At 36.1% G+C, this 214,189-nt stretch overlaps 4 protein-coding genes across 6 annotated transcripts; 2 read left to right on the top strand and 2 right to left on the bottom strand.

The window, feature by feature from the left end:
• Window positions 1–1,000: 1,000 nt before the first annotated feature.
• IntS2 (integrator complex subunit 2) lies at window positions 1,001–50,465 on the bottom strand. Its single transcript, XM_089232315.1, has 18 exons — window positions 50,086–50,465; window positions 46,649–46,787; window positions 46,456–46,555; window positions 38,459–38,572; window positions 36,880–37,010; window positions 36,294–36,482; window positions 33,907–34,082; window positions 32,974–33,171; window positions 32,602–32,785; window positions 22,245–22,367; window positions 20,929–21,553; window positions 20,058–20,388; window positions 19,097–19,322; window positions 11,712–11,822; window positions 11,292–11,399; window positions 9,517–9,622; window positions 3,869–4,042; window positions 1,001–1,249 (listed from the first exon to the last, which is right to left on the bottom strand). Exons 1-18 carry the CDS (start codon window positions 50,367–50,369, stop codon window positions 1,086–1,088), a joined length of 3,483 nt encoding a protein of 1,160 aa, XP_089088441.1. The 5' UTR covers window positions 50,370–50,465; the 3' UTR covers window positions 1,001–1,085.
• A 161-nt stretch (window positions 50,466–50,626) lies between these two features.
• LOC149086294 (uncharacterized) lies at window positions 50,627–64,449 on the top strand. Of its 2 annotated transcripts, none has more exons than XM_089232316.1 (5): window positions 50,627–50,792; window positions 54,601–54,738; window positions 58,603–58,743; window positions 60,436–60,510; window positions 61,244–64,449. In XM_089232316.1, the coding sequence occupies exons 1-5, from the start codon at window positions 50,784–50,786 to the stop codon at window positions 61,343–61,345; spliced, it is 465 nt and encodes a 154-aa protein (XP_089088442.1). In that variant the 5' UTR covers window positions 50,627–50,783; the 3' UTR covers window positions 61,346–64,449. The 2 variants fall into 2 exon arrangements, with proteins under 2 accessions (XP_089088442.1, XP_089088443.1); XM_089232317.1 differs by having other exon boundaries at window positions 50,630–50,792; window positions 63,016–63,127.
• Window positions 64,450–83,722: 19,273 nt separating this feature from the next.
• Window positions 83,723–180,902, bottom strand: LOC149086295 (ankyrin repeat domain-containing protein 13D). Its single transcript, XM_089232318.1, has 15 exons — window positions 180,686–180,902; window positions 175,617–175,752; window positions 163,831–163,955; window positions 149,683–149,728; window positions 129,813–129,866; window positions 128,491–128,580; window positions 113,926–114,112; window positions 101,813–101,879; window positions 101,524–101,682; window positions 98,252–98,428; window positions 98,014–98,116; window positions 96,856–97,020; window positions 89,989–90,089; window positions 87,642–87,718; window positions 83,723–85,659 (listed from the first exon to the last, which is right to left on the bottom strand). Exons 1-15 carry the CDS (start codon window positions 180,779–180,781, stop codon window positions 85,446–85,448), a joined length of 1,797 nt encoding a protein of 598 aa, XP_089088444.1. The 5' UTR covers window positions 180,782–180,902; the 3' UTR covers window positions 83,723–85,445.
• Window positions 180,903–181,118: 216 nt separating this feature from the next.
• On the top strand, window positions 181,119–213,966 carry Es2 (ess-2 splicing factor homolog). Of its 2 annotated transcripts, none has more exons than XM_089232320.1 (8): window positions 181,119–181,221; window positions 183,753–183,883; window positions 186,329–186,503; window positions 196,602–196,739; window positions 197,211–197,489; window positions 208,536–208,781; window positions 209,313–209,538; window positions 212,380–212,810. In XM_089232320.1, exons 1-8 carry the CDS (start codon window positions 181,161–181,163, stop codon window positions 212,687–212,689), a joined length of 1,566 nt encoding a protein of 521 aa, XP_089088446.1. In that variant the 5' UTR covers window positions 181,119–181,160; the 3' UTR covers window positions 212,690–212,810. The 2 variants fall into 2 exon arrangements, with proteins under 2 accessions (XP_089088446.1, XP_089088447.1); XM_089232321.1 differs by having other exon boundaries at window positions 181,182–181,281; window positions 212,380–213,966.
• Window positions 213,967–214,189: the final 223 nt, after the last annotated feature.

The raw sequence follows: 214,189 nt of genomic DNA on the forward strand, positions 1-214,189 counted from the left end.
CATTTGTATTTCCCCCAAATTGATTTAAAAAAATCAAAGTTTCCTACATGCTACTCAAGTGGAGCATCCGCAAGTTTGAAACACTTTCAATGCCCCCTGCTGCTAGTCTTCATAGAAGGCTCCACAAATCAACTAAGGTATGCATAGATTCCTTTGGATCATACACACCAGAGCTTATGGATTATCATCCCTGAGAGGTATGGTAGATTTAAGCACAATGCAATCACACAGATAAAATTGTGAGTGGTTGGATGAATATGAGGAAGAATTCACATTAGAGTACCACAGTAACCCAGAGTTGAAAAAATTGATGCTCACTGAACCTAACTGAGCATCCCTGTGACAGCCTAGAGTGTGTTCACTTTACAGATGCTTCACCCACATGCCCCTTTTAGCAGCCGTCAGATATGATACAGTCAGCATGGCTCTGTGCCACTTTCCAGAACCTTGTAAATTTACTCCAGGTGCATCTACATGCACGGCCGTCTTAAGAGCATTATGAGCCCCCAGGATAAGTGGTTTTTCTGAGGCCCTACCTTATAAATTTTAGAAAATTTCAACCAGATCTCATTTTTGTGAAGCTCTTCTTCTCCTGAGGCCCCCCGGGACATGCCAGGCTGGTCCATGTGTTAAGACGGCACTGTCTACATGCTGGCACAGCAGCCATAACTCTAAAATGGCAAAAATAGGACAGAGTTGCTATGCAGTTTTACGTTCCATTTGCGCTCATTTATCACCCCTTTTCGTTTGGCAGATTAGGTGAAATTCACCCTGCATATACATTATTATGGAATTTTACCTCTGAGGGCTTGTTGTCAACCAAAGCAAAATATTTAGCTTTGAGGCATGTACATGGCATGGCCGCTGATGCTGCTCCTCTTACTATAAATAGCTTCTATTGTACATGTAAAAAAAAATAACTAAGCAACCACTGACTCAAATTATAAAAAACTCAGTTACTCGGAATAAAAGCTGTTAGACTCATTAATGTGACTCGAGATTGTATAACCAGCTTAAAAAAACATCTTTGTCCACAAAAATAGAATGATATATTTACACACAGATGATATGTTACACTTGCGATCTCAAAATATAGTGTTATGGGCGGTGACCACTGAGCTCAGATCAATGAAGGCTTTCTGTATCTCATGGCAAAGTTCGTTGCTCGGATCCAATGAGTTGATTGTGCGTTTCACCTGCTCCTCACTCTCTGGTAATGAAAACGGATCCTTCACTTGCATTAGCAGGTCTAAGTTTCAATAAAATAAAACATCAACTTAAAATTTAATCAATTTTTAATGATAAAAAAATCAATGAATATTTTGAAAATATACAAACTGCTGATTTTTAACACACGCGGGCAGACACACACACACACACACAAATAGTAGGTGATAATTTCAACTGGTGAACCAAGTTGTAATCGCGGCCAGGACTATGGGACAGCACTTGGATCTGGTAACCCAGAAACTGGAACCGAAGGATGCCAAAATGTGTCTCAAACTTGTAAACCAATAGAAAACCAACTAGCACTGTGCCCCTTCCCCCACAAGAAATAAACCTGTGTGGTGCTGAAACAGTCACAATATTGACTGTTTTGCTTTTTTTCTTCTTAACCATTGTGCATGTTAACTGTAATCAAATGTTCATGTGTGTTGTGTGGCACAACAAGTATAAATAGTATGATGTACAGCATATGTGTGTTACTTTTATAGTAGATTTCAACTTTCTGTTGATTTTTTCCTTTATTTTGATCTGATTATGTGTTCAGTTGTTTTTAACCATTTATACTAACGTTTTGTTGTGCTTAATCTAGTAAATTAATTGTTGGCCTGCTTCCATCAGTACTTGTATCAATGTTATTCTAGAATGTTAAATGACATTTCACTCCTAAAAGTCAAACCTGTACTTCCCCATCCAATGCAGACATCATGTTACACAATACAATCATACAGTCACAGTGTACATATAATCTCCAAAGCAGAATATGCTGAAAACTGTGATTTACGTTGTAGAACCAAGCACAGGAAGAATTTTAAGAAAAGAACTCTTCTATGTAGAAAATGAGAATATACAGGATGAATTTTAAGAAAAGAACTCTTCTATGTAGAAAACGAGAATATACAGGATGAATTTCGCCTAATCTGCCCAACCAAAAGGGATGATAGGCAAGCTCAAGTGAAACATAAAATACAGTAGTCACATCTCTTACAGTTTTTGAGTTATGGTGAATAGAAGGAACATCTCAAATCTGGAAAAATCTAAATTTATGAAGTCCCTGAGAGACCTACACATAAACTAAGGACAAATATGAAAATAAAATAAAAATCGTATAAGGTGCCACCATTTCCATCCAAATGGGCTTAATGGCAAGCTGCAAGTGCTGAAACATTGGTGAAGTGAAAAATCGAATTGTAGACAAAATCTTTAACCACCAATTCTGCAAACACCCTTTTATCTACAATCTGTCAAATTTACCAAAAACTTATTCTCTCCACAAGCTTGCGAAATAGCCTATAATAAACAATATCCGTGTTCTAGTACAGGAGAAACTTAGCCTCTCATTTGCAATATATCAATGAAATTGGCATTCATTGAAGTAGATATTCGACAAACATTCTCACAATTGGCAGTTACAGATTTAGGCGATAACTTGATTTGGCAAAAGAAATCCTATAAGGCAGCGATTCTCAACCTTTTTTGACTCGCGGAACCCTTTCTGGTATATAATTTCTATGGAGGAGCCCCGTAGGCCTACTTTTTATTCATTCATCAAAGTTACTGATTTATTATTATTCAAAAATACTTATAATTATTTTTTCCGAATTTACTGTGGCTTTTGTATTTTTCTCGAGCTGCCGCAGAGCCTCTGGGGAGTTCACACAGAGCCCCAAGGGCTCTGCGGAACACCGGTTGAGAACCGCTGCTAAAAGGTGACACCGATTTCATCAGAATATCTGGATTTAACGGTGAGCTACAAGCGCTGAGAGATTGGCAAAGTGAAAAAATCTAATTGTTGCCAAAATCTGCAACTGCAGATTCTGAATGTCTACTTCAAAGAACACCAATTTCAGTGATATGTTGCAAACACAAAGCTAAATTTCTTCTGTGTGTGAACTAGAACACCCATATTATTTGTTGTAGGCTCTTTTGAAAGGTGCTGGAATGAACGTTTTCTGTAAATTTGACAGATTGTAACTAGAAGGGAGTTTGCAAAATTGATGGTTACAGATTTTGGCGACAATTCGATTTTGAACTTTGTTAATCTCTCAGTGCTTGTAGCTCACCATTAAATCCAGATATTCTGATGGAAATGGTGTCACTCATGGGACTTTTTTCTGCTCTTTCCAAATATGTACTTAGTTCAAGTGTAGGTCTTCCACAGAAATTTCATAAATTTAGGTTTTTCAGATTTGATGAATTTTATTTCTATCCACCATAACTCTAAAACTGCAAAAATAGGACAGAGTTGCTATGGAGTTTTACGTTCCATTTTCGCTCACTATCATCCTCTTTCATTTGGCAGATTAGGTGAGATTCACCCTGCATATACACTATTATGGGAATTTTACCACAGGACTTGTCAACCAAAGCAAAATATTTTGCTTTGAGGCATATACATGGCATGGTCGCTGATGCTGCTCCTCTTACTATAAATAGCTTCTATTGTACATGTAGAAAAAAGAACTAAGCAATCACTGATTGAAATTATAAAAAAAATACACACATTCCCTCTCTCTCTATTATTCATTGTTACAGTATTTCCTGAAAACTGAGCAAGCTTCCCAGGCAACTCAAAAAGACACCTGATCATAACGCAAAGTTAGACAAGTCAATGAAATAATGTAAAAGTAAATAATTTAGTTACCTGCAGTTGTTGGAGGGATGCTAGAAGTGGCACAGATCCTAGATAGAGCGATCCTACTCAGTTGCATCAAAAGATGTGCGACTTCTTCACAAAGAGGGGGAAAAGCTTTACACATCCTCACAAGCGCTTGCAAAATAGGCTGGAAAAACTCACATTGCTCTTGGCTGGGAAGAACTGTAGACAGAAAATGAAAATACCAAATAGCTGAATATAAATGCATAACATAAAGCTTCAATTCACTTCTGCAGTTTAATGATTGGACAACCTTTGCGTGTGTACATCTTTTTTCTATAAATTTAAAATCATGGTTGTTAACTCAAGAAAATATAAATTATCTATTTGACATTGTAATGTAATCTTCTTTCATCTTGAATACTCCACTAAATGCTGATTTTCTTTTTGTCTATCAACTCCATTCCTGTTGCCACTTATTTCTGTATACAAGGTGCAGTCAAAAAGTTTAGAAAATTGTCCAACATTTAAATAACAATGTGGGTTAGAAATGTGTGTTCATGTTATGTGCAGGCCTAGAAATGAAAATTTGAAAAAAAAGTAGGAAAAATACACCATGTGTAGAAAACATCATTGACAAAAAATAGGAGGGAAAAAATGTAATTCCCAAATTATAGTGGCATTTGAAAATGTTGTGACATTCAGATTCCCACCTTATATGTTTTAATTATAGTATTATCTATTGATATTTCAAGAAACTCAAGTTCTCTCTCTCTCTAACGACTTTAACAATCTTTCATTCCCACAGAACGTAGGATCAAAAACAATGTAAGCAAAAATAAAAAGATATTAATCAAATTTCTACTGTCACTTGAAAAATCTGAATAATGATCATGATCCATTTTTCCCCCTGCGCTTCTCAAAAAAAAAAACCCTGTCTAGGTGCCATATAAATGTAACATGCACGTATGCTCAACCCATTGCCCAAATGTGGCTCCAATCATCCGATGTGGCCCATGACTTCACAGCTAATTTTGCAAAAATGAACTAAGCAGCACATTTCCAAATCGTTCAAGAGACTCTGCAGTCAGTGTTTGCTAATACACATCCAGATGTGTATTTCATGCATCAAAATTCATTTTTACCCCTCCAAATTTTGTTGAGTGAAAATACTGCTTCGACTTTTAGGTAATTATTTTTAAATAAAGTTATTTGTTTTTCATAAAAATATCTGTTTTTGCAAAACTACAACATAAAATTTTGAAGAGTGAAATTACTCTTCAAAATCATTTTTTTGGATAAAATTGCCCATGGCACAGTTTCAGGTGGTTCGTGTCACATTACCAGATCACTTAAATGACCTGCGACATATTTACAGATCACTGCAGACAGTTTCAGATTACTTAAGTTGCCCACGCTGCTGTTAAACTTCACTTAAGTGACCTGTGGCACATTCCTAAATCACTTGGGTAGCCTGTGGCACTGCTCATGAACACTTAAGTGACCCATGGCAGAGTTCCAGACCACTCAACTAGCCCACTGCACATTTATATTCATTCAAGAGCCTCGCAACACATTTATATTCATACAAGAGTCTCGCAGCACATTGACACACCATTCAAGTGCCTTGCAGCACATTCACACGCCATTCAAGTGCTTCGCAGCACATTCACACGCCATTCAAGTGACCCACGCCAGTAGTGTACTTACAGGGGGGTGGCTAAGCAGGCTTTAGCCCAGGGCAGCAAATTCTTAGAGGTGGCAAATTTTGGAGTACAGAAAGAGGGGGGGGGGGGTGGAGAAAAAAAACCTTTTTTAAAATTCACGTTTCATAAGCGTATGGAAGTGTCATATGTGCCATTTCTATAGTAAATAATATATAATTATTAAACCATATTGTTCATTTTTGGTTATTTTTTGTGTTTTTTCCACACAGACTGCCATCTAAACCTTCCTATTTACAGTGTGCGGCATTCCTAAATAGTATTGTCACAAGTAGAGGTGGGAGGGTGAGTAGGCGTCCAGCGAAGCAAAGTAGCTCTCATTTAAGATTACTGAAGGTGTTGCAAAAAAGACAAAAGAGTTCAGCTGACATCCCCTATAGAAGAGGGGTATCTTCTTCGGAGAGATACCTATGGAGGTTATTGGTACAGTCATGGCCAACTAGATATGCATAATTTTTTAGTGGGCTACGGTACAGTAGTCAGGATGAAAAAAGGGGGGTTCTTTCCGTGACTAGAGGCTGCTGCACCCTTCCTAGCTGACCAGAAAGAACATTTCAATGGCTCAATTTTGGTTCTCTTTGAAGGTAAAAAGACAGAACATTCCACTGATTTTAACGACGCCAGCCATATCAGAAAGAATCAAGATGCTTTTATTGGGCCCGGTCGGACTTTGGCTATGGTTGACCATGTGGGGGAATAGAAAAAGTGTTAAGTGCTATAAATCGAATGGATGAATTATGAATGGATGAACAACTTACTTTATTTTAATAACTATACAACCCCTTGAAACATGAATGATGTAGCTGAAATTCCTGACGTCGCACATTGACATTCCGCAAGAATGACTTTAATATCTATCACTGTTTTCTTGCTATTCCCATTTTGAAAACTATCAGATGATTGTGGGACACTCTGTGTATTCAAGTAATTCAACCATTTAAATCACACGAGTGCACAAACCACTGGAGGGCCCAGTCTAGAATTTTAATCGGTCCACGAAACTATTTTCAAAAAGTATTTCACTATTTCAAAATACACTTTAGAACTTGCGGTTAAACATAATATGTATAGATATTATGCAATGTATTATTTATTTTGTTGCTAGACTATAACCAAGTACGCAGAAAGTATCTTGGCACCATTGATTGGTGTAGAGATACAATTGAATTAAATTTATCAGTATTTTTCATCGATGTGTTGACGTCTACTGGTCGGAGGTTGAGCAAACCCCTATTATATGGCAATCATTATATGGAACGGAATAGGATATGAATAAAGGACAGAAAAGTAAAATTTAGGTGCAGCTATGTACAGTACTATTTTTTTAGCTTTTGTTTATGATTTATCAGTAATGGCGTGGAAGGGGGTGGAAGGGGGAGGGGTAAAAAAGACTGAAATGGGAGGGGGCGGAAGGGGTAAAAAAGTTGGACTAAAATAAGAGGAGACTGCAAAATTTGTATAGCCCACAGGCGGCAAAAACGTAAATACGGCCCTGACCCACGCCACATTTACATGTCATTCAAGTGACCCGCAGCACATTCCCAGATCAGTAAATATGTTGCAGCATATTTAAAGATCAGCACAGTTCCAGAGCACTCACTCAACCCATGAAACATTTATCACCCAATTAACCCACATCACAGTTCCACATTTTTTAAATGTACTGCGGCAAATTCCCAGATTATTTAGGGTGTAACATTGTTGTTAGACCAACACAGAAATAGTCTTTAGTCTAGTATTTCAATGTGATATTTATTTTGTCTTGCCTTTTAATTCGTTTCTGAGATCAATCTGCGAAATCATATGCCGCCAACGGACCGCCATGTTTACAGTTTTGTGTTGCCAGATGATGGATATCATAGTTGTATAATATTATTCTAAGTTCATGTGAGTATGTAAATTTATTTGACAAAAATGTTATGTTGATTTTAGTGGCACTGAATCTAAGGAGCCGCTCGGAATCGTCAAAGTCATAGAATATTTCCATCACTACCTCTTTATGGTCAGAAATTTCTCCTTCGCACCTCATTAAGCTGGCTGTTAAACTTCAAGAATCCTGAGGGTCAAGTAGCTCGATGGATACAACAGCTGCAGGAGTACGACATGGAGATCCAACATCGTAAAGAAGCACTGCATGGAAATGCCAATGCCCTATCAAGAAAACCATGCCCACAGAATTTTCGCCATTGCCTCAAGGCAGAAGAAAAGTAGAGGCTGGTGAATCTTACTATGAGACAGATAACATCACAAGTCTCAAGTGATGATCCATGGAGCGCCGAGAACACCCGGAAAGCTCAACTAGAAGATCCCGACATAGACTAATAATGGACTTGAAGGAACCACCGGACCCTACAGAATTGTGAAGAAACTGAACGATGCAGTAATTTGAATTCAAAGAACTCCATCACCAAAATGCAATGTGGTTCACCTCAACAGACTGGTTCCCTACCACAGTGAGTGACAAAGTACAACCGGCCGACTTGAAGATTGAATTGTCGAGACGAACAATTCTAAAGAAGGGACAATGTTACGAAAAACATTGTAGCACAATTTGTTAAGATACCATCAAACTTGCCGATGCCCTGTTGCCAAACAAAAAATGTTATGGTACGGTGCAAAACATCCAGATTTTTCTGGAACATTGATTTTCTGCCAGTCCAGTGGCGCCATCAACTTGGAAACTGTAAAACAAAGTTTTCCTGGAATATCCGTTTTTCCTCAAAGATTCAACCGCACCTATAAATAGTGAGGCAATCACAAGAGAGGAGAGAGTTGTTGGACTTTACGCTCAATAAGAGAACTCTGATCTGATTAGCAGATATCTCTGCTTGTAAATACATGTAAAAATTGCTGTTCTGTGAAGTATTGTCAGACAAGTCAATGCTTAAAACTTTATACAAATACAAATACTACGCCACAACAGGCAGATTGCCCAACGAGGTGGCTGACTTAAGAACATCATGAATCCCCGAGCCATTTTTTGGAGGCCCTACCTACTACTGGTACACTGCTACACCACACATGCACACCCCCCCCCCGCGAAACCCCCCAACGAATCGGTACATGCGGGAATGTGCGTGTACGTGTAGTGCAATCTGACGTAAAGTTTGTTTCTGTGTAATGCTTGTTATGTGTAGTGCTGTCATCTGCCCCCAGTTTTTCTAACTATGAGTGAAGTGTTATGGTTGCATGATTTACCGTTGTAGGACTGTTGCTCTCTGTGGCAAGACTTTTTAACGGGGAGATCGGCTCGCATTTGCGCCTTGAAGTTGGGAACCACAGAAAACCAACTTCAGCCGACCACCACTGTGGGGTTCGAACCCGGATCCTCGCATCACGAGTCCGGCACTATAACCACTCGACCACCACAGCGGCCTTGCGATTAAGGGCTTAAGAATTTTGAATATGCTTTTTTTAAAATTAATTTGATCTAACCAAAGAGGCCTTGGGCGCACAAGAGAGAGGATGCAAAGTCGGCAAAAGTTTGGCTTCCAGCACTATGGAATGCAAAAATTGCACCTTGTCCTGGAAATATTCAAACTGAAAATAGCTCGATTCTTTTGAAATCAAAAATAAATAATTTGAGTGTTATTGCCAAATGACAGCAAATCAGTGCAAGGCCATCCAAGATAAATAAATACATGCTTTGTCCTTGACTTTGCTTTGCATCGTTTCCCAACGATGCTTGTCACTTGTGTAAGCAAAACATTGTGAGTTTTACCGCTTACTTCTGACGGCCAAATGGCTCAAAATCCTTCCATCATAATAGAGCAACAGGGTCTGGATGATTATACATAAATTTACCCAATAGTGATTTCAGTCTGCAAACTTTTGAGACAGCTCTTACGAATGATACACAAAACAAGTTTTTACAGGTTGTTATTAGTAAGATAAACTCAGTGATCACATTGGTAAGCAAGAAGTTATCATAATGATCACTCAAAATATTCACAATTCAAAGATATATCTTACCAGAAAGTAAAGTGTGACAGATATTGATGCACAGCTTGGCTATGCTAAGAGATTTTGGAATAGCATACTGGAGGCAAAGGTGAGAAGCCAAATTTACTGCAAAAACCTGTAAGATAAGAATATTCATAAGAATGGCATTTTTAAGGACAAATCTTTGAAAAGAAATAACAAAAGCCTCAATTAATGAGTAAAAAGAAGGGAAGGAATTGGGCTTATCAGTAATATAATATACTATATTAACTATTCACAACAAAAATGCATTTTAAATCTGCTTAAACCGTGTTTAATACATGAAAATTCATCATAGTAAGTAATTGATAAATGTGAAATATTTATAAAACGAATGATCAGATTAACTTTATGGCACATTAAACATAATAGTATTTATTTATTCGATATTACTTGGACAAGGCTTATACAAGGGAATTCGGTAGTAAAGCTTGACAGAAGAGACAGTTGATGACACAAAAAAAAATCAGAAAGTGCTGTACAATCAATAATGTTTGATGGAAGGTTGTTCCAATTGTTATTGTTTGAGAAAAGAAACTAAATTTGTGTGAAACAATTTGCAGATGTAAAGATGAGTTTCAATTTTTGGAAATGGTTAATTCTATTGGAAAAGTATGAAGCTGAAGTTAAGAAAATTGGAAGTGTCGATATGAAAAAGGCTGTGAAGGATTTTGAAAAGGAAGTGGTTGGATATTGAGTTCAGTAACGGAGAGGCAAAGGATGACCAATAGTTTAAAATGAATAATATTTTGAATAGATTCTAATTGTCCTATATTAGAGAGAGTATGAGGGTCCCAGATTTCACAGGCATATGAGAGTACAGGAAGGATATAGGTTTGGAAGCAGAGATGTCTGAGATGATGGTTGGAGTTTTTAAGGTTTCGACGAAGAAAAAGAGCTTTTGGTGACACAAAGACGTAATCAACATGGAGGTTCCAACGGAGGTCGGCAGAAATAATTAAACCCAGATATTTATAATAAGAAACTTCAATGATTAAAGAATTATTAATAGAGTAAGAAGAATCGAGGGGAAGTCTTTTGCAAGTAAGTTTCATAAAAACTTTTTTGAAGAGTTAAGGGGTATTTGTGCTAGGACAAGCACCAATTCCGATATAAAATGTTGAGGTTATTTTAGAGAGATGCTTAGTCCGATTTGTTGTGCACTGTTTGGTAGATACCGCAATCGTCTGCTAAGAGTCTAATATGGCAATTGATGGAATTAGGAGGATCGTTTCTCCTAAGCGCAAAATTTAAGAATATGATTTGGGATTCCATCGGGGCCAGTGGAGATGGATTTAAATTTTTTTTTAAAAAGATTCAGAAGGCCTACTTTAGTGAAGACGGCAGGACTAGAGTTGAATAATGAATAGGAAAAGGAGTACTGAGAGGGTGTGGGGTCAGAGGAAAAAGCCCGATTAAATTCTGTGGCGATATCAAGGTGAGAAGTTAGGTCAATGTTATCAGTTTAAAGGGAAGAAGGACCAGCTGATTTAGGGTGAAGAAAATTCAAAATGTTGAGGGGTTAGTTTTAAGGTATTGAGATAAGGAGTTAGTTATGTAATTTGTGGTTAAAGAGACATTTTGAAGAGGTATTTGTGAAGGGAACAGAGACTTTGCATTTTTTGATAACAGCTTTTCAGGGAAATGGGTGCGAAGAATATTACACCTGTAAATAACTGATACACAAATTCATTATAATCAATTAATCATCTAATATTACTGATTTGAAATAAAAATAATCCAAAAAAACATGAGTTATAATAAACCTGTTTTTCAAGATCTGCTAAGCTCAGTAATTCTGGCAAAAAGTCCAGACAAATATGAAGCGAAGGAACAGAAGAAACGACAATTGGTAATAAATCACATGGGTAAGTCTGAAAAAATAAAATAAATAAACATAACATGAGATCATTTTCAATATTCACTGCAAGAACTCAAAAGAGAAGTGTCAAATTTGTTGTGAAGCACAAAATTTTTTTGTTCACATTAAAATCCATGTAAATTCAATGTTTATTAACTCTGGGAAATTCCAAGACTCAAAGAGCAATATCATTGTGTATGAGATAACCATTATATGGGAGTTTCATGATATATCAATCCATTATATTATGTTTATGAACCCCAGAAAAGTAATTAGTGACTGTGTATAATTGAATGCTAGAGCTTAATGAGAATTTTTATAATACCTGGAAGTGAACAAGTTTTGCGAGACCAGGATCAGAAATGAAAACCTGATGAAGGTGTGAACAAATGATACTCTGAACCTCTCGCAAATTATTTAAGAGACCTTTGCATTTCTGAAAAAGGTAAGAAAATTAATGCATTACATGGTGCATGCGAAAAACACAGAAAACCTCAAAACCGGAACACGTTCACAATATCAATAGCATCATAATACAGTTGAATCCCCTTTCAACGAATACTGTTATAGCAAAAATCTCTTTTTAACAAACAGTTTTTAATCACCCAGATAAGTTTAAATGGAAACAATTCAAAAATCTGGAATTCCATTATAACAAAATTTCAGTGTAATGAAGTGATTTCTCTGGTCTCTTGGAGTTTGTTATAATGGGATTCAACTGTTATAGCAAAAATCTCTTTTTAACAAACAGTTTTTAATCACCCAGATAAGTTTACATGGGAACAATTCAAAAATCTGGAATTCCATTATAAAAAAATTTCGTTGTAACGAAGTGATTTCTCTGGTCTCTTGGAATTTGTTATAATGGGATTCAACTGTATATAACATTAATCTAGATAGAAGAATGCTGCTAACGATAAATGCACATTTTTCTTTTTCATTTTACTCTAAATTTAAGCTTTAAAAAAAAGAACCTGCATTGTTTTAACAAACTTTTGACTTTGAAAGACACTTTGTATTTTTTAGTATTTGTATTATATGTTATGGAAATTGTGAATTCATATTTTATAGATTCATATGCAATAAAACCTTGATAAGTCATCACTCTCATTAAGTTATAATTTTTCTTTGATCCTGTCAGGTTTCATAGATAACAATGTCATTAAACTCTCAGTTACTCGTTACTAATTTCAGTTAACTAGTCGCAATGGAAAAATTTGTGAGATAGGAACAGATGATTTTTATGGCTTCCTTTAAAAAAAAAGCTTAACAACTGTACTGCTATATGCTCAAAAGTGACCATAAAATCCTTATGTACCAAAACTGGTACTTATGTACAAAACTTCACCCCAGGGGGTGAACTATCTCTGCGGTCCTTAGCCGAAAAAAAGTAGTTAAGCCCCGATTTGTCCTTAGATGGCCAGTAGTTCGACTTTTCGGTACTATCTCTAAGCTAAGGACTTTTTTTTAGTAGTTACTTAGGACCGCTGCTAAGGACTGCCTAGCACCAGTCCTAAAGCAGCAAGAAAAGTAGTTCACGGCGGCCATCTTGGAAAAGAGGAAATTTCGCCACTGGCCGCGAGCTCTCGCTGTGATATTTAGCGATGAAATATGCTGTTTTTTTTCGAATTAAAATTTTTTTTACGATAATAATGACAGACATAACTTAGATTATATATTCGATGTCATCAAAGTTGAAGTGATTCATCGTTATATCCTCCAAAACCTGCTGTAGTATACATACGTGTATGTTGACATCGGCGATTGAAGCCACGACGAAGTGCTAGCATGTTCATTACTGAGGTAAGAATTATTTTATTGCTATCGAACTATATAAGAAAAGTGTTAGAGATATTATTAATATTTTTTTGCTCGGTAAATGCGTTATTTAAAAATATAAATGGACATAATGTCACGCAATCAATAGGGCAGTGGATCCCACTTGGTAATGCTTATCAAATAGCCCATGTATATTTTGGGTTGTATTGAAAATATTTACATGGCGAATGAAAGATGAATCTTCAATTACGATAATATCAAATTGAAATTTTACATTCTATGTTTTCTGCTACATTAATTTTTTTTTAATGAAAAATTATGTCTAAATGAATTGAGCACATGCGTAAATAAATAATTACAAATACAATTCATTGATAATAAATTATAGCACCTAAATGACAAAAATTTTAATTAATTTTTTTGTGATGAGTAATGGTGAAATTGAAATAAAGCATGGTAAAAATTGGCAGTAATGTTAAATATTAAATTTTGTAAAACTCATGCACTAAATTTAGTGTAAAGGATTAAAATATAGATTTTATATTTTGAACTGTTCAAATGAACAATATTGTAATACCTAGTGAAAGTTAAATTTTCAGAAAAAAATCATATGCTACTACTTTAAAAATTGCACTCTGTAACTCGCTCTGAGATGAATATTTAATAAGGAATCATTATATATTTTTGTTGATATAAAAAATGAAATTCGTACAATGGGACTAAAAAACAAAGTTTTAATTTCAGGCACAGTTTTTAGTGCTGAGGTATATATATTATAATGAAAGGAAGCAGATTAGTGTTTGAAACATATTACTACTTCAGTATTTGGGTTATGGCCTTGCTGTGTGTGTTCAAATTGAATTTTTTGCCAAAAATTGTTTTTGATTTTGTGTGTATGGGTAACGACAGAAAAAAAAATTTCCATGTCGAATTTAAAATATAACATTTTGAGATGTTATGGAACTGAAACTTTTAACATTTAAACTTTAAACAAGCATTTATTTTTTAACGATGTTGTTAGTAAACAGCTGATATATATATATATATATTGTATATACATTTGTGAGACTTTTCTAACTCTTGAAAAATTTTGTTTCCCAGGAACTTGGCTGTAGGTAGCTACGAAGTTATGTGAAGGTTTTCAAGGTTACCAAACAATTATACCAGAGCAAACAAAGGTAATTTTAATTCTTTGTATTTGACTTTGACCAACAGTTTCCATTATTATTTTCATGTAAAATAAAATATTTCCATGCATGATTTAATGACATAAATTTTAACATTGTGTCGCATCATTTTCACTGATTTCATTTGTATCAACAACCCTAGTGGAACAAATACAGTCGAACCCCCGATTTAATGCCACCATCCCACCCAAAGAATTTTGGCGTTATATCAGATCGCAGACATAATAGCGTTTCGGAGAGGCTGTATTACATAAATTCACACGTTTATTAAGAAATGTATTTCAGTGTCTCATTTATGTTGCATGATGAATAAAATAACCTATTTTATACACATTCAATTTTAAGTTGAGAAAATTCATAAAAATTGTAAACTGTAAAATCACTTGAATATTTCTCAACATAAAACTTAACAGAAACATACTTCCCTCTGAAATTATTGTAATTTCAGCAACACATTTTATATGTGCAAAAACAAAATAAGCAAGGGGGGGGGGAGGTGGCATTTTTTTTAGTCCATACCATATTGGTTTTTCTTAAGAAATATCTTGCTATGAGTAAATTTATTAAAGTATTTAAAATTGAAGTATTTTCTTTATAATCATAATTTTTTCAGATACTATTGAAAGAACAACTCTTTTTGACATAATTGAATTGAGCAAATTAAGATAGATTTCTTAATGGCTACCTGTACCACTCAAAATTTGACCAGTGCAAGTAAAAACATGTATACTGTTGAAAAACCTGTCTTGGCTATATAAATGAGAGGGAGGACATTAAAAAAAACCTTTAGAAGCTTTGCTAACTGAAAAGCAATATTAATTCTTTGAAAATGTTATTATCATATTTACTGATTAGCAAATTTTGTGAATGGAAATATTAAAACAATTAATATAATTGACGACAAATAATATCATACTTTTTAACTAGTAAGACCATACAACACTGTAAAATTTCTATGTTAATTTAAGTAGGGTTCCCCGATCCACAAGAGGTTGCTAAGGATGTGTTTTAGAGCGAAGCTGAAAGTAAAGTGAAAATTTGAAGTTAGCTGCGTGCCAATAGGTTTTTTCCCTTCATCTGTCTGACCAAAATTTTAGGGTAAAACCATGGCTCGAAAAATTGAAAAACATTTTAGGTGCCGGCCAAATTTCTTGGCAGCCAAGCATATTTTTAGGAGAAATAATCCAAAGTAAAAACAAATTATATTCAACTTTTTCAGCACTTGGTGATGATCTTCACATATTGGAAGATGCAGACATAAACTCCAAATATTTTGTGATCTGCATAGAAAATTTTAGGTGTCAGTATGATTTTCTTTTTTGCAATGTTGGCTCCTAAGATTTGTGAAGCCCTAGGTAAATACATCTAGACATGAACAAGTGCATCTGCGTGCAATGCCAGGCCTCCCTTGTAAAACACAGTTGATGCATTTTGGATCCTACTGTGATAAAATGGTGGCGAGTCGACAAAGTACTATTGTGCGCGAATTATCTCTACTTATGCAACTAAAGACTGTTATAATTTGAAATCAAATATACAGTACATTTAAAGATTGATAAGCATAATAAAGGTATTTTTTTCTTCCTCTTTCTAATTTCAGGTAAATCAACATTTGAAGATGCAAATGAAAATGAATGAATCTCAAAAAATTATATTCTTGAAAGGTGCGATTTCTAAGAACAACAAATAAATTGTGATTATGATAACTCTCTATGAACATATGTTTGAAATAAAATGTTTTTGTATGACAAATCATGTGTGCAAGTTGTTATTCAATTCATGTTTCTATTAATCAACTTCAATCATTCATCTTCTAATCAACTGAAATGAAATATACGATCAAATGAAAGTTATAAGGTGAAGTTATTTGTTGGTAGCTAAAAATGAAACAGATAAATTGATGAAAGATCTTTAATATAGAAGTATATATATTTTAAATATTGAAGTATTCACTTGCATTAACAGGTAAGTGCTCATTCATAGAAAATCATGTTCTGATAATATTTTTTAATACTGAGAAGAAACCCATAGTTTAAAATACAGAACTACAATACGCAGCAAGGCAGTTAATTCTTTTAATTATAAATTATCAATAATTTATTATTTTAGTTGCTCCAGAAAGAATTTGCAATTCGTTGTTTCAATGAATTTAAAAGGAATAAAAATGGATAATAAAAAATCATTTAACAAATTGGTCTTTAAAAAAAAGTATTCAGCTGGGGCCTCAAGTACGGCTCCCGAGGTGAATAGGGGGCCCAAAAATCTATAATTATTTTGCATAATAACCCTTTCAAGAAGAGCCCCCCCCCCCCAAAAAAAAAGGAAAGTCTGCCTCGAAAAGGCACATTACGGCCATAGGCTCAACTAGTGCCGGTAACCTTAATTTAAAATCTTACATTTGGTTGTAAGAATTTTTTTTTTCAAATTTTGATTTCATCAGTATGCGACCCACTTATATGCAGCTGGGGTCCCAGATACTCGCTTCTTCAAGCATCCAAAAGTGGGGTCCATGAGCTCGGACAAGAAAAATACTTTGACTATTATTATATACTGAATCTTATTCTAAATAAAAATCCCAAGATGAAAAATGCAACGTCCTCATACGGTTACAAAATAATTAAACTAGCCAGTGATATTAGAGTAAAAAAAATTTGCAAAACACGGGTGACAAAAAAATGTATGGCGAGTCCTTCGGAAAAAAAAGTTTGTTTACAACATGTTTGTTTGTAAACATGAAATCGCTGCCACAACCCACTGCGGAAAAACGATTGTTAAATAATTAGTAGTTGTTGTAGGCTTCAAACGGCATCCCGATTGGTTAGAGATCTGTTACTCTCGAAACCAAAAATTTTCTCCCCCTCTAACTACTGTTTCACGTCACGTGACCTTAAGGACTGGTAGTACATAGTACCTCTTAACTACTAGTAGTTGAAGCGGTCCTTAGCTTCAGTCCTCCGACCGGTAGTTCATTAGGACTAGTAGTTACTAAGGACTGCAGAGATAGTTCACCCCCTGAACAGCTCAAATAATGTAAGTGACACTGAGAAAGTTCATTTGCTGATCAGAAATTTGAATATGTAATCAAATCAATACTGCAATTGGATTTTCTGTAGTTGTGTATAAACAAATAAACAAAACAAAAAAAACAGTTCTTGAAACGTTAACGACTGTTCGAGCTGGATCTGATTCCAGTATGCCCCCTCCCCCACTAATTTAGAGCATCATTGATCATTTTTGTCATACCACAGTCATTTTCTTGCACACGAGGGCTAATTAGACCCCGGGACCTACAATTTATTGCCGATTCCAAATGGCAGGCTTGTTTTTTATACTCGTTGAGAGGTTGGTGCACTAACCCCTCGATGGGGGACTCCCTGCGGTAGAAATTTTTTTCTGCGGTCATGTCGCCATTTCGGTTGTACCCGTGTCAGGAAAGTTTTCTGACAAGGACAAACAGGGTATCGAACTCACGACACCTCTAAACATCTTTTGGTACTTTAGGCGAGTATCTTATCAACCTGGGCTACCGCGCCCCAATTTAGAGCTTCAAATTCCAACAAAATATCATTTTTTAAAAATAAACATTTTTTTCCAAGTTGAAGTTGAGAAAGCCTTCTAATGTCTGCTTTTTTTAACCCAGGGCCCCTCAAGTTAAAATTTGGCCATGCGTTTGAGATTACTTCATGAACTCCTGATAAAAAATTCATAGCACAAAAATTAAACGTGTCTTGTATGTATATGTGAAACTGATGTGTAGAGAAACAGACTATTCTAACAGTTGTTATGATAAGTCTAAATTTAAAAAGTACTGGTATAAATCTTAAATGTACCAGTGTATTTTACCATAATAAGTTGAATAGTAAAAACCCAAAGAGGTAAAAATTTTTGCTGTTTTTTCCCTTTTGTTATCTATAAATTTTGTTATCATAATTTTAATTAATATTTTGAGAAATGTTATATTATTTTAAAGTTATACGATTCCCACAATATTGCACATTAAAACTGATGGCACTCCACTTAAGCCATCATAATTTCTTGATAAAGTGAGTGACAACTTATCAAGGTTTTACTGTATTAAATTATACAACAGGGATCAACAAATTACAAAAAAAAAAAAAAAATTACGAGTCAAGAACAATTTTTAGGAACTAAACATTTCCCAAAAAAAAAACTAGTCAAAAATAATGTTTCTTTTCAATTTTCTAGGACATAGTGATCACCTTCGATGCTATTACAATTCAAAATTTTTTTTTTCGACTTCAATTTAATTGCCATACATAGAAAATTTTAAATGCCAATACTAATTTCTTAGTCTACTTCAGTGATTCCCATCATGGGCGTTAACGCCCCCTGGGGTGGGTGATGGAATGATCCAGGGGGGTGGTAGAAGCTACGAGTATAACATAGGATCGTATAGGTAAGATTGTTTTGGGGGGAGCGATGGAAGAAAAAACATTCTGAAGAGGGGGGGGGGGGCGATGAGAGGCAAAAAAGGTTGGGAAACTGATCAACATGGTGACCTGGCACCTGAGTCAAGCTCTGTTATACAATACAGATCCATAACTCTATGTGACTGCTCAATACTCTAACATAACACCCTCAAGGTAATTTAAAATAGCTCGCCTTTAAATAGACAAGCTGTCTGATATTAATTAGAGAAAGTTAAAAATAAGACACATAAAACTACAAACCGATACAAAGTGAAATTGATGATACAATGATAGAAATTGAACGAGCACTGAACCTTATCTTCTTCAGTGGGTAGACATATTTCCATGAGAATTTGAACAGCTGCACTTTCCTGAGCAGACACAAGAGCAGTGAGCAAGTCTTCCCTGTCTTTTTCACTCTCCTGATGTCCAATTCTCTCCGGCAAAGGGTTCTCCAGTGTATGGTGAATTAAATGTGTACGAGATGCAGCTAGAAAAGCTTCAAGCATTAGCAGCACGATTTCCATCAAAGGTGGGCATCTACGAAGAACATTAGTAACAAAAAAGAAAAATGATTCAGACATAAGCAAAATTTTCATGCATCAACTAAGCATCAGATGAAATATGTACAAGAAAATTATTATGTTTCTGTGAAATGTAACAAAACATGTTTTTCTTGGGACGTTTGGATTTTTATAAATTAAAATAAAAGTTAAACCATATACCGGTATCTAATAATATAATGGCACAATACGTAGTTTATACTTGGAGATTTTCAACCCCCTTAATACTAGAGTTACACAGCAGTCATTTTGACCACTGTTGTGACGTTTGAGGCCAAACTACAACTAAATTTTTTGAAATTCAAAATATTCTCTCTCTCTGATTCTCCCTAATTTGTCTAAAGACATCTTTTTGGTACAAATATAAAAATTTCACGTCATTGCAATGAACTTAAAAAATTATGTCCACTTTAAATTACAAGGAACATGTTTTAATAATCAAAAAATACTTTTTGTCTATGAAAGCACTCAATTTTCTTCCCCAAAAGGAGTGAGATTTTAAACTCAATTTAGAAAATAGAAATTCCATTCATTTCAGCACTTGTGCCATAAATCAATTCTTTTTTAAATCACCAATTTTCTAGAAAATAAATAATTTTCATGAATATAAATTTATTTTTTTGCTCATTGATATTGCACAAAAAAAAAAATCAACTGACACAGTTAATTTTTAATAGATTATTCACCAGAAACATGGGCTTGCTCATTTTACCTGAATATTTTTTTGTCACATCGCAATACATGCAGAGGATCAACAACAATGTCATCAAGCGTCAGTTCACCAGTAGCGATAGAAGTAGCAGATGATGAACGCAGGGCATTGACAGTCATCACCCACAAACGACGAGGAAAGACTGAATTGAGCTTCCACCAGACATTCTTGGCTTTGACTAATATCTGTAGAGCACCGGAATGGTCCAGAAGTTTTGGAAGATATGTGACAAACTTTGAGGCATATGGCCAAAGTTTATGCACTGGCAAAGATACCATGTGATCAAGATGAGTCATCAGCTCAAAAGGACATTGTTCTACTTGAGCAAATGCTAGGGAAAGACAAATGCTTTAGTTTGAATGAAATGCAAATTCATATCAATCACATAACCCAAAATCCTTGACTTCCTTCCCTGATAAAATATCTACTTAACACACAGAAATATAATGTCTTTTAAACACATTATTTTCATGAAAAAGAAAAAACAACTATTAAGATGTTTATAATGTTTCTAATTACATTTTTAATTGGATTGCTTTATTTTTGAAATATATGACATTCATATTTGTTATGGGCATCTTTTTCTCAGCTACTTCGTTGGGCATTTTGCCCGTTGTAGTGTTGTATTTGTAAGATGAAGAAAGAAATAACTGATAAAAAGACCTTAATTTTGAAGTCCAGATTACAGAATGAATTCTTATTTCAAGACATTTATTTTAAATTAAAGCATGTTTCTTCAAATTCAACTTGGAAAATTCAAAGATGAAGATTCAAACACTAACTATAAAATAATTTTCAGGGGCTAGAAATCTCTAGGAAACAAATATGGAATATGCAATAAGGTAATTATTTGCAATATAATCTTCCTTACCACGATCAAGATTTTCAATACTGAATGAAGATTTTGGCCATCTATTCAATTTCACTTTACAATAATCCAACGATGAATCATGGCCTTCTTCTGCCAGCCACGATTGCACTAGACATAAATGAGGAAAATGAGTGGCAAGTAAGCGAAGTAAGGGAGAAAATAGTCCTGCAAATTGCTGTTGGTCCCTTTGAGCTCTCTGAATTAGATAGAATATAGGGATATTTGCAATAAACTGGGGAGAATATCGCTTCACTTTCCTGTTGCTGCTGATTATGCTTTTCATATTAGAAAGTCTTGTATCTTCATAGAGAAGTAAATAATACAAGAGAAGAAGCTGCGACGTCAAGGAAGATGACAATTCATCTGAATCGGAAGATGCATTGCCAGTTTTACTTGAGACCGCAACTTTATCAAATTTCTTGCAATCTAGCGGCACGAAAACTGATCGTGAAAAGGCAACAAGTATCTCTTCTTCGGTGATTGGTTCATTGGTTGTATCGTAAGATCCTTTGGAACTTGGAGTCAATACAGAATTCACATATACTTCGATTAAGCCAGGCATGAGAGGATGCAATGGAGGAACAGTGTTACATATCTGTTTATAGATCCAGTCCTTGATGGGAACCTGGTGAAAATAAATCAACCTCGTGTCATTATCACTTCAAATCAACCTCATTTCAGTGACACAAGGTCACTAAAATATTAAAACAAAGCATAAAATTATCTAAAAATGCAAAGAAAATTTATATATTCTTTGTTCTTTTAAGGAAAGGCAGAGAAAAAAACAATGTGTACAACTAACAACCATGATATATAAATGCTTGAAAGGAAGTATTTGCTAAATAATCAGTACCAACTACTTTGAAAATGCAATTTGATGAACTAATATTTGAAAAAAAAATTGATGTTTTGAACTGATAGTTTTGAGGCTTTTCTTTTGTGAATTTGTCTTTAATGGATTTTTTTTCCAAAATAAAATCTTGTACATGCAAATAAAAAGTTCAAATTTCATTATCAGCTTTAGGCGTTTTGCAAACCTTTATCAGGGATAATGTTGCGGCAAACTGAATATATTGATGCATGCCTGTTCAGCGCAGTGAAGAAAAGTTCTTTATTAGATTCTTCTGGGAAGCCATGGATAAATGTTGACCAGGGCAAAAAGGGGGGGGGGGAGAGCCGATAGTGACAAAAAAGTTTGAGATCCACTGCTGTAAGCCAACAACTGAATTAACATATTATTAGAATAGCAACTGAATCTGAAATCAGTAAAATATGATAATGGGAAAATAAATGAAGCAACAAATAAGAGGAAATACTTTGTGCTTGGTAAAGGCTCTGCTTTTAAGCAACTGATGGATGCAATGCACAGGAAGAAATCCAGTGATGTTACGGTTCAGATTACTTGTAACTGGAACTTTAACTGCATGGGCTGTTACTACCTGTAAAAAAAATGTAATTTTCAGCAATAAAGAAAAACTTATAAAATTATTTCTAACAAGGAAAGGATCCAGAGTTGTCATCCTCAAAAAATCATGAACAAATTAAAGTACATTCATCTCACCCAGAAACACATAAAAACAAAAAATTAGCAGTAGAGTTCAATTAGTAAAGCAGCAAAAAAATTATTAAAAGCTACAACATTTTGCTACTCATATCATTTCACGCTTCTTGACGATATCTATAAAATTTTCTTCTCACTCTCTAGCTCCCCTTTTTTGTTTTCTGTTGAATACTAAGCGAGAAGAAAAACAAAAGACAGAAGGGAGAAAATAGTTAAAAAAGGGATGGGAGACGAAATAGCATAATGCATAAGCAAAAGAATAATCCTTTTATTTTAAATTTAGAGCTTTCATGCATGCATTTCCTTCTTCCCCTTCTAGAAACCAGTTATTTCACTTTTTCCTCCCTCTTCTTTTAAGTACGCTGTACCTGATCATATGTTGTTTGAATGACGTCTCGAACACTCCAGAGTTGTGGGATTTTTTGTCATTATTGGCCTCTATTGGCATTCAAAATATTAATATTTGCATTTTTTTCTCAGTCACCCATAATAACACTGCAGGATATTTTTATACTTTTGTGCATATTTTAGCAAGTAGAATTAGTGGTAATTTTTTCTAAACTTTCTGAGGATGACAACTTTGGACCCTTTCCTAGTAAGAAACAATCAAATAACATAGTGAGCAATAATAAATTAAGAATGGTAAACTATTAATCTAAAAAAAAATGATTAATCTAAAAATAACCTAAATATTTTCGCAATGGTTTTTTCCATTGACTCACAACAGCAGTTTTACACCAAGGAGCCCTGAAATAGGGCAGTGGTGCTGCAAAATATTTCTGGGATAAATTATATAGTGGATCAGAAAGTTTAACAGCGACAGTGTGATTAAGGGTCTCTATTAAAATTTGGAATACCCAAAATCATCATCGTCTGACTCGCAAAAGAAAATTAAGCTGCAAATAATCTGTCCTACCCAAAACATAAAACCAATTTTAATAGAGACCCTTAATCCCACCGTCAGCGTTAAACTTTCTTTCGACAACAAGCCACTTACTCTGATCTCAGTCGACGCCCCTCTTCATGGTGACCTGAAAGAAACACTTACTGAAATTGCAATTATCCTTGGTGCAATCAAACCGGAACAAGCTCTGATCGTGTCTGATTTAAATGGGCAAAATCCACTATGGAACTGTTCGAGGCTTAAGAGTAGAGGCAAAGAGATAGAGCAATTCATTGGCGGACATATATTTTTTTCTCCATCACTCAAACTCAGGCCTACCGTCATATGTTCACAGCGACAAAAAAGGCTGGTCAGACCTAACTCTCTCAACAAACACAGAAATAGAGCAAAGTCTACATAGAAATATAACAACAGACTTCTCAGCCAGCCTTCATAAATACATTCTGATAGAACTTAACATCTCCACCAATGCTATCTCACTAACAAGATTCAAAAGTAAATTTGGTCTCTCTTAAACTTGATAAGCATCTCATGGACATCCCAAAATTAATACATTTAACTAATAATTGCCACACCTTGGAGGATCTCAACGCCCAAACAGAAGCGTTGCAAAACTTAATTTTCTAGGCTTGCCATAAATCTCTCAAAAAGAAAACATCCAAACTAAATATCAAAACCTCCTGCTGGACTCCCCAAGTAAATGCCGAGCAAAATAAACTCAAAGCTCTACAGCTTAGAACACAAAAAGCCTCCCCAGATGAAAAACAGACTTTTTATAATATTTAAACGTGAAAGAGCAAAATTTTATAAACTAATTTGTAAATCAAAAAGAGAAACCTTCAGAGACTTCTGTAATAAAGCTTCTAATCCTTATGGTAAACAATATAAAACAGTTAAATCCAAAAGCACCATCCCCTCCCAGCTTTTCAAACTTCTTGGAGAAGATGCACAAGGAACCCAAAGAGATTTTGCTAATATAATTCTGGAAAAACTCTTTCCCACACCACCTAACACGTCCTCCGCACAGAGCAAGAACACTACGACATTGTCGACCTACAACAATGATCCTCCATTCAGTCTGGCTGAAGTGGATAGGATTATAAAACTTATCCCCACGAACAAAGCCCCCAGTCCTGATAGTATTGATGGCTCGATAATCAAACATGTGCACAAACAATACCCAACTCTTTTCCTCAAACTTGTTCAACAAATGCCTCGAACTAAAAACATTCCCCAAGATCTTTAAGATAGGGCAAGTAATACTCTTTCAAAAACCAGATGTAAGACTCATATCGTCTAATAACCCTTTTGCCTGTAGGAGGTAAATGTCTAGAAAAACTTTTGACTCAAAGACAACTTTCACTTGGAATCTCAAAACTATAACTCTAACCTTCGATTTGGCTTTAGGTCAGGTAACTATAGATGATGCCCTCAAACTAATACTCACTAAAATTAACGAATTCAAGAGCAAAGAACTGGACATCGCCTTTACAAGTATCGATATTAAAAGTACTTTTAACAACCTGACCTATTCATCAATAAATCAAGAGCTGTCCAAAGTTCCCCACCCTAACAACATTAGATCAATGTTTTCGGACCTCTTAGCAAATAGACATGTCTTAATCACAACACAGGAAGGCCTGGCGGTTAGAAAACAGGATATTGGCTGTCCACAGGGTTCATGCAGCGGGCTGCCTTTGTGGAATGTTGTGGCCAATCACGCCCTAAAAATCCCTCTCCCGGAAGATGCCCATATCCAGGCCTTTGCTGATGACTTTGCCTTTGTGATATGGTCAGTTAATGTATTATAGCTAGCGACAAAGGCAACTAAAATTCTTAAAGATTTTTCGAATTGGCTCAATGAACATAACCTCAAAATCTCAACAGAAAAACACATAATTTCTCTGTTTCACAAAAAATAAATATCCCCCTAGGATCAAAATAATGGTAAAAATATTAAATGTGTAAACAATCTTAAATATTTAGGTGTAACCATCCAAAAAGACCTCGGCTGGGAATCACACATCAATGAAAGCAAACTAAAAGCGACTTGCTTCTATTTTAAACTAATTAAAATAGCAGGCAAATCCTGGGGCATCTCACAAAGCATTAGGAATACCATCTATAAGACGGAAGTTGAGAGATGCCCATGGCACCTCAGCTTGGTATACGCACCCAACCAAAAAAAACACAACAGGCCCTAGATAGTGCACACAAGAAATTTCTTTTAACAATAACCGGGCCTATGACACAACAACCATGCTCAGACTCCAGGTGATCACAGGCAACTGCCCACTACAAGTAAAGCTCCAAACAAATGGAAGCAGTCTACACAAACGCAGTTAGGTTTAGGAACAACATTCAACCAGAACTTGTAGACTTTGACCCCAATAACTTTGAAGCACGGGAGAATGGCTGGCACCCCCCCTCCCCCGCTCAACTATCCCCAATCAAATTTCGATTGATGGCCACGATATAAAACTAGCAAACACCCACATATATACAGATGGCTCCAAAATCGATGAAGGCGTCAGGGCAGCCTATTGTGTATACACAAACAATACAGAAAAGCAAACGTGGCTAGATCAAAACAATAGTAACTTTCAAGCAGAATTGTTAGCGATGGAAGCAGCTATTCAATATGCAATGGGAACAGCAGAAAAAGTTTTAATAATAACTGATAACCGCTCCTCCCTTCAAGCACTTCTAGATCCAACAAATAGAAACACAATAGCATGGTTATTGAGGCAGCGTCTATTAGATAACCCAAAAATTTTCCTAGGTTGGACCAAGGCCCATGTACGTAATCTTGGAAACAAGAGAGCAGACTCTCTAGTCAAGGCTGCAATAAACTGTGACAATAAGCTTGATAACCCTTTCCCACTAACGCTCCTGAAGCAACAACTTACACAAGCAATCCTCCAGAAATGGCAAGAAATTTGGGACAAAGGAAAACAGCTAGAAAAGAGCATGAAATTGTTCCTCGAGTCACATACAACACACTAAACTAGAACAGGGAGGTGACTATCTTCATAAAAGGACCCGGCTCATTCCCTATATATCTACACGTACTAAATGCTGCCGAACAGACAAATATGCCTGCGGCATGGTGGGTACTCCAGTTCACTATGCAACAGAGTGCAAATTTACTAAACATCTACACATGTACAAATATTCAAAAACAATAGAAAACAATGGTTCACTCAAATAATCAAAAACAAAGCAGCAAGGATTACAAGCCTTGTCAAATATATACAAACCAAAGAAAAACAAAAAAATCTGTCCACCAGATTTATAAGATAATGTTTTAAGTTTTACGAAAATAAGGGGAAAAACAGAAATAGATAAAACAACACAAATCATATCCACATGACTGCTACTACTAATATATAACCATTACATGTACAAGATATAGCATGTACTAGCGGGACCCGAACAAGAATTTTGGCATTCCCATTACAATGATGTAAATGTAATAACCACAAGTGTTCTTCATTCCGCTATTCTAGCGGGGATGCTGGGCGGGAAGACACGAATGGTTTCCTAATAACCATATTGCATGTCGTTTTTATTTTATATATATATTCTTTTTTTTTAAACATAAATATGATCAGCCAGAGTGAGTCAACCAAAACAAGACATAAGCTGATCCTTATCTAAAGCTCTCCCTAGACAATTTCCACATTTAATCTAATCCCACATTGCTCACCAAAATAGGTTTAAGGTGAGACGAATTGACCTGGCAGTTATATGTGTGTATCTCTTTCCTCTATTCAAGTTCTTCATGCATTTCATGTCCACAACACACGTGCATACTCATATTGTCGTATTCATGTTGCTCACCGAATAAGGTGCTTTTTTTTTCTTTCAAACGGAGCACATCTCTGGTCTATCACCCTCTATCGGTGATTTACTACCTAGTGAGTTGTGCTGGAAGTGTAACTGTGTGTGTACCTAATAGTCTGAGTGCGTATGTAGTATTGTATTTTTCAGTGCTGCCATCTATGTTTCAGAAGGGAAGTGAGTGATATGTTATGATTGAATTACATTTACGGTTTGTAGGTCTGTTGCTCTCTGTGGCGAGACTTTTTAAAGGGAACATCGGCTCGTATTCGCACCTTGAAGTTGGGCACCACAGAAAACCAACTTCAGCTGACCACCACTATGGGGACGGTGGGGTTCGAACCCGGGTCCTCGCGATGCGAGTCCGTCACTATGACCACTCGACCACCATAGCGGCTACCGAATAAGGGGCTAAGCGAGACGGCACGGATGATCCCCTAATTGTATATATTTCCTCACACAATATTTCTATTTTGTTTCATCAAATCCACCGGAGCGAGTGAACTCAACCAAATAAAACTGAAGCTGGCTTCTAGTTCGCAAGTTATCAAACCCATTTGCTCATCAATAAGGTGTTAAGTGAGATGACTCGCTCTGATATTTTATATTTCACAATAAGATTCTCATTTCTTTTTCTTTTGTATCCTGTGTATATAATATGGCAAGTGTAAGAACACAGATGAGATGGCATGTTGGCCCCCTCCAATTGCTTTTGAAATATACCTCCATACTAATATGTGTACATTCATCTGTCTTAACGAAACCCAGAAACTTTTTTCCAACTCCCAACCCCATCTCGTCTCTAATTACCACAAAATTTGTTAATCGCGACAGTAGCCAATTGTCAGGGGAAAACATGTTGTAAATTTTTTTTTTTCTTTTATGACACAAAATAAAGTGTTCCAGACTCTGCCACTAAGCTGGGCTGGAAGAGAGCTCGGCAATGGGATAAGTCCAGTGGCAAAGTTCTGGCATACATTCATTCAGTGGGTCGGAAATTAGGACACTAATTCCTAAACTTTATACCAATTGCACCTTAGAGTATCAACACCTTGAGATCAAGCAGGCCTCTGCACGAATGAACGCCAGGGTCTCTGCCACCGGACTTATCCTGTTGCCGAGATCTCTTCTAGCCCAGCTTCATGGCAGAGTCTGGAACAAAGTTAGTGCACCTAACATTCTGAGTGTGTAGCTAGTGTTGTGTATGATATTTCAGTGCTGCCATCTATACTTCAAATTGTTAGTGAAGTGTAATGATTGAATATTTGTAACGTTGTAGGCCTGTTGCTCTCTGTGGCGAGACTTTTTAACGGGGAGATCGGCTCGCATTCGCGCCTTGAAGTTGGGAACCACAGAAAACCAACTTCAGCCGACCACCACTATGGCGACAGTGGGGTTCGAACCCGGATCCTCGCATCGCGAGTCCGTCACTATAACCACTCGACCACCACAGCGGCAGCAGGCCTCTGCAAGACATCTAAAATTTTAATCTCATTCCCAAGAGGGGCATGAATAGAAAGTTTGAGAATAGCTGCCCCAGAAATAATTATTTTTCAAAAAACATTTTGCATGGCTGCCTCAGCCCATACCGCAATCTATGTTGCAGGTTTATACACAATCTATATGCACACACATTCTAGCATATTCTATATGCCATAACAGATACAAATACTGTTTAAAGTTGTGTTTTTTAAATCACCAAATTTTTAAGACATATAGGCCGGAAAAGGTTGAGGTATAATTTTTTCAAACTGATTTGCAAATTTGCACAATTCACTATAACCTTATTAAGAGATATCTTTCAGTATTTTATGACTTTTTTTCTGAAGGGAAAAAAAAATTTATGACTGCGTTATAACATGCATATTTTTAATGTTATCTCAATACACTGTTAAGAAATAGTTAATGGCATACAACGAAGCCAGCTAAACTAATCTAACATTTCTTACCAAAATGGATTTTAAGCAAAACAACTCTCGCCCTGGCACTTATACAACATTTATATTTATTTCTAATTTTCCATGCATTGCATGTCCATAGCACCCTGTGCTTACTCCTATTGGCATGTAATGCTCATTGAAATTAAGGTGCTAAGTGAGATGGCACAAATTATCCCAAATTATATATTCTCTGTCTCCCACACAATATATCACATTCTCTATATTTAAATCTTATCAACCAGAGTGAATAAACTTAACCCAATAAAATTGTGGCTAGCTTTTAGCCCAGATACAAATAATGCCAATCAACCTCCCATGTTCACAGACAAGCATGAAGAAAATAAAAAAATGACTTGCTCTGGTGGATATTTAATATAATACAAAGGAGAATGATTTCTAGTGTATTTTACATATATACACTGAAAATCCTTTATAATGATAACTACCCATATAATATTATTCCCCATTTTCAGCAAACTTCCCATAGTGTTGATATATTTATCTATAACAATAAATCCTGTATAAAGATATTTTTCTTTGATCCCTTGAGCATTGTTTACAGTAAAACCTGCCTTAAACTGAATTACAAGTACCGAGATTTTTCTCTGTTAAACACAGGTTTCCGCTTAATAAAGGTTCAATTGACATAATGTGTAAAATTTGGTTTTCACAAAGTTTCTGTACAAAACTTCATCCCACACCATTCTTTTTTTGAATTGAAGATTTTTCCTTTTTCCTATAATTTACAATGAGGGTGTCAATATCTGATGGATATAACTAGGATTTTTATGGGGGGAAGTCAACATGATTTCGCTGCCCTACCACTATAAAATTTGATGATTTTATAAGTGTTTTAAAACCCTCAAATTTGAAACCCAAGCAGCAGTTGCCCCTCCTCCCTTCATCACCTCTAATTCTGGCCCTGTTCAGCACTGCAATCATGGAAAGCAGCTTGCATACAATTTTGTAAGTCAGTTTTGCATATCATTTAGAAATCTAACTCTTTGCATGATTTCTCCCGCAGATAAACTTGCATTTCCAAGAAATTTTGTTAAAATTTCAGAAAGCGACTGCTTCACTTCTTATGGCTTATGGCTAATTAAAACCACAACATCGAGTATGGAAACAGTTTTTGCTAATCTAAGGGTGGATAATATAGAACTTACATTAGCAAGCAGAGATTGCATAAAAATTTTTGGTAGAGTACTATAACATTTTGTATGATCCCTTGAAAATTTCAACATCTGGTTTATGCAGAGATAAATCTGGAAAATAAAATTCAACTGCCCTTGCGGAAAATCAGACCCACGTCCTCTCACTTGCCGAGTGAGTGAGTGCCCTAGACCGCTATACAACAAAGGCAACAAATTTCAATCTTTCCTTAGAGCTCGTGTGTGATGAACAGGGTCATACATGGACAACCAGACCTAACTCTGGCTAAAGCTCACATCAGGTATGAGCAATATGAGCTTTGGTCTGAGTTAGGTCTCGCTGTCCATATATGGCCCCATTCAGCGCACACAAGCTCTAAGGAAAGACTAAGATTCGTTTCCTTTGTAGTCTAGTGATCTAGGACGCTCATGCATCAACTAAAAGGATGTGACTTTGATTCCCAGAAAGAGCAGTAGAATTTACTTTCCTGGATTTATCTTCAAATCATCCAGCTGTTGAAACCTTTGTGGTAATAGCAGAGAGTGACATCATCTTAGGATATGATCGCTTGGTGTATTGGTCGCGAAACATTCAAAAATGTTTGTGTGAAATTTTTAATAAAGAGGATACAATTTTCTTTTTTGTTTTTGTGTTAGACATGTTACATTTAATCCAGGTTTTTAAATATATATTTTGACATTGGAATCACCAGACCAAATTTTTTTACGTTGAACACCACATTCCAGTTAATACAGGTTCCATTAAAGGCAGGTTTTACTGCATAAGAGTTTCACTATTTGTATCTTAGTTATAACTAAGAGAGCATTCTTTCTCCCAAACAAAATCCTGAAACTTTTCTCCAACCCCCCCCCCCCCACCCCATCTTTTCTGTAATCATCACACAATATGTCCATCATGACAGTGTTTAAATGTCCTTGCAATCTATATATATAAAATTGATTTTCTGTCTGCGTGTGTATGTTCTCTATACAAATCTACAATTATAGATCTATCGTCGCCAAATTTTGCATATATACCAAATGGGACCCGACTGAAACGATAGGCTACTTTAAAATTTCGTCAGAGCAGGGCAAATGCCCCAAATGGGCAAAAAACCATAGGGCAACAATGGGTTTTGGGCCTCAACAATCACTTTTGAACGTTTACTTTGGTTACCGTGGTTCCCTAGCAATGCGTTTAAGACGTGTATATGCCTTTACAATGTTTTATCATTTCTTCAACGCTGTCAGTATATGTGTAATATTTATGCCTTTATAATGGTTTGCCACATTTTCAATACTCCCAGTAATGAGGCTTTTTTGAACGGCATCATAATGATCATCAGCATTGCTTTGAGGGTCAGGAAAAGGGTGATCCTCATAGAAATCAGTGTTAAAATTGCCAATTTTAATGTAGAAATGCGGAAATTTGGTGGGGTTTTCCGTCGCATCAGTAATTTTAAAAATTGTATTAAATACTCAATTTTTGAAACATTGAGTTTGCTTAGAGATATACAAAGTCCAGAAAAATAAATATAAAATAATTAGCCGGACCTACGTACTTTCGAGTTGGGTATCCATGCAATAACATTGATTTCAACTTTTTATTTATATCTTCTCAAGCATGAGAAGATGCTTGAGAAGATATCTGTAGATTGTCTTTTAATGTTCTCCGTATTGTCTTTTAATATTCACCTGCATAAATTCATATAGTTTAAGTTGTTTTAAAATTAATTATGGGCCCGTAAAAAGTGCATCGAAAAAATTCCACAGCTTTAGTTAAGCATTTTTTGAAGCTGAAACAGGCAGAGATGGATAACTGGAAGTTCAGGGGGGGTCGAAAAACCTAGCACCCTTTAAAAAAAGAAAAATATATATATTTATTTTTATGTTTCTTTAAATCTAGATTTGTTTCTTTCATGAGTCGCGCAGGAAGTCGTCATATTGGTGAATTAGACACGGTGTGCATGTCCCTCAAGGACTGAGATATCACATGATCCAAAAAAGTCTCATTGAAGAAAACCCGGGCAATGCCAGGTATTATAGCTAGTATAATATATTGCACAATATAGTCACAATTATATTATGTACACACATATATAAAATATGGCTCTCTTTTTTCAGTTCAATAAACACTGGAATGTTCCAGACTTTGCCACAAAGCTGGGCAGGAAAAAATCTCTGGAATGGAAAAGCTCAGTGGCAGAATTCTGTAGTTTATCTTGGCGTAACAAGCAGTGATTGCATTTGTTTTTATTTTATTTTATTACATACTTGGTCTGTGAAGATTTCTTGCGTAAAAATAGTCTTCATACGGGCGAGATTGTTAGAGCGAATCACAATTTTCATTCCCAAGGTAGAGCACACAAGATCAGTTATTGAACTTATTTGATTGCTATGGAAATGTATAGCAATCAGAAGCAGCATCTCTCCAAATGAAGCTTTAACACCACTTGTACTGAAAAATAAAGTGAACCAATGAGAGAATTACATTCCTCAAATACTTAAAATTTGTTCCTGTAGAGTAACAATTTTATATATAAGTGAAACTTTCACAAATTTAAGTGTGTATTTCAACTACAATAGGAAATCATCAGGGAAATTTTTTCCTCATTAAAAACAGCGTTATATTTATAGGCCTAGTACCTCCCAAAGTAGCTTTCCTCCTTCAGCAGCCAGTGTATCCAGTCAGTGGCTTTCTTTTCTTGTTCCGAGGACCCGAACAATGAAGGACAGGCTAGTAGCATACATAATGACAAAGAAACAAATCGTATACCAGCAGGGCTGGGAGGCGGATGGGATGTGAGCAGCTGGAGCAAGAGATTTATTTCCTCTTCATTAAACCTATGGCGAATAATATACAAATATATGATAAGAAAATTTATTAGGTAATTCCAGTGCATATTGCATAGCTGGATAAACTGATATCATGCTTCCAGTCTTAATGGCATCACATTAAGAAAGGTTTGGTTGTACTTTTTTTGTATTACACAACATTCTTCTTACAACTGATTTAAATGTCCAAAAAATATGCTTATACACATTTACGCACTGAATATTATTATATTGACTATAGTCGAAATGTCTAGATTTCATGAACTGATATCCCTTTTTAAGAACTAGTCCTCTGGTCCCAAACAACACAGTTATGCCTCGGTAAATGAATGCCTCTCTTTATGAATTTTTCGGCTAACAAAACTTTTCGTTGATATAGATACATGCGCTAACATAAAACAGCCACATCATGAGCTGAATTTTAATGCCAATTATCATCACGATTACTGTCACTAGTTCAATTAACTCATGTCCGCCTCGGAATCTTTTTCCAGATGTACCTCCACTTCTGTTTCTGAAATTTTTCAAAACATTTCATTTAAAATGAAAGATTCGGCTAATAGAAAATGCACGGAAGAAAAGCCTGTTTTTTGAGCACACGTTCTATCAGTGCAAGACTCTCAGCATCAAACTGACCAGTCTGGACAATCTAGGAGCTTATAAGTTGATAAAAGCAAGCAGTGACTGTATAATACTTCAATAAAAACCAATTTACACATAAGAATGAAATAATCTAAAATATACTTTAGCCCAGCAATCCCTCGTAATGCACAGTACAGGCGTAACAGAGAGCTAGCCTGAACAACTCTGGCATCTGGGAGGTTGTGATGATCGATGCTGAACAACACCAAGTTCTTCAGTCTTTGCAATAGTTCTTCTCTCAGTAATTGTAAAGTTGAATTCGAATCACTTTCAGCTTTCTAGATAGAGAATTACAGCATAGCAGGCAAATATGTAAAAATAGCATAAAAACAATATTTTTATAAACAGGTCAATTAATATCAGAAACACTATTAAAAGGTTGTACAGTGAAAGATTACAAAAATTCTCACGGCATCTTGAAAAATTATTCAAAAATCAATAGCTGAAACCAAGAAAAGTTACATTACGGGGATAAAATTTATCTTTGCTCGTTCGCGTATTGTTAATCATTTTTGCAAAGTACAGACCCAACGTTTATCATAATATAGGAAAAGAACGTTGTCAGGATTTTGGTTTATGTTATAATTTTTTCCCTGAATTTTGAAGCTGAGGTTGCATGACCCCACCCCATAAGTAATCGTTATGAGCCAACAGACTATGCAGATCCCTAGTATGATTGCCCTTCCTTCATTGACAAATTTTTCAGTATTCTCTTCACATTTTACTTTTCTGGCCATAGCAGCTACTATGATCTATGTACATATGTCATCGCTTCTGAAAGATAAAAAAAAGTCCCTTCTCTGTCCTTGGTCAGTTTATTTCAGTTGACCAAATTCACAGCTCTTTGGCCCAAAAATGTTTTTCAAGAGGCTTAGATATTTATGAATATTACAAAAATTACCATAATCCATATTAAACAGCTCCATTATAACATATCACAATAAATTAAAAAGGACATGATTTTAGCTTAAAAGAGAAATTGCATCTTTGAACAATGATAAATTACAAAAAATGAGTCAATGAAATGCAGCACTATGATTAATTTTTCAAGGCCAGTTACATTTACAAAAAATGGACTGTCTTGCTTTTTAAGGGGGGAAAAAATTGTGCTTTTTTTTGTATGTACAGTGAAACTTCAATACAAAAAGATACTTGACATCAATCCCTCTAAACAATATTTTTCTAAATTTTGTTTGGAATTGCCTATAGTCTAATGTTAAACCCCTTGATACAATGATATCATTAACTATGACGAATCCCTCTCCAACAATATTTTTAAAGAGATTTTGAAACCACTACTATAGTATTTTTTCATATCTAGTCTGAAATCAAATTGAATATGATTCTAACTTTGTCACTTGTTTTTGCTCTTCCAAGGTAGTCTAAAATCATGAATATTTTGTACAACATGGACACCGAAAGTGTTGATGAAGTTATTGACATTACTACTTTCCGTGTAAGAGACAAAATTATAATGCAGTATACCCCTTTAAAGGGACAACACATCTAGCCAAATTAAATCAACTGAAAGGTTTGGCTGAGAAACAACCTATGTTACATTTTTTTTTTTGCAAAATCTGGTTTTTGACTGAATAACGTTCCATGTTGCTCCCATTGCATGTTCCTTAAGTAAGTTTCAGCAGGAACTATCAAATGCTGTACTATGCCACTTTATATAGCTGCAATCATAAGATAATAGGAACAATAGTCTATGTCACCACTGTGCATTCAATATTTTCTTTAGTCACCTTCCCATATAGGCCACAGGAGGAGTTTCACTGAATGATGGTCTATGTTGCTTACAAGCAAAAAAGGTGTTCCCCTAATTCAGCAATGACTTTTCCCTTCTCTAACGTTTAAAAACCACATTGACTATTATTCAGCCGAACCTTTCAACTAATCAATTATAATTTTGTCAGGGAATAAATACTTAAAATCTCACTTTCTGGTTTCTTGCTGCCTGGCAGTCAAGTGGTTAGGGAGCTAGCCTCTCACTGTGCAGGTCTGGGTTAGAACCCGGCTTGGGCACGGATGTGTACTAACACTAACAAATTCCCTGGACAGATCATGCTGATCCCTTGAGAATAGGTGAGGATCACATTATTATTATGGTTGTATTAGTAATGCTAATTAAGAGATGTCAACAAAAATATAAATTTGGTGGCATGTGATGATAATGTTACCTCTCAAAATAACAATAATTCCTCTATAATGATATTATTTCTTTGCAGAGTATCGTCATATCAATATTTCACAGTGGTTATCAATTGGTGGTTGTTATTGAGAAGCCTGAGTAACGATGTTGTAAAATTAAGCAGCATGCTCTGTACTAGAATTTTATTATCGATAGTAACAAAGATTTAAACTATAGAAACCTAGTGTGTTTAAAATATCCCCATCTTGGGGCTTCAATAAAACTTTTTGATTTCGGAGATGTGAAGGTTAAATTAAAAATTGAAAAAAAAGAACAAATAAAACATTATACTTGCCTTCTGGCAATTCCTGAGATACTGCCCAAACCAACTACGAATCTTGTCATCACTCCCAAGCAGAAGGCCACTCACAAATGCTACCAAATCACCAACAACAGAGTCATGATCTTCCAGGACCCCTTTTTCCTGATGACAATAGTCCAGGGTAAGAAGTATGGTCAAAGCAGGCAAGCGACACAGTTCCACCTTTTTGTAAAAAGAGTAAACCGAAAACACTCAGCAACAAAACATTAAATGAATAGAATAACGAAGAAAACATGAGAATTAATGCTAATATACATACAGCATACATATTAATTAATTAATTAATATGTATGCTGGAGGTAAAGGGCACCACATCACAAAAGGGAGATTTTATGAGAAGGCCGTTAAAATTTTTTTTTTTAGTACATCTTTCTATGGAGCTCATTTGTTTTACAAAGTGGATATCACTGTTATTTATTGAAATAGGACTTATGTCTGATACCTATGTGTAGTGTAACGAAAGTACTTCAAATTAATAGCCTTATTCCAATATTGGCGAAAATGGACACTTTACCTCCAGCATAAAGATATATTTTTTTGAAAAAGTTAAAATACTCACAGCTTTCCCTCTAACAGACAGGACTTGAGACATGTTCATCTGGCACAAAGTGCGCAAGGTTGCCATTCTTATTTTACAGATGGAACTTTCCTCATCTTGCTTGTCTCCATTTATGATGAGTGCAGAACAAACTGAAAATTCAGAAACAGATTAGAAAACAACAACAACAAAAATGTTAGAACCCTGCAAATATAACAGCAAAGTATAAAAAGTATAGTGAGTATCAGTGCAATAGACATATAGTCTCCGGTTTTTCAGATATTAAATACTAATCCAATAAAGCTGGAATAATCCTGTCTTTATACTGTGATTAACAGCATTCAGACGAATATACTACAATATGCAAGTACAGTAGTACAGTACAGTTGAATCCTGTTGCAATGGCACCATCTGTTCCAAGTTTTAGTCTTATGATTGCATTTTTGATTAGGTTGCTGTATTTTGAAATATATGGCATCCATATTTGTTACGGGCACCTTTTTCTCAGCCACCTTGTTGGGCAGTTTGCCTGTCGTGGCCTTGTATTTGTACAAAGTATTTTGGCGCTATAATGAGTTTAGTGTTGTATCAGATCATGGTTGAAATAGTTTCAGAAAAGCTCCATTACATAAATTCACACGTTTATCATGAACTACTGTATCTCTGTTTCTTATTAGTGTTGTTCCATAAATATAAAATAACCTATTTTAAATGCATTCAATTGTAAGATGAGAAAATTTATGTAATTGTACAGCTTTTACAATTTTACAAGTATTTCTTGATAGGAACTTGACAGAAAAACATAAACTTACCTTCCAAATTATTTCAATTCTACATAAATTTAGTAATGCATTTTATATGTACAAAAACAAAATAAACAAAGGGAAACAATGGCAGCATTGCTTTTTTTAGTCTGGATTGGATTTATAATCACAAATTTCCCAAATATTGAAAGAACTCCTTTCAACATGATTTGAATGGAGCAAATCGAGGGAGATGACCGTATGCCTATTGTACACTTTCCCTTCTCAATAAATCTGTTTCGTTGAATACATTGGTTGTTTTAGTCTCTACACATGTTCTAGTATTCTTTCAATATGGTTTCTAAGACCCCCCGACCATACCATTCTTTATTCTTCAAGTTATTTGCTCTATATAAAATATTGTTATGCTGACCGATAATAACAGTGGAATGAAAAAAATAAAAATCCTCAACTCCCTTTGAAAAAAAAACAACAGATGAGAGAAGAAATGTTGTGGAAGTTCTAGGCAAATGACACCGATTTTATATACGTCCTAACAACAGTTAGCATTATAATGAGTTGGTACACTAAAACAGGTTTTTTACATTATAATCTCTATATGGAAGATTTGTTCACTGAAAATTTGTGGCAATGTAACAGGGTTGGCGCTAAAGCAGGGTTTGACTGTACTTGGAAAATATAAACTATAAGCTGATAAGGTACTTATTGAGTCACCTGCCTTTACAATTGCTTATGGTTTCTTTGATGCTTATCTTTAATCAAAAACCATTTTTCAATTAGAGTTTGTAGCAAATATTGTAATAATAACAACGGTCAATAATATTGATAAGACATACCTTCCCTGAAACAATCTGGTGAATTAGCAACAAGTCTGCACAGCAAGAAAACACCATTTGGCACGTGTAACAGTGATTCTGCAATATCTGGTATGGGCAGCAAAACAGGAAGCTCTGAAAAACAAAAAAGAAAGCCCAGTAATTTATATTTAAAAAATAATGGTAAAATATTAGCAACAAAAATTAGTTTTTGTAACCTTCATGACTTTTCTATAAGTGATAATAAAGCATAATTGTAATAAAAAGGAAACAAAAGTCTGTGAATCAAAAATGATATGGGTCGAAACCCTTCTATAGTGAACCTTCAAATACAATGGATGAAGTTTTTGGTCTTAACCAGGCCCCACCAACTAGGGTGGAGCAACTGGGATGCTGCAAAAGGGGCCTCAAGAAGGCACGCTATAGCCCTGGTCCTACCCCATAAGATGTTTTTTTATTACATTGAATATACAAGATGCATTCCATAAGAACTGAGAGCAATATCATAAAAATCAAGAAACATAAATACAGCACAAAAACAGTTTATATTTTTAAAAAATATCTTCCCTCAGATGATATGCAATAGTCCCATCGTCCAATTCCCTTTTCATGGCAAAAAGAGAAGGGTTTTTCTGGAAGCAGCATCAGTGTGAACCTTGCACAGCTGAAATAGCTAATAATTTTCTCACTGAGCTTCTCCTTCAACATCGGAAACAGCCAGAAATCGCATGGTGCAAGATCCGAACTATAACGGGGTTGTGGCATGATTTCAATATTGCATTTACATATTATGTTTCAGTTTTGAAAAGTTTGTGACAACCCGTCAAGAGACCATGGTGAACTGGTAAAAATTTCCGCTGTGTGAAGCAGCCTCCAGAAAAAGCCTTCTCTATTTGCTTTGAAAAGTGGATTGAATGATAGGACCCATTGCATATCATCTGAGAGAAGATATTTTGAAAAAGTATAAACTATTTTTTGCCGCGCCTATATTTTTTTGTTTTATGATTTTACTCTCAATTCTCACGGAATACACCTAGTAGCAAACCAAACTTTTAGTCCCTTACAGTTTGTAATAACAGGGTTCGACTTTATTACATATAGTAGACTGGACTGCCCATGTACCATGTAAAAATTCCTTTAGGGAATTTCCAACAACTATACACAAAATAAAGTGTATAGAAAAATTATATACAGTAATGCCTATAATTGGTACAAGAAAATTTCTGGTACTGAGCTGTTCACCACTAACACAATCCTAAGGAAAGGAAGGAGTTGTTGGTCAAACACCATCTACATTAAATAGTTGATAATGTTTTCGCGGCCATCATTTGATGAAAATTGTTTTTTTGGGTTCAAAGACTGTCATCCGTTTGAGTTAGTTCTCAACGTTTCCCCAACACTAGTGGTTGGCATCATCACCGATTCTTGGACCATCTCAACGGAATTCATGAAAACATCAAGTTCACTATGGAAATAGAAAAAGGAGGACAGCTCCCATTCTTGGACGTTCTGGTCAGCCGTCAAGGTCAATGTTTAGGCCACAGCATCTATCGCAAGCCTACTCACACCAACAGATATGTTCATAAGCTCCCCAATCAGCATCCTCAGCAAAAACGAGGCATACTGAAAACCTTGATCGAGAGGGCAAGAAGACTATGTGAAGGAAAAGATCTAAGTAAAGAGATTGAGCACTTAAAATCAGTTTTCCACTCTAATTGGTACACAAAAGACGACATCGGAAAAGCCTTATGCCCCATCAAGGAATCACTAGTAGAAAATGAGAAGTCACAATCAATTGGAAAAGCTGTGCTGCCTTTTATCCCCGGAGTGACGGCAAGAATCAGCAAGGTCATGAAAAAACATCATATAAAGACCATTTTCAAACCAACCAGAAAAATATGCGAAATGCTGCGATCAGCAAAAGACCACCGTGACCCTCTATCAACACCGGGGATCTACCGAATACCATGCACCTGTGGTCAGGTATATATTGGAACCACAAAAAGATCTGTGGCCACGAGAATAAAAGAGCACGAACCATGCTGCAGAATGGGCCAAACAGAAAAGTCTGTAGTGGCAGAACATGCACTTAACAACAACCACAGTGTACAGTTCAGCAAAACACAGGTAATAGCTAATGTTGACCACTTCTTTCTATGAATCTACAGAGAGGCTATTGAAATATACAAGCACAAAAACAGCTATAATAGAAGAGAAGAAACTTTGAAATTGAGCAGATCCTGGACACCAGCTCTCAGAAGAACAAGAACCTTCCCCTTCAAGATCCAGCAACAGAATGACGACAGCAGCCAATCAGATAACTCCACATGTCTCGGCCAATCAGGTGCTACCAGCATAAGAACTGTTTTCAATACGCTGCCAGTCATAGAATCAACTGACCAATCGCAAAACAATAGTGTAGGTCAAGCCAATCATGCACGTAAATACAACCTGAGACTCCAGAAAACTTGACTTTGATCCAGTTTATCAATTATCCTGATGATGCCAACCACTAGTGTTGGGGAAACGTTGAGAACTAACTCAAACGAATGACGGTCTTCAAACCCGAAAAAACAATTTTAACCATCTACATTGTTCAAAAAAGTTACTTTCCGTGAATTATTTTTCAAAATTTTCTTTTCATTCCAACTTCTCTTACAAAAAAAAGAAAAAAATGCTGATGATATACCGCAGCTTATAATCCACATTACAGTGTGATTCCGGAAGGTGATTTGTTTCAGAATCACATTTGTTAACCAAAACACGATTTTCCATAGCTTTCCGTGGAAAATTATATGATTCATTCCAGAAATGGTCCAAAATTTGAAGATAAAACCAGAAGTTTCATGAAACATTAAGAAGCACTGTAAAAAAGAAAAATACTCACAGAAGGCTGAGATCAACAACTTCACAACTGAACGAAGGAGAATTTAAAGGAAGATAAAAAACGGAAACTATCTTTTATTTTACACTATGCAGTGGGGTTCTTGAGCCATAATGAAAAAAAGAAGTGTGTGAGGTGGTGAACTATGTAATATAGTCAGCTCATTTCTCACTCACGCACACGTAGATAGAAAACAAGTTTCCAGACTGTTCAGTTTGGCATTAAAAGTCTTACTGTATGCACTGAAATCATTCGAAAGTCTGAAGCTCTTTTTCAGAGACAATTTATTTATTTTTCCAAAAAACTTCAAGAATAATTCTCCCCCAATTTTTTCTAGGACTTGGTGACCACTCCCCCTTTTTATTTTGGTAAATACATGAGTTTGAATTTTTTTTTTTTCTTGTCCTCAGTTTCAAATTTAGTTGATCGAATGAAAAATTTTATGACCTGTTTTTTTTTTCAGGAATCGTGGCATCAATTTAAATGCTACTTAATTGCAAAGGGATGACAGAAAAGGGAAAAAAAAGAAAAAAAATCAGCATTGAACGAAATGAGCGAAACTCCCTTGTATTCTTTTTTTCCAATGAAAGAATGAACAGCCTCGGATAAGCTGGAAGACTTCAATCATGACAAATGATAGATATTGACATTACATCTGCTCATTCATCATTTCTGTCATGCCACAGCCATTTTTTGGATGCGAAGGCTAATTAGACCGGCACCCATAATTTTTTGCTGATTCCAAACGAAACCTTTTTTTTTATACTCACCAAGAAGTTTGCAAAACTTTCCTCTTTTTTGCCTGATGTCATACCCTTTATTCATAAAAAGCGGGTGTGTTCATTGCACCTCCTCTGGTTCACTGATAACATGCATAACTATCTTGAAGGGCTTTCAGAGGATATAAAAGTGGAAGAGGTGACCTGCCATCATTTACTAAAAAAGAAGGGCATTGAAGAAAGTTATAAGGGATAATAAAAAGTTGAATCAAGGTTTGCAGGTAATATTGGCTCTGACTCAAAATCATTTTTCAGGTATGCCAATAATGGATGTAAGGGGACATTTGGCACACTCTCGATAGGAGGGTGTAGGATAGAGAACAATATAGGTGTGTATAGTGCTTTCAATGACTTTTTCGTGTCAGTACTTAATAGAGAAAACAATATTCAATGTACAGGTGTTGCATGGGGATATATTCAACGATATTCAAGTGGAAGACGTGGAGGTCCTAAATCTTCTAAAAAATTTATGTGCATGCAAAGCACCATGACCAAATGATATCTATCCTAGGGTCCTCTAGGATCACTGACTTCGGAATCCTCATTGATGAGCGACTTGGGTTTTCTGAACATTGTTCAACAGTGGGCAAAAAAGCATACATACAGTCGTTCTCAAAATGGTCTTTTTGTGTTCTCCTAAAGTGATCCTTCCACTTTTCCAAAGGGGGGGGGGGTGTTAGTTCGTCATAGATTGGAGTATGCCATTAGATTTTGGAGACCATACTTACAGAAGGACATTGACTTGGTCAAGGGGGTGCAGAGAATACCCACAAGTGCTCTTATACAGATACAAATACAATGCCACAACAGGTAAAACGCCCAACGAGGTGGCTGAGAAAAAGATGCCCATAAAAATATGGATGTCATATATTTAAAAATACAGCAACCCAATTAAAACTGCAATTACAAACAATATGTATACATGATGAAGTATTATACAATGCCCATAAAGAATACTTATGTTTGTCTTATTCTAAGTATGGATAGCTTCTTGATTTACCTCAACATACTTATCATATTTCTTTTTAAACGTGTCAATTATGTTACAATTTACTACCTCTGGAGGTAAGCTATTCCATTTGTTAACAGCCCTATTAGAGAAAAATTCCCTGCGACACCATAACCTCGCATGCTGCAATCCTGTTTAAGTTGCCGTGTAAAAACTCCCTATTACCACCAATCACCCACCATTAGCTTCACGTCATCTGCGAATTTGCTAGTAATCCCATCGATACCCTGATTGAGTTTATCGATAAAAAGTGAAAAAAGTATGGGGCCAAGGACACTTCCTTGAGGAACTCCACTTGTGACGTCTGTCCAACCAGAGAATTCCCCATTTACCATAACTCGTTGCAACCTATCTCTTAACCACAATTCTATTGAATTCAGCAAGTGTTGCCCCCTATCCAAATATCGTGTAAACGCTTCAAGAGTTTACCATATTGGACCCGATCGAATGCCTTTTGAAAATCAAGGTAAACAACGTCTACATCTTCGCCCTTACCCAAAGCCTTAGTCACGTGATCATAGAAGCAAAGGAGGTTAGTAATACATGACTTCCCCTTCCTGAACCCATGCTAATTATCTGCAAATATATTATTCTCGTCTATCCACTTCATGGCTTGATGGCACAAAGAGCTTAAGCTATGGAGAGAAACTTGATTTTTTTTAAGATGTTTACATTTGAAGACATGTTTAAAATTTTCAATGGGATAGATAAAATGGACATGACTTATTAACACATCGTCAATCAACTGCTTCGACACAGGGACACCAGTTATTGACTGATAAGGGATAATTATAGGTTGTGTTGTCGCAGGGAGTTTTTCTCTAATAGAGTTGTCAATAAATATGGAATAACTTACTTCCAGCAACGTGAATTCTAACATGACATTGACATTTTTAAAAAGAAATACGATGAACATATTGGGATAAATCGAGAAGCTATCCATACTTAGATGAGACCAACCATAATTTTTTAAGGGCAGTATATTTATATTTTGTCATACTTATTGGTTTTTTATTGCTCTTTATTGGGTTTCTGTATTTTTGATATAGTTTAGATATACATTCGGCATCCATATTTTTATGGGCATCTTTTTTGAGCCACTCGTTGGGCATTTTGTCTGTTGTGGACTTTGTATTTGTATAAGTTGGACATTACAGCTGCCAACTTTGGAGAATGAGAATCAGGCAGATTTTTATGCAGAACTAAACTGAAGGGCCCAAAAAACTGGTACAAGCATGCGTATGCAAATAAAGAGATATGGAACCAATCAGAGTACGGCGCTGCGGTCGGCAAAACCTATATAACACAACAAGTGTCTGGCATAGTTGTTAGATCGGTTACTGCTGCTACAATGGCAGGTTATCAAGATTCAAGTGAGTTTGAACGTGGTGTTATAGTCAGCGCACGAGAGATGGGACATAGCATCTCCGAGGTAACAATGAAATTCAGATTTTCAAGTACGACCATTTAACGAGTGTACCGTGAACATCGGGAATCTGGTAAAAAATGAAATCTACGACATCGCTGCGGCCGGAAAAAAAACATGCAAGAATGGGACCAACAACGACTGATGGGAATCATTAAATGTGACAGACGTGCAACCCTTCCGCAAATTGCTGCAGATTTCAATGCTGGGCCATCAACAAGTGTCAGCGTGCGAACCATTCAACGAAACATCATCGATATGGGCTTTCGGAGCCGAAGGCCCACTCGTGTACCCTTGACGACTGCACGACACAAAGCTTTACGCTTCGCCTGGGCCCGACAACACAGACATTGGACTGTTGAGGACTGGAAACACGTTGCCTGGTTACAATTGCTTTGAGCTGATGGACGTGTACGGGTATGGAGACAACCTCATGAATCCATGGACCCTACATGTCAACAGGGGACTGTTCAAGCTGGTGGAGGCTCTGTGATGGTATGGGGCGTGTGCAGTTGGCGTGATATGGGACCCCTGATACGACTCTGACAGGTACGTAAGCATCCTGTCTGATCACCTGCACCCATTCCTGTCCATTGTGCATTCCGACGGACTTGGACAATTTCAGCAGGACAATGCGACACCCCACACGTCCAGAATTGCTACAAAGTATCTCCAGGAACACTCTTCTGACACTTCCGCTGGCCACCTAAATCCCCAGACATAAACATTATTTAACATATCTGGGATCCCTTGCAACGTGCTGTTCAGAAGAGATCTCCACCCCCTCTTACTCCTACGGATTTATGGACAGCCCTGCAGGATTCATGGTGTCAATTACCTCCAGCACTGCTGCAGACATTAGTCGAGTCCATGCCACGTCGTGTTGCGGCACTTCTGCATGCTCGCGGGGGCCCTACACAATATTAGGCAGGTGTACCAGTTTTTTTTGGCTCTTCAGTGTATATTCCTAACGAAAATAAATATAAAAGGGATTTTTGAAAAACTATCTAGGAAAGTAAAATTGTAAGGACTTTTGTCCTTCGCAAACATATGACATTGTGCAAGCCATCACCGATAAGCATCACAAGTCACCAATCATCATCAACCAGTACATAAAATTAATTACCCTTCATTACAAGACCGTAGCGAGGGGAGAGCTTCTCTGGTTCCCCCCACCCCTAAATGTTATAAAATTGCAAATTTCTAAGTCTATTATTCAATCACCTTGTCCCCCCCCCCCTTCCCCTAAAGCATCAGCTGTCTCCTCAAAAAAAAAAAAATTCTGGCTATAGTCCTGCATCATTACTACTCTAAAATCAAATTTCAACCACAAAAAAAAACATGATCGGCACTAAAACGGGACATACAGACTCAACGGGAAATATGGGCAAAGCAAATACAAGTCACCTCCTCTATTTTGGGTATTGAAAGATGGAATTGATGCTGCCTGTGTTTGGTAGTCTTATCTTTTTTCCCCGAAAATGTTTTTTTTATTTTGTGATCTGATGTGATGTCACTTTGGTGATAAAAAAATGAATGAAACTTTTTTTCGGGATAGGTTTTTTTCTCTACAAAGGATTTTCTTAGAATCAGTAAAAATTTGGGAGATATAAGAATTTTTTGGGAGTCTGAGAGATGGAGTAGAAACCCAGGAGACCTGGCAGCTATGAGATATGAATGTTTCACTGTATATTATTCCTTTTTAATCTGGGGAAAAATAATTATTTATTAAATAAATATTTGAAATATTAACCTCGTAGACATGATGGAAGGACCTTCAAGTTCCCTTGCGGTAACAAATCGTGTGTTTTCTAAGGTTTTTATGTTTGCATCATCATATACATGTTTGTATCTGTACATATGTTTGTTCTTTGTTTTTATTCATTAAAATATATATATTTAGACATGATTATTAATCACCTGCTTGAGCAATGCAAAGGACATCGGCTATCTCCTCCAAGTAAACGATACTCTCAAACAATTCAGAATTATGAACGCCATCAAGGAGCCCTTCTTTAACCTAAAAGAAAATATTAAAACAAAATTCAATATGTATAATAATTATTTATTGCCATACAAGTTTCAATGCACAGAAAACGTTTCCTGCACAAACCTGCGCCATCACTGCCAAAAGCTCACTAAGAAAAAGCCTCAACCTCCTAGCAGCATCACTACGCTCGAATTCGAGGGCCAATCCATTCGGTAGAGATGAAATCAAGATACTTTCTCCGGTATGTCCGCCTAATTTACATCTGTAAGTATAAAAAATGGCACAACTTAAAGTTGTTTTATAGTACATTTTGACTGGATATCTTAAAACAGGTGAAAATGTGAACTTCAGGTCTTAGAAAATCTGGAAGAAAATTTGGGCAACGGCCAAATTCCTTAGAAGCAGTTTTTTATTTTATTTTGAGGGAAAAAAGAAGTGTCAATCTTCGTGAAGTGGCTAACCACTTAAAACAGGGCTTGAAAAATCAAATATAAATTTAAGCATCAGACAAATTTCTTGGGAGCCAAGTATATATTTTTTTTGAAGAAAAACCGTCCTAATGAGTCCAATGTCTATGTTTTCATTTATTTAACTACAGTGAAACCTTGCTACAATGATGAATACCACTTTCACATCATTAGTTACCATTTTACTTATCATTGCATCATCTTTAGAATATTAGAAACTTTTGGAATCTCATTCTAGAGTTCTTTTTCGCTGCTGTTGCCTCTGCATACATATTTCAAAACAATTTTTTCCTTCACAACAATGAAAATCTAACCTTTCTCAGGTGCAAGGAAAATGCCCATCACTGTTGTAACATGATCCATGCTATTTGCACAGTACACACTCATAACGCCATCTGGTGAGATGTACATACATGAGAAGTAGACAGAAAACTTGAGGGTATTATTATTTTATAACACTGTATAGCTGTTTTGTTGGCGCCAATAAAAGTGTGCCTAATAGTCCCATTTCACCAAAGCAGGTGAGCAGAATTTTTTTTTCTTCCCTGAACCCAGGTTTTTCTAGGAACCGGATTCATGCAGCGAGAGGGAGCAGATTAGTTGTAAAAACCTGAATTTTGGGCTTTTTTTCAACCAATCACTCCTTTTACGCTGTATGCGCCACACAAAACCTGTTCTTAGGACAACACTGCTTAATCTCGCATATCAGGTTGCAATCCATGTCTTGGCACAAAGTTGCCGCTAATATATTCTTCTAATTCTCAATACAAATTAATCTGTGTATTGAGATTGAGAATTTTCGATGATAGGAGTAAAACACTTACTCAATACACTAAATCAGTAAGTGTAATTTCCCTTGACAACTTCTAAATCACTTTTTAACTTTACTGTCTTGTTTGTCTACTATGGCTTTAAACCTGCTTAGTGAAATAATATTGATAACTGCATCGTTATAATAAGAATAATACTGATGCGATACCAAATAATGAAAATTCAGATGCATGAAGTTCAAAATAATGTGTCGCAAAGTGAGCGCCCAGCAAAATTGGTCCCAGCTATCATCTATTGATTTACAAATATTCCAATATATTTGCATTGTGGTAAGCTGCTGCATTTCTTTTTATTATTTATATTCCGAGATGAGAGTGGATCATAAGCCATCATGACAAAATAAAAGCGAAAACATATCTATGGTTGTAGCTGTAGCAATTTCACTACATTACCCGCTTATGTCTCATTTGCATATTCACCTGTTGGTATGTTAGAGATTGGATGAAACTTTTCATGCACTAGTGAAGGATTTTGTTTCCTTTTACTCTAATTGCGCAGTTCTGCATATTTTGTTGAAAGTCTGATTCCCCCTCCCCCGATTGTTTTTATGGTGTTAAATTGTTTCTGTTGGGCTGAGGCTTCCCAACGACTTCAAAAAACCCTGTGGAATTTATTTTTCCATAAATTTTACGTTGCATTTTAATGATTTTTTTAAATTGGTTAGTACCAGTGCACTGTTTTTTTTTTCTTGTAAACCAAGCACAATTCAGGTCTATCGCCATCTATGGGCAATTTAGTACCTAGTGAGTTGTGCCGAAAGTGTAACTGTCCTTTACTCCACAGTGCGACCCAACCCGCAAGGGTAAAAGGCTTATATCCCTGGAGGGACAGAGCCTGGGTCGTGACTGGTTTGTCGGAAGTGTAACTGTGCGTAGTAGTAACAAGTATGGCTTTTCCTTTATTTAAAATTTTTAAATACTGTTATAAAACATTTAGGGGCTAAGCAAGCTTGTGAGTTCACAAAACAATATCCAATACATATCTATCTGCATAAATAATGAGAAAAACAAAACCATATATATAACACCAAAAAATAAGTGGCAACAGGAATGGAGTTGATAAACAAAAAAATTTGACATTTAGCAGCTTATGCAAGATAGAAGATTACATTACAAACTGCTTGCATGCGCACCTCAAAGTTGGGAACCACAGAAAACCAACTTCAGCCGACCACCACTGTGGCCGCTGTGGTGGTCGAGTGGTCATAGTGACGGACTCGCATCGCGAGGATCCGGGTTTGAACCCCACCGGCGCCACAGTGGTGGTCGGCTGAAGTTGGTTTTCTGTGGTTTCAAACTTCAAGGTGCGAATGCGAGTCGATCTCCCTGTTAAAAAGTCTCGCCACAGAGAGCAAAAGGCCTACAACGTTACAAATATTCAATCATTACACTTCCCTCACAATTTGAAGTATAGATGGCAGCACTGAAATATCAAACACAACACCAAGGCTACACACTCAGACTGTTAGGGGCACTCATTTTGTCCCAGACTCTGCTACGTAGCTGGGCTGGAAGTGATCTCAGCAACAGGATAAGTCCGGTGGCAGAGCCCCTGGCGTTCATTCATTCATGTGGCAACGGTGGGGTTCGAACCCGGTACCTAGTGACGCGAGTCCCTCACTATGACCACCACAGCGGCCAGTGCACCGTACGGTCAATTCCACGGTTTTTAAAAAAGTGTGGATGCCCGTTAGATTATTCCTGCATATAAACTTTTGGATTATTAGTGCAGTGCCACAAAGCAGAATTATGCGGCATTCTTCTGCAACGAGAAAACTGGCTGACTGAAAATGTTCTGCAGTAAAAATTGCCATAATGTATCTTCTACACTGAAGAGTTTTTTCCCTTGAAATTCCTCCCGACATTATTCTACAGCGTACATAACAGTTTTTTTTCTTTGCTTTGGAGTTGCAGCGGAGAAAAGATGAAAAAAAAAAAACTTGCCATACAATACTACTACTCAGTTTTCATCTAATGTTGTTCTGTTATTGTTTTTTATGCCAGTTTCTCATTACAAACAACAGAGATTGTTTGATCCCTTTTAGGAGATGTGTAAACGAATTTTTTCTTGCCAAGAAAGACGTCTGAAAGCATGTTTCCGTTTCACTCTCGGCAACTTCTCATGGTTATTAACGCTATTCTCACCAGAGAAACACCAACACATTGCCAAAACGAGATTAAACGATAGCCCTTCCCTATATTGTCACAAAATTAAAATAAAAAAGTCGCCAAAAGTGATTAGGTTTAAAAGTTCATATTTCACCTCATTTGCTGTTCCTTCTTGACATCCACCTCCAAGGCGTGGAAATCAATTGAGAGCAACGCCACCAAAGAATTGACTAGTTCGATGCCGGACAGCAATTGAAGGATGACTTTCCTTTTCTGCAACCAGTCGGAGCTCTGATCCAGCGGCCCGCACAACGCCATGCGAACCAGGCACGGCAACAGGGGTCGCAGTTCAGTTTCGGTTAGGTCGGACAATTCATCGGTGCTCACTTTTTCAATGGCTGCGAAGGCCTTTGACGAAACGGACAGTTTGAAAGACATGGCTGGCGTCGTAACTATTCGGTGACCAAATGCATCGAAGGACCGGCGACTACAACGTCTGCTTTTCTGAGGCGAAGTGCACAATGTTTACCTCTACTCGTATCGAGACGCCTTTGACTTCCTCTGTTCCTTCGCGTGGAATTTTTCTGATGGGTAATGTGCAAGGGAAAGGTAGCCGAAAGCCCTGTATAATTACTGAAAAGAAATGTTACGTGATGTCATCGAGAAACTTATGACATAGTTACTTTCGGAATGGCAATACTGCGGTTATTTACAAATGGCGTCGTGCATGTGTTTTTTCGATTTGTAAACAAATTGTATTTTGAGTTTTTAGATCCCGCTGTTACGCAGCTATGAATGCCAATTTTCAATTTATTTTTTTGTGGCTAAGAGACAAGTTTTAGTCGAGTCAAGATGGGAGCGGTAACAATAAATTTTTATGAATGATGCATTTATAAATATAATAATTTGGATTTTAAATAATACAATAGACTACATACTCAACTCGTGGCCCTCGAAGTCATCTGATGAGGCCTGTGACAAATTACCAAACCACTCAAGTGGCCCCGAAGAGATTATCAAATCATTCAAGGGGTTCGTGGCACATATCCAGATCACTTAAGCGACCGCAAGTGCATTTTTAAATCACTCGAGTGACCCACCTCCAGTTTACTCAAGTGGCTCGCGGTACATTTCCGGACCGCACGAGCGGCCCGACGCACAATTACCGATCACTTAAAGGGCCCCCACCTTTTTTATAGATACCCCGCATTTTTATAGATCAGTTTAGTGACTGCCGTTGTGGTGGTCGAGTATGGTCATAGTGACGGACTCGCGTCGCGATGTCCCGGTCGCCGCAGTGGTGGTTGAAGTTGGTTTTCTGTGGTTTCAACTTCAAGGCACGAATGCCATCTGATCTCCCCTTTAAAAAGTCTCGTCACAGAGAGCAACAGACCTACAAACAGTATAAATGTAATTTAATCATAACACATCATCCCTCGCTTCACTTCTGAAATATAAATGGCAGCACTGAACAATCAAACACAACATTACATACACACTTAGACTGTTAGGTACACACACAGTTACACTTCTGGGACAAATCACTAGGTAGTAAATCGCCCATAGATGGTGATAGACATGAGTTGTGCTCAGTTTGAAAGAAAAGAAAGAAGTTTAGTGACTCTCTGAGCAAAGTTATAGATCATTTTAGTGACTCTAAGCGTATTGTCTGATCACTTTGCCCCTGCTGCACATTTCTATATCTCTCAAGCCCCCCCCCCCCCTCACCGGCACATTTACTGATCTCTCAAGAGGCATACTTTCAAATCACCTGAGTGACTCGCACCTCATTTCTGGATATCAAGTGGCGCACACTTTCTGAAAGGTGAGCGCTCTTGCATTAGACGCTTTTTACAACGACTCCAAACTGAGGTATATTTACAGGAAGGGGCTATTAAACCAAACACGCACCTTGTCCATATTCCTGTTTTCGGAACTTCTAACGAATTGGTACATGTTGGAATGTGTGTGTATGTATAGTGAACCTCCCGTGAAGTTTGTTTCTGTGTAATGCTTGTTATGTGCCCCAAAGCAGAATGTTTAGCACTGTTCTGCGATGAGCCCTTGGCTGACTGGAAATGTTCTGCGGTAAAAATCCCCATACATGTAATAGTGTTTTTTGCACTTTTTCTTAAAATTCTTCGGAATTGTTCTGTGACGTACGTCGCAGATTTTGGCACATTCTGCTTTGGGGGTTATGTGTAGTGCTGTCATCTGCAATCAATTTTTTTAACTATGAGTTTTTTCTTAACTCATAGTGAGTGAAGTGTAATGAATGAATGATTATACCATTGTAGGCCTGTTGCTCTTTGCAGCGACAGGCCTACAACAGTATAATTATTCACAGGAAGCGGCTACAGCCAGCACCACCTAGAGATAGAAGGCCTCCGCAGTCTGCTTGTGACATCAGTAACTAGTCCATTTTTCCTCAGAATAGCCTGTTCAGGAAAAAAAATTCCCTGCTCGTACCAGTATCATCGTGAGGAAAAGAAATGATCGGGCTCAGAATTGGCGATTTCTATGCCCCACATCCAATCACTATGTGGTATTTGTGAGCCAATCAGGAAGATTCTATGCCAAAATAAGAAGAAACGAAATATAATGCTTTGTTTCAAAATGTGGCAAACTTGCTAGGTAGTCTGAATGACGTTTATGGCAAACAGTGCAGAGGCGTGGATAATTTGAGGTCTGAGGTGCTGAAGAAAATTGAGTAGAATAGGAGAAGGATGGGGGGGGGGGGGGTAGCAAAAATCATAAATTTCCCTGGGTTTAGAGAGCAAGAGACTGGGTCAGTGAGCAACCAAAAGAGTGATCTAAACAGTGTGTAATTATGTGTTATGTGAGTGGAGAAACAGTGCGTTAGCATGTGAATGACCAAAAAGTGATCTAAATACAAATACAATGCCACAACAGGCAAAATGCCCAACAAGGTGGCTGATAAAAAGATGGCCATAAAAATATAAGGAAATATATAAGGTCAGTGAGTGACCAAAAGAGTGACCTTAAGACAGGGATATCTTAAGAACATCATGGGCCCCCGGGCCAAGTAAATTTTCTGAGGCCCTACCTTGTAAATTCTAGAAAATTCAAACAGTTCTTATTTTTGTGAGGCCCTGGGCCATGCGTTAAGACAGCACTGCCTCAAGAGTGTGCAAGCATGTGAATGACAAAAGTGTGACAAAGAGAATGAGGGGATCAGGTCGGTGAGCGACCAAAAAATTACCTCAGAAGCGCACAAGCATGTGGATGACTAAAAGACTGACCTAGAGAGTAAGGAACCACATTGGTGAGTGATAGAGTAAGGCTGTAGCGAGGGGGGAGGACTTGTGGTCCCATCCCCCCCCCCTCCCCGAAATGTGAGAAAATGCCCTTAAAAAGGGAAAAATATGGCCAAATCTATTGTTCTATCACTTTGGGTCCCCCTCCAAACCAAATTTCTGGCTATGGGCCTGACCTAGAGAGTGTATAAGCATGTGAGTGACCAAAAGAGTGGCTTTGTTTTGAGACAGAGGCATATTTACACCGAGAGGAGGATGACTAAGCGGGCCAAGAGGGGCAAGTTCGAAGGGGTGCAAGTTTAAGTGATGAGTGGTGAAGAAAATTAGACTAGAATGACAGAAGGGCGAGGAAATTTGTGTAGCCCAAAGATGGCAAAACTATAAAAAAATCAACCTCTAACACTACTTCATAGCGACCTTTCCATTACAATGATTGGTAGGATAAGTCCCAAATGTTTTCATATAACAAGTTTCCTATATGTTTTTCTTTCGATATTATGACCACCCGATATAACATCCATTTTCGGCAGACAGATGGGGAGAGAACATAAACTTGCCAGTAAATCTGCGAATATTATAATGTTGGATTAGTTGATGCAGAAAATTGCCAAAACTAATCCTTTTTACTATAATAATAACTTATAATATTTACATTATTTTTCCCCAATGTTGGGTGTTCTTATCGTTCCACTACTTCACCAAACACCAACCCTGGTCATCTCGCTATATTGCAGTTTACTGCCATTAATGAGATGGGCTGGAAACGAAGGCACTGTCTATTGGTGGTAACCTCAAGTTCGTTAGGGAAAATATCTTATCTATATTCCTCCCTCAGATTTGAACCCAGGACAGTGACAGCAACCATCACGGTGGTAGACGAGCATCTTACCACCACACCACTCGAGCGCTTATCGTTCCACTGATAACCCTAGCAAATAGTATTAAATTGGGTCGGTTGAAAAAGAAAGAGCTGTCAAGCAGCACCATACCATGTAGTGGGAATTCAGCCCGAAAGAAGGTGTTGGTGTGACATATCTCTGTTTTGGATGGTCAAAAACTTGCCGTGCCAACAAAAAGACATGCCATGCGTTGGGAATTAACCGAAATCAGTTGGCTCCATCTATTGCTCTATTTGAAATTTCTTGAAATTCCTGCTCAGATATTATTTACGTAAGGAAGGCCTTATAATGAACCTCCTAGACACCATTTATAGTCCAATAATTCACCTCCAAATATAATGAAGGAAATTTTCGGTTCCCTTGAGATAGTATAAAAAGATCCTTGAGATCAAGGATAATAATCTTATAACAAGGCTTGATTGTATTTCAGAGCATGATGGCACCTTGAAATTTTTATGTAAATCATTTTTTATTCTCTTGATCTCAATTCAGGACGATTCTGGAGGAAGTGAAGATGATGAGTCACAATCATCAACGCTGCCTCTTCCAACGGCGGCTATTTTACTACTTGCTTCCTGTGCCTATATTTTACTCATTGCTCTGGGTCTTCTAGTCAGAAAGTGCTTGATAGTAAGTATTTCGTTTCTTGACTTATTTTCATAATGACATTTGCTCCTGAAGACTGAGGGAAAAAACGTTATGAACTCTCAATTTGCAAATACTCGATTTTCTTCCCAATATAAAGCAAATTTTCCAGCTTGATATATTCTTATTGTATGGTCGAAATGGTAACACTTTAATACAAGCATGCAGATGGGCGGGGGCAGCATGTCCAGACATTTTTTTTGTAGGTTTTTGTGAATATTTTCTTTATTTTTGTGAATAGGATCATTAATTTTGTGAAACATAAGTAATTTTTTTGTTCGGAAGCGAAATAATCTAGTTGATATTAATTACAAAAAAATGAAATGCCGAATTCATGGTTTCATTCATTTGTATTTTGTGAAGGGTCCGTTTTTCAGATATGGAATTTTGTGAAGGTTCAAATTTCCGGACCCAAATTTTGGCTAGACAGACCCCTGGCATGCTCAACCTGTAAGAGAGTGACTTTCCCGATTTGAAAACATGTTGTGCGCCACTTAAATTATCTGTAAATATGCCGCAGCTAGATGCTTGATCAGCTGGGGCAAACATGCATTTTGTTGCCCTCTTGCAATGTTCAAGGGTGAAATTTTGCCCCCTCTGGTCTGACATTTGGGGCACCAGACCTGCCTGCTCCCCCAGTTACAGTCTTGGCCCTGCACGCATCAATAGGCAAAGATGGACTTGGGGGGGGGGGGGACATGACATGGGCGTAGATACGGGCCCCCCCCCCCCCAGCGTCAAAAGTGGAGTCGACTGATCTAATGTATATGTATATATGAATTGACATCATCATCATCGTGCCCCCCCCCAGACTTCCAAGTCAATCTCCGCCTATGGGGCATGATGATATAAATTCATAACTGTGGATATACATTATATCAGTCGGCTTTGCCGTTGATATAATGCTGGAGGACAATGCCCCAGTATCTCTGTGCATGCACAGGGCTCTTAAGAGATCTATAAATATTCTGCGGGAGTCTTAAGTGCTCCCAAACTGTGTTGTAGCTCACTTAAGTGACCTGGGAATGTGCCGCAGATCACTTGAATTATCTGTAAATGTGGTTTGGGCTACTTGAGTAATGCTACTTGGGTAACTTAACGATGTGGAACTGCACTGCAGGCCGTTTAAGTGCTCTAGAACTGTGCCGCAGGTCACTTGTAAATATTTCGTGGTACACTTGAGTAATCTGTAAACATGCCACAGGACACTAGTGATCTGTAAATGTGCTGCTTATAGTTCATTTTTACATAATTAGGTTAAATGATTGTGGGCACAACTTGAGTATTCATTCTTTAATACATTGGTCTCCTTGTATCAATTCATCAGTCATGTAGAAACTTCATGGAAATGTGGTTTCATGAACAGCTGGTGATTCAATTTTAAAAACATGAAATCGTACATGATTGCAGATTTATGTGTGTATTGAGGAAATAAATAAAATATTTACTCACGCTATATACAGTAGACTCTTGTTCATCTGTTGTATATCAGTACAGATTACTGAGTTTATTGAAAAGCCTATTTAAATTGTATATAAATTTCTGCGCACAGACATGCACTGACACATTTTCACACATGCTCAAAGAAAACCCACCAGAAGACACCAGATGACAAGACGAGCCGGATTATCAAGAGTCTACTGTAATTATTTTTGTTGATACAGCAGACTTTTGTTAATCTGGTACATATCAGACCATGGTGTGTCATATTACCAAATTTGCTGAATTACTGGAAGTCCCCAAAGCAGAATGTTTTGCGATGTTCTGCAACGAGCCCTCAGCTGACTGAAAATGTTCTGCGGTAAAAATTTGCATGTACATAATAACGTTTTTCTACACTATTCTTAAAATTCTTCCAGATTGTTCTGCAACAGCACTGATTGTTCTGCGACGTACGTCGCACATTTTGGCACATTCTGCTTTGGGGCTGGTAGTTAGTTAGAAAAATCTAATATAAAATTCTGTGCACTGACATGTTTTCATCTTCTATGCTCAAAGATAAGCCCGCCTAAAAAAGCCGGATTACTGGACAGGCTGGATTATCGAGAGTCTACTGTACATATTTCATACTTCTTGCCTATCTTTAAAGTTTGAAAAAGATGTTCTAAGGCTTATCAGTACACACAGGATACATAGAAGATAACTCCCCCTTGCAGCAACTGTTGATCCTAGAAAGCATACTTACAATTAGAAAAAGTATCCACATAACGTGTAGACCTCAGATATGTCATTTCTTTTACAAAGGGCTGTAGTTATTGAAACAGGAAAAATTAACTTTTTATATGGACATGTGTCCTGGAAACACCAATTAGAAATTGTTGCCTTCTCTCCAGGGGTTAACGAAAAAGTTACATGTTTTTAAAAGTGCAATATTTGAATTCAAAAATGAGAGAAAAGTTTAGGAAACAAACAGCAAAAATCAGGGAAAGAAGCATCCGTTCGTTTATGCTGTTTCTTTCTCGATTTTCCTCTGATTTGTGGATTCAAATATGTCAGCAAATATTGTACTTAAAAACATAGAATTTTTCATTAACCCCTGGACAGAAGGTAATGTTCCAATTTGGTTTATGGAGACTGTATAGAAAGGTAATTTTTTTTATTTTAATAACTATACAACCCCTTGTAACATGAATGACGTATCTGAGGTCTACACGTTATTTGACTACTTTTTCTAATTGGAAGAATGTCTGTAGGACAATAGACCTGGCTTAAGATATCAGGACCAACCACATAATTATTGGCCGGGAGCTCCGAAATTTCTACTTTATCTCCTGACTTTCACAAAAAAAAAATTTCTCTCGAATTTCAGCAGGAAAAGGTTGCAAAAAATACCAACTTTTTGGGCAGAAAAATTATTCCCAAAGAGTTTATCTAGGAAACAGTCTGTTGCCCATGTTTTTTTCTCCACAAATGCTGTTGCACACGTAAAGAAAATTGCTGCAAAAGAAATGTTTCAATTTGGCAAGGAAAAGACAAAATTCACCAAATAGCCATCATTTTTGCCTCTCTTCAGTTGAGGCAGTAAGATGGCCTGTGTCTTGGTTGACTATACCTCTCGTTAGAACCCAAAAAAATATGACAGACAGACCTAACAGCAATTTTTATGTGTGTTTTAGTAATGATAGGTAATTGAACAACTGTTTGGTAATATTTGGCAATGGCTAGCACAGTAAGATTCAGGGTTTAGATTCCATAAGCAAGGTTACCACCAAATTTTCTAATTGCATCAAGGTTCTGGCCCCTGGGTAACCCAAAACTTTTTGTCCTCCAAAAATCTTCGTATCAAAAATCAGTTAACGCCAGCCAAATCACTTCAGAATTATTTTTAAAAAACAATTTCAAATCTATGAAAAAAGTAATTCCAGAATTGGTGAAAATGAATAATTTATGAAATAAATTATTATTACCCTAAATGCTGGCCCCAAAAACGTTGGGCCCGGTGCAACTGCACCTGTTACATACCCCTAAGGGTAGCTTTGCTTTGCAGCTGCCTAAGTCCAGCCCTGCGTCGACATTCATATAATCATCATTTTGCTTAGGAAAGGTTTTTCCCCACTCAACTTTTTGCTGGGACACACAAGTCTCAACTTGGCCATTTCATTTGCCTCACCGCCAAAGTTTTCATGTTGGAAAAAAACAAATTGTTAATATGGAAATAAGTACTGAACACACAGTATGTATTAATATGAGGTGCATTATGAAAATAAGTTTTGTCTTTGTTTACTTGAAACAACAATCAATGAAACGCTATGAAAATAAGATTATTTGAGCACAATGTTTTGCATTGAATCATATTTTCTACATTTTCAAGTGCATCACATTATTGATCTTTTTCCTTCATATGTTTAGTCTCAAGGTTTTTGCAGAGACTGTTTTCCCAAGTACTTATCATCCGATTGCTGTCAGTGTTTGAGAAATTGTGCTTACAAATGTGATTGCCGCCATCCAACAGTGGACGGATGTCTAGATGCTGTATGCCCTGCTCGACAGGTGAGTTGTCAAATATTGCTTAAATATTTTTTTTTTCTGTTGTCTGTGAATGTAAACACAGGTATATTGATGATTATAGTGAGGCTAGTCAAAAGAAAACTAACAAGTAATAGACTGCAATTCTCCTGATGATGTCAACCACTAGTGTTGGGGAAACGTTGAGAACTAACTCAAACGTAGAACGGTCTTCGAACCTGAACAAACAATTTTCATGTATAGTAAGTGTTGTGTGGATTTCATAACTTCCCTTCAATTTCTTTGTTAAAAGTAACCTCATATACAGTATATAATACACAGCATTACGCCACTCCAATTTGCAGAAAAACTGGTTTTTGAGGTGGATGGCAAATAGCACAATATTGTTTATCCTTGTACTTGGAACATGATCCACTAGAAGTTGATACATTGGAAAAAATTGGCTCATTCACACACATTCTATTTGAACAACATTTTCTTCTTCTGGTACGATGATTGGTACTAGCACACTCGCTCCATGCGGGACAAACTGCTTGACAACTCAAACCTTGCTCCGTTCAAAGTTGTTCTGCTTTCTTTTGCTGTTTTAAGCCCACTATCAAGTTTTTGCTGTGTTGTGTAATGCAGTGAGTCTGCACACATGACAGAGCACCCACATAAGTGGTTCTGAAATGAAAATCTTTTGCGTACAGATTTTTTTCCCCTGGGGATATATTGAACACGAAAAAAATAGGCAGTTTTTTCATTCAATTTATTTTATTTATCTCCTCCACATGCCTCTTGAAATCTTGCTGGAGCCTTCATTGCCAAAGCAATTGATAGAGCTTTAGGAACCCATAAGGACAACATTACTGTAAAGCTCATGCCTCCTTCTAATTTTTGCTTGTATCAAGGATTCTCTATTTGCGTAAGGGATGGAGGGTTATACAGACACTTAGGTTTTAGTACACTAATGCCTGAAAAGAATGCAAGAGTTTTTTGGGGAAAACTTCTCTCTTTGTGACTGGCATTAGGGTAGGATATATAATTTGCTGATAAAATTTTGACCAGTTTCTGAAGGGGTACCATTTCTGTGGGCATGGTAGCCCAGGTCGATAAGATACTCACCTAAAGTACCAAAGGATGTATGTATCAACCTCTGTGTGAGCATAAAAAGTTTGAAACCTGCAATAAATTTTAGGTCCCAATCTAATTAGCCCTAGTGCATTTACTTCTTTCAAAGTGTTAATAAAGACAAGAGTTCAGCTGCGTGTTTAGACCTTGTGTGAAGCAAGCAATAATTCCATATTGTCCATGACTTCTAAGCAGGATGCAGTGGATTCTCGGGCATGTACCTCCCCTGTGATCAAACATATGCTGTTAATGAATGTAAAGTATAAGTATTCCATACTGATACAGCCTGGATGTCTATCACAAAAAGTGATTTCATCACATTGTCCCATGGAGACTGGGTGCCTCTGGAGATTTATTCAGACACAGAAATGAAGCCTGCCATCACTGGCAGGTAATAAGAGGTTTTTTTAAGATGGGGAGGTTGGGTGCAATCGAGTGAATTGTCAGTTTCAGTGCACTCATATCATAAGTTAACATAATAAAAATAAAATCAGTATTCCATACTTAATCATGACAGTATTTATACCTCTGCATTTTCGCAACTTGTCTCTTGTTTATTTTACTGAAACACCACCTTACATTTATTAATTCTTTTTGTATCAGCGTTTGAATTGTGTGGAGCTTTTTATTTGTGACTGGGCAAGTTTCCAGTGTTGTCAAGAAGGAAAAGCTTACTCTGTAAGTAAATCGATGTATGAATCCATGTTAAGGAAACTCTATGCATGATCTTTAGTTCATTTCTTTTGATAACCATTCAATAATTTGAATCGTATATAATGATACCCACTAACAATAATTGCCTGCATAACAATATTATTTTCTGGTCTCAATACACTTTTTATAGTGATAATATATTCTATCTACTGTATAACAATAACTCTTTTATAATGATACATTTATGTGGTCCCATAAATGTGATTATGTAGGTGTTTTGCTATGTATATATTTTTTGGAAGGCTAAGTTTTCATAATCAAAGTGTGCACAAGTTGGCAAATTTTAAGTGACAAGTTTGGCTATTTTTCGTAATGTCCACATAACCCTACAAGGATTATAGCTATCAGTGCTTGACAAATAAAAAAATTAGTTGCTGACCCAAATTTTTTAGAAGCCAAACATGGTTTTTTTTCACTGTAAAAACAGTCTTAAATAATTTTTTTTTTCAAATTCTCTGGGATGACCCATTTCTATGAAATCAGAGAATTTTGTGTCATCCTTAGAATCTGATTCAGCTATCACGTAGAAAATTTTAAGCGCCAATATAGATTTTCTAGTTACTGTGGCGACCTGGTGCCTGGGATTTGTCAAGCCCTGATAGCTTCATGAATCATGATATTGACACCACATACAAGTTCTCATTGTTAGCTGCTGTTTATATAAATATTTTCCTCACTTTTTTTTTGTTGATTGCAGTGTGGTAGTGGAGCCTGTTCCTGCACGTGCGAAGCTCCTCATTGTGAGAGCATAAATTGCCTGTGCTGTGAGATCTCTTTTAAGAGTGCATCAAGCAGCTAAAAGTACTAGTCATTTTAAAAATACACGTACATTTAAGGGGTATTTTTTTAGTATGTTTAACGACAATCAAATCATCTGACGTATCTTGTGCCTTCATCATAGGAATCATGAACATATTAACCACATCATCCATTTCAATGAAATAGAGCCTTGAATATTCACTGACGTCACCCTTCATCAAGCTGAGGTTAATATTCATTGAATGAGTTCCGTTAAACATTAAAATGAATAAACCTTTTTCTTTATACTTGACATAAAATTAAATGACAAACACCTGGAAAAATGGATCCAGGTCATTTGAAATAGCTGGACAACATGTTCAAAAATCAAAGTACAGTGGAACTTTGCTCATCTTGCAAATCACTAATCAAAAATTTTAAACATATTTTGACTTGATAAACAAGATATTTCTCTTAATGCAAGTAGCATACAGGCTATTTTATAAGAAATTCAAACTGGTGGGACTGCTCTTGGAAGAAAAAAAAATTCAAAAGTGTTATGGGATTAAATAATCATTGACAAAAAAAACAAAGTGATAGCCTAGGTGTGAACATTTTCCTCTGTGCTGGTGTGCCAAATAGAAAGGCTGGTGGACTAAAAACACCACCAGTTGATGTGTTAAAAAAAAAAAAAAACTTTGTAATGCATATACTAAAGCAAGGGTGCTCAACCTTTTGGAAAGTCTGTGCCACTTCACTGGCTTGAAAACATGTCATGGGCCACTTGAACAAATCTGTAAATTTGCTGTGTGTTACTTACATGCTCTGGATGCTGCTGGTCACCCTAGTGATCTGGGAATGTTCCACAGGCCACTTAAGTGATCTGGAACTGCGTGGAGTTTCCGGCCACTTTGAAGAAAGAGCATCCAACTGTGTAGTGGGAGTCAATGATTGACAAAAAAATAATAAGTCATCGCCCGCGCTAGTGAAATTTTTTTTTTACTTAAGGCCCCCACCAGATAACGTATTTAAAAAAATGGATTTTCTCACCCGCTTGTTTGGTGTTGATGAAAGCTAGGATCCCATGCTCTTCCGTATCATTAAGGAAATGCTCAAGCAGTATTACCAAAAATATAATTATGAAGAGTAGTTTCATTCTTCTAAGGGGAGTTTTTAAAAAAAGAGTTTTTATCAGTGGGAAATAATGTATCTAATAAAAATTACCTAAAATTTGAAGCGGTATTTTCACTCCTCAATGAATTTTGGAGGAGTAAAATCAGATTTTGATGTGTCAATCTCACATCTAGATGTGTATTGGTGGACACTGTACTCAGCCTTCATTGTGTAAATGCAATACAGTAAAACCTTGATAAGCCACCTCATATTATCGAAAAATTATGATGGCTTAAGCAGAGTGACGACTTAAGCGAAGTGCTGCCAGTTTCAATGTGCAATATTGTAAAAATCTTATGACATTAAAATATGAATCAAAATTACAATATTAATAAAATTTATAGATTTCAAAAGAAAAAATAATAGAAACTCTACCTTTTTCATTACTTAACTTATTGTGGTAAAATATACTGGTACACTTTGATTTATATAGTAATTTTTAATTTAGACTAATCAGAGCAACTGTTAGAATAATTAGTTTCTCTTCACAACATAACTATTGTACATTAATTTTACATACAGGTGAAATTTAATTTTAGAATTTTAATTCTTCATCAGTAGTTATTGATGCAACTACAAGGTAATCTCGAATGCAGGACCCACTTCTGACTTGAGGGGAGCAGGAAAAGTAAACATTAGAAGACCTCAACTTTGGAAATAATGTCTGGTTTTTTCAACAAAGATATTTCATTTAAATTTCAAGCTCTACAGAGGAATCAGGTCTAGCTTGAACAGTCCCTAACATTTCAAAGTCCTTCATTGGCAAATGAACTTCCTCTGAGTAACTTTCGTTACTTAATCTGTTCTGTTTTGGTACATACACTTTTATGACGATTTTTAAGCATATGACAATTCTGTTAACTTGTTAGCAAGCTTTTTTTTAATGGAATCCATAAAAATATGTTTCACTCTCTCAACTTGTTTCATAGTGACGATTTAACCGAAATTAACGACAAATGAACGAGAGTTTAATAACATTGTTGTCTATGAAAGCTGGAAGGGCTCGAAGAAAAATGACTTAACGAGGTTTTACTGTAATTTCAAGTGAATCACCTTGCACATCTCCTTCAAAAAGAATTGTGGCTAGCGTAAGAGACGGCTGTGGAACAAATAATTTGAGTTTCTGTTATTCCCTATGGGAGAACTTTGATTCGATATACAAATATTTTTTGATTACGAGCATGTTTGCTAAATGAATTTTATGTTCATTAACCAAAGTTCCAGTGTATATAAAATATACACAGGGTGATTTCTTAATTTCCTTTATCTTATTTTACTGGCGAACCATTAATCCTAGAAGGCATACTTACAATTAGAAAAAGTATTCAAATAATGTGTAGACCTCAGGTACATCATTTATATTGCAAGGGATTGTATAGTTATTGAAATGAGAAAAAAATAATTTTTTATACCCATGAAAAACCCAATTGAAAAGTTGTTACCCTCTCTCCAGGAGTTAACAAAAAAATTTTGTTTTTAAGTTCAATATTTGCTGACATATTTGAATTTAAAAATCAGGGAAGGAACTGATTTATGCTTCTCTTTCCCAACTTTTTTTCAGATTTTTAAAATGAAATATGTCAGCAAATAATACACAGAATTTTTTTCTTTAACCTCTGGAGAGAGGGTAACAACTTTCCAATTGAGTTTTTCAGGAGTATAAAAAGTTATTATTTTCTATTTCAATAAATATAGAACCCCTTGCAGAATAAATGATGTATCTGAGGTCTACACATAATTTGAATACTTTTTCTAATTGGAAGTATGCCTTCTAAGATCTATGGTTTGCCAGTAAAATGAGACAAAGGAAATTAAGAAATCGCCCCGTTTGTTCATTTGAAAATACTGACTAAAGACATCATGATGATAGTGGTTTATGTTGTATTAACAAGTTTTTTATCAAACTATTTTTGAAAATGTGTGTTGAACATGAATTTCCATGAAATTTTTATGTACTTATTTTGATTGAATAAAGTACTTGAATGTTCAGTTACTACTGTTTATTGTTTAATTCATACATATATCAGTACTAAGGGAGGTCTGTCCGCCTGTGGCGGCCACCCTCCCTTTTCTTCACAACATATTGTATTTATTTCGTCCCACTTCATCAAAGCACCAGCTTTAGATAATTTACAAAAAACAATAATAAAGGACAAAAAAAAAAAAATGTGATCAAGTACCCTCAGAAAACTTCTCCATGGGGGTTTCCAGATTGGAGCCCTGTTGGACCATGAAAAATGTTCACTTGTATTCATTTTAACAACAAATAAATTCCAGGGCCCCAACCAATTTCCCGGAACCCAATTCACATAATTTTAGTGGTGCCCAGATTGGCTTTATCTTGGGTTACCAATGTTGCAAATTTTAAAACAAGATATTAAACAACAAGATTCATCCAAGGCCCCCCAAATTAAACCTGTCAACTTTTGCATGGGGGCCCCCGACCTGGAGATTTGTCAAACATCCCCACCATGACGGCCACAAAAATTTTTTATTTGTATTCATTTTAACAATAAATCAAATCCAGGGCTGCCCAATCAAGGAGCAGGGACCCGATTCGCATATTTTTATGGGGGGCCCAGACTGAATATATCTTAGGCTTCTGCTATTAGAAATTTTTTAATGTTAAAGTAGCAAGAAAACAATGAGATCCCTCAAAGGCCCAAGGAAATGAAACCTCTTAACTTCTCCATGAGGGTATATGTGCAATGCCATGCCCTGCGTAGTACCCTGACCCCGTGTGTTGCAAGCACCGATATATGTATATTATACATACCTCTCTGCATGCCCTCCATGCCACTGTCAGCCCAAGGGCAGGGCTGACAGGGACCGGAAAGATTCTTACCACTTTTGATTTTTCACACTATAAATTAACCATAGATTGGGCCTGTGAAAATGATGGTTTTGGGGCCCGCCAACTATCCCAGCCTAGAGGCCCTGCTGCAGAATGTGGGGCCATGCCTCTCAGTACATACAGATAATTTGGTCCCGATGGGTCAAATAGTTTTCGATATATTCAAGAGTTAAATGAAAACTTCACCCAAAATCATTACCGATTTCCATAACAGAAAAACTTAACTGATTTCCATTGCATAGAAACAGGCCCTTTTCAAGATTACGATTTCATATTATAGAATAGATATACACTGAAGAGCCAAAAAAACTGGTTCCTGCCTAATATCGTGTAGAGCCCCAGTGAGCCCGTAGACGTGCCGCAACATGACGTGGCATGGACTCGACTAATGTCTGAAGTAGTGCTGGAGGTAATTGACACCATGAATCCGTAGGAGTAAGAGGGAGGTGGAGATCTCTTCTGAACAGCACGTTGCAAGGCATCCCAGATATGTTCAATAATGTTCATGTCTGGGGATTTAGGTGGCCAGCGGAAGTGTCTAAAGTCAGAACAGTGTTCCTGGAGCCACTTTGTCGCAATTCTGGACGTGTGGGGTGTCGCATTGTCCTGCTGAAATTTTCCAAGTCCGTGAATGGGTGCAGGTGATCAGACAGGATGTTTACGTACCTGTCAGAGTCGTATCTAGAGGTATCAGGGGTCCCATATCACGCCAACTGCACACGCCCCATACCATCACAGAGCCTCCACCAGCTTGAACAGTCCCCTGTTGACATGTAGGGTCCATGGATTCATGAGGTTATCTCCATATCCGTACATGTCCATCAGCTCGAAGCAATTGGAACCGAGACTCGTCAGACCAGGCAATGTGTTTCCAGTCCTCAACAGTCCAATGTCGGTGTTGTCGGGCCCAGGCGAGGCGTAAAGCTTTGTGTCGTGCAGTCATCAAGGGTACACGAGTGGGCCTTCGGCTCCGAAAGCCCATATCAATGATGTTTCGTTGAATGGTTTGCACGCTGACACTTGTTGATGGCCCAGCATTGAAATCGGCAGCAATTTGCGGAAGGGTTGCACGTCTGTCACGTTTAATGATTCTCGTCAGTCGTCGTTGGTCCCGTTCTTGCATGATCTTTTTCCGGCCACAGCGATGTCGTAGATTAAATTTTTTACTGGATTCCCGATATTCACGGTACACTCGTGAAATGGTCGTTACGTGAAAACCCAAATTTCATCGCTACCTCAGAGATGCTATGTCCCATCTCTCGTGCGCTGACTATAACACCACGTTCAAACTCACTTAAATCTCGATAACCTGCCATTGTAGCAGCAGTAACCGATCTAACAACTATGCCAGACACTTGTTGTGTTATATAGGCGTTGCCGACAGCAGCGCCGTACTCCGATTGGTTCCATATCTCTTTATTTGCATATGAATGCCTGTACCAGTTTTTTTGGCTCCTCAATTTATTTTAGGAATACAGGCCATATTAATTAGCATGTCAAAGTGTCAAACTTTTTAAAAAATCAATTTTCCCATGCTATAAAATGATGAAAAATGTGTACTTATATCTGAGTTTGTGGCATTTTCATTAACATTATTCAGTATGGGGGGGGGGGCATTAGCCCAGACGGCCAAGTATTGATGCTATAAAAGGTGTTATTACAACCAATGCCATTATAACTGAGTTTGATTGTATTTTAAAGGAACAGAAGAAAGTTAAATCGAAATCGTTAGTGGGTGAGCAATGGTTTATCAGATGAGACTGAATTTGGAGTCAATCCCTTTGAAGGATTAAAGGTAGGGAAATTTTGTTCTGGTTTTTGCAATTTTCCTTAACTAAGCCTTGAGAAATTGCTACAATAGATGGTTAGCCACTTGTTTATTCACACAATTCTTTGTCAGCCACTACGATATCTCATAAACAAGATATGCTGAAAATCTTCTATCATCGCTGCTAAATAATGGGCAAATTTCCCTTTCCAATATGACAATCTCTAAATTAAACATGTTACCCGTACGTAGACAGTAGCACAATTTTGCCTTTGCACCTGGTAAATCCAACTCTTTTGCCAGTCGTAAAATTTCTTACTAAGAAATCACCAACAAATAAGGCTTCAGAGGAAGAACATATAACACTACTCATGCTGACCAAAGATCCCAGTTCGGCTGGATACTAAATCTTGACTCGGTTGTTCAGCGGGAAAAACTACATTTGTTCACTTCAAGCGTCATGGTCAGAATAAAGTTGAGAGCCTATGTGTAAGACTAATGCAGTGTCCTGATTGGTTGTTTCCGAAATGGAGCTACCAAATTGGTCTATTCAAATTTTCTTAGAATTCCCTTGTAATGAATCTATGCCATGGCATCGACCTATGATGTTAATTTTTATTGTCGTTTATTAGTATATTTTTGAAGGCTCGAATATGTATGTATTCATAGAAGTTTAGATCAGCTGTGGACTTTACTTCATGAAGAACTTTCACTTCCTGAAATTTAAATCTATGGCCCTCTTGCCAACAGTGAGCGGCGATAGTTGATTTTTCGCATTCGTGATTCTTAACACAGCGAGTGTGCTAATTTAATCTTGCTTTTATAGGTCTCCTAGTCTGTCCTATATAACCAAGAGGGCAATCAACACATGGAATGTAATAAAAATTCCCATTTTTTCATTCTGTGATATAGCATCTTTAAGGGGCTTGAAACTTAAGTTTTTAGTAAACACATCTATGATTGTTAGGTTGAACTTCTTGAGAATCGGTTTGATCTTTAGTGCGATTATTGGATCGTAGAGGGTGTATCTGAAATAATTCTAGGGATGCTCAAGTCAGTGCTACAAAATACGAGTAAGAATTTTGTCACCAGCAGCCCTACAAGAACCCCTTCTGTACGCGTAGAACTAAGAAGATGGGACCAGATTGTTGACCCCAAAGACGAATGCAAAGAAATTTCATGCATTTTATTAATATCCTATATCTTTACAGAAGCGTATCCAAAACCATAAATGTAACAAAAAGAATCTGTTCTCATGATCCAATTTATAAATCACATGCAGAACTTCAGGTAGAAAAATTTTCTAAAACAAGCTTTCACGCAGCGAACACACACGTGACAATATATTTATACATATAATATTTTATCAGCATCACATTCAAATTTTCTTCTGGATAAATAAAAAATGACTATTTGGGAAAGAAAAAAATAAAATATGTACAAAACATTATCCGTACCATAAAATTTCCATACAAATATTGGGCAATGTTCAAATATTTGAAGAGGGGAAAAAACATACATTGGAAGTCCAAAATATAATTTGTTTTTGGATAACAGGATAAAAACATATCTAGGGTAACAATATATTTTTTATACATGGTTCAAGACCTTAACGATACATCTGAAACAGGATCAACACTAAAAAAAACAACAATGTCAATGAAGCTGCACGTAAATTCTAATAAATTGTGAAACATTGTTGGGGTGATTTTTGAGAACAGATGATGCTCCGCAATAAAAAGTTATTGTTATTGACACAAGGGAGGGACAAAACTCAGGATGGGGGGGGGGGGCAAACATAATTTTGACACCCCATCTACTATAAAAGTCAATGTTTTTTTTTTTGTTTGTTCTTAAAAGTTGGGGTCGAGATAGATAGACGCTACACCACCCTCAATCAAAAATTGGCTTGTCTACATCCTTGCGGAGTCCCCGGTAACTTGACCACACCTCAGTCTGGGGGGGCAAGTGTGTGTGAAGACATCTCTCCCAGATGGTAAAATGGACTCACCATCCAAGGCTAAAGCACTAGCCGGTCTCCCTAGTCAGCCAATAGACAAAAAAGTTTTTTACCCTGCCATTTTGAGAGAAGCATTTCTCCAACTATTCTTGCAGGTTAATGAAGTCAAAAGATTTTTATCATATATTTTTTGGCAAGTTTCATGAAATCTCCACAGTCTCTCATACCTGTCATATAAAACTATTTTCATACAAATGGGGGATTTCCTCTGTTATCCATGGTCATGGGTCCTACATTGACAAAAAAATTGATTCAATATTCATTTTGATCCTCATTTTATATAAGTCAGCTGCATTAAAAAACAGGGTTGATTCAATCTCAAAGCAGACTTTTTAAACCAGTGGTTCTCAACCTTTGTGGCCCTGGGTGAAAATCAATTGGACGGGAATCCATGAGAGGTGGTTGGGCGGGGGCAGAGACAGAAACCCATGGGGGAAGAAAAACTAATGCTAAGAAATAAAGCTTATAAGTAAAATTTGGTTGCAAAAAGCATGACTGCTTTCAGAAATCTTTTAGTAATTCAATTATAATCAAGAAAATTAATGCTAAGCACACCATCTGTTCATAAAAGTGAGCATCTCGACAACCATTAATAATGCCATACACACATGTACAATATCAAAGAAATATCCACATTTTGTATTTCAGATTAAAATTATTTGAAAAAAATCTGTAACATCTTACACATGCAAAATATGTGATAGATAAAATGATGGCAATTAACAAATCACAGCACAGATGTTTCCACATTGTTATAGGGCAAATATGATACACTAAAGCAGGAATTCCCAAACTCTACATACAGTGGAACTTCAGATCGCAGGTAACTCGATTAATGAATGTTTTGCAAAGCGAGAAAAATTTTATAATAAATTTTGACTTGATAAACAAAATAGCAATATATCACAATACAAGTATTACTTATACCAAAGCCTCCTATGACTTTTAGGGATCTCTTCTCAACCCCTTTCAGGCCAAATCAAAACTTTCCATGAAGCCTGCGGCCACCAAGTCATACCCCATGGTATTTCCTATTATTAAACAGGCCCCCCCCCCCAAATAATTGAATGCTTTTATTTACTCTGAAATCATTTCTTTCATTAGATTTACATTTTTATGTGGAAATAAACTTTGAAAATTCTGAGATTCTTCCTGATAATTCTAAAATTATTTTTTCTTCCATCTCAACTATAAAATTATTTATCTCTTCCACCAATTCTTAATTATTTTTCAAAATTCTGAAATTCCTCTCAATAATTCTGAAATTATTTCTTTCAGTAATTATGTAACTATTTTTACCCTTAATTATAAATTTCCATCAATTATGAAATTTTTTAAATTTTAAAATTATTTTTCATTAATTTTTTTCAGCATTTTTATAAATTCTGTAATTATTTTTATCTTTCGGATGTCAAATTTTGCCTCTCGAAATACTATATATGGAGAATCTCGTCTCAAAAAATATTTTCGCTACGGGTCCCCCCTAAATTCGTTAAGACGGCCCTTTTAATGTATGAAATTCACAGCATTACTATTGAATCCAGAAAGTGTATCTCATAGTTCTAAATACAGCAATACAGATTTCAGTGGCCAGCAGAGATGCTGCCATGAAGAAAGCATTGAAAAGGGCTGAAAATCATCCCACATATATATACGGTATATTGCATTGTATATAGATGAATTACTGGGGGGAAGGCTCAGCCCCCATCAAAATTTATTGAGGGGGCTCAAATAACCTTAGCCGCCGCCCCCCCACCAGCAACTATAGTGGCCAGCGCTCTTTATAAAATATTTTTTATAATTTAATCATTTTTTAAAAATGTTAAGTAGGTATTTTATCAAAATGGTCGGCAGGCCATGGCAAAAAACCTCGGAGAGAAATGGGTTGAAGACCCCTAACTTCGGCTATAATAGCTTTTATATATTCTTATTGTCAGTTATTTAAGCGCCATGTGATTACAGCTAAGCAGACACTTCTATTTTTCTCACTATATGGGCAGGGGCCATCTTAGCGATTTTATGAGCCAGGCCCAAGTAATTTTCAGAGCTCCTTTTATTATTTTAATGAAAGACTCAATTTTAAAAAAATATATCAAATGAATATAAACGAATACCTTCAATAGTCTAGGGGCCCTTGTTTGACTCGAGGACCCTTAATTAAGGTGCCACTGAGTACGGAAGTGGCATTTATGGCTCAAGCATGTGAAAGACTGTCTCACCCTGTTGGTGAGTGTTGATGCAAGCAGGGATTTCAAAGTGAAGCCTCTGCTCTTTGGTATCATTACAGAAATACTCGAGCCTAGATTATAAAAATAAAAACTTGTACAAAACATAAATTGACCTGTATTTTATCTTTGAAAATAATCATGGGTAGGTGCGATCGAGACTGTTGTGGAATGAATAATTTGAGTTTTAACGATTTCTTATGAGAAACTCTGCTTTGACATAACAGTGTTTTGAACTATAAGCATATTTACAGAGCAAATTATGCTCGCAAATTGAAGTTCCACTATATATGCAACACTCTTGAAAATAAGATAATACCAATCGCCAAACTCAGGCTACCCTACGCTTACTTAAATACTCAGTTTGAGAGAAAAACTGCCCTAATAAAGATTTAAAAAATTCTCCACACTTTCACCTCATAAAAAAACTTGAATGTTGATCTCAATGTTTTGACCGTTGTTTTTCTTATCTAATATACTAACATAAAAACAAATTTCGAGGTTAACAGCATGGTGTCTAAAATAAGAATATCTTAACCTGTTAAATAATGAACTTGTGAATTTTTCATAAAAGTTTGGCATTTCATAAGAATATGGAAATAACATTTCATAACAATTTAACAATCGAATTAAGAGATGTGAGTACTACTATAATGTATGGTATGTGTGTGAACTCTGTGCTTATGCTCTGTTGTGGCTATTCCGCATGCTTCTTGTTATTACAAAGTATTTCTCATCATAAATTTGCAAAGAAGCCAACATTTTATGGACAAAAAATTTGTTTTATTTATTGGAACCCCTCATATAATTATGAGGAAGTGAACAATAAGAATATATCATTTAAGTGTATCACTCTGGGCCACTAAAAAATGCTGAATGTAATTTTCAGTGCATAATGTAATTTTAAAATGTAAATTTAAAAAATGCTGAATTTGAGAGAAGCATTAATCAACAGTCAACACGGTGCAATGATATCACTGTCTGATAATGCCTGAATTTGTATTTAGTGCAGGTAATGTGAGTCGAAAAAATAATTTTTTCTAGAGTGCTGTAATTTCATGCATATAATCTGCAATTTATACATTAAAAAATTTTAATGTGGACTGTTACATATTATCAGTAGCTTTTCTTCCTGACAAGTTTAACTAAAATTTTTTTTAAAAATATATATTTTAAATGGGTAACAGGTGGCGTATAAATGCAATTGAATGGAAGAATTGGTGTTTTTCTAAAAAAAATGCCTCTGAGACCAACAACCCTTTCTTATTCCTCAAGACTTCGTTATTGGCAATGAAGGTAACAATCCGAAGTTTGCATACTCAGATTATAAGATTAATTTTTCCCTCATTCGGAGAAGCAAATTTTACAGATTATATGCAGCAAATTACGATACATTAAAACACATTTTTGCTCCTTGCACCCTTAAAAAAACTGAACAACATTGGGCTCTAATTTTTTGGAAATCTTGATTCTAAATAGAATTAAAATGTAAAAAAATTTGTCACTGATGGCAAAGACAAGAGTGGAAAAAATTACCGATATAAAGTTCTAATTAAACAGAATAGAAAAATTTCCAAAAATATCGAAAGATTATGATGAAGTAGCACAACATACAGATTACATTTTGTTGTGAATATTTTCAGCAAATGGTGCAGCTTCTGCTAGCGAAACTAACATTAAATATTTTTTCTACGGCTCCAATACATTCAATTAATCATCACAATAATAATGTCAACAATTTATCAATGACTATGACCCAGGATTCCCGCTGACTTATTAATAATTTAGCAATTTGGCTAATCAGACAAAAACAAAACTTCAACTAGCCTTATCAACTGTTTGACAAAATATGCATTATTAAGAGAATTGGGTATTTTATTCTCTCAACAAAGGTAAAATCTTTTGTCATGATTTGACACAACTGTGAATGGCAACGGGAACCCTATGACCTATATTCGCCCACCAGAAAGAATAGAAAAAAGAAAGCTTCCAATACACACACAAATACACATTTCACAGGAACTAAGTATACTTATATACAGATTAAAATAAATAATAGAAAAAAAAAATCGAAAAATATTTCAGTGTATAAATAATATCTCTAAAATCTTTATGAACCTATAATGATTGGGGGAGGAAATAAAAGTACATAACAAGGTGACGTAACAACTATAACTTTGCATTCGGTACACATTGTATTCAAAAACGAGTAGAAAAGTACAAAATTATATGGAATCTCAGCTGTACATTTTAAAACTTGATTATGTATATCATACAGTTGAAAGATCCGAGTTATTACACATTCACACTTAAAATTAGATTTCGTTTCAAAAGAAAAACGAGAATTTAACGCGTGTTATGATCAATTTATTTACATTGACAAGGGTAGTTTTGAAAAAAGATTAAGAGTGTGATTCATTTATAAAATACTGAAAATGATTAACAAACTGATTTTTTAGGGTAAAAAAAAATTTGAATACACAGCTCAGAAATAAACAACAAGGATAAAGATTACAGGTGTCAGTCCAGACTTTTTTTTATAAAGGCCTGTTTTTGTGAAAAATCAGTAATTTTGTAGGAAGCGAAACAATCTACTTAATTTTGCAAAAACGAAATGAATTTTCAAGTTTATGGTTTCGTTAGTGTGAAGGGTCTGAAAAATGGACCCAAATTTTTGCTGGCCAGACCCCTCTCCCCATTCTCCCCGAATTCACTATGCTGCTCCAGCTTATTTCATGTATATTGCTTCATAAGCAATGACGTCATATATAGAAAAATAATTAGAAAAGTAAAAACGAGCTTTACAAGCATTGGCATTGAACAGGCAGAAAAAGGCACATTTCGAAAAATAATCAATTCTGCTAAGGCCAATGAAACTCTAAATAGGGTGGTCATTCATTGAAAACTAAGAAGCCTTTTCAGTGACTGATTATAATGCAATGCATGAAAAAGTATGGGTTTTTTTTTTTTTTTTTTTTGTAAATTTGAGCTTATTTCACCTGAAAAATCATGTTTCCAACTAAATTTTCAAAAATGTCAAATTACTTGAGTTGTAAAGATATTTTCACAAGACCACTATTGAATTTGCCATGTGGGTGCTGAGATTTGCTGATAGGCCTCCAACATATAGTAATGCTCCAGAGAAATAGTTAAAGCTCAAAGATCAACTTGATTCAACACGTTTTGAAAAAGAAAAATACCAATTTATCGCAACCACTATAGCAGCTTTAGTTTCAAATGCAGAAGTTCAAATCATTAATATATGCAAATAAATTTGAGCATTAATATTGATATAGAATAAATGTATACAGTCGGCCCCCATATTTGCAGTTTTTGTATTCACTTTTTTTTTTTTTTTTTGGCAACACTCAGCAATCGTCATTCATATGTTTTGTTTACAAAATTTAAGTTGTATGTGTTTAGGATGGTTCGTTTTTCTAGTGATACTGATGATGCTTTGAAAAGACAAAAAAAATGAAAATTTTACAAGAAAAATTAGATATATTGATAAATCTATTGATTGATAACGGAAAAGGACAAAAAAATTTTACTTTTCTATAAAGAAAAGGGTTGTACAGTCGAACCTCGTTAATGAGTTACTCTTGGGAGAGCAAAAATATGACTTGATAAGCAGAGTGACTCATTAAACGGAATAAGCCATAGCTGTGCCAATTCCTGCCTGAGGGTAATTGGGACTTCCAAAAAATGATCCGGTAAGCGGAGTGACGTGTTAACCGGGTGACGCACTAATGAGGTTTGACTGTATTTCATCTGAATTTTATGCAAGTAAAGGTTGGTTTCATAGGTTTAAGAAACAATTCGTATAATGCAATGCAAAAGTCAGTGGCAATCAAGCCTCACCGACCATGAGGCAGCTAGAAAATTTCCAAAGACTCTGTAGAAAATTATTGAAGAGAAGGCACCTTGGCAGGTGTTTAACACTAATGAAATTGCATTATTTTGGAAGAAAATGCTGCAAACAGCATTTATCACACAAGAAGAAAAGTGACCCTCTGGTTTTAAGGAAAGTAAAGATAGACAATGTTGTTTTGTACAAATGCATATGGGTAAATGATAAAATCTGTCATTTTCAAATCTGTAAATCCGAGAGCATTGAAGGAAAAGGGTAAGTCAAAGCTCCCAGTACTTTGGATGAACAATAAAAAGGCTTGGACTATGAAAACATTTTTCCTGGATTAGTTTAAATGGTGTTTTGTTCCGGAAATCAGGAGGTACCTTGAGAGTGAAGCCATGTCATTCAAAGTTCTTTTGATACTGGATAATGCTCCAGGACACCCAGATGTCAATGCGTTCAAAGCTGATGGTACACCATCTATCATTCAGCCCCTTGATCAGGGAGGTAATGCAAGCATTCAAGGCCCACTATACATGTCATTCACTGTAGATGATTGTGCATGCAATAGAAGATACAAATGTAGAAAATGTCTTGAAGGTATGGAAGAATTACACTATTGCTAATGCCATTACTGTTATGACGCCATCTGACGTAACCCTTGTATTCATTAGCATTCCGCATATGTCGCTACTGTTTGTGACGTCACCGATCGAGATTGTATATAAACCTGTGCACAGTACTAGCACTTCACTACTGTTGTTTAACCGTTATCATGTTTAACAAATAAATAGTTGTGTTTACATTCAGCCTCTAAGCCTCCCTTTAACATTGGCGACGAGGATGTTAAGGTACCTGCAGGGATAGTGACTCTTCGCATCGGAAAAATGCCTCGGAATATTTGTATGGATTAGCTGGTGTGTGTGATCGACTGTGCACGTGTCATGGTCATGAACCGTGCTTTTTCGGGCACCGGTGTTCTTTCTCTGTTTCTATTCCCGAGAATCGTACATGGGTATGTTATTTTAGTTAAATCTTGTTTTCCCCCGATTGTTTAGGAAAACTTAGGGTTTCCTTGCGTTTTATGTATGCCGTTCTCGTTTGTGCATTGTTGCTTTCTCTCTCTCTCTCTCTCTCATTCGGTTGCGTGCGACTTCATTGATCATGGCTACTATAGGGTTGATTTCGGAGTTCGATACTTCAAATACGAGTTCATTCGAATTATATGCGGAACAGTTAAAATTTTCGGAACGATGAAAATAAAAGACGTGCAACCCTTCTAGCAGTTTGCGGAATAGAGACTTTGTTGATAATTCGTACCCTCGTTTCGCCCAAAAATGTTACAGAATATAAGTTTGGAGACTTACTAAAGTTAATACAGCAGCATTTCTGTCCTAAGTCCTCCGAGATATTCCGGCGATTTAAATTTCATAAAAGGGTACAGGGCAAGCATGAAGGTGTGAACTCGTACGTGACCGAACTGAGAAAGCTTGCGGAAGATTGTAATTTCGGCCATTCTTTGGCTGAACGCTTGCGGGATCAACTAGTTTGTGGGATGAGAGATGGGGAGGTTCAGAAGAGGCTATTAGCCGAACCTGGTCTCACGTTGGAAACTGCGATTTCAATGGCTGTGGCATCGGAGATCGCGGCCTCGCAGTCTAAACATATCCATCTACAAAATACTTCCTCATCGAGTCCTGAAAATTTCGATTCTGTTGATCTCGTACGCGATTGGAGGGTTGGTAAATCACCGCAGCCCGATCCTCGTTCGCGTTGTTCTGGGAAATCCAGGGACAACAAGGTAGTTTCTCAAAATTAAAAAAATAGTGGATTTGTTTGCTTTGGATGCGGTGGAAATCATGATCGCTCATTATGCAAGTTTAGTAATTCAGTGTGCCATGCCTGTGGATTAAGGGGCCATATAAAAAAGGTGTGCCGAAAACAGCGTGATAAAAAGCAACCTCGCACAAACGAGATTGAGATACAACCGGAATATATTAATTCCTTGAATTTGAATTCCCCTTCTAAACAAAATGTGAAGGTTTTTATTGAAGGCAAGAAATTAAAAATGGAAATAGATTCAGGGTCCTACTATTCGATTGTATCTAAATGCACATTCGAAAAAAATTTTCATTTCAAAAAACGGGAAATTAAACTAACTTCAATTAAATTGCGAGATTTTTCTAAAAATGGAATCTTGCTTGTGGGCAGTTGTGAGGTAAACGTAGAGCATAATTCCTGCAACAAAAAATTGGAACTTTTAATTTCAGAAAATGATTGTACTAGCATATTAGGATATTCATGGTTTGAGCCCCTGGGAATTGCTATAACCGGGATAAACAAAATTTTAATGAGTGAAATTGATAGACTAGTTTACAATTATAACGACGTTTTTGATGGTAAATTAGGTTCCTACAAGGGTAATGCAGTGTCCTTGCCCATAAATCCAGACTTTGCCCCCATACGTTGTAAGACTCGTAGCGTACCATTGGCGATGAAACCCAAGATCGAAGTGGCCTTGAACCGACTCCTTTATGAGGGAATAATCGAGAAAATTTCAAATCCGAAATGGTCAACTGCAGTGGTTCCAATAATCAAGCCCTCTGGTGATGTGAGGTTGTGTGGGGATTATAAAGTCACATTAAACAGAGCAATGAATGCTCACCCCTACCCTATTCCTGCAGTAAATCACCTGTTATGTAATTTGAAAGGGGGTGGTTGTTATGCTAAAATAGATTTAGCCCAAGCGTACTTGCAATTCCCAGTTGATAATATTTCTGCCGAGGCCCAGACTATTATAACACATAAAGGGGCTTTTAAGGTCAATAGACTTCAGTTTGGAATAAATGTGACCCCGGGAATTTTTCAAAACTTAATGGAAAACTTATTTTTGGGTTTAGATGGAGTTCCGTATTTTGACAATGTTCTTGTCCGCGGAAATTCACGCGAACAATTAGCCACCCAATTAGAACAGGTTCTAGGACGCCTGAGGAATTCTGGCCTAAAGGCTAACAAGGAAAAATGTCTCTTTGGAGTACCCGAATTGGAGTTTTTGGGGTATCGCACTGATACAAAGGGCATCCACCCATCAAAAAGTAAGGTTGAGGCTATTCATTCTTTTCCTGTGCCCAGGGATAGGGTTCAATTACAAGCATTTTTGGGGATTCTAAATTTCTATAATAGTTTTCCAGAGGGAAAATCTACTAAAGCGGAAGTATTGCACAGGCTCTTGGACAGTGGTGCAACACGGCAATGGACGAAGGTTCATGATAATGCAAGGGTTCATGATATAGAGGCCCCTATAGCTTTTGCATCGCGTACTCTCACATCTGCTGAGAGAAATTATGCACAAATAGATAGAGGCATTGGCAATTATTTTTGGGATAAAAAAATTTCACCATTTCATTTATGGTCATAGCTTCACTATCGTGACAGATCACTAGCCATTGTTGGGAATATTCCTTAAAAATACGCCAACAAGGGAAATTTTGTCTCCACGTGTGCTTCAATGGTCCCTGATCTTAAATTCATATGATTTTACATTAGTACACAAGCCGAATAGAAAAATTCAAAATGCAGATTTATTGAGTAGGCTTCCAGCAAAAATTGAAAATTTTGAGGTACCCCCGCCTTTGGAGGTTTTCTTTACTGAAGAATTACAGGACCCACCTCTGTGTGCCACGGAGATTTCTAGGCTTACACTACGTGATCCTATTCTTTCTAGGGTTCTTATTGGGTTTTGCGGGGTTGGCCCTCAGAGAAGCCTGACCCAAAATTTCAAACATATTTTTCAAAAAGAAATGAATTATCAACTCATAAAAATTGCCTATTATGGGGAAACAGAGTTGTGATACCGGTGTCCGGGAGACCACGTGTTTTACAAGCCTTACATCTTGCCCATCCTGGCATCGAAAGGATGAAGGCATTAGCACGTTCATACGTGTGGTGGCCATGCATTGATTCCGACATTGAGTGTCAAGTGAAATCCTGCCGAGTGTGTAAACAGACACGTCATGCACCTCCTAGGGCTCCAGTGCACCCATGGGAAGTTCCGCGTAAGCCTTGGTCACGCCTACATATTGATTTTGCTGGTCCATTCCAGGGTCAAGAATTCCTGGTGGTCGTTGATGCCTTCTCAAAGTGGGTCGAAGTACGTCGCATGAGTTCTACATCTGCGTGTGCAACGGTTGATGTTCTCAGAGACTTGTTTGCCACCCATGGTATACCAGATGTCATGGTTTCCGACAATGGAGGTCAATTCATCTCAATGAAGTACCGTTTGTTCCTGGAACGCAATCTGATTTGCAGAGTCTTAATCGCTCCTAGAAGACCATGTGCTAACGGGCAGGCTGAAAGAACTGTACAAACGGTTAAAGATGCCTTACTTCGAATTGTACATGGCTCCTGGTGGAAAAGATTGGCAAATTTCTTGTTGCAGCAGCATTGTACTCCAACATCCACAACTTGTGCCAGCCCAGCGGAATTGTTGATGGGGAGGAGGTTGCGTACTATTCTAGATAATCTTCATCCGGATCTAACAGCCGAAAGGAGAGAAAAGCAGGAGCTGGATTTCTATCAGAAGAATGACAATCGTGGTACACGATATTTCAGCGAAAATGATCCAGTCTTCATTAGAAACTATCGTCAAGGTTCAATGTGGCTTTCCGCTACCATAGTCCAGCCAACAGGTCCAGTGTCCTACAAGGCTGTTACTGAAAATGGTGATGTTGTACGCCGACATGTCGATCAATTGTTGCAACGACTTCCTGACAATCCTGAGTCAACAGTTAACATTAAAGAACCATTCGAATTTCCAGTATCGCAGTCACCTGAGCCAACGGTTGCAGAATCACAAGTGAAAGTAGTTCCAAAGGACAGTCCGAGACTGATGACGAAACCGAAAATTTGTGCTAGAAGAATCGTCCATACAGAGTCAGCGTCCTAGACGGACAGTCACTCTGCCTCGCCATTTTAAGGACTTTGTTCTATCTTAGGGGAAGGGGTGTTATAACGCCATCTGACATAACCCTTGTATTCATTAGCATTCCGCATATGTCGCTACTGTTTGTGACGTCACCGATCGAGATTGTATATTTAAACCTGTGAACAGTACTAGCACTTCACCACTGTTGTTTAACCGTTATCATGTTTAACAAATAAATAGTTGTGTTTACATTCAGCCTCTAAGCTTCCCTTTAACAATTACTGTCATCACTAGAGCCGTAGCAGCTTTTAAGAGAGAAATAGTCAACTCTGGTTGGATTAACCTCTGGCCACAACGTAAGCTCCAGGACACAACCATTTCTACAGCGCCAACTGAAGACATTATAAAAGGCATTGACACATTAGTGAAACAGGTGGGTGGAGAAGGGTTCAATGATATGGATATAGAAGAAGTCGAACAGATAATCAATAGCAATTCAGAGGCATTGACTAGGAGGAATTGATGCAGCTGACTGTTCCTGAAACTGAAGGGGTACCAGATGAAGATTGAAAACAAGTTCACCATGAGTAGCATAGCGGAAGGGCTTTGCAAGTTCAAATCAGTAATAGATCATTTTCAGGGCATAGATCCCACTATGGTACGTTCTTCACATGTAGAAAAATTGGTAGAGGAAGCCTTGTCAACATTCTCCAACATACTTGATGATATGAAGAAGAAATGGCAAACAAAAATCATAATATCCGGAAACATTTTTCTTGGGCTGAGAAAAAGCCATCTATCTCTCTAGAAATCATAATGTTCTTTCAGAAAACATCATCAACAATCGCTGTACCCTCTCTCTTTTACATTCCCTTCTACCACTCCATCACTCTACTTTTCCCATGATATTCAATAAACGAGATATACAAGAAAAACTGATGGTTTCCATTATTCACGGTCACCCCGGAACGTAACCCCCGCTAATATGAGGGGGGGGGAGGTGACTATATATATTTATTCTTTTTTGCAAAAACAGCTGGCCACGAAAAAATAAAGTAAAAAAATATGAAATTTCTATCTTATAACATGGCTTGACATAAAAAAAAGAAAATTAGGCGCTTGCCAAATTTCTTAAGAGCTAAGCATTTCTTGACTGACAGAAATTACCCAAAATAATGTTCTTTTTTTTTTCCTTCAATCTCTCTAAGATTTTTCTAATTTAGTAGACACTGACGTGATTTCTGGAAATTTTGAGTTATCCTTGGACTGTAATTTAATAATCACATAGAAATTTTTTTTACTTGCAAAACCAAACAAAAAACATTCAAAAGATAAAACAAAAACCAAATAGAAGGAACAAGACATGAACACATGCATAACCATATTGGGAAAAACATCCTTCCAGGTAGCCCTATGAAGTAAATTATTATTTTTAAACACCAACACAAATTTTTTTAGTGTTCAAAGTGACTTGGCAAATGGGATTTGTCAGGACTTGCCTTATGGTATAATTTTATGACCACCCTGTCTTACAAAAGCACAAAGTAAATACCAGATAGACATGAGTATCAAGGAATCAGTTATTTGCAAAGCAACAAAATTTAGAACTCAATTTCAAATAAAAAGTCTCTTTTCACATTTTGCTGATACGGTGCATAATATAATTTTCTCCAATTTACTGCATGATGCACTAAGAAAAACTGCAAGATGATTGCACGATGTACTAAGAAAAACTGCAAGATGATTGCATGATGTATTGAAAATATTCTGACACAATTATAACATGATTGCTTCTGACATTTCAGAAGAACAATTTGGGCTCAGTTTGTACCAGCAAAAAACCAAACTCTAATTTCATAAATTATAACATTTATGATTGCGGTTTTTTTCCTCTTCTTTACCATCATTTTATTTTATGCAAGGGATAACTAGACCAAGATATACAGAAAGGTTCATGTAGTATTCTTTTAGCAATTGCTAGATAAACGTAAAAAGGAGCTTTGTCTGGAATTACCACTGTTATTTTAAAAAATTATGTCAAAGAAGTAGAAACAAAATACAGCCAAATCTAGATAAGTCAAATGTGAAGCAGTTGATGAAAACCTTTGAGTTATCATTAGTTCAACTTATAAGAAATTGCAATTTCAGAGAATAAAAAAAAAAGTTTTTTCATAATAACACAATAAGAATAACACTTTTAACTAACAGGAACATTGCATTAGTAAAAAAAAAACCTACTGGACATGAGGAAATTGGCAAGAATGAATTATTCTTTAACGCCTGATTATTGAATGAGAATATTGAAAAACAAAACACTTGGACGTATGTATTATGAGTACAGATGTATAACAGGACTTGATATCGAAAAAATATTCAGCCTGATTTCTCGGGAGCCAAGCATGGCATTTTGCTCAAGAAAAGCGGTCCTAAATGATGTTTCTTTTTATTTTTCTTATGGTTTTTTTTTACTTTTCCTATTTTCTAGTTGCCATGGCCACCTGGGATTTGTCCAGCCCTATACAATATTCGTAAAAAGTAAACTTATGAATAAAGAGGGAAATTCTATAAAAAAAACATTGAAATTTTTGATTCCTTCTCATTTCATTCATGTTTGGAGAGAAAACCTTGCATGAATGTCCTTGTTTTTGTTAAGATTGTTTATACAGCATTCGAAGGGATGCTTTGCTTTTCTGCTTCAAACTGTTTTTTTCAGATTTGGATTTCTTTCCATTTTTTTGATAATCTGTTTTTTTCTTTCGAATCTGAAACATATTTTTTGCTTCAAAATTTTTGGAAAATTTAAGCACAATCAAAATTTGTGTTGATGTTTGAACACTGAATCTACTTGCAACTGGGTGAAAGTGAAATTGAGATTCAACGTGACCAGACATACAATAAAAGATATGCAAGCACAGATGACCAAGTTCATTGTTCACTGGTCATGCTAATCGAAAAAACTGGAGCAGAAGGGGGGGGGGGGTAAAATTCTTATATTTATTTATGCCACACCTTTAATTCCTAAATGGGGAAATGAATAAATTTTTTTCAAATTCATCTCATACCAAAAAAACTTCGACATAAAGGGAACAACTATGATTTCAGGAAAAATTTTAACACTAAAGCAATATTGAAGGTTCTGGAACAGAAAGAAAACTTTCACTTAAACAGATATTCAAGTTATCAAGAATTGACTGTTCACCTTTAGTTAGCACATGAAAGTAGTAGAAAAGGAAAATCAAATTTAATACCCAGTGTCTCTCAATTTTTTATGGCATACCAGATTAAGCACAGGAATATAGTAACTGTGTGAATGAACAGCATTTTATAAGACTGAAATATATCTGTGTTTAATATAAGGAAACAATTCATCTCATTTTATGAATGCTACATTTCTGCTAGTAAAATGAGCATGCATTAATATATTGAATCTTTAAATCCAAAGTTTCATTTTTGAAAAAAAACAGCTACCAAGCCTCGGCTTGTTGATGTGAGCCTCCATATCGTTTTCTCATTCCCATGAAATATGTGTGAACCTATTTAGGCCTACTAGTTTCTCAATAATTTTTTAACCGTGTGAAAACATCTTTGTTTTTTGATCTCGCAGCAAATTTTTTTTTTTTTAAATTTTATTTAAGGCAGTGTTTTTGAATTAGCACTTAACCAATTCCTTTGCTCCAACTCCAAGAGAACAAAGGACACCCTGCACTATGTCTTAATCAATAGCTCCATTGTTATTCTTTTATCTACTTCTTCTTTCTTCTTCTCCATACCTTCTTTGTCTTTCATGGGAGCTTATCTCCCATGAGCCCTTCAGCAACCTGTCATGGACCACTTCAACCACTGATTTCAGAGAGGAAAATACATGGCTTAAAATATATTTATTGAGGAATGAAGAACCTTAAGACGAGTTTCAGTATACACATTGATTCAAAAAATTTAACTTCCATCTAGAACCACCAGAAGCAGGACTCCTACATAGTAGGAATTATTTTCTCTAATTCCTTCTACAATGTAATTATTTTCCTTAACAAACACACTCTGTTAACTGACACTTTTATTGAGTTCTATGAGGCTTAAACATACAGTATTTTTCCACTTTTAGATCACATACTCATCTTTCAGGTCTTTTTTTTGTCTCACAGGTTTGCGTTACTGTTCTTACTGCATGAGTCACATAGGGATTTATTGATTTTTTTTATCATTTCCGTAGTTGAGGATGTCACTTTGATTTACAATTAGAAAAATTTATGTTTGAAGAAAAAAATTTCACCCCCTTTCTATTCCACAATTGTGTGGGGCCCGCCTCATCATATACTTCCCTAAAAGCATCTCTTTTTATCAAGACCATCAATATCTTGTCAACTGCTTATTATAGGCGATTTGGGGGTGGATAAGTTTAAGGGTTCAACAAAATCAATCATCCTTTACACATATCAATATCATAAATTTCTCAACAATAACAAAAACTGTTTTTTCCAAGCTTTTACGGATGATGCAGAAGTTACCGTTATCAAAGTTCAAATGATCAAGTTCTTTCTATACATAGAACAGCCACGAATCATCATTCAGTCAAACACAATTATTTTTCCTTTCAAGATATGAACAGAAGTTGCAGCAAAATGATAAACAGCAATTTACTCGAGAGAATTTAGGTGTATCAGCAGAGAATTATCTCTGTTGCAATGATAATGAATTATATAAGGATCTTAAAACAAATATAATTTAATCAATCATACTTGACAACAAATAGACAGGATCTGTTACAAGCCAGAATAAATGAAGTCCAGTTATATTACTTATCAACCATATGATCATAAAAAACCTACTACATACAAATTAATTGTATTTTTTTAGTGTCAAAATAGTATATTAAGGTGTTTTTGGCTGATATGTCCTTATTAAAAAGCTTGGTGTAGCTGTAAAAATGATACATGTATCACTTTTTGTAAAAATAAATGTCTGCTCAGCTTCTCCACATAATAAAACATATCCAGAAGACCAGTGGGTATAGGCCACTAGCATGTATGCAAATAAAGACTCTAGTTTTTCTCAAATTTGAAAAAAAAGAGAAAAAATCACAGACAACATATTTTTCATTCTGAATTTGTAATTTCGATTTTTTTCACTTTGGATGTCTTACAACTTAAGCTCGGTTTAGGAGAGGAATTCAAAAATATGCATAAACTTCGACTTTTCTTCTCACGCCATCGTCATCATCACCGTATGAAACAGTGCAGTCGAATAAAACAAGGACTATCACTAAAGCAAATTATAATGACATACATGCTGCTGCATATTATATGGAAAATGTCCACACTTACATTCCTACACACCTGCTGGAACTCTACTGTTCGGAAAGTGATAGTTGCAAGACTTTTTCTAACATTTCTTCTTCTTCCCTCAGCTGTCGCTCCTCATTATCTCTCGCTTGGCGGGAAAGTTTTAAAGCTAATTCCAACTGACTCTCTTCACTTTGGTCGCTGACTACATCTGGGATTGAGAAGTGTGGGTTGTTGGTAGTGCTGGTGACATCTTGGGAAAGGCTCTCTTGTATGGCTCTTCACAATCAAATTAGGAAAGAGGGAAAGGAAAGATGCGGAAGAGAAAAAAAATTTAAGGCAGAGTTAAATTGGGGGGGGGGGTAACTAAGTCAATACTAATAAATGGGTGAAGAAAGCACAAGATTGAAAAATACTCTAAAAGATATTCTATCCATTACGAAGATAAAAACTTGAATTGAAAATTAGAATTTTGAAAGTAAAAACAGGACATTAAATGTTTGCACTATCGCTAATATCAAGCACAAGTTCTTTTCTACGCCTCTGCTTCAACAAAGACAAGAAGGAAAAAACTACACATTTAGCTTCTGCAATAAGAAGAAATAAATAATTTTATTAATTTAAGAAAACATGAGACATTTTTAGTTTCTGATGTTTAATATGATACTGTAGCATAGTTGACGAGTCTCTTGAATTTTCAGAGAGGTTTCTAAATTTTGACAGTGATTACAAAAAAAGTAATTTTTGAGGGGAAAATTATTTTCAATGAATTTACCTGGGAAAAGTATGTTGCTTGTGTTCCCCCCCCCCCAACTTCCAAAAATGACATTACATAAATAAAAAAAATTGTAAGCCACTGCACCAAATCCACAAAGACATGTTTCAGTTTCGCTAGAGAAAAGAAAGAAATTTGCCAAGAGCCAGTATCAGCTCTCTCTACAGTTGAATTGGTGAGATGACCTGCGTCCTGCGTGACTACATTAGTCCAGCGGTTCTCAACCCGTGCTCTGCAGAGCCCTTAGAGCTCCGTGTGAACTCTCCAGGGGATCCATGGCCGCTCGAGGAAAATATAAAAAACTTAATTTGAAAAAAAATTACAAATGTTTTCAAACAATAAAAGTAAATCAGAAACTTTGATGAATAGACAAAAAATATGGCTACGAGGCTCTGCCATAGACATTATATACCAGAAAGGGCTCCACAAGTCAAAAAAGGTTGAGAACCGATGCATTAGTCTATCTGCCCTGTTTTTTGGAGCAGTTGGAGATCTGTGTTCGTTTGAGTGTACTAATGACAGATAATTTGACCTACTGATGGGCAATAATTAGCAACTTTTATACTTATTATGGGCTCTAGCACAATACCATATTTTTGCCAAGGGGAAAAATCCATGAGTCAACTTTTGTGGCACAGCTCCAACCTGTGGTGTTGCTCACCACATTTGCATAAAGGAAGCTGATGAGACTTGTATCTAACCCAGATAAAAAAATTTAATCCCCCTTCAGTTGCCCGTTCGCTCTATCTTAGACATTAGATTTCAATTTCAACATTTTTTTGATGCATTTAAGAAATGTATTTTTTGCTAGATGTTTTTTTGAGAAAGTTCAAATTTGTTAATTATTTTTGTTTAAAACATTAAATTTAATGTTAACATTTAAAAACAACTTGTATGTGGACTAAGATCTTTATTGACAGGGATATTTAGTTCACTCCCCCCCCCCCCCACTTTCATCAATTGAAAATCCATACTTTTTCTATCAAAAATCCCTTTCATATATTTGTATATATGATATTTGTAATTTGGTTTCCCATTAAAATCTCCAAAATTCTCATTTTCCAAAGTTGGCAACTATGCTGTAGCATACATGCATGAAAGGTGCTTGTAAGATAGTGAATAATAGAAGACCGCACATCTTCTACTGCAGTGGTTACCATTGATTACAGAGCTAATAGGGTAGAAATTTGTGAGATTTAGCAGCTACAGGGTTCATACTCATTTTCGAAGAAAAAAATTTCCTTGACTTTCCAGGTAATTTTTGAATCAAAAGTTTAATATAAATTAAGATAAAAAATTGGTTAATTATAAAAATAATAATTTTATGAATTATAAAATTAATTATAATAAACTATAGCAAAAATGTTCCCTACATAACATATAGAAGGCATTAGAAAATGATTGATGAAGGAAGAAAGATCACTCTCAGTAGGCATTTCCTAAAATGTAAATAAGTTACATTAGAAAAAACATTTGTGATGCTCACTTTTGCAATGCCTGATCTTCTTCTGAAGCATCAGGGGACGAAGGCTTTTGGGCTTTTAGAGCTTCCCATATTGTTACCTAAATACAAAAATTTAAAAAAAAATCATGTCGTGATAACAACACTATTTACAATAACACCTCAACTTGCACAAATTCTGATTATCATAATTAGCTGAGACGGAAATGACACTTAAATTACGTTGTGATAAATCTAGTTGGTTGCACAGTGGAACTCCCTTTAATAGGGTTTGCATCGAAACATTGTGTGAATGCAAAAATCGAATACACACAACAGAAACTTATTTGAAAATGCCGCCTCCATTTACTTTGAAGAAAATATTAAAATAATTCAGTGGTTTGAATTAAATTTTTAATTTTGTTAGATGAACATCATACTTGAGAGGAAATATTCACAAAATTGAGTTTTTAAATCATTTTATACATTACTTGAAAAGATTTAATTAGAATAACATTATCATTGCATAAGTCTTATATATTCTTATGCTAGTGTTTCTCAAAGTTAGTGTTGACGAGAGCTGGAGATTTGGATTTGTGTGCCTATTTATGCTTTGAAGTGATTCTTTTACAGGTGAAAATATCTATTTAACTATTCTAGGAACCACAAGTGAATCATGAATTGGGCAATGAATGAATGAAAGCCAGAACTTTTTGCCACTGGACTTATCCTGTTGCCGAGATCTCTTCCAGCCCAGCTTCGTGGCAGTCTGGAACACTTTATTTTGTGTCAAAAAAGAAAAAAAAACATACAAAATTTTTACAACATATTTTCTCCGGACAATTGGGTACTGCAGCGATTAACAAATTTTGTGGTGATTACAGACGAGTTGGGGTTGGGAGTTGGAGAAAAGTTTCGGGGTTTCATTAAGACAGATGAATGTACACATATTAGGAAGGAGGCATGTTTTAAAAGCAATTGAGGGCTTCCCCCCCCCCATGCCATCTCATTTGTTCATGAATTGGGCAAGGGAGCCGCGAATGAGAAAAGTTTGAGAACCACAATTTTATGCTTTTTTCAATATATAAAAATAAAAAACAAATATAATTTTAAACTTCTTTAAAACAATCTTTTTTTTTTTTTTTTTTATACTTGATTTTCATATCTGAGCAAAGCCAATGACACAGAGTCCAATCCTTTGAAAGTATTCTGAAAAAAAAGAGCCGATACTATACATTTTCTATTAGCAGGCCTGTACCATCTTTAATGATTTCAATACACTTTCTACCCTCCAGGAATAAAGCTGTGGACATTAATAAAAAATTCCCAAAGGACATGGTTGCACTTCAAACAATCTGGTCTATAGGATGGATTGTGAAATATTGTTATGCCGTCATTTAACTGCTTTGACTCTAGGACACAAGTTTCAGTTATTTAAAGATAATTTCAGGTGGTTGTATTACAAGGAGTTTTTCTAATAGGGTCGTAAATGTATGAAATAACTTAAATTCAGCTGTTATTAATTCTCCTATGATAGACACCTTCAAGAGGAATTATAAGTTGCGTTGGAGTAATCAAGAGGCTACCCAGGCTTAAAAATGAATAGCAACTTTTTTTTTTTTTCATGGGCAGTTTATTTTAGTTTTTTCCAGATTTATTGCCATTAGGTTGCTGTATTTATATATGTAACTATGACAACCATATTTTATAGGGCTTTTTTCATTATTTAGTTTTTATATTTATTTTTCATATTTTTTTACATTTTTTCATCATTTTTTCCAGCCAGCTTGTTGAACAATTTGCCCCTGTAATAGCCTCTGATTTTATATTTGTAATTAAAATCCATTTCTTTGCATCTCTCTGAACCTCAGAAAATGTAATGAATTGTGTTGTAAGCATCTATTCTACAATGGTCACAGCCAGCTCAATGCTTATGTATAGTAAGTTCAATAAGACGTTAGATCTAGTATATCAGGGCTTGACAAATCAAAAGAAAATTAGGAGTCAGCTAGATTTCATTGGAGACAAGCATTTTCTTCTCTGACAAAAATGCGCAAAATAATTTTTTAGGCTTTTCCACGACTCAAGTATCTTTTGCTCCTGTTGGTGGAAATGCTTAGTTACAAAAATTTTGACTTGTCTTTAGAGACTCCAATTTGGCGATCAAACATAGAAAATTTCAAGTGTCAATGTCAACTGCTTGGTTGCTATGTTGACCTGGAGCTTAGGATTTGTCAAGCCCTACAATATATTATATCTATAGTTGACATTTACCATGTACCACATTTTAAACATTGAAATGTGTTGAAAATGAAGTCTATTCTTTTTGAGAAATTTGCACATTTACACAACCAACAAACTACGATTTCAATAAAAATTGGAGACTCCTTACCTGGTCCTCTTCACTTCCAGCTTCCATGAGGGATTGCTGGATAGCATATTGCAAAAGCTCATCATCTTCATCAATGCTCAAGGGTCGAAGGGCATCGGAACCTGCAAAAATATATAAATTACTTCTTACATTATTCAACAGATATATTTGAAAAAAGTTCCATGACATAAATTTCAACATAATAAAAAAAACAAATTTTCATGTATATGGCAATGAAAATTTTTGTTGTAAACCAACAGAGATGAACAAAGACATTAAACAGACACTAAAAAATAGGATAGAAAAATAAACACAGGGATCAAACTCTATAGTTCCTTCATTACAACCTTTTTTCCTCTGCAGAATAAAAAAGACGAGAAACTAACTAAATTCAGAATAAATATCTCTCAGTGTGAAACGAGTTCCAGAAAAAAATTCTCCCCAAGTTTCTTCTTTTGAAGCAGCTGCTTATGCTTTTTAGTTCAGAATTGTCTCATACGGTGCAAACATAGAAGCACATCTCTGTCTATCACTGTCATTTACATGGTAAAGAATTACATGTTTCAAAAATTAATAGCACTATTTACTAAGTTTGATATTTCAAGATATGAAAATAAGTAATTCATTTGAGGAATACTAAATTGAAACACTATCCATAGTCATACAGAAAGTTTCAAATGAAAAAAAAAAGGGAGAAAATAATGAAAAGACACTATCATTAATAATATACCTAAAACTCAATTTATACATGTATGCAACTCTATTACACATGCTAATATCAACTTCACTACTAACATGAATGCTTTTACAGAGCTGACATGTATGTAACAGAAAAAAATAATCTATGAAATGAATGCATAATTATAGCAACACCCTGACATCCACTAATACATGTATTTTCCAACTTTGCAGATTAACTAAATTCTAACTCAAAAAACTCTCATGTCATGCATGAGCTAATATATATTATGAACATGAATGTACACATTTGTTTCATTAACTCGCACATCACACAACAAAATAAAAGACATGCATCATTACTTTGTACGAGACACACACAGAGACAGAGATAGAGAAAGGCCAGTTGAGTTGCATGGCGGCATGTGACGCACCTGATCATTACTACTGAATTCCTCATTCCTCCTACGGGACAGCTCGCTACACTGTAGTCAGAATAATGCAAATGAACTTTGATTAATTTTCACAATTGCTTTAAGGCAAAAAAAAAGTTAATCACAACACATCAGGCATAATTGCAGGAAAATCAAAGCTAAGGTTGTTGTTTTTTCTCTCCTCTGCACCAGGACCTGCAGCACAAACAGATGGTTGAAATAAATTTAACAGAGCAAGATATCACAACTTAGTTTTTGTTCTTCAATTAATTCGTCATTTGCACTTTTCTGACAAAGACAATAAATTTTCCCTACATCTAACGTCCACTGAAACATTGGTTGGTAATATCTAAATCAATAGTAATCAGTTGATCTAATTTTCGGTTTCTTGAACCACAATAAATAAGCTAAAGAAAGTTACAAGCAAATTTTGGATAGACAGTGATAGAAGCTTGTATGGTATGGTGGTATGGCCTCATATTATACAATAGAGAAAAAATATCTTCATTTAATAAAAAAAAATGGAACAGCTCTTTGTATACATATGTATAAGGGTTGGATAGAAATTAGTGGCATTAATGATATCTTCTACAGGGTGATTCTTATAGAACCGGCCTCATGAATTTAATAATAATTCTGTAGTGAATGCATGTAACAGCTAAACACTGATATATGTTAATCTGTGGGCTTGAGTTGAATCAAGGAATAATTTTCGGATGGCAAGTCTTATGTAACATGTAAAAGGGCATCAAAGAAAGTGAGGATTCATCTGTGAAAGATCACACATGTTCTGGAAGTGACTGCTATTGATAAAGACAAATGTGTAGAGCACTGTTTACGACTTCAGAAATTTCACAGTAATCCCTCAATTTTGGACATCATTTGCTTCAGTGATGAAGCATGGTTCCATCTTTCAGGATATGTGAACACAAAAAGTTTTTAGATTTGGGCATCTGCAAACACATGAGATTGTCTACTCAAACCACTACACCTGGAAAAAGTGGGAGTCTGGTGTGCTGTATCTGGTTTACGAATCAATTCATCTTTTTCGGCACAAAGTGGACGCTACTGTATACTACCATATTTTTGAATAATTCATGGAGCACTTGGATGATATTGAACTCACACGGGGTTACTTTCAGAGAGATTTAACAATCTGTCACATGTTCCATGAAAGTGATTGAGAGCTTCGTTTCCCACCGCGTCATATCCAAAGGGTTGTGGGCCCCCAGACCACAGTAGCCCTGATTTCTTTCTCTGGGCTTTTCTAAAGGACAGAGTGTACAGCATACCTCACGTTACAAAATTTGAAGAACAGCATTTCTGATGCGATCAGTTCAAACGTATGAGGTACACTACAACGCATCAAGGAGAAAATGAAATACTGAGTGCCTGCAGCTTTTTGGAATTGTAAAAGAAACCATAATCACAGAGGCTCATGAGCAGAAATAGCATTCTAGCATTTCTCATGCTACAGGATTTTTGAAGGTATCCATATTTAAATGATGGACAACCACATTTCGATCTGCAGAAGTATTTTAACTGTTTAGTTACTTTTTTTTCTGACTTATTAACATTGAGTACCTGTATTTAGGCTATGACAACCATATTTTTATGGGCTTTTTTCCATTTTTATTATAGGGCTAGTCCAATTAATTGATTAATCGCAGTTAAAAATTTTAGTTGAATTAATCGACTCGATCAATCCAATCAAAATTTTATTAAAACTTTTGTTAAGAGTTTATAACTTTACTTGATTTATTTGATTAAACCGATTAAATGTCTTAAATTGTGTTCCTATATATAACATTTCAGATAAAAGACCGTATTTAAAAATATTTGAATCAATATTTTTATCAAACTTTTCGACATGAGAAAACACATAAGTCATGATTCAATGAAAACTAGTGATTATTTCTAAAATTACTGATTTAAAAAAAAACATGACAAGATCCAACTTAAGAAATTCTAGGATATGACAAGCATGTTCAGCATATCATCCCCTTTATGCCAGAAGAGACATGAATGTGCAAATTTTCACTTTTGGGTAAATTAGCTGGTTGGATCACTTGTTTCGCTAAGTTTTGCCAAAAATGTGCAAATGTACATCCCCACTATTGAAACACATTTTAGAACAACTTCCTTAGAATAACATGGGTGGAATAAACATTCAAAGGTCATTTCCCAAGTTCTAGAAAAATTTGCACATTTATGTTTCTCGCAAAGAGAGGGACAATATTAAATAGCTTCAAGCAGGTGGCCTTTATTTGTTAATCAATTTCTATATTTATTTACATCCATTCAGTGGATAGATGCGTGAAATGAATAGAATATGATTTTATAGTATCAATTAATATTACATAGTTACCAAAACTATGTTTGCTATGAATGAATAGCATTTGAAAATATTCCATTAAAATTTAATTGATTAAAATTTTTGATTAACTAGTTAAAAATCTTAATTGATTCCCACCCCTAATTTTTCTCCATCTTCTACATTGGAAGTAGACTTTTTCAATGGAAGTCTTAGAGACCTGCATAACTCATTCTTAAATTTTAATTTTGCACACTGCTCTTTTTTTCCCCCAAACATCGCCTTACAGCAGTCCACACAAACTAAATTACATTTTTCATTTTGTCTGAAGTCATGGGAAAAAAGAAATAACCACGCACAAACAACACCCTCTCAACGTCCTATAAACAGTGGCAAAAATGTTACCATTCCCTTTCCAACTTTCAGGCTTCAGTTGCTGACCCCTGTTCTAATAACCTCAAATAAACTAATTTCAACTTGTACTTCCTGAGTCACTGAATAAAGATTTATTTATTATTTAAAAATACCACGCTACAGAAAACAATCCAATTACAGCAAGATGTTTTAAAGCCCCTGTTTTTAAAGATGATGAAAATTCTCTGCCGAATTATAGACCAATTTTAACTGTACCCGTTTTTTTTCTAAAATTATTGAAAAAATTCTTTCAATTAAAATATATAATTTTTTGTAGGCTACAAATTTTTTTGCTAAAAACCAATTTGGTTTTATAAAAGGAAGTGTTGCTTTTCAAAATTCATTTATGATACCATTGACAAGAACAAATTTGCTGTTGCAATATTTTTAGATATTTCAAAGGCTTTTGTGTGTGACAATGTAAACTATTATATTCTTATTTAAAAACTTGTCAGCTGGTATTCAATGGCATATATTAAATTGGTTCACCTGATATTTATCAGATATAGAACAGAAAGTCAAAATACAGGTTAATTTGAGTAATTATGCCCAAATAAATAAAAGTCCCAAAAGAATATATATTGAGCCCTCTGCTTTATCTGATATTCATTAATGATCTATGTAATTTGGAATTTTAAGGTTCTATGATCATTCATGCTGATGATTCTGTATTAATGTATTCATGCTGATGATTCTGTATTAATGTATTCATGCTGATGATTCTGTATTAATGTATTCATGCTGATGATTCTGTATTAATGTATTCATGCTGATGATTCTGTATTAATGTATTCATGCTGATGATTCTGTATTAATGTATTCATGCTGATGATTCTGTATTAATGTATTCATGCTGATGATTCTGTATTAATGTATTCATGCTGATGATTCTGTATTAATGTATTCATGCTGATGATTCTGTATTAATGTATTCATGCTGATGATTCTGTATTAATGTATTCATGCTGATGATTCTGTATTAATGTATTCATGCTGATGATTCTGTATTAATGTATACATGTGATGATCTTGAGTGTCTTAAGAATCATATTAACCACGATTTGATGTTAATTCAAAAATGGTTCCATGCCATTGATTTAAATTAAATTTACAGAAAACAAAATGTTAATTTTAATCTTATGCAAAATGATTAAAATTTTAACTGTGATTCAATTCAAGAAGTAAATACTTGGGTTTAAATGTAGACAGCAATTAAAAATGGAAATTTTATGTTCATGAATTGCTTAAAAAACTTCATTTTGTTTTATATATGTACTGGTATATATAATTTGTATTATATAAGTAAGAAAGTTTCAGCAATTTTTTTAAAAGACCTGTACTATGTATGATTCTATTCACTTATAAATAGTGGTATAATTACATAGGGTGATGATTAATAAAACTAATTTATCGCCTTAATTTTCAATCCAAAAGAATTTTTAAAATTTAAAGCTGGGGTCAGTCACATTTTCCTACAATTTTTAGAAATCGTAATCTATTTCCTTTATGCTAATAATGCTCTTTTCCATATCATTTTTTTCTATGAGAAAAATAAAGGCTTATGCAATTTAAAAGATAATGTATAAGGACGAAGACCTCTTACATATTCCTACTTTTAGGAAAAAAAATTTCAGCTCCAAAATTATATAATTCAATACCACTTGAAATACAGAATATACCCACACATGCGACACACAGTTTAAAAAAGCATTATTTAAATTATTAATTTCAATAGACAATGTACACTCTTATTTTGACCTTTGGGAAAGAAATAGTATTCATCAACTATAGCTTTGCCATTTTAATTTTATATATATATATATTTTTTTAAATTAAAATCAGTTTTGCTCTCTTTTTTGTTTTATCTATGTATGCGAGAGATTCATATTTTTCCCCATATATATTTTTTTATTGTACATTTCTCGTTATGCATTAAGAATTTTCTCTTTTTTTATGTTGTGTATGGGGTTTTTTTTTAACATTCTTGTCTTGTTTATGTTGCATTTGTGTTTGTTTTTTTTTTAAGTTTTTGTTAATTTTGAATTTTTTTTTTCAATCATCCGTACAGGCATTATAGACTCTGGATAGTAAATTTTTTACAAAAATTAAATTTAATTCTTTCTGTACGTGCAAAAATAAATAAATTTGGTTTGATTTGAAACAAGTCTACTCCCCCCCCCCCCCCCCCCCGCTCTAAAACCCCAAATAAATAACAATAAGGTATTGTTTCTTGATAGATTGGTTTTAGGGCATTTGAAGATGCAAAATACCTTCATACACATAAGTGCTAGTAAAGCAAGGATGACAAGATTATTATGGCAGATAAAACATAGATGACATGTGTCTCCCTATTTAATTACATTCAATGTATTATTATAAACAGGCTATTACAGATTAATTCCAAACAGAGACAGTGACCTGTGAAAGTTATTCGGCTGGTTATTTCATTCGGACTATTGTGATATGGAACACTGGTCGAACACTTGAGAAAATATATGCAAATTGATCAACCAACTCTATTTAATGTTAGAAAGTTCCACTAGATCAACAGAATCTATCATAGTATAACAACCGTGTGAATACAAGGGATTCTCTCCTCACTGCAAATTTTTTCTTTTTTCAAGATGAAGAAAACTAACACAATAGTTATAAAGTATTAAAAAAATAACAAAAATACGAAATAAAAATAATTGAAGAATTGGATCCACCTCACTTGCAAAATAAAACAAAAATTGAAGATAATAAAAAAAAAGCTAAATCTCTCATAAAATCAACAAAAATAAAATTCTGAGGAGATTTAAGCCTCCAAGAAAAATTAAAGGATAGATATGAAGGACAAGTACATAAGGTAAGGAAAAATAAAATCCACACAGTATGCAAATACCATATTTCTCAATAATGTTAGAAAAGTTTGAAGATAAAACAAAACATTATACAGAAAAAAAAATCAGGGGGGGGGGGGAACCTCCATAGTTACAAAAGTTTACAAGCAAATATTCCACTCAAGAAAATATTACAAGGAAGGAGAAAAGTATTATTATTTTTTACCTAATCTCATATAACCAGACGGTGGTTCAAAGCAAGATTCATCTAGAACGCAACACGTGTTTCCACTTTCTTCTGCGATAGAATTCACACCTTTCACAGCTTCATCCATCGCAAATATATTCCCAAATGTTATACGTGCATTCAACACATGAAAAAGTGGTATTTCTATAAATATAAAAAATAAATCTCAATTAATTGAAGAATAAAATCATGGGTGAACTCAATGCACCATCTTGACAATATAAATTATTGTATTAAAATTTTCCAAAACTATCAGGCTGAACTACATTAATTTAGTAAACCATACAGCTTTGGCACTATACTGTGTCCTGTGGTAATCAATTTTCATATGAATATTTGGTGGCTTAGAATGAATGAATAGGAACTCTATAATTTTGAATGGGAAAATTAACTTCAAGATAGTGATACCTCGGCTAATGAACAGCTCAGATTATGAATTTTTCGGATAATAAATATTTTTTTGTCTAAGCTAATGAATACACATTCAGTTAATAAAAATTTTAGTTGATATGGATGCACTAACATAAAACAGCTGTGCCATTGACTAAATTTTTGTGTCAATCAAAATTTCCATCTCAGAATCACTTTTTGGATACACCTCTATTTCTCTTTCAGAAAGATTTTGAGTCATTTCATGCAAAATGAATGATTAATCTATAAGAAAATGCATTAAAAAAAAAGCCTTAGACTTTAATGGTCTCGTCAATGGAATCATGTTTCATCTAATGAATGTTATTCAACAACCAAGTGATTCAGTGTTATCCAAGGTATCATTGTACAAGTTTTTCAAGATGCAAATAAATTCTGTGAATAAATTAACTTCATAAAATGAGGTACCACTGTAAATTAAGAAAAAAATCTATTGTCTAAAGCAGTGATTCTTAGCCTTTAACAGCACTCCAGTGATTATTGATTCACATTCTTCTACCTTTCAGTAAACTTAAATGTACATTATCGCATCTCTTCAAATAATTGCATCATAAAACATTTTCCAGCCATCGCCCTCAAAATTTCTATCTTGCATCAAAAATAAGCCTTCCCTCTCACAATTCTGATTAAAAGTGTTTTTAAAGTGCTCTAAAGTGTTTTTTTAACGATAATACAAGCAATGACAACAAGTAAATTTTTACTACTCGCCTATTTTCACAGGAAAGCCGGCTGGAAGTTGTAAAGTAATAAAATCTCTTAATTTTGCAAAATGACTACTGCTTATTGCCATAAGGTCCACAATCGGTAATATCTAAGAAAGTAGAAAAAAACATCCTTACATATCAAATATGAAAAGTATACATGGGAGTATTTATTTCATGGCAAGAAATGGGTCTCCTCCACTCCATAACTTTATGAAGTTTATTTTATATGTTTGAGATCTAACCTGCTCTGGTAAAGAGAGAGGATAGTTTTCGCAAAGCCATAACGTTGCCTTGAACTTCTGGACTTTGGTTGAGAGTTCTCTTGGCCGACCAATGTCTCTTCCTAGCAAGTCTACATTTTCATCAAAATAATCCTCAGGAGAAATATGACATGGATTGCCTGAACATTCCTCAGCTTCCTAGTCAAGCATTTGAAAATAAATCAATCAAGCAGAATATAAAAATGCTGACAAAAATTACTTTTTCTTTTCACTTTAGATGTGTGAGAAATGTACCCCAACTTCCTGTATATAATTAACGACTGTGTGTAATTTGCAGATGCAAATTCCACTACCGTAAGAAAAAAAAGGTCATCAAAAAGTCTGCAGCAACACATAGTCTGCATGTAGATATTTCATTCTTCAATAAGGAAATCGTAAGGAAACAAAGTGGTTACTTGTCCCAGATTTGTAAAAAATATATCTATTTTGCAACTTACATCTATATGCCATTATATATATAATAAATTAAAAAAAATTATTTCTATTTAAACTTCTCAGAGAAAAAAAGCTACAGATAATACGCAGCGGTATATAATCTACACTACAAAATTCTGATGTTTTTTAAATGTATAAGTTAATATAAGTTGTATAAGTTAATATACTAGAACTTAGAAACATAAGTATAAAAATTTCATCAGTGGTACTAAGTCATGAAAGTACAGTAAAATCTCTATTTTGTGGACACCATGGGGGCAGGGTTTAAGCTGAATAAAAAATTCCTTTTGCAAAAAAGCAAAAATGAGGGGAAAAGCTTTAGCAAAATGCTACAATGCTAAGGGGCCATTCAAGTATTACGTCAGCAGATTTTTTAGCCATTTTTGACCTCCCTCCCCACCCCTTGTCAGCAAAATTTCGTCAGCAGCTTAGAATATTTCATACCTTCAAAAAGGATGGTTGATTTTTAGGTTTATTTCTTTTTCATGCAAATTAAAGGAACTCAACCGTAACCGGATCGTCAGCAGATTTTTAGCCATTTTTGACCTCCCTCCCCACCCCTTGTCAGCAAAATTTCGTCAGCAGCTTAGAATATTTCATACCTTCAAAAAGGATGGTTGATTGTTAGGTTTATTTCTTTTTCATGCAAATTAAAGGAACTCAACCGTAAACGGATCGATCACGATCCGATATGCAAATCATGACGCGATCGCACATGTTTGTAATGTGTATATATATGAACTGTTTGGGATCCTGCTTTTTTGGTTCTTGTCTTAGGTTTATGTTTGCGTTGTTTCATCAGTTATGTTAGACGTAATATGGACTTTAGTTTTCAATGATTTCTAGTGAAGATCAATATGCTGTCGTTAAATAAATCCGTTATTTTGCCGATCATTATTCTCGTATTCTTTCCGTCTGTACTCGCGTGTAACCACACTTTGCCAACATTGATGACGTCAGCAACCTTGTCATCAAAAGTCAGCAAATCCGAACCCCCCTCCCCCGATGCGGACGTAATACTTGAATGACCCCTAATGTAATGATTGATGGTTGGATGTCTACTCGTTGTGTACCTCATGTACGCATTTTTGCAAAAGTGGCTACTACTTTTTTCGCATTCTGCGATTTTCTTTCGCATTTTGTGAAAAATGCGACCGTAGCTTAAACCCTGCACGGGGTGCAAAATTTTGTCCATAAAAGAGGGGTTAATGAGGGGGGGTTTGAAATGCATACTTTTATTACACAAGGGGAAATTATTATTTGGCTGCAAAAGAGGGGTAGCCACATCTGAGGGGTGTCCGTTAAGAGGGGTTTTACTGTATTAACACAAAACTAGTGAATGCTTTGTTCATTATGATTCGGTCAAATAAACAGGATTATCATATGCACACTTACACAAATTATATAGTAACCAGTCAAAGACTACAATAAATAAACTGAAGCTGGGTAGCACATTCTATCATAGTGATCGGCAAACTATGCCCTACTAAAATGCTCTATACGGTCTGCCACAGATTTCAAAATAGCATAGAAATTTTCAATTTCAATGTTATGAAAAAATTTATTTAAGGGGGAATATTTTTTTTTTCCTAAAACTATGGTCATGAGAATTCAAATAGAAATTGATTCCAAAACTTTTTCATGTGCAAAAACTAGAACAGATATGCAATAAATATGCATTAAGTTATTAAAATGTACTTATTTTTATGACCACAGATGTAAAGGATAAACTATTGTCTCTTATTTGCAATAAAAAACCGTGGCAGTCTTCAACGTATACAAATCATTCTACCACTTAATTTTTAAGCATAAAAATTTCAATTATGAACCTATGTATGAATACGTCCGGCCCGCCAAAATTTTTTTTTTGTTGTTCAATGGCCTACTCCAAAAAAAGTTTGCCCATCACTGTTCTATCAAATTTATTTGAATTCAGAGTGAAGAAACATGACAATCTTTTACTTGAGAGAAAAGAAGTGTTGTATGAACCAGGCACCTGGTGACGAATATCTCTTGCAGAGTTGTAGGGATGGCAGTTAAGTGCTTTAATTTGTATAACCATGTAAAGATTCATCAAAGGTTTATGAATAAGTATGATCAGCGTGTGGTTGAGGAAACCATCTGTTTCACACGAGTTCCCAATTTGCTGGTCGTAGTCCCATTTTATGAATTCTTTTACAAATTATGAGCTTTATGCTTGCTTTACACTAAATATTACTTATAATAAGAATGGGAACCAAAGTGATTATTTTATGATGAACTGCATAAAGTCAACCGAGAACCTACAGGAATAACATAGTAGTTACAGAGCATTGTGAAATAATAACAGAAGTATCACATAATAACCTAATCAAAATATTGATAAGATTTTAGGCTCTCCTATAGTCAAGTTCTCAAAATAAAAACCAGCAAATCCACAGCATAAATACAAAAGCTACAAAGCTACACCACTTCCCGCTGGCAAATAGGTTAATGAATCAACATAAAAAATCATAGAACAGAGAAAACATATGCACAAATTTATAAGCCTTGACATAAATCTGTACGCGTGATTATGTTATCTAAAAAATTAACTACATTTGATTAATACAATTTAAAATGTAATTAATGTAATGTAATAAATGTAATTAATACAATTTAAGATGACAGAACTTTTACAAGATTGAAAATATTTGCTTCAGACTTTTCAAGGTGATTCTCATTCCATTTCTTAATATTCTCATAATAGTTTAATTAAAATGAAAGCAAAATTTTCATAAAAAATAAACATATCAGAAAACTGAAAATTTTGTACATACACCATTGAGCAGTGGAACAGGAGATTTCTCTTCAACCTCTACAATACCAAGAAATGATTGGAAGGGTGAGCGTGCAGCTTTATGTCGCTGCTTATCACTCTCGGTGAGATGCTCTGTTCTAGTTTTGGTAACCAGTTCCACGTTGTTGGCACTGAATACCTAAATTTTAAAAATTAAGCAATTATGACATCTCTATACGTTACTTTTTTCCCATTTGTCCATATCTCACTAAAAAATATACGTAAAAAGCATATTTCAATGATTAAGCAAATACATTTTCTTAACTTACCTTACTCTCACATCCATTCACTGTTTCAATTTTATCACTTTTCCAACCCCAGATACCAGTCTTGTTTCTTCAAGGGAGAGAAAAAAAACTGTAATGCCATAAAATTTTATGGTATATTAAAAAAAATATGAGTTCAAGTATTACGTAAGCAAATATTTAGCCATTTTTGACCCCTCCCCCCCCCCTTGTCAGCAAAAGTCAGCAAAATGCTGACCCCCTCCCCCTTGTCAGCAAAATTTTGTCATCAGCTCTGCCCCTCTGAATCCTAAGTCATATTTTCATAAATGGTGGTTGATGACGTAAGCATTATCCAAAGCCCCCCTTCCCCCTTGTCATCAAAAGTCAGCAAATCGGAAACCCTCCCATTGATGATGACGTAATACTTGAACGGCCCCTTATATACGTATGATATTTAGGGCCGTATTCACAGACATGGTTTAAACCAGGGTTGGTAAAAAAACCGGTTTTTTTGAAAAAAACCAAAAAACCGGGTTTTTTTGGTTTAAACCAGGTTTTTTTTGGTTTAAACCGGTTTTTTTGTTTTAAATAGTATTAACATTAAAAACAATGAAATTTCTGAAAAATCATTCAAACTTCCAATAATTAACAAAAATAAAATGTTTATTAATGTAATTAACACAATTCCCATGCTAATTAATCAATAAATATTTATTAAATTTTAACAAAAACCAAATTTTGCCATTTAATTATTTTTTGCTTAACTCAATGGATTACTGTGTGTTTGAAAATTCTTTTAATGTTATTATTAATCATATAATATATAAAGGCTTTTCCCCAGTTACTTTTAGTATACTTAATTACGAAGCTATTTTGCAAAAAGTGGGAAATTTGCTCGCAGAATGGAAACGATAGCCAGTCAAGGCAAAATTATAACTTAATTATAGCATTGCAAGTCCATAATTCACGGAAACATCACAAAAAAATGAAGTAATTGAACAAATAACTACAACTTACTCAAAAAATGTTAAATATGTTGTCCACCGCGTGTTCTGGCTACGAGGTTGAAAGCACAAAAATTCTTGTTCAACAGCAGAATCGGAATATGCCATGGTCATAATGTGGATGTGCTTGCAATTCAGCTTTATTAAACCAAACGCGCCCCCTTTCCCCCGTTCATATTCCTGAGGAATGAGGAATTTCTAACATATAGGGAATGTGCTGGAGATTACAATTCATCAAAGTTTGCAATCTGACCACTGTTTATAACATTTTGAGGTACCCCCACAGCCAGTAGTTACAAGGGTTAAGGTGCACCCTGTCAAAATGGGTCTTCAGCAGCTGCTTTGCTGGTATTGCAATGTGCATCTTGGTAGAAGTTCTATCCACACACTGATGCTGTGGAAGTGCCGAAATGATGTGGTTGCACATTTATACTGCTGGCCAAGTACAGCATCATCTACTTGCACATTTTGCACTTTTTTCTTTTGCGAAAGAAACTTCCATTGCTTCAGGAGTATCCATGCAAATTTTCAAGTCATTCTGATCAGTAATTATTGTATAGTTTTGGAATCAAATCTTAAATTATAATCACCCTGTATATAGCTGATTATTTTTCATAAATTTGTTACTACTATACAGTAGAACCTTGATTAACTGGGCTTAACAGTGTGTGTGTGAAAGTATAAAAAAAACTACTATTGAATATTAAGACTGGGAGATATACAGTAGATGTGCTACTTCTTATGGGAATGAAAATGTATGTGAGGTAATGTAACAACTAGTACACTAGTCTTTGTCCTTTAAGGACAGCTGGTGTCTTTATTGGATTATAGGACCACCTGCCCCTAGCATGATGGTGTCACTACTGTAGCTGCTTCTTTGTGAAGGGAAAAAGAAACCCTGTGAGATATGTAATACACCACTACATTTAGATGTGTGATGCAATCCTTATTCATGAATTTGCTAAAGATAGAGCATCAGAATGTAGCCAAAGGTTAGAAAATGTTGTAAGAATGAGAAGTTTTGGCTTTTATATATAACTTTAAATGACTAAGATACTTCATATGAAAAATATATATATATTCTGGCCACTTTTATGAGACTTTTTGAAAAAAACCACTTATAAAATCTTATGTCATTTAAAGATATACCGTCAGAATGTACCCCAAGGATATAAAAGGAGGTAAATATGAAACATTTTGGCTAATAATGAAAAAATATGATATTTTTCAGGGAAAAAAATAATATTTAGGCCACTTTTATCTGATTTTTTGAAAATAACCAAAGTGGTTTTTTTAAAAAAACCAGTTGTTTAAACCAACGTGGTTTAAACCAAACAACCCTGGTTTAAACTGTAGTCACAATTTTTGGATAAGAGATCAACATAGATTGGTTAAAAACCTGAATTTAACCGATCTGTGTCGATCTCTTATCAAAAAATTGTGACTAGTTTAAACCATGTCAGTGAATACACCGCTTCAAAAAACGAGGAACAGATCATTGCCTTTGTGGTGAAATCAGCACTCCCATTCATCACTTGACAACATGTAAATTACCTGCACATCTAAAGCACATGACTGTGCCTGCTGCTAAAAATGCCACACTCTGGATCAGAGAGATTTTTAAAAACAAAAGTAGAATAGATAAAGTCAAGAAAATAATTAGATGAACTGAAGACAATGAACACAAAGTGATCCCACAGACGCCATATCAGCCAATAGCACAAGTACAACCTCACCACCTTGCGTTCACAAAGAAAAAAGAAACTGATAAACTATAAAGAAGACTGATTGATAGCACAAGAACAGTATAATGCCGTGGAAATCTAACAATTTAAATTGAGGATGAAATAGATTATGAATTTTATCTGATTTATTATATATTTCAATATGTGATTTAGGATTTTATATTTGAATTAAGATTTAATATGTAATATTCAATTATATGCTTGATTTCCGATTGTATACGTAAATTGTGATCTTGCAACTGATTTTATACTTAGATTATGAAATTTATATGTTGTGATATAATACATCATATGTGATATGATATAATATAATATGAATTATATATTATAATATATAATTCATATTTGTTATGATTGCAATGTATGTTTTTTTATGAATAAATTGCTAGAGGTATCCAGTCTATGAGGACAATGAGCCAATATTGCCATATGGTGATGTGGCCTGGGTATCTTTCAATTTGACGGTGAATACTGCCCTTATTGTTGAAACTGACCAAATAACTTGTACTGTTTAAATTATTTTTGAAATTTTAAGACTTTCACAGAGCTTGTCTTTTAATGACCATAAAGTTTCTTAACTTTAAACACAATATTTTTATGTAGTCACAAGGTGAAAACTTTCAATTTTTTTACACAGCGTTATAAAAAATCCTTTTTTTTGGTGCCTGGAATTTTTTAATTCCTTTTGACTATATTTGGTGTGCTTGTTCAAATATGAAAGCTATTTTTCTCTATCAGATCTTGTTTTTGAGATTCAGCGTAGCTAAATTATGCAATATTTTAACAATGAGTAGTAATTAAGTTTTTTATGTGTATTCGTTTTCCTCTGCTTTTTTATTCCTTCTTCTCTATAGTGCTATCAGCTGATTGCATGAAGCTGTATTTATTGACATAACCTAGTCTTTACATTTAACATAACTACTGTTTATAGTTGGGAGGGTGTCGATACATGGCATTCAGTTTGTTTGTTTTATCTTTTATATTTTATTTTCTATTCTGACTTTGTTGCTCCGTGTGTGCAAGTTAGATGTGTGTCATCCAGCTTCCATACAGCATGGTAATGGGACAATCCGGATTTAAATAAAGTTTTAATTTTTTTTTTGGGATTTCCATTTCGCAAATCGCAAACAAGTACATAACTTATAAAGCTCTTTGTTTTGAGGGCTGATGAAAAAAATAACATCCAGTCGAAGAAGTTGTAGTAATCATCCTGATGTATTTTGCTATATGGTGAGTACACCCTAAAAGAGAACAGAAAAGCCATTTCTGATTTTGCTAAAAGATCTTACCTTGGGAACGTTAGCATTAGGCTTGGTGACCAAGGCAAAGTTTGGACTTCACATACATTTAGTGTGTAAAACTTGTACAGAACATCTACGACAGTGGGAAGAGAAAGGGGGATCAATACCCATTGTTCACTCAACCAAAATGAAAGACAAATATGATACTATCACTTTGGTCAAGGAGAAGATTAGTTTCACATCAATGAGTAATTTGTGTGGACTTGAAAATGGTTAACTTTCTCCTTGGTCAGCAAGGGCGCTACATGAAATATTCTTGCTTCTTGTACCTATGGGATAGCAGAGACAAGCAATACCACTGGATAGGGAAAGAGTGGCCTACAAGAGTGTAAGGTTCAGGAGAAGAGAATGGGAAAAAGACCTGGGAGAAACAAGAGTCGCGAGAGAAAGGAAAGAGAACGAATTGAGACATTCGAAAAGTGAGAGGTAGTGTGACAGTTTGTACCGAACAGGCATGACGGTTTCGTTGGGGGATGTTAGATAATAAATGAAATAGTAATGAGAGATTTAGATGGCTTTTTTCTCAGCCAGAGATATCAAGGAAACAGTTATTTTCCGGATATTATGCTGAGGTGAGCTCGGAAAGAAAAGTCATCATGTCCCGGCGGAGACGTGATGACTTTTCTTTCCGAGCTCACCTCAGCATAATATCCGGAAAATAACTGTTTCCTTGAAATAGTAATGTTTTTTCTTTTGGGAGTCTAGAACCCAGTTATTTTGTCCCCGAATCATAGTAGAAGTACAGCCGAGGACTTACGACCGATAAGACGATGATGGGGAAAGTTTACTGGCGCAGTCAACAGGATAGGATCGTGGCTTCAACGACTGTGAGCTGAATTAGTAGAACAGAGTCCTAGCCACGGTGGAACCCCACTGGTTCGTACATAATGATAGCAGCAGCGTCGAGCTCCCACTTTTTTTTTTCCTGAAGTCAACCTGACTACGGTGATGATAGGGGCAATCCTGCCTAGGGAAGAGAAACAGGTATTGCGTGGCGGTATCAAGACGATAGGTAAAGATGGCATGTTTGGCAAAAGGGAACAAGGAAGATCTGGAGACCATGGCCACCAACTTGGGGGTAGAAGTCCGACCAGAGTTCAACTTAATGCAATTAGTGAGTGTCATACAGGAAAGTGAAGCGTACAATGAAACGACATGCAGAGAGATGCTGAAAACTATCACAGGCAATAGGAAAGAAAGAGTAGAGATGGAGGAGCAACGTAGAGGGATGGAGATGGAGGAGTGGCATAGAGGGATGGAGATGGAGGAGCGGCATAGAGAAAAAGAATATGAACTCGAAAAAACTGAGGATTGAGACTGGAGTCAGAAGAGAGTAGGATAATCAGGCTGGGCACAGCAGAACCCCCAGCTGGGGGATTTCCAGAACATGATGCAAAAATTCAGGATGGAAGAAGACACGTGGCCCTGGCTCAAGAAGATTGGTTAGCTGAGCTCTTTGGACTTCTTCCCTACGAAATGAACCAGTTAATTGCCCACGAGCCGGAAGAGCAAGTACGGGACTATAATCAAGTTAAAGAATTATTATTGAGGAGATTCAAACTCACCCCAGAGAAGTTCCGGCAGATGTTTTCTTTGCGCCACAAAAATCAAGAGGACACCTGGAGAGACTTCTACCATGAACTGTGTACCTATTTTGACGGATGGACAGCGGCTTTGGGGGTCACGATGTTTGAGCAACTAAGAGATTTAATCATCACAGATTAAAAGAAAAAACGTGTCCCAGCAGATTTTAGGGAACACTATCTGGATGAATGGAGTGAGCTAAAATGAACCTGGTCTGCAATATGCTGTCCGAGAAAGTGACACCCGAATCAGTGTCACAGTTAATGTCAGAGCACGGCGAAGTCATCGACGTGACAGTCATCAATAATTGAAGATCTAAAATACCAGGTGTCTGTATGAAGTGCGGCCTCTAAGTGAACGGGACATGGTGAAAAAAATGTTTGCCCTCGACGAGTACAAGACCCACGAATCCACCCAGAGAGCGATCACTGAAGAAGGCCACGACGTCGCCGAGAACAGTGCCAAGGTACCACCTCTCCTCGTAGATGTGTACAAGACCAATTGGGACAAGTCCACTTCCGAGGGCAAGGCCTCACAGCTGAAGATGAACTCAAAATGATACGACAATGGACATCCTGTTAACAGGAGGAAATTGGCACCGAACCGGTTCCAGTATAGGCAGGAAATGTCCAAGCAATCGGACTGGCAATTGTTTTTGTGTCCATTTGCCAAGGGAATCAACAGAGCTCCAAACTGGCAGCCAAAAACCGAGAAAGCCAAAAGCCAACCGGCTAAGTCCTCGATCGCCAACAACGGTGTACCCAGCAATAAGGGCAGAGAAAGGTCATCCTTCACTTATACCAGTGGCGACCACCACCCCATGAACTCTTGGGTGAACAAACGTTATTTGCCGTTCAAGAGTGGTATGGCCGCCTCCACAGCTGCTGCTCGCCTGCCAGATAGCATCATGCGTTGGCCCAGGGGTCCCGAGGTGATATGCAAGGTATTGCAGATGCCCTGTCACGGTTGCCGTTGAGAAACTGAGTTATGCTTTTGAAGCATCATCATTATTTTAAAATTTGTGGATGTGCTTTTTGATGATGGGATGTGTAAGGTTCAGGAGAAGAGAATGAAAAGAAGGCCTGGGAGAAACAGGAGTCACGAGAGAAGGGAAAGAGAATGAATTGGGGCATTCAAAAAGTGAGAGGTAGTGTGAAAGTTGTAAAGAGGTAGTGTACCGAAGAGACATGGCGGTTTCGTTGGGGGATGTTGGATAATAAATGAAATAAAGTGTTGTTTTTTCTTTTGGGAGTCTAGAACCTAATTATTTCGTCCCCGAATCGTAGTAGAAGTACAGCCGAGGACCTACGACCGATAAGAAGACAGGGGAAGTTTACTGAGAGAGAACAGGGTTGTTGGAGAAAGAAATGTTGTTCATGAATCCTTAGTCAGAGGAGATCATCTTGTCTCCACTGTAAATAAAGCTAGGGTTAATGAAACAGTTCATGAAAGATCTTGATCAGAGCAGCACTTGCTTTGCATGCATAGGACAAAAAATACATGGAATAAGTACAGAAAAACTTAAAGTTGGAATTTTTGATGGTCCTCAAATCAGACAGTTCATAAATGATCCTCATATTGCAGATTCCATGAATGAGGCAGCGTGGATCTCATTGGTATATAATTGTTGTGAAGAAATTTCTTGGTAACCACAAGGCTGAAAACTATGTTTAACTAGTTAACAGCATGCTCAAAAACTTTAGACCCCTTGGTTGTAGTATGAGCATAAAGGCTCATTACTTGCACAGCCACTTAGATCATTTCCCCTGAAAATCTGGACGATATTAGTGAGGAAAAAGGTGAATGATTTCACCAGCACATAAAACAATGGACAACCGATACCAGGGCAGATGGGGTACTCATGTAATGGCAGATTGCTGTTGGAATCTGCAAAGAAACTGTGTAAACAAAGTTCACTCAAGAATTTCAAACAAAAGAAGCTTTTGGAGTGGAACAGAATAACTTTTGCTGCTTTTATCTGATTGTTTTCATTTCTGATTTTTAACTAAGCTATTTAAATTTACAGGAGTATTGCTATGTTTTTTTCAATCAATTGAAATGATAAAAATTAACTAAGCATCTTTTTAAAATTTAACGCCTATACTCTAAGCCTAATTTAATATGTTAACATGAATAATGCTATTTTCATATCTCACAAACAAAAGCTGATGGGTAAAAACTGCCATATTTGCTTTCAGCTTATGAAATACACATAAAGTCAGTTAAAAAATCCCTGGCACCAAAATCAGTGTTGCGCAATGTTATTGATTTACACAACTGCTGCAGTTTCAGACAAATCACATTTCAACTCCTAGAGAAAACATTTGATTTCATAAACCACAAAATTTTACTTAAAAAACTCGCTCTCTATGGAATTTGTGGTGTAGCATTAAAGTTGTTTGAGAGGTAACAAGAAACAATTTGTAAATATCGGAGCATACAACTCTAGTGTCAACAACGTCACTTGCGGGGTAGCTCAGGGACCTTGCCTCAGACCACTTTTATTTCTAGTCTATGTCAATGATATTTATAAAATATTCAGAAATTGCAAAGTGTTTATGTATGCAGATGACACGGCTCTTTTAAATTCAGGAAAACAAATTCCTCAAATCATAGATGAAATCAACTATGATATGAACTTATTAAGCACCTTGGCTATCAGTGAATAAGCTACAACTTAATACTTCTAAATCAGTTTGCATACTTTTCAGACCTTGGCAAAAGCCGTTGGACACTGTGCCATTGCCAATAAAATTCAAACAGGATGAGTTAAAGTTTGTCGATTTGGTTAAATACCTCAGAGTTTTAATTGATGAGCATCTTTCATGGTCTAACCATATACTAGAAGTCAGCAAATCATTAAACTCCTTTATATACATATTTTCGAAAGCAAGGCATTTCGTACCCTTTTATTTATGTAATGTGTGTGTGCATGTTAAATTTTTCACTGTTTTTCTCTAAATTAACTTATTGCTTAGAAGTATGGCCATCTGCCACTCAAATATCTCTAAACCCCTGATAATTGCTCAAAAGAAAATATTGAGGGTGATGAGCTTTACCTCATTTAATGAGCACACAGCTCCTTTTTTTAAATTCTGGTGAATTCTTCCATTAGATAGCTTCGTAAAATATCAATTAACAACAATAATGTATGAATCACTACATAAACCAACACATATTCCCTCTTTTCCTATCCCTGCACACGATTATCCTCCAGAAACTGTATCCCGACCCCTACAGCGAGAACAAATTTCAAGAAAAATACGGTTTTCTTCCGGGGTATTTACATTTGGAATTCTCTGCCATTGAGTGTTCGAAAGAAATCCTTAGCGTTGTTCAAAACGATTGTATTTAACCATCTTCTCGATGAAAATGCCTTGGAATGAACAATGTGCACGTGAAGTCTGTACATATGTACAAACACTTGTCATCACTGATATGAGGTTTTCTTTTCCTTCACCACCACCACCCCCCCCCCCTCGCCAAAAAGCTATTTCCTTTAAATCCTACTTAATGTTTCTCACTTTATACATTGTTTTTTTTTCCAACACCTGGTCTCCATAACCAATCTGTTGAAGTGGCAATACAGGATTTTCTAATCTGCATGGGGTCTCCCATTCTTATCCTTACCAGTACTCCTACTTTAGTTAATAATAAGCATGCACTTATATAATATAAATAGTTAATATCAAAGTATTTAAATAACATGTTCATCTTATATGTGAATCTTTTATTTTACTATGGGCCGTATATGTACCAAGATAAAAAAAAAAATTTATATTCCCTTGCCCTCCAACTCTTAATTAGAAAGTTGTCCTCTCTCTCTCCTGACCCCAACAGAAAAATGTTTTCAAGTGCAATATATGCTGAAATATTTGAATTCAAAAAATTACTGAAAATATTGGAAAGAACAGCACAAGGACCAGTGCTTGTTAGTTTATGTGGTTCTTTCCCTCGTTTTCAGTGATTTTTAATCGAAATATCTCAGCAAATATTGCACTTAGAAACATGGTCCCCACCTCCTTGGGCTCAGGAGGGAAAGAACAACTATTTAAATAAGAATTAGAAGACAAGAGGGGGCCATATAAAAGAATTAGATTTTGTACCTTGGTATATATACGACCTTTAGTAAAATAAATGACATTTAAGATGAGCAAGTTATGAGGTGAAATTGAGTTAAGTTTTCACCCTGCATATACAATCAAAACCTGTATAATGACCCCTCTCCAATTAAGTGGCATTCATAGTATAAGCCTATGAAAGACTGTCTGACTCTTTCTTGTTGTGTGTGTGTTAATGCATGCAGGGATTTCAAATTAAAGCTCCTACTCTCTTACATCATTCACAAAAATAAGTAAAAATGCAATAATATACAACAAATCAAGCTGTACTTTATCTTTTTAAGAATTGTGGCAGTGAAGGAACAAGTTGTAAAAAAAATCATTTGAATTTGTGTCATTTCTTATAGGGAGGGTTGCTTTGATATATGAGTGTGTTGGATCATGAGCACATTTTGCCATATATATTTTGTGGAATCTTTTTTTTTCATTTTCACATTGAATTCAATAAAAAGTACATTTAATAAAATACACCATAAGACAAAAACATATACTGCCAAGAACAGAGATGAGCAAATCACAAAAAAAATCTAGGTGCCAGTGTGACGGTGTCGACTGGGGAATGGGCACAATAAGGAAAACAATTAAATTTACGATTAAGGACTATTTTTGCGTTGTGTTTTGTGACGTCCGTCAACAAAGAAATTGACCATTGAAAATTAATGGAATACACACAAAAGAGATTAATAATAACAAATTAATTTAATAAATTAACAAATAAAACAAGAGCTATTCGAAGAAGAGATCCTTATCCAACATGATATAATACCATCGCAAATACATGAACTTGACATGCCGAATGTTAAACGATTAATTACCTCCACAAACATAAAAATTGAATTAGTTATTGAGAGAGATAATTCCGAGACTATATTGATACGGCACTCACCACCAAATCTTTCAGATCCACCTCAGTTCTCATCGTCCATATTCATCACCAGAGATTCCCTCTTTCGTTCTACTCGCACTTCCTTCTCGACTACAGGGGAAAAGACTCCGTTTTTAACAGCGTCTCGCCTTATATAGGCCCAATGGTACCAGCGGTTCCTCAGAAGAATTGCTTCTCGGAACTCGCCGGTTCCCTTCATGTCGGCAGCTCTATTATTACGAGAGACCGTCGAGGCGCCAGAAACTGTAACACCGTCTGCGTCTCGCGGTGTTACACCAGAACATTTTTTTGGGCACGAAAAAATTTTTTACCTGAAGAAAGAGGTCCAAAATAATATTTCTTTTGACTTTTTAAGAGCATAATGACCCTCTTTCATGTTTGCAGATATGCTGCTATAAATTACAAATAATTTCTGGTTCTCAGCCTGTAATTTAGTAACTACACAAAGAAAATTTCAGGTACCAATAGCAATTTTTTAGTCGCCATGGTGACCTGGCACCTAGGATTTGTCCAGCCCTGCTCAAAAACCTTCAAGAATTCACAGTCCTCACATTTATTTATTTATTTATACAATAATGGTGACCAAGTCCCTATACATGTGAATACGGTTGATGGTGACAGAAAAAATGTTTTACATTTTTTGAAAATATAAATAGCATGGGTGAATCAATGACAGTGGAGGAAAGTTCCAGCCGAAAGTTCAGTTAAATTTCAAGCAGTCAGTGGAAGCAGAAATAGGGTTTATTTTATGTTTATGGTCAAGTCTGCTAGAGATATATGTTGGTTTCCAGTTAATACTAGAGGTATCAAAATTTAAATGTCCATAAAGCACTTTAAAAGGCATGGTTAATCGAGAAAAAAGACAGTGAGCATAGAGGGAGAAGATTAAGTTTGCATTTCAGTCTGGAAACAGACACAAAGGAGAACCAACTGTCGCAGATAAAATGGGTGGATTTATTTTGTATTGATTCCAGCTTCACGATATTTCCCCCAGGATAGCTGGCGCTCGGAGGACACATGCAGTCAGGTCCATAAAAGCGAATGATTAGAGGCATCAGGGCCGAAACGACCTCAACCTATTCTCAAACCTTAAATGGGCAGGACAGCCGGATCGTGCCTGCCCTGGCGATATTGGTGCGTAAGCTTCACGACTGACTTATGACACGTATGACAGCGATATTGCTAGCAGTGTAGGGGTCCCAAATTTTAGAGGCATAGGAGAGAACTGGAAAAATATAGGTTTGATAAAGAGGGAGTCTAATATCATGAATAAAGTATTTAAGGTTGCAGTGAAGAAAGAAAAGTTTATTGAGACATTTTTTTGGTAGGTATAATCGATATGTTTATTCCAGCGCAGGTCTGCTGAAATAATGACACCAAGGTATTTATATTGAGAAACCTGGGATCTAGAGGAGTTATTAATAGAATATGAAAATTCAAGAGATGAAAGTTTACATGAAATATATGCATTATCACATAAAAGATAAAACATTTGAAAAGGAAAAAAAATCTACCTCTCAAAGCTTATTTTGTCTGTATCTACAAAAGTAGTTACAATTGGAGCGGTTAGTCTGGCTGACACTGATTCGGATGAAGGACGGAATGCATGCATATCTTCTTGAGCTGGGCTCAGGACTTGCATCTGTTCCACATACACTTGGCCAACCTCATGATCTATTTCCATCATCATTGCACTATCTTCTGCAGGTAATAAAAAAAAAAGGTGAAAACTATTTTCGTCAGACTCGGCAATATAACTTTCAGTGTATAAATTAGTTATCTAGTGAATGATGTTTTGGATAGGAAATAACATAAAATATCATGTCTTCTTTTTTTTATTTGTTCATTATCTTGTTACATTGCTTGGTGAGAAACTCTATTTTCTCCTGTGGAACCGTTCACAACCGAAATCACAACCGTTCACCCGAAGCCAGGAGCTTGGGTAATAAGAAATATTTTTTAGAAACTATGATAGTTGTGGAGGGCTTGGATCTTATAGCCATTACAGAATCTTGGGGGATGAATCTTTCTTACACATCTCAGGATACGATACTTTTTTGAGAAATAGATCTGATAGGAAAGGGGGTGGAGTGTTGATATACGTGAAATCATGTTTGAAGGCTAGAGAGTGTAACGTGCAGAGAAGTGATATTGAAACCATATGGGTTGAACTTGAGAACAAAAGACGTCATAAACTTATTGTTGGGGTTTGTTACAATGCACCGAATAGGGATCCAAACTACATCACCAAATTGCATGATGAAATTTCCTACACATGTAAGCGCAAGAGGGTCCTCATACTAGGGGATTTCAATTACCCAGGTATTAATTGGGAGAACCTTTCATCTACTACTACTAAACCCCACATGTACCTCGTTCATATTCCCCTGCGGAACCTCTAACGAATTGGTACATGTGGGAATGTGTGTGTACGTGTAGTGAAACCTGACGTAAAGTTTGTTTCTGTGTAATGCTTGTTATGTGTAGTGCTGCCATCTGCCACCAGTTTTTCTAAATACAAGTGTAATGATTGAATAATTAATCGTTGTAGGCCTGTTGCTCTCTGTGGCGAGACTATTTAATGGGGAGATCGGCTCGCATTTGCGCCTCGAAGTTGGGAACCACAAGAAACCAACTTCAGCCGACCACCGCTATGGCGACGGTGGGGTTCGAACCCGGATCCTCGCGATGCGAGTCCGTCATTATGACCACTCGACCACCACAGCAGCAACCTTTCATCAGGAAATCAGTATGAAAGAGACTTTCTTAAGTTGGTGCTCAAAAATTTTTTGTATCAGCATGTATCAGAAGCAACTAGGGGTACTGCTATTTTGGATTTAGTTCTTACTAGTTCTGAGGATCTAGTTGAACATGTTTCGGTGGGGGAAGAGTTTTCTTCTAGTGACCATCGTATAGTCAGATTTCACTGTAACTTTTCCTTGGGTAAGGTTGATAACAAAAGACTGGTTCCTTGTTTTCGGAGAACTAACTTTGATGTTTTGAGAGGAAGGTCAGCGGAAGTTTTCAAAGACCCATTGGAATCAGTAGGGGTGGTAAGTCAATGTGAAGAATTTAGTACGAAGCTGTCCTCTGTTTTGCACGACGTCATACCCTTTGTTCGAAAAAAGCATGTTTGTACATCGCACCCTCTATGGTTCACGGATAGCGTGCGGAACCTTTATCTTGAAAAGAAAAGGGCATTCCGAGAGTATAAAAGTGGACGAGGTGACCTATCATTGTTTACTGATAAAAGAAGACTGTTGAAGAAAGCGATAAGGGATAGTAAAAAGGAAGTCGAATCTAGGTTGGCAGATAATATTGACTCTGACCCAAAATCATTTTTTCGATACGTCAATAATGGATGTAAGGGGACAGTTGGCCCCCTCTCGATAGGAGGCTCTAGGGTAGAGAGCAATGTAGGCATGTGTAGTGCTTTCAATGACTTTTTCGCGTCGGTTTTTAATGGAGATAATGATATTCGATATACGTGTGTTGCATGGGGTAATAAAACCCTCAACGATATTCAAGTGGAAGACGTGGAGGTCCTAAATCTTCTAAGAAATGTATGTGCAAGCAAAGCACCAGGACCAGATCATATCTATCCCAGGGGCCTCAGGGAATGTGCTAATGAATTGTTGGAACCAGTCGCACAGATATACAGGAGTGGTGTTGCTGAGGGTATCGTCCCAAGAGATTGGAAACTTGCTAACATTGTTCCGATACTTAAGAAGGATAGTAGAGAAGGTGTATCCAATTATCGTCCAGTGAGTTAGACGAGCTCCCTCTCGAAAATTCTAGAAATTATCATCAAAAGGCAGTTTGTGAAGGGGATAGACGAGAATAATGTATTGTCGGATAATCAGCATGGGTTCAGGAAGGAGAAGTCATGTGTAACTAACCTCCTTTGCTTCTATGATCACGTGACTAAGGCTTTGGGTAAGAGCAAAAATGTCGACGTTGTTTACCTTGATTTCCAGAAGGCATTCGATCGGGTCCAACATGGCAAACTCTTGAAGCGTTTACACGAGATTGGAATTGGGGGCAACTTGCTGAATTGGATAGAATCGTGGTTAAGAGATAGGTCGCAACAAGTTATGGTGAACGGGGAATTCTCTGGTTGGACAGACGTCACAAGTGGAGTTCCTCAAGGAAGTGTCCTTGGCCCCATACTTCTTTTCACTTTTTATCGATAAACTCGATCAGGGTATCGATGGGATTACTAGCAAATTCACAGATGACGTGAAGCTAATGGGGGTAATCGGGAATGAAAGCGATAGGGAGTTGCTCCAGACCAACTTAAACAGGATTGCAGCATGGGCAAATGAATGAAGCATGACGTTTAGCGTAGATAAGTGCATGGTCGCTCATTTTGGTTCGAACAACCCACGGTTCTCTTACGAGTTGAATGGTGTTACTGTCCCGGATGCAACTAGGCTCACTGATTTGGGAATTCTCATTGACGAGCGACTTCGGTTTTCTGAACATTGTTCAGCTGTGGTCAAAAAATCGAATAGAATGCTTGGTCTCATTTTCAAAAAGGTCTCTTTGCGTTCTCCTAAAGTCATTCTTCCGCTTTTTCGAGGATTAGTTCGTCCTGGGCTGGAGTATGCTGTAAGGTTGTGGAGACCATACCTACAGAGGGACATAGACTTGGTTGAAGGGGTACAGAGAAGAGCTACGTGTGTCCTTATTGGCACACGGGGCTTGAGTTATGAAGAGAGACTTCATTTTTTGAATATGTTTACATTGGATGAACGCAGGTGTCGAGGAGATATGATCGAAGTGTTCAAAATTTTCAATGGGATGGATAGGATGGACCATGAACTTTTAGTACACCGTCAATCGACTGCTTTTACAAGGGGACACCAGTATGGTGCCGCAGGGAATTTTTCTTTAATAGGGTTGTTAATAAATTGAATAACTCACCCCCGGAGGTAGTAAATTGTAACACAATTGACACGTTTAAAAAGAAATACGATAAACATGTTGGGGTAAATCGAGAATCCATACTTAGAATAAGACAACCATAAGTCTTCTTTATGGGCATTCGATAATATTTTATCACGTGTATATATTGTTTATAATTTTTTATTAATTGCATTTTCAATTGGGTTGCTGTATTTTTGAAATATATGACATCCATATTTTTATGGGCATCTTTTTATCAGCCACCTTGTTGGGCATTTTGCCTGTTGTGGCGTTGTATTTGTATGTGAAATAACATAACAGAAAATAAGATAATATAAGAAAATGCTTGCGTTAAAATTTGTTTCAGAATTTACTTAGATAACGACACACCAAAAACAACAACGAATGTCTCATGAGCAGCTCAATTGATAATTTCAAAAACTAATTTATTTTAAAGATTAAATTTCGATTTTGTTCACAAACTTTATTGTTGAACGTTTTGAGTTCAAATCGCTTAGTAGTGTTATTGCTAATCAAAAAGTGTTATGTATCACATTTTATTAAATGACCAATTTTGCTTCTATGAGAAAAGACCCTGGTCTGAATGCTCATGCGAAGAACACTTGATTCTGATCACAGTGTCTGACTTGAAGTGACGTTTTTTTCAGATGTGCTCAAAATTTCGTATCAATCCGAGTATGATCCCCAGTCAGCGTTGATAAAGGTTGTATTCATCCTTTGAAGACGGCACTCATAATGTGTCGAGACACTTTAACCTCCTTATTTGCCTTTATTGTTGGTTCCTTCTTTGATTTACCAAAGAAAGGATTATTACTATTCTAAATTATAAATGCATTTAATTGCAAATATACAAGACTAGCTGTTACCCACTGCTTTGCTCCTGTGAATTTGGTAATCAGAAAATTCTTCCTCAAGACTCCTTTAGGGAGTGAATTTTGAGAAATCCCTTCTTAGCGAGTCTTTGCATCATAAAATGAAGATACTGACCCAATTTTAAATTAATAGTTTCAGCGATTTTCACTCGACATGACTTCTCTACATAGCATTTCAACCCCCTTATGACCCTTCTTTTTCATTGGTAATTTAAGATTTTGTGAAGGTTGCAATGAAAATTAACATTTACATTTCGTAGAACTGTATTTTTTCATTCTTTTACAGAATTTCTCCATTTTCAGAGGTCTCATCCTAATTCATTGAAACAGCAGCCCCATATGCACACATATGATCTAGGAACGAAACACTGCGTGGGGTGATCAGCATTTGAAGATTCAGTTAATTACAAGAGATGCCAGGGAAAAGCTTCTCATGTATAGGTGTTGGTTGAAATGTATTGTTTTTTTAATGAAAGACAAGGCAAGGTATGAAAAAAACATGATTTTCTTAATTTAAATTAACTAACTGCTTATTGATTAAAACAAATCTTGTGAAAATTACTAAGAGTGCATATTTTTTTCACCTAATTTCTTAAACTGAATTTAGCATTAATGAATATAATAACAAACAAGCAATAAATAAACTTCAAGCAAGAAATATAAACACCAAAAATTTGTGTTTATGTAGCATGAAAGATCATTGAGTCCAAATTAACTTTGTGGATTAACATTTTTCTTGTAGTGTGCATATATAGTAAGTCCTTTAAAGTAAATGCCTGATAGTGTATCAAATATGGTACAGGGGTTTTCCTATTCAATGTACAACCAAAGGGTCATTCAGCATCAACTAAATGAGAAACATTCTATTGACAGAACTGTTTCTTGCTCAATTGATGCATAAATTTATTATGATGTGTTTCAGACTTGCATGATGTGGTGCTTGATATATATATAATTTACACATTTTTATTCTTTCACAGATTTGAAAAAAAAAAAAACTAGCTAACTCGAGACTTTTTCACTTTCTGTATTACAATTTCAAGTCCAACGGTATTTATGTTGGTACAACATCTATTATTTTAAATCACTAATTAGGGCATAGAATTTATGGCTTTATACAAAAACTAAATTTGTTTTTTCTTATTTTTTTATCAGAGGAACCCTAGTGTAATGCATTGCAAAAGCTTAGTACAGTTATATTTAAGTTTAGCTCCCTATGTTCTTATGTAATATTTTCCATGCAAAAAATCTAGAAATAGAAAAGCTAACTTTCTGCACTACACCTAGGGATTATGTTGAATTATATCTATTATCAGATCTTCCATATTTCTATTAATCAAGAACTTAACCCCATCTCAATAACACGCATACCATATTAGGTAATTTCCTTTATTTTTACTTCAATATCATTGAAGTTAATACAAAGGAAAAAGGAAATTTAATTTTTTTTTATTTAAATCAATGATTTAAAAAAAAAAGTGATTTTAATCACAATTCAAATCAAGCTGATTTAAATAGGCGTACCCTGGCACAAATAACCTGCCATCAGTGTGAAGCGAAGTGTAATTTCATTGTGGCTAAGTGACTGTATAAATGAGTACAATTTTTTTTTTTTTTTTTGTATTAGATTTTTTTGCACGGACAATATGATTAAAACACCAGATAATCATTTTAAACACTGAAAATATATTATAACTTTTTTTTGCAAATTTGTTGTTTTAAATTATTATTTTTTCGCTCCCGGCAGCAGGGTTGTAGTGATTTAAATCAAGATAAATTCAACTGATTGTTTTTAAAAAAATCACTGATTTAAATCAATTTATTTCAGATATGAAAAAAATATGTTTTAATCAAATAAAATTATTTATGCAGCTTTAAAAAGTGATTTAAATTTTTATTAAATTATTTTAATAATTATATTTTTTAATGTTATTTATAGAATTAATATATATATTAATACATCAAATATATCAGAGATGTGATAGTCGTACCGATTTAGTTGACAAATGGTTGCCCAAGATTTACAATGATGAAATTATGGGAGGTAAAGCTGACTTAGAAAATCAGACAGTTTGCATAGCAATCAATGGATGGATGAATATCTATAATGAACCAATTGTGTGTGCTATCAAACAGTGTTTTAAAGTCATCCATGCTGATGCTATTGCCACATTTGGCTCATCACATACTGGAAATGAATTATTTAGCAAATTTGGTTTTTAGTTCAGGGAAATCAACAGAAGGAAACTTCAAATGTAAAATATCAAGTTTTGTTACAGACAATAACTGCAAATATGGTTTCTTCCAGAAAGACTGGATGAAGAGCTTGGCTTTTCAGGACTTACATATGGGTGCAGTGCCCACATTTTAAACCTGCTAGCCATAGATTTGGTTAAAACTGATATAACAAAGCATGTTACAAGTACAGTATAATTAAATATTTTCACAATCATCTCTCAAAAGCATGGTAAAATTATATTCAATATGATGTACGTAAAATATCTATTCAAGAAATATTTCTTTTTCTATTTTTCTTAATAAAATGTTCTGATATATCTCACGAGTACAGTGAAACCTGTACAAAAAGGAACTTCAACAGACTGAAATAATATTCCGTTTTAGACAGATTTACGTTTTATAAAGATGCAAATAAAAGCATTAATCATTGAACAGACTATATTTTGATTCCATTTAAGACAGATTTTCATCTTTTAGACTGGTTTCACTGTATATAATTCTTTATCTTTTGTTGGCAAATATTATTTAAATAGTCGTTATTTTTATAAATTAAAATTTCTTTAATTGTATATTCTAAGAAAATATAGATTAATGACTAGTGTTAGAAATATATATATATATATATATTGTTAAAAAAATCATTAAAATGAAAAAAATCGTGATTTAAATTTAAAAAAAATAAAAAAATCAACACACAACCCTGCCTGACAGTTTAACTGTGTTTTTCAGTTATCTGTGTTCCCCTTTCGAAATTATTAGCCCAGATAATTGAGGTTCTACTGTAATTCCAATCAAAGCAATACAATTTGCTAAATTTTAGCATAGCATTATCATGTATGAAAATAATCTGTAATGAAAACAGCATGAATAAAACAAGATATCCACAGTTTAAAATTATGAGATGACAGCTAATAAAGCTTCCCAAGTGTTTTTCAATTTACATAGCCACAAATACAGCAGCAAATGTACAGGGTGGTTCAAAACTCAATATACAAAATTTTAGGAGAGGTAGATTATGTAAAATTTTTTTTTTTCTGATTTTGTTTTTTCTACTTCCCCTAAAAGTTTGCACGTTGAGTTTTGAAATCACCCTGTATATGGGAACGTACAATATAATCTGAAAAAAATGAAGCAATGAGACTGACTGAATTTATTTTCTAAAGTACCATTTTCCTTTTAATACCAAACTCATATACATAAAATATAGAAAATTTTGTGAAATATGGAAACATGCCCTTAGCAACAGAAACAAAATTAAAATATGTAACTTTCAATATACAGTGATACCTTGGCTAATGAAAATAATTAGTTCTAGAATCATTCATAACCAAACATTCATAACAAAAATGTGATTTTCATTAGGTTTGTATAAAAAATTGTTCAATTTGTTACAGATATGGCCCAAAATTTAAAGATAAGTTTCACTACATACTAAGGAGCAGTGTAAAATACTATATATAGTGACTGAAGGCTGAGGTAAACAACTTCACATTTGGATAAAGGAGAGTTTAAAGGAAGATGAAAACCTGAACATCTTTTTACCTTACACTATGTACCCTACGCTGTGCAGTCAGATTTGTGATCCATAGAAAAAAAGTGTGCGAAGTGGCATGCTATTTGGTTTAGTCAGCTCATTTTTTTCTCACACACATGCTAATGGAAAAGAGAAATTCCAAACTGTTCAGTTTGATATTAAGTCTTACCGTATCCGTTACAACCATTTTAAAAAAGTCCGAGTTTTTTTTTTTTTGTAAAATGCATCTTCTTTTAGGTTAATCATTCCTTTCACATGAAATGGCTGAAAATCTTTGAGAGAGAAAGATAGGTATATCTGGAAAGCAATTCTCGGGTGGAAATAAATTAATCTTTTTTGCTCAAGTAACAGTAACTTATTGAATTCATTTTGATTAGCAAGAAAATTTTGGTCATAAAGCAGCTGTTTTATATTAGCACATTCATCCACATCAACTATGTGTCACTATCCCGAATGCAACTAGGGTCACTGATTTGGGAATTCTCATTGACCAGCAGCTTAGGTTTTCTGAACATTGTTCAGCGGTTGTCAAAAAAGCAAATAGAATGCTTGGTCTCATTTTCAAAAAGGTCCCTTCGCGTTCTCCTAAAGTCATTCTTCCGCTTTTTTGGAGGCTTAGTTCGTCCTGGACTGGAGTATGCTGTAAGGTTTTGGAGACCATACCTACAGAGGGACATAGACTTGGTTGAAGGGGTACAGAGAAGAGCTACATGCGTCCTTATTGGAACACAGGGCTTGAGTTATGAAGAGAGACTTCATTTTTTGAATATGTTTACATTGGATGAACGCAGGTGTCAAGGAGATATGATTGAAGTGTTCAAAATTTTCAATGGGATGGATAGGATGGACCATGAACTTTTAGTACACTGTCAATCGACTGCTTTTACAAGGGGACACCAGTATGGTGTCGCAGGGAATTTTTCTTTAATAGGGTTGTTAATAAATGGAATAGCTTACCCCCGGAGGTAGTAAATTGTAACACAATTTACACGTTTAAAAAGAAATACGATAAACATGTTGGGGTAAATCAAGAATCCATACTTAGAATAAGACAACCATAAGTATCCTTTATGGGCATTCGATAATATTTTATCACGTGTATATATTGTTTATAATTTTTTATTAATTGCATTTTCAATTGGGTTGCTGTATTTTTGAAATATATGACATCCATATTTTTATGGGCATCTTTTTCTCAGCCACCTCATTGGGCATTTTGCCTGTTGTGGCATTGTATTTGTATAACTAAAATATTTGTTAGCAGAGGCAGTAAAAACAAAAAAAACAAAATCTTTGTTAGAAAAAAAATTGTAAGCCAAGGTGTTCGTAATCTGAGATTATCACTATACACTAAATGACCCACAGCATTCTCACACAAACTTTCTTAATCAGGAATCTGCATTCCATCCCAAAAACATTTAGTGGTCTTAAAATTACAACTTTGTGAGTTGTGAGTGACAGTTCAGTTACTTGACAACATTAATGTTAAACCATGTTTACACAGCCCTCACTCTGAAAACTGAGTAAACATGATGCGATTACAAAAAATAGTTTACCCCAGAATGGACCTAGAAGCCAGAGAATCAAGAGCACAGAGTTGTCATAAATGTTGAGATATACCTCAATACTTTTGTATGTTTACCAAAATAATTAAGAAATCCAGAGTAAATCATGCAAAATTACCATATTTTTTAGTCTATCTGCTGCAATTATAATGCTTGAAAAATGTAACTTAGTAGGATTGCAACACCTACAAATGATGTGCGATTTTTATTTCAAAAAACACATCTTCAATTGATTATGAAAATTGTGATATAATATTGAAATTATCAATTGATTAAATAACATTACAGATAATTAACCACCTAGGTTGGTTCTGAACATTAGTAAGTACCTTTCAATAAATATTTTTTAGCAGAACACTAAAAACGGTGATTACATGAAAGATAAATTTAATTTTAAAAAGGTACAGAGGATATATAGATGCTGCGCTTATACTCATGTGATGGATAAGCACAGAAATAAGGTAGTTTCAAACTATGATTCCTACCACTAAATTTAATGGTTGACACAAGAAACTCAGGCCTTTTTGATTGAAAAAAAACGAGTACATATAAAAACTGATAGTATGTTAAGCATTATGGACATTAAGGATTCATTCTATAAGCATTCTATGGCAAGAGTCATTCAATGTTTCTCCACAGCAACCCAAAAATTAATCTTTCCTGGATCAAGGTGCATGCAGATTTATGAGGAGATAAACAGATGGACCAACTTGCTAAATGTACAATGGGCAACGGTGAAGTGAAGGTATAACTACTAAAAACCTCTTCGTCTGAAAAGAGAATTCTATGGCAACATATGATGAGCGCATGGAGAGATGAGTGGTCAAGGGAGAATATAACTAGCCACAAAATATTTTAAATCGTATAAGTTCTTAAATCAATTACTTTTAGTTGAAGCAGGGAAATGACTTTACTCATGACAGTGCATGGGCTGTTTCATACTTCTGTAAACTGCTTTCGTCTGATTTATGTAAATGTGGAGCTGAGGTTAATTCAGAGTGCTATGCCTTTCAACTGACCTATCACCAGGATTCTGCATTTTCCTGTGCCAGCACAACACACCTATTGGAGAGGAAAGGTGATGCCACAAAAGACTCGAAGATCTAGTTTGATATATCAAAGAGCACAACAAGAACTTTTATCGGACCATCTTCATGCCGTAATCCTGAACTACACCAGCTAGTGCAAGTTCAACCTCCTAGGGAAAATAAATATATGCATTATTACTAACTTTAGCTGGACTGTACCACTGATTGCCAAAACAGGGGAACTGGACACAGGGGAAGTCCCCACTCCAGTACATCAATAAGAACTGTAAAAGCAGTAAGAACTGTTTGTGTTGCTGAACATCAATTCAGGAATTCACTGGGACATTTCCAGTTTTATCACTGATTTTACTTTAATTTTTTTTGTTCAATATTTCATAAATAATTTTATGTTAGATATTTTTCAACGTTAACAATTTTATGGCATAATTAATTGAAATTCTATATATGTGATTTTTTTCAATGTATATTTTCTTATTTGAATAAAAATCTGACATGGACTCTTCCCTCTTCAGGGCAATGGCTGAAATTGGAAATTAGCAATAGAGCTTGGGCCTTGTTTGGTTCAAAGAGGACTTGTGATCGCTAGTATGTCCAGGGGTTTCAACCCTCCCCTCCTTGAGCAGAGATTTTAATGTTGTTTTGCAGTAAAAAAACCACCCTTTTAGAAAAAAGTGACTGTTTTCTCCTTCAGAAAATTCTGTGTATGTCTATGCCTGTGATGGATTTAAGGCAATTGTCAAACTTCATTATGTCCAGGGTTGTCTTATGATGTGAGAATGATGGTGTACTCAGAAAAAAGAGCAGAAAGCTAGATACAACTTGAAGAATCTTGTCTTCTATAGCTCACAAAAAATCCAAAACTAATCCAGAAAATAATCATACATATCATTTGTTGCCACTGTTTTTTAGTGGTATTTTTAAAAAATATTAACATTTTCACTGCTGTTGAGCAAACCAAACTTCAGAATCCATAACAAAATTAAATATTTGATAATAAATTGATAAACCTTTCTCTTTCAATCAGTCTCAATACTTAATTGTTCAATCACAAGGAAGTGCAAGGTTAGCTGGGAATTTTGGTTATTATTCAGAATTTATTTTCAAACTAATCTATATGGAATATAAAAGCAAAGTGAGTGGCAAAGCCAACTACAGCCAACTCTCTGGATGCAATTTAGCGTATATACATTTATTAAGAAAAGCGCATTTCATCAAAAGTTCCTTCTGGAAGGTATGTGTTGAATGGCTGCGGAAAAGCTGCTAGAAATTGATGGCCTGCTGCAGCTGAAGAGATATTAATTGCGAATTACCAGAATTTTGTCCAAGTTTATAGATATAACTGCGATTGCATCTAACAGCTTTCAGAATTTCAAAGTCTGAAGGTCATGAGGCAGCATTCAATGGAAGAAAGATACATTAAAACTTTCATACACAAATGAAAAAAAAAAACTAAAAAAAAAAAAGATGTCATATAGATGTGATCATTCTCATTCATTACATGAATTATAGCAGAGGCAAACATAAGTTTAATGTCTTTTTTATTATTAAATTTTTCTTTAAATCAGACCAGTTGCAATACATTTATATCTTGGACAATACTTTATAAAAAGAATGTCGTGTATATTTATGTTATAGATTTTCTAAAAAATGAATAAAAATGTCAGCCCACAAGAAACTGAAATATAGATGTCCCTATTATAACGGATTCAGATGAAAAACATCTATGAGATGACAATCTGTAGCTTAAGCATAGTAGGAAGGGAAAATTCAAATACAACACTTTTTGATAAAAATATTTTACATTTTATCAAATAATAAAATTCTCACTGGGCAATTTGCCTGTCGTGATATTTGTATTTAAATGTCACATTACAATTTAAGAAACACAGGGACATATAGTTCCAACATAAATTTTCCAATAATAGATTGATTATTGATTTTAAAGTTAAAAAAAATACCAAGAAAAGCCATATTGTCAATTGATAATGCATTCTATGAGGCAGCGACATAATTATAAGATTCCCCCCACCAATGCTAGTTTAATGAAACAAAAAAGGCTTTCGTGGCCATTGTGTAAATTAGAACTAAAGTCAAGAGTTTTCGGGTTTTTTGGCTGACGTGAAATACAGTATTTGTTTTCCGATGTTTCCTTCGCACAAGTGCCAAACATTTTCAAGAATTGCGTAATGCGGGCAAAAGGCTACTACTTATGCCTTCTCCCTGCTTGAGTCGCACTGCCTTTTCGGGATTGGTCTGTTGAGCCAGTCTGTTTCCCCATTGGCCGAAGTTGTTCCTAAGGGCTCTGGATAATGCTTGGATTTTAATCTCATCATTTTTAAAATGGGAAACCAGGCACTGTTGACCTTCATTCTCTCTTCCTTTCTATTGAAGCAGTTCTTGTGTTTTTGAATTTCAATTGCTTCTCTAAAAATAAGTGGAAAATATCTCACGTCGTTGGATAGCACTTGGGTTTTAGCTTTTTCCTACAGAGATATTCACTCACATCCAAAATGAGTTATAAAGTATAAGTTTATGAGGTTTTCATGGCCATTGTGAAAAGAAAAAAAAAGTTTTCAAGTCAAAAAAAGTGTTATCGGTTCGAGTTCATTTTTCTAAATGCTTTTCCAACACCAGTGGTTGGTGTCAGACCTTTTCTGTTCTAAAGCAATCAATAGGTTTCCTTTGTTTTAGATGCACAAAATTCTGCTGTACATGCAGATACTTTATACACAACTAAATTCAAGACTAACACAGCGAAAAATTACATTTTGCCTATTCTTCACTTTATTTGATCATTCCAGACCTGCCAACCTCAGAAGAAAGAAAAACAGTACTCTATCCCTAAAAAAGGGTAACACCGCCTGTTTTCCAATTAAGGGGGGGGGGGAGAAGGGGTACCCCCTATTAAAATTTATTAGAAGGAAATCACATAAAATAATCATCAAATTTGTTCTCGTCTATCTTTTAGCATTTTTGCGCTACTTTTTTACCTAAAATAAAATATGATTTCAGACACTGGGATACACAGTCCCTTGATCACGTGAAAACATAGAAAAAATGAAAATTCTTTAGATGGATGTTAAAATGTTGAAAATCATCCAATATTCATAACTCAAAATTTAGCATTCTAGCCACCTGAATGATTAATATTAATAGAGCTTTATGTAATAGAATAACATTGCACTGGAATCACATTATTTTTTGTCGAAAATTTCCAAAAATTCCTGAAAACTCTCGACCTTGAATAACTAAAGAATAAAAAGTAATCGTATATTTCAGACATGGTGAATTTTCGACAATACTCAAATATCGAGAAAATAATGGTTTATTATTGTAAATCTATCAAAAATGTGTGAATTATGAACTCAAATTTTTGGCACAAGTTCATTTAAAAAATTCGACCTGAATTTAAAAAACAAAACGCTATATAATTCATGAAACCATAAAGGGTTAGGATGGCATGCAAATTTATGAAAAATATTGATCCATCAAATGGATGCTACAGGATTGGTGCATCGTTCAAGATACTGTCTAATACAGAGGCGGATTGAGACATCATTCCGGTGCATAAGTCGCACCAATAAAACTGCCGCCAAAACTCCCAGCAGTGTTCTGTTTCTCACCACGTGGGAATTTTCGGCTAGGTTCCGTGGAGCGATGTCAACCAACGGACTATCAATGATTCTAATGCCAACCAGTTTGCAACATAAGTAGGAAAACTTCAATATTACAGATTCTGTAAAAAATCTTACTTTTAAAAGCAAAACCATATAATCGAATTAACTTGCTAAAATCGTACTAAATATGATAAAATCTTAACAGTTGGTAGATATGTCATTCAAAGAAAGATTATAATGAGTATTGCATAGGGCTTAAAATTTCTTATACATACCTTGGCCTTTGAACACATAGCTTCTGCTACCTCTTTGCCAATTCGACTGATCAAAGCCCAGCAAAGTTGTATCTATCCTCACGTTTGAACCTATAAGATGAGCAATAATTTTTTTTTTTTGGAATGAGCAATTAGGTATTAATGAACAAAAATATGTTGATATGCTTATCACTTGATCAAATACTAATTTAAAAAATGTGTTATTTGTGCCTAATGGTATGGCTATTCATGGTAATTAGAATAGGACAACGTTCATTTTGCAATGACTAATGTTAAAAGAAAATCACTTGCATAAAGTAAGACATTTCTCATTACAGCTTCAAAATTAAGTATGGGTTGATGAGGTTTTCATGGCCATTGTGAGAAAAGTTCTCAAGTCAAAAGAGTGTTACAGGTATGAGTTCATTTTTCTAAGCACTTTTCCAACACCAGTTGGTTGGCCTCAGACCCTTCCTGTTTATCAATGAGATAACCAATTGTATTGCTCACCACTTTTTGCCCAAGGACATGAAGATATCACTCATGGGACATCAACAATTTAATATTCACTATGATCAATCAAAACAAGCAGAGCCTGGCACGCTGGAAAAGCATAAGTACCCTCTGCAATTGTTGGTTGGTCAGCTGTTGAAAGGTCTTGAATTTCCAACCACAGAAACAAATTTTCAAATTTAGAATTCAGCTACACCACCTGCTAATAACGTCAATGTCTGGTGTTGGGGAAACATTGGAAAAAAAATAAATTTGTACTGCCGAAAACTTTTCTTCCAAAGCATGGGTTTATGCCAGTGGTTCTCAAACTTTTTCCACTCACGACACCCGTAATCGTAGTCAATGCTTATCTGGGGCTCCCCAGAGCAGTTTAACGAAGAAGCTCTTTGAAAAACCTTTATCGGGCCACCACTATGCGGTGTCCCTGACAAAGATTGGCGGCACAGTTTGAGAATCCCTAGTTTATATAATAATATAAGAAAAATTTTGCTAAAACACAGTACAGTGAAATTTTGCTACAATGATATTCTATATAACACACACACAATAACCTCTCTACAACAATATTTTTTCTTGATCTGCAGATATCATTATAACAAGGTTTCACTGTATACCAAATATTAACCAAAGGTACATTGGAATAAAAATATGTTACACAATTGAATTATACCATGCCTTCTAAAGGAAAAGGATTAATTTGATATCATTGCCACAATGAATAAAAATAAAATATTTAAAATTCACCCAAATTTTAAAAATGCATGTACCTTTGCTTCAATATCAGTTTCAAAAATTGAAAAGAAAAACTGATTTGGATACATATAACTTACCACTTTTATACACTTTGTAGGTATCACTGGGACACATTCTTGACACTAAAGGCACTGTAAAGAATAAATAATGAATGAAAAATACTGTAAATAACTTACTGAAAAAATTTTTGAGCTCTTAATACAGAAAATAAAAAACTGGAACATAGAGCAAAAGAAAAAACATTTTCACCTTAGAATTCATATATTTGGGTAACTTTTTTTTCACATACTACTATAGTTGAAATTCATTAAACACATCCCAGTTATCACAGATACAAAACACATATTAAATTCTAAATATTGCACCCAAGGGATCACATGGTCCATCCAGGGTTCTATAATTTGTATACACTCAGCAACAGACCATTTTTTTTTTATATTTGACATTATTTAAGTCATAATCATGAAATATACACACAATTGGTTTCAATTTTCTACTCAACAGATCTGGTTGATGTAATTGTGATGTCATTTAAATTTTTTACCACATTTTCTGATTTTATTTCATGATTTAAATTGTTATATTCTTTAGGTGCAATGCATAAGAATTGTTTTTGAGTTACGGTTTTATTCGGTTTTATAACTTCATATTGGATTCCAGTTTGTCTGATTATTTGTTTTATTTTGAAACACAGAGGGTTTTTCTGAATAAATAACATTTTGTAAAAGTAAAGTTTTTGAATACTGAATCTATAATCATTATTGCAGTCCTGGAACATGGAGATTTTTTTAGGACATATTATTAATTACTTTTTTGCAAAGCATTTTTGACCATGTCCATATCCCAAACTGTACTAGCATATTGTATAATTGGCAGAACCCAAACAAAATATATTGTTCTAAGAAAGATTAGGAAAATGATATTTTTCAATGAGTAGATTCTAATAGTGATGAATTAAAGTTTATTACTTATTGCCATTGCTTGGGATTTCCATTTAAGATTTTTATTGATCGTAATACCTGGATAGTCAAAGTCATTGGTTTCCGATATCTGTTCACAGTTACAACATTCTCACACAATCTTTTATATGATATTGGATATTGATAGGCAATGTGTTTTTATTAGTGCATAATTGGAAAGAAATAAAAATTTTTTATGATCCAGGGTTAGTTTGAAATGATCAAGATATCACATTCAGCTTTATTTTTGAGAGTTGATTGGTATTGATCTGAAATAACTATTGCTGTATCATTGGCGTAACTTATGATGTTCTCATTTAATTGCAAATATTGAATATTGTTTATATAAATTTGTTATATAAAATGGGGCTGAGTACAGATCCTTGAGGGACCCCACAAATAATTGCCTTAAATAAACTGGTGTGATTATCAATTTTAATTGCTTGTTTTCTATGAGTGGGCTAACTTTTAAACCAATTATAAGCAATTCTACTATATAATTCGGGATTTATATATTTTTTCTAAGGGGCCGTTCAAGTATTACTTAAGCAAAATTTAGCCATTTTTGACCCCTCCCCCATGAGCAAAATTTCGTTATCACTGCCCCCTACCTCTTAACGCATATTGGTGGGATCAGAAACGTACACGGAAGGGGACATAGGTGTTTCGTGCACCCGCACCCCCCAGAAGAAAAAAAAATCATTTTTTAATGTGAAAAAAATTAAAATTTCGAAAGAAAATACCTTTATATGTTATTATAATCTATCTCTGATAATTTCAATGCTATTTGAAGGGTAAGAACTCAAAATTTATCTTTCGAAAATTCATTGCGACCCACCCTTTAAGCTATATATGGTAAACCCTTGACCCGCAGACCAAATGTGGCCCTGAAGTTTATCTGATGTGGCTTGCCCCCCTCAAACCTAATTTTGTAAAAATGAACTAAGCTGCACATTTACAAATCGCTTAAATGACCAGTGGCAAAATTCCAGAGCATTTAAGTGGCCATGGCACATTTTCAGATCACTGAGGTAGGTCTCAAAAATCACTTTCACATTCAAAGATCACCAAAGTAATCCGCGACACAGTTACAGAACACTTAAATGATCTGTGGCATATTTAGAGATCCCTTGAGTGACATGTGGCACAGTTTTAGAGCACTTGAGTGGCCCCCAGTGCGGTTCTACATATCTCTCAAGTTACCCGCGGAACATTCCCAGATTACTTGAGTGATCCGTGGCATAATTAAGAATCACTTGAGTGATGAGTGGCACAGTTCCAGAGCACTTCAGCGGCTCGCAAACATTTCCAGAGCACTTGAAGGATCCATGAAACATTTAGAGATCATTAAAGTGGCTCTGTAGGGCAGGGTTTTCCAACGTGGAAGCTCGCGCCAAAACCTTGATGGTAACGAGGCTATTCTGCGGAACCCTTAACAAATTTTTTAAATTTCTTCAATATACAGGGTGTCCTAAAAGTCTGCATTCGCTCTGCGAAACAAGAATCCTCACTTGCAGTAGATAAAAGTGTCAAAAAATATATATATTTGTGAGTTACACATAGTGTGACCATATGATCCATATTTTACGGGGCAGAATTATTTTTCATAATCAGGTATTTCATCGTTTTAATAAAAATGTTAATTTTGTCAAGCTTTCTAAAAAAAACTCACTTTCAAATTTTTAAATCGTGAATTCATTATTTTAACCAGAGCTATGGACCAATTAAAATGTCTTTTTTTTTTTTTTTCCCCCATATGGTCATCCTACTTATGCGCATAGCTTTAGGATAACAAAAAACATGCTCATTTAATCTTTTTTCTCCTCCACATTCATTTTTCTCATTTTCAATAAACTAATTAGATTGTTATTGATACAGTTCACAGCCGATCCCGAGCGGCTTTTTTGTTTCTCACCGAGAGGGGTTTGAAAGACAAACGTTTGGTGTGCATACTTTCTTCAATAGCAATGTGCTGTTTGATCATCATGGCGATCATCATAAAAAGCACTGTAAAGGACAAAAGAGGGTATTGAACACATGACATCTCTGAGCATCTTGTGGCACAGTAAAAAAAATAGATGAAATCAAGGCTGAACTGGGGAGGGGGCAACTTCCCTGGGGCCAAACTTTATGAGGGGGGCAGTAAATATCAGTGAAGAAAAAAAATACTGTTATAAAATCATCAGAATTTAAGTGGAGAGGGTGACAAAATTATGTTTGCCCCTCCTCATAAAAATCGTAGTCACTACCTTGGATGAAATTGCTGTTAACGATAAATAATATTGATAACAAAATACAGAACAAGAGGAAAAAATTACTACTCACTGTACATGGTCATGGGTTGAGTGTGAATTTTGACATACACCATTCTCATCCGAAATGTGGAACGAGTGGTCAAAATAAGTGAAAGGGTGAATATAACCCCCCTTCCTGGTCCAGGGTGCCAAACCAGCACCAGCTATAGTAAATATGAACAAAAACTATTTATTCTTAAGCTTCAACAGAGTAAAATAAGACGTGCCAAGGCTTCAAAAAATAAGAACACAACGAAATTACAGCCAAATCGCTGGATCACTTCCCTTGTGATGGAAGAGAGCACAAACTGATATCGTGGCCTCAGTGGAGCGAAAAATTCCAACTTGAGCAAAAACACGAAAGTGAAAGGACGGTCGGTTTTTAGCAATTGACCATTTTGTTTTCCTGGAGCATGCTAAATGTTTGCTTGTCATAGGATGTTACATGACCAATACTGATTAGACATTGAGAGAGATTATGCGTTATAACTAGGGGTAGGAATATTGACATTTTCTGTGAATTCACCCACATACAATGATGGTCACTTGTGGGAAATTTCCCTTACACTTTTCTTTCAACATTAAACAACAGAATAATTGGAAGAAAAAACCGCAGGTCAATGTCAATGCCTTTCTCTAGACCTTCTTCCGAGAATGATCATTTCTATACATTAAATCGATGTAATTATTGTGGAGTACAAAAATGTATCACTATAATAGTTTTCATTGCATACTGTCACCTCAAAAGCCCTAAACTTTGATGATTGACTAATTGACTGATTGTTGACAGAGGTACGGTATCAGAGGCTGCAACCAGATGCTTGGTCAGCCGGGGCAAACATGCATTAAGAAGGCCCCCTTTTAATGTTGGGGAGAAGTTAAAGAGTGAAATTTTCGCCCCCCTGTGGTCCGGCGAACGGGTCACCAGAACTTTCAAGTTCCTCTCTGGTTATAACCCTACTCAGAATAGTTAAAAAAACACCCCTTTAAAGCACTGAATAGGCAATCAGCAATGTCGACAGCTTACCGTGACGCCCTTGACAAAGGTTGGTGATGCCCCTGAGAGACTGAGAAACACTGATATCCAGTATCTCGGTTCTTCCCTTTTAGACAACTTTTAGAGAGTTGGACTCGATGTCCAACTATTATCTGCTTTGCTTAGATATGGAAAACAAAACAAAAAAAAAACTTTTTCAAAAAGGGAAAAGTTACGTTTTTTTTTCGTTTTTTTTTCAAATCTTCAGAAGAATATAAGAATACTCAGGATTTAAGGAACGGTGATGAAATGAAAATTAGTTATTTAAGTAATTTATAATATTGTTTTAAAAATTTAGTTAATGATAATCACAACAGTACTGATGGGGAATTACCCACCTCTGACTTGGATGGCTTCTCGATTGACAACAAACCACCGGGCAAATTAAAATGTGTGTTAATAAATGCCAGGAGCTTGGGTAACAAGAAAGATTTTTTAGAAACTATGATAGTTGTGGAGGACTTGGATCTTATAGCCATTACAGAATCTTGGGCAAACGATGGGGATGAATCTTTCTTACACATCTCCGGATACGATACTTTTTTGAGAAATAGATCTGATAGGAAAGGGGGTGGAGTGTTGATATACGTGAAATCATGTTTGAAGGCTAGAGAGTGTAACGTGCAGAGAAGTGATATTGAAACCATATGGGTTGAACTTGAGAACAAAAGACGTCATAAGCTTATTGTTGGGGTTTGTTACAATCCACCGAATAGGGATCAAAACTATATCGCCAAAATGCATGATGAAATTTCCTACATGTGTAAGCGAAAGAGGGTTCTCATACTAGGGGATTTCAATTACCCGGGTATTGATTGGGAGAACCTTTCATCTGGAAATCAGTATGAAAGAGACTTTCTTAAGTTGGTGCTCGAAAATTTTTTGTATCAGCATGTATCAGAAGCCACTAGGGGTACTGCTATTTTGGATTTAGTTCTTACTAGTTCTGAGGATCTAGTTGAACATGTTTCGGTGGGGGAAGAGTTTTCTTCCAGTGATCATCGTATCGTCAGATTTCTCTGTAACTTTTCCTCGGGTAAGGTTGATAACAAAAGACTGGTTCCTTGTTTTCGGAGAACTAACTTTGATGTTTTGCGAAAAAGGTTAGCGGAAGTTTTCAAAGACCGGTTGGAATCAGTAGGGGTGGTAAGTCAATGGGAAGAATTTAGTACGAAGCTGTCCTCTGTTTTGCACGACGTCATACCCTTTGTTCGAAAAAAGCGTGTTTGTACATCACACCCTCTATGGTTCACGGATAGCGTGCGGAACCTTTATCTTGAAAAGAAAAGAGCATTCAGAGAGTATAAAAGTGGACGAGGTGACCTATCATTGTTTACTGATAAAAGAAGACTGTTGAAGAAAGCGATAAGGGATAGTAAAAAGCAAGTTGAATCTAGGTTGGCAGATAACATTGGCTCTGACCCAAAATCATTTTTTCGATACGTCAATAATGGATGTAAGGGGACAGTTGGCCCCCTCTCGATAGGAGGCTCAAAAGTAGAGAGCAATGTAGGCATGTGTAGTGCTTTCAATGACTTTTTCGCGTCGGTTTTTAATGGAGATAATGATATTCGATATACGGGTGTTGCATGGGGTAATAAAACGCTCAACGATATTCAAGTGGAAGACGTGGAGGTCCTAAATCTTCTAAGAAATGTATGTGCAAGCAAAGCACCAGGACCAGATGATATCTATCCCAGGGTTCTCAGGGAAGGTGCTAATGAATTGTTGGGGCCAGTCGCACAGATATACAGGAGTAGTGTTGCTGAGGGTATCGTCCCGAGAGATTGGAAACTGGCTAACGTTGTTCCGATATTTAAGAAGGGTAGTAGAGAAGTGGTGTCTAATTATCGTCCAGTGAGTTTGACGAGCTCCCTCTCGAAAATTTTGGAAATTATCATCAAAAGGCAGTTTGTGAAGTGGATAGACGAGAATAATGTATTGTCGGATAATCAGCATGGGTTCAGGAAGGGGAAGTCATGTGTAACTAACCTCCTTTGCTTCTATGATTACGTGACTAAGGCTTTGGGTAAGAGCAAAAATGTCGACGTTGTTTACCTTGATTTCCAGAAGGCATTCGATCGGGTCCAACATGGCAAACTCTTGAAGCGTTTACACGAGATTGGAATAGGGGGCAACTTGCTGAATTGGATAGAATCGTGGTTAAGAGACAGGTCGCAACGAGTTATGGTGAACGGGGAATTCTCTGGTTGGACAGACGTCACAAGTGGAGTTCCTCAGGGAAGTGTCCTTGGCCCCATACTTTTTTCACTTTTTATCGATAAACTCGATCAGGGTATCGATGGAATTACTAGCAAATTCGCAGATGATGTGAAGCTAATGGGGGTAATCGGGAATGAAAGCGATAGGGAGTTGCTCCAGACCAACTTAAACAAGATTGCAGCATGGGCAAATGAATGGAGCATGACGTTTAGCGTAGATAAGTGCATGGTCGCTCATTTTGGTTCGAACAACCCACGGTTCTCTTACGAGTTGAATGGTGTTACTGTCCCGGATGCAACTAGGCTCACTGATTTGGGAATTCTCATTGACGAGCGACTTCGGTTTTCTGAACATTGTTCAGCTGTGGTCAAAAAATCGAATAGAATGCTTGGTCTCATTTTCAAAAAGGTCTCTTTGCGTTCTCCTAAAGTCATTCTTCCGCTTTTTCGAGGATTAGTTCGTCCTGGGCTGGAGTATGCTGTAAGGTTGTGGAGACCATACCTACAGAGGGACATAGACTTGGTTGAAGGGGTACAGAGAAGAGCTACGTGTGTCCTTATTGGCACACGGGGCTTGAGTTATGAAGAGAGACTTCATTTTTTGAATATGTTTACATTGGATGAACGCAGGTGTCGAGGAGATATGATCGAAGTGTTCAAAATTTTCAATGGGATGGATAGGATGGACCATGAACTTTTAGTACACCGCCAATCGACTGCTTTTACAAGGGGACACCAGTATCGATTGGTGAGGGACAATGCAAGGTTATGGTGTCGCAGGGAATTTTTCTCCAATAGGGTTGTTAATAAATGGAATAGCTTACCCCCGGAGGTAGTAAATTGTAACACAATTGACACGTTTAAAAAGAAATACGATAAACATGTTGGGGTAAATCGAGAAGCTATCCATTCTTAGAATAAGACAACCATAAGTATTCTTTATGGGCATTGTATAATATTTTATCATGTGTATATATTGTTTGTAATTTGTGTTAATTGCATTTTTAATTGGGTTGCTGTATTTTTGAAACATATGACAACCATATTTTTATGGGCATCTTTTTATCAGCCACCTCGTTGGGCATTTTGCCTGTTGTGGCGTTGTATTTGTATTTGTATTTGAAACCACTGAATTTTTGTGATATTTTCGGTGAGGTCTATGGGATTGGGGGAGGGGTCATTTTCAAAGAAGTTTTAATTGCATGATTTTCACCCTTATACGACGTTTTGACGTGGCCTCTTGAACGTTGTGTAAACAAGGTTCCATATGTGGTAACGAATTTGTGGCATGGAAGAATCTGGTGGGGCACAGAATGCAAAGGAACAATTTAATAGTTCCGAATCTTTGAAGGAAGACCCTCATAAAAATCCTCATGTAGATCTTGAGATTTTTGGGAATATTAATTCCCAGGAAGTCATCTTGACTGTTATGTATGAAGGACTTGTGTGCGAGAATAGGAAGAAAGAAAGAAAAGAGCCAACAAGAATATTGTTTGTCTTCTACTGGTCGATTATCCAATATTTTCTTGCAGTAGATAAAAGTGTCAAAAAATATATATATTTGTGAGTTACACATAGTGTGACCATATGATCCATATTTTACGGGGCAGAATTATTTTTCATAATCAGGTATTTCATCGTTTTAATAAAAATGTTAATTTTGTCAAGCTTTCTAAAAAAAACTCACTTTCAAATTTTTAAATCGTGAATTCATTATTTTAACCAGAGCTATGGACCAATTAAAATGTCTTTTTTTTTTTTTTTCCCCCATATGGTCATCCTACTTATGCGCATAGCTTTAGGATAACAAAAAACATGCTCATTTAATCTTTTTTCTCCTCCACATTCATTTTTCTCATTTTCAATAAACTAATTAGATTGTTATTGATACAGTTCACAGCCGATCCCGAGCGGCTTTTTTGTTTCTCACCGAGAGGGGTTTGAAAGACAAACGTTTGGTGTGCATACTTTCTTCAATAGCAATGTGCTGTTTGATCATCATGGCGATCATCATAAAAAGCACTGTAAAGGACAAAAGAGGGTATTGAACACATGACATCTCTGAGCATCTTGTGGCACAGTAAAAAAAATAGATGAAATCAAGGCTGAACTGGGGAGGGGGCAACTTCCCTGGGGCCAAACTTTATGAGGGGGGCAGTAAATATCAGTGAAGAAAAAAAATACTGTTATAAAATCATCAGAATTTAAGTGGAGAGGGTGACAAAATTATGTTTGCCCCTCCTCATAAAAATCGTAGTCACTACCTTGGATGAAATTGCTGTTAACGATAAATAATATTGATAACAAAATACAGAACAAGAGGAAAAAATTACTACTCACTGTACATGGTCATGGGTTGAGTGTGAATTTTGACATACACCATTCTCATCCGAAATGTGGAACGAGTGGTCAAAATAAGTGAAAGGGTGAATATAACCCCCCTTCCTGGTCCAGGGTGCCAAACCAGCACCAGCTATAGTAAATATGAACAAAAACTATTTATTCTTAAGCTTCAACAGAGTAAAATAAGACGTGCCAAGGCTTCAAAAAATAAGAACACAACGAAATTACAGCCAAATCGCTGGATCACTTCCCTTGTGATGGAAGAGAGCACAAACTGATATCGTGGCCTCAGTGGAGCGAAAAATTCCAACTTGAGCAAAAACACGAAAGTGAAAGGACGGTCGGTTTTTAGCAATTGACCATTTTGTTTTCCTGGAGCATGCTAAATGTTTGCTTGTCATAGGATGTTACATGACCAATACTGATTAGACATTGAGAGAGATTATGCGTTATAACTAGGGGTAGGAATATTGACATTTTCTGTGAATTCACCCACATACAATGATGGTCACTTGTGGGAAATTTCCCTTACACTTTTCTTTCAACATTAAACAACAGAATAATTGGAAGAAAAAACCGCAGGTCAATGTCAATGCCTTTCTCTAGACCTTCTTCCGAGAATGATCATTTCTATACATTAAATCGATGTAATTATTGTGGAGTACAAAAATGTATCACTATAATAGTTTTCATTGCATACTGTCACCTCAAAAGCCCTAAACTTTGATGATTGACTAATTGACTGATTGTTGACAGAGGTACGGTATCAGAGGCTGCAACCAGATGCTTGGTCAGCCGGGGCAAACATGCATTAAGAAGGCCCCCTTTTAATGTTGGGGAGAAGTTAAAGAGTGAAATTTTCGCCCCCCTGTGGTCCGGCGAACGGGTCACCAGAACTTTCAAGTTCCTCTCTGGTTATAACCCTACTCAGAATAGTTAAAAAAACACCCCTTTAAAGCACTGAATAGGCAATCAGCAATGTCGACAGCTTACCGTGACGCCCTTGACAAAGGTTGGTGATGCCCCTGAGAGACTGAGAAACACTGATATCCAGTATCTCGGTTCTTCCCTTTTAGACAACTTTTAGAGAGTTGGACTCGATGTCCAACTATTATCTGCTTTGCTTAGATATGGAAAACAAAACAAAAAAAAAACTTTTTCAAAAAGGGAAAAGTTACGTTTTTTTTTCGTTTTTTTTTCAAATCTTCAGAAGAATATAAGAATACTCAGGATTTAAGGAACGGTGATGAAATGAAAATTAGTTATTTAAGTAATTTATAATATTGTTTTAAAAATTTAGTTAATGATAATCACAACAGTACTGACGGGGAATTACCCACCTCTGACTTGGATGGCTTCTCGATTGACAACAAACCACCGGGCAAATTAAAATGTGTGTTAATAAATGCCAGGAGCTTGGGTAACAAGAAAGATTTTTTAGAAACTATGATAGTTGTGGAGGACTTGGATCTTATAGCCATTACAGAATCTTGGGCAAACGATGGGGATGAATCTTTCTTACACATCTCCGGATACGATACTTTTTTGAGAAATAGATCTGATAGGAAAGGGGGTGGAGTGTTGATATACGTGAAATCATGTTTGAAGGCTAGAGAGTGTAACGTGCAGAGAAGTGATATTGAAACCATATGGGTTGAACTTGAGAACAAAAGACGTCATAAGCTTATTGTTGGGGTTTGTTACAATCCACCGAATAGGGATCAAAACTATATCGCCAAAATGCATGATGAAATTTCCTACATGTGTAAGCGAAAGAGGGTTCTCATACTAGGGGATTTCAATTACCCGGGTATTGATTGGGAGAACCTTTCATCTGGAAATCAGTATGAAAGAGACTTTCTTAAGTTGGTGCTCGAAAATTTTTTGTATCAGCATGTATCAGAAGCCACTAGGGGTACTGCTATTTTGGATTTAGTTCTTACTAGTTCTGAGGATCTAGTTGAACATGTTTCGGTGGGGGAAGAGTTTTCTTCCAGTGATCATCGTATCGTCAGATTTCTCTGTAACTTTTCCTCGGGTAAGGTTGATAACAAAAGACTGGTTCCTTGTTTTCGGAGAACTAACTTTGATGTTTTGCGAAAAAGGTTAGCGGAAGTTTTCAAAGACCGGTTGGAATCAGTAGGGGTGGTAAGTCAATGGGAAGAATTTAGTACGAAGCTGTCCTCTGTTTTGCACGACGTCATACCCTTTGTTCGAAAAAAGCGTGTTTGTACATCACACCCTCTATGGTTCACGGATAGCGTGCGGAACCTTTATCTTGAAAAGAAAAGAGCATTCAGAGAGTATAAAAGTGGACGAGGTGACCTATCATTGTTTACTGATAAAAGAAGACTGTTGAAGAAAGCGATAAGGGATAGTAAAAAGCAAGTTGAATCTAGGTTGGCAGATAACATTGGCTCTGACCCAAAATCATTTTTTCGATACGTCAATAATGGATGTAAGGGGACAGTTGGCCCCCTCTCGATAGGAGGCTCAAAAGTAGAGAGCAATGTAGGCATGTGTAGTGCTTTCAATGACTTTTTCGCGTCGGTTTTTAATGGAGATAATGATATTCGATATACGGGTGTTGCATGGGGTAATAAAACGCTCAACGATATTCAAGTGGAAGACGTGGAGGTCCTAAATCTTCTAAGAAATGTATGTGCAAGCAAAGCACCAGGACCAGATGATATCTATCCCAGGGTTCTCAGGGAAGGTGCTAATGAATTGTTGGGGCCAGTCGCACAGATATACAGGAGTAGTGTTGCTGAGGGTATCGTCCCGAGAGATTGGAAACTGGCTAACGTTGTTCCGATATTTAAGAAGGGTAGTAGAGAAGTGGTGTCTAATTATCGTCCAGTGAGTTTGACGAGCTCCCTCTCGAAAATTTTGGAAATTATCATCAAAAGGCAGTTTGTGAAGTGGATAGACGAGAATAATGTATTGTCGGATAATCAGCATGGGTTCAGGAAGGGGAAGTCATGTGTAACTAACCTCCTTTGCTTCTATGATTACGTGACTAAGGCTTTGGGTAAGAGCAAAAATGTCGACGTTGTTTACCTTGATTTCCAGAAGGCATTCGATCGGGTCCAACATGGCAAACTCTTGAAGCGTTTACACGAGATTGGAATAGGGGGCAACTTGCTGAATTGGATAGAATCGTGGTTAAGAGACAGGTCGCAACGAGTTATGGTGAACGGGGAATTCTCTGGTTGGACAGACGTCACAAGTGGAGTTCCTCAGGGAAGTGTCCTTGGCCCCATACTTTTTTCACTTTTTATCGATAAACTCGATCAGGGTATCGATGGAATTACTAGCAAATTCGCAGATGATGTGAAGCTAATGGGGGTAATCGGGAATGAAAGCGATAGGGAGTTGCTCCAGACCAACTTAAACAAGATTGCAGCATGGGCAAATGAATGGAGCATGACGTTTAGCGTAGATAAGTGCATGGTCGCTCATTTTGGTTCGAACAACCCACGGTTCTCTTACGAGTTGAATGGTGTTACTGTCCCGGATGCAACTAGGCTCACTGATTTGGGAATTCTCATTGACGAGCGACTTCGGTTTTCTGAACATTGTTCAGCTGTGGTCAAAAAATCGAATAGAATGCTTGGTCTCATTTTCAAAAAGGTCTCTTTGCGTTCTCCTAAAGTCATTCTTCCGCTTTTTCGAGGATTAGTTCGTCCTGGGCTGGAGTATGCTGTAAGGTTGTGGAGACCATACCTACAGAGGGACATAGACTTGGTTGAAGGGGTACAGAGAAGAGCTACGTGTGTCCTTATTGGCACACGGGGCTTGAGTTATGAAGAGAGACTTCATTTTTTGAATATGTTTACATTGGATGAACGCAGGTGTCGAGGAGATATGATCGAAGTGTTCAAAATTTTCAATGGGATGGATAGGATGGACCATGAACTTTTAGTACACCGCCAATCGACTGCTTTTACAAGGGGACACCAGTATCGATTGGTGAGGGACAATGCAAGGTTATGGTGTCGCAGGGAATTTTTCTCCAATAGGGTTGTTAATAAATGGAATAGCTTACCCCCGGAGGTAGTAAATTGTAACACAATTGACACGTTTAAAAAGAAATACGATAAACATGTTGGGGTAAATCGAGAAGCTATCCATTCTTAGAATAAGACAACCATAAGTATTCTTTATGGGCATTGTATAATATTTTATCATGTGTATATATTGTTTGTAATTTGTGTTAATTGCATTTTTAATTGGGTTGCTGTATTTTTGAAACATATGACAACCATATTTTTATGGGCATCTTTTTATCAGCCACCTCGTTGGGCATTTTGCCTGTTGTGGCGTTGTATTTGTATTTGTATTTGAAACCACTGAATTTTTGTGATATTTTCGGTGAGGTCTATGGGATTGGGGGAGGGGTCATTTTCAAAGAAGTTTTAATTGCATGATTTTCACCCTTATACGACGTTTTGACGTGGCCTCTTGAACGTTGTGTAAACAAGGTTCCATATGTGGTAACGAATTTGTGGCATGGAAGAATCTGGTGGGGCACAGAATGCAAAGGAACAATTTAATAGTTCCGAATCTTTGAAGGAAGACCCTCATAAAAATCCTCATGTAGATCTTGAGATTTTTGGGAATATTAATTCCCAGGAAGTCATCTTGACTGTTATGTATGAAGGACTTGTGTGCGAGAATAGGAAGAAAGAAAGAAAAGAGCCAACAAGAATATTGTTTGTCTTCTACTGGTCGATTATCCAATATTTTCTTGCAGTAGATAAAAGTGTCAAAAAATATATATATTTGTGAGTTACACATAGTGTGACCATATGATCCATATTTTACGGGGCAGAATTATTTTTCATAATCAGGTATTTCATCGTTTTAATAAAAATGTTAATTTTGTCAAGCTTTCTAAAAAAAACTCACTTTCAAATTTTTAAATCGTGAATTCATTATTTTAACCAGAGCTATGGACCAATTAAAATGTCTTTTTTTTTTTTTTTCCCCCATATGGTCATCCTACTTATGCGCATAGCTTTAGGATAACAAAAAACATGCTCATTTAATCTTTTTTCTCCTCCACATTCATTTTTCTCATTTTCAATAAACTAATTAGATTGTACCCGTTCTCAACACAAATAAAAATAATAAATTGTTTCAGGTGAAACAGCAACAAGAAAATTTTTCAAGCTACCAGTGTTCTGGGATTTTGGGGTTCCATCCCTTTTGATTCCGCAGAACCCCAAAAAAGCTCTCATGGAACCCAACGGTTTTGCGGAACACCGGTTGGAAAACCCTGCTGTAAGGGACTATCAATAGGTAGAATGTTAATTTAGGTGCCCAATAACTATCGAAAGGTTTTCCCCGTTTTTGGCGCTCTCAATAAGATGTCCCATTAAGAATATTTCATATCTTCATAAAATAAAGGGTGGTTGATTACGTAAGCATCATCCAAACCCCACCCCCTGTCATCAAAAGTCAGAAAATCGGAACCCCCCCCCCCCCATCGATGCTGACATAATACTTGAATGATCCCTAAGAGTATATTATGATCAACATTGCAAATGCTTTGCATAAATCCAGAAAAATCGCAATAGTGTTTTCTTATTGTTATTAATGTTTTTCTATGCACCTGGAAAGTTTCAAAATTGACATTTCTGTATTTATGTTTTCAAGGAAGCCAAATTAATTTTCAGAGAAGAATGCTTTACAGTTGGGGAAGTTCATTGTTCAACATTTAACTGCTTGTTCTATCATTTTAGAGATGATCAGTAGAATTGATATTGGACGATAATTATTATATTCATTTGTCTCCAGATTTATGTATACGCTTAACAATAGCATATTTCAATTTATCAATAAGCACACCCTCTTTAAATGAAGTATTTATCATGTGAGATAAAAATTTTAGATCATATTTACTGATAATTTTTAAAATTTTGGCATTTAAGCCATCGTATCCAGTAGCTTTATTGTAATTCAATTTCATAAGTATGTTTTTTATATATTGATCTTTGGTAGTAATTAATGTAGAGTTCATCTGTTGGTTTACAAATTGTTGAGAAATACAGTCATTATCATTGTTTCATTGTGTTCAATTCCAGCTACATTGATGAAATATTCATTCGTTTCTTCAGTTATTACTTAGCCGCTGTGGTGGTCGAGTGGTCATAGTGACAGACTCGCATCGCAAGGATCCGGGTCCAAACCCCACCGGTGCCACAGTGGTGGTCGGCTGAAGTTGGTTTTCTGTGGTTTCCAACTTCAAGGTGTGAATGCGAGCCGATCTCCCCGTTAAAAAGTCTCGCCACAGAGCAACAGGCCAACGTTACAAATATTCAATCATTATACTTCACTCACAATTTGAAGTATAGATGGCAGCACTGAAATATCAAACACAACACTAGCTACACATTCAGATTGTTAGGTGCACTCACTTTGTCCCAGACTCTGCCACAAAGCTGGGCTGGAAGAGATCTCGTCAATGGGATAAGTCTGGTGGTAGAGCCCCTGGTGTTCATTCAGTTATTACTTAAATAGGTTTTTTGACAGGTTTCTTTGCAGATCCTGTGTTTTTGTTTATTAAAGTATTTGTAATTTTCCATTGTTTTTTTTATCATTGCAGTTACAGAATTTATTGAAAAATATATCTTTCTTTGGTATCATTGATTTTTTTTCAGTATTTTGACGTAATTTTTATATTCAATCTTTACCTCCTTATTTTCATTCTTTAATTTAAATCTTTTGTACAGGCCTTCTTTGATGTCAATCATTTTCTTCAATTCATTTGTAATCCATTCATTTTTTTCTTTTTCCATTTTTTTAAAATAGATTTCATCCAGAAGCATCAATATTTAAATATTATATAAAAAAATCTTCAGATAAAACATTAACATCTTTTTCATCAAAAATGCTTTCATCGATCTGGTAGTTTTTTACACAAATTTAAAATTTTGTTCTGAATTAATTTTTCACTCTCCTACTTTCCATCGTCAGTACCATTCATAATTGGTAGCCAGTGATCTGTTATCTGAAGTTCAGTTCTTGCTGTTCGATATTTACATTTTAATTTGCTATTTCTAATATAAACATGATTAATATATGATGATTGAGTAGGTGAATTTATATATAATTTATACATATTTTTCGCTAGCATGCCAATTAATTCTTCAGTTTCATAGTTTCGCTTCACTATATAGTAATTGAAATCACATAAGAAGATTACATTATTATGCTTTATTTTTATTAAAATTGGTTTTAGTTCATTTATAAATTTAATCGGAGAATGGTCGTGCGCTCAATATATCAATAGAATACCAAGATCCAAATTGGTATCATGGAAATAAATTACTTCAGCAGTGATCATATCTATACTGAGTTTTACATTACAACTATTTTTAATATATAGGCAATTATTTCTCCAGATTTATTTCTAATTCTTGTCTGATAAATTGAGTAATATCGAGGAATTTGGTACAAATCTAATTCATCATCTTTTACCCAAATTTATGTCAATAGAATAAAATCAAACAAATAATTCAGTTTTGATACATATACAGTGAAACTTCATTTAACCAGCAGTTCGATTAACGAGCAATTCGCATAACGAGCAAAAATTTTAACAAATTTTGACTCTGTTAACGAGCGATGATTTGCATTAAGAGCAAAAATTTTGTGCTTTGTTTATTTTTGTTGTGATCTGGCAACACTCCTGACTAATCTGCATATCAATGAGTGTGCGCAGCCAGTTCCACGCCCACCTTGAAGCATATATATTGTTGCGAGTCGAATGTCATCACTACTACACCATGTAACTCATCATATACTTGTTATCCTTACTTAATCTAATGTTAACCATGTAATAAATCTAGTCAGATATCAGCATGGTCTTGCTATGTTTCGATAATTTTCCTTACTACATTTATGGTGACGTAAATGGGATCGGATCGATGGAAATTCTATGATACGGATAAATCCTCGTTCGCATCATCGGTTGAAAATGATTTCCTCTCAAGTTCATGCTACTGCTCGTGATTCGCAAAGTCTTCTCACGGTCATTCAAAAGCGGTTTGTTGATCTGTGATCAATCAAGTGAATGAAATTCGTGATTTAGTTCACAATGTTCCGATCACCAACATTTTTGTGTTGAACTGATTTTGATGCATTTTACACTGTGCTTCCTGAATTCTTTCAAACTTTATGCCAAGCAACTAAAATTTTTTCTTGAGGTAAATTACATGGACGATCCAGATAAGAAGTATCCCACTCCGTTGGCTATTTGTGGCATTAAGACACTGGGCATAATTCAGACCTTGGTTTCTCCGAGAAAGGTCTCGGATGTCTCTTTTGATGAAATTTTAAGTTTACTCAAAAATTATTTTTGTCCCAAATCAACGGAAATTTTTTGACATTTCAAATTTCATAAACGAGTTCAGAGTAAACATGAAAGTGTTAGTGCCTATTTTACTGAACTGATGAGTGCAATTTTGGAGACACATAGTCCGAAAGTTTGAGGGACCCATTTGTCTGTGGCATGAAGGATTTTTGCTTTTGTCAATTCATGTACTGTGGAATTGTGAATAATATTCTCTCCTACAGACTCCGGTCAGTGAGCCTCACTCAAAAAATGAACACATATGCGACTGTGATTGTTTATAAGATGTAGTGTGCTACCACTCGCATGTGAACTGGAAGTTTTTTTTAAATTCTGCTTGGAGAAAACTGGTACTACTGCATTATTTAACGTGACTTTGGAGGGCTAGCTCAGGAGCAGGAGCCAAAATCTGTCAAAGAGATTGTGTCTTTGGTGAAGATCATGGGACTATAGAAATCCATAAGGATGACATTCAAAAGCTAGTGGTAGAACAGCCAAGAGAGATGACCGTACATAGATCTTCTTTGCACACAACAGCAAGAGTTTATGGAAGATATCTCATCTGAAGAAGACAGAAGTAAGGAAGAAGTTCCTCACTTTTCAAATGAAATTCGAGCAATGTGAAAAATGTGGGAATCTGTGCGAAATTCTGTAGAAAAAAACCAATCAAATAAAGCTGCAGCAGAGAGCAATGAATATTGTCCAACAAAAAAACAATTTCTCATTTCTGAGAAATTCTAAGAAGGAAGCAAAAGCAAGTTCATTGGATAGGTTCTTTTTTTAAAGACAAAAAGAATAACTTTGCGAACAACAGTCCATAAATCATATTAAATAATAGTCCTCCTCTCTTGACTCATTTAGAGTGAGTTAATTTGTGTACATTATAGTACTGTATGTTTATTTGTCTTTATTTATATTAGTATATTTTTTATTACAATATTTATATTATTATTATATAGTATTATTGATTAAATGCTGTTTTTATTAGTTATTTTTATGTGAATGAATAATTGTAGAATGAATTATCAGAGTTTCCATTATTTCCTATAGGGAAGTTTGATTCAATATACGAGGAGCAATTCGGATAATGAACATGTTCGCAGAATGAATTTAACTTGTTAACCACTGTACCATCAATTGATCAAAAAATTTTCTCTTAACCTTCTATTATTAACATATATGATATTAATCCTATTATTCATCAAAAATTCATTTATATGATCAATAGAGTCGATATAAAGTGACTTTTGACTTACTATACACTCGTTCATTGAATCATTCACTTCGATCAATTATTTACTCTGTCCAGATTTTGGGTACTTCAGCTCGCTAGATATGTCCCTTAAGGATCGGTCATTTTTGTGATACCGGATAATTATACCTTTCTCGAAATCAGAGAGCTCCGAACTGCGCGGCATCTTGCATGCGACTATTGCGATGTTGTTTCCTACACGATACATACCGGCGGAGGGTGTGACGTATCTCAAGACCGCAGATATCGTCATTTGCATAGGTGTCCAAATACTTATTGGTAGATAGTGTATTAGCTTATTATCAATACCATGTGATACAATTTTATACACATAGATATTAAAAAAAATAGATTGAATAAGTAGCTATACCCAAAATGTGGTGAGAATGACAGCCACATGGGTTTTGTAACTATGCATGCAAGAACACAATGTTCCTTCTTAGGTAGCAAGGAAACCTTAAAGATTTAAATAAAATAAACAGAGACAATAATAACCTCTTTTGGCAAAAATTACGCTCTCATGTCAGGAAACTCAGTCAAAATGATTGACCATATAAGAAGTAGGGGAGGAAAATGACAGAACCAATCGCAGAAGAGAAATTAATGGTGGTATGGATAGCTGTATAAACCAACATGTTTTTTGAGAAGGGAGGTATATTCTTTAGGTTGTTGAGGAATTGGTTGGAATTTTTAAGATGCTGAATGATTCCTAAAAGTCCAAGTTCAAAGGTAAAGGACATTTTTGAATAATTTTAGGAGACAAAAAAGTCAAAGTTATGATAAGGGGACTAGCAATGTTTGACGATAGATGAGTTGTCAAATTTTTGATTGTTTACACAAATTTTTTTTTTATAATGGAGCCTAAAGACATGTTTAGTCTGATCCATATATATGATAAGCTAAATCCGCATGAAATACTATAGACACCCTAGTTGTTGAGACAGTTATTAAGATTTTCGAGTCGAGAGAAGCTGATTTTATTGATTGCAATAAAAACCTCAGAAAAATTGTATTTTCGCACAACTTCTGCAATACGTTGGCTGGTTGAGGGGGTAAAAGGGATAAGATGATTGATCTTGTCATGTTCAGGTTTTGGCTTTAGTGTGAAAGAGGTATTTCTAATTTATTTGCTGTATATAATGTCAATCATGGAACCACAATAGCTTTGATCAACAGTTAAAGTTTAAAGATGATCCCATTCATCTGCAAGTACTTTTGAGGAAGAATAGATATTAATAGCTCATGATGTGAACAGATTCAATGCTGCATATTTTTGCACTGGAAGAAGTGAGGAGAGGTTGTGTATGGAGGATAGAGAAGCAGCAAAGGTTTTTCAGAAAACTGGTGGTAAAACCATATTGAAGATGACAAAACAATAGTCAGCTTGCTTTCCTGGATGAATTTCATATTCAACAAATCAATGCATAGACTGTTTGAATTATATTTTACATACTAAGAGGTAAAAAAAGCGAAATTACTCACCCCAGCTGGTGAATTCCCACTTCATTTCTACATAAAAATCGGGAGTCTACAAAAAAATTATGCAAGTTTGAATATTAGTGAAGAAAAAAATAAAAGGTAAATAAACAAAAGATAAAAGTAGAAAGAAGTGATGTTTCAAACCTGTGATGAGAAAAATGCACCCCCCTCCCCAAAAAAGGTTGTATCTTCTGGTCCACTGCAGATTTAAAATAGTACAGTGGAATCTCGATAACTCGACACATGGATAAGTCGACTATCCGGATAACTCGATGTCTATTATTCCCTTGGTTGGCACAATACTAATTTCAATGCAGGGGAAACTCTCTAAGTCGACAAATGTTTGGCTTAACGCCGCTTAAGTCGAGAACGATATTTGTCCCCGGGGCGATCTTAGGGCAGTGCGGCCGGTGCCAAATGAGAAGGGGCGCCGAAACGCATTATAAATATACATTATTAGAATACGTATTTATAAAAAAATAACTATAAAATATACATGAAAAACGACCGAGAGGAGAATTTTTTTTCCTCAAAAAACAAAACAAAAAGGTTTGAGTGCATATATTATGGTTATTTTTCAGAAAGAAAATAATCGATGGGCAGTGCACCTATATACTGTACGTATATAGGTGCATTGCAATTTTGGTCAGATAGAAATATAGTCTTTCTCTCAAGCTCTTTTCGTTTACCCCTGCAGGAAATTTTGGAGGGGGGGGGGGAAGTTGCAATTTCTCTCTTTTGTTGTGCAGTAAAAAATAAAAATAATGGGGGAAATCGCCCTCGGTATTCTTTATACCGAATTCTTAAAATATCTTTAAGATATGTATTTATAAAATAAACTATAAAATATACATGAAAAATGACCGAGATGAGAAAAAAATAGGTTTGATAAAATAGGTAAATATAGGTTTGAGAGTGTGTGTTTAATATTCCGGTTATTTTTCGAAAAGAAAATAATCGATGGGCAGTGCACCTATATACGAACAGCACATAGCGATTTTGGATAGATAAAAATACACACTCTCTGTCTCGAGCTCTTTTCGTTTACCCCTGCAGGAGATTTGGGGGGGGGGGGGGAGAAGCAATTTCTTTCTCTGTTGTTGTGCAGTAAAAGAAAAATGATGGAGGATCGCCCTCTCTCAGTCACCCAATTTTTCTACTAACAAGAGCAAAAGTGTTTTCCTGTGTTGTGGGGAGTATTACAAGAATTGAAGGTGTCTTCTGATGTGGGAAAGATTTTGAGCCAGAGGCCTTTCATGCCTCTTTTTTTCCCGATTTGTATTACTTTTATTAGAAACATAAAATCGATTCGCCAATACAGTATATCGAAAAAAAAATATAAACAAAAAAATGAATGAATTAAAACCTATGATTAGTTGACCATTTTAAATAGGGATCCTGCACTTGAGTCTCGTTCCTACCTGTCACACAAGGAGAAACAAAAATGTTCTCACACGAGAAAACCCATGCACTTTAGCTTCCCCGATCACCAAGGTTGTTTGGTTTAAACCTTGGTTTTAACCAAGTGTTTTTTTTAAAATCAAATAAACGTTGCCTAAATATCATTTTTTTCCTTGAAAAATATCATATTAGTTCATTATTAGCCAAAATGTTTCATTTTTACCACATTTTATACCCTTGGGGTACATTCTGATGGTATATCTTTAAATGACATAAGATTTTATAAGTGTTTTTTTTTAAAAAGTCTCATAAAAGTGGCCAGAATATATATATATTTTTTTTCATATGAAATATCTTAGTTATTTAAAGTTATATATAAAAGCCAAAATTTCTCATTCTTACAACATTTTCCAACCTTTGGCTACATTCTGATGCTCTATATATCTTTAGCAAATTCATGAATGACGATTACATCACACATCTAAATGTAGTGGTGTATTATCTCACAGGGTTTCTTTTTACCTTCACAAAGAAGCAGCTACAGTAGTGACACCATCATGCTAGGGGCAGGTGGTCCTATAATCCAATAAAGACACCAGCTGTCCTTAAAGGACAAAGACTAGTGTACTAGTGCTTACATTGCCTCACATACATTTTCATTTTCTTTCCCATAAGAAGTAGCACATCTCCTACTGTATATCTCCCAGTCTTAATATTCAATAGTAGTTTTTTTTATACTTTCACACACACACTGTTAAGCCCAGTTAATCAAGGTTCTACTGTATAGTAGTAACAAATTTATGAAAAATAATCAGCTATATACAGGGTGATTATAATTTAAGATTTGATTCCAAAACTATACAATAATTACTGATCAGAATGACTTGAAAATTTGCATGGATACTCCTGAAGCAATGGAAGTTTCTTTCGCAAAAGAAAAAAGTGCAAAATGTGCAAGTAGATGATGCTGTACTTGGCCAGCAGTATAAATGTGCAACCACATCATTTCGGCACTTCCACAGCATCAGTGTGTGGATAGAACTTCTACCAAGATGCACATTGCAATACCAGCAAAGCAGCTGCTGAAGACCCATTTTGACAGGATGCACCTTAACACTTGCAACTTCTGGCTGTGGGGGTACCTCAAAATGTTATAAACAGTGGTCGGATTGCAAACTTTTGGTGAATTGCAATCTCCAGCACATCCCCTATATGTTAGAAGTTCCTTAGGAATATTAACAGGGGGGGGGGGGGTGTTTGGTTTAATAAAGCTGAATTGCAAGCACATCCACATTATGACCATGGCATACTCCGATTCTGTTGTCGAACAAGAATTTTTGTGCTTTCAACCTCATAGCCAGAACACGCGGTGGACAACATATTTAACATTTCTTAAGTAAGTTGTTATTTAGAGAGATATAGATGGCTTTTTTCTCAGCCAGAGATATCAAGGAAACAGTTATTTTCCGGATATTATGCTGAGGTGAGCTCGGAAAGAAAAGTCATCACGTCTCCGCCGGGACACGAACCCAGGCCCTCTTGCATACCGGGCAAGCATGCTACCATCTACACCACTGGAGACACATGAATCTGCCTTCCTAATTTCACGCACTATGTCATGAGGCGCTGAAGTAGAGGCATTAGTAGCCTCTCTTAACTTCAGGAAATGGCCCCCGGGTGGGACGGTTTAGAGAGATATAGATGGCTTTTTTCTCAGCCAGAGATATCAAGGAAACAGTTATTTTCCGGATATTATGCTGAGGTGAGCTCGGAAAGAAAAGTCATCACGTCTCCGCCGGGACGTGATGACGTAATAAGTTGTTATTTGTTCAATTACTTCGTTTTTTGTGATGTTTCCATGAATTATGAAATCGTGAAATGCTATAATTAAGGTATCATTTTGCCATGACTGGCTATCGTTTCCATTCTGCGAGCAAATTTCCCACATGTTGGATGATGTGTCATTAATTTTACATTTTTAAGTATTTTTTCCTCTTTATCAAATAAAATTGAATTTTTTCAGGAATATTTATGTCAATTTTCGTCCTTCTGACAATTGTTCTTTTTTTCCAGTGTTTTGAAATCAGAACCTTAGTTATAATCACCCTGTATATCGTAAATCATTGCTAATTAATCTGCATTATTTATGCTTCATTAAATACATTATATTCACCTAATTTTTATTACTTTTTGCAAAATAGCTTCCTAATTAAGTATAATGAAAGTAACTGGAGAAAAACCTTTATATATTATATGATTAATAATAACATTAAAAGAATTTTCAAACACACAGTAATCCATTGAGTTAAGCAAAAAATAATTAAATTTGAAAAGGTGGTTTTTGCTAAAATGTAATAAATATTTATTGATTAATTAGCAGGGGAATAGTGTTAATTACATTAATAAACATTTTATTTTAGTTAATTATTGGAAGTTTGAATGATTTTTCAGAAATTTCATTGTTTTTAATGTTAATACCATTTAAAACAAAAAACCGGTTTAAACTGAAAAAACCCGGTTTTTTGGTTTTTTTCAAAAACCTCTCTCTCAGAAAAAAAAATAAAGCTGTAGATAAGACGCAGTGGTTTATCCGCACTAAAGCCACTTCAAAGTTAAGACTCTTCTCATGCAACTTCAATCCACACAAAGAAACTCATTTCCGACGTTTTTATTTCAATGTAATTTTTTATTAATGTATAATCTATGGACTATACGCAGCAAAATAGGTAGGTTAATTGACACTTCCATGAGAATATGGAAATAAAATAGTGCACCTCACATATCCAAAACAATGGGGGGGGGGCAGCAAATCCATTTCATATAAGAGAAATTTTGGATATGTATCTTCGTATATTTGAAATAAGGTTTTTTGAAGCTGATGAAATATAGAATTAAATGTATGTTACGGTAAATGCATTGAATCAGTAAAGCATATCGGTAATGCATAATCACGAATTGTCTTAGTAAGTTCGATAAATTTTGCAACATTTTTATTACCTTTACGGTGATTATGCATAAACCTTTTAGGCCCTGTATGCACAACTGTGCGGGTTGCTTCTTTTCACTTTAGGTATTCTTTTTTTTACCTCAGGAATGTTCAGCTCAAACTTCAAGAATTGTGTATTATCGTTGAAATTAAAGCTGAAGTCCCTGAGGTTAAAAAAAATCCACAGAGAAAAAAACAACTCCTTCCCAGTGCAGTCTTAACACATGGGCCCGCCCGGAAGCCTCAAGAGTAAAGGGCCACACAAAAATGAGATCTAGTTAAAATTTTCTAGAATTTACTAGGTAGAGCCGCAGAAAAACCACTTGGCCGGGGGCCCCATGATGCTCTTAAGACGACCCTCCCCTTCCCCAGGGTCGTAGTGTGCTTTCTCGGAGGCAGTCTTTTCTTGACGTCTTCTGGAAATGGTTATGCTCAGAAAAAGGAAGAGTTACAAGTGCCCCCCCCCCAAATAGGCTCGGGGCACCACTCAAGTTGCCTCAGAATAATTACTGGCCTGCCCAAGTTGTCGGGTCCAGGTGCTTTAGCTGGTGTTTGCTTGCCCCTTCTGTTTTTAAGTACTGCGTCTGAAAGGGATAATTTCAAATGAAGTTCACGAGTTTTATAAATATGAAATAAATCATACGAATTATAAATCACTTTTTGATTTAACCACTTTTATTATCATCTTAGGCTGTACGTGATGCGTGCACTACAGGAATTTTACCATAAAACTCAATTAAAATAAGTATGAAGAATATAGATCCTTTGTGATGAGTATCCTGTATAAATGTGTGATGTTTTGCTTTTTTAATGTTTTTAATTCTGTTAATTAAATCAAACATGTTGGGTTTTTATGCTTGTTTACAAATTAAATAGCAGTAATCCCATCCTAGAAGAAGCTTTTCCGACTTCTTCGTTCCTTAATATCCAACCATGAGGTGGGAGGGATGATCACCACACCAAGAGTCTGATGATATGGTAGAAGGAATCTGTCCTGTATTTTATGGGACAGTAATGACTACCAAAAAATTCCCCCTCTGACACATCACTCTGGATTCCCGCCTGGGAGAGGGGAGCGCTGACTACTGTTTTTGCAACGGGCACCACTAGGTCTATGACCGGCCCTGTTTGCTCCTTTGGATCTTACAATTGCCAGTGTGATAATAGTTATAAGAATTTTTTTACATTGTTCGTGGATATTTCGACAATCTTTTATTTCTTTGTTCTCTATGATGGGCCCCTTTCATGCGTTGGTGGCTGGGGGGGGGGGGGGCATGCTTTTGAAGAATGAATGTTTGAAACCTCTTGACCGGCTTAGTGGCATTTATAGGAAAGGTCTTTCATTCTCTTCATGGTGAAAAAAAGTGTGGCTATTGTCAACATCCAATAGGGATAAAAATCTCATCTATTGAGAGTTTTGATGTTGTCTGTTGCGGAGAATGTTTTTGGCAGAACTAAGTTTTAGAAAGTTGTGTTCTTGGAATGATTTCTAGGAAAGGGAGTAAAAGAAAAATAGCTAAAGCCAGTGGTTAGACGCTGAATATATCATTTGGTTTTCATCGTGAGTATCGACGGCCGTGAATGCAATGGCTCCATGCAAACTTCATACTTTAACTTTAAAATCAAAGGTTGAAATTTTGAAAAAAAAAACTAGAATTTGGGAAAAACTAAGAGTGAACTCGCCAAAGAACATAGACTTGCATGGAACACCATTTCAACATTTGGTTAAAAAAAAGAAGAAATTTTGTCACCATATGAATCTCGGTATGAACAACCAAGCAGAAAACACATAAGAAATCAGACTTCAGTGATGTAGAAGAAGCAACCATTTAATGATTCAAATCTGTTCAATCTCACTCAATCCCATTATCAGGACCAATAATTCAAGAGAAAGCAAAAAATTTTACAAAAAGTCTCAATCAATGTGATTTCACTGCAAGCAGTGGATGGTTGACCCGATTCAAAGAAAGCCATGGGATTGCTTTTAGGAAAGTTTGTGGAGAGAGAGTATCTGTATCTCAAGAAAAGTTGAAAATTTTAAGAATGATATTCTCAAACCAATGATAGAGGAGTATAAAGCTGCAGATGTGTTTAATTGCTACGAAACAGGCTTATTTTTTCAGTTCTTTTATTTCGTTTATTTTTTCCTCACCAAACTTTTGCTTTCAAAGGAGAAAAATGTGAAGGATGTAAAAACACTAAGTTCATTTGACAGTTCTTTTTAGCAACTTAAAAGAGTTATTTGTTAAAATGTTATAACTTTTCCTGTGGACTATGATACCAACAAAAAGGCATGTATAACATCAGAGATTTTCGAACAATGGTTGAAGAAGCTCGATAGATAATTTCATTTATTTGGATTGAGCACCGCACATATCCAAAAATATACTTTATTATTTTTCAAGAGATAAATGTTTTTCTTATACATTACGATTCTATTATGGAACAACCCAGAATCAAAATTAATGAGAATTAGCATTTTATTTAATGGAGTTTTCAAATGTGTATAATTATGTAAACAAAAGCGATCGGACAAAAATTTAGAGTGAAACCCTGCTAACTTGACATCTGCTTAAGTCAACATTTTTGTTAATACTGTTGGGTTGTAGAATTACAGAGAGCCTACTGTATATAGAAATGTAATAAATAGAGTATTATAATAAATAAAGATTGACCAGCCAAAAAAAAGGGGTTTTTTTTTACCCATTCCTAAAAAGTTTGCTCACCATTGTTTTAAACTATGAAAAATTTAATCAGGATCTCTCCAGACTATGCTCATAGGAAATCAGTCATAAACCAATGAGAATAAATTAGTTTTTCTTACTCAATTTATAAAGTAAGAAAAACTGTTTTGGAACAATCAAAAACTGATCATGTGTATAATTTTCCAACTAATAACTGAACTGAACTGAACCTTTAATGATTTGCACAATCGTGCCTATCAGTACACCAGTGGATGGCAAGTACAAATATTAGTAATTAAATTATTGGAGATACACAAGACAGGAACAAATGCATAAGGTTTAAACACAAGAAATATAAATGCATAATATAGTTTCGAATCCAGATAGATTTAAAAAATAAATAAATAAATAAAATAAATAGAATAAATAAATAGAATGGCGCATGGGCAGAGATATGGAGCAAACAACAACAGAAAGGGCGTCGAAACTACTGCCCCAAGAAAAATAGAATTTTTGATATATCCTCGATAAATCGAAAAAAATGTAGACACATAGAAGGAGAGGGGTTGCTAAACATTAGATAAAAGTTTGATCGGGAGTAGGTATGGCGAAGGTATTTAGAGATATGAGTATGTCTTTGAAGGGCAAAGAATGTGCATTCCTTAAGAAGGTGAAAAAGATCATTGTAGCTATTTAGTTGATTGCAATACTGACAAGGTTCATCAGGGTTAAATTTGTGCAATATACCTTTGTTAGTATAAAGTATAAAAGGGTAAAGGCGAAGCCTGGCCATATTCTTACGGACCGCCAAGGGGAGATTGAAGAGAAGGTAAGACTGTAGGGATAGCGAAAATTCAAAATTATCGACAAAATGAAATAATGTTGAAGCAGACAATCGAGATCTGTCTTCTTGGAGAGAGATATCAGTAAAATTATAAGTAAGGGATGTTAGAACTACTGGAGTGAGGTAAGGAGTGGGTGTACACCAGATATCAGGTCGACCGCAGTTATTCAGAAGGGTCTTGACTGAATTTGCCCAGTTTTCCGAATCTGTGTGCCGGCAGAGTTCAAGTAAGCAAATTTTTGGTAGACGGTTTTCGTCCATTTTTTGAAGCCTAAGCCAGTACGAGATAAGTTGGTTAAACATTTGAGTGGCAATGGGGCGGCGACCAAGCTCAAGTCTAACAAGATAACCAGGACAATATTTGCTCAGATTTAGTAACTTTTTCAGAAAACTCGTATGGACTCTTTCCAGCATATCAGCATAGAAGAAACCCCAAACTGGTGCAGCATAACATAGAGTAGATCGTACAAGGCTATCGAATAATTTGAATGCCACACTCAGCGAGGGGTTTCTGGAGCTACGCAGTAAGTCAAGTAGTTGGTTCATGGCCGCGAAAGCCTTTTTTATCATGAAATTAGCTGCTAATGAAAATTTTCCTGAAGATGAAAAAGGGAGGCCAAGGTAGACATAGCTACTGGCTATTTCGAGTTTAACGTTACCCCAAAAAAAGTTAGTATTTTTTGCGAGACGGCCAGACTTTCTAAATACAACAATTTTTGTTTTGTTTAAATTAACAGTAAGGTGGTTAGATTTAAAGTATGAGTCAAGAAGATTGATTTTTTTTTGCAACTGTATTTTTGAATCACCCAGTATTACAATATCATCTGCGTACAGGAGGATGTTGAGTTCAGTGGAGTTATTAATTGAAATGCCATGGACATGAGGCTGACAAAAAGATTTTTTTCAATGTCAGCTAAAAATAGGGAAAAGAGGAGGGGGGAGGCAGGTTCGCCCTGCTAAATTCCTCTGGCTACAGGGAAAGAACTTGTTAACCCATTAGTGCTTCTTACTCTTGCACGGGCATCACTGAAAAGCAGATCGTAAATTTTAATAATTTTATGGCTTACTCCTAGGTCAGAGAGCTTCCACCACAAAATGCTTCGATTAACAGAATCGAAGGCTTGACTTAGGTCAACAAAACACGCAAAAACTTTGCGAGCGGGTTTTCGAAGATGGATTTGAACAATAGAGCTAAGTGTGAAAATGTGATCAGTGCAACCCCTGTTCTTACGGAATGCACCTTGAGATTCAGGGAGGATCCCGTTCTGTTCCGACCAATGATATAGCCTTTTGGTTAGTATAAGGGAGAAAAATTTTGAGGTGCAGTTCAAGAGAGATATAGCTCTGTAATTGCTCGGGTCCAACGGAGAGCCTTTTTTCATAATTGGCGAGATTATTATTTCGGACCAAGATCGAGGAATATCACCGCTTTCCAGAATGAAATTAAACAAATTAATGAGGAATGTATGTCCGTCAGGAGGCAAATTCGTCAAGAATTCATTGGAGATGCTATCGCTCCCTGGGGCTTTATTACGTTTCAGTAACGAAAGCACTGAAAAATATTCGGTAATTGAGATGGACGCTTCTAAAAAACTGCAAGAGTTATTAAAGTAAGGGTGGGCAAAGGAGTGGGTTAGGTTAGCTGTTGAGGGGGCAGCAAAGAGATTAGAGAAATAATCGAACCAACATTGTTTAGAAATTATTGAGGGGTTAAGATATGTATTTCATCTAAAAATGTTCAAAGCTTTCCAAAATTCTGAGGAATTAGTTGCATTTTGTATTTTATGGTGGATTTCCTGGAAATATGTGTGTTTTTTGCGGGTACATAAATCACGGAAAGATTTTTTCAGTTGAATATATTTTGTGAAAAGTTCGGGGCAGTTTCTCTGTCGGGCTTTTCTTAGAGTATATCTCATATCACGCTTTAAAATGCGGCATTCCAAGTCAAACCAGGGAGATTTAAGATATTTACGATGTTTTTTTTTAACCCGTTGATGCATATTTGCAAGAGTTGCTGCATGAAAAACACTATTTTTGAAAAATTCAAAATTAGCATTGGAGTCGGTGATTTGGTGAGTGGATGTGTCAGCTATGCAATCTGAAAAGGTATTTTGGAAAATTTCGGTAAATTGGGGCTGCCACCGTAGCTTAGATTCAATGTTGTTGTTAGGGTAAACATGTGCAGATGACGACGAGAGGAAGTAGGCAACAATTGGAAAGTGGTCAGAGTAAAAAAATTGCTCGACCTCAAAGTTTATTATGTTATTTATTGCGAACTGTAATGGGCAAAAAATATAATCAACAATTGATTTCCCAAATGATGAAACATAGGTATAATTTCCATCTTGATCCCCGGGGTATGAACCGTTTAAGATAGCGATAGCATTAGTTTCACAGAAATCAATTAGGGCATTGCCCCTTCTGTCGCGTTTACGGTCAAGAGAACCCCTACTGCTAAAATTTCCAGATGCAAGATCCGGAGGTGCCCGACCAGAGGGATCCCCGCAGTGGCAGTTCAGGTCCCCACCAACCAAAAACCATTGACCTCTACTGACCAGAGTGTAACAAAAATCTAAAATTTCAATAAAATTTTTCGTTTTGTTGCTCTCTGGGGGTATATAAACGGTTCCAATAATTAGATTTTGAAATAATAGAGTATCAGATAGGGAGATCTTAACAAATATTGCGAATTCAGACATCATTAGTATTTCCAAGACAGTTATTGATTTATGTATAGCAAGAATAATACCGCCAGTAGGTCTGCCGAATATGGGTTTTTTTGCCGGTGAAATAAATAAATTGAAATCACTCCATGCCCGCACGTCCAGGTCTTGGTCTGTATAAAAAGTTTCTGTTAAACCGAAAAATAAGAATTCAGAAAGATCAGAGATAAGTTTTGATGAAAGTTTCGACCGTAAGCCACAAATATTATAAAAACAACATTTTAAAGCATTATCATTATTCTGACAATCAACTAGGGGGTTAACATAATTCAAACAATTGTTTTCCGGAATTTGATTATCCTGAGGAGAGTTATTTTCGGATTGCGGCACGATTGACCGGGATCAGACATCGGTATTACTTGATGTATTTGATGGGACCTCGATGATCGAGTTATCATTCAAATCAACCGAAAAACATTTACCGTCCACAAATAGACAGTCCCATATCAGTCTCACCCTCTTTTTTGCCTTCAAGCTGCTATCCATGAGTGAATGGAGGTGGAATCTAATTTTCCTTGTTGTGGCACAAAAATCTTCTCTCACACGTAAACCATCGAGTAAGGTGAAGTTGGAACGGCGTACACTCTTAAAGGCACTAAACACATCATCGCGATCAATACGGCGAACAAATTTCACTATCATAGTGACACACTGTAGATTACCAGAATCTCCATTTCGGCGGCGGAGTGGATGAGCAATGTCGATCATCAGACGGTCGGCTCCAGACATCTGTAGCTTTTTTTTCACAATATCACGTACGACGGAGCACCAGTCCTGGACATCATCAGAGGGTGGAATCTGTACGTTCTCCAGGATTAGATTATTTCTTCTATTGTAGTCCTCAGCTCGGTCTAGGCGTCTCTGGATCGTCATCAGATCAGATCTCAATTTTTCGTTAGCTGCTCTGAGGTCCGATCTTTCCCGGCTAGCTCTCTCGAGGTCATCTGTGATTTTCGATAGCTTCGCATCCACAGCATCAATTCTGACAGCAAGATCTGCAAGGGTCTCAGAATTGGCCAGCATTATAGATTTGAGGTCCATCAGCATGTCAGCAGTGTTGGCGTCAGTTCCACGATGGGCGGGAGGCGAATCAGTTGAACTGTGCCTTTGACGTTTTCCCAAGGTACCCGTAGCCTGAGGGGGTGAATGAAGCAGTCGATTTGCAGGCGAGAAAATTTCGTCAATGTTTTTGCTCTGTTTTTTAGGATTCCCCATTATAAAACATTGTACAAAGATTCTGATCAATAAATCTGTGGGGACCTGAGAAATTAATAGCGAGAACTAATAAACACGATGAAATAAATAAGCAAGTAAAGGAAAAAAGATAAAAATATCAAGATGGCGTCGGAGCAAAATAAAAACGTGGCCTTTCCTCTACTGAGCAGGTGTTGCCATCCTTTCCAACTAATACAGTTCAATGATACATTGAAGTGCTGTGATCTGATCAGAGCTGTATTATTCTCACACACAGAGAAGGGGGGACAGGGGCATATGTAGGATTGACCTTTTGGTGGGAATTTCTTCCGGAGAAATTTTGAGTTAACCTTCAAAAAAATTTTAATCAACAGAAATTGATTGAAACAGCATATAAAAGATATTTTCTTACAATATTTTAAATTTTTCACAAAAATTTTAAATAAAACCAGTCAGCTTTGGGGAGGGGCCATGAGCTTTCTATGCTTTCCCTCCCAAGGTGATAAATTATCAAAAGTTTATGAACATCATAATTTTATAAGATTGCAGAAATGAATAGACGATTGAACTGATGTTTTTCAACAGCCTTAGCAATTTAAAAGCAAATACTTATAAAAAAAACATATGCATCACTTTTTCACGTATACACTTTTTTTTACCATTTATAAAGGACTAGCTGATACCCGGCAACGTTGCCCGCCCTGTAAAAAATTTACATGTATATAGCTTATTAATTATTTCTTAATCAAAATATTTCTGCATTAAGTAAGAAAAAATTACTTTCATTTTTAAATATTTTAATTAAAAACTTCAGGCATTGCTTGTGGATACACAATATTTTTGTTTGTCCATCTGGTGTGTAGACGTACAAATTTTTAGGATTACCAACACGCGAACAGGCAATGAAAAGGTGTCCGTGTGAAAAACAGGGCTCAAGTAAGTTGATACCTGCCACTGCTAACGACTGACCTTGCGCTTTGTTGATCGTCATGGCAAAAGCTAAAGGAATCGGGAACTGTAATAGCTTGAAAGTGAATGGCATTTCTTCAGTGATAATTGGGGTACATGGAATGAAGACGTGTTCTTCTCCAGCACATTCAGTTAAAATCGTTGCTTCAATGATGTAATTGTGCAATTTCTTCACGCAGAGTCTGTTGCCATTGCAGAGTATCGGTATTTCCAAATTTCTTAAAATCATTATAGGTGCTCCGACTTTGAGGGTCAAGTTGTGTGGTGGCACACCCGGAATATCCAAAGAGTTCAGAAATTCTGCAGGACACAGAACTGTCTGCGCTGTGTCTGTGACCGTGTCAACCGATTTGTAAGATGTGGAGTCTCCTGGAATAAGTTTTAGGATTTTTTGTTGATATCTTGTTCACACTGTCATTTTTCGATGCCAGAATCGCTTTCTCACAAAGCCACTCATGGTTTTGGTCATTTTGTTGAATGTTTGGGAAGACTTTGTCTGCAAGTTCTTGAACTGAGTTTATATATATAAGAACTGGCAAAATCCATTTGGGAACGTTATCAGTTCAGTGCTTGGGTCTACGGGAATTCTTCCATTGCCAAGTTTGATCAACTGATGTGAAAATTATAGCAGTGCTGTCATTTTGCAGTTGAACTCGCATGTTGGTGGATAATGATAATTTTTTAGCTTCGTGCCAGAGTGTTGATGATTTGAGGCAGGCATTGAGTTCATCAGTTGACGTTGAACATTTTTATTCCCAGTTTTGTCGTCGTAGTTGTTGTTCTCAGTTGTTAGCGACGTCATACGTCCAGCTTGGGCAGCGAATATTATTCAAACGCCTTTTAAGCATTTTTTAAATTGAAACTATACCTCTACGATGGGCGGTTGATGAGATAAAGGCCGCATTATCATTTATAGGACACCCTGTATATAGGCTAGCAAAAATACCCGGCGCTTCCCGGGTTTTCTTCAATTACTGGGAGGATTGGAAATGTGACAAACCGTTATAAATGAATAAACTGTTATAATAACAGAATTAAAGGTGTGACAAACCATTGTAAAGGCATATATTCCCGTCTGAAACGCATTATTGGAAACCACGGTAACCAAAGTAAACGTTCCGAAAGTGATTGTCGAGGCCCCAAAAACCATTGTTGCCACACAGTTTTTTGCCCATTTCGGGCATTTGCCCAGCTCTGACGAACTTTTAAAGTAGCCTACGGTTCAATCCCGGTCCTGTTTGGTATATACGCAGATCATGCATGCACACACACACACACACACATACATTCACATTTATATATAAGATTATAAAGGAAGATTTAATTTCCATAAATCAGAGGCTCACTCACATCACTGATTCTCTTTAGTAGTTCGGGAATTCCACCAACTCTACTGGTATAACGCTGATAATCTCTCCTCTCCAGAATTTCATGGACAAGTTCTGGATCACCAGTACTGATTGCCTCATGCACAACTGCAAATTTGTGAGAAATATATAATAAGAATGTATTAATAATGTTCTTTGACATATTTATTATCTATTAACAGGCTACATTTATGAAAAAATATGAAGCCTTAGCTAATTATTAATTCTGAATCCTTACAAGATTAATTAGATGCTTCCACTAAAACCCAGTTGGCAACTCATTCATTTCAATTTATTCAACATTATTAATAGTAGAGTCGACATTCTTTACAATGATCATAAGTTATTGTGATCAATAGCATAAGTTCTAAAATTTTCCCCATTCATCCCATGTTATTTTTTGCCCAAACATTGTAAACAATCTAATACGCCATCTAAACTCTGCTCTGCCCCTTTTTTGCAAAGATATGTACAAAATCTGTGTTTTCAGTTTTTTAAATAATTCTTCTCCTTGACATAGGAGAATTTGATGCATAAATTCATGCTCACATTGTACATCAAAACTTGTCTATATCAATACTGTAGGACCAAAAAAAAAAATATTGTTACAGGCAGGTTATCATTTTAGACAGTTTGAGCATTTGCGAATCCAATGTTTATGTAGGTGTAGTGAATAACATTGTATATAACGTAACACTGATAAATTAATTAAGAATGTGATATAATTTAAATGAGATAATAAAAAAGCACTAACACAATACCATGTGACTGGGAAGAATAAAAAAAAATAATGGACGTGACTGGGAAGAATAAAAAAAAGTAATGGACATGACTGGGAAGAATAAAAAAAAGTAATGGACGAAAGCCACAAAAAAAAATGTCCACAGTTGTAGCTCTAACCCCCTATGACTTTGATGACCAAATTTACGAGCTCGTAAATTTACAGCTTCTCCATAGAAGTGACACTTCTTTACCTTTCAACCAGCTTTCACAATGGGTTCCACAATGCTCACCTGGAGACAAAGGCAACCCCCCTCCAATCCCCCACCACAACCAGATTTATAGTATTTTTCCTGCGTATAATTTGTGGTGGCACATACACATAAACAGCATGTGTAATAGTACGAACCAACGGCGGGTTGTTTTAATATTGCTACGTCATCCTTCCGAAGTGAAAAGAGATTTGCAAGATATGTAAATCTGGTTCGATCTGCGCTAATTGGCCACCTCCTCCATAGCTGCCGCTATATAACGCCATGATGAGGTTGTCATGGGGCTTACATTTCCTGATTGCATCAGTACTCGGATGATCATGTAGTCACATCTCAGCTCTGCCGGGAGAGCCTGTGCCTCTAAGCTTTGGATTAGTTATTTTGATTCCGTTTCTGTGAGTCCAACTGCCGAGTTCAGAATGCTGGCTTGGAAGATAAGAATTCTAGGCAGCCCTCTGAACATCCAACGTTTGCAGAAGTTGATTTGATTCCTGGACTGTAACCTACATCTATACTCTACGATAACACGTGAGCTCTGGGATCAAGGAGACAACATTCGCGCTTGGAGGACCCCTCTTATGAGCCAACAAGAGAGGTAGCACGGTTATCTATTAAAAAGTATAACTTACGGCCAAAAAAAAAACATCGGTTGTTTCACTGATACCTAATAATCAATATAATTTATGCCCAAGAAGACAAGTGTAAACTGTTTCGTCCTTTACCGGCGTGTGTGAATGAAATGGAGGTGCCGGCCATGTGGATGTCAATTTATATCTTATTCAAGCTTGATTGCTTATACTGAAAATCAATGAGATTTGTATATTCTAGATTGGATAAACTCAATTCTAGATTCTATCTCATACAAGACAAGATTATTCTTTGATTATCTACATAAGGACAGTGTTAAGATTAAGGACTGATTATCTGTGAATGATACTATACTCACAATTTTTATTCCAGATTGTTTATTGTATATATGTATATCGTTGTTTATTATTTTCACATACATTGCCTATGTACATAAATAGAGATGTAAAATTCTCGAGAATATTGTCTGGTAGGACTACTATTATAAATAACTTGAGAATATTCTTATAAGTTCTTGATAAGAATATTCTCCTGTTATTTATAACATAGTTACATACAATATCCTTGAGAATATTCTCTGGAAGGACTACTTTCATTAATCACTCGGAAATATTTTTATAGAAAATAATAAGAATTATTCTAAAGTTGTTAATAATAGTCCTTCCTGAGAATATTCTTGAATATTTTCTTCGATGAGAATATTCTTCAGTTACCGAAAATCTTTCCAGAGAGTATAATCAAGAATATGTGTAATAACATGTATTATAATAAATAATCTCAATAAATAACAGGAGAATAATTATTATTTTTGATAAGAATATATTCTGTAGTAATTTATAATAGTAGTCCTTTGAAAGAATATTCTCAAGAATATTCTCTGTCCCCGTCTCTCTTCCCGTAAAGAAGATGGGAATATTGAAGTTTGTAGACACCACAATATTAAAGTTTGAAAGAAAATTAAACCAACAGGGCTGAATTGCACAACTTTTAAAGAAATGTGAATGATACAGAATTTAAGTGTATGTACATTGAAGAAAGCACCAGTTCTGTATCTTAGAATGAAGGTGATTATATAAGAATAGCTTCCTTTATCAATCAACCTTGATTTAATTTCTTTTGTTGTGAACTTATTTTTAAAAATTTAACTCATTTTAAAATAATTTTTTAAGGTTTTAATCTAAAGGTTTCTCTCTCTAAAATCTTTATAACCAAAATTTTAAACCTCTCATCATGTGACCTGGAAAACTAAATAACAATCTCCAAAGTTGTCATTGGGGGTGATTATACCAAATTGTTTTGTTGTAAATGTTTCAGGTAATACAAATACAAATACAAATACAAATACAACGCCACAACAGGCAAAATGCCCAACGAGGTGGCTGATAAAAAGATGCCCATAAAAATATGGTTGTCATATGTTTCAAAAATACAGCAACCCAATTAAAAATGCAATTAACACAAATTACAAACAATATATACACATGATAAAATATTATACAATGCCCATAAAGAATACTTATGGTTGTCTTATTCTAAGAATGGATAGCTTCTCGATTTACCCCAACATATTTATCGTATTTCTTTTTAAACGTGTCAATTGTGTTACAATTTACTACCTCCGGGGGTAAGCTATTCCATTTATTAACAACCCTATTGGAGAAAAATTCCCTGCGACACCATAACCTTGCATTGTCCCTCACCAATCGATACTGGTGTCCCCTTGTAAAAGCAGTCGATTGGCGGTGTACTAAAAGTTCATGGTCCATCCTATCCATCCCATTGAAAATTTTGAACACTTCGATCATATCTCCTCGACACCTGCGTTCATCCAATGTAAACATATTCAAAAAATGAAGTCTTTCTTCATAACTCAAGCCCTGTGTGCCAATAAGGACACGCGTAGCTCTTCTCTGCACCCCTTCAACCAAGTCTATGTCCCTCTGTAGGTATGGTCTCCAAAACCTTACAGCATACTCCAGTCCAGGACGAACTAAGCCTCGAAAAAGCGGAAGAATGACTTTAGGAGAACGCGAAGAGACCTTTTTGAAAATGAGACCAAGCATTCTATTCGATTTTTTGACAACCGCTGAACAATGTTCAGAAAACTTAAGTCGCTCGTCAATGAGAATTCCCAAATCGGTGACTCTAGTTGCATCCGGGATAGTGACATCATTCAACTCGTAAGAGAACCGTGGGTTGTTCGAACCAAAATGAGTGACCATGCACTTATCTACGCTAAACGTCATGCTCCATTCATTTGCCCATGCTGCAATCTTGTTTAAGTTGGTCTGGAGCAACTCCCTATCGCTTTCATTCCCGATTACCCCCATTAGCTTCACATCATCTGCGAATTTGCTAGTAATTCCATCGATACCCTGATCGAGTTTATCGATAAAAAGTGAAAAAAGTATGGGGCCAAGGACACTTCCCTGAGGAACTCCACTTGTAACATCTGTCCAACCAGAGAATTCCCCGTTCACCATAACTCGTTGCGACCTATCTCTTAACCACGATTCTATCCAATTCAGCAAGTTGCCCCCTATTCCAATCTCGTGTAAACGCTTCAAGAGTTTGCCATGTTGGACCCGATCGAATGCCTTCTGGAAATCAAGGTAAACAACGTCGACATTTTTGCTCTTACCCAAAGCCTTAGTCACGTAATCATAGAAGCAAAGAAGGTTAGTTACACATGACTTCCCCTTCCTGAACCCATGCTGATTATCCGACAATACATTATTCTCGTCTATCCACTTCACAAACTGCCTTTTGATGATAATTTCCAAAATTTTCGAGAGGGAGCTCGTCAAACTCACTGGACGATAATTAGACACCACTTCTCTACTACCCTTCTTAAATATCGGAACAACGTTAGCCAGTTTCCAATCTCTCGGGACGATACCCTCAGCAACACTACTCCTGTATATCTGTGCGACTGGCCCCAACAATTCATTAGCACCTTCCCTGAGAACCCTGGGATAGATATCATCTGGTCCTGGTGCTTTGCTTGCACATACATTTCTTAGAAGATTTAGGACCTCCACGTCTTCCACTTGAATATCGTTGAGCGTTTTATTACCCCATGCAACACCCGTATATCGAATATCATTATCTCCATTAAAAACCGACGCGAAAAAGTCATTGAAAGCACTACACATGCCTACATTGCTCTCTACTTTTGAGCCTCCTATCGAGAGGGGGCCAACTGTCCCCTTACATCCATTATTGACGTATCGAAAAAATGATTTTGGGTCAGAGTCAATGTTATCTGCCAACCTAGATTCAGCTTGCTTTTTACTATCCCTTATCGCTTTCTTCAACAGTCTTCTTTTATCAGTAAACAATGATAGGTCACCTCGTCCACTTTTATACTCTCTGAATGCTCTTTTCTTTTCAAGATAAAGGTTCCGCACGCTATCCGTGAACCATAGAGGGTGTGATGTACAAACACGCTTTTTTCGAACAAAGGGTATGACGTCGTGCAAAACAGAGGACAGCTTCGTACTAAATTCTTCCCATTGACTTACCACCCCTACTGATTCCAACCGGTATTTGAAAACTTCCGCTAACCTTCTTCGCAAAACATCAAAGTTAGTTCTCCGAAAACAAGGAACCAGTCTTTTGTTATCAACCTTACCCGAGGAAAAGTTACAGTGAAATCTGACGATACGATGATCACTGGAAGAAAACTCTTCCCCCACCGAAACATGTTCAACTAGATCCTCAGAACTAGTAAGAACTAAATCCAAAATAGCAGTACCCCTAGTGGCTTCTGATACATGCTGATACAAAAAATTTTCGAGCACCAACTTAAGAAAGTCTCTTTCATACTGATTTCCAGATGAAAGGTTCTCCCAATCAATACCCGGGTAATTGAAATCCCCTAGTATGAGAACCCTCTTTCGCTTACACATGTAGGAAATTTCATCATGCATTTTGGCGATATAGTTTTGATCCCTATTCGGTGGATTGTAACAAACCCCAACAATAAGCTTATGACGTCTTTTGTTCTCAAGTTCAACCCATATGGTTTCAATATCACTTCTCTGCACGTTACACTCTCTAGCCTTCAAACATGATTTCACGTATATCAACACTCCACCCCTTTCCTATCAGATCTATTTCTCAAAAAAGTATCGTATCCGGAGATGTGTAAGAAAGATTCATCCCCATCGTTTGCCCAAGATTCTGTAATGGCTATAAGATCCAAGTCCTCCACAACTATCATAGTTTCTAAAAAATCTTTCTTGTTACCCAAGCTCCTGGCATTTATTAACACACATTTTAATTTGCCCGGTGGTTTGTTGTCAATCGAGAAGCCATCCAAGTCAGAGGTGGGTAATTCCCCGTCAGTACTGTTGTGATTATCATTAACTAACCCGCATTCCCGACTACGTGGTCTGGGAGTAAAAAACCTGACCTAAGACTATCGTAAACCTCCCAGACCCCTCTCTTATTTAGATGGATCCCATCCGAACGAAGCCACCTATCGGTAAATGCGGGAAGCTCCAAGAACGTGACCCCAAGTGAGGAGCAAATGTCCTTCAGGCCTATAATGAAAACTGATTTATATTTCACAACATAAACAAAATTAGTAAAAAAATTTAAATTATTTAAAAGAAAAATGAATATTCTCGATTATTCTCTAATTCTTACATCCATAATATATCCAGAATATTCTCTTTCTCGGAGAACATTCCCCGGAGAATATTCCCACCTCACATCTCTATACATAAAAAATGAGGATGAAATTTTTTTCTGCAAATTCAAACTATGGCTATATTGGATGGAATAATTTGCAGAAACCATTGTAATTTCTGATTCATTTCATCTAGCTGGAATACAACTCAGATAGCATACAATAAATATGTGTAAGTTGATGAAGTAAGCGAATATGAAGCGCAGGATAACAGCTTTAATGACTAAACTGTCTATGTTATCTCTCCCCATATTACTCATGGCATATACAAATCTGTGAGTTTCCCCCAGATAATTTTACTCATGCGGCTTATATGCCAGACAGGCACCAAAATGATACCTTGCACAGGTGAGAATTTTGTCTCGAGCATTCCCTGCTCCTTCACATGATTGTGCACAGGAGCTATTATATATTTTTTTAATAAAGGGACCTGTGAAAAATTGTGACCCGGGTGTGCATAGAAAATAACAACCTAGGCTAATCAGCTAGGTGACCAGCTAATATTTGTGTATGTGTATATCATGAAAATTGATATCAACAGTATTGTATATCATGATATATTCAATTACTGCTGAATGCTTGCTATTTTCTACCAAGTAACATCTCAGAATTTCTTCCACTTTTTGTGTGCTCTGATATTTCTGCAAAATACATGCTTCAGACTTGTAATATCTGTGAAAACTTGAAGTTCAAAGAATTTCTTTCATTACATTTTCCAAGAGGTGAGGCAATGTTGTGTATAAGCAATGGGTCAAAGATGGAGAGAAATTGACCAGAGAGCTTTCAAGCTCATTAGAAGTGATTTACAAATTAGAAAGCAAGCTTCCCCAGTTTTTAGAACATGAATTTGTTCGTCGTACTCAAGCAAGGTACCTGAAGTACCTAAAATCCAATGTTCAAGAGAACGAGCTTTGCATCCACATGGATTTCAATGAAAACTATACATTTTTATACCAAGATGAAATCCAGTCTGCATACTGGGCAGCAAATTCCTGCACAATTTTCACTGCTATGACCTATATTAATTATAATCCAGAATTATGTTCTTTTTCAATGATCATTATATTTGATTACATGCAACAGCATAAATATGCAGTGGCAGTTTTCACTGACACAATAGTGAAAAAATTGAGAGATGTTTCCAAAATGTAGCATAAAGAAAGTTATTTATCAGTCAGATGCTACTGTGGAAAACACTTCAAGCAAAAAAAATTCCATTTGTCTTGGCACTATTATTCATGATCAATTTGAATGGCATTTTACAGCCACCAGCCATGGTAAAGGTGCAATTGATGGACTGGGTGGAACTGTGAAGCATAGAATTAGAGAAGCATTGACCCTAGAACAGCAGAGGAATTTTCCAAACATGCAGGGGATATATGTCCTAATGTCATTGTTAGCTTTGTTGCAAAGGAAGCAATTGAATCACAAAAACCAAAATTAGATCATTTATGGTCCCCAAATGAATACAAGATTTACACCATACCAGACACAAGAAAGATGTTTTTTTTTTTTCAAATGTGGAGCCATATAAAGTGAAACTCTAACTGGTACCAAAAGATTTAAAAGAATGTAAAGAATTCAATTTCATCACTGGCGCACATGAGCAAGCCTCGATACCAAATGAGAACACGCCAGTGAACAAAAATTTCAATGTTAGTGAATGGGTTTTGGTCCCATTTCTTGGGAAAAAACCACTAAGCATTTTGCTGAACAAATTATTTCTTCCTCCAATTCAAAGAAAATAACTAAAATTTCTAAAATATTACACACACACACCAGAAAATTTTCATGGCCGGAAACAGATGATGTTTCGCAGAAATTGAAAGAAACGCTATTGTAACAATATTGCCAGAACCTTCTTTTGATAAACGAATGCACTATACATTCTGTGGTTTTGCGTTCATTAATTTTATGATGGGCTGAATAAATGTTACAATTTTCATTGCACACATTTCTCTTTAATTTCCTAAAACTGGACTTTATGATCTGAATGAAAACTGGAAATTTGAAATGTAGTGTGAGTCACACATAAAACATTCTGTGGAATGATTATTTCTGATTCAACTTACATAATACACTGAAGAGCCAAAAAAACTGGTGAACCTGCCTAATATCGTGTAGGGCCCCCGCGAGAACGCAGACGTGCTGCAACACGATGTGGCATGGACTCGACTAATGTCTGAAGTAGTGCTAGAGGTAATTGAGACCATGAATCCTGCAGGGCTGTCCATAAATCCGTAGGAGTAAGAGGGGGGTGGAGATCTCTAATGAACAGCAGGTTGCAAGGCATCCCAGATATGTTCAATAATGTTCATGTCTGGGGATTTTGGTGGCCAGCGGAAGTGTCTAAAGTCAGAAGAGTGTTCCTGGAGTCACTTTGTAGCAATTATGGACGTGTGGGGTGTCGCATTGTCCTGCTGAAATTGGCCAAATCCGTCGGAATGCACAATGGACATGAATGGGTGCAGGTGATCAGACAGGATGCTTACGTACCTGAGTTGTATCTAGACGTATCAGGCGTTCCCATATCACGCCAACTGCGCACGCCCCATACCATCACAGAGCCTCCACCAGCTTGAACAGTCCCCTGTTGACATGTAGGGTCCATGGATTCACGAGGTTGTCTCCATACCCGTACATGTCCATCAGCTCGAAGCAATTGGAACCGAGACTCGTCACACCAGGCAATGTGTTTCCAGTCCTCAACAGCCCAATGTCGGTGTTGTCAGGCCCAGGCGAGGCGTAAAGCTTTGTGTCGTGCAGTCATCAAGGGTACACGAGTGGGACTTCGGCTCCGAAAGCCCATATCGATGATGTTTTGTTGAATGGTTCGCACGCTGACACTTGTTGATGGCCCAGCATTGAAATCTGCAGCAATTTGCGGAAGGGTTGCATGTCTGTCACGTTTAATGATTCTCATCAGTCGTCATTGGTCCCGTTCTTGCATGATCTTTTTCCGGCCGCAGCGATGTTGTAGATTTAATTTTTTACCGGATTCCCGATATTCACGGTACACTCGTGAAATGGTCGTATGTGAAAATCCAAATTTCATCGCTACCTCAGAGATGTTATGTCCCATCTCTCGTGCACTGACTATACCACCACGTTCAAACTCACTTAAATCTCGATAACTTGCCATTGTAGCAGCAGTAACCGATCTAACAACTATGCCAGACACTTGTTGTGTTATATAGGCGTTGCCAACCGCAGCACCATACTCTGATTGGTTCCATATCTCTTTATTTGCATACGCATGCCTGTACCAGTTTTTTTGGCTCTTCAGTTTATATAACAAAATAGAAAGCATAACTATTAAAGATAAAACTATGTCAAAAGATTTTTTTTCCACGGTCGGGCATTATCATCCTGGAAAACAAAGGAAGCTCCAATGGCTCCAGCGTAAGGGATGACATGAGGTCGCAGTATCTCGTCTGCATACCTTCGGGCCGTCAAAGTGCCATTCCGAATGATATGCAGGTCCGTACGTCCGCCTATGCTGATTCCACCCCATACCATCGAACCAGCTCGTCTGGATTGTGACTTTTCACGAACGAATGCAGGGTTATTTCGAGTGCCCCTGTCCCTCCATACCAGAACACGTCGGGTGTCACACTCCAGACTGAATCGGGACTGGTCTGTAAACAGCACTTGGCTCCCAATCTCGATGTTCAGTAGCCCATCTTCTTCGGGCCGCACGGTGGCGTGGGGTCAACGGAATGCAGACCATTGGCCTACGTGCATAGAGCCCTCCCTCATGAAGCCGATTACGTACTGTTTGGCTGGACACCCTTCATCCTGTTGCCAAGAGTAACAGTCTTTGCAGCTGCATAGCATTCTCTGTTCTGTTTCGACGGGCTGTTAACCGTATATACCGGTCATCAGTTGCTGTAGTGGCACGTGGCCGACCTTGCCCTGGTCGACGTCTAACATTTCCTGTTTCTTGGAATCGATTCCACAGCCTTGCAACAACACTTCTGGCGACTCCAACAGTGTCCGCAGCACTACGTTGTGTTTGCAAGGATTCCAGTCTGCCTATAACACGCCATGCCATGGATTCCGGTAAATCACGTTGTTGAGACATCCTCAAGTCACCTTGTCTCAAAAAAAAAAATACTGCGCAATCGAATTTCACAGTTACGGCAGTAAAACAGACTTTTCTGCAACATCCCGATTTCTGCCCTTATCTCCTTTTTCTGGTTTTTGACGTCATGAACTTTGATTTGCATATGAAGTTTTCTTCTTCCGTTTCCTGCTAGGCTTTAAATTATGGACGATTCATTTTATGTTACTTATCGGTATACATCTTTGCGTAATTTTGTTAAAACCATGTGCTCCCCTAATTGTTTTGAGCAGTGTACTTGCAATTTGAAATGAACAGTGTAACTCATACACTTTCCTTTCAACATTTTCCAAATATGAAGGGAGAGTAACAAACTGTTTTTGGCTTCTCAAACACTTTACTCACTCAGACACTGTACAGGCATGTGTAAGTATATAAAACTCTGAATTAGTATCACTCTTTCTTACAATCCGAGCACAACTCAGGTCTATCGCCATCTATGGGTGATTTACTAAGTCTCATCTCTGACCAGCAACCTCAAAAAGCTTTCTGATTGGGTGGGACATACAGCAGCTGCAGAAAAAAAATCTTTGTCACTTGACTGGTTGTCATCTATTAGCAGCTGATATCATTTTCTGCAGATTGTCCATGGCGGTAGATAATCCACATTTTTTAAATGTTTAGAACCACTTTTTTAAACAGATAATCTGCGGATTATTACACTAGAAAATACGGTACTACAAATACCTGTGCGCATTCCAATCACTAGTCCCATTCTAGACCCCTACAATCATTTCTTATCACTCACGTGCTGCAATTTTTCGTTTTCTTATATTCTAGACCATAGTCTCCCAAACTTTTTGTTCCATCGCCCCCTTCATCAGAAATTTTTTCCTCTCATCGCCCCCCAACTGAAGTAAACCCATAGGATTCTATGTTAAATCAGTAGGTTCTATCGCCCCCTTGGACCATTCCATCGCCCACTTTGGGAAACACTGTTCTAGACCATGTGGGGGGTGCCATTTTCCAAGATAAAAAAATCAGGATATAATGTACTATACAAGCTTTCTAAAGAGATAAAATTATAGTTACAGGCATAATAGTTAAAGTGCATCTAAAAAGTGATTATCGGTGTAAGCAGGTTCAAAATACATTGAATATGTAAAACTTTCAATGCGACCAAAGAAAATATTATAGACAGTATTGTTGTACACAGGTTTCACTGTAGCAAAATGAATAATCATCCAAGAACATAGACACAAGTCTATATTTTTAGTTAGTACAAAGTATTTTCTGTGTTTTTTTCCAATTTGTTTTAACAAGGTTTGAATACATCTGCGAAATACAACAGAAACAATAGTGCTGCATTTACACTGAAATGAGAACAGTGAAAATAAAAACTGAAATAGATACATATTTAATAGACCTACCTGTAAAACCCTCCTTATTCTCTACGTTGACATTTGCGTTTGCTTTTAGAAGCACGCGAGTTGATTCCAGATGACCCAAGGTCACGGCCAACAATAATGGAGTCCTTCCTCTTGGATCATGCTTTTCAATATCATGCTAAGAAAAGATAAAATGGTTAGATATCTTCATAGAATAGATACATATTTCTTATTATACACAAAGTATGAGGATTGAAGAATGAAACAATGAGAGACATGGAAAGATGTTTTTCATTTGTTAAGTGCAGATTATGATAAACGTGACATTGGTATAAAAATAGGTGAGAACTAGAGATGTAAAATTCTCGAGAATATTCTCTGGAAGGACTACTATTATAAATAACTTGAGAATATTATTATTCATGATAAGAATTTTCTCCTGTTATTTATAATATAATTATATATAATATCCTTGAAAATATTTGTAAGCCTAGACCAGATTTTTTTCCAGAACTTTTTTCCAGATTTTTGCAAAAATTATTGCATTTTCACCGCTCTGTAATCTGTTCGATAACTATAGCACATAGAAAAAATCGTAAATACAAAAGTTGCAGCAAAAATTTTGTCTTCTACAATATTATAATTTGCACTTTTGCTCTCCTATGAATAGGAACAGATATTGAGCAAAAAAAGTCTGAAAATTTTGAATTTTTCAGTATAACTCAGCTTGCACAGGGCTTGCGTTTCTACAAACTTGGTCTTTTACTAGTGGCTTTGGCCCCTATAACATATCCAAAAATTAGAAATACCTGACCTTTTGCAAGGAACCATATATAATTTGACTGGGTTAGTAACAAACCCCCGATTTTTTTGGGCATAAAATTTGGAAAAAAATTTTCATTGAAAATATTTTTTATTAATATTAAAAAAAAAAGATAATGTGTGTTATGAATTATAACTATGATGAATTAAAAAATTAATTGAATTAAAGAATTAATTGAATTAAAGAATTAATTGAATTAAAGAATTAATTGAATTAAAGAATTAATTGAATTAAAGAATTAATTGAATTAAAGAATTAATTGAATTAAAGAATTAATTGAATTAAAGAATTAATTGAATTAAAGAATTAATTCATCATAGAAACCATTAAATTCCTCATCATTCTTGATGAGTGATGTGTGCCAAGTTGCTTGACGTTGAAAACACTACAAGCCAAACATTAAATTTTTGAGACCCATTTTTCAGCAAAAAAAGGATCCATTATGCACATTAAAATACAGTATTTGACAGTTATAATTAACATTTTGTGTCATGTCTCTTGCTTGAAAATGGCTTAACATAGATTTTTTTATATCAAGGTTGGAAAAATCTCAGATACAAGGTCACCATCGCAAGCATAAAATCGGCATTGACACCTAAAATTTTGTATAGGCCTATGTGATTGCTAAGTCAGTCTAAGAATGACACAAAATTTTCTGATTTCATAATATGTCTTTCGATATTTAAATCTCAGAAGAGTCGAAAAACATTATTTAGAACTGGTTTTTCCTGGAAAAAACTGTTTGGCTCATAAGAAATCTGAATAGTTGAATAGTTATTAAACCCATTTGCTCACCAATAAGTTGTTAAGCGAGATGACTCACACTGATGGATATTTTATATTTCACAATAAGATTCTCATTTCGGTATTTTTTTTTTGTATCCTGTGTATATAATATGGAAAGTGCAAAATAACAGATGAGATGGTATGGGGGCCCCCATCTATTGCTTTTAAAATACACCTCTATCCTAATATGCGTACATTCATCCATCTTAATGAAACCCAGAAACTTTTCTTAACACTCCCAACCCTATCTCGTCTGTAATCACCACAAAATTTGTTTATCGCAACAGTACCCAATTGTCTGGGGAAAATGTGTAAAAATTTTTGTTTGTTCTTTTTTCTTCTTTTTCTTGACACAAAATAAAGTGTTCCAGACTGCCACGAAGCTGGGATGGAAGAGATCTCTGCAACAGGATAAGTCCAGTTGCAAATTCTTGGCATTCATTCATTCAGGCTCATAAGAAATTTGTATGGCATCTAATTTTTTTTCCCGATTTGCAAAGCCCTGCATTATACGACTGAAAATATTGTATTGATGCATTATTTTTCAGGGCCATATTAACCTCTTATGATCCAGGCACAGCTTGTGGACCTCAAGTGCATAGGAAACCCATAATAAATTTTGCATGACATATTGGCTGATGCTTTTAATAAAGGTGGGGCCCCACAAAGCAGAATGTTTAGCACAGTTCTGCGACGAGCCCTCAGCTGACTGGAAATGTTCTGCGGTAAAAACCCCCCATACGTGTAAGTGTTTTTTGCACTTTTTCTTAAACTTCTTCCAAATTGTTCTGCAGCAGTGCTAATTGTTCTGCGACGTACGTCGCAGATTTTGGCACATTCTGCTTTGGGGGTGGGGCCGAAAGCAAAATATTTTGTATCGTTCTGAAACGAGTGCTCAGCTGACTGGAAATGTTCTGTAGTAAAAATTCCCATAATAATGTTTCTTCACTACACTTTTCTTGAAATTCTTCCCGATTTTTCTACAGTAGCACAGATTGTTCTACGACATGTCACAGATTTTGGCATATTCTGCTTCGGGAGAGGAGAATTCGGACATCATTTTGTCTGTGATACTATTAAGACAGCTACACATTCACATCTTTATTTAGATAACAGCCATAGGCTCTTGTGTAGTTGAGAATAATGTTTGTTAACAATTACACAAAATTTCAGGAATAGCAAGAGAATCATATTGATCAGAAAAATATCGCCAAATCACTTGTACCACTATTCTGTGAGTATTCAAGCAGGGCTGCAACTGGGGGGGGGGGGGGGAGCAGATAGGTATGGCGTCCTGGGCACTTATATAACAAACCCTACATTCTTATATGTATATATAGCTCCAGTATAGAAATTTAGTACATCGTAATTGGCCGAAATGTGCGATGAACCATTACGTCACTGAAATTTTTGTTGGAGACGCATGACAATAGATATACTTAATTGTACTCAAATTTGACATCTGCAGTTGGAGCAGTGGTTAGAGCATAGAACACACACACATACTGAAGGTTGGGTGTTTGATTCCTACTAAAACCCATCTGAGATATCCCCCCCCCCATCCTTCCATCTTTGCTATCATTTATTGATTCAATAAAAAATGCTTTAAATTTTTTTTTTCTTATTTAATCGAATGCGGTCCAGGTGCATCAAGATGACAATAACAATGGCTAGTGAAGCGAGACTAGCTTAGCTGAGTACTGCTATCATTTATTGATTCACTAAACACGCTTTCATTTTTCGATAATGCACTTTCGGTTTCACCAAAAGCTCCACACCCCTTGACGTTTTATTATTGTCCTTGCCCGTAGTAACGGATCACCGGAGTGCTAATGCTTTTTGTGTTACTAAAAATACAGAGATTATAATTACGATTCCTGGGTGCTGGACCAGAAAATGTGCAAATTTCACCTTTTAGCCTACCTCAACATTACAGAGCGGTGTTAAATTGCATGCTTGCCCCGAGTCGAGCAAGCATCTAGTTCTGGCCCTGGTTACTAGTCATAACCAAAGAATTTTTGCACTTTTATTTTATATGATATATGGAACAACTACAGTGTGGCAACTTTTTTTTGGAGAGTTACTGGAAGGCTGGCCTTTTTTTTCTTTGGTCCTCTATTGGCACTAGTTTAAATACTAGTTTATTTTTATGCAGAGTTGTATTATTTAACTCTAGAATACTAACCCTACATCTCAGAGACATAGAGGTATAAGCAGTTAGCATGCAGTTTTATCACCTTTTTTTAATTAGTATTCTAGTATTAAGAGAGAGCCAAGGTTTATATTCATAAGAATATTTATATATCGGGGAGAAGGATGGTTGTATTACCTAAAAATGTCCTTGTTAATTATTTTCGATCCTGTATCTCATCTATTATGTTATATTTTTAATCTCAATCCTTCACTTAGTCTACAACAGCAATTCTCAACCTTTATTGATTCTCTGAGCCTTTTTTAATAAAAAAAAGTCTATGGCGGAGCCCTGTAGGCTAATTTTTTAATTATTCATAAAAGTTAACTTATTTTTACCATTTAAAAATATTTATAATTATCATTTTTTAAATTTTACTGGTTATTTGCCTCAAGTGGCCGTGGAGCCCATGGAGAGTGCACAAGGAGCCCCCCAAGGGCTCCACAGAGCATCAGTTGAGAACCGCTGGTCTACAACAGCAGTTCTCAACATTTTTTTACTTGCTGAGCTTTTTTTGGCATATAATTACCATAATAGAGCTCTGTAGGCCAATTTTTTATGTATTAATCACAGTTATTGATTTTTACTAATTAAAAATATTTACAATTATCATCTTTTTCAAATTTAGTGTTACATTTTTCCCAGAGCAGTGCGAAGCCCCTGGGGAAAATAAACAGTGAACATGGAGCCCCGATTAAGAATCCTTGGTCCACAATGCTCTATTTTTAATCTTGATTCCCCCCCCCCCCATTTAGTTTGACAATATTATTACTTTTGTCATTTTTTCGTTTCAACAGCCATAGTATTATCACTCTTTGGCAATGTGTCTGAGATTTTTTTCTTCGGCAAGAAAGACGTGCGAAACCATGACTTTTCGTTTTACTCTTGGTGACTTCTCATTATAGTTTCAGACGTTTTTCTCGCCAAAGGAAAAAAGTTGCCAAAAGAGATTATACTATAGCTGTTCATTGAATCAAGAATTTTTTGAGGAAAATCACTATAACAAGAGCGGTACCGCTAGTCTGTGAGTGTTCAGATTCATCATTTTTCATCTATATATGTCATTTTTATTCAGTAAAAACTATGGAATCAATTCCCATATTCGTAATTCATATAGCTCAAATGGTAATTATTAGATACAAGCTTTTAAATCTCATAGACCTTTCTTCATTTATATAAATACTGGGACTTACACAATTAAAATTTCACAAACAAATAGCTGATTCAAGAGATACGATTGTTCCCTATTAGTGAACTCTTCAGTCTCAGTAATGTGAATTTTTTATACAAGGAAAAAGTGTTTTTTTTTACCTCTCTGGAGTCCAACATTTTTTGTAGATTTGAATGCTCGTTGTGCCAAACAAGCCAGTGCAATGGAAATTCTCTCTTTAATTGTTCTTTGGACATAATTTTGACCTCGAATAGAAATTATGACGGATTTCAAATTATTATTATTATTAATCAATTAACTTCCCCCACCCACAGCTGGATGCGTTATTATGGATTTGTCAAAAAAAAAAAGAATACCTAGGGGGATAGGGAGGGTTAAAGAAACTACGTGCATGACGGTTAAAAAAATAAACATCCGAATAACAATTTTCACATGTTTGTAAAAATTTTCAACAAGTCTTAGGAATTTTTTAAATTACTTTATCTTTTTTAATATTTTGAAAACTTTTTAGGATTCATTGCAATTTTGGAATATTTTTCATTTTAGTTTGCGGAAATCGTTGGCATTGTTTCGTTTTATTTTCTCGAGTCGAAAGGCGGAAAGTCCAAGCCACAAATGTTGGAAACAAATATTTTTGTTGCGTATCGCTGTTGTAAATATTTGGTTTCTTACGCAAGTGAGATTTTTCCAACGATTTTTCTCCTTGAAAATATCCTTTTTTTTTTCTTTAGAAAAGGTTCGTCATTTTTCAAAGTAATAATCGATAATTAGTGGTATTTCAAACGGGGAGGCTAGGGGGGGGGGCGATGGATCGTGGGTCCCCAAATCATTGAGCAAACGCATGTATATGATTTTGAATTTTAATGTACAAAGTTGGCTCGAAGGACCTCCAAAAATGCCTCGGGCCCAGAGCTTGCTAAGGTTGCCCTGTCTATACCAGTCATTCCTATGCCTTTATATTAGTGAATTTGACGTAGTTATGAGTCTATATTTACTGAATTTTTGTAATTACATCATCTAAAACAGTGAGTTCTTAACATATGGATCGTGACTCGGACTTGGGTCGCAGTGGCTTCCAAGTTGGGTCGTTTGAATCCACTAACAACCAGGGCCCTCTTGAGCTGTAGGTCTTAACCCTAACTGGATTCGCAGGGGTTCCCGAGATGGGTCATACGAATCCACTTGAAACCAATGGTTTTTGCGCTGTGGGTCACGACCCAAACAGGGACTTCCGAGATGGGTTGTACAAATCTATTTGCAGACCTGTTATGAATGCAATTATTGTGTCACTGGTTTCACTAATTTTCCAAAAAAGACTCCCGTTGGCCAATTCCCAATGTATGGTAAACCGTTTTGTCGCCAAATTTCTGTATGCACCAAAACAGTGATATCTCGCCAACATAATTCTTCCAGGTCCTATAATGTAGATGGTGCCACTGCACCTGATTTTCTTTTCCAGCGTATTGTTGCCATTTCATTTTGCTCAAAGTTGGTTTTACTGTTTGAGTGCCATTTTTTCACGCTATGGCTGATCACATAGATTTAATGTATCTGCACGAGCTACGGTTTGAAGGGCTGAGAAGCATTATAGACTTCCATGTGGAGATGGGCCAGAAGTGTCAATGAGCTTTTTCAATCATTTTTGGGCAGTAACCCTAGTGCATAGCGTCTTGCCATAGCCTTTCTAGTGGTCCGAGGTCGATATTTTCTGGTCCAGGGTATCCCTTAAGCCGGGTTTTCCTAGGAGCAGGTTTTCTGTCGCACGCAACATGGATCACCCAGCGCCACACACCATCCAATCACCAATAAGAAGAGCTGTATGACTGTTTTCCTACAGAGTGCAATACAACTCACAACAGTATTTTATGTCCGGCATTATTGGCTGACTGCTCCTGGAGGAGTCAAATGCATTGTGCTGCGCGCATTTCACAGATCTTCCCTTCATTTTTGTTGTGCTTTCTTTCCCTTTCCTTCAAACCGGAGCATGCAGGTGACAGAGTAGCTGATGCCAGGGCCATATACTATATAGCCACCCTGAGCTGATGCGCCAAGCTAGGAAAACACAAACGCCTAGAGTGATTATGTAACACTTTTCTGCTGACGCGAAATGATCCAGTTCAGTTCACGCTGCGAAGAAGCCTATTCCTAGAAAAACCCGGCTTTATCACCACGCCGAGCGTGAACTTGGTGGTGAAGCGGATTGCATAGCACGCCCGTATGAAGTATGGCCTATAGACGCTTATTGATTAAATAACAATTTTTATTATTAATATATATTTAATATGTATACTTTTTTTTTAATTTCCACATGTTTTTAATCATTTTTGGGTAATCGTTTTTGACCGCAAACCAAGCCTAGGCTTATATATGCTGTCGCCAAGTCTCAGCTCATGGTTTAGAGGACTATATAATCAGTGCGTCTTATACAAAATGTTTAATGAATAGAGTTGGCTCTAGTGGCCTTGTAAAATGTTTCTTACCCAGAACTCTCTAAGGCAGCTCTATCTATTAAAGATGCTGCTGGCACGCTAAAAGATGCATAAAAATTTGGTTCACTTGTCCTATGGGAAACATTCTCTAATAGTAGAGAATGAAAGCAAAAGAATCTAGTTTTAAACTGGTAAATTAATTTTTTATTTCAATGAACCTTTGGATTGAACATGTTTTTGGGAATTAATTCTTTATTTGATTCACAGGGATACCAGGGAATGATGGGGACGACGACCATGCTTCAATTTTTTTTTTTTTGAGAGGGGACTCACTTTCACTCAAAAAGGTTCCAGATTTAGTCAATAAACTGAGATTTATGTTAGTTCATTTCACCATTTTGAGTCCGTATTAGAATGAACTAGTATCCCATCTAAAAGAGCTTCTTTAGAGAGAGCATTCGTGGCTTGTGTGTATCAGCAAAGTTTTAACACCCTGTATATTACTGTTATAGCAGGGGTGTACGACCTCCAACTTAACCATCTAGCTCTATCTGGCATTAAAAAGATGCATGTAAGAAAATCATACCTAGATTTTTATGCAACAAACAGGTAGGCCTACACCTTGACATGGCCTTAAGTGGTAGCCAACTCTGGTCCACAAATGGAAGAGGTTCTACACCTCTTAGATATAGTAGTAGCGTTAATTCAAGAAAATTTTCTATCATTAAAATCATTTAAAAAATTGTTGTAACTGATACATTTGTGTATTTACTCTAAGAAATGGAAGTTGCTGTTCGAAAGGAATCTGGGAATTTGAAGTTAATGCCATTGGAGAACAGAACGAAAACCAAAGATAATGAACCCAGTAAGAAAAAGAAGAAGATACTTGATGAAGATACCTACACAGAGGTAATTAATTTATCTAAAATGCTTGCTGTGTCTGTTGCATATCAAGTTTGTAAAGCATCATGAGCGAATATGATTAGTGCCTAATGTCAGAGTGATACTTTAATCCAGTGAAAGCTCGGCTAACAAAGCTAGTTCATTAACCAAATCATGTTCATTAGCTTAAATGCAATTTCCCACATGTTTCTGTGAGAAATGGTATAATTCATTGCGGGTACTGCCCAAATTTTAAAAAGAACATTATAAAAAAGACAAAATCTGACCGAAAGCTAAAATAAACAGCTTCAAAATTGGATAAGTGAGAATCTCTACAGGAAGATGAGAGACACTACAGCTCTTTTTATTTTCCAGTATGTGCAACACCACTGGTTAGGCTAAGACCATAGTGGAAGCTGCGAGTAAAGCGATGAATGAGAAGGAAGAGAAGCGACACAAGAATATAGCTGCGAGCAAAGAATATAGTACACATAGTGGGGGCGTTTGATGTAGCAGAGAATATCAAATAGAAACTCGCAATCAGCTTGGTTTTTAAAAATTAAAGAATGCTTAAAAATTTCATAATTTTATGCTCAGACAACAGTTTAGGAATAATAGTGTTGTGTGAATATCACTATTTTTAATTATAAACTACAGAAATATTCCTCATATTTTGGTCGCTTTCCTCCCTACTCACTATCACTTCTCGAAAGATCAATATTTTCTACTAAAATTTAGGAGTAAAAATTGCGAAAAATATCCAGTTTATGAAAGCTCCCCACCGTTTAAATTTGTATTATTAGCATAGGCCAGAGGGTAGAAGTGGAAAATCCCCCCGAATAGCTTTATTTGCATAAATATTTGTTGGTTTCGTTTTTTTTTTACACGAGAAAAGTAATTATTGACACCCAAAAATCCAGCATAAAAAACATTCGGTACGCTTCCAGTGTGGAAATATTTTGACGGTACACAGAAAATAAACAAAAAATTAAAACTTGCCAATTTTTCCACAGAAAAATGCACGATTTTTAATTCAGACTACTCAAATACATGTACCCACACACGGTGCATGATAAATTAGCTTAAAACTCGAAATGTAAATATTATGAACTCAAAATATAAATCACTTTCAGTTTGGTTAAGCACGTGCACACGAAAAACATTTGACGGGAAATATATGAAAATTATGTATTCTGCGCTTGCTGTTTTCATTTGATCGTCCACACCTTTTTGAAGTACATCGAAAACTTAACATCAACGATTCTGGTGACATTTTTGACTTCACTACCGCTTTTTAACAGTGAAAACAAGCCCTTCGACGGACATCTTGAAGTTACACACAAGCGAGCAGAGTGGCAAAAACAAAATATCTTGAATGCGCTGCTATTATCACTTGTGGCGGAATTCCTGCTCTGCTGCGATGCATGCCGCTATACACAGGTGCATTGGAATCAGTGTGTTTGATTTCGCTGCTCTGATCTCTTCTCTCATCGTTGCTTTACTCTCTGTCCCACTATGTGTTCAGCCTTACATAATCCAGTAGAGTTTGTGAGTGACCTCATCCATTTGGGATTTGGTGATCTCATTTCTGTGCGTGATACATGCATGTGGGAAAGATATTGCACCACCACCCAAGTCTGTCTCCGCCTATATAAAGAGTTATGACATGAAAATATTTCCTATGGTAATTTTATCCTTTTTCAAATTAATTTGAGAAAATAGATTTGTAAAATTTTAGCTAATAATCACTCTGTGTAGTTTTGTCCACTATCTCCAATGTCAGCTATATTAGCTTGTGTTTTATTCTCATGTGTTTTGCTGATTTTTGTGACAGTAAAAATGAAATCTACAATTGTTTATATTAATAAGATTGTATTTACAATCATAACCAGAATTTTTTTGTGGGGGTTGGAGACTAAACTGAGAAGATGATAAAATCAATCATGTGATTCCATTTATATAAACTATTTTATTGCATGTGAGGTTTTTTACAAACTTTATTACCACTTTTCCCAGCAAAAAAAATTTTGCTTTCAAACTGTATTTCCAATGTATAATGTAGATTAGGAAAATTTTAAAAACCGTTCGAAAGGTTAAGCAACATCAGAGAAATCATCCTCATCATATTCCACCAAATTTATGATTTTGTTCACATCTGTTTATTATTGATTCAGTTTCAAATCTAAAAAGAGAAAAATTGTAGGGAACAATATTGTTGTACCGAGAGAAAATGAACATTACGTTAAAGGCAATTTACAACAAGATTTGAGAAAAAAAAAAAGAGTAAAATAATCATTGTACTTCAGGAACTATAATATAACCTTATATAGTAAGGTTTCACTGTAAATGTATACACCAAATTCCAATTTTTTTCTTCAAACTTTAATAAAAGCTTACATTTTGAGAGTGTTTACCACCCAAATTAGTTTCCCATTAAAAGATTTATGGTTTTGTTTTTCTTTCTTGCCATAGGAAATGGAAAAAATTATAACCAGAGATTTTTTCCCCGATTTGAAGAAGTTAAAGGCTCAGAATGAGTATTTGGATGCCCTGCAGAATAATGATGTTGCCAAAATGCACGAAATGCATGCAATTTACAAGCCAAAGACTCTACTTGGCCAGTGCAACAGTTCTATTAGGTCTATAAGTAAGTTTATATCATTTTCTTTGGGGTTAAAATTGACTACCCTGACTTGAGTACCATCGTGTGATTGAGTTTGTTCTCAATGTTTCCCTAACTGGTTTTTATCATGACTGAAGCCATTCATAAAACCTGCAAACTGATATCATTTTTCTAAATTTCTCTAAAGCTTATGATAAAGTTCCCCCATGATAAACTTCTTCTTAAACACTCAAATCTTGGCCTCAGCATACAATTACTTAAATGGGTAGAGGCTTTCCTAAAATACCGTAAACAGTTTGTGCATTTCAATTATAACTCTCCATCTGCCCCTGTAAAGTCTGGGACCCCTCAAGGATCATTCTCTCCCTGTTACTATTCTTAATTTACATCAATGACCGGGAGTATAATAGTAATAATTTTTTATTTATCTGGCATTCAGAGAGATGCTTTTTTTAAAGCTCATAGCTTTCGTAACGATAGATGAAGATGATCAGGTAGAACTTAAGAATACTGTGATCAGAGCCACATTATATGATATTTTTTTTTAAAGAATATAAGTTTATTCACTTTCACTTACCCAAGAGGGGTATAGTTATGTGGTACACATTGAGGACGATGTATATTCTGACTCCAATTGAAGAAACGGTTGATAATATTTAAGTTCATTTAATTTAAAAAAACTATTTACATAAGTTGACAATATTAATTCCACATAATAAAAAAGGTGAAACTTTTTTCTCACTTGCGCGAGAGCAACACACTGAGCAAGAAGTAGGTCACGCAAGGGAAACAGTTCGCTTGTCCCCTTTTTTCGCCTCTGCCACCCACCCATCAGGAGGTGCACGTAAGGGAGCGACATATGACGCCACAGGGGAAAAAATAATACACAACATATTATAAACTTATGTAAGTCATCAAGAAGAAATATAAGATTTCTCTATTTCTCCTCTAAGTTGTAAATATCGATTATATGATATTTTAATTGAAGTTAAAGAGGAGATAAATTATGAATTATGTAAGCCGAAAATATGGGAGAAGATTCTTGGCATTCGTAGGAAATTCTAAGGGTTAAAAAATAAATAATAAAAATTCATTAAACAAAAATTATTTCTAATAAAAAGAAATTATATTATATTAATTATTATGTTTTAATTTAATCTAGAGAGATGCTATCTTTATGTTAAATATTTGATCATGTATTTTTACAACAGATGGCAGCAAATTCGTTCTGGACAAGAGAAATATTCGACCCCCCCCCCCCCCCCAGTTTTTAATATATAAATCCTCCACACCTGATATATATTTTTGAATCTTCAATTTTTTTCAACTCCTGACATCACGTCGACAGAATATTCCATAGCTTTTTCCAACATTGAATAATTTTTAGCTTGTTTGTTAAGGTAATTTTCATTTCAATAGTTCAACAAACATTCATGGCGAAGATATTTTTCAATAAACTTGAAGCTTGTGTCCTCTGGCCACCTCACCATCCAATATTTCCGCGGAATTTTAGCGAAACTTCAGGAGACGACGGAGTAGGAACAGGTTCATGCTTGAGATCAAAATAAACCCCTCCGTGAGAGAGCAAAAAGACCCCTCCAAGAGCGGCAGGTCATGCCCACTGGCGCATGCGCATAGGTCTACTTAACCGGCAAAAATAGAACCGTTCGTATTTAACTTACCAACTAAATCACTTGCGCACTTGCCAACTAAATCACTTGCGCACTTGCCAACTAAATCACTTGCGCACTTGCCAACTAAAGCCGTGTAAATGGCCCTTATCGTCTGCATACATTGTATCGTACTTGGCAACTAAAAATTAAGTTACCAACTAAAGCACTTGCCTCGTGTAAACAGCCCTTATCGTCTGCATACATTGTATCGTACTTGGCAACTAAAGCACTTGCCTCGTGTAAACGGGCCTTACGATTTTCCATGGTCATTTCAACTTTGATACTTCTGGTATCTTAACTAAACCATCCTTGCATCTCCGGAAGATTGACCATTCCTTAAAATAAAACCTATTTTTGCTTTTACTAACTGCTTTAAATATAGCTTCTTACCATTGGTGAATGGAACAAACTCCCAAGCTCTATTGTCGAATCCCCACTATCACTAGTTTTTGTCCACAATCAAACAATATCTTTGTCATTTTCAATCACATCCTTTTTTTATAGGCCCCGTGGCTAACAATATTGTATAAATAAATAAATGTTTCTCATTCCCACCAGTCATGTGATCAACTGACCAATCGGAAGACAATAGTGCTGTCCAATCTACTGGGGAGCATAAATGTAACCCAGAGACTTCGGAAAGTTTGACTTTACGAACATATTGAAATTTTGATTGAATTGAAAAAATGTCTTCAGCCAATAGCATTGAGTTTGCTGTCTCAGCCAATGAGGTTCAAGCTTTAGTGACGTCACATAAGCAGACTGATGTTTATAGTCTGTACAGTTTTGGCAGCATTTTACCTTCAGCTCATGCCTAGGTTAAATTTTAATGTCAAATTAATTAATTATGACTATTAACCTGGGCTTAAATTTTTGTGTGCCATGACTATGACACCCGATTTTGTCTGAATTCTCTTTCTCATACACAACTAACGTGGATAAAATGCAATGTTTTATTTTTTCCTCATAGTTTTATCTTGGGCCTGCCCATCTATTTGAGCTGGGCATGGGGGTAAGAGATTCTGTTCTGGTAAATTTGATTTTTTTGCCATTTTCCCTGAAGATGCCGACCACTAGTGTTTGAGGAACATTGAGAACAAAATCAGACAATAGTCTTTAAACTTGACTAGTCAATTTTCATCAAATTATGGCTGCAAAAACCTTATCAACTTTTTTCTTGTGTATGTTACTTATTTTGAAAGTGAGTTGTTAGCAAAATCATAATTGTAGACACATACTGTTCATATACATTTTCTTTCAATCTATATTGTTGTAGTAGTATTTGTGGGCAGACAGAGTTTAATTAACACTAAAAAGAGATGGGCAGGGTCTGACCCTGCACACTCTTTGTGCTCATATATCTTGCGTAAGAATGATCCTAAATCTTAAAAATTTCTTTGACTTTTCCTAAATGATCATGTTCTTATTGTATAGCAAAGCTTTTTCATTATCTTTCTTAACAGCAGAGATATGATCAGATATACCTAGAAAGATGGAAGGGACCCTCACTGACCCTCCCATATATTTGAGAACACATCCATTGTAAACTGAAGAGCCAAAAAAACTGGTACAGACATGCGTATGCAAATAAAGAGGTATGAAACCAATCAGAGTACGGCGCTGTGGTTGGCAACGCCTATATAACACAATAAGTGTCTGGCATAGTTGTTAGATCAGTTACTGCTGCTACAATGGCAAGTTATCGAGATTTAAGTGAGTTTGAACGTGGTGGTATAGTAAGTGCACGAGAGATGGGACATAACATCTCTGAGGTAGCGATGAAATTTGGATTTTCACGTACGACCATTTCACGAGTGTACCGTGAATATCAGGAATCCGGTAAAAAATTAAATCTACAACATCGCTGCGGCCGGAAAAAGATCATGCTAGAACGGGACCAACGACGACTGATGAGAATCATTAAACGTGACAGACATGCAACCCTTCCGCAAATTGCTGCAGATTTCAATGCTGGGCCATCAACAAGTGTCAGCTTGCGAACCATTCAACAAAACATCATCGATATGGGCTTTCGGAGCCGAAGTCCCACTCGCGTACCCTTGATGACTGCACGACACAAAGCTTTACGCCTCGCCTGGGCCCGACAACACCGACATTGGGCTGTTGAGGACTGGAAACACATTGCCTGGTCTGACGAGTCTCGGTTTCAATTGCTTCGAGCTGATGGACATGTACGGGTATGGAGACAACCTCGACAATCCATGGACCCTACATGTCAACAGGGGACTGTTCAAGCTGGTGGAGGCTCTGTGATGGTATGGGGCGTGTGCAGTTGGCGTGATATGAGACCCCTGATACGACTCTGACAGGTATGTAAGCATCCTGTCTGATCACCTGCACCCATTCATGTCCATTGTGCATTCCGACGGATTTGGCCAATTTCAGCAGGACAATGCGACACCCCCACACGTCCATAATTGCTACAAAGTGGCTCCAGGAACACTCTTCTGACTTTAGACACTTCCGCTGGCCACCAAAATCCCCAGACATGAACATTATTGAACATATCTGGGATGCCTTGCAACGTGCTGTTCAGAAGAAATCTCCACCCCCCTCTTACTCCTACGGATTTATGGACAGCCCTGCAGGATTCATGGTCTCAATTACCTCCAGCACTACTTCAGACATTAGTCGAGTCCATGCCACATCGTGTTGCGGCACTTCTGCGTGCTCGCGGGGGCCCTACACGATATTAGGCAGATGTACCAGTTTTTTTTGGCTCTTCAGTGTATAATACTACCAACATTGTCACAATTGATTTTTGTGTAGTCAAAATTCTTCTGATAGTCTCTTTGTGTATCTAATACTGTGCAATCCCCATTGGTGATGCTTTTTTTACCTTTGTGTGGGTTTCTTCATCTGCAGGTGTCTAATTTTTGCCATTTTGTCTGATGCATTGTTTGTTTTGAGAAGAAGTGCACACATGCTTATGATTGCTGTAGTAATAGCAAGAAAACACAGATTCACAGAAGATGAAATTTTTCTGAAGTTGTCAGACTGCATGAGAAAAGTCCGGAAGCAGTGGCCCTGATGATGAGGATTCAGAGAAGAATGAACACTCTCCCAGGCAAAATCTTAGTGAAAGTAAGCAGCAGCATTGATGATGGATGTGTGGGTGAATGAAATTATAACTCCACTAGTGTGTCAGCTGTTGCGAAATGAAGTGCTACTGGAAATAATAAATGCAAACTGTATTGAAGCCACTAGTGAAAACAACCTGACTTACACTCATACATCGACTGATTCCCATAAATACCCAAGATTTCAATAATATCCTGTCTAACAGTTATGAAGTAATTGCTGCAGATGAAAGTGTATGAAATATTGTTGGACCCTTCTCATTGATAGTACATCAAGGATTCCAAAATATTTTATGACAAACTTATTGCTTATACAGATACTGGTTGAACATGATTGGAAATATATGAATTTTTTCAAACCAAAAATGACAAGCTTTGCATAAACGCTTTGGAAAGATCATAGTCTGATACTTCCAACTGTGAAAAAAAAATAAAGCATAATGACACTCACTGAATCATATTAAAAACTAGAAGCAATATAATGAAATCCTATATAGAGAGAATATCTTCCAGAGTCCCGAGTTCCCTTCATATTGGCACACATCAATAGAGGTTGTTTGCACAGAATGCTTTAAAAACTAAATAATAATAAAAATAAATCAATAAATCTCAATTTTTCTTACCCTTAATTCTTTGTGTTCTAATTCTATTTTGTCTTAAAAAATGTTATATATATACCATTCTTCAAACTTAAACCACTACCCAACTACTAGGAAGTTGAATCTAGGTTGGCAGATAACATTGACTCTGACCCAAAATCATTTTTTCGATACGTCAATAACGGATGTAAGAGGACAGTGAGGACAGTTGGCTCCCTCTCGATAGGAGGCTCTAGGTTAGAGAGCAATGTAGGCATGTGTAGTGCTTTCAATGACTTTTTCGCATCGGTTTTTAATGGAAATAATGATATTCAATATGCGGGTGTTGCATGGGGTAATAAAACCCTCAACGATATTCAAGTAGAAGACGTGGTGGTCCTAAATCTTCTAAGAAATGTATGTGCAAGCAAAGCACCAGATGATATCTATCCCAGGGTCCTCAGGGAATGTGCTAATGAATTGTTTGGACCAGTCGCATAGATATACAGGAGTAGTGTTGCTGAGGGTATCGTCCCAAGAGATTGGAAACTTGCTAACGTTGTTCCGATATTTAAGAAGGGTAGTAGAAAAGCGGTGTCAAATTATCGTCCAGTGAGTTTGACGAGCTCCCTCTCGAAAATTTTGGAAATTATTATCAAAAGGCAGTTTGTGAAGTGGATAGACGAGAATAATGTATTGTCGGATAATCAGCATGGGTTCAGGAAGGGGAAGTCATGTGTAACTAACCTCCTTTGCTTTTATGATCACGTGACTAAGGCTTTGGGTAAGAGCAAAAATGTAGACGTTGTTTACCTTGATTTCCAGAATGCATTCGATCGGGTCCAACGTGGCAAACTCTTGAAGCGTTTACACGAGATTGGAATTGGGGGCAACTTGCTGAATTGGATAGAATCGTGGTTAAGAGATAGGTTGCAACGAGTTATGGTGAACTGGGAATTCTCTGGTTGGACAGACGTCACAAGTGGAGTTCCTCAAGGAATTGTCCTTGGCCCCATACTTTTTTCACTCGCCCATTATCGATAAACTCGATCAGGGTATCGATGGGATTACTAGCAAATTCACAGATGATGTGAAGCTAATGGGGGTAATCGGGAATGAAAGCGATAGGGAGTTGCTCCAGACCAACTTAAACAGGATTGCAGCATGGACAAATGAATGGAGCATGACGTTCAGCGTTGATAAGTGCATGGTCGCTCATTTTGGTTCGAACAACCCACTGTTCTCTTACGAGTTGAATGGTGTCATTGTCCCGGATGCAACTAGGCTCACCGATTTGGGAATTCTCATTGACGAGCGACTTAGGTTTTCTGAACATTGTTTAGCGGTGGTCAAAAAATCGAATAGAATGCTTGGTCTCATTTTCAAAAAGGTCTCTTCGCGTTCTCCTAAAGTCATTCTTCCGCTTTATCGAGGATTAGTTCGTCCTGGGCTGGACTATGCTGTAAGGTTTTGGAGACCTTACCTACAGAGGGACATAGAATTGGTTGAAGGGGTGCAGAGAAGAGCTACGCGTGTCCTTATTGGCACACAGGGCTTGAGTTATGAAGAGAGACTTCATTTTTTTAATATGTTTACATTGGATGAACACAGGTGTCGAGGAGATATGATCGAAGTGTTCAAAATTTTCAATGGGATGGATAGGATGAACCATGAACTTTTAGTACACCCGCAATCGACTGCTTTTACAAGAGGACACCAGTATCGATTGGTGAGGGACCATGCAAGGTTATGGTGTCGCAGGGAATTTTTCTCTAATAGGGTTGTTAATAAATGGAATAGCTTACCCCCGGAGGTAGTAAATTGTAACACAATTGACACGTTTAAAAAGAAATACGATAAACATGTTGGGGTAAATCAAGAAGCTATCAATACTTAGAATCAGACAACCATAAGTATTCTTTATGGGTATTGTAACAATATTTCATCACGTGTATATATTGTTTATAATTTTTATTAATTGCATTTTTAATTGGGTTGCTATATTTTTGAAATATATGACATCCATATTTTTATGGGCATCTTTTTCTCAGCCACCTCGTTGAGCATTTTGCCTGTTGTGGCGTTGTATTTGTATACCCTAATCGAAGTAGCAAAAGAAGTCACTGGAGAAAAAGAAATCAAACCGGTGAAGAAAATAACTGAAGAAACAAAGAAACTTATGAACGACCGTAGAGAATTTCAGATCAAGAAGAATGACCTTAAATCAAAAGTGGAACATGCAGAACTTTACAAGACAGTATGAAAGCAGATTACAGAAGATGTCAGGAAGTTTAATTGCGATATTATAAAGAAAGCATTGGAAGATAATAGGAGCTTAAAATCAGCAAAACTAAAACTGTGTGTAGGGAGAAAGGAAATTTTTGCACTAAAAAGGAAAGATGGAACCATCACAAAAGATGGAAATGAAATCATTAGTATTGTTGAGGAATTTTATAATACTCTTTACAAACATTGAAGAACAGGATCGGAACAAAGGAGAGGGAGCAGGAAGAAAAGAAAATGGAGCCGAATTTGTACAAGTAGCACCTGTGTTGAAAAAGGAAGTCTATAAGGCTATAAGATGTATGAAAAAAGGGAAATGCCCAGGTTAAGATGGGATTTCAATAGACATTATTAAAGAAGCAGGAGAAGAATTTGCCAGTTTACTAGATGCCTTGTTCACAAATTGTCTCACAAAATCAGATGTGCCTGAAGATTGGGAAAACGCAATGATGGTTCTTCTTTACAAAAAGGGTGAAAAAGAGGATATCAAGATCTATCGACCAATCAGTCTCCTATCAGTAATTTATAAAATCTTCACCAAAGTGCTGACATATAGGCTGGAATCCAAATTGGACGAAGCTCAACCAAGAACAGGCAGGATTTTGAAGTGGATTCAGTACAATGGATCGCATCCAAACAATCAGGGAACTTATAGAGAGACACGAGGAATATGGATTACCATTGTGTATGGCCTTCATTGATTTTGAGAAAGCGTTTGACTCTGTCTTCACATCTGTTGTTAAAGCTCTAGTTATATTTGGGGTAGAGAAACCTTACATCACAATATCATCAAGAAAATATATGACAAAGCAATTGCAAGGTTTCATTTGGATAAAGGAAAAGCAAAGATTAAACTTGAAAAAGGGGTCAAACAGGGTGATACTATCTCACCAAAACTCTTTACCGCTGTTTTAGAAGTAGTATTCAGAAAACTGGATTGGGATAAAAAAGGAATTAAAATAGATGAAGAATTTCTCTACCATTTGTGTTTTGCAGATGACATTGTTGTTATCAGCAGTAATCCAGACGAACTACAGGAAATGATACAAGAATTGGCGAAGGCAAGTATTCAGGTGAGCTTGAAAATGAATCAGCAAAAGACTAAAGTTATGTTCAACCCTTTTGCATTGAAGAGGACAATCTTGCTCAACAACACAGATAGAAGAAGTAGAAAGCTATGCATACCTGGGACAAGAAATTACCATGGACAACGGAATAATTAATGAATTAAACAGAAGGATCAGGATTGGGTGGAGCACTTTTGGCAAAAACTGTGTAATTCTGAAGAGTCACATGCCATTATGCCTGAAAAGAAAATTTTTTAAACAGTTCTACCAGCACTGACTTATGGAGCTGAAACCTGACACTCACAAGCAAGACGATACAAAGGCTACAGACAACACAAAGGAGCATGGAAAGATGTATGTTAGGCATCACAAGGAGAGACAAAACGAATCACTTGGATAAGAATGACACAAAGGTATATGATATCATGGAAAGAATTAAACGTTTGAAATGGAAATGGGCTGGACATATTGCAAGAAGACAGGACAACAGATGGACCACAAGTATTCTAGATTGGTACTCCGTGGTGTTAAACCTCAGAGAAGGCGTCCCCACACAAGATGGATTGATGAGATCTGGAAAGTGGCAGGACTCAACTGGATGGCTAAAGCATCAGACAGCAGAATGGAAAAATTTAGAGGAGACCTTCATCCAGCAGTGGATTGAAAACGGTTGTTGTTGATGATATGATACCATTCTTTATATAAAATATTGAAATGTTCTCAGAAAAAATTATGGGGTCACACAGACTTTTGCCTTTTTTCTAGTGTTAACATGCCACTTTTGGGAAAGTTACTGTAGAGTTAGAGAGATTCAAGTATCAGAGATATATTTGATTCTTTTTTTCTACAAAAAAGTATGAGATTTATTGTGATTAATACAGTTTAGGTGTGTAGTCAAAGCTTGATTTTATATGAAAACCACATGTTTTTATGTATGATATTGAATGATCAATATCATACATAAAACCCAATATGACTATTGTATTCATGTGTTTTTCTTTCTATATGGGTTTTTTTTTTTGTTCTGTCTTTTATATGTATTTTGTGTTTGTTTTTGCAAAAAAAAAAAACTAATCTTTTGGTCCCAAACTGCTCTCTCCTTGGAAGCCATTTCTGTTTGCGAACTTTCAATTTTACAAACTAATTTTTCAAGTCTACGCTTTGGTAAAACTGAGCGATGACTGTATATTGATGTTTATCTATAAGTGGAAGGGAGTGAACACAATTTTCATATGAGACTCATAATGTGTGTGTGTAAACTCTTGAGCAGGTTTGCAATGTATTTCAATATTTTTAATCATAAATTTTAGTGGAATGGGAGATATTTCAAAAGTCATCTACACTTATGTCAGATTGAAACCATGAACCATTCTTACAAATATACTTGTTAATAATATCTTTAATTTCATTTTCATCTCAGTGACCACTCCAGCCACTTTTGAGACACCGGATGTCCATTCAAGTAATTTGAATGAAGAAAATGACAGGACTGAGCCAAACAGTGTCAGAACGGACTATCCAGAGATTATCGAAATAAACAGTGAGAGTGGTGAAAATGGTGAGTATCTGTGATTAAGTTTTTTACATTGTACTGTTATTTTCTGAAAAATGCTTCGTTGCGATTTGTTTTATACAATATGGAATATAGCTTTCTGAGCAGCTATATTCCATATTGTATAAAACAAATTGCATTGATAAACACATTTAAACCTGGTTAGACAAACTTGATCAAAATTATTTTTTGCTTAAAAGGCCACTAAATATTTTTCATGTTGGACGTAGTCAAATCGCACTTTTGTTGTTAAATACTAATTTCATTTAGCAAAAGATATTTTTTGGGGTTTTTTTTACTTGGTCTTAACAAGGTTTGACTTTATACAACTGATAATTTCATGTGGATAATGAAATATCAATTTTCATAGCAGGAAGTAATTATTTGGGAAATTCAAATTTCAAAGTTATTAAAATGATTGCTTCATTCATTCAAAATTAAATTAATTTAATTGTTGGATTAAATCTTTCCTGATAGTTTCCACAAAAGAGAAGTCCCTCGATCAGTTTCTTGCTGAAACAACAAGTGAAGATAATGCCTCGTTTGAGGAGATAATGGTCAAAGATGCTCTTCAGCACCAACAAAAATATCCTTGGCTTTACAAAGATGAGGCAGAAGAAGAACAGAAGATGAAGAATTCCCTAGCTTTACCATCGTCTTCGCTGCCTGGGATGTTGGCAATAGAGCACCAAACAAGCAAAGCTCCAATAACATGGACTTACAAGAACAAAAACGCATTGATGTATGTCCCTGATGGTAAGCAGAGTTTTAAACAAGAGTATAAAACTTTATGCTGTCATTGTAATAAGCAGAGTCTGGTTTTTACCAATGCAAATCAGTGAAGAAAAATTGTAAAATTGAAAAAAAATTTGTAACTTGTACTACATTACACTGCTAAAAAAATTCAAATACAAAGGCCACAACACACAAAATGCCCAATGAGCTGGATAAAAAAAATGCCCATAAAGTAAAATTGTCAAATATATATCTAAACTATTAAAAATACAGCAACCCAATAATTGCAATGAGAAACCAATAATTATGCTAAAATATAAATGTATATGTTGCCCATAAAAAACTATGGTTGTCCCTTCTAAGTATGGATATATCCCAATATGTTTATCACATTTCTTTTTAAACTTGTCAATCATGTTAGAATTCATGCGGAGGTAAGCTATTCCATTTATTCACAACCCTATTACATCGCTACTACCACTACTAAACCACACATGTATCTCGTCCATATTCCTCTGCGGAACTTCTAACGAATTGGTACATGTTGGAATGTGTGTGTCCGTGTTGTGAACCTTGTTTCTGTGTAATGCTTGTTATAGTGCTGCCATCTACCACATATTTTTCAAACTATGAGTGAAGTGTAATGTTTGACGATTTTACCGTTGTAGGCCTGTTGCTTTCTGCTGCAAGATTTTTTAATGGGCAGATCGGCTTGCATTCGCACCTCGAAGTTAGGAACCACAGAAAACCAAGTTCAGCCGAGCTGAAACCATCCATTGCATAGCCGCCAACTTTGGAGATTGAGAACAAAAAATGACCACATCAGGCCCGGGCTGTAGCTATGTGAGTCCCACTCTTGTGGTGAGGCGTCATGCTCGGGGGGGGGGGGTCTCATGTCCCTAAGTGACCCCACCTTATGATATTTTGTATAGTACAATAAATTTTGAAAATAAGTAGGAAATATGTAGGCTGTTTATTTCCAGCTAAGTATGGGACTACCATAGCATCGCTTTGCCTAGGGGGTCCATGATGTTGAGATGGTCCTTAATAGAACTCGGATTAGCAGAGAGCTCAATAAATTCTAGGCCAGTGGTCTGGAGGCCAATCTTATTTGCAAAATTTTTAGCGTAAATTCATTGAAAAAATCAATTCAATACGTATAAAGGATCTTGCTTTTAGATGAGGGTCAAAGACTCTGGGTAAGACAGAGGAGCCATGAGAAAAAAACTATGCTTCAAAGGGGGCCATGGGCAAAAAAAGGTTAAGAAACGCTGGTCTAGAGTGCTCACCTGGAAAGTAAGGGGGCGTGGGTTTGATTCACTGCTAGGGCATTTGAATTTTCTCCCTTTCCTAAATTCATCTTCGCTTTAGCTGATTGTTAAAAACATACATATGAGATATCCAAACGCAAATAGGAGAAATTCATTTCAGCTCTCTTTGGTTTTTTTTAACCTCTTATCATTTCCAAGCTTCATTGTAACCCTTTGAAAGGAAGTTTCTTTTCCGTCTATGTTTTTTCTATACTCATGTTTAATGACCCCCCACGTCATCAATCTTTCTACTGTATATATATGTACATACATAATAAGAGAAAGAGAAATCTACCGAACTTTCTCATCTACTGTACTGTTTTCTCTTCTATTCATTGAGCTTATATTACTGGAGGGAGCATCCAGCCACCATGATGGCAACGACATTGAATGCAAGAAAATCACTTCACTCAATTAATAACACAGTTCATGCCTGGAAATTTCCCCCTTGAAATGTACAGTTCAGTCTCTAAATATTACATTTTAAATACTGAAAAAAAGGAGACATAACTCATCTAAAGATTGAATTATATATATTCATTTCATCTATTCTGGAATTTCCCTTCATTAATTCTGGAATTATCTCTCATTAATTCTGGAATTATCTCTCATTAATGCTGGAGTTTCCCTTCATTAATGCTGGAATTATCTCTCATTAATTTTGGAATTATCACTTTTTCATCAATGCTGAAATTATCACTTTTTCATCAATGCTGAAATTATCACTTTTTCATCAATGCTGAAATTATCACTTTTTCATCAATGCTGAAATTATCACTTTTTCATCAATGCTGAAATTATCACTTTTTCATCAATGCTGAAATTATCACTTTTTCATCAATGCTGAAATTATCACTTTTTCATCAATGCTGAAATTATCACTTTTTCATCAATGCTGAAATTATCTCTTTCATCAGTTCTGGAGTTATCACTTTCATTAACACTTTCGGGTCTGAGCTATTTCGACTATGTTTGTTTCTGTGGACTGAGGGTTTTTGGCACTTCTCATGGTTTTTTTTTTAATATTTAGAATATATATATCTTAACAGTTTTTTTTTTTTTAGCTAGAAATTTCGAACTCTGTTCTTTCATAGTATAGCAATTATTTAAAAATACTAATAGTTATCATTTAAAGTAGAAATCATTAAAATGAGAAATCGTTAAAAGAAGTATGTTTTAGAGTTTTAAAAAAGTTCCACATAAGAAAACACCGTTTTTTAACATAAAATTTCAAATAATTCTGAATAAAAATTTACCCAAATGTTGTACAAATATCTAAAAATATTTTTTATTGAAAAAACAAATCATCTTGTAAAATTTTTTTCAGTATGGTACACTTCAAAACACACATTTGCACACAGAGCAACACCAATGTTCGTAATAAGTTCAAGTTTCTTTCCTCAATCTTTTTCCAGTTTCTGCCTTTGATTTGCTGCTGCAAACCTTACAAGTTCTTGTTGGATTTTTTCTTTTTTTGTGTCAGTGGTATTAGTTTTCCAGACTCTGCCACGAAGCTGGGCTGGAAGAGATCTCAGCAATGGGATGGCAAGTCCAGTGGCAAAGTTCTGGCATTCATTCAGTGGTATTAGTTGTGGAGAATGTCTTGCAAAAAGTCTGTCAACTGTTGCCGCAGGTTGGCATGCTGTCATTACTGTACCTCCTTTTTCAACAAATTGGATGGTAATTTCTCTTATGTATTTTTTCACCATTTTGACTGTTTTAAATACAAATACAAATACAACACCACAACAGGCAAATTGCCCAACGAGGTGGCTGACTTAAGAACATCATGGATCCCCGAGCCCTTTTTTACCCTACCTACGAGCCCTACCTACTACTGCTATACCACACGTGCACCCCGCCCACAACCCCCCGCGGAACCCCCAACGAATCGGTACATGCGGGAATGTGCGTGTACGTGTAGTGAAACCTGGCGTGTTTTTTTTTGTTTCTCTGTAATGCTTGTTATGTGTAGTGCTGCCATCTGCCACCAGTTTTTCAAACTATGAGTGAAGTGTTATGATTGAATGATTTTTCGTTGTAGGACTGTTGCTCTCTGTGGCGAGACTTTTTAACGGGGAGATCGGCTCGCATTTGCGCCTTGAAGTTGGGAACCACAGAAAACCAACTTCAGCCGATCACCACTGTGGGGTTCGAACCCGGATTCTCGCATCGCGAGTCTGTCACTATAACCACTCGACCACCACAGCGGCAATATAGAGTTTCCTATATAGAGTGAAAGAATATGTAATAGACACCATTAGAGGATGAGAAAATATCCTTTTCCACCAGTTCAAAGAGCGGGCTTGTTAAGAGAAAGCCAATGTGCGAAGTATAATAATAATACATATAAGAATATTGAGGCTCAGTACCCCCTCCCCAGTGTCAATGTTGGACACGATAAAAATCTGTGAACCGGATTCGACGTCCAGATCGTGTGGTCACTGGTGGTTTTGATTTCATGGTTGAGTTCTCTGACGTAGAGTCATTAGTTTGCATTTGTGCCACCAGCTGCATTGTATCTTCCGAGAGGAAGAATGCTGGTTCTAAGCGGTCGATGGAAACTGAAACTATTTTGCCATTGATGTCAAGTTTGAACACTTTTTCATTTTTGTTAGTGACAAGAAAGGGACCATCATGTGGTCTCTGGAGGGGTCGATGGACACTATCACAACGTAGTAATACGCAAGTAGCATTCTTCACTTCTGGATACACAAAGCACGTTTTCCATGATGTTTTGGTGGCATTAGACGGAGCTGTTGCATGTGGCCCCGTAACTTTTTTGCGTAGTCACAAGGGTCAATGTTGACATTCGTTGAGTCGAAAAATGGGCTAGGAAGACGCAAGGGTGTACCAAACACGAATTCGGCTGGCGTACACTGTAGGTCGGCTTTTAGAGCGGCTCAGTATCACAGAAGTATAGTTGGTAATACCTCGGTCCAAGTGCTCTGTGTTCTGGCATTTAATGGTTGTTTTTAGTGGTGGATGAAATTCCTCAATCAAACCATTCGTTTGAGGATGGAAAGTGGTATAGGGGTCTTCAACGTTTTACGCTCGAGGGCCACATAAAGTATTTGTTGCATTCTGCGGGCCACTCATTAACGGCGTAGGGGGAACCCCTCTGATATGGTGATCAAAGATGATCACAAACTACATATATTTCAAAATATTTTGAAAAACTAACATTCAATTCAATTAATTTTAACGAATATTAATTTTGAATGATTTAAAAAACATTTCAAATTATAGTGTCAAAAAATGCCTTTTTTGCTATATTAATACATTTGTGTTACTTGGAAATGCTTTTGGAAGTTGGTAAATCTAAATTTTTCTCAGATTTCTTGTGCCTCCAATCAATCTCAGTGTATCCCCCCCCCCCTTCCAAAGGTTGATCCTATGTACGCTCAGATACGACAAATTAAAATGCAACATGTACTATGTATTTTATGATTTGGTTTAAAAAATTAAATTGAATTGGGGTAAGACCAATTATTTGTAGGTATATTTTATTAAACAGAATGAAAAAGATGATTTTTGTTCATACGTATATGTTGAATTAATTGTGTACCAAATTAAAAAATGTCTTCGGTTACTTACATTACGAATGCGAATATATGTAATTCCTAAATTAATGCAAAACTTGACATTGTTTGTGCTTGACTAAAGCTTCAATGTTAGGTAAAATTTGTGTTGTTGCTATTCGTAAAGTATCCTCCAAATGCCGATCAGTCAGACGTGTTCTAGTTTTTGATTTTGTATTCTTCATTCAACCAAACAACTGTTCACATATGTAAGGTGAACAATGCATGTTTGCGTATTCCTGGATACTTTTCTTCGGACACATACTTAGAATAAAAATCAATTAATGAAGGAATTTCAAAAAACTTGCATTTAACTGCAGAGTCATATTGCAAATCTGCAAATTCTAATTGTAGCTCTGGTGGAACACTTTCGATATCAACCGAGAATGGTGAGGAAAAAATTTTCTTAGAAATTTCGTTCTCGCGGAAGTCGGAAAATCTGCTTCTGAATTCCATTCTCAGATTTGAAATGCACTGTACATAATCGTCCGGTTTCTGAGTTGTAGATCTATTCACCAACTCCAACAATTTAGGAAAATGTATACAGTTTTTGTTTTGCAATTGACATTCCCAAAGGACTAATTTAGTTTCGAACTTTTTCACATTGTCATAAAGATTATGGACAAGTAGATCTTTTCCCAATAAGTGGTAGTTTAGATCATTCAGATGACCAATGATATCAACAAGAAATGCGAAATCTCTCACCCACTTTTTATCTTGAAACTCCCCAATAAGTTTTCCTTTGAATTTCAGGAATTCATCATCTTCCTCCTTCAAGTAAAACAGGCGCTGAAGCATCTTTCCCCGACTCAACCAGCGTACTTCTGTATAATGAATAGCGTCGCCATGCTCAGCTTCCAAATCCTCTAAGAATTTTTGAAACTCTCTATGGTTAAGTCCTTTGGATCGAATGAAGTTAACTGCTTTCACTACAACATACATACATGCTCAAAGTTGGAGAAAAACTTTTTGCACAAGTTTTCCTGGTGTATGATGCAGTGGAAAGCCGTCATCTTCGTATTCCCACATTTTTCGGCATCTGATTTTATCAATGTGATTACCCCTGTCTTCTGACCAGTCATAAAGGGAGCACCATCTGTAGTTATGGCAGATATGTTGCCTAAGTCCAACTCACATTTGTCCAATGTTTCTGCCAAACTTGAATATAAGTCGAAACTTCGTGTGATATCCTTAAGTGCAACGATACTAGCTAACTCCTCAACAATTTTGAAGTTTTTGTCAATACCATGAATGAAAATGGCTGCTTGTGCGGTGTCTGTTGCATCCGTTGATTCATCCATAGCTACTGAGTAAAACAAAAATTCCTCACATTTGGATTTCAAGGTCTTGAATACATCTGCTGAGAGATCCTCTACGCTTCTTGCTACGGTCACACCAGACAAACTGATGTTCGAAGTCATTCTTACGAATTCTCCATCAACGAAGGGCTTCCCATGTTTCACAATTTTTTCTGATATTATATAACTAACACCAACACAATTTTCAGACTGTTCATTTCTTCCAAAGAAAAATGACTGCTGACAGTTCAGCTTCGATTTCAGTTCATTGACTTTTTCACTTCGAAAATGTCCCTCCAATCCAGAATACTTCGCATTATGCTTGGTATTGTAATGTCTCTTAATATTATATTCTTTCATCATGGCTACGCTCTAATTGCAAATGAGACAAACTGCTTTAGCCTAGTGTTGCGACGAAAAAATGAAGGGATGACTGTTTTTTCTTGGAAAAATCTCACTTTTTCTTCAACTTTCCTTTTTCCGCTGTTACAGTTCGCCATCATGCACTCATTTAAAGACTAAAAGGCTTCTGACCAAAGGCTTCAAAGACAAAAAACAAGTAAACTAACTGTACCAAAAATATTGTACAAATCCTTCTTCCAACCAATCAAGATGCATACATCCACCTGCTCCTTTCCAAACCATGCACCCGATAAATACGATACCATGGAAATTCCGTCCATTTCTGCTTTCCCCCCCCCCCCCCCCCACTCAAGGAGGATGGAATGTACACAAAGTTACGTGGTGAAGAAGTGTATGGTATGGTTTCTTTTGCTTTTAAGGCCTTATTAAAAAAAAAAAAGCTAAATACTGTACAGCCTGTTCTTGTGGCCGCTGTGGTGGACGAGTGGTCATAGTGACAGACTCGCATCGCGAGGTTCCAAGTTCAAACCCCACCATCATCACAGTGGTGGTTGGCTGAAGTTGGTTTTCTGTGGTTCCCAACTTCAAGGCGCGAATGCGAGTCCATCCCCCTTTTAAAAAGTCTCACCACAGAGAGCAACCAGACCTACAAACAGTACAAATGTAATTCAATCATAACACATCATTCACTTCTGAAATATATATGGTTGGGCTTCGTCCAATTTGGATTCAAGCTTATATGTCAGCACTTTGGTGAAGATTTTATAAATTGCAAATAAGAGACTGATTGGTCGATCTCTTGATATCCTCTTTTTCACCCTTTTTTATAAAGAAGAACCATCATTGCATTATTCCAATCTTTAGGCACATCTGAATTTGTGAACAAAGCAGCTAGCATTCTGGCAAATTCTTCTCCCGCTTCTTTAACAATGTCTATTGAAATCCCATCTTCACCTGGGCATTTCCTTTTTTTTGTGCATTTTATAGCCTTGTAGACTCTCAGCATAGTAGTATCACCTTGTAGATCTTTCAGCATAGGTGATCCTTTGATACTATCTTACAAAGTTCTGCATATTCCACTTTTGATTTAGGGTCATTCTTCTTAATCTGAAATTCTCTCTGGTCTTTCATCAATTTCTTTGTGTTTCCTATTATTTTCTTCATCGGTTTGATTTCTTTTTCTTCAGCGACTTCTTTTACTATTTCTTGTAGAGGGCAGCAGTCAAAATTCTGTTCATCATGGTGACATTTTGTCCATCTTTCGTGGTGTTACAAAGCAAATCATATCGGTTCTTCAGCTTTAACTGGAATTTATATCAATATTCTTGAAGCTTTGCCATATCAATGACAGTTTTTTTTTTCCATTCTAGTGTTAAGCATTATTCTACATCTCACCAGTCGACGATCACTTCATTTATTGAATTTTTTGAGACTACTAATACTTAACTGTACACATTCGTCTATGGAATTTCTAATGAATCGGCACATGCTGGAATGTGTGTTCTGAGTGTAAGTGTCGCCCTAACGTATTTATGTTGTCAAGTTGTGCTTGTGTTGTGTTCATACTGCCATCTGCCTTACATTTTCTGAAGTAAAGATGGAAATGCTTGAATTTTCATGATATGTGAGTATCGTTTTGCAGGTCTGCCTGCTCTCTGCGTGTAGACCTTTTTTACGTGTAGATGTGCAGAGAGACTTTTTCAAATGCAAGATCGCCTCGCATTCTCACCACGGAGCTGGAAAACCTCTGTAAATAAACTTCAGCCGGCCACCACTATTTCTTCAACACAGTGTTGAGAACACTGCAGTCTTGGATCATATGCTTCTTACTGGATAGGATGTAGTTGATCTCACTTGTTGTTCTGGTTGGGCTTCTCCAGGTTCACTTTATTTGTGGTTTCTTCTTAAAAAATAAATTCATGATGCATAACTGTTTGCTCTCTGCAAATTTGAAGAGTCTGTTTCCTCTCTAGTTTTGTGCATCGTAACCGTGACTTCCAACTGAGTTTTCACAATTTCTTCTCCCTCCACTTCTAGCATTGAAGTCACCCATTACTATTTTGATATGATGGTTTCCTTTACTATTTATCTCGTCTAATTGTTCATATAAGTCTTTTACTTCTTTCCCCGAATAGCTCGTTGTTGGTGCGTAGACTTGTATAATCTGTATCCGATATCTGCTTGATATTTGCATAACCAACTTTGCAACTCTATCAGATGTACTATGTAACTAAACGAGATGCGATTTTTTCCACTTTTTATGAATGAGAAATCCTACTCCACTAGTTCTTCTATTACTTGTTCCTCTATAGTAAAATATATGACCTCTGGCAAGTTCGATTTTCTCTTCTTTTCTTCTTACTTCACAGATGCCTAAGATGTCCCAATTTATTCTTTCCAGTTCTTCCAACTGTCCTGCAAACGATTTTCTGAAGAAAGAGATTGTCCATTATACATGGCCAAGGTCATCATCTTATGGCAGCCTGGTCCAACCCAGAGATTCTTAGCACTTGTTATTCTGTCTCATTCTTCTCTCACATTCTTATTCTGTCTTCATATTTTGCTGGTCGCTGTTGTAACCAGGGACACAGACTGCTGGAGACTGAGTACCTTAGTTTAAAGACAGAGTTGATATTTCTTTTCAGAGGGTTTTTGGCTGTAATCCTTCACACTGGTCAGTGTAGGTTGGAGGAAGCCCATCCGTGTCCATTCATCATGTGTTAAACACGGCTATTTAGAGGCTGCACCATGAGAAGGTGCAGATTGGACTTTAAGCCTCTACTTCTAGTCGATTCCTTCAACCCCTCATAATGAAGCAATTGAGGGGGTCTTCATTTATATATATTTACTTATAAATCAGTCTATAAATTCCCTCCTGGTTGATTTTCTATTTTGTTATAAAAAAAACCTTAGTTATTTGAACAATATTGTGTGATTTAATTTAAAGCAAATGAGATTCTGACACTTATCTTCTGATTTCCATATTCATATAAATCCTTGCAAAGCGATTTCCTGGTAGAATGATTTTTATTTTCCCTCCCTGATGGTCCATCATTCTGATCTGTCACCATTTAACTGCCACATATTTTCACACCTGAATATGGGAGCTATGTCAGATTTGTATTGGTGAAACTTAACAATGTGCTTGTGTGTGTCTTGCATTTGGTGTGCTTTATGTTCAGTAGGTGGTGCTATCTATCCAGGGCCACAACTGTATACTTTCTCAAATGGGGTAAGCACGCATTTTGGCACTCCGTGTAATGTATAAGAAGCAGTTATAAAGGATGAATTTGTTGCCCCTCTAGTTCAGGCACCAGACCCATCTGCTTCCAATCTCTCCCCCCCCCCCCCCCCCCCGTTTTCAGCCCAGCATCTATCCTGTAAATTGGTGATGTATGGATTTGAAATTTAATGTGTACATGTTTGTGTTGTAGATCTGTGTAATCGTCGTGGCAACTAAAGTTTTTTTTTTTCGAAGGAACAGCCAATTCAAAATTGAGAAATCTTAGAAAATCGTATATTTACCCGATTACCACTGCGCAATCACGGGTTCATATCCCGGATTTTAACCAAAGGAAAAATCTGAGATGGGGGGCATGTGCTCCCCCCAAAAAATGATCAAAAATCAAAAATATTTTTGTAGAAAATTAAAATATTGGGAAAAAAATACATTCCTATAACCTATCTGTTAATTTAAAATTGCTTTTGATTGTTAGTCACCCAAACTTTCTGTGAAGAATTACATCCTTGTGCCCCTTCAAAAGCCGATTCTGCATACACACCCATGATTTTCGTAATGTGAAATGGTGACTAATGCATAGCAGCTAGATGACAAAACTGTATATTCGAGGTAGAGTTTTAAAGATTCAGTTTTTTTTTCTCAACAATCTCGGAAATTTGTTTATAGTTTGAATGGCTGTTCCAAAAAATCCCTTATGAGTTTTGAAAAAATGTGCATTTGCAATCTTGTAAGAACAAGACAAATTTACACTGTATAGACAGTCTTTGAATGCTGGTAGATAGTCACGAAAGTACACACTATAATTTCCAGTATGTAACCTGAGGGGAAAAAACCCACAGGGGAGTAAAAACTCCAAAAATTGACAATTCAGTATACGAGCCCTCATTTATGGGCACAACCAGATGTCCATCATCTCATTCTTCAACAACCCGCGTGTATATACAATACAGTAAAATGCTTTGTTTGTACTTCAAAGTTGGAAAAAAAAATTTTCAATGTCCCCTGATCATGATGCACGGTAGAAAGAAGGAAAAAAAAGAAGGTTTGAGAAGGTCTATATATTCTAGAAACCTTGGGTTTTTCGCTCTACTTTTTTTCTTCTTGGAACTAGGAAAGAACTCGTCCCAGGGGATACGTGAACCAAATTTTTATGTGTCCTTTTCCAAAATTCCGGGTATTTGAAATTTTTGGTTCTTTCCTTGCCATTTCTGCAGAAATTATTACCATTCCTGATAAATTTAATTTATTATCGTTTTTCTTACAAAAAAAATCAGGTGCAGAGTTGACTTTGAAAGAAAAAGTCCTTTTTGAAAAGCGGCAAAAGATTGAACACAACAACACGAGGTATGCTTGTGCGCCATTTGACGAGAAGGCCAACAAAGCAGCGATAGCAGAAGCTGCTTCTGTGCAAGCAAAAATGAAGGAAGGTAAAGTAGGAATAGATGGAAAAGAAATTGTCACAGATGATTCCCCTAAAGTCAATGGCTATGGATTCATTGGATCACCATCTCCTGCACCTGGTAAGCAAGCTTTATTAGCATATCATATATATATATATATACACAGTCAAATCACATTGATGTGATCACTTTCTACTTTTTAACTCCGTGTGAAATAACCACTGTTTTATGACTTATGATAAGCAGATTCAGTTTGATAGGTATATAGAGCAAACTCAAGGCATTCAGAAAACATTTCACTTGCTGCTGTTATGAATAAATAGAGCAATTTATCAGACACAAAAAAAGGAGTGATTATATTGACTCTGCATTTCAGAAACTGCACTTTTTGTGAACTGTTTGGGTGCTGCTGTGATTTTGTTTCTTATCTTTCCTCCTCATATTGATGTATATTTTTATTGAATGCATCATTTGTTCACAATTTATCTTGATGACATCCGTCTGTAGTCAACACTTGAAGACGTCATCACTGTCAATGATGTATTTTGTTTCTCTACTCCATGATAACAAATGATTGAAATTAAGAATATTTAATTCTGAGTGTGTGAAATCTTTTATTGTTTGATAAACTGATGATATTGTTTGTTTTAGGTTTAAGTGAAACGCCAATCATGACATGGGGTGAAATAGAAGGAACACCATTTCAATTGGATGGCAGCGATACACCATTGCCGCAAAACCCTGGAGCCCAGTCTTTCAGGATGCCAGAGATTCCAGCTAGAGAGAGAATTGCCCATTCACTTGCAGACAAAGCGGCTAAGAAGAACAGGTTGAAGAAACAAGAAGCTCTAAAGCATGCTCAATCGAGTTGGCTGACGTAAGTTTGATCAGGATCATAAAAAAAGACTAGCTGTTCCACTTTTCTTCCTGTTTTATTGCAATAATATTTAAATTTTTTAAAATTTTTGATTTAGTCTTTCAAATGATTGCTAAAAATTATTTGTTGGCTAATATCCACCTTTCATTTATGCAAGTTTTTGCATAGCTGAGAGTAAAGCAGGAGACTTGTAAACAACACATACACAGTCAACTCAACATTAATGTGACTACCTGTTAATATCCAAAATAACCAATCATGCTGTAGCCACAACAGCGGCTGGATAAGCTGAGAGGGGATTCAGCAAGGTGATGGAAAGTGTTCACAGTGATACAGTCATGTTGGCTGAGCCCAGTTGACAGCTACTAGAGAGTGCATGATTGAAGGTCTATAGAGAGCAAGCAACTTGATCGAGGTGGTATCATAGATGCTCAATTGCATTCAAGTCTAGGGAATTCAGAGGTCAGGGAAATGAGGTAAATTCTTCCTTAAGCTCTCTCTTCCAACCACTCACATACATGTCCAGCTGTGTGGCACATCACATCGTCATGCTGAGAGATGCCATCATTCTGAGGCAACAGAATCTGCATTTATAAGGTGCATTATTACGTTTGAATACTTGGATACACATTGAATCCAGAGAATGTCACTAAACCTTTTCCCAGATCATCTGCTAGTGGTGGCAGTGGATGCCACCACCAGCTTGTTTTCGTCCACAAATGGTGGAGAGATGTTTGTCCTATGATGTTGACCGCAACATGCATATGTCAGATGCAGTAAAAAAAAGTGATGTGTCAAACTAGTTGACATTTTGCCGATCACTGCAGACCTGCAGTGATTGGCAAAATGTCAATTGGTAGCATGCTCCTCTACCACAATAAAGGTTGCTATCGAATCCTCTAATTCAATCCTGTGGAAGAACATAGAGCTCTTGAACATACATAGAACATACGCATGCTCTTGTTGGCACACAAGATTTGACCTATGAAAAAAGACTCGATTTCTTGAATATGTTCACATTGAAAGAATGTAGGTTTCAGGTAGGGATGTGATCGAAGTGTTCAAAATTTTGTATGGAATGGATAGGATGGACCAGGAATTATTAATACACTATCAATCAACTGTTTCAACCAAGGAGACACCAGTATAGTTTAGTAAAAGGCCATTCCAGGTTGTTGTGTTGCAGGAAGTTTTTCTCTCATAGGGTTGTGAATAAATGGAATAGCTTGTTACTGGGGTTGTGAATTCTAACACGATGGACATGTTTAAAAAGAAGTACAATAGACGTAATGGGATAAATTCAAAAGCTATCCATACTTAGATAAGACAATCATAATCTTTTTTATAGGCAATGCATTATTGTTATTTATTATTATTTTTTTGGTAGTATATGCTTTTATATTGGGTTGCTACATTTTGGTTATATTTAACGTCCATTTTTTGTGGGTATAATTTTTCAGCCAAATCCTCGGTTAATTTGCATATTGTGACCTTCGTATTTGTATAAGTTCTTTTCCCTACCAAGTCTGAAGTGACCACCTATAGATGGTGCTTTCACTTACAACCTGACTTGATAAATAGTAAATTGCTGTATGGAGATATGACTAGAGTTGGTATGTTGTAAAGTAGTAGCGTCTGCCGCTGATGAACTTTTGTTAGTATAGGTGGTGTCACCATCTATTTGCTGGGAACCTTGATGCACAGCAAGGTTCACTGAACTGTCATTTTGGACACATTTGTGGTAGCTCCCCTACCTTTGGCCTGAATGTATCGCCTCAGCTACTGTTTACTTCTTTTGGCTCTGGCTTGTGGTTTTTCGCAATTACATTGTTGCTTATATTTATAATGCCATTTCCATTGCACTATCACTGCAGCAGTACATGAAAATCTCAAAAACTGCAGTGTTTCTGAAATGATGCTACCCTTAGCCCGAAAGCTAATAAAAATTCCTTTTTTGTATGGCCAAATTCTGATAAATTATCTCTTTAAACACTTCCTGCTGCCCTCCCAACTTCTTTGAAAAAATCCTGTGTATGCATATGGTCATGGGAATCTATCAAGTGTTGCAGGGCCTCCACCCTATATTTAGCCCAGTGTTTCCCAACATTTCTATTTTATGGATCTCCTAGAGTGCACCAAGACTTGCCCCCCCCCCCCTAAAATAAAAGAAAAATGGTGTAGGCTTTGTTGTAGATATGTTTGCAAGTTTTGACGTGAATGCATTTTTTGAGACTTGAATCGTGTAGTAGGTACTGACATAATGAAATTATGTAATTATCATTGGCTTTGTCTTTGGAATAGCTAACAAATGATACCTATGTTATTTATTTTCATTGTGAACTGCTTGAGATATAGCAGAAAACAATTTGTTACGAATCAGGGCAGCAGGTCTGGATTCCGGATGGGAAGAGATGTGGAAACCTGAGTGATATCATTGAATGCACCTTTGCAATGGGCACCTGACAATGCCATTCATTGCTTTTGACTTGCTTTGGGCACTTCCTGATACATGAGTGTTTAAAAAATTTGTCACACAACTTTTTGCAAATGCTCCCAGTATCATCAGATGATTGAAAAGATGTATTCAATTATGTTTATCATTTACAAATCATAAAAATTTATGTAATCAATTAAAATTTTACAGCATATCCATGGAAATAATAAAAAATGAGTCTGCAGACCCTGTAGAAAGTACTCATGGTTTCCCTGATGTTCCTGAAAAAAAAACAAAAAAAAACCCCACAGATTTAGCGCCTGTTAACATGTAGCTCAGGGATCACAAGTTTTTAATAATTTAGTGGTTGAATTATGGTGATATTTATTAATATTTTATCCTTTCAGGCCTAGTCCAAAGTTCGGCTCTGCCAGTCCTCTCACTCCTATGGAGCGGCTCCATTCGATGTCACCAGCAGCTCAAAAACTTGTGTCAGCCAAACTCGGTATTCATCGTAACATGGACAAAGCTCTCAGAGCAAGTTACTCCCCATCTCCTGCTCGTAGCAATCTTGGAGACAGGACACCAGATCTTGCACCTTCATCACCAAAGACACCTAGAGGCACCCCATTATCTTCCAGAGAGAGTCCCACAGTGAAAACAAAAGTAACGCCACAACAAGCACCTCAAAGACAAAGGGCACAAGACTTTTTCTGACTTTTACACAAAATATATGTATATATATTGTACCTATAGCATAGCTGCCAAGTCTCCCGAATTTTTCGGGAATCTCCCGAATTTTAGCTTCATCGCTCGACCTCCCGAAAAGTTCTTAAATCTCCCGAATTTTTACGAAAATCACAAAAATCCCTAATTGTCCCTAAAAATTCCCTACTTCGTTAAAAAAAAAAATCCCTGCTCATGGAAACAATCCCTAAGGAATTTCTTGTGGGGCATGAAACCTCTTTTTTCCCCTTTCGAAATGACGTCACACGTCGTAAATGGGGAAATTCCCTTTTTAAGGAAGTTTTACAAACCCTCTGATGGTAACAAGAAAGTTGTTTGTCTTATCGTGCAGGGCAATGGCTTAGCAGCCAATAGTCCTGGATAATAATTGAAGATTATAGTGACGCGCATATGGTCAAAATTTCTTTTGTTGAAGTTACGTACGTGCGATATAACAAAACATGAATACTGATGAACAAAAACATATTTAATCAATTTTAAAGATACTTATTCCGATGAATTTCCTTTCATCAAACGTTCCAGAAGAGGGCCGACTTTTCCTTTTTGTACAAGTTGTGTTACGGACATAAACATCGGTCATGGAAAGACTGCCATCATCACTCGTGAAATGAAAAAAAAACCATCAAGCAAGTGTCACAAAAAGTCAGTGTTCTTCAAAAATTCACGGTGTTTTCCTTCATCTTCGGATGATTTTGGGGCCATTCGCGCAGAATGTTTGTTCACAGCGTTTCTGATTGAACACAATATTTATTTTTACATCATTGAAGTTTTGGCCTCCAATTTCACTTGTTTTTTGCGTAGGAATTTCAGATTCCCAAGGGTTTTACTTCCATGTGTGTAAAATCCCTATTTTAATTTGACTTCAGTTTTTAAGTAGGGATTTTATTCCCTACGCTTTAACTTTTATGTTTGAAAAATCCCTATTTTATTTGGAAAAATCCCTATTGTATTTATTAGGGAGTGGTTTTAGCATAAAATACGGGTTTGCGCGAAAATCTCCCGAATTTTCATTTTCAAAAGTTGGCAGCTATGCTATAGAAATATGTGTACAAAAAAATCTTTTGTTTGTCGTATTGTGGTGACAGAAAATGTGATATTTATTTTTTCATCTGTTGAATGCGATCATATTAATCAAAAAAAAGTTGTACGCAAGTCATAACTGTCATTCCCTCATTCTTAATCATAATTGGTCATTCCCACATTTGTGTCAAAAATATTTAGAAATTAAATTTTCAAATGTTTCTATCATATTTTTGAGAAGTATTTTCTTAATTATGTCAATCAAATCTTGTAGTAGTCATAACTAGATCCTGGATTACATCGGGATGCATATTATACCAGTTTTTATTGTTAATGTATGAAAAAAAAGAAATCGATAACATTTGAATAAGTGTTGAGAAAACTGGTGCATTCAAGCATCATGTGCTGCATCTAGTACAGGAGCACATATTTTACTCCAATGTTATAATA

This window comes from Pholcus phalangioides, unplaced genomic scaffold (genome assembly GCF_987345545.1).
Source record: "Pholcus phalangioides strain wild (caught in Gottingen) unplaced genomic scaffold, Ppha-v1.0 ptg000005l_1, whole genome shotgun sequence".
Taxonomy (NCBI): Eukaryota; Metazoa; Arthropoda; class Arachnida; order Araneae; family Pholcidae; genus Pholcus; species Pholcus phalangioides.

Excerpts from the sequence above, each read along its gene's own strand:
- IntS2 (XM_089232315.1), bottom strand. The coding sequence starts at position 50,369 with ATGTCTTTCAAACTGTCCGTTTCGTCAAAGGCCTTCGCAGCCATTGAA. Across the intron at positions 38,573-46,455 it reads CCTTTGCATTGCTCAAGCAG|AGCTTCCTGTTTTGCTGCCC; the intron begins GTGATTAATAAT and ends TTTGTTTTTCAG. Across the intron at positions 11,823-19,096 it reads TACCCACTGAAGAAGATAAG|AAATGCAAAGGTCTCTTAAA; the intron begins GTTCAGTGCTCG and ends TACCTTTTTCAG.
- LOC149086294 (XM_089232316.1), top strand. Across the intron at positions 58,744-60,435 it reads CTGTATGCCCTGCTCGACAG|CGTTTGAATTGTGTGGAGCT; the intron begins GTGAGTTGTCAA and ends TTTTTGTATCAG. Across the intron at positions 60,511-61,243 it reads AAGAAGGAAAAGCTTACTCT|TGTGGTAGTGGAGCCTGTTC; the intron begins GTAAGTAAATCG and ends TGTTGATTGCAG.
- LOC149086295 (XM_089232318.1), bottom strand. The coding sequence starts at position 180,781 with ATGTCCAAAGAACAATTAAAGAGAGAATTTCCATTGCACTGGCTTGTT. Across the intron at positions 128,581-129,812 it reads CTACAAAGTGTATAAAAGTG|GTTCAAACGTGAGGATAGAT; the intron begins GTAAGTTATATG and ends CTCATCTTATAG. Across the intron at positions 87,719-89,988 it reads CTGGAAGTGAAGAGGACCAG|GTAACAATATGGGAAGCTCT; the intron begins GTAAGGAGTCTC and ends TTTTGTATTTAG.
- Es2 (XM_089232320.1), top strand. The coding sequence starts at position 181,161 with ATGTTGGAAACAAATATTTTTGTTGCGTATCGCTGTTGTAAATATTTG. Across the intron at positions 183,884-186,328 it reads ATGAAGATACCTACACAGAG|GAAATGGAAAAAATTATAAC; the intron begins GTAATTAATTTA and ends TTCTTGCCATAG. Across the intron at positions 209,539-212,379 it reads GCTCAATCGAGTTGGCTGAC|GCCTAGTCCAAAGTTCGGCT; the intron begins GTAAGTTTGATC and ends TTATCCTTTCAG.